Consider the following 288,358-nt stretch of genomic DNA (forward strand, 5'->3'; position numbering starts at 1 on the left):
TCCGAGGGGTGGTTGGTAGGCAGACATCTTCTGAGGTGGGGTAGGTAGGCAGTCGTTTTCTGAATTTGGGTATGTTGACAGACATCTTCCAATAGAAGTGGGTATGAAGGCAGATATCTTCGTAGGGGGAGCTAGGTAGCCAGACGTCTTCCGAGGGTGTTGGGTATGTAGGCATACATCTTCAAGGGCGGTTGGTAGACCGATATTTTCCAATGGGGGTAGGTAAACACACATACTACGAGTGGTGGTAGGTAAACACATCTTCTATGGGGTAGGTAGACAATCATCTTCCGAGGTGGGGTTGGTAGACATTCATTATCTGGGGTGTAGGTAGACTAACATTTTCGAGAGGGGTAGGACAGATATCTTCTGAGGGTGGTGTATTGGACAGACATCTTCCGAGCGGGTGTAGATAGACAACTTATGTAGGTGGTAGACAGACATCTGCTGACTGGGGGGGTGGGGGGGTAGGTAGACAGACATGTTTCAAGGGTAGGGTAGATAGATATACTACTTCTGAGGGGGTGGTAGGTAGAGAGACATCTTCTGAGAGGGGGCTGGTAGACAGATATTTTCCGTGAGGTGTTATAGGTAGACAGAAATCTTCCAAGGGGGGGTAGGTCGACTGACATTTTCTGAGGGGGCAGGTAGACAGACAACATCTGGGGGGTAGATAGACATACATGTTCAGTTTGGGTTCATAAACAGAGACCTTCTGAGGTGGGTTAGGTTGGCAGCTATCTTATTATTAGTTTTGGCATGTAGAGGAGTATTGGTAGACAGGTATCTTCCGAGGGGGGTATGTAGACTGACATTGTCTAAGGTAGTTAGGTAGACATACACATCCCACAGGCAGATAGATGGACAGACATCTTCTGAGGGGGGTTAGGTAGCCATACATCTTCCGACAGGAGAGTTGGTGGACAGACACCTTCCAAGGATGGGGGGTAGGCAGACAGATATTTTCCAAGCGAGATTTAGGTAGACAGGCATTTTCCAAGGAGGGGTAGGTAGACATACATCTTCCGAGGATGGTTGGGGTAGGAAGACAGACAGTGTGGGGTAGGTAGACAGACATCTTATTAGAGGGTGTATGTAGACAGACAGTTTCCGAGGGCAGGTTGTAGGTAGACAGATATCTTACAGGGGGTGGAGTAAGTAGGCACGTATTTTCCAAGGCTGAGAGTATATAGATAGACATAGTCCCGGTGGGCAATTAGACCGATATCTCCTGAGGGAGGGTAGGTACACAGACATCTTCAGAGTGGGAGGATAGGTAGACAGACACCTTCTAAGAGTGGGATGATAGACATCTTTCCAACTGGGAAAGATAGACATTTTACGAGGGGTAGACACAGATATTACGAGGGGGGGGGGGGGTAGGTAGAAAGATTTCTTATAAGGTGGGGTAGGTTGGTAGACATCTTCTGAGGTTGAGTATGTAGGCACCAAGGGTAGAGGATATGAAGACATATATCTTCCGAGGGGGGGGGGCAAGGTAGACAGAAAATCTCCAACAGAGGGATGATAAACTTCTTCCGAGGGGGGTAGGTATGCAGACATCATATGAGGGGGTGTAGGAAGACATACATATACCAAGGCAGGGTAGGTAGACAAAAATCGTCTGAGGGGGGTTGGAAGATAGACATCTTCTGAGGGGCGAATGGAATACATACATCTTCCGAGGGGGTAGGAAGACAAAGTCCTCCAAGGGGGGGGGGGGAGATTAACAGACATCCACCAAGGGGGTTAGATGTATGGTCATCTTCTGTTTTAGTGGGAGGGGGCAGGTAGGCTTCCATCTTCTGGGTGGTCAGTAGACAATCATCTTCTGAGTTGTGGTTCAGTAGGCAATCATGTTCAGAGGGGGGTAGGTAGACAGACATCTTCTGAGGTGGGATGATAGACATCTTCCAAAGGGGTGGAAAGTAGACAGGCATTTTACAAAGTGGGGTGCAGGTGGACTGACATCTCCCATGCAGTAGGTGGAAAATCATATTCCGAGGTCGGGTTAGATATACAGACATATTCCGAGGGAGGTGGTAGGTAGACAGCCATCTTCCGAGTGGGGATAGATAGACATACTTTTCCCGAGAGGGGGTTGGGTAGACAGGCATTTACCGAGGGGGTGGAGGGTAGGTAGATAGACATCTTCTGAAGGGGGGTAGGTAGACAGACATCTCCCGAGGAGGGGTGATAGACATACAACTTTCGAGGGGCAGTAGGTAGACAGACATTTTCTGTTGGAGGGGTTGATTGACAGGCATCTTTCAGAAGTGAGGGGGTGCAGGTAGACTGAAATCTTCCGGGGGTAGGTAGACAATCATCTTCTGAGGGGAGTGTTGGGTAGACAGACATCCTCCGGGTTTTGGTAGACATAAATATTCCAAGGTGGGCAGGTAGACAGACATTTTCTGAGGGAGGGCCAGGTTGACAGACATCTTCAAATGGCGGGTTGGTAGACACACAACTTATGAGTGGGGGCATAGGTAGAGAGACATGTCCGGAAGTGGGGTAGGTAGACACACATGTTCCGAGGGGAGTGGTGGCTAGTCATACATATTCCGAGTGTGTGTTTATGTGGGCAGACATCTTCCAAGAGGGGCTAGGTAGACAAACATCTTCCATGGGGGGGGGGGGGGGTAAGTAGACAGACATCTTCCATGTGGGGTATGTAGACAGACATATTCTGACAGGGTGAGGCAGGCATATACCGCGGTTCGGTAGATAGACAGGCATCTTCGAGGGTGTGCTAGCTAGACATACACCTTCCGAGGGTAGTGGTAGGAAGTCATACATCTTCCAAAGCGGTTTTTTCGGTTGTCAAATGTCTTCCAAGAGGGGGGTCTGCACACATACATCCTCCAGGGATGGGAGGAGGGTTTGACAGAGATCTTCGGAGGTGGGGTAGTCAGTTACACATCTTTTGAAGTGGGTGTAGGTAGGCAGACACCATCTAAATGGCGGTACCTAGGCAGATAGGCAAACATCTTCGGGGGGGGGGGGGGGGGAGGTAGGTAGACAGACAGTTTCTGATTGTGAGAATGGTGGTGGTGGTGGTTAGTGTTTAACGTCCCGTCGACAACGAGGTCATTAGAGACGGAGCGCAAGCTCGGGTTAGGGAAGGATTGGGAAAGAAATTGGCCATGCCCTTTCAAAGGAACCATCCCGGCATTTGCCTGAAACGATTTAGGGTAATCACGGAAAACCTAAATCAGTATGGCCGGAGACGGGATTGAACCGTCGTCCTCCCGAATGCGAGTCCAGTGTGCTAACCACTGTACCACCTCTCTCGATGTGTGAGAATGGTAGACAGACAGATAGGGTGGGAGATCAGAGAGAGTCATATTCTGAGGGTGGGGTATGTAGACAGCCATCTTCTGAGGGGGTAGATAAGAGTCTTCTGAAGGTGATGGAGAGATAGTCATCTTCCAAGTGCAGGTAGATAGGAATCTTCTGAGTTGGGGTAGCTTCCGAGCTAGGTGATAGATAGGCATCTTCACAGGGGGGGATATTAGATTGGCATCTTATGGGGTGGGGGGGGGGCGAGTAGACAAACATCACCCGATAGGTGGTATGTATAGAGACATCTTCCATGGAGTAGTAGGTAGGCAAACATCTTCTGAAGGGTGGGTTAGGGAGACAGACATCATCCACGTGCGGAGTAGGTAGTGAGTGATCTTCTGAGGGGGGTGGGGGATGTAGATAGAAAGACATATTTTGAGAGGCTGGTAGGTAGGCAGACATGTTCCAAACGAGGGGGGGGGGGGGTTAGGTAGACAGGTATCTTCCGAGGGTGTGTAGGTAGACAGTCATCTTCTGAGGGGGGGGAGGGGGTGGGAAAACTGACGTTTTCCGGTTGGGGGGATAAGTAGAGAGTCATCTTCTGAGGGGGAAGTGGGTAGACACACATTTTCAGAAGGCGTGAGTAGGTAGACAGACATATTACGAGGGGGGGGGGGGGGTGGCGGGTGTACGTAGACAGTCATCTTACGAGGGCGGAGGGGGGTAAAAAGACAGACATGTTCCAAGGTCCTCTATCAACTGCAAGACACCAGAACCGGCCTACAGTTGAATTTTCGATACCTAAAACTTGAGTAGTACTACTTCTTACCTGCCGATTGCATCAAATGAGAAGCTCCTATTTTGTTGTTTGTGGTGCGACCGCATACCACAGCACATGACGTAAGTTTCCAGATGTATATGTAAACAGTTCCGTGAGCAAAGCTGCCACTGCGACGATCTGGCATTACGATTAGGCGCGTGAGTGCGTGTGAAATCGCTCTCTAAGTTTTCATACATTTATAGGTTTCAGATACATATTTTAACGGTTTTTGTGATAATATTTACTATATAAGATACTTATTAGTGGTTTCTTCATTCACCTCCGCCTTTCTTGGGTTGTGACCTGATATTTGCGAGTGTTTCGTATCGAGCAACTTAACTTCTTACCTGTGTTTACATTCCGCGCTGACCAGTTGCAGCTGTAGCGGGACATCCAAAGCTAAGTACTAATTAGTTGTTTGTGTATAGTGGTTTATTTTGGAACTTTAGTAGTCTTCAATCGCTGTTCTTGTTGTTTCCTGGTGAAATAATTTCAGAAGAAATTGTCGCGAACTGTTTTCAGTTTCGTTACTGTGCCATTAGACGTTTGATAATCTTTCTGTTTTACCTTTTGTTTTATTTGCTGTTAATAAATACTGTTAATAATAGTAGCTACTTCCCTTGTACAGCAAGATTATGATTATTGTAGTCAGTTTTTTAACAGATTCTTATTGTACTAACGGAACTTAAATAAATGCGAAAGGTTTTCTTAGGTTTTTACTACATATTAACACGTTTCACATTTCCCCGTGCAACGTGGCGTTCAGACCTCGTTTGATGCAAAAGCTTGAGGTCCTCGATCATGTCCAAGGCACCAAAGCCGGCTAATAAGTCAGTAATCGATAACTAAAACTTGAATTGTACTGCTTCTTACTGGCCAAATACATCTTCTTAACACCTTCTTCTGTCTTCTACTGTGGTGCTTTTAGTGTCTCCGCAAACCGCAGCAGGCGACATAAGTTTGCAGACTATAAATTTAACCGTCTCAGAGCGTAAAGCGGCCGATGTGACGATCTGCCAATAAGTCGATTCGACAGCAAATGAAGAAAACGGTCGGATTTCTTAGGTTTTTACTACAAATGGACACTTTTCCCATCATCCCGTGCAACGTGGCGTCCAGACCGCGTTTCATGCAAAATCTTAAGGCCCTAGCTCATGTCCAAGGTACCAAAGCAGGCTAATAAGTCAATAAATGATAACTAAAATTTTAATTGTACTGCTTATTACTTGTTCTTTCTCGCTGATTACACCAACAGAGAAGCTTCATCTGTGTTCTACTGTGATGCTTTGACTGTCTCCGCATAACGCAGCACGCGACATAAGCTTGCAGACGATATATGTAACAGTTTCAGAGAGAAAAGCGGCCAATATGACGATCTGGCAGTAAATCGATTAAATAGAAAATGACGAAAACGGGAGGATTTCTCAGGTTTTTACTACATATGAACACTTTTCACATTCTCAGGCGCAACGTGGCAGACAGACCTCGTTTCATGAACAATCTCAAGGTCATAGCTCATCTCCAAATAACCAAAGCCGGTTAATAAGTCAATAATAGATAAGTAAAATGTGAAATGTAATGCTTCGTACTAGAAGATTGCATCTTCTGAGAGTCTTCTTCTGTGTTCTACTATGGTGCTTTTATTGTCTCCGTATACCGCAGCACGCGACTTAGCTTTGCAGACGATAAATGTAACCGTTTCAGAGTGAAGAGTGGCCAATGTGACGATCTCACTTTAAGACGATTTGATAACAAATGACGAAAACGGACGGATTTCACAGGTTTTTACTACTTTTGAACACTTTTCACATTCTCCCTTGTGCTAGTTCTTCTTTCGTGCAAAATTGTAAGGTCCTAGCTCAAGTCCTAGGCACCAAAGAAGGCTAAAAAGTCAATAATCGATAACTAAAACTTGAATTGTACTGCTTCTTACTGCTTATTACATCAACTTAGAAGCCTCTTATGTGTTCTGCTATGCTGCTTTTAGTGTCTACGCATACCGCAGCACGCGACATAGATTTGCAGTCGATAAATGTAACCGTTTCAGAGAGAAGACCGGCCAATGTGACGATCTAGCTAAAAGCCGATTCGATAACAAATGACGAAAACGGACTGATTTCTCAGGTTTTTACGACGAATGAACACTTTTCACACTCTCTCGTGCAACGCGGCTGCTAGACCTCCCATCATGCAAAATCGTAAGGTCCTAGCTCATGTCAAAGGCACCAAAGTCTAAAAAGACAATAATCGATATCTAAAACTTGTGTTGTATTACTTCTTACTAGCTATTACATCAACTTAGAAGCTTCATCTGAGTTCTACTATGGTGCTTTTAGTATCTCCGCATACGCAGCACGCGCCATAGCTTTGCAGACGATAAATTTAACCGTATCAGAGAGAAGATCGTCTAATCTGACGATCTGGCATTAAGTCGATTCGATAGCAAATGACAAAAACTGGCGGGTTTCTCAGGTTATCACTACATATGAACACTTTTGCACATTCCCCCGAGCAATGCGGCTACTAGAGCTCCCTTCATGCAAAATCTGAAGGTCCTAGCTCATGCCCAACGCAACAAAGCCGTCTACAAAATCAATAATCGATAGCTAAACTTAAATTGTACTGCTTCGTACTGGCTATCACATCAACTTAGAAGCTTCTTCTGTGTTCTACTATGGTGATTTTAGTGTCTCCGCATACCGAAGCACGCGACATAGCTTTGAACACGATAAATCTAACGGTTTCAGAGAGAAAAGCGGCCAATATGACGATCTGGCATTAAGCTGATACGATAGCAAATGACGAAAACGGGCGGATTTCTCAGGTTTTCACTACATATGAACACTTTTCACATTCCCCAGTGCAACACAGCTCCTAGACCTCCCTTCATGCAAAATCGTAATGTCCTAGCTCATGTCGAAGGCACCAAAACCGTCTAAAAATTCAATAATCGATATCTAAAACTTGAATTGTACTGCTACGTACTAGCTATCACATCAACTTAGATGCTTCTTCTGTGATCCATTATGGTGCTTTTAGTGTCTCCGCATACCGCAGCACGCGACATAGCTTTGCACATGATAAATGTAACCGTTTCAGAGAGAAGTACGGCCAATATGACGATCTGGCATTAAGTCGATTCGATAGCAAATGAAGAAAACGGGCGGGTTTATCAGGTTTTCACTACATATGAACACTTTTCACATTCCCCCGTGCAACGCGGCTGCTAGATCTCCCTTCATGCAAAATTTTAATGTCCTAGCTCATGTCCAAGACACCAAAGCCGTCTAAAAAGTCAATAATCGATAGCTAAAACTTGAATTGTACTGCTTCGTTTTGGCTATCACATCAACTTAGAAGCTTCTTCTGTGTTTTATTGTGGTGCTTTTAGTATCTCCGCATACCGCAGCACGTGACATAGCTTTGCACACGATAAATGTAACCGTTTCAGAGAGAAGAGCCGCCAATATGACGATCTGGCAAATGTCGATTCGATAGCAAATGAGGAGAACGGGCGGATTTCCCAGGTTTTCACTATATATGAACACCTCTCACATTCCCCCGTCAAATGCGGCTGCTAGACCTCCCTCATGCAAAATCTTAAGGACCTACCTCATGTCCAAGCCACGAAAGCCGTCTAAAAAGTCAATAAGCGATAGTTAAAACTTGAATTGGACTGCTTCGAAACGGATATCACATCAACTTAGAAGCTTCTTCTTTGATCTATTATGGTGCTTTTAGTGACTCCGCATACTGCAGCACGTGACATAGCTTTCCTCACGATAAATGTAACCTTCTCAGGGAGAATACCGGCCAATATGACGATCTGGCATTAAGTCGATTCGATAGCAAATGACGAAAACGGGCGGATTTCTCAGGTTTTCACTACATAAGAACACCTTTCACATTCCCCCGTGCAACGCGGTCGCTAGACCTCCCTTCATGCAAAATCGTAATGTACTAGCTCATGTCCAAGACACCGAATCCGTCTAAAAATTCAATAATCGATAACTAAGACTTGAATTGTACTGTTTCGTACTAACTATCACATCAACTTAGAAGCTTCTTCTGTGTTCTATAATGGAGCTTTTAACGTCTAGGCATTCCGCAGCACGCGACATAGCTTTGCACACGAAAAATGTAACCGTTTCTGAGATAAGAGCGGCCATTATAACGATCTGGCATTAATTCGACTTGATAGAAAATGACGAAAAAGAGCGGATTTCTCAGTATTTCACTACATATGAACACTTCTCACAATCTCGAGTGCAACGTGGCTGCTAGACCTCGGTTCATGCAAAATCTTAAGTGCCTGGATCAGGTCCAAGACACCGAAGCCGTCTAAAAAGTTAATAATCGATAACTAAAACTTGAATTGTACTGCATCGTACTGACTATCACATTAACTTAGAAGCTTCATCTGTGTTCTATTATGGTGCTTTTAGTGTCTCCACATACCGCAGTCCCCCATTCGGATCTCCGGGCGGGGACTACTCAGGAGGATGTCGTTATCAGGAGAAAGAAAACTGGCGTTCTACGGATCGGAGCGTGGAATGTCAGATCCCTTAATCGGGCAGGTAGGTTAGAAAATTTAAAAAGGGAAATGGATAGGCTAAAGTTAGATATAGTGGGAATTAGTGAAGTTCGGTGGCAGGAGGAACAAGACTTCTGGTCAGGTGACTACAGGGTTATAAACACAAAATCAAATAGGGGTAATGCAGGAGTAGGTTTAATAATGAATAGGAAAATAGGAATGCGGGTAAGCTACTACAAACAGCATAGTGAACGCATTATTGTGGCCAAGATAGATACGAAGCCCACACCTACTACAGTAGTACAAGTTTATATGCCAACTAGCTCTGCAGATGATGAAGAAATTGAAGAAATGTACGATGAAATAAAAGAAATTATTCAGATACTGAAAGGAGACGAAAATTTAATAGTAATGGGTGACTGGAATTCGAGTGTAGGAAAAGGGAGAGAAGGAAACATAGTAGGTGAATATGGATTGGGGCTAAGAAATGAAAGAGGAAGCCGCCTAGTAGAATTTTGCACAGAGCACAACTTAGTCATAGGTAACACTTGGTTTAAGAATCATGAAAGAAGGTTGTATACGTGGAAGAACCCTGGAGATACTAAAAGGTATCAGATAGATTATATAATGGTAAGACAGAGATTTCGGAACCAGGTTTTAAACTGTAAGACATTTCCAGGGGCAGATGTGGACTCTGACCACAATCTATTGGTTATGACCTGTAGATTAAAACTGAAGAAACTGCAAAAATGTGAGAAATTAAGGAGATGGGACCTGGATAAACTGAAAGAACCAGAGGTTGTACAGAGTTTCAGAGAAAGCATAAGGGAACAATTGACAGGAATAGGGGAAAGAAATACAGTAGAAGAAGAATGGGTAGCTCTGAGGGATGTAGTAGTGAAGGCAGCAGAGGATAAAGTAGGTACAAAGACGAGGGCTGCTAGAAATCCTTGGGTAACAGAAGAAATATTGAATTTAATTGATGAAAGGAGAAAATATAAAAATGCAGTAAATGAAGCAGGCAAAAAGGAATACAAACGTCTCAAAAATGAGATCGACAGGAAGTGCAAAATGGCTAAACAGGGATGGCTAGAGGACAAATGTAAGGATGTAGAAGCTTATCTCACTAGGGGTAAGATAGATACTGCCTACAGGAAAATTAAAGAGACCTTTGGAGAGAAGAGAACCACGTGTATGAATATCAAGAGCTCAGATGGCAGCCCAGTTCTAAGCAAAGAAGGGAAGGCAGAAAGGTGGAAGGAGTATATAGAAGGTTTATACAAGGGCGATGTACTTGAGGACAATATTATGGAAATAGAAGAGGATGTAGATGAAGACGAAATGGGAGATACGATACTGCGTGAAGAGTTTGACAGAGCACTGAAAGACCTGAGTCGAAACAAGGCCCCCGGAGTAGACAACATTCCATTAGAACTACTGACGGCCTTGGGAGAGCCAGTCATGACAAAACTCTACCAGCTGGTGAGCAAGATGTATGAAACAGGCGAAATACCCTCAGACTTCAAGAAGAATATAATAATTCCAATCCCAAAGAAAGCAGGTGCTGACAGATGTGAAAATTACCGAACTATCAGTTTAATAAGCCACGGCTGCAAAATACTAACGCGAATTCTTTACAGACGAATGGAAAAACTGGTAGATGCAGACCTCGGGGAGGATCAGTTTGGATTCCGTCGAAATGTTGGAACACGTGAGGCAATACTGACCTTACGACTTATCTTAGAAGAAAGATTAAGAAAAGGCAAACCTACGTTTCTAGCATTTGTAGACTTAGAGAAAGCTTTTGACAATGTTGACTGGAATACTCTTTTTCAAATTCTAAAGGTGGCAGGGGTAAAATACAGGGAGCGAAAGGCTATTTATAATTTGTACAGAAACCAGATGGCTGTAATAAGAGTCGAGGGGCATGAAAGGGAAGCAGTGGTTGGGAAAGGAGTGAGACAGGGTTGTAGCCTCTCCCCAATGTTATTCAATCTGTATATTGAGCAAGCAGTAAAGGAAACAAAAGAAAAATTTGGAGTAGGTATTAAAATTCATGGAGACGAAGTAAAAACTTTGAGGTTCGCCGATGACATTGTAATTCTGTCAGAGACGGCAAAGGACTTAGAAGAGCAGTTGAACGGAATGGACAGTGTCTTGAAAGGAGGATATAAGATGAACATTAACAAAAGCAAAACGAGGATAATGGAATGTAGTCAAATTAAATCGGGTGATGCTGAGGGAATTAGATTAGGAAATGAGACACTTAAAGTAGTAAAGGAGTTTTGCTATTTAGGAAGTAAAATAACTGATGATGGTCGAAGTAGAGAGGATATAAAATGTAGACTGGCAATGGCAAGGAAAGCGTTTCTGAAGAAGAGAAATTTGTTAACATCGAATATAGATTTATGTATCAGGAAGTCGTTTCTGAAAGTATTTGTTTGGAGTGTAGCCATGTATGGAAGTGAAACATGGACGATTACTAGTTTGGACAAGAAGAGAATAGAAGCTTTCGAAATGTGGTGCTACAGAAGAATACTGAAGATAAGGTGGATAGATCACGTAACTAATGAGGAGGTATTGAATAGGATTGGGGAGAAGAGAAGTTTGTGGCACAACTTGACTAGAAGAAGGGATCGGTTGGTAGGACATGTTTTGAGGCATCAAGGGATCACAAATTTAGCATTGGAGGGCAGCGTGGAGGGTAAAAATCGTAGAGGGAGACCGAGAGATGAGTACACTAAGCAGATTCAGAAGGATGTAGGTTGCAGTAGGTACTGGGAGATGAAGCAGCTTGCACAGGATAGAGTAGCATGGAGAGCTGCATCAAACCAGTCTCAGGACTGAAGACAACAACAACAACAACACATACCGCAGCACGCCATATGGCTTTGCACACGATAAATGTAACAGTTTCAGATTGATGAGCGGCCAATATGAAGATCTGGCATTAATTCGATTCTATAGCAAATGACGAAAACGGGCGGATTTCTCCGGTTTCCACTACATATGAACACTTTTCACATTCCTCCGTGCAACGCGGCTGCTAGACCTCCCTTCATGGAAAATCTTAAGGTCCTAGCTCATGTCCAATGCACCAAAGCCGTCAAAAAGGTCAACAATCGATAACTAAAACTTGAATTGTACTGCTTCGTTTTGGCTATCACACCAACTTAGAAGCTTCTTCTGCTTTCTATTATCGTGCTTTTAGTGTCTCCGCATACCGCAGCACTCGACGAAGCTTTGCACACGATAAATGTAACCGTTTCAGAGAAAAGAGTGGCCAATATGACGATCTGGCAAAAGTCGATTCGATAGCAAATGACGAAAACGGACGGATTTCTCAGGTTTTCACAACATATGAACACTTTTCACATTCCCCCGTGCAACGCGGCTGCTAGACCTCCCTTCATGCAAAATCTTAAGGTCCTAGGTCATGTCCAAGGCAACAAAGCCGTCTAAGAAGTCAATAATCGATAACTAAAACCTGAATTGCACTGTTTCTTACTGGCTATCACATCAACTTAGAAGCATCTTCTGTGATCTATTATGGTGCTTTTAGTGTCTCTTCATACCGCAGCACGCGACATAGCTTGGCACACGCTAAATGTAATGGTTTCAGAGAGAATTGCGGGCAATATGACAATCTGTAATTAAGTCGATTCGATAGCAAATGACGAAAACGCTCGGTTATCTCAGGTTTTCTCTACATATGAACAATTTTCACATTCGCCCGTGCATCGCTTCTCTTAGACATCCCTTTATGCAATATCTTAAGGTCCTAGCTCATGTCAAAGGAACCAAAGCCGTCTAAAAAGTCAATAATCGACAACTGAAACCTGAATTGTACTGCTGCGTATTGGCTATCACATCAACTTAGAAGCTTCTTCTGTGTTCTACTATGGTGCTTTTAGTGTTTCGGCATACCGCAGCACGCGACATAGCTTTGCAGACGATAAGTGTAACCGTTTCAGAGAGAAGTACGGCCAATATGACGATCTGGCATTAAGTCGATTCGATAGCAAATGACCATAACGGGCGGGTTTATCAGGTTTTCACAACATATGAACACTTTTCACATTCACCTGTGCAACGCGGTTGTTAGACCTCTCTTCATGCAAAATCGTAATGTCCTAGCTCATGTCCAAGGCAATAAAACCGTCTAAAAATTCAATAATCGATATCTAAAATTTGAATTGTACTGCTTCGTACTAGCTATCACATCAACTTAGAAGATTCTTCTGTGTTCTATTATGGTGCTTTTAGTATCTCCGCATACCGCAGCACGCGACATCCCTTTCCTCACGATAAATATAACCTTTTCAGGGAGAATACCGGCCAATATGACGATCTGGCAAAAGTCGATTCGATAGCAAATGACGAAAACGGGCGGATTTCTCAGGTTTTCACTACATAAGAACACTTTTGACATTCCCCCGTGCAACGCTGCTGCCAGATCTCCCTTCATGCAAAACTTTCAGTTCTTAGCTCATGTCCAAGGCACCAAAGCCGGCAAAAAAGTCAATAACAGATAACTGAAACTTGAATTGTACTGCTTCGTACTGGCTATCACATCAACTTAGAAGTTTCTTCTGTGTTCTATTATGGAGCTTTTAGTGTCTCCGCGTACCGCAGCACGCGACATAGCTTTGCACACGATAAATGTAACCATTTCAGAGACAAGAGTGGCCAATATGACGATCTGGCATTAAGTCGATTCGATAGCAAATGACGAAAACGAGCGGATTTCTTAGGTATTCACTACATACGATCACTTTTCACACTCCCCCGTGCAACGCGGCTGCTATTCTCCTTTCATGCAAGGTCGTAAGTCCTAGCGCATTTCCATGGCACCAAAATCGTCTAAAAAGTCAGTAATCGATAACTAAATCTTGAATTGTACTGCTTCGTACTGGCTATAACATCGACCTAGAAGCTTCTTCTGTGTTCTATTATGGTGCTTCTAGTGTCTCCGCATACCACAGCACGCGACATAGCTTTGCACACGATAAATGTATCCTTTTCAGAGAGAAGAGCGGCCAATATGACGATCTCGCATTAAGTCGAATCGATAGCAAATGACGAAAACGGGAGGGTTTCTCAGGTTTTCACTACATATGAACACTTTTCACATTCCCCCGTAAAACACGGCTGCTAGAACTCCCTCATGCAAAATTTTAAGGTCCTAGCTCATGTCCAAGGCACCAAAACCGTCTAAAAAGTCAATAATCGATAACTAAAATTTGAATTGTACTGCTTCTTACTGGTTATCACAACAGCTTAGAAACTTCATCAGTGTTGTATTATGGTGCTTTTAGTGTCTCCGAATACTGCAGCACGAGACCTAGCTTTGCACACGATAAATGTAACCGTTTCAGTTAGAAGAGCGGCCAATATGACGATCTGGCATTAAGTCGATTCGATAGCAAATGACGAAAACGGGCGGATCTCTCAGGTTTTCACTACATATGAACATTTTTCACATTCCCCCGTGCAACGCGGCTGCTAGACCTCCCTTCATGCAAGGTCTTAAGGTCCTACCTCATGTCGAAGGCACCAAAATAGTCTAAAAATTCAATAATCGATAACTAAAACTTGAATTGTACTGCTTCGTACAGGCTATCACATCAACTTAGAAGCTTCATCTGTGTTCTGTTATGGTGCTTTTAGTGTCTCCGCATACCGCAGCACGCGACATAGCTTTGAACACGATAAATGTAACCGTTTCAGAGAGAAGAGCGTCCAATATGACCATCTGGCAAAAGTCGATTCGATAGCAAATGACGAAAACGGACGGATTTCTCAGGTTTTCACTACATATGAACACTTTCCACATTCCCCCGTGCAACGCTGCTGCTAGATCTCCATTCATGGAAAACCTTAAGGTCCTAGCTCATGTACAAGCCACCAAAGCAGTCTAAAAAATCAATAATCGATAACTAAAACCTGAATTGTACTGCATCGTACTGGCTATCACATCAACTTAGAAGCTTCATCTGTGTTCTGTTATGGTGCTTTTAGTGTCTCCGCATACCTTAGCACGCGACATAGCTTTGCACACGATAAATGTAACGGTTTCAGAGTGAATAGCGGCCTATATGACGATCTGGCATTAAGTCGATTAGATAACAAATGACGAAAACGGGTGGATTTCTCAGGTTTTCACTACATATGAACACATTTCACATTCCCCCATGCAACGCAGCTCCTAGATCTCCCTTCATGCAATATCTTAATGTCGAAGCTTATGTCAAGGGAACCAAAGCCGTCTAAAAAGTCAGTAATCGATAACTGAAACTTGAATTTTACGGCTTCGCACTGGCTATCATGTCATCATAGAAGCTTCTTCTGTGTTCTGTTATGGTGCTTTTAGTGTCTCCGCATACCGCATCACGCGACATAGCTTTGCACACGATAAGTGTAACCGTTTCAGAGAGAAGAGCGGCCAATATGACGATCTGGCATTAACTCGATTCGATAGCAAATGACGAAAACGTGCGGATTTCTCAGGTTTTCACCACACATGAGCACTTTTCACATTCTCCCGTGCAACGCGGCTGCTAGACCTCCCTTCATTCAAAATCGTGAGGTCCTAGCTCATGTCCAAGGCACCAAAACAGTCTAAAAAGTCAATAATCGATACCTAAAACTTTAACTGTACTGCTTCGTACTGTCTATCACATTAACTGAGAAGCTTCTTCTGTGATCCATTATGGTGCGTTTAGTGTCTCCGCATACCGCAGCACGAGACCTTGCTTTGCACACGGTAAGTGTAAGCGTTTCAGAGAGAAGGGCGGCCTATATGACCATCAGGCAAAAGTCGATTCGATAGCAAATGACAAAACGGGCGGATCTCTCAGGTTTTCACTACATATGAACACTTTTCACATTCCCCCGTGCAACGCGGCTGCTAGACCTCCCTTCATGCAATGTCGTAAGGTCCTACCTCATGTCCAAGGCACCAAAATAGTCTAAAAATTCAATAATCGATAACTAAAACTTGAATTGTACTGCTTCGTACAGGCTATCACATCAACTTAGAAGCTTCATCTGTGTTCTGTTATGGTGCTTTTAGTGTCTCCGCATACCGCAGAACGCGACATAGCTTTGAACACGATAAATGTAACCGTTTCAGAGAGAAGAGCGGCCAATGTGACGATCTGTTTTAAAGTCGATTCGATAACAAATGACGATAACGAACGGACTTCTCAGGTTTTTACTACATATGAACACTTTTCACATTCTCCCGTGCAACGCGGCTGCTAGTCCTCCTTTCATGCAAAATCTTAATTTCCTAGCTCATGTCAAAAGCACCAAAGCCAGCTAAAAAGTCAATAATCGATAACTAAAACTTGAATTGTACTACTTCTTACTGGCTATTACATCAACTTAGAAGCTTCATCCGTGTTTTACTATGGTGCTTTTAGTGTCTCCTCATTCCGCAACACGCGACATAGCTTTGCAGACGATAAGTACAACTGTTTCAGAGAGAAGAGCGGCCAATGTGACGATCTGTTTTAAAGTCGATTCGATAACAAATGACGATAAGGAACGGATTTCTCAGGTTTTTACTACATATGAACCCTTTTCACATTCTGCCATGCAACGCGGCTGCGAGTCCTCCTTTCATGGAAAATCTTAAGGTCCTCGCTCATGTCCAAGGCACCAAAGAAGGGTAAAAAGTCAATAATCGATACCTAAAACTTGAACTGTACTACTATTTACTGGCTATTACATCAACTTAGAAGCTTCGTCTGCGTTCTACTATGGTGCTTTCAGTGTTTCCGCATACCGCAGAACTCTACATAGTTTTGCAGACGATAAGTACAACCGTTTCAGAGAGAAAAGCGGCCAATGTGACGAGTTGGCTTTAAGTCGATTCGATAACAAATGACGAAAACGGACGGATTTCTCAGGTTTTTAGTACATATGAACACTTTTCACATTCTCCCTTGCAACGCGGCTGCTATTCCTCCTTTCATGCTGAATCTTAAGGTCCTAGCTCACGTCCAAGGAACCAAAGCATGCTAAAAAGTCAATAATCGATACCTAAAACTTGAACTGTACTACTATTTACTGGCTATTACATCAACTTAGAAGCTTCGTCTGCGTTCTACTATGGTGCTTTCAGTGTTTCCGCATACCGCAGAACTCTACATAGTTTTGCAGACGATAAGTACAACCGTTTCAGAGAGAAAAGCGACCAATGTGACGAGTTGGCTTTAAGTCGATTCGATAACAAATGACGAAAACGGACGGATTTCACAGGTTTTTACTACATATGAACACTTTTCACATTCTCCCGTGCAACTCGGCTGTTAGTCCTCCTTTCATGCAAAATCTTAAGTTCCTAGCTCATTTCCAAGGCACCGAAGAAGGGTAAAAAAGGCAATAATCGATACCTAAAACTTGAATTGTACTACTTCTTACTGGCTATTACAACAACTTAGAAGCTTCATCGGTGTTCTACTATGGTGCTTTTCGTGTCTCCGCATACCGCAGCACGCTACATAAATTTGCAGACGGTAAGTACAACCGTTTCAGAGAGAAGAGCGGCCAATGTGACGATGTGGCTTTCAGTCAATTCGATAACAAATTACGAAAACGGACGGATTTCACAGGTTTTTACTACATATGAACACTTTTCACATTCTGCCTTGCAACGCGGCTGCTAGTCCTCCTTTCATGCAGAATCTTAAGGTCCTAGCTCATGTCCAAGGCACCAAAGCCAGCTAAAAAGTCAATAATCGATAACTAAAACTTGAATTGTACTACTTCTTACTGGCTATTACATCAACTTAGAAGCTTCATCTGTGTATTACAATGGTGCATTTGCTGACTCCGCATACTGCAGCACGCGACATAGCTTTGCAGACAATAAATGTAACCGTTTCAGTCAGAAGTGATTCTAATGTGACGATCTGGCTTTAAGTCGATTCGATAACAAACGATGAAAAGGGGCGGATTTCTCATGTTTTTACCACATATGAAAACTTTTCACAATCTCCCATGCAACGCGGCTGCTAGTCCTCCTTTCATGCAAAATCTTAAGTTCCTAGCTCATGTCCAATTCACCAAAGAAGGGTAACAAGTCAATAATCGATACCTAGAACTTGAATTGTACTACTTACTTACCGTCTATTACATCAACTTAGAAGCTTTATCTGTATTCTACTATGGTGCTTTTAGTGTCTCCGCAAACCGCAGAACGCGACATAGCTTTGCAGACTATAAGTACAACCGTTTCAGAGAGAAGAGCGGCCAATGTGTAGATCTGGCTTTAAGTCGATTCGATAACAAATGACGAAAAAGGACGGACTTCTCAGGTGTTTACTACATATGAACACTTTTCAATTTCTCCGGCGCAACGCGGCTGCTAGTCCTTTTTTCATGCAAAATATTAAGTTCCTAGCTCATGTCCAAGGCACAATAGAAGGGTAAAAAGTCAGTAATCCATACCTAAAACTTGATTTGTACTATTTCTTACTGGCTATTACATCCACTTAAAAGCTTCGTTTGTGTTCTACAATTGTGCTTTTAGTGTGTCCGCATACCACAGTACGCGACATAGCTTTGCACACGATAAATGTAACTGTTTCAGACAGAAGAGCGGCCAATGTGACGATCTGGCTTTAAGTCGATTTGATAACAAATGACGAAAACGGATGGATTTCTCAGGTTTTTACTGCATATGAACACTTTTCACATTCTCCCATGCAACGCGGCTGCTAGTCCTCCTTTCATGCAAAATCTTAAGTTCATAGCTCATGTCCAATTCACCAAAGAAGGGTAAAAAGTCAATAATCGATACCTAGAACTTGAATTGTACTACTTCTTACTGTCTATTACATCAACTTAGAAGCTTCATCTGTGTTCTACTATGGTGCTTATAGTGTCTCCCTATACCACAGCACGCGACGAAGTTTTGCAGACGATAAGTACAACCGTTTCAGAGAGAAGAGCGGCCAATGTGACGATCTGTTTTAAAGTCGATTCGATAACAAATGACGATAACGAACGGATTTCTCAGGTTTTTACTACATATGAACACTTTTCACATTCTGCCATGCAACGCGGCTGCGAGTCCTCCTTTCATGGAAAATCTTAAATTCCTAGTTCATGTGCAAGGCACCAATGAAGGGTAAAAAGTCAATAATCGATACCTAAAACTTTAATTGTACTACTTCTTACTGGCTATTACATCAACTTGCAAGCTTTATCTGTATTCTACTATGGTGCTTTTAGTGTCTCCACAAACCGCAGCACGCGACATAGCTTTGCAGACGATAAGTACAACCGTTTCAGAGAGAAGAGCGGCCAATGTGAAGATCTGGCTTTAAGTCGATTCGATAACAAATGACGAAAACGGACGGATTTCTCAGGTTTTTAGTACATATGAACACTTTTCACATTCTCCCTTGCAACGCGGCTGCTAGTCCTCCTTTCATGCAGAATCTTAAGGTCCTAGCTCATGTCCAAGGCACCAAAGCCAGCTAAAAATTCAATAATCGATAACTAAAACTTGAATTGTACTACTTCTTACTTTCTATTACATCAACTTAGAAGCTTCTTCTGTGTATTACAATGGTGCATTTGCTGTCTCCGCATACTGCAGCACGCGACATAGCTTTGCAGACAATAAATGTAACCGTTTCAGTCAGAAGTGATTCTAATGTGACGATCTGGCTTTAAGTCGATTCGATAACAAATGATGAAAAGGGGCGGATTTCTCATGTTTTTACCACATATGAAAACTTTTCACATTCTCCCATGCAACGCGGCTGATAGTCCCCCTTTCATGCAAAATCTTAAGTTCAAAGCACATGTCCAAGGTAGCAAAGAAGGGTAAAAAGTCAATAATCGATACCTAAAACTTGAATTCTACTACTTCTTACTGGCTATTACATCAACTTAGAAGCTTCATCTGTATTCTACTATGGTGCTTTTAGTGTCTCCGCACACCACAGCCCGCGATATAGATTTGCACACGATAAATGTAACTGTTTCAGACAGAAGAGCGGCCAATGTGACGATCTGGCTTCAAGTCGATTCCATAACAAATGACGAAAATGGAAGGATTTCTCAGGTTTTTACTACATGTGAACACTTTTCACATTCTCCCGTGCAACGCGGCTGCTAGTTCTACTTTCATGCAAAATCTGAAGTTCCTATCTCATGTCGAAGGAACCAAAGAAGGTTAAGAAGACAATAATCGATACCTAAAACTTGAAATGTACTACTTCTTACTGGCTATTACATCACCTTAGAAGCTTCATCTGTGTTCTACTATGGTGCTTTTAGTGTCTCCGCATACCGCAGCACGCGACACAGCTGTGCAGACGATAAGTACAACCGTTTCAGAGAGAAGAGCGGCCAATGTGACCATCTGGCGTTAAGTCAATTCGATAACAAATGACGAAAACGGACGGATTTTTTAGCGATTTTACTACATATGAACACTTTTCATATTCTCCCGTGCAACGCGGCTGCTAATCCTCCTTTGATGCAAAATCTTAAATTCCTAGCTCATGTACGAGGCACCAAAGAAGGGTACAAAGTCAATAACTGATACCTAAAACTTGAATTGTACTACTTCTTACTGGCTATTACATCAACTTAGAAGCTTCATCTGTGTTCTATTATGGTGCTTTTAGTGTCTCCGCATACCGCAGCACGCGACATAGCTTTTCAGACGATATGTACAACCGTTTCAGAGAGAAGAGCGGAGAATGTGACGATCTGGCTTTAAGTCGATTCGATAACAAATGACGAAAACGGACAGATTTCTCAGGTTTTTACTACTTATGAAAACTTTTCACATTCTCCCGTCAACCCGGCTGCTAATCCTCCTTTCATGCAAAACCTTACGTTCCTAGCTCATGTCCAAGGCACCAAAGAAGGGTAGGAAGTCAATAATAGATACCTAAAACTTGAATTGCACTACTTCTTACTGGCTATTACATCAACTTAGAAGCTTCATCTGTGTTCTACTATGGTGCTTTTAGTGTCTCCGCATACCGCAGCACGCGACATAGCTTTGCAGACGATAAATGTAACCGTTTCAGACAGTAGTGCGGCCAGTGTAACGATCTGGCTTTAAGTCGATTCGATAACAAATAACGAAAACGGACGGATTTCTCAGGTTTTTGCTACATATGAACACTTTTCACATTCTCCCGTGCAACGCGGCTGCTAGTCCCACTTTCATGCAAAATCTTAAGTTCCTAGCTCATGTCCAAGGCAGCAAAGAAGGGTAAAAAGTCTATAATCGCTACCTAAATCTTGAATTGTACTACTTCTTACTGGCTATTACATGAACTTAGAAGCTTCATCTGTGTTCTACTATGGTGCTTTTAGTGTCTCCGCATACCGCAGCACGCGACATAGCTTTGCAGACGACAAGTACAACCGTTTCAGAGAGAAGAGCGGCCAATGCGACGATCTGGCTTTATGTCGATTCGATAACAAATGACGAAAGCGGACAGATTTCTCAGGTTTTAGCTACTTATGAAAACTCTTCACATTCTCCCGTGCAACGCGGCTGCTAATCCTCCTTTCATGCAAAACCTTACGTTCCTAGCTCATGTATAAGGCAACAAAGAAGGGTAGAAAGTCAATAATGGATACCTAAAACTTGATTTGTACTACTTCTTACTGGCTATTACATCAATTTAGAAGCTTCATCTGTGTTCTACTATGGTGCTTTTAGTGTCTCCGCATACCGCAGCACGCGACATAGCTTTGCAGACGAAAAATACAACCATTTCAGTAGGAAGAGCGGCCAATGTGACGATCTGGCATTAAGTCGATTCGATAACAAATGACGAAAACGGACGGATTTCTCAGGTTTTTACTACATATGACCACTTTCCACATTCTCCCGTGCAACGCGGCTGCTAGTCCCACTTTCATGCAAATTCTTAAGTTCCTAGCTCATGTCCAAGGTACCAAAGAAGGGTAAAAAGTCAATAATCGATACCTAAAACTTGAATTGTACTACTCCTTACTGGCTATTACATCAACTTAGAAGCTTCATCTGTGTTCTACTATGGTGCTTTTGGTGTCTTCGCATACTGCAGAACGCGACATAGCTTTTCAGACGATAAGTACAACCATTTTAGAGAGAAGAGCGGCCAATGTGACGATTGGGCTTTAAGTCGATTCGATAACAAATGAAGAAAACGGACGGATTTCTCAGGTTTTTACTACATATGAACAATTTTCACATTCTCCCGTCCAACTCGGCTGCTAGTCCTTCTTTCATGCAGAATCTTAAGATCCTAGCTCATGTCCAAGGCAGCAAAGAAGGGTAAAAAGTCAATAATCGATACCTAAAACTTGAATTGTACTACTTTTGAATGGCTATTACATCAACTTATATGCTTCATCTGTGTTCTACTATGGTGCTATTAGCGTCTCCGCGTACCGCAGCACGCGACATTGCTTTGCAGACAATAAGTACAACCGTTTCAGGGAGAAGAGCGGCCAATGTGACGATCTGGCTTTAAGTCGATTCGATAACAAATGACGAAAACGGACGGATTTCTCAGGATTTTACTACATACTAACGCTTTTCACATTCTCCCGTGCAACGGGGCTGCTAGTCCTCCTTTGATGCAAAATCTTAAGTTCGTAGCTCATGTCGAAGGCACCAGAGAAGGGTAAAATGTCAATAATCTATAATTAAAGCTTGAATTTTTTTACTTCTTACTGGCTATTACATCAACTTAGAAGCTTCATCTGTGTTCTACTATGGTGATTTTAGTGTCCCCGCATACTGCAGCAAGCGACTTAGCTTTGCACACGATACGTACAACCTTTTTAGAGAGAAGTGCGGTCAATGTGACGATCTGGCTTTAAGTCGATTCGATAACAAATGACGACAACGGACGGATTTCTCAGGTTTTTACTACATACGAACACTTTTCTCATTCTCCCGTGCAACGCGGATGCTAGTCCTCCTTTCATGCAAAATCATAAGTTCCTAGCTCATGTACAAGGCACCAAAGAAGGGTATAAAAGTCAATAATCGATACTTAAAACTTGAATTGTACTACTTCTTACTGGCTTTTACATCAACTTAGAAGATTCATCTGTGTTCTAATATGGTGCTTATAGTGTCTCCGCATACCGCAGCACGCGACATAGCTTTGCAGATGATATGACACCCGTTTCAGAGAGAAGAGCGGCCAATGTGACGATCTGGCTTTAAGTCGATTAGATAACAAATGACGAAAACGGACGGATTTCACAGGTTTTTAATACATATGACCACTTTCCACATTCTCCCGTGCAACGCGGCTGCTAGTCCCACTTTCATGCAAAATCTTAAGTTCCTAGCTGATGTCCAAGGTACCAAAGTAGGGTAAAAAGTCAATAATCGATACCTAAAACTTGAATTGTACTACTTCTTACTGGCTATTACATCAACTTAGAAGCTTCATCTGTGTTCTACAATGGTGCTTTTGGTGTCTTCGCATACTGCAGCACGGGACATAGCTTTTCAGACGATAAGGACAACCATTTTAGAAAGAAGAGCGGCCAATGTGACGATCGTTCTTTAAGTCGATTCGATAACAATTGACGAATACGGACGGATTTCTCAGGTTTTTACTACATATGAACACTTTTCACATTCTCCCGTGCAACTCGGCTGCTAGTCCTCCTTTCATGCACAATCTTAAGGTCCTAGCTCATGTCCAAGGCAGCAAAGAATGGTAAAAAGTCAATAATCGATACCTAAAACTTGAATTGTACTACTTTTGAATGGCTATTACATCAACTTATATGCTTCATCTGTGTTCTACTATGGTGCTATTAGCGTCTCCGCGTACCGCAGCACGCGACATTGCTTTGCAGACGATAAGTACAACCGTTTCAGGGAGAAGAGCGGCCAATGTGACGATCTGGCTTTAAGTCGATTCGATAACAAATGACGAAAACGGACGGATTTCTCAGGATTTTACTACATACTAACGCTTTTCACATTCTCCCGTGCAACGGGGCTGCTAGTCCTCCTTTGATGCAAAATCTTAAGTTCGTAGCTCATGTCGAAGGCACCAGAGAAGGGTAAAATGTCAATAATCTATAATTAAAGCTTGAATTTTTTTACTTCTTACTGGCTATTACATCAACTTAGAAGCTTCATCTGTGTTCTACTATGGTGATTTTAGTGTCCCCGCATACTGCAGCAAGCGACTTAGCTTTGCACACGATACGTACAACCTTTTTAGAGAGAAGTGCGGTCAATGTGACGATCTGGCTTTAAGTCGATTCGATAACAAATGACGACAACGGACGGATTTCTCAGGTTTTTACTACATACGAACACTTTTCTCATTCTCCCGTGCAACGCGGATGCTAGTCCTCCTTTCATGCAAAATCATAAGTTCCTAGCTCATGTACAAGGCACCAAAGAAGAGTATAAAAGTCAATAATCGATACTTAAAACTTGAATTGTACTACTTCTTACTGGCTTTTACATCAACTTAGAAGATTCATCTGTGTTCTAATATGGTGCTTATAGTGTCTCCGCATACCGCAGCACGCGACATAGCTTTGCAGATGATATGACACCCGTTTCAGAGAGAAGAGCGGCCAATGTGACGATCTGGCTTTAAGTCGATTAGATAACAAATGACGAAAACGGACGGATTTCACAGGTTTTTAATACATATGACCACTTTCCACATTCTCCCGTGCAACGCGGCTGCTAGTCCCACTTTCATGCAAAATCTTAAGTTCCTAGCTGATGTCCAAGGTACCAAAGAAGGGTAAAAAGTCAATAATCGATACCTAAAACTTGAATTGTACTACTTCTTACTGGCTATTACATCAACTTAGAAGCTTCATCTGTGTTCTACAATGGTGCTTTTGGTGTCTTCGCATACTGCAGCACGGGACATAGCTTTTCAGACGATAAGGACAACCATTTTAGAAAGAAGAGCGGCCAATGTGACGATCGTTCTTTAAGTCGATTCGATAACAATTGACGAATACGGACGGATTTCTCAGGTTTTTACTACATATGAACACTTTTCACATTCTCTCGTGCAACTCGGCTGCTAGTCCTCCTTTCATGCACAATCTTAAGGTCCTAGCTCATGTCCAAGGCAGCAAAGAATGGTAAAAAGTCAATAATCGATACCTAAAACTTGAATTGTACTACTTTTGAATGGCTATTACACCAACTTAGATGCTTCATCTGTGTTCTACTATGGTGCTATTAGCGTCTCCGCATACCGCAGCACGCGACATTGCTTTGCAGACGATAAGTACAACCGTTTCAGAGAGAAGAGCGGCCAATGTGTAGATCTGGCTTTAAGTCGATTCGATAACAAATGACGAAAACGGACTGATTTTTCAGGGATTTTACTACATATGAAAACTTTTCATATTCTCCCGTGCAACGCAGCTGCTAGTCCTCCTTTCATGCAAAATCCTAAGTTCCTAGCTCATGTCCAAGGCACCAAAGAAGGGTAAGAAGTCAATAATCGATACCTAAAACTTGAATTGTACTACTTCTTACTGGCTATTACATCAACTTAGAAGCTTCATCTGTGTTCTACTATGGTGCTTTTAGTGTCTCCGTATACCGCAGCACGCGACATAGCTTTGCAGACGACAAGTACAACCGTTTCAGAGAGAAGAGCGGCCAATGTGACGATCTGGCTTTATGTCGATTCGATAACAAATGACGAAAGCGGACAGATTTCTCAGGTTTTAGCTACTTATGAAAACTCTTCACATTCTCCCGTGCAACGCGGCTGCTAATCCTCCTTTCATGCAAAACCTTACGTTCCTAGCTCATGTATAAGGCAACAAAGAAGGGTAGAAAGTCAATAATGGATACCTAAAACTTGATTTGTACTACTTCTTACTGGCTATTACATCAATTTAGAAGCTTCATCTGTGTTCTACTATGGTGCTTTTAGTGTCTCCGCATACCGCAGCACGCGACATAGCTTTGCAGACGAAAAATACAACCATTTCAGTAGGAAGAGCGGCCAATGTGACGATCTGGCATTAAGTCGATTCGATAACAAATGACGAAAACGGACGGATTTCTCAGGTTTTTACTACATATGACCACTTTCCACATTCTCCCGTGCAACGCGGCTGCTAGTCCCACTTTCATGCAAATTCTTAAGTTCCTAGCTCATGTCCAAGGTACCAAAGAAGGGTAAAAAGTCAATAATCGATACCTAAAACTTGAATTGTACTACTCCTTACTGGCTATTACATCAACTTAGAAGCTTCATCTGTGTTCTACTATGGTGCTTTTGGTGTCTTCGCATACTGCAGAACGCGACATAGCTTTTCAGACGATAAGTACAACCATTTTAGAGAGAAGAGCGGCCAATGTGACGATTGGGCTTTAAGTCGATTCGATAACAAATGAAGAAAACGGACGGATTTCTCAGGTTTTTACTACATATGAACAATTTTCACATTCTCCCGTCCAACTCGGCTGCTAGTCCTTCTTTCATGCAGAATCTTAAGATCCTAGCTCATGTCCAAGGCAGCAAAGAAGGGTAAAAAGTCAATAATCGATACCTAAAACTTGAATTGTACTACTTTTGAATGGCTATTACATCAACTTATATGCTTCATCTGTGTTCTACTATGGTGCTATTAGCGTCTCCGCGTACCGCAGCACGCGACATTGCTTTGCAGACGATAAGTACAACCGTTTCAGGGAGAAGAGCGGCCAATGTGACGATCTGGCTTTAAGTCGATTCGATAACAAATGACGAAAACGGACGGATTTCTCAGGATTTTACTACATACTAACGCTTTTCACATTCTCCCGTGCAACGGGGCTGCTAGTCCTCCTTTGATGCAAAATCTTAAGTTCGTAGCTCATGTCGAAGGCACCAGAGAAGGGTAAAATGTCAATAATCTATAATTAAAGCTTGAATTTTTTTACTTCTTACTGGCTATTACATCAACTTAGAAGCTTCATCTGTGTTCTACTATGGTGATTTTAGTGTCCCCGCATACTGCAGCAAGCGACTTAGCTTTGCACACGATACGTACAACCTTTTTAGAGAGAAGTGCGGTCAATGTGACGATCTGGCTTTAAGTCGATTCGATAACAAATGACGACAACGGACGGATTTCTCAGGTTTTTACTACATACGAACACTTTTCTCATTCTCCCGTGCAACGCGGATGCTAGTCCTCCTTTCATGCAAAATCATAAGTTCCTAGCTCATGTACAAGGCACCAAAGAAGGGTATAAAAGTCAATAATCGATACTTAAAACTTGAATTGTACTACTTCTTACAGGCTTTTACATCAACTTAGAAGATTCATCTGTGTTCTAATATGGTGCTTATAGTGTCTCCGCATACCGCAGCACGCGACATAGCTTTGCAGATGATATGACACCCGTTTCAGAGAGAAGAGCGGCCAATGTGACGATCTGGCTTTAAGTCGATTAGATAACAAATGACGAAAACGGACGGATTTCACAGGTTTTTAATACATATGACCACTTTCCACATTCTCCCGTGCAACGCGGCTGCTAGTCCCACTTTCATGCAAAATCTTAAGTTCCTAGCTGATGTCCAAGGTACCAAAGAAGGGTAAAAAGTCAATAATCGATACCTAAAACTTGAATTGTACTACTTCTTACTGGCTATTACATCAACTTAGAAGCTTCATCTGTGTTCTACAATGATGCTTTTGGTGTCTTCGCATACTGCAGCACGGGACATAGCTTTGCAGACGACAAGTACAACCGTTTCAGAGAGAAGAGCGGCCAATGTGACGATCTGGCTTTAAGTCGATTCGATAACAAATGACGAAAACGGACGGATTTCTCTGGTTATTACTACATACGAACGCTTTTCACATTCTCCCGTGCAACGGGGCTGCTAGTCCTCCTTTGATGCAAAATCTTAAGTTCGTAGCTCATGTCGAAGGCACCAAAGAAGGGTAAAATGTCAATAATCTATACCTAAAGCTTGAATTTTTTTACTTCTTACTGGCTATTACATCAACTTAGAAGCTTCATCTGTGTTCTATTATGGTGCTTTTAGTGTCTCCGCATACCGCAGCACGCGACATAGCTTTGCAGACGATATGACAACCGTTTCAGAGAGAAGAGCGGCCAATGTGACGATCTGGCTTTAAGTCGATTCGATAACAAATGACGAAAACGGACAGATTTCACAGGTTCTTACTACATATGAAAATTTTTCACATTCTCCTGTGCAACGCGGCTGTTAGTCCTCGTTTGATGCAAAATCTTAAGTTCCTTGCTCATGTCCAAGGCACCAAAGAAGGGTAAAAAGTCAATAATCGATACGTAAAACTTGAATTGTACCACTTTTTACTGGCTATTACATCACCTTAGAAGCTTCATCTGTGTTCTACTATGGTGCTTTTAGTGTCTCCGCATACCGCAGCACGCGACACAGCTTTGCAGTCGATAAATGTAACTGTTTCAGACGGAAGTGCGGCCAGTGTGACGATCTGGCTTTAAGTCGATTCGATAACAAATGACGACAACGGAGGGATTTCTCAGGTTTTTACTACATATGAACACTTTTCTCATTCTCCTGTGCATTGCGGCTGCTAGTCCTCCTTTCATGCAAAATCATAAGTTCCTAGCTCATGTACAAGGCACCAAAGAAGGGTAGAAAGTCAATAATCGATACGTAAAACTTGAATTTTACCACATCTTACTGGCTATTACATCAACTTAGAAGCTTCATCTGTGTTCTACTATGGTGCTTATAGTGTCTCCGCATACCACAGCACGCGACATAGCTTTGCAGACAATAAGTACAACCCTTTCAGAGAGAAGAGCGGCCAATGTGACGATCTGGCTTTAAGTCGATTCGATAACAAACGACGAAAACGGACGGACTTCTCAGGTTTTTACTATATATGAACACTTTTCTCATTCTCCCGTGCAACTCGGCTCCTAGTCCTCCTTTCATGCAGAACCTTAAGGTCCTAGCTCATGTCGAAGGCACGAAAGCCAGCTAAAAAGTCAATAATAGATACCTGAAACTTGAATTGTACTACTTCTTACTGGCAATTACATCATCTTAGAAGCTTCATCTGTGTTCTATTATAGTGCTTTTAGTGTCTCCGCATACCGCAGCACGCGACATAGCTTTGCAGACGATATGACAACCGTTTCAGAGAGAAGAGCGGCCAATGTGACGATCTGGCTTTAAGTCGATTCGATAACAAGTGACGAAAACGGACGGATTTCTCAGGTTTTTAATACATATGACCACTTTCCACATTCTCCCGTGCAACGCGGCTGCTAGTCCCACTTTAATGCAAAATTTTAAGTTCCTAGCTGATGTCCAAGGTACCAAAGAAGGGTAAAAAGTCAATAATCGATACCTAAAACTTGAATTGTACTACTTCTTACTGGCTATTACATCAACTTAGAAGCTTCATCTGTGTTCTACTATGGTGCTTTTGGTGTCTTCGCATACTGCAGCACGGGACATAGCTTTTCAGACGATAAGTACAACCATTTTAGAGAGAAGAGCGGCCAATGTGACGATCGGGCTTTAAGTCGATTCGATAACAAATGACGAAAACGGACGGATTTCTCAGGTTTTTACTACATATGAACACTTTTCACATTCTCCCGTGCAACTCGGCTACTAGTCCTCCTTTCATGCAGAACCTTAAGGTCCTAGCTCATGTCCAAGGCAGCAAAGAAGGGTAAAAAGCCAATAATCGATACCTAAAACTTGAATTGTACTACTTTTGAATGGCTATTACATCAACTTAGATGCTTCATCTGTGTTCTACTATGGTGCTTTTAGCGTCTCCGCATACCGCAGCACGCGACATTGCTTTGCTGACGTTAAGTACAACCGTTTCAGAGAGAAGAGCGGCCAATGTGACGATCTGGCTTTAAGTCGATTCGATAACAAATGACGAAAACGGACGGATTTCTGAGGGATTTTACTACATATGAACACTTTTCATATTCTCCCGTGCAACGCGGCTGCTAGTCCTCCTTTCATGCAAAATCTTAAGTTCCTAGCTCATGTCCAAGGCACCAAAGAAGGGTAAAAAGTCAATAATCGATACCTAAAACTTGAATTTTACTACTTCTTACTGGCTATTACATCAACTTAGAAGCTTCATCTGTGTTCTACTATGGTGCTTTTAGTGACTCCGCATACCGCAGCACGCGACATAGCTTTGCAGACGATAAATGTAACCGTTTCAAACAGAAGTGCGGCCAGTGTGACGATCTGGCTTTAAGTCGATTCGATAACAAATAAGGAAAACGGACGGATTTCTCAGGTTTTTGCTACATATGAACACTTTTCACATTCTAGCGTGCAACGCGGCTGCTACTCCTCCTTTCATGCAAAATCATAAGTTCCTAGCTCATGTCCAAGGCACCAAAGAAGGGTAAAAATTCAATAATCGATAACTAAAACTTGAACTGTACTACTACTTACTGGCTATTACATCAACTTAGAAGCTTCATCTGTGTTCTACTATGGTGCTTTTAGTGTCTCCGCATACCGCAGCACGCGACATAGCTTTGCAGACGAAAAATACAACCATTTCAGAGAGAAGAGCGGCCAATGTGACGATCTGGCTTTAAGTCGATTCGATAACAAATGACGATAACGGACGGATTTCTCAGGTTTTTTACTACATACGAACGCTTTTCACATTCTCCCGTGCGACGGGGCTGCTAGTCCTCCTTTGATGCAAAATCTTAAGTTCGTAGCTCATGTCGAAGGCACCAAAGAAGTGTAAAAAGTCAATATTCGATACATAAAGCTTTAATTTTTCTACTTCTTACTGGCAATTACATCAACTTAGAAGCTTCATCTGTGTTCTACTATGGTGCTCTTATTGTCTCCGCATACCGCAGCACGCGAAATAGCTTTGCAGACGATAAATGTAACCGTTTCAGAGAGAAGAGCGGCCAGTGTGACGATCTGGCATTAAGTCGATTCGATAACACATGACGAAAACGGACGGATTTCTCAGGTTTTTACTACATATGAACGCCTTTCACATTCTCCCGTGCAACGCGGCTGCTAGTCCTCCTTTCATGCAATATCATAAGTTCCTAGCTCAAGTCCAAGGCACCAAAGAAGGGTAAAAATTCAATAACCTATACCTAAAACTTGAATTGTACTACTTCTTACTGGCTATTACATTAACTTAGAAACTTCATCTGTGTTCTACTATGGTGCTTTTAGTGTCTCCACATACCGCAGCACGCGACATGGCTTTGCAGGCGATAAATGTAACCGTTTCAGACAGAAGTACGGCCAATGTGACGATCTGGCTTTAAGTCGATTCGATAACAAATGACGAAAACGGACGGATTTCTCAAGGTTTTTGCTACATATGAACACTTTCCACATTCTCCCGTGCAACGCGGCTGCTAGTCCTCCTTTGATGCAAAATCTTAAGTTCCTAGCTCATGTCCAAGGCACCAAAGAAAGGTAAAAAGTCAATAATCGATACCTAAAACTTGAATTCTACTACTTCTTACTGGCTATTACATCAACTTAAAAGCTTCATCTGTGTTCCACTATGGTGCTTCTAGTGTCTCCGCATACCGCATCACGCGACATAGCTTTGCATACGATAAATGCAACCGTTTCAGACAGAAGTGCGGTGAGTGTGACGATCTGGCTTTAAGTCGATTCGATAACAAATGACGAAAACGGACGGATTTCTCAGGTTTTTACTACATACGAACGCTTTTCACATTCTCCCGTGCAACGCGACTGCTACTCCTCCTTTCATGCAAAATCATAACTTCCTAGCTCATGTCCAATGGACCAAAGAAGGGTAAAAAGTCAATAATCGATACCTAAAGCTTGAATTTTTTTACTTCTTACTGGCTATTACATCAACTTAGAAGCTTCATCTGTGTTTTACTATGGTGCTTTTAGTGTCTCCGCATACCACAGCACGCGACATAGCTTTGCAGACAATAAGTACAACCCTTTCAGAGAGAAGAGCGGCCAATGTGACGATCTGGCTTTAAGTAGATTCGATAACAAACGACGAAAACGGACGGATTTCTCAGTTTTTTACTACATATGAACACTTTTCACATTCTCCCGTGCAACTCGGCTCCTAGTCCTCCTTTCATGCAGAACCTTAAGGTCCTAGCGCATGTCGAAGGCACCAAAGCCAGCTAAAAAGTCAATAATCGATACCTGAAACTTGAATTGTACTACTTCTTACTGGCAATTACATCAACTTAGAAGCTTCATCTGTGTTCTATTATGGTGCTTTTAGTGTCTCCGCATACCGCAGCACGCGACATAGCTTTGCAGACAATAATTACCACCGTTTCAGAGAGAAGAGCGGCCAATGTGACGATCTGGCTTTAGGTCGATTCGATAACAAATGACGAAAACGGACGGATTTCTCAGGTTTTTACTATATATGACCACTTTGCACATTCTCCCGTGCAACGCGTCCGCTAGTCGCACTTTCATGCAAAATCTTAAGTTCCTAGCTCATGTCCAAGGTACCAAAGAAGGGTAAAAAGTCAATAATCGATACCTAAAACTTGAATTGTACTACTTCTTACTGGCAATACATTAACTTAGAAGCTTCATCTGTGTTCTACTATGGTGCTTTTGGTGTCTTCGCATACTGCAGCAGGCGACATAGCTTTTCAGACGATAAGTACAACCATTTTAGAGAGAAGAGCGGCGAATGTGACGATCGGGCTTTAAGTCGATTCGATAACAAATGACGAAAACGGACGGATTTCTCAGGTTTTTACTACATATGAACACTTTTCACATTCTCCCGTGCAACTCGGCTGCTAGTCCTCCTTTCATGCAGAATCTTAAGGTCCTAGCTCATGTCCAAGGCAGCAAAGTAGGGTAAAAGGTCAAAAATCGATACCTAAAACTTGAATTGTACTTCTTCTTACTGGCTATACATCAACTTAGAAGCTTCATCTGTGTTCTACTATGGTGCTTTTAGTGTCTCCGCATACCGCAGCACGCGACATAGCTTTGCAGACAATAAATGTAACCGTTTCAGATAGAAGAGCGGCCAATTTGACGATCTGGCTTTAAGTCGATTCGATAACAAATGACGAAAGCGGACAGATTTCTCAGGTTTTTACTACATATGAAAACTTTTCACATTCTCCCGTGCAACGGGGCTGCTAGTCCTCCTTTGATGCAGAATCTAAAGTTCCTAGCTCATGTCCAAGGCACCAAAGAAGGGTAAAAAGTCAATAATCGATACCTAAAACTTGAATTTTGCTACTTCTTACTGGCTATTACATCAACTTAGAAGCTTCATCTGTGTTCTACTATGGTGCTTTTAGTGTCTCCGCATACCGCAGCACGCGACATAGCTTTGCAGACGACAAGTACAACCGTTTCAGAGAGAAGAGCGGTCAATGTGACGATCTGGCTTTAAGTCGATTCGATAACAAATGACGAAAACGGACGGATTTCTCAGGTTTTTACTACATATGAACGCTTTTCACATTCTCCCGTGCAACGCGGCTGCTAGTCCTCTTTTCATGCAATATCATAAGTTCCTAGCTCAAGTCCAAGGCACCAAAGAAAGGTAAAAAGTCAATAACCTATACCTAAAACTTGAATTGTACCACTTCTTACTGGCTATTACATCAATTTAGAAGCTTCATCTGTGTTCTACTATGGTGTTTTTAGTGTCTCCGCATACCGCAGCACGCGACATAGCTTTGCAGACGAAAAATACAACCATTTCAGAGAAAAGAGCGGCCAATGTTACGATCTGGCTTTAAGTCGATTCGATAACTAATGACGAAAACGGACGGATTTCTCAGGATTTTACTACATACTAACGCTTTTCACATTCTCCCGTGCAACGGGGCTGCTAGTCCTCCTTTGATGCAAAATCTTAAGTTCCTAGCTCATGTCCAAGGCACCAAAGAAGGGTAAAATGTCAATAATCGATACCTAAAACGTGAATTTTGCTACTTCTTACTGGCTATTACATCAACTTAGAAGCTTCATCTGTGTTCTACTATGGTGCTTTTAGTGTCTCCGCATACCGCAGCACGCGACATAGCTTTGCAGACGATAAATGTAACCGTTTCAGACAGAAGTGCGGCCAGTGTGACGATCTGGCCTTAAGTCGATTCGATAACAAATAAGGAAAACGGACGGATTTCTCAGGTTTTTGCTACATATGAACACTTTTTACATTCTCCCGTGCAACGCCGATGCTAGTCCTCCTTTCATGCAAAATCATAAGTTCCTAGCTCATGTCCAAGGCATCAAAGAAGGGTAAAAGGTCAATAATCGATACCTAAAACTTGAATTGTACTACTTCATACTGGCTTCTACATCAATTTAGAAGCTTCATCTGTGTTCTACTATGGTGTTTTTAGAGTCTCCGCATACCGCAGCACGCGACATAGCTTTGCAGACGAAAAATACAACCATTTCAGAGAAAAGAGCGGCCAATGTGACGATCTGGCTTTAAGTCGATTCGATAACAAATGACGAAAACGGACGGATTTCTCAGGATTTTACTACATACGAACGCTTTTCACATTCTCCCGTGCAACGGGGCTGCTAGTCCTCCTTTGATGCAAAATCTTAAGTTCGTAGCTCATGTCGAAGGCACCAAAGAAGGGTAAAAAGTCAATAATCGATACCTAAAGCTTCAATTTTTCTACTTCTTATTGGCTATTACATCAACTTAGAAGCTTCATCTGTGTTTTACTATGGTGCTTTTAGTGTCTCCGCATACCGCATCACGCGACATAGGTTTGCAGACGATAAATGCAACCGTTTCAGACAGAAGTGCGGTGAGTGTGACGATCTGGCTTTAAGTCGATTCGATAACAAATGACGAAAACGGACAGATTTCTCTGGTTTTTACTACATACGAACGCTTTTCACATTCTCCCGTGCAACGCGGCTGCTAGTCCTCTTTTCATGCAATATCATAAGTTCCTAGCTCAAGTCCAAGGCACCAAAGAAGGGTAAAAAGTCAATAACCTATACCTTATACTTGAATTGTACTACTTCTTACTGGCTATTACATCAATTTAGAAGCTTCATCTGTGTTCTACTATGGTGTTTTTAGTGTCTCCGCATACCGCAGCACGCGACATAGCTTTGCAGACGAAAAATACAACCATTTCAGAGAAAAGAGCGGCCAATGTGACGATCTGGCTTTAAGTCGATTCGATAACAAATGACGAAGACGGACGGATTTCTCAGGATTTTACTACATACGAACGCTTTTCACATTCTCCCGTGCAACGGGGCTGCTAGTCCTCCTTTGATGCAAAATCTTAAGTTCCTAGCTCATGTCCAAGGCACCAAAGAAGGGTAAAAAGTCAATAATCGATACCTAAAACGTGAATGTTGCTACTTCTTACTGGCTATTACATCAACTTAGAAGCTTCATCTGTGTTCTACTATGGTGCTTTTAGTGTCTCCGCATACCGCAGCACGCGACATAGCTTTGCAGACGATAAATGTAACCGTTTCAGACAGAAGTGCGGACAGTGTGACGATCTGGCCTTAAGTCGATTCGATAACAAATGAGGAAAACGGACGGATTTCTCAGGTTTTTGCTACATATGAACACTTTTCACATTCTCCCGTGCAACGCCGATGCTAGTCCTCCTTTCATGCAAAATCATAAGTTCCTAGCTCATGTCCAAGGCATCAAAGAAGGGTAAAAGGTCAATAATCGATACCTAAAACTTGAATTGTACTACTTCTTACTGGCTTCTACATCAATTTAGAAGCTTCATCTGTGTTCTACTATGGTGTTTTTAGAGTCTCCGCATACCGCAGCACGCGACATATCTTTGCAGACGAAAAATACAACCATTTCAGAGATAAGAGCGGCCAATGTGACGATCTGGCTTTAAGTCGATTCGATAACAAATGACGAAAACGGACGGATTTCTCAGGAATTTACTACATACGAACGCTTTTCACATTCTCCCGTGCAACGGGGCTGCTAGTCCTCCTTTGATGCAAAATCTTAAGTTCGTAGCTCATGTCGAAGGCACCAAAGAAGTTTAAAAAGTCAATAATCGATACCTAAAGCTTCAATTTTTCTACTTCTTACTGGCTATTACATCAACTTAGAAGCTTCATCTGTGTTTTACTATGGTGCTTTTAGTGTCTCCGCATACCGCATCACGCGACATAGCTTTGCAGACTATAAATGCAACCGTTTCAGACAGAAGTGCGGTGAGTGTGACGATCTGGCTTTAAGTCGATTCGATAACAAATGACGAAAACGGACGGATTTCTCAGGTTTTTGCTACATACGAACGCTTTTCACATTCTCCCGTGCAACGCGGCTGCTACTCCTCCTTTCATGCAAAATCATAAGTTCCTAGCTCATGTCCAAGGCTCCAAAGAAGGGTAAAAAGTCAATAATCGATACCTAAAGCATGAATTTTTTTACTTCTTACTGGCTATTACATCAACTTAGAAGCTTCATCTGTGTTTTATTATGGTGCTTTTAGTGTCTCCGCATACCGCAGCAAGCGACTTAGCTTTGCACACGATATGTACAACCATTTTAGAGAGAAGAGCGGCCAATGTGACGATCTGGCTTTAAGTCGATTCGATAACAAATGACGAAAACGGACAGATTTCTCAGATATTACTACATATGAAAATTTTTCACATTCTCCCGTGCAACGCGGCTGTTAGTCCTCGTTTGATGCAAAATCTTAAGTTCCTAGCTCATGTCCAAGGCACCAAAGAAGGGTAAAAAGTCAATTATCGATACGTAAAACTTGAATTGTACTACTTCTTACTGGGTATTACATCAACTTAGAAGCTTCATCTGTGTTGTACTATGGTGCTTATAGTGTCTCCGCATACCACAGCACGCGACATAGCTTTGCAGACAATAAGTACAACCCTTTCAGAGAGAAGAGCGGCCAATGTGACGATCTGGCTTTAAGTCGATTCGATAACAAACGACGAAAACGGACGGATTTCTCAGGTTTTTACTACATATGAACACTTCTCACATTCTCCCGTGCAACTCGGCTCCTAGTCCTCCTTTCATGCAGAACCTTAAGGTCCTAGCTCATGTCGAAGGCACCAAAGCCAGCTAAAAAGTCAATAATCGATACCTGAAACTTGAATTGTACTACTTCTTACTGGCAATTACTACAACTTAGAAGCTTCATCTGTGTTCTACTATGGTGCTTTTGGTGTCTTCGCATACTGCAGCACGCGACATAGCTTTTCAGACGATAAGTACAACCATTTTAGAGAGAAGAGCGGCCAATGTGACGATCGGGCTTTAAGTCGATTCGATAACAAATGACGAAAACGGACGGATTTCTCAGGTTTTTACTACATATGAACACTTTTCACATTCTCCCGTGCAACTCGGCTGCTAGTCCTCCTTTCATGCAGAATCTTAAGGTCCTAGCTCATGTCCAAGACACAAAGAAGGGTAAAAAGTCAATAATCGATAACTAAAACTTGAATTGTACTTCTTCTTACTGGCTATACATCAACTTAGAAGCTTCATCTGTGTTCTACTATGGTGCTTTTAGTGTCTCCGCATACCGCAGCACGCGACATAGCTTTGCAGACAATAAATGTAACCGTTTCAGACAGAAGAGCGGCCAATGTGACGACCTGGCTTTAAGTCGATTCGATAACAAATGAAGAAAGCGGACAGATTTCTCAGGTTTTTACTACATATGAAAACTTTTCACATTCTCCCGTGCAACGGGGCTGCTAGTCCTCCTTTGATGCAAAATCTTAAGTTCCTAGCTCATGTCCAAGGCACCAAAGAAGGGTAAAAAGTCAATAATCGATACCTAAAACTTGAATTGTACTACTTCTTACTGGATATTACATCAACTTAGAAGCTTCATCTGTGTTCTAATATGGTGCTTTTAGTGTCTCCGCATACCGCAGCACGCGACATAGCTTTGCAGACGATAAATGTAACCGTTTCAGGGAGAAGAGCGGCCAGTGTGACGATCTGGCTTTAAGTCGATTCGATAACAAATAAGGAAAACGGACGGATTTCTCAGGTTTTTGCTACATATGAACACTTTTCACATTCTGCCGTGCAACGCGGCTGCTAGTCCTCCTATCATGCAAAATCTTAAGTTCCTAGCTTATGTCCAAGGCTGCAAAGAAGGGTAAAAAGTCAATAATCGATACCTAAAACTTGAATTGTACTACTTCTTACTGGCTATTACATCAACTTAGAAGCTTCATCTGTGTTCTACTATGGTGCTTTTAGTGTCTCCGCATACCGCAGCACACGACATAGCTTTGCAGACGATAAATGCAACCGTTTCAGACAGAAGTGCGGTCAGTGTGACGATCTGGCTTCAAGTCGATTTGATAACAAATGACCAAAACGGACAGATTTCTCAGGTTTTTAGTACTTATGAAAACTTTTCACATTCTCCCGTGCAACGCGGCTGCTAGTCATCCTTTCATGCAAAACCTTAAGGTCCTAGATCATGTCCAAGGCACGAAAGATAGCTAAAAAGTCAATAACCGATACCTAAAACTTGAACTGTACTACTTCTTACTGGATATTACATCACCTTAGAAGCTTCATCTGTGTTCCACTATGGTGCTTTTAGTGTCTCCGCATACCGCAGCACGCGACATTGCTTTGCAGACGATAAGTACAACCGTTGTCGAGAAAAGAGCGGCCAATGTGAAGATCTGGCTTTAAGTCGATTCGATAACAAATGACGAAAACGGAGGGATTTCTCAGGTTTTTACTACATATGAACACTTTCCACATTCTCCCGTGCAACGCGGCTGCTGGTCCTCCTTTCATGCAAAACCTTAAGTTCCTAGCTCATGTCCAAGCCACCAAAGAAGGGTAAAAAGTCAAGAATGGATACCTAAAACTTGAATTGTACTACTTCTTACTGGCTATTACCTCAACTTAGAAGCTTCATCTGTGTTCTACTATGGTTCTTTTAGTGTCTCCGCATACCGCAGCACGCGACATAGCTTTGCAGACGATAAGTACAAACGTTTCAATGAGAAGAGCTGCCAATGTGACGATCTGACTTTAAGTAGATTCGATAATAAATGACGAAAACGGACAGATTTCTCAGGTTCTTACTACATATAAAAATTTTTCACATTCTCCCGTGCAACGCGGCTGTTAGTCCTCGTTTGATGCAAAATCTTAAGTTCCTAGCTCATGTCCAAGGCACCAAATAAGGGTAAAAAGTCAATAATCGATACGTAAAACTTGAATTGTACTACTTCTTACTGGGTATTACATCAACTTAGAAGCTTCATCTGTGTTCTACTATGGTGCTTATAGTGTCTCCGCATACCACAGCACGCGACATAGCTTTGCAGACAATAAGTACAACCCTTTCAGAGAGAAGAGCGGCCAATGTGACGATCTGGCTTTAAGTCGATTCGATAACAAACGACGAAAACGGACGGATTTCTCAGGTTTTTACTACATATGAACACTTCTCACATTCTCCCGTGCAACTCGGCTCCTAGTCCTCCTTTCATGCAGAACCTTAAGGTCCTAGCTCATGTCGAAGGCACCAAAGCCAGCTAAAAAGTCAATAATCGATACCTGAAACTTGAATTGTACTACTTCTTACTGGCAATTACATCAACTTAGAAGCTTCATCTCTGTTCTACTATGGTGCTTTTGGTGTCTTCGCATACTGCAGCACGCGACATAGCTTTTCAGACGATAAGTACAACCATTTTAGAGAGAAGTTCGGCCAATGTGACGATCGGGCTTTAAGTAGATTCGATAACAAATGACGAAAACGGACGGATTTCTCAGGTTTTTACTACATATGAACACGTTTCACATTCTCCCGTGCAACTCGGCTCCTAGTCCTCCTTTCATGCAGAATCTTAAGGTCCTAGATCATGTCCAAGACAGCAAAGAAGGGTAAAAAGACAATAATCGATACCGAAAACTTGAATTGTACTACTTCTTACTGGCTATACATCAACTTAGAAGCTTCATCTGTGTTCTACTATGGTGCTTTTAGTGTCTCCGCATACCGCAGCACGCGACATAGCTTTGCAGACAATAAATGTAACCGTTTCAAACAGAAGAGCAGCCAATGTGACGACCTGGCTTTAAGTCGATTCGATAACAAATGACGAAAGCGGACAGATTTCTCAGGTTTTTACTACATATGAAAACTTTTCACATTCTCCTGTGCAACGGGGCTGCTAGTCCTCCTTTGATGCAAAATCTTAAGTTCCTAGCTCATGTCCAAGGCACCAAAGAAGGGTAAAAAGTCAATAATCAATACCTAAAACTTGAATTTTGCTACTTCTTACTGGCTATTACATCAACTTAGAAGCTTCATCTGTGTTCTACTATGGTGCTTTTAGTGTCTCCGCATACCGCAGCACGCGACATAGCTTTGCAGACGATAAATTTAACCGTTTCAGACAGAAGTGCGGCCAGTGTGAAGATCTGGCTTTAAGTCGATTCGATAACAAATAAGGAAAACGGACGGATTTCTCAGGTTTTTGCTACATATGAACACTTTTCACATTCTCCCGTGCAACGCCGATGCCAGTCCTCCTTTCATGCAAAATTATAAGTTCCTAGCTCATGTCCAAGGCATCAAAGAAGGGTAAAAGGTCAATAATCGACACCTAAAACTTGAATTGTACTACTTCTTACTGGCTATTACATCAACTTAGAAGCTTCATCTGTGTTCTACTATGGTGCTTTTAGTGTCTCCGCATACCGCAGCACGCGACATAGCTTTGCAGACGACAAGTACAACCGTTTCAGAGAGAAGAGCGGTCAATGTGACGATCTGGCTTTAATTCGATTCGGTAACAAATGACGAAAACGGACAGATTTCTCAGGTTTTTACTACTTATGAAAACTTTTCACATTCTCCCGTGCAACGCGGCTGCTAATCCTCCTTTCATGCAAAACCTTACGTTCCTAGCTCATGTATAAGGCAACAAAGACGGGTAGAAAGTCAATAATGGATACCTAAACCTTGAATTGTACTACTTCTTACTGGCTTCTACATCAATTTAGAAGCTTCATCTGTGTTCTACTATGGTGTTTTTAGTGTCTCCGCATACCGCAGCACGCGACATAGCTTTGCAGACGAAAAATACAACCATTTCAGAGAAAAGAGCGGCCAATGAGACGATCTGGCTTTAATTCGATTCGATAACAAATGACGAAAACGGACTGATTTCTCAGGATTTTACTACATACGAACGCTTTTCACATTCTCCCGTGCAACGGGGCTGCTAGTCCTCCTTTGATGCAAAATCTTAAGTTCGTAGCTCATGTCGAAGGCACCAAAGAAGGGTAAAAAGTCAATAATCGATACCTAAAACTTGAATTGTACTACTTCTTACTGGCTATTACATCAACTTAGAAGCTTCATCTCTGTTCTACTATGGTGCTTTTAGTGTCTCCGCATACCGCAGCACACGACATAGCTTTGGAGACGATAAATGCAACCGTTTCAGACAGACGTGCGGTCAGTGTGACGATCTGGCTTCAAGTCGATTTGATAACAAATGACCAAAACGGACAGATTTCTCAGGTTTTTAATACCTATGAAAACTTTTCACATTCTCCCGTGCAACGCGGCTGCTAGTCATCCTTTTGTGCAAAACCTTAAGGTCCTAGATCATGTCCAAGGCACCAAAGATAGCTAAAAAGTCAATAATCGATACCTAAAACTTGAACTGTACTACTTCTTACTGGATATTACATCAACTTAGAAGCTTCATCTGTGTTCCACTATGGTGCTTTTAGTGTCTCCGCATACCGCAGCACGCGACATTGCTTTGCAGACGATAAGTACAACCGTTGTCGAAAGAAGAGCGGCCAATGTGACGATCTGGCTTTAAGTCGATTCGATAACAAATGACGAAATCGGAGGGATTTCTCAGGTTTTTACTACATATGAACACTTTCCACATTCTCCCGTGCAACGCGGCTGCTGGTCCTCCTTTCATGCAAAACCTTAAGTTCCTAGCTCATGTCCAAGCCACCAAAGAAGGGTAAAAAGTCAAGAATGGATACCTAAAACTTGAATTCTACTACTTCTTACTGGCTATTACATCAATTTAGAAGCTTCATCTGTGTTCTACTATGGTGCTTTTAGTGTCTCCGCATTTCGCAGCACACGACATAGCTTTGCAGACGATAAATGTAACCGTTTCAGACAGAAGTGCGGCCAGTGTGACGATCTGGCTTTAAGTCGATTCGATAACAAATAAGGAAAACGGACGGATTTCTCAGGTTTTTGCTACATATGAACACTTTTCACATTCTCCCGTGCAACGCCGATGCTAGTCCTCCTTTCATGCAAAATCATAAGTTCCTAGCTCATGTCCAAGGCATCAAAGAAGGGTAAATAGTCAATAATCGACACCTAAAACTTGAATTGTACTACTTCTTACTGGGTATTACATCAACTTAGAAGCTTCATCTGTGTTCTACTATGGTGCTTTTAGTGTCTTCGCATACTGCAGCACGCGACATAGCTTTTCAGACGATAAGTACAACCATTTTAGAGAGAAGAGCGGCCAATGTGACGACCTGGCTTTAAGTCGATTCGATAACAAATGACGAAAGCGGACAGATTTCTCAGGTTTTTACTACATATGAAAACTTTTTACATTCTCCCGTGCAACGGGGCTGCTAGTCCTCCTTTGATGCAAAATCTTAAGTTCCTAGCTCATGTCCAAGGCACCAAAGAAGGGTAAAAAGTCAATAACCGATACCTAAAACTTGAATTGTACTACTTCTTACTGGATATTACATCAACTTAGAAGCTTCATCTGTGTTCTAATATGGTGCTTTTAGTGTCTCCGCATACCGCAGCACGCGACATAGCTTTCCAGACGATAAATGTAACCGTTTCCGACAGAAGTGCGGCCAGTGTGACGATCTGGCTTTAAGTCGATTCGATAACAAATAAGGAAAACGGACGGATTTCTCAGGTTTTTGCTACATATGAACACTTTTCACATTCTGCCGTGCAACGCGGCTGCTAGTCCTCCTTTCATGCAAAATCTTAAGTTCCTAGCTTATGTCCAATGCTGCAAAGAAGGGTAAAAAGTCAAAAATCGATACCTAAAACTTGAATTGTACTACTTCTTACTGGATATTACATCAACTTAGAAGCTTCATCTGTGTTCCACTATGGTGCTTTTAGTGTCTCCGCATACTGCAGCACGCGACATTGCTTTGCAGACGATAAATGCAACCGTTTCAGACAGAAGTGCGGTCAGTATGACGATCTGTCTTCAAGTCGATTTGATAACAAATGACCAAAACGGACAGATTTCTCAGGTTTTTAATACTTATGAAAACTTTTCACATTCTCCCGTGCAACGCGGCTGCTAGTCACCCTTTCATGCAAAATCTTAAGGTCCTAGATCATGTCCAAGGCACCAAAGATAGCTAAAAAGTCAATAACCGATACCTAAAACTTGAAATTTGCTACTTCTTACTGGCTATTACATCAACTTAGAAGCTTCATCTGTGTTCTACTATGGTGCTTTTAGTGTCTCCGCATACCGCAGCACGCGACATAGCTTTGCAGACGATAAATGTAACCGTTTCAGACAGAAGTGCGGCCAGTGTGACGATCTGGCTTTAAGTCGATTCGATAACAAATAAGGAAAACGGACGGATTTCTCAGGTTTTTGCTACATATGAACACTTTTCACATTCTCCCGTGCAACGCCGATGCTAGTCCTCCTTTCATGCAAAATCATAAGTTCCTAGCTCATGTCCAAGGCATCAAAGAAGGGTAAAAAGTCAATTATCGACACCTAAAACTTGAATTGTACTACTTCTTACTGGCTATTACATCAACTTAGAAGCTTCATCTGTGTTCTACTATGGTGCTTTTAGTGTCTCCGCATACCGCAGCACGCGACATAGCTTTGCAGACGACAAGTACAACCGTTTCAGAGAGAAGAGCGGTCAATGTGACGATCTGGCTTTAAGTCGATTCGATAACAAATGACGAAACGGACAGATTTCTCAGGTTTTTACTACTTATGAAAACTTTTCACATTCTCCCGTGCAACGCGGCTGCTAATCCTCCTTTCATGCAAAACCTTACGTTCCTAGCTCATGTATAAGGCAACAAAGACGGGTAGAAAGTCAATAATGGATACCTAAACCTTGAATTGTACTACTTCTTACTGGCTATTACATCAACTTAGCAGCTTCATCTGTGTTCTACTATGGTGCTTTTAGTGTCTCCGCATACCGCGGCACACGACATAGCTTTACAGACGATAAATGCAACCGTTTCAGACAGAAGTGCGGTCAGTGTGACGATCTGGCTTCAAGTCGATTTGATAATAAATGACCAAAACGGACAGATTTCTCAGGTTTTTAATACTTATGAAAACTTTTCACATTCTCCCGTGCAACGCGGCTGCTAGTCATCCTTTCATGCAAAACCTTAAGGTCCTAGATCATGTCCAAGGCACCAAAGATAGCTAAAAAGTCAATAATCGATACCTAAAACTTGAACTGTACTACTTCTTACTGGATATTACATCAACTTAGAAGCTTCATCTGTGTTCCACTATGGTGCTTTTAGTGTCTCCGCATACCGCAGCACGCGACATTGCTTTGCAGACGACAAGTACAGCCGTTGTCGAGAGAAGAGCGGCCAATGTGACGATCTGGCTTTAAGTCGATTCGATAACAAATGACGAAAACGGAGGGATATCTCAGGTTTTTACTACATATGAACACTTTCCACGTTCTCCCGTGCAACGCGGTTGCTGGTCCTCCTTTCATGCAAAACCTTAAGTTCCTAGCTCATGTCCAAGCCACCAAAGAAGGGTAAAAAGTCAAGAATGGATACCTAAAACTTGAATTGTACTACTTCTTACTGGCTATTACCTCAACTTAGAAGCTTCATCTGTGTTCTACTATGGTTCTTTTAGTGTCTCCGCATACCGCAGTACGCGACATAGCCTTGCAGACGATAAATGTAACAGTTTCAGACAGACGTGCGGCCAATGTGACGATCTGGCTTTAAGTCTATTCGATAACAAATAACGAAAACGGACGGATTTCTCAGGTTTTTACTACATATAAACACTTTTCACATTCTCCCGTGCAACTCGGCTGCTAGTCCTCTTTTCATGCAGAATCTTAAGGTCCTAGCTTATGTACAAGGCACCAAAGGCAGCTAAAAAGTAAATAATCGATACCTAAAAATTGAACTGTATTACTTCTTACTGGCTATTACATCAACTTAGAAGCTTCATCTGTGTTCTACTATGGTACTTTTAGTGTCTCCGCATACCGTAGCACGCGACATAGCTTTTCAGACGATAAGTACAACCATTTTAGAGAGAAGAGCGGCCAATGTGGCGATCGGTCTTTAAGTCGATTCGATAACAAATGACGAAAACGGACGGATTTCTCAGGTTTTTACTAAATATGAACACTTTTCACATTCTCCCGTGCAACTCGGCTGCTAATCCTCCTTTCATGCAGAATCTTAAGGTCCTAGCTCATGTCCAAGGCAGCAAAGAAGGGTAAAAAGTCAATAATCGATACCTAAAACTTGAATTGTACTACTTTTGAATGGCTATTACATCAACGTAGATGCTTCATCTGTCTTCTACTATGGTGCTTTTAGCGTCTCCGCATACCGCAGCATGCGACATTGCTTTGCAGACGATAAGTACAACCGTTTCAGAGAGAAGAGCGGCCAATGTGACGATCTGGCTTTAAGTCGAATCGATAACAAATGACGAAAACGGACAGATTTCTCATGTTTATACTACTTATGAAAACTTTTCACATTCTCAAGTGCAACGCGGCTGCTAGTCCTCCTTTCATGCAAAATCTTAAGTTCCTAGCTCATGTCCAAGGCACCAAAGAAGGGTAAGAAGTCAATAATCGATACCTAAAACTTGAATTTTACTACCTCTTACTGGCTATTACATCTACTTAGAAGCTTCATCTGTGGTCTACTATGGTGCTTTTAGTGTCTCCTCATACCGCAGCACGCGACATAGCTTAACAGACGATAAATGTAACCGTTTCAGACAGAAGAGCGGCCAATGTGACGATCTGGCTTTAAGTCGATTCGATAACTAATGAATTAAGCGGACAGATTTCTCAGGTTTTTACTACATATTAAAACTTTTCACATTCTCCCGTGCAACGGCACTGCTAGTCCTGCTTTGATGCAAAATCTCAAGTTCCTAGCTCATGTCCAAGGCACCAAAGAAGGGTAAAAAGTCAATAATCGATACCTAAAACTTGAATTTTACTACTTCTTACTGGCTATTACATCAACTTAGAAGCTTCATCTGTGTTCTACTATGGTGCTTTTAGTGTCTCCGCATACCGCAGTACGCGACATAGCTTTGCAGACGATAAATGTAACCGTTTCAGACAGAAGTGCGGCCAGTGTGACGATCTGGCTTTTAGTCGATTCGATAACAAATAACGAAAACGGACGGATTTCTCAGGTTTTTGCTACATATGAACACTTTTCACATTCTCCCGTGCAACGCGGCTGCTAGTCATCCTTTTGTGCAAAACCTTAAGGTCCTAGATCATGTCCAAGGCACCAAAGATAGCTAAAAAGTCAATAATCGATACCTAAAACTTGAACTGTACTACTTCTTACTGGATATTACATCAACTTAGAAGCTTCATCTGTGTTCCACTATGGTGCTTTTAGTGTCTCCGCATACCGCAGCACGCGACATTGCTTTGCAGACGATAAGTACAACCGTTGTCGAAAGAAGAGCGGCCAATGTGACGATCTGGCTTTAAGTCGATTCGATAACAAATGACGAAAACGGAGGGATTTCTCAGGTTTTTACTACATATGAACACTTTCCACATTCTCCCGTGCAACGCGGCTGCTGGTCCTCCTTTCATGCAAAACCTTAAGTTCCTAGCTCATGTCCAAGCCACCAAAGAAGGGTAAAAAGTCAAGAATGGATACCTAAAACTTGAATTGTACTACTTCTTACTGGCTATTACATCAATTTAGAAGCTTCATCTGTGTTCTACTATGGTGCTTTTAGTGTCTCCGCATTTCGCAGCACACGACATAGCTTTGCAGACGATAAATGTAACCGTTTCAGACAGAAGTGCGGCCAGTGTGACGATCTGGCTTTAAGTCGATTAGATAACAAGTAAGGAAAACGGACGGATTTCTCAGGTTTTTGCTACATATGAACACTTTTCACATTCTCCCGTGCAACGCCGATGCTAGTCCTCCTTTCATGCAAAATCATAAGTTCCTAGCTCATGTCCAAGGCATCAAAGAAGGGTAAATAGTCAATAATCGACACCTAAAACTTGAATTGTACTACTTCTTACTGGGTATTACATCAACTTAGAAGCTTCATCTGTGTTCTACTATGGTGCTTTTAGTGTCTTCGCATACTGCAGCACGCGACATAGCTTTTCAGACGATAAGTACAACCATTTTAGAGAGAAGAGCGGCCAATGTGACGACCTGGCTTTAAGTCGATTCGATAACAAATGACGAAAGCGGACAGATTTCTCAGGTTTTTACTACATATGAAAACTTTTTACATTCTCCCGTGCAACGGGGCTGCTAGTCCTCCTTTGATGCAAAATCTTAAGTTCCTAGCTCATGTCCAAGGCACCAAAGAAGGGTAAAAAGTCAATAACCGATACCTAAAACTTGAATTGTACTACTTCTTACTGGATATTACATCAACTTAGAAGCTTCATCTGTGTTCTAATATGGTGCTTTTAGTGTCTCCGCATACCGCAGCACGCGACATAGCTTTCCAGACGATAAATGTAACCGTTTCAGACAGAAGTGCGGCCAGTGTGACGATCTGGCTTTAAGTCGATTCGATAACAAATAAGGAAAACGGACGGATTTCTCAGGTTTTTGCTACATATGAACACTTTTCACATTCTGCCGTGCAACGCGGCTGCTAGTCCTCCTTTCATGCAAAATCTTAAGTTCCTAGCTTATGTCCAATGCTGCAAAGAAGGGTAAAAAGTCAAAAATCGATACCTAAAACTTGAATTGTACTACTTCTTACTGGATATTACATCAACTTAGAAGCTTCATCTGTGTTCCACTATGGTGCTTTTAGTGTCTCCGCATACTGCAGCACGCGACATTGCTTTGCAGACGATAAATGCAACCGTTTCAGACAGAAGTGCGGTCAGTATGACGATCTGTCTTCAAGTCGATTTGATAACAAATGACCAAAACGGACAGATTTCTCAGGTTTTTAATACTTATGAAAACTTTTCACATTCTCCCGTGCAACGCGGCTGCTAGTCACCCTTTCATGCAAAATCTTAAGGTCCTAGATCATGTCCAAGGCATCAAAGAAGGGTAAAAAGTCAATTATCGACACCTAAAACTTGAATTGTACTACTTCTTACTGGCTATTACATCAACTTAGAAGCTTCATCTGTGTTCTACTATGGTGCTTTTAGTGTCTCCGCATACCGCAGCACGCGACATAGCTTTGCAGACGATAAATGTAACCGTTTCAGACAGAAGTGCGGCCAGTGTGACGATCTGGCTTTAAGTCGATTCGATAACAAATAAGGAAAACGGACGGATTTCTCAGGTTTTTGCTACATATGAACACTTTTCACATTCTCCCGTGCAACGCCGATGCTAGTCCTCCTTTCATGCAAAATCATAAGTTCCTAGCTCATGTCCAAGGCATCAAAGAAGGGTAAAAAGTCAATTATCGACACCTAAAACTTGAATTGTACTACTTCTTACTGGCTATTACATCAACTTAGAAGCTTCATCTGTGTTCTACTATGGTGCTTTTAGTGTCTCCGCATACCGCAGCACGCGACATAGCTTTGCAGACGACAAGTACAACCGTTTCAGAGAGAAGAGCGGTCAATGTGACGATCTGGCTTTAAGTCGATTCGATAACAAATGACGAAACGGACAGATTTCTCAGGTTTTTACTACTTATGAAAACTTTTCACATTCTCCCGTGCAACGCGGCTGCTAATCCTCCTTTCATGCAAAACCTTACGTTCCTAGCTCATGTATAAGGCAACAAAGACGGGTAGAAAGTCAATAATGGATACCTAAACCTTGAATTGTACTACTTCTTACTGGCTATTACATCAACTTAGCAGCTTCATCTGTGTTCTACTATGGTGCTTTTAGTGTCTCCGCATACCGCGGCACACGACATAGCTTTACAGACGATAAATGCAACCGTTTCAGACAGAAGTGCGGTCAGTGTGACGATCTGGCTTCAAGTCGATTTGATAATAAATGACCAAAACGGACAGATTTCTCAGGTTTTTAATACTTATGAAAACTTTTCACATTCTCCCGTGCAACGCGGCTGCTAGTCATCCTTTCATGCAAAACCTTAAGGTCCTAGATCATGTCCAAGGCACCAAAGATAGCTAAAAAGTCAATAATCGATACCTAAAACTTGAACTGTACTACTTCTTACTGGATATTACATCAACTTAGAAGCTTCATCTGTGTTCCACTATGGTGCTTTTGGTGTCTCCGCATACCGCAGCACGCGACATTGCTTTGCAGACGACAAGTACAGCCGTTGTCGAGAGAAGAGCGGCCAATGTGACGATCTGGCTTTAAGTCGATTCGATAACAAATGACGAAAACGGAGGGATATCTCAGGTTTTTACTACATATGAACACTTTCCACGTTCTCCCGTGCAACGCGGTTGCTGGTCCTCCTTTCATGCAAAACCTTAAGTTCCTAGCTCATGTCCAAGCCACCAAAGAAGGGTAAAAAGTCAAGAATGGATACCTAAAACTTGAATTGTACTACTTCTTACTGGCTATTACCTCAACTTAGAAGCTTCATCTGTGTTCTACTATGGTTCTTTTAGTGTCTCCGCATACCGCAGTACGCGACATAGCCTTGCAGACGATAAATGTAACAGTTTCAGACAGACGTGCGGCCAATGTGACGATCTGGCTTTAAGTCTATTCGATAACAAATAACGAAAACGGACGGATTTCTCAGGTTTTTACTACATATAAACACTTTTCACATTCTCCCGTGCAACTCGGCTGCTAGTCCTCTTTTCATGCAGAATCTTAAGGTCCTAGCTTATGTACAAGGCACCAAAGGCAGCTAAAAAGTAAATAATCGATACCTAAAAATTGAACTGTATTACTTCTTACTGGCTATTACATCAACTTAGAAGCTTCATCTGTGTTCTACTATGGTACTTTTAGTGTCTCCGCATACCGTAGCACGCGACATAGCTTTTCAGACGATAAGTACAACCATTTTAGAGAGAAGAGCGGCCAATGTGGCGATCGGTCTTTAAGTCGATTCGATAACAAATGACGAAAACGGACGGATTTCTCAGGTTTTTACTAAATATGAACACTTTTCACATTCTCCCGTGCAACTCGGCTGCTAATCCTCCTTTCATGCAGAATCTTAAGGTCCTAGCTCATGTCCAAGGCAGCAAAGAAGGGTAAAAAGTCAATAATCGATACCTAAAACTTGAATTGTACTACTTTTGAATGGCTATTACATCAACGTAGATGCTTCATCTGTCTTCTACTATGGTGCTTTTAGCGTCTCCGCATACCGCAGCATGCGACATTGCTTTGCAGACGATAAGTACAACCGTTTCAGAGAGAAGAGCGGCCAATGTGACGATCTGGCTTTAAGTCGAATCGATAACAAATGACGAAAACGGACAGATTTCTCATGTTTATACTACTTATGAAAACTTTTCACATTCTCAAGTGCAACGCGGCTGCTAGTCCTCCTTTCATGCAAAATCTTAAGTTCCTAGCTCATGTCCAAGGCACCAAAGAAGGGTAAGAAGTCAATAATCGATACCTAAAACTTGAATTTTACTACCTCTTACTGGCTATTACATCTACTTAGAAGCTTCATCTGTGGTCTACTATGGTGCTTTTAGTGTCTCCTCATACCGCAGCACGCGACATAGCTTAACAGACGATAAATGTAACCGTTTCAGACAGAAGAGCGGCCAATGTGACGATCTGGCTTTAAGTCGATTCGATAACTAATGACTTAAGCGGACAGATTTCTCAGGTTTTTACTACATATTAAAACTTTTCACATTCTCCCGTGCAACGGCACTGCTAGTCCTGCTTTGATGCAAAATCTCAAGTTCCTAGCTCATGTCCAAGGCACCAAAGAAGGGTAAAAAGTCAATAATCGATACCTAAAACTTGAATTTTACTACTTCTTACTGGCTATTACATCAACTTAGAAGCTTCATCTGTGTTCTACTATGGTGCTTTTAGTGTCTCCGCATACCGCAGCACGCGACATAGCTTTGCAGACGATAAATGTAACCGTTTCAGACAGAAGTGCGGCCAGTGTGACGATCTGGCTTTTAGTCGATTCGATAACAAATAACGAAAACGGACGGATTTCTCAGGTTTTTGCTACATATGAACACTTTTCACATTCTCCCGTGCAACGCGGCTGCTAGTCATCCTTTTGTGCAAAACCTTAAGGTACTAGATCATGTCCAAGGCACCAAAGATAGCTAAAAAGTCAATAATCGATACCTAAAACTTGAACTGTACTACTTCTTACTGGATATTACATCAACTTAGAAGCTTCATCTGTGTTCCACTATGGTGCTTTTAGTGTCTCCGCATACCGCAGCACGCGACATTGCTTTGCAGACGATAAGTACAACCGTTGTCGAAAGAAGAGCGGCCAATGTGACGATCTGGCTTTAAGTCGATTCGATAACAAATGACGAAAACGGAGGGATTTCTCAGGTTTTTACTACATATGAACACTTTCCACATTCTCCCGTGCAACGCGGCTGCTGGTCCTCCTTTCATGCAAAACCTTAAGTTCCTAGCTCATGTCCAAGCCACCAAAGAAGGGTAAAAAGTCAAGAATGGATACCTAAAACTTGAATTGTACTACTTCTTACTGGCTATTACATCAATTTAGAAGCTTCATCTGTGTTCTACTATGGTGCTTTTAGTGTCTCCGCATTTCGCAGCACACGACATAGCTTTGCAGACGATAAATGTAACCGTTTCAGACAGAAGTGCGGCCAGTGTGACGATCTGGCTTTAAGTCGATTCGATAACAAATAAGGAAAACGGACGGATTTCTCAGGTTTTTGCTACATATGAACACTTTTCACATTCTCCCGTGCAACGCCGATGCTAGTCCTCCTTTCATGCAAAATCATAAGTTCCTAGCTCATGTCCAAGGCATCAAAGAAGGGTAAATAGTCAATAATCGACACCTAAAACTTGAATTGTACTACTTCTTACTGGGTATTACATCAACTTAGAAGCTTCATCTGTGTTCTACTATGGTGCTTTTAGTGTCTTCGCATACTGCAGCACGCGACATAGCTTTTCAGACGATAAGTACAACCATTTTAGAGAGAAGAGCGGCCAATGTGACGACCTGGCTTTAAGTCGATTCGATAACAAATGACGAAAGCGGACAGATTTCTCAGGTTTTTACTACATATGAAAACTTTTTACATTCTCCCGTGCAACGGGGCTGCTAGTCCTCCTTTGATGCAAAATCTTAAGTTCCTAGCTCATGTCCAAGGCACCAAAGAAGGGTAAAAAGTCAATAACCGATACCTAAAACTTGAATTGTACTACTTCTTACTGGATATTACATCAACTTAGAAGCTTCATCTGTGTTCTAATATGGTGCTTTTAGTGTCTCCGCATACCGCAGCACGCGACATAGCTTTCCAGACGATAAATGTAACCGTTTCAGACAGAAGTGCGGCCAGTGTGACGATCTGGCTTTAAGTCGATTCGATAACAAATAAGGAAAACGGACGGATTTCTCAGGTTTTTGCTACATATGAACACTTTTCACATTCTGCCGTGCAACGCGGCTGCTAGTCCTCCTTTCATGCAAAATCTTAAGTTCCTAGCTTATGTCCAATGCTGCAAAGAAGGGTAAAAAGTCAAAAATCGATACCTAAAACTTGAATTGTACTACTTCTTACTGGATATTACATCAACTTAGAAGCTTCATCTGTGTTCCACTATGGTGCTTTTAGTGTCTCCGCATACTGCAGCACGCGACATTGCTTTGCAGACGATAAATGCAACCGTTTCAGACAGAAGTGCGGTCAGTATGACGATCTGTCTTCAAGTCGATTTGATAACAAATGACCAAAACGGACAGATTTCTCAGGTTTTTAATACTTATGAAAACTTTTCACATTCTCCCGTGCAACGCGGCTGCTAGTCACCCTTTCATGCAAAATCTTAAGGTCCTAGATCATGTCCAAGGCACCAAAGATAGCTAAAAAGTCAATAACCGATACCTAAAACTTGAAATTTGCTACTTCTTACTGGCTATTACATCAACTTAGAAGCTTCATCTGTGTTCTACTATGGTGCTTTTAGTGTCTCCGCATACCGCAGCACGCGACATAGCTTTGCAGACGATAAATGTAACCGTTTCAGACAGAAGTGCGGCCAGTGTGACGATCTGGCTTTAAGTCGATTCGATAACAAATAAGGAAAACGGACGGATTTCTCAGGTTTTTGCTACATATGAACACTTTTCACATTCTCCCGTGCAACGCCGATGCTAGTCCTCCTTTCATGCAAAATCATAAGTTCCTAGCTCATGTCCAAGGCATCAAAGAAGGGTAAAAAGTCAATTATCGACACCTAAAACTTGAATTGTACTACTTCTTACTGGCTATTACATCAACTTAGAAGCTTCATCTGTGTTCTACTATGGTGCTTTTAGTGTCTCCGCATACCGCAGCACGCGACATAGCTTTGCAGACGACAAGTACAACCGTTTCAGAGAGAAGAGCGGTCAATGTGACGATCTGGCTTTAAGTCGATTCGATAACAAATGACGAAACGGACAGATTTCTCAGGTTTTTACTACATATGAAAACTTTTCACATTCTCCCGTGCAACGCGGCTGCTAATCCTCCTTTCATGCAAAACCTTACGTTCCTAGCTCATGTATAAGGCAACAAAGACGGGTAGAAAGTCAATAATGGATACCTAAAACTTGAATTGTACTACTTCTTACTGGCTATTACCTCAACTTAGAAGCTTCATCTGTGTTCTACTATGGTTCTTTTAGTGTCTCCGCATACCGCAGTACGCGACATAGCCTTGCAGACGATAAATGTAACAGTTTCAGACAGACGTGCGGCCAATGTGACGATCTGGCTTTAAGTCTATTCGATAACAAATAACGAAAACGGACGGATTTCTCAGGTTTTTACTACATATAAACACTTTTCACATTCTCCCGTGCAACTCGGCTGCTAGTCCTCTTTTCATGCAGAATCTTAAGGTCCTAGCTTATGTACAAGGCACCAAAGGCAGCTAAAAAGTAAATAATCGATACCTAAAAATTGAACTGTATTACTTCTTACTGGCTATTACATCAACTTAGAAGCTTCATCTGTGTTCTACTATGGTACTTTTAGTGTCTCCGCATACCGTAGCACGCGACATAGCTTTTCAGACGATAAGTACAACCATTTTAGAGAGAAGAGCGGCCAATGTGGCGATCGGTCTTTAAGTCGATTCGATAACAAATGACGAAAACGGACGGATTTCTCAGGTTTTTACTAAATATGAACACTTTTCACATTCTCCCGTGCAACTCGGCTGCTAATCCTCCTTTCATGCAGAATCTTAAGGTCCTAGCTCATGTCCAAGGCAGCAAAGAAGGGTAAAAAGTCAATAATCGATACCTAAAACTTGAATTGTACTACTTTTGAATGGCTATTACATCAACGTAGATGCTTCATCTGTCTTCTACTATGGTGCTTTTAGCGTCTCCGCATACCGCAGCATGCGACATTGCTTTGCAGACGATAAGTACAACCGTTTCAGAGAGAAGAGCGGCCAATGTGACGATCTGGCTTTAAGTCGAATCGATAACAAATGACGAAAACGGACAGATTTCTCATGTTTATACTACTTATGAAAACTTTTCACATTCTCAAGTGCAACGCGGCTGCTAGTCCTCCTTTCATGCAAAATCTTAAGTTCCTAGCTCATGTCCAAGGCACCAAAGAAGGGTAAGAAGTCAATAATCGATACCTAAAACTTGAATTTTACTACCTCTTACTGGCTATTACATCTACTTAGAAGCTTCATCTGTGGTCTACTATGGTGCTTTTAGTGTCTCCTCATACCGCAGCACGCGACATAGCTTAACAGACGATAAATGTAACCGTTTCAGACAGAAGAGCGGCCAATGTGACGATCTGGCTTTAAGTCGATTCGATAACTAATGACTTAAGCGGACAGATTTCTCAGGTTTTTACTACATATTAAAACTTTTCACATTCTCCCGTGCAACGGCACTGCTAGTCCTGCTTTGATGCAAAATCTCAAGTTCCTAGCTCATGTCCAAGGCACCAAAGAAGGGTAAAAAGTCAATAATCGATACCTAAAACTTGAATTTTACTACTTCTTACTGGCTATTACATCAACTTAGAAGCTTCATCTGTGTTCTACTATGGTGCTTTTAGTGTCTCCGCATACCGCAGCACGCGACATAGCTTTGCAGACGATAAATGTAACCGTTTCAGACAGAAGTGCGGCCAGTGTGACGATCTGGCTTTTAGTCGATTCGATAACAAATAACGAAAACGGACGGATTTCTCAGGTTTTTGCTACATATGAACACTTTTCACATTCTCCCGTGCAACGCGGCTGCTACTCCTCCTTTCATGCAAAATCATAAGTTCCTAGCTCATGTCCAAGGCACCAAAGAAGGGTAAGAGTCAATAATCGATACCTAAAACTTGAATTTTACTACCTCTTACTGGCTATTACATCAACTTAGAAGTTTCATCTGTGGTCTACTATGGTACTTTTAGTGTCTCCTCATACCGCAGCACGCGACATAGCTTAGCAGACGATAAATGTAACCGTTTCAGACAGAAGAGCGGCCAATGTGACGATCTGGCTTTAAGTCGATTCGATAACTAATGACTTAAGCGGACAGATTTCTCCGGTTTTTACTACATATGAAAACTTTTCACATTCTCCCGTGCAACGGCGCTGCTAGTCCTGCTTTGATGCAAAATCTTAAGTTCCTAGCTCATGTCCAAGGCACCAAAGAAGGGTAAAAAGTCAATAATCGATACCTAAAACTTGAATTTTACTACTTCTTACTGGCTATTACATCAACTTAGAAGCTTCATCTGTGTTCTACTATGGTGCCTTTAGTGTCTCCGCATACCGCAGCACGCGACATAGCTTTGCAGACGATAAATGTAACCGTTTCAGACAGAAGTGCGGCCAGTGTGACGATCTGGCTTTTAGTCGATTCGATAACAAATAACGAAAACGGACGGATTTCTCAGGTTTTTGCTACATATGAACACTTTTCACATTCTCCCGTGCAACGCGGCTGCTACTCCTCCTTTCATGCAAAATCATATGTACCTATCTCATGTCCAAGGCACCAAAGAAGGGTAAAAAGTCAATAATCGATACCTAAAACTTGAATAGTACTACTACTTACTGGCTATTACATCAACTTAGAAGCTTCATCTGTGTTCTACTATGTTGCTTTTAGTGTCTCCGCATACCGCAGCACGCGACATAGCTTTGCAGACGATAAATGTAACCGTTTCAGACAGAAGTGCGGCCAGTGTGACGATCTGGCATTAAGTCGATTCGATAACACATGACGAAAACGGACGGATTTCTCAGGTTTTTACTACATACGAACGCTTTTCTCATTCTCCCGTGCAACGCGGCTGCTAGTCCTCCTTTCATGCAATATCATAAGTTCCTAGCTCAAGTCCAAGGCACCAAAGAAGGGTAAAAAGTCAATAACCTATACCTAAAACTTGAATTGTACTACTTCTTACTGGCTATTACATCAACTTAGAAGCTTCATCTGTGTTCTACTATGGTGCTTTTAGTGTCTCCGCATACCGCAGCACGCGACATAGCTTTGCAGACGATAAGTACAACCGTTTCAGAGAGAAGAGCGGCCAATGTGACGATCTGGCTTTAAGTCGATTCGATAACAAATGAAGAAAACGGACAGATTTCTCATGTTTATACTACTTATGAAAACTTTTCACATTCTCAACTGCAACGCGGCTGCTAAATCTCCTTTCATGCAAAATCTTAAGTTCCTAGCTCATGTATAAGGCAACAAAGAAGGGTAAAAAGTCAATAACGGATACCTAAAACTTGAATTGTACTACTTCTTACTGGCTATTACATCAATTTAGAAGCTTCATCTGTGTTCTACTATGGTGCTTTTAGTGTCTCCGTATACCGCAGCACGCGACATAGCTTTGGAGACGAAAAATACAACCATTTCAGAGAGAAGAGCGGCCAATGTGACGATCTGGCTTTAAGTCGATTCGATAACAAATGACGAAAACGGACAGATTTCTCAGGTTTTTACTACATATGAAAACTTTTCACATTCTCCCGTGCAACGCGGCTGCTAGTCCTCCTTTCATGCAATATCATAAGTTCCTAGCTCAAGTCCAAGGCACCAAAGAAGGGTAAAAAGTCAATAACCTATACCTAAAACTTGAATTGTACTACTTCTTACTGGCTATTACATCAACTTAGAAGCTTCATCTGTGTTCTACTATGGTGCTTTTAGTGTCTCCGCATACCGCAGCACGCGACATAGCTTTGCAGACGATAAGTACAACCGTTTCAGAGAGAAGAGCGGCCAATGTGAAGATCTGGCTTTAAGTCGTGTCGATAACAAATGACGAAAACGGACGGATTTCTCCGGGATTTTACTACATATGAACACTTTTCACATTCTCCCGTGCAACGGGGCTGCTAGTCCTCCTTTGATGCAAAATCTTAAGTTCCTAGCTCATGTCCAAGGCACCAAAGAAGGGTAAAAAGTCAATAATCGATACCTAAAACTTCAATTTTACTACTTCTTACTGGCTATTACATCAACTTAGAAGCTTCATCTGTGTTCTACTATGGTGCTTTTAGTGTCTCCGCATACCGCAGCACGCGACATAGCTTTGCAAACGATAAATGTAACCGTTTCAGACAGAAGTGCGGCCAGTGTGACTTTCTGGCTTTAAGTCGATGCGATAACAAATAACTAAAACGGACGGATTTCTCAGGTTTTTGCTACATATGAACACTTTTCACATTCTCCCGTGCACCGCGGCTGCTACTCCTCCTTTCATGCAAAATCGTAAGTTCCTAGCTCATGTCCAAGGCACCAAAGCCATCTAAAAAGTCAATAATCGATACCTAAAACTTGAACTGTACTACTTCTTACTGGGTATTACATCAACTTAGAAGCTTCATCTGTGTTCTACTATGGTGCTTTTAGTGTTTCCGCAAAACGCAGCACGCGACATAGCTTTGCAGACGATAAGTACAACCATTTCAGAGAGAAGAACGGCCAATGTGACGATCTGGCTTTAAGTCGATTCGATAACAAATGACGAAAACGGACGGATTTCTCAGGTTTTTACTACTTATGAAAACTTTTCACATTCTCCCGTGCAACGCGGCTGCTGGTCCTCCTTTCATGCAAAACCTTAAGTTCCTAGCTCATGTCCAAGGCACCAAAGAAAGGTAAAAAGTCAAGAAAGGATACCTAAAACTTGAATTGTACTACTTCTTACTGGCTATTACATCAACGTAGATGCTTCATCTGTCTTCTACTATGGTGCTTTTAGCGTCTCCGCATACCGCAGCATGCGACATTGCTTTGCAGGCGATAAGTACAACCGTTTCAGAGAGAAGAGCGGAAAATGTGACGATCTGGCTTTAAGTCGAGTCGATAACAAACGACGAAAACGGACGGATTTCTCAGGGATTTTACTACATATGAACACTTTTCGCATTCTCCCGTGCAACGGGGCTGCTAGTCCTCCTTTGATGCAAAATCTTAAGTTCCTAGCTCATGTCCAAGGCACCAAAGAAGGGTAAAAAGTCAATAATCGATACCTAAAACTTCAATTTTACTACTTCTTACTGGCTATTACATCAACTTAGAAGCTTCATCTGTGTTCTACTATGGTGCTTTTAGTGTCTCCGCATACCGCAGCACGCGACATAGCTTTGCAGACGATAAATGTAACCGTTTCAGACAGAAGTGCGGCCAGTGTGACTATCTGGCTTTAAGTCGATTCGATAACAAATAACTAAAACGAACTGATTTCTCAGGTTTTTGCTACATATGAACACTTTTCACATTCTCCCGTGCAACGCGGCTGCTACTCCTCCTTTCATGCAAAATCATAAGTTCCTAGCTCATGTCCAAGGCACCAAAGAAGGGGAAAAAGTCAATAATCGATACCTAAAACTTGAATAGTACTACTACTTACTGGCTATTACATCAACTTAGAAGCTTCATCTGTGTTCTACTATGGTGCTTTTAGTGTCTCCGCATACCGCAGCACTCGATATAGCTTTGCAGACGACAAGTACAACGGTTTCAGAGAGAAGAGCGGCCAATGTGATGATCTGGCTTTAAGTCGATTCGATAACAAATGACGAAAACGGACAGATTTCTCATGTTTTTACTACTTATGAAAACTTTTCACATTCTCCCGTGCAACGCGGCTGCTAATCCTCCTTTCATGCAAAATCTTAAGTTCCTAACTCATGTCGACGGCACCAAAGAAGGGTAAAAAGTCAATAATCGATACCTAAAGCTTGAATTTTTCTTCTTCTTACTGGCTACTACATCAACTTAGAAGCTTCATCTGTGTTCTACTATGGTGCTTTTAGTGTTTCCGCATAACGCAGCACCCTACATAGCCTTGCAGACGATAAGTACAACCGTTTCAGAGAGAAGAGCGGCCAATGTGACGATCTGGCTTTAAGTCGATTCGATAACAAATGACGAAAACGGACGGATTTCTCAGGTTTTTACTACTTATGAAAACTTTTCACATTCTCCCTTGCAACGCGGCTGCTGGTCCTCCTTTCATGCAAAAACTTAAGTTCCTAGCTCATGTCCAAGGCACCAAAGAAGGTTAAATAGTCAAGAATGGATACCTAAAACTTGGATTGTACTACTTCTTACTGGCTATTACATCAACGTAGATGCTTCATCTGTCTTCTACTATGGTGCTTTTAGCGTCTCCGCATACCGCAGCATGCGACATTGCTTTGCAGACGATAAGTACAACCGTTTCAGAGAGAATAGCGGCCAATGTGACGATCTGGCTTCAAGTCGATTCGATAACAAACGACGAAAACGGACGGATTTCTCAGGTTTTTACTACATATGAACACTTTTCACATTCTCCCGTGCAACTCGGCTCCTAGTCCTCCTTTCATGCAGAACCTTAAGGTCCTAGCTCATGTCGAAGGCACCAAAGCCAGCTAAAAAGTCAATAATCGATACCTGAAACTTGAATTGTACTACTTCTTACTGGCAATTACATCAACTTAGAAGCTTCATCTGTGTTCTACTATGGTGCTTTAGGTGTCTTCGCGTACTGCAGCGCGCGACATAGCGTTTCAGACGATAAGTACAACCATTTTAGAGACAAGAGCGGCCAATGTGACGATCGGGCTTTAAGTCGATTCGATAACAAATGACGAAAATAGACGGATTTCTCAGGTTTTTACTACATATGAACACTTTTCACATTCTCCCGTGCAACTCGGCTGCTAGTCATCCTTTCATGCAGAATCTTAAGGTCCTAGCTCATGTCCAAGACAGCAAAGAAGGGTAAAAAGTCAATAATCGATACCTAAAACTTGAATTGTACTACTTCTTACTGGCTATACATCAACTTAGAAGCTTCATCTGTGTTCTACTATGGTGCTTTTAGTGTCTCCGCATACCGCAGCACGCGACATAGCTTTGCAGACAATAAATGTAACCGTTTCAGACAGAAGAGCGGCCAATGTGACGATCTGGCTTTAAGTCGATTCGATAACAAATGACGAAAGCGGACAGATTTCTCAGGTTTTTACTACATATGAAAACTTTTCACATTCTCCCTTGCAACGGGGCTGCTAGTCCTCCTTTACTGCAAAATCGTAAGTTCCTAGCTCATGGCCATGGCACCAAAGGAGGGTAAAAAGTCAATAATCGATACCTAAAACTTGAATTTTGCTACTTCTTACTGGCTATTACATCAACTTAGAAGCTTCATCTGTGTTCTACTATGGTGCTTTTAGTGTCTCCGCATACCGCAGCACGCGACATAGCTTTGCAGACGATAAATGCAACCGTTTCAGACAGAAGTGCGGTGAGTGTGACGATCTGGCTTTAAGTCGATTCGATAACAAATGATGAAAACGGACGGATTTCTGAGGTTTTTACTACATACGAACGCTTTTCACATTCTCCCGTGCAACGCGGCTGCTACTCCTCCTTTCATGCAAAATCATAAGTTCCTAGCTCATGTCCAAGGCACCAAAGAAGGGTAAAAAGTCAATAATCGATACCTAAAGCTTGAATTTTTTTACTTCTTACTGGCTATTACATCAACTTAGAAGCTTCATCTGTGTTCTACTATGGTGCATTTAGTGTCTCCGCATACCGCAGCACGCAACATAGCTTTGCAGACGATAAATGTAACCGTTTCAGACAGAAGTGCGCCCAGTGTGACGATCTGGCTTTAAGTCGATTCGATAACAAATGACGAAAACGGACGGATTTCTCAGGTTTTTGCTACATATGAACACTTTTCACATTCTCCCGTGCAACGCCGATGCTAGTCCTCCTTTCATGCAAAATCATAAGTTCCTAGCTCATGTCCAAGGCTTCAAAGAAGGGTAAAAAGTCAATAATCGATACCTAAAACTTGAATTGTACTACTTCTTACTGGCTATTACATCAACTTAGAAGCTTAATCTGTGTTGTACTATGGTGCTTATAGTGTCTCCGCATACCGCAGCACGCGACATAGCTTTGCAGACGACAAGTACAACCGTTTCAGAGAGAAGAGCGGTCAATGTGACGATCTGGCTTTAAGTCGATTCGATAACAAATGACGAAAACGGATAGATTTCTCAGGTTTTTACTACTTATGAAAACTTTTCACATTCTCCCGTGCAACGCGGCTGCTAATCCTCCTTTCATGCAAAACCTTACGTTCCTAGCTCATGTATAAGGCAACAAAGACGGATTGAAAGTCAATAATGGATACCTAAAACTTGAATTGTACTACTTCTTACTGGCTTCTTCATCAATTTAGAAGCTTCATCTGTGTTCTACTATGGTGTTTTTAGTGTCTCCGCATACCGCAGCACGCGACATAGCTTTGCAGACGAAAAATACAACCATTTCAGAGAAAAGAGCGGCCACTGTGACGATCTGGCTTTAAGTCGATTCGATAACAAATGACGAAAACGGACGGATTTCTCAGGATTTTACTACATACGAACGCTTTTCACATTTTCCCGTTCAACGGGGCTGCTACTCCTCCTTTGATGCAAAATCTTAAGTTCGTAGCTCATGTCGAAGGCACCAATGAAGGGTAAAAAGTCAATAATCGATACCTAAAGCTTGAATTTTTCTACTTCTTACTGGCTATTACATCAACTTGGAAACTTCATCTGTGTTCTACTATGGTGCTTCTAGTGTCTCCGCATACCGCATCACGCGACATAGCTTTGCAGACGATAAATGCAACCGTTTCAGACAGAAGTGCGGTGAGTGTGACGATCTGGCTTTAAGTCGATTCGATAACAAATAAGGAAAACGGACGGATTTCTCAGGTTTTTACTACATACGAACGCTTTTCACATTCTCCCGTGCAACGCGGCTGCTAGTCCTCCTTTCATGCAAAATCATAAGGTCCTAGCTCATGTCCAAGGCACCAAAGCCATCTAAAAAGTCAATAATCGATACCTAAAACTTGAACTTTACTACTTCTTACTGGCTATTACATCAACTTAGAAGCTTCATCTGTGTTCTACTATGGTGCTTTTAGTGTTTCCGCATAACGCAGCACGCGACATAGCCTTGCAGACGATAAGTACAACCGTTTCAGAGAGAAGAGCGGCCAATGTGACGATCTGGCTTCAAGTCGATTCGATAACAAACGACGAAAATAGACGGATTTCTCAGGTTTTTACTACATATGAACACTTTTCACATTCTCCCGTGCAACTCGGCTGCTAGTCATCCTTTCATGCAGAATCTTAAGGTCCTACCTCATGTCCAAGACAGCAAAGAAGGGTAAAAAGTCAATAATCGATACCTAAAACTTGAATTGTACTACTTCTTACTGGCTATACATCAACTTAGAAGCTTCATCTGTGTTCTACTATGGTGCTTTTAGTGTCCCCGCATACCGCAGCACGCGACATAGCTTTGCAGACAATAAATGTAACCGTTTCAGACAGAAGAGCGGCCAATGTGACGATCTGGCTTTAAGTCGATTCGATAACAAATGACGAAAGCGGACAGATTTCTCAGGTTTTTACTACATATGAAAACTTTTCACATTCTCCCGTGCAACGGGGCTGCTAGTCCTCCTTTGATGCAAATTCTAAAGTTCCTAGCTCATGTCCAAGGCACCAAAGAAGGGTAAAAAGTCAATAATCGATATGTAAAACTTGAATTGTACTACTTCTTACTGGGTATTACATCAACTTAGAAGCTTAATCTGTGTTGTACTATGGTGCTTATAGTGTCTCCGCATACCACAGCACGCGACAAGGCTTTGCAGACAATAAGTACAACCCTTTCAGAGAGAAGAGCGGCCAATGTGAGGATCTGGCTTCAAGTCGATTCGATAACAAACGACGAAAACGGACGGATTTCTCAGGTTTTTACTACATATGAAAACTTTTCACATTCTCCCGTGCAACGGGGCTGCTAGTCCTCCTTTGATGCAAATTCTTAAGTTCCTAGCTCATGTCCAAGGCACCAAAGAAGGGTAAAAAGTCAATAATCGATACCCAAAGCTTGCATTTTTCTACTTCTTACTGGCTATTACATCAACTTAGAAACTTCATCTGTGTTCTACTATGGTGCTTCTAGTGTCTCCGCATACCGCATCACGCGACATAGCTTTGCAGACGATAAATGCAACCGTTTCAGACAGAAGTGCGTTGAGTGTGACGATCTGGCTTTAAGTCGATTCGATAACAAATGATGAAAACGGACGGATTTCTGAGGTTTTTACTACATACGAACGCTTTTCACATTCTCCCGTGCAACTCGGCTGCTACTCCTCCTTTCATGCAAAATTATAAGTTCCTAGCTCATGTCCAAGGCACCAAAGAAGGGTAAAAAGTCAATAATCGATACCTAAAGCTTGAATTTTTTTACTTCTTACTGGCTATTACATCAACTTAGAAGCTTCATCTGTGATTTACTATGGTGCTTTTAGTGTCTCCGCATACCGCAGCAAGCGACTTAGCTTTGCACACGATACGTACAACCATTTTAGAGAGAAGAGCGGCCAATGTGACGATCTGGCTTTAAGTCGATTCGATAACAAATGACGAAAACGGACCGATTTCTCAGGTTCTTACTACATATGAATATTTTTCACATTCTCCCGTGCAACGCGGCTGTTAGTCCTCGATTGATGCTAAATCTTAAATTCCTAGCTCATGTCCAAGGCACCAAAGAAGGGTAAAAAGTCAATAATCGACACGTAAAACTTGAATTGTACTACTTCTTACTGGGTATTACATCAGCTTAGAAGCTTCATCTGTGTTCTACTATGGTGCTTATAGTGTCTCCGCATACCACAGCACGCGACATAGCTTTTCAGACAATAAGTACAACCCTTTCAGAGAGAAGAGCGGCCAATGTGACGATCTGGCTTTAAGTCGATTCGATAACAAACGACGAAAACGGACGGATTTCTCAGGTTTTTACTACGTATGAACACTTTTCACATTCTCCCGTGCAACTCGGCTCCTAGTCCTCCTTTCATGCAGAACCTTAAGGTCCTAGCTCATGTCGAAGGCACCAATGCCAGCTAAAAAGTCAATAATCGATACCTGAAACTTGAATTGTACTACTTCTTACTGGCAATTACATCAACTTAGAAGCTTCATCTGTGTTCTATTATGGTGCTTTTAGTGACTCCGCATACCGCAGCACGCGACATAGCTTTGCAGACGATAATTACAACCGTTTCAGAGAGAAGAGCGGCCAATGTGACGATCTGGCTTTAAGTCGATTCGATAACAAATGACGAAAACGGACGGATTTCTCAGGTTTTTACTACATTTGACCACTTTGCACATTCTCCCGTGCAACGCGGCTGCTAGTCCCAGTTACATGCAAAATCTTAAGTTCCTAGCTCATGTCCAAGGTACCAAAGAAGGGTAAAAAGTCAATAATCGATACCTAAAACTTGAATTTTGTTACTTCTTACTGGCTATTTCATCAACTTAGAAGCTTCATCTGTGTTCTACTATGGTGCTTTTAGTGTCTCCGCATACCGCAGCACGCGACATAGCTTTGCAGACGATAAATTTAACCGTTTCAGACAGAAGTGCGGCCAGTGTGACGATCTGGCTTTAAGTCGATTCGATAACAAATAAGGAAAACGGACAGATTTGTCAGGTTTTTACTACATATGAACGCTTTTCACATTCTCCCGTGCAACGCGGCTGCTAGTCCTCCTTTCATGCAATATCATAAGTTCCTACCTCAAGTCCAAATCACCAAAGAAGGGTAAAAAGTCAATAACCTATACCTAAAACTTGAATTGTACTACTTCTTACTGGCTATTACATTAACTTAGAAACTTCATCTGTGTTGTACTATGGTGCTCTTAGTGTCTCCACATACCGCAGCACGCGACATGGCTTTGCAGACGATAAATGTAACCGTTTCAGACAGAAGTACGGCCAATGTGACGATCTGGCTTTAAGTCGATTCGATAACAAATAAGGAAAACGGACGGATTTCTCAGGTTTATACTACATACGAACGCTTTTCACATTCTCCCGTGCAACGCGGCTGCTAGTCCTCCTTTCATGCAATATCATAAGGTCCTAGCTCATGTCCAAGGCACCAAAGCCATCTAAAAAGTCAATAATCTATACCTAAAACTTGAACTGTACTACTTCTTACTGGCTATTACATCAACTTAGAAGCTTCATCTGTGTTCTACTATGGTGCTTTTAGTGTTTCCGCATAACGCAGCACGCGACATAGCCTTGCAGACGATAAGTACAACCGTTTCAGAGAGAAGAGCGGCCAATGTGACGATCTGGCTTTAAGTCGATTCGATAACAAATGACGAAAACGGACAGATTTCTCAGGTTCTTACTACATATGAAAATTTTTCACATTCTCCCGTGCAACGCGGCTGTTAGTCCTCGTTTGATGCAAAATCTTAAGTTCCTAGCTCATGTCCAAGGCACCAAAGAAGGGTAAAAAGTCAATAATCGATATGTAAAACTTGAATTGTACTACTTCTTACTGGGTATTACATCAACTTAGAAGCTTAATCTGTGTTGTACTATGGTGCTTATAGTGTCTCCGCATACCACAGCACGCGACATAGCTTTGCAGACAATAAGTACAACCCTTTCAGAGAGAAGAGCGGCCAATGTGACGATCTGGCTTCAAGTCGATTCGATAACAAACGACGAAAACGGACGCATTTCTCAGGTTTTTACTACATATGAACACTTTTCACATTCTCCCGTGCAACTCGGCTCCTAGTCCTCCTTTCATGCAGAACCTTAAGGTCCTAGCTCATGTCGAAGGCACCAAAGCCAGCTAAAAAGTCAATAATCGATACCTGAAACTTGAATTGTACTACTTCTTACTGGCAATTACATCAACTTAGAAGCTTCATCTGTGTTCTACTATGGTGCTTTTGGTGTCTTCGCGTACTGCAGCGCGCGACATAGCTTTTCAGACGATAAGTACAACCATTTTAGAGACAAGAGCGGAAAATGTGACGATCGGGCTTTAAGTCGATTCGATAACAAATGACGAAAATAGACGGATTTCTCAGGTTTTTACTACATATGAAAACTTTTCACATTCTCCCGTGCAACGGGGCTGCTAGTCCTCCTTTGATGCAAATTCTTAAGTTCCTAGCTCATGTCCAAGGCACCAAAGAAGGGTAAAAAGTCAATAATCGATACCCAAAGCTTGAATTTTTCTACTTCTTACTGGCTATTACATCAACTTAGAAACTTCATCTGTGTTCTACTATGGTGCTTCTAGTGTCTCCGCATACCGCATCACGCGACATAGCTTTGCAGACGATAAATGCAACCGTTTCAGACAGAAGTGCGGTGAGTGTGACGATCTGGCTTTAAGTCGATTCGATAACAAATGATGAAAACGGACGGATTTCTGAGATTTTTACTACATACGAACGCTTTTCACATTCTCCCGTGCAACGCGGCTGCTACTCCTCCTTTCATGCAAAATCATAAGTTCCTAGCTCATGTCCAAGGCACCAAAGAAGGGTAAAAAGTCAATAATCGATACCTAAAGCTTGAATTTTTTTACTTCTTACTGGCTATTACATCAACTTAGAAGCTTCATCTGTGATTTACTATGGTGCATTTAGTGTCTCCGCATACCGCAGCAAGCGACTTAGCTTTGCACACGATACGTACAACCATTTTAGAGAGAAGAGCGGCCAATGTGACGATCTGGCTTTAAGTCGATTCGATAACAAATGACGAAAACGGACCGATTTCTCAGGTTCTTACTACATATGAATATTTTTCACATTCTCCCGTGCAACGCGGCTGCTACTCCTCCTTTCATGCAAAATCATAAGTTCCTAGCTCATGTCCAAGGCACCAAAGAAGGGTAAAAAGTCAATAATCGATACCTAAAGCTTGAATTTTTTTACTTCTTACTGGCTATTACATCAACTTAGAATCTTCTTCTGTGTTCTACTATGGTGCTTTTAGTGTCTCCGCATACCGCAGCACGCGACATAGCTTTGCAGACGATAAATGTAACCGTTTCAGACAGAAGTGCGACCAGTGTGACGATCTGGCTTTAGGTCGATTCGATAACAAATGACGAAAACGGACGGATTTCTCAGGTTTTTGCTACATATGAACACTTTTCACATTCTCCTGTGCAACGCCGATGCTAGTCCTCCTTTCATGCAAAATCATAAGTTCCTAGCTCATGTCCAAGGCATCAAAGAAGGGTAAAAAGTCAATAATCGATACCTAAAACTTGAATTGTACTACTTCTTACTGGCTATTACATCAACTTAGAAGCTTCATCTGTGTTCTACTATGGTGCTTTTAGTGTCTCCGCATACCGCAGCACGCGACATAGATTTGCAGACGAAAAATACAACCATTTCAGAGAAAAGAGCGGCCAATGTGACGATCTGGCTTTAAGTCGATTCGATAACAAATGACGAAAACGGACGGATTTCTCAGGATTTTACTACATACGAACGCTTTTCACATTTTCCCGTGCAACGGGGCTGCTACTCCTCCTTTGATGCAAAATCTTAAGTTCGTAGCTCATGTCGAAGGCACCAATGAAGGGTAAAAAGTCAATAATCGATACCTAAAGCTTGAATTTTTCTACTTCTTACTGGCTATTACATCAACTTGGAAACTTCATCTGTGTTCTACTATGGTGCTTCTAGTGTCTCCGCATACCGCATCACGCGACATAGCTTTGCAGACGATAAATGCAACCGTTTCAGACAGAAGTGCGGTGAGTGTGACGATCTGGCTTTAAGTCGATTCGATAACAAATGACGAAAACGGACGGATTTCTCAGGTTTTTACTACTTACGAACGCTTTTCACATTCTCCCGTGCAACGCGGCTGCTACTCCTCCTTTCATGCAAAATCATAAGTTCCTAGCTCATGTCCAAGGCACCAAAGAAGGGTAAAAAGTCAATAATCGACACGTAAAACTTGAATTGTACTACTTCTTACTGGGTATTACATCAACTTAGAAGCTTCATCTGTGTTCTACTATGGTGCTTATAGTGTCTCCGCATACCACAGCACGCGACATAGCTTTTCAGACAATAAGTACAACCCTTTCAGAGAGAAGAGCGGCCAATGTGACGATCTGGCTCTAAGTCGATTCGATAACAAACGACGAAAACGGACGGATTTCTCAGGTTTTTACTACATATGACCACTTTGCACATTCTCCCGTGCAACGCGGCTGCTAGTCCCACTTTCATGCAAAATCTTAAGTTCCTAGCTCATGTCCAAGGTACCAAAGAAGGGTAAAAAGTCAATAATCGATACCTAAAACTTGAATTGTACTACTTCTTACTGGCTATACATCAACTTAGAATCTTCATCTGTGTTCTACTATGGTGCTTTTGGTGTCTTCGCATACTGCAGCACGCGACATAGCTTTTCAGACGATAAGTACAACCATTTTAGAGAGAAGAGCGGCCAATGTGACGATCGGGCTTTAAGTCGATTCGATAACAAATGACCAAATCTGACGGATTTTTCAGGTTTTTACTACATATGAACACTTTTCACATTCTCCCGTGCAACTCGGCTGCTAGTCCTCCTTTCATGCAGAATCTTAAGGTCCTAGCTCATGTCCAAGACAGCAAAGAAAGGTAAAAAGTCAATAATCGATACCAAAAACTTGAATTGTACTACTTCTTACTGGCTATACATCAACTTAGAAGCTTCATCTGTGTTCTACTATGGTGCTTTTAGTGTCTCCGCATATCGCAGCACGCGACATAGCTTTGCAGACAATAAATGTAACCGTTTCAGGCAGAAGAGCGGCCAATGTGACCATCTGGCTTTAAGTCGATTCGATAACAAATGACGAAAGCGGACAGATTTGTCAGGTTTTTACTACATATGAAAACTTATCACACTCTCCCGTGCAACGGGGCTGCTAGTCCTCCTTTGATGCAAAATCTTAAGTTACTAGCTCATGTCCAAGGCACCAAAGAAGGGTAAAAAGTCAATAATCGATACCTAAATCTTGAATTTTGTTACTTCTTACTGGCTATTACATCAACTTAGAAGCTTCATCTGTGTTCTACTATGGTGCTTTTAGTGTCTCCGCATACCGCAGCACGCGACATAGCTTTGCAGACGATAAATTTAACCGTTTCAGACAGAAGTGCGGCCAGTGTGACGATCTGGCTTTAAGTCGATTCGATAACAAATAAGGAAAACGGACAGATTTGTCAGGTTTTTACTACATATGAACGCTTTTCACATTCTCCCGTGCAACGCGGCTGCTAGTCCTCCTTTCATGCAATATCATAAGTTCCTACCTCAAGTCCAAATCACCAAAGAAGGGTAAAAAGTCAATAACCTATACCTAAAACTTGAATTGTACTACTTCTTACTGGCTATTACATTAACTTAGAAACTTCATCTGTGTTCTACTATGGTGCTCTTAGTGTCTCCACATACCGCAGCACGCGACATGGCTTTGCAGACGATAAATGTAACCGTTTCAGACAGAAGTACGGCCAATGTGACGATCTGGCTTTAAGTCGATTCGATAACAAATAAGGAAAACGGACGGATTTCTCAGGTTTTTACTACATACGAACGCTTTTCACATTCTCCCGTGCAACGCGGCTGCTAGTCCTCCTTTCATGCAAAATCATAAGGTCCTAGCTCATGTCGAAGGCACCAAAGCCAGCTAAAAAGTCAATAATCGATACCTGAAACTTGACTTGTACTACTTCTTACTGGCAATTACATCAACTTAGAAGCTTCATCTGTGTTCTACTATGGTGCTTTTGGTGTCTTCGCGTACTGCAGCGCGCGTCATAGCTTTTCAGACGATAAGTACAACCATTTTAGAGACAAGAGCGGCCAATGTGACGATCGGGCTTTAAGTCGATTCGATAACAAATGACGAAAATAGACGGATTTCTCAGGTTTTTACTACATATGAAAACTTTTCACATTCTCCCGTGCAACGGGGCTGCTAGTCCTCCTTTGATGCAAATTCTTAAGTTCCTAGCTCATGTCCAAGGCACCAAAAAAGGGTAAAAAGTCAATAATCGATACCCAAAGCTTGAATTTTTCTACTTCTTACTGGCTATTACATCAACTTAGAAACTTCATCTGTGTTCTACTATGGTGCTTCTAGTGTCTCCGCATACCGCATCACGTGACATAGCTTTGCAGACGATAAATGCAACCGTTTCAGACAGAAGTGCGGTGAGTGTGACGATCTGGCTTTAAGTCGATTCGATAACAAATGATGAAAACGGACGGATTTCTGAGGTTTTTACTACATACGAACGCTTTTCACATTCTCCCGTGCAACGCGGCTGCTACTCCTCCTTTCATGCAAAATCATAAGTTCCTAGCTCATGTCCAAGGCACCAAAGAAGGGTAAAAAGTCAATAATCGATACCTAAAGCTTGAATTTTTTTACTTCTTACTGGCTATTACATCAACTTAGAAGCTTCATCTGTGATTTACTATGGTGCTTTTAGTGTCTCCGCATACCGCAGCAAGCGACTTAGCTTTGCACACGATACGTACAACCATTTTAGAGAGAAGAGCGGCCAATATGACGATCTGGCTTTAAGTCGATTCGATAACAAATGACGAAAACGGACCGATTTCTCAGGTTCTTACTACATATGAATATTTTTCACATTCTCCCGTGCAACGCGGCTGTTAGTCCTCGATTGATGCAAAATCTTAAATTCCTAGCTCATGTCCAAGGCACCAAAGAAGGGTAAAAAGTCAATAATCGACACGTAAAACTTGAATTGTACTACTTCTTACTGGGTATTACATCAGCTTAGAAGCTTCATCTGTGTTCTACTATGGTGCTTATAGTGTCTCCGCATACCACAGCACGCGACATAGCTTTTCAGACAATAAGTACAACCCTTTCAGAGAGAAGAGCGGCCAATGTGACGATCTGGCTTTAAGTCGATTCGATAACAAACGACGAAAACGGACGGATTTCTCAGGTTTTTACTACGTATGAACACTTTTCACATTCTCCCGTGCAACTCGGCTCCTAGTCCTCCTTTCATGCAGAACCTTAAGGTCCTAGCTCATGTCGAAGGCACCAAAGCCAGCTAAAAAGTCAATAATCGATACCTGAAACTTGAATTGTACTACTTCTTACTGGCAATTACATCAACTTAGAAGCTTCATCTGTGTTCTATTATGGTGCTTTTAGTGACTCCGCATACCGCAGCACGCGACATAGCTTTGCAGACGATAATTACAACCGTTTCAGAGAGAAGAGCGGCCAATGTGACGATCTGGCTTTAAGTCGATTCGATAACAAATGACGAAAACGGACGGATTTCTCAGGTTTTTACTACATATGACCACTTTGCACATTCTCCCGTGCAACGCGGCTGCTAGTCCCAGTTTCATGCAAAATCTTAAGTTCCTAGCTCATGTCCAAGGTACCAAAGAAGGGTAAAAAGTCAATAATCGATACCTAAAACTTGAATTGTACTACTTCTTACTGGCTATACATCAACTTAGAATCTTCATCTGTGTTCTACTATGGTGCTTTTGGTGTCTTCGCATACTGCAGCACGCGACATATCTTTTCAGACGATAAGTACAACCATTTTAGAGAGAAGAGCGGCCAATGTGACGATCGGGCTTTAAGTCGATTCGATAACAAATGACGAAATCTGACGGATTTTTCAGGTTTTTACTACATATGAAGACTTTTCACATTCTCCCGTGCAACTCAGCTGCTAGTCCTCCTTTCATGCAGAATCTTAAGGTCCTAGCTCATATCCAAGACAGCAAAGAAGGGTAAAAAGTCAATAATCGATACCAAAAACTTGAATTGTACTACTTCTTACTGGCTATACAACAACTTAGAAGCTTTATCTGTGTTCTACTATGGTGCTTTTAGTGTCTCCGCATACCGCAGCACGCGACATAGCTTTGCAGACAATAAATGTAACCGTTTCAGGCAGAAGAGCGGCCAATGTGACGATCTGGCTTTAAGTCGATTCGATAACAAATGACGAAAGCGGACCGATTTGTCAGGTTTTTACTACATATGAAAACTTATCACACTCTCCCGTGCAACGGGGCTGCTAGTCCTCCTTTGATGCAAAATCTTAAGTTCCTAGCTCATGTCCAAGGCACCAAAGAAGGGTAAAAAGTCAATAATCGATACCTAAAACTTGAATTTTGTTACTTCTTACTGGCTATTTCATCAACTTAGAAGCTTCATCTGTGTTCTACTATGGTGCTTTTAGTGTCTCCGCATACCGCAGCACGCGACATAGCTTTGCAGACGATAAATTTAACCGTTTCAAACAGAAGTGCGGCCAGTGTGACGATCTGGCTTTAAGTCGATTCGATAACAAATAAGGAAAACGGACAGATTTGTCAGGTTTTTACTACATATGAACGCTTTTCACATTCTCCCGTGCAACGCGGCTGCTAGTCCTCCTTTCATGCAATATCATAAGTTCCTAGCTCAAGTCCAAGGCACCAAAGAAGGGTAAAAAGTCAATAACCTATACCTAAAACTTGAATTGTACTACTTCTTACTGGCTATTACATTAACTTAGAAACTTCATCTGTGTTCTACTATGGTGCTTTTAGTGTCTCCACATACCGCAGCACGCGACATGGCTTTGCAGACGATAAATGTAACCGTTTCAGACAGAAGTACGGCCAATGTGACGATCTGGCTTTAAGTCGATTCGATAACAAATAAGGAAAACGGACGGATTTCTCAGGTTTTTACTACATACGAACGCTTTTCACATTCTCCCGTGCAACGCGGCTGCTAGTCCTCCTTTCATGCAAAATCATAAGGTCCTAGCTCATGTCCAAGGCACCAAAGCCATCTAAAAAGTCAATAATCGATACCTAAAACTTGAACTGTACTACTTCTTACTGGTTATTACATCAACTTAGAAGCTTCATCTGTGTTCTACTATGGTGCTTTTAGTGTTTCCGCATAACGCAGCACGCGACATAGCCTTGCAGACGATAAGTACAACCGTTTCAGAGAGAAGAGCGGCCAATGTGACGATCTGGCTTTAAGTCGATTCGATAACAAATGACGAAAGCGGACAGATTTGTCAGGTTTTTACCACATATGAAAACTTATCACACTCTCCCGTGCAACGGGGCTGCTAGTCCTCCTTTGATGCAAAATCTTAAGTTACTAGCTCATGTCCAAGGCACCAAAGAAGGGTAAAAAGTCAATAATCGATATGTAAAACTTGAATTGTACTACTTCTTACTGGGTATTACATCAACTTAGAAGCTTAATCTGTGTTGTACTATGGTGCTTATAGTGTCTCCGCATACCACAGCACGCGACATAGCTTTGCAGACAATAAGTACAACCCTTTCAGAGAGAAGAGCGGCCAATGTGACGATCTGGCTTCAAGTCGATTCGATAACAAACGACGAAAACGGACGCATTTCTCAGGTTTTTACTACATATGAACACTTTTCACATTCTCCCGTGCAACTCGGCTCCTAGTCCTCCTCTCATGCAGAACCTTAAGGTCCTAGCTCATGTCGAAGGCACCAAAGCCAGCTAAAAAGTCAATAATCGATACCTGAATCTTGAATTGTACTACTTCTTACTGGCAATTACATCAACTTAGAAGCTTCATCTGTGTTCTACTATGGTGCTTTTGGTGTCTTCGCATACTGCAGCGCGCGACATAGCTTTTCAGACGATAAGTACAACCATTTTAGAGACAAGAGCGGCCAATGTGACGATCGGGCTTTAAGTCGATTCGATAACAAATGACGAAAATAGACGGATTTCTCAGGATTTTACTACATATGAACACTTTTCACATTCTCCCGTGCAACTCGGCTGCTAGTCATCCTTTCATCCAGAATCTTAATGTCCTAGCTCATGTCCAAGACAGCAAAGAAGGGTAAAAAGTCAATAATCGATACCTAAAACTTGAATTTTGCTACTTCTTACTGGCTATTACATCAACTTAGAAGCTTCATCTGTGTTCTACTATGGTGCTTTTAGTGTCTCCGCATACCGCAGCACGCGACATATCTCTGCAGACGATAAACGTAACCGTTTCAGACAGAAGTGCGGCCAGTGTGACGATCTGGCTATAAGTCGATTCGATAACAAATAAGGAAAACGGACGGATTTGACACGTTTTTACTACATATGAACGCTTTTCACATTCTCCCGTGCAACGCGGCTGCTAGTCCTCCTTTCATGCAATATCATAAGTTCCTAGCTCAAGTCCAAGGCACCAAAGAAGGGTAAAAAGTCAATAACCTATACCTAAAACTTGAATTGTACTACTTCTTACTGGCTATTACACTAACTTAGAAACTTCATCTGTGTTCTACTATGGTGCTTTTAGTGTCTCCGCATACCGCATCACGCGACATAGCTTTGCAGACGATAAATGCAACCGTTTCAGTCAGAAGTGCGGTGAGTGTGACGATCTGGCTTTAAGTCGATTCGATAACAAATGACGAAAACGGACGGATTTCTCAGGTTTTTACTACATACGAACGCTTTTCACATTCTCCCGTGCAACGGGGCTGCTAGTCCTCCTTTGTTGTAAAATCTTAAGTTCCTAGCTAATGTCGAAGGCACCAAAGAAGGGTAAAAAGTCAATAATCGATACCTAAAGCTTGAATTTTTCTACTTCTTACTGGCTATTACATCAACTTAGAAACTTCATCTGTGTTCTACTATGGTGCTTTTAGTGTCTCCGCATACCGCAGCACGCGACATAGCTTTGCAGACGATAAATGTAACCGTTTCAGAGAGAAGAGCGGCCAGTGTGACGATCTGGCATTAAGTCGATTCGATAACAAATGACGAAAACGGACGGATTTCTCAGGTTTTTGCTACATATGAACACTTTCCACATTCTCCCGTGCAACGCGGCTGCTAGTCCTCCTTTCATTCAAAATCATAAGGTCCTAGCTCAAGTCCAAGGCACCAAAGCCATCTAAAAAGTCAATAATCGATACCTAAAACTTGAACTGTACTACTTCTTACTGGCTATTACATCAACTTAGAAGCTTCATCTGTGTTCTACTATGGTGCTTTTAGTGTTTGCGCATAACGCAGCACGCGACATAGCCTTGCAGACGATAAGCACAACCGTTTCAGAGAGAAGAGCGGCCAATGTGACGATCTGGCTTTAAGTCGATTCGATAACAAATGACGAAAACGGACAGATTTCTCAGGTTCTTACTACATATGAAAATATTTCACATTCTCCCGTGCAACGCGGCAGTTAGTCCTCGTTTGATGCAAAATCTTAAGTTCGTAGCTCATGTCCAAGGCACCAAAGAAGGTAAAAAGGCAATAATCGATACGTAAAACTTGAATTGTACTACTTCTTACTGGGTATTACATCAACTTAGAAGCTTCTTCTGTGTTCTACTATGGTGCTTATAGTGTCTCCGCATACCACAGCACGCGACATAGCTTTGCAGACAATAAGTACAACCGTTTCAGAGAGAAGAGCGGCCAATGTGACGATCTGGCTTTAAGTCGATTCGATAACAAACGACGAAAACAGACGGATTTCTCAGGTTTTTTCTACATATGAACACTTTTCACATTCTCCCGTGCAACTCGGCTCCTAGTCCTCCTTTCATGCAGAACCTTAAGGTCCTAGCTCATGTCGAAGGCACCAAAGGCAGCTAAAAAGTCAATAATCGATACCTGAAACTTGAATTGAACTACTTCTTACTGGCAATTACATCAACTTAGAAGCTTCATCTGTGTTCTACTATGGTGCTTTTGGTGTCTTCGCATACTGCAGCACGCGACATAGCTTTTCAGACGATAAGTACAACCATTTTAGAGAGAGGAGCGGCCAATGTGACGATCGGGCTTTAAGTCGATTCGATAACAAATGACGAAATCGGACGGATTTCTCAGGTTTTTACTACATATGAACACTTTTCACATTCTCCCGTGCAACTCGGCTGCTAGTCCTCCTTTCATGCAGAATCTTAAGGTCCTAGCTCATGTCCAAGACAGCAAAGAAGGGTAAAAAGTCAATAATCGATACCTAAAACTTGAATTGTACTACTTCTTACTGGCTATAAATCAATTTAGAAGCTTCATCTGTGTTCTACTATGGTGCTTTTAGTGTCTCCGCATACCGCAGCACGCGACATAGCTTTGCAGACAATAAATGTAACCGTTTCAGACAGAAGAGCGGCCAATGTGACGATCTGGCTTTAAGTCGATTCGATAATAAATGACGAAAGCGGACAGATTTCTCAGGTTTTTACTACATATGAAAACTTTTCACATTCTCCCGTGCAACGGGGCTGCTAGTCCTCCTTTGATGCAAAATCTTAAGTTCCTAGCTCATGTCCAAGGGACCAAAGAAGGGTAAAAAGTCAATAATCGATACCAAAAACTTGAATTTTGCTACATCTTACTGGCTATTACATCAACTTAGAAGCTTCATCTGTGTTCTACTATGGTTTTTTTAGTGTCTCCGCATACCGCAGCACGCGACATAGCTTTGCAGACGATAAACGTAACTGTTTCAGACAGAAGTGCGGCCAGTGTGACGATCTCGCTTTAAGTCGATTCGATTACAAATAAGGAAAACGGACGGATTTCTCAGGTTTTTGCTACATATGAACACTTTTCACATTCTCCCGTGCAAAGCCGATGCTAGTCCTCCTTTCATGCAAAATCATAAGTTCCTGGCTCATGTCCAAGGCATCAAAGAAGGGTAAAAAGTCAATAATCGATACCTAAAACTTGAATTGTACTACTTCTTACTGGCTATTACATCAACTTAGAAGCTTCATCTGTGTTCTACTATGGTGCTTTTAGTGTCTCCGCATACCACAGCACGCGACATAGCTTTGCAGACGACAAGTACAACCGTTTCAGAGAGAAGAGCGGTCAATGTGACGATCTGGCTTTAAGTCGATTCGATAACAAATGACGAAAACGGACAGATTTCTCAGGTTTTAACTACTTATGAAAACTTTTCACATTCTGCCGTGCAACGCGGCTGCTAATCCTCCTTTCATGCAAAACCTTACGTTCCTAGCTCATGTATAAGGCAACAAAGACGGGTAGAAAGTCAATAATGGATACCTAAAACTTGAATTGTACTACTTCTTACTGGCTTCTACATCAAATTAGAAGCTTCGTCTGTGTTCTACTATGGTGTTTTTAGTGTCTCCGCATACCGCAGCACGCGACATAGCTTTGCAGACGAAAAATGCAACCATTTCAGAGAAAAGAGCGGCCAATGTGACGATCTGGCTTTAAGTCGATTCGATAACAAATGACGAAAACGGACGGATTTCTCAGTATTTTACTACATACGAACGCTTTTCACATTCTCCCGTGCAACGGGGCTGCTAGTCCTCCTTTGATGCAAAGTCTTAAGTTCGTAGCTCATGTCGAAGGCACCAAAGAAGGGTAAAAAGTCAATAATATATACCTAAAGCTTGAATTTTTCTACTTCTTACTGGCTATTACATCAACTTAGAAACTTCATCTGTGTTCTACTATGGTGCTTTTAGTGTCTCCGCATACCGCAGCACGCGACATAGCTTTGCAGACGATAAATGCAACCGTTTCCGACAGAAGTGCGGTCAGTGTGACGATCTGGCTTCAAGTCGATTTGATAACAAATGACCAAAACGGACAGATTTCTCAGGTTTTTAATACTTATGAAAACTTTTCACATTCTCCCGTGCACCGCGGCTGCTAGTCATCCTTTCATGCAAATCCTTAAGGTCCTAGATCATGTCCAAGGCACCAAAGATAGCTAAAAAGTCAATAATCGATACCTAAAACTTGAACTGTACTACTTCTTACTGGCTATTACATCAACTTAGAAGCTTCATCTGTGTTCTACTATGGTGCTTTTAGTGTCTCCGCATACCGCAGCTCGCGACATAGCTTTGAAGACGATATGTACTACCGTTGTAGAGAGAAGAGCGGCCAATGTGACGATCTGGCTTTAAGTCGATTCGATAACAAATGACGAAAACGGACGGATTTCTCAGGTTTTTACTACATATGAACACTTTCCACATTCTCCCGTGCAACGCGGCTGCTAATCCTCCTTTCATGCAGAATCTTAAGGTCCTAGCTCATGTCCAAGATAGCAAAGAAGGGTAAAAAGTCAATAATCGATACCTAAAACTTGAATTGTACTACTTCTTACTGGCTATAAATCAACTTAGAAGCTTCATCTGTGCTCTACTATGGTGCTTTTAGTGTCTCCGCATACCGCAGCACGCGACATAGCTTTGCAGACAATAAATGTAACCGTTTCAGACAGAAGAGCGGCCAATGTGACGATCTGGCTTTAAGTCGATTCGATAATAAATGACGAAAGCGGACAGATTTCTGAGGTTTTTACTACATATGAACACTTTTCACATTCTCCCGTGCAACGCGGCTGCTACTCCTCCTTTCATGCAAAATCATAAGTTCCTAGCTCATGTCCAAGGCACCAAAGAAGGGAAAAAGTCAATAATCGATACCTAAAACTTGAATAGTACTACTACTTACTGGCTATTACATCAACTTAGAAGCTTCATCTGTGTTCTACTATGGTGCTTTTAGTGTCTCCTCATACCGCAGCACGCGATATAGCTTTGCAGACGACAAATACAACCGTTTCAGAGAGAAGAGCGGCCAATGTGACGATCTGGCTTTAAGTCGATTCGATAACAAATGACGAAAACGGACAGATTTCTCATGTTTTTACTACTTATGAAAACTTTTCACATTCTCAAGTGTAACGCGGCTGCTAATCCTCCTTTCATGCAAAATCATAAGTTCCTAGCTCATGTCCAAGGCACCAAAGCCATCTAAAAAGTCAATAATCGATACCTAAAACTTGAACTGTACTACTTCTTACTGGCTATTACATCAACTTAGAAGCTTCATCTGTGTTCTACTATGGTGCTTTTAGTGTCTCCGCATACCACAGCACGCGACATAGCTTTGCAGACGACAAGTACAACTGTTTCAGAGAGAAGAGCGGTCAATGTGACGATCTGGCTTTAAGTCGATTCGATAACAAATGACGAAAACGGACAGATTTCTCAGGTTTTAACTACTTATGAAAACTTTTCACATTCTGCCGAGCAACGCGGCTGCTAATCCTCCTTTCATGCAAAACCTTACGTTCCTAGCTCATGTATAAGGCAACAAAGACGGGTAGAAAGTCAATAATGGATACCTAAAACTTGAATTGTACTACTTCTTACTGGCTTCTACATCAAATTAGAAGCTTCGTCTGTGTTCTACTATGGTGTTTTTAGTGTCTCCGCATACCGCAGCACGCGACATAGCTTTGCAGACGAAAAATGCAACCATTTCAGAGAAAAGAGCGGCCAATGTGACGATCTGGCTTTAAGTCGATTCGATAACAAATGACGAAAACGGACGGATTTCTCAGTATTTTACTACATACGAACGCTTTTCACATTCTCCCGTGCAACGGGGCTGCTAGTCCTCCTTTGATGCAAAGTCTTAAGTTCGTAGCTCATGTCGAAGGCACCAAAGAAGGGTAAAAAGTCAATAATCTATACCTAAAGCTTGAATTTTTCTACTTCTTACTGGCTATTACATCAACTTAGAAACTTCATCTGTGTTCTACTATGGTGCTTTTAGTGTCTCCGCATACCGCAGCACGCGACATAGCTTTGCAGACGATAAATGCAACCGTTTCCGACAGAAGTGCGGTCAGTGTGACGATCTGGCTTCAAGTCGATTTGATAACAAATGACCAAAACGGACAGATTTCTCAGGTTTTTAATACTTATGAAAACTTTTCACATTCTCCCGTGCACCGCGGCTGCTAGTCATCCTTTCATGCAAATCCTTAAGGTCCTAGATCATGTCCAAGGCACCAAAGATAGCTAAAAAGTCAATAATCGATACCTAAAACTTGAACTGTACTACTTCTTACTGGCTATTACATCAACTTAGAAGCTTCTTCTGTGTTCTACTATGGTGCTTTTAGTGTCTCCGCATACCGCAGCTCGCGACATAGCTTTGAAGACGATATGTACTACCGTTGTAGAGAGAAGAGCGGCCAATGTGACGATCTGGCTTTAAGTCGATTCGATAACAAATGACGAAAACGGACGGATTTCTCAGGTTTTTACTACATATGAACACTTTCCACATTCTCCCGTGCAACGCGGCTGCTAATCCTCCTTTCATGCAGAATCTTAAGGTCCTAGCTCATGTCCAAGACAGCAAAGAAGGGTAAAAAGTCAATAATCGATACCTAAAACTTGAATTGTACTACTTCTTACTGGCTATAAATCAACTTAGAAGCTTCATCTGTGTTCTACTATGGTGCTTTTAGTGTCTCCGCATACCGCAGCACGCGACATAGCTTTGCAGACAATAAATGTAACCGTTTCAGACAGAAGAGCGGCCAATGTGACGATCTGGCTTTAAGTCGATTCGATAATAAATGACGAAAGCGGACAGATTTCTCAGGTTTTTACTACATACACTCCTGGAAATTGAAATAAGAACACCGTGAATTCATTGTCCCAGGAAGGGGAAACTTTATTGACACATTCCTGGGGTCAGATACATCACATGATCACACTGACAGAACCACAGGCACATAGACACAGGCAACAGAGCATGCACAATGTCGGCACTAGTACAGTGTATATCCACCTTTCGCAGCAATGCAGGCTGCTATTCTCCCATGGAGACGATCGTAGAGATGCTGGATGTAGTCCTGTGGAACGGCTTGCCATGCCATTTCCACCTGGCGCCTCAGTTGGACCAGCGTTCGTGCTGGACGTGCAGACCGCGTGAGACGACGCTTCATCCAGTCCCAAACATGCTCAATGGGGGACAGATCCGGAGATCTTGCTGGCCAGGGTAGTTGACTTACACCTTCTAGAGCACGTTGGGTGACACGGCATACATGCGGACGTGCATTGTCCTGTTGGAACAGCAAGTTCCCTTGCCGGTCTAGGAATGGTAGAACGATGGGTTCGATGACGGTTTGGATGTACCGTGCACTATTCAGTGTCCCTCGACGATCACCAGAGGTATACGGCCAGTGTAGGAGATTGCTCCCCACACCATGATGCCGGGTGTTGGCCCTGTGTGCCTCGGTCGTATGCAGTCCTGATTGTGGCGCTCACCTGCACGGCGCCAAACACGCATACGACCATCATTGGCATCAAGGCAGAAGTGACTCTCATCGCTGAAGACGACACGTCTCCATTCGTCCCTCCATTCACGCCTGTCGCGACACCACTGGAGGCGGGCTGCACGATGTTGGGGCGTGAGCGGAAGACGGCCTAACGGTGTGCGGGACCGTAGCCCAGCTTCATGGAGACGGTTGCGAATGGTCCTCGCCGATACCCCAGGAGCAACAGTGTCCCTAATTTGTTGGGAAGTGGCGGTGTGGTCCCCTACGGCACTGCGTAGGATCCTACTGTCTTGGCGTGCATCCGTGCGTCGCTGCGGTCCGGTCCCAGGTCGACGGGCACGTGCACCTTCCGCCGACCACTGGCGACAACATCGATGTACTGTGGAGACCTCACGCCCCACGTGTTGAGCAATTCGGCGGTACGTCCACCCGGCCTTCCGCATGCCCACTATACGCCCTCGCTCAAAGTCCGTCAACTGCACATACGGTTCACGTCCACGCTGTCGCGGCATGCTACCACTGTTAAAGACTGCGATGGAGCTCCGTATGCCACGGCAAACTGGCTGACACTGACGGCGGCGGTGCACAAATGCTGCGCAGCTAGCGCAATTTGACGGCCAACACAGCGGTTCCTGATGTGTCCGCTGTGCCGTGCGTGTGATCATTGCTTGTACAGCCCTCTCGCAGTGTCCGGAGCAAGTATGGTGGGTCTGGCACACCGGTGTCAATGTGTTCTTTTTTCCATTTCCAGGAGTGTATGAACACTTTTCACATTCTCCCGTGCAACGCGGCTGCTATTCCTCCTTTCATGCAAAATCATAAGTTCCTAGCTCATGTCCAAGGCACCAAAGAAGGGAAAAAGTCAATAATCGATACCTAAAACTTGAATAGTACTACTACTTACTGGCTATTACATCAACTTAGAAGCTTCATCTGTGTTCTACTATGGTGCTTTTAGTGTCTCCTCATACCGCAGCACGCGATATAGCTTTGCAGACGACAAGTACAACCGTTTCAGAGAGAAGAGCGGCCAATGTGACGATCTGGCTTTAAGTCGATTCGATAACAAATGACGAAAACGGACAGATTTCTCATGTTTTTACTACTTATGAAAACTTTTCACATTCTCAAGTGTAACGCGGCTGCTAATCCTCCTTTCATGCAAAATCATAAGTTCCTAGCTCATGTCCAAGGCACCAAAGCAATCTAAAAAGTCAATAATCGATACCTAAAACTTAAACTGTACTACTTCTTACTGGCTATTACATCAACTTAGAAGCTTCATCTGTGTTCTACTATGGTGCTTTTAGTGTCTCCGCATACCACAGCACGCGACATTGCTTTGCAGACGACAAGTACAACTGTTTCAGAGAGAAGAGCGGTCAATGTGACGATCTGGCTTTAAGTCGATTCGATAACAAATGACGAAAACGGACAGATTTCTCAGGTTTTAACTACTTATGAAAACTTTTCACATTCTGCCGTGCAACGCGGCTGCTAATCCTCCTTTCATGCAAAACCTTACGTTCCTAGCTCATGTATAAGGCAACAAAGACGGGTAGAAAGTCAATAATGGATACCTAAAACTTGAATTGTACTACTTCTTACTGGCTTCTACATCAAATTAGAAGCTTCGTCTGTGTTCTACTATGGTGTTTTTAGTGTCTCCGCATACCGCAGCACGCGACATAGCTTTGCAGACGAAAAATGCAACCATTTCAGAGAAAAGAGCGGCCAATGTGACGATCTGGCTTTAAGTCGATTCGATAACAAATGACGAAAACGGACGGATTTCTCAGTATTTTACTACATACGAACGCTTTTCACATTCTCCCGTGCAACGGGGCTGCTAGTCCTCCTTTGATGCAAAGTCTTAAGTTCGTAGCTCATGTCGAAGGCACCAAAGAAGGGTAAAAAGTCAATAATCTATACCTAAAGCTTGAATTTTTCTACTTCTTACTGGCTATTACATCAACTTAGAAACTTCATCTGTGTTCTACTATGGTGCTTTTAGTGTCTCCGCATACCGCAGCACGCGACATAGCTTTGCAGACGATAAATGCAACCGTTTCCGACAGAAGTGCGGTCAGTGTGACGATCTGGCTTCAAGTCGATTTGATAACAAATGACCAAAACGGACAGATTTCTCAGGTTTTTAATACTTATGAAAACTTTTCACATTCTCCCGTGCACCGCGGCTGCTAGTCATCCTTTCATGCAAATCCTTAAGGTCCTAGATCATGTCCAAGGCACCAAAGATAGCTAAAAAGTCAATAATCGATACCTAAAACTTGAACTGTACTACTTCTTACTGGCTATTACATCAACTTAGAAGCTTCATCTGTGTTCTACTATGGTGCTTTTAGTGTCTCCGCATACCGCAGCTCGCGACATAGCTTTGAAGACGATATGTACTACCGTTGTAGAGAGAAGAGCGGCCAATGTGACGATCTGGCTTTAAGTCGATTCGATAACAAATGACGAAAACGGACGGATTTCTCAGGTTTTTACTACATATGAACACTTTCCACATTCTCCCGTGCAACGCGGCTGCTAATCCTCCTTTCATGCAGAATCTTAAGGTCCTAGCTCATGTCCAAGACAGCAAAGAAGGGTAAAAAGTCAATAATCGATACCTAAAACTTGAATTGTACTACTTCTTACTGGCTATAAATCAACTTAGAAGCTTCATCTGTGTTCTACTATGGTGCTTTTAGTGTCTCCGCATACCGCAGCACGCGACATAGCTTTGCAGACAATAAATGTAACCGTTTCAGACAGAAGAGCGGCCAATGTGACGATCTGGCTTTAAGTCGATTCGATAATAAATGACGAAAGCGGACAGATTTCTCAGGTTTTTACTACATATGAACACTTTTCACATTCTCCCGTGCAACGCGGCTGCTACTCCTCCTTTCATGCAAAATCATAAGTTCCTAGCTCATGTCCAAGGCACCAAAGAAGGGAAAAAGTCAATAATCGATACCTAAAACTTGAATAGTACTACTACTAACTGGCTATTACATCAACTTAGAAGCTTCATCTGTGTTCTACTACGGTGCTTTTAGTGTCTCCTCATACCGCAGCACGCGATATAGCTTTGCAGACGACAAGTACAACCGTTTCAGAGAGAAGAGCGGCCAATGTGACGATCTGGCTTTAAGTCGATTCGATAACAAATGACGAAAACGGACAGATTTCTCATGTTTTTACTACTTATGAAAACTTTTCACATTCTCAAGTGTAACGCGGCTGCTAATCCTCCTTTCATGCAAAATCATAAGTTCCTAGCTCATGTCCAAGGCACCAAAGCCATCTAAAAAGTCAATAATCGATACCTAAAACTTGAACTGTACTACTTCTTACTGGCTATTACATCAACTTAGAAGCTTCATCTGTGTTCTACTATGGTGCTTTTAGTGTTTCCGCATAACGCAGCACGCGACGTAGCTTTGCAGACGATAAGTACAACCGTTTCTGAGAGAAGAGCGGCCAATGTGACGATCTGGCTTTAAGTCGATTCGATAACAAATGACGAAAACGGACGGATTTCTCAGGTTTTTACTACATATGAACACTTTTCACATTCTCCCGTGCAACGCGGCTGCTAGTCCTCCTTTCATGCAATATCATAAGTTCCTAGCTCAAGTCCAAGGCACCAAAGATGGGTAAAAAGTCAATAACCTATACCTAAAACTTGAATTGTACTACTTCTTACTGGCTATTACATCAACTTAGAAGCTTCATCTGTGTTCTACTATGGTGCTTTTAGAGTCTCCGCATACCGCAGCACGCGACATAGCTTTGCAGACGATAAATGTAACCGTTTCAGACAGAAGTACGGCCAGTGTGACGATCTGGCTTTAAGTCGATTCGATAACAAATGACGAAAACGGACGGATTTCTCAGGTTTTTGCTACATATGAACACTTTTCACATTCTCCCGTGCAACGCGGCTGCTAGTCCTCCTTTCATGCAAAATCATAAGTTCCTAGCTCATGTCCAAAGCACCAAAGCCATCTAAAAAGTCAATAATCGATACCTAAAACTTGAACTGTACTACTTCTTACTGGCTATTACATCAACTTCGAAGCTTCATCTGTGTTCTACTATGGTGCTTTTAGTGTTTCCGCATAACGCAGCACGCGACATAGCTTTGCAGACGATAAGTACAACCGTTTCAGAAAGAAGAGCGGCCAATGTGACGATCTGGCTTTAAGTCGATTCGATAACAAATGACGAAAACGGACGGGTTTCTCAGGTTTTTACTACTTATGAAAACATTTCACATTCTCCCGTGCAACGCGGCTGCTGGTCCTCCTTTCATGCAAAACCTTAAGTTCCTAGCTCATGTCCAAGGCACCAAAGAAGGGTAAAAAGTCAAGAATGGATACCTAAAACTTGAATTGTACTACTTCTTACTGGCTATTACATCAACATAGAAGCTTCATCTGTGTTCTACTATGGTGCTTTTAGTGTCTCCGCATACCGCAGCACGCGACATAGCTTTGCAGACGATAAATGTAACCGTTTCAGACAGAAGTGCGGCCAGTGTGACGATCTGGCTTTAAGTCGATTCGATAACAAATAAATAAAACGGACGGATTTCTCAGGTTTTTGCTACATATGAACACTTTTCACATTCTCCCGTGCAACGCGGCTGCTAGTCCTCCTTTCATGCAAAACCATAAGTTCCTAGCTCATGTCCAAGGCACCAAAGCCATCTAAAAAGTCAATAATCGATACCTAAAACTTTAATAGTACTACTACTTACTGGCTATTACATCAACTTAGAAGCTTCATCTGTGTTCTACTATGGTGCTTTTAGTGTCTCCGCATACCGCAGCACGCGATATAGCTTTGCAGACGACAAGTACAACGGTTTCAGAGAGAAGAGCGGCCAATGTGACGATCTGGCTTTAAGTCGATTCGATAACAAATGACGAAAACGGACAGATTTCTCATGTTTTTACTACTTATGAAAACTTTTCACATTCTCCCGTGCAACGCGGCTGCTAATCCTCCTTTCATGCAAAACCTTAAGTTCCTAGCTCATGTATAAGGCAACAAAGAAGGGTAAAAAGTCAATAATGGATACCTAAAACTTGAATAGTACTACTTCTTACTGGCTATTACATCAATTTAGAAGCTTCATCTGTGTTCTACTATGGTGCTTTAAGTGTCTCCGCATACCGCAGCACGCGACATAGCTTTGCAGACGAAAAATACAACCATTTCAGAAAGAAGAGCGGCCAATGTGACGATCTGGCTTTAAGTCGATTCGATAACAAATGACGAAAACGGACAGATTTCTCAGGTTTTTACTACATCTGAAAACTTTTCACATTCTCCCGTGCAACGCGGCTGCTAGTCCTCCTTTGATGCAAAATCTTAAGTTCCTAGCTCATGTCGAAGGCACCAAAGATGGGTAAAAAGTCAATAATCGATACCTAAAGCTTGAATTTTTCTACTTCTTACTGGCTATTACATCAACTTAGAAGCTTCATCTGTGTTCTACTATCGTGCTTTTAGTGTCTCCGCATACCGCATACGCGACATAGCTTTGCAGACGATAAATGTAACCGTTTCAGACAGAAGTGCGGCCAGTGTGACGATCTGGCATTAAGTCGATTTGATAACACATGACGAAAACGGACGGATTTCTCAGGTTTTTACTACATACGAACGCTTTTCACATTCTCCCGTGCAACGCGGCTGCTAGTCCTCCTTTCATGCAATATCATAAGTTCCTAGCTCAAGTCCAAGGCACCAAAGAAGGGTAAAAAGTCAATAACCTATACCTAAAACTTGAATTGTACTACTTCTTACTGGCTATTACATCAACTTAGAAGCTTCATCTGTGTTCTACTATGGTGCTTTTAGTGTCTCCGCATACCGCAGCACGCGACATAGCTTTGCAGACGATAAATGTAACCGTTTCAGACAGAAGTGCGGCCAGTGTGACGATCTGGCATTAAGTCGATTCGATAACACATGACGAAAACGGACGGATTTCTCAGGTTTTTACTACATACGAACGCTTTTCACATTCTCCCGTGCAACGCGGCTGCTAGTCCTCCTTTCATGCAATATCATAAGTTCCTAGCTCAAGTCCAAGGCACCAAAGAAGGTTAAAAAGTCAATAACCTATACCTAAAACTTGAATTGTACTACTTCTTACTGGCTATTACATCAGCTTAGAAGCTTCATCTGTGTTCTACTATGGTGCTTTTAGTGTTTCCGCATAACGCAGCACGCGACATAGCCTTGCAGACGATAAGTACAACCGTTTCAGTGACAAGAGCGGCCAATGTGACGATCTGGCTTTAAGTCGATTCGATAACAAATGACGAAAACGGACAGATTTCTCATGTTTTTACTACTTATGAAAACTTTTCACATTCTCAAGTGTAACGCGGCTGCTAATCCTCCTTTCATGCAAAATCATAAGTTCCCAGCTCATGTCCAAGGCACCAAAGCCATCTAAAAAGTCAATAATCGATACCTAAAACTTGAACTGTACTACTTCTTACTGGCTATTACATCAACTTAGAAGCTTCATCTGTGTTCTACTATGGTGCTTTTAGTGTCTCCTCATACCGCAGCACGCGATATAGCTTTGCAGACGACAAGTACAACCGTTTCAGAGAGAAGAGCGGCCAATGTGACGATCTGGCTTTAAGTCGATTCGATAACAAATGACGAAAACGGACAGATTTCTCATGTTTTTACTACTTATGAAAACTTTTCACATTCTCAAGTGTAACGCGGCTGCTAATCCTCCTTTCATGCAAAACCTTACGTTCCTAGCTCATGTATAAGGCAACAAAGACGGGTAGAAAGTCAATAATGGATACCTAAAACTTGAATTGTACTACTTCTTACTGGCTTCTACATCAAATTAGAAGCTTCGTCTGTGTTCTACTATGGTGTTTTTAGTGTCTCCGCATACCGCAGCACGCGACATAGCTTTGCAGACGAAAAATGCAACCATTTCAGAGAAAAGAGCGGCCAATGTGACGATCTGGCTTTAAGTCGATTCGATAACAAATGACGAAAACGGACGCATTTCTCAGTATTTTACTACATACGAACGCTTTTCACATTCTCCCGTGCAACGGGGCTGCTAGTCCTCCTTTGATGCAAAGTCTTAAGTTCGTAGCTCATGTCGAAGGCACCAAAGAAGGGTAAAAAGTCAATAATCTATACCTAAAGCTTGAATTTTTCTACTTCTTACTGGCTATTACATCAACTTAGAAACTTCATCTGTGTTCTACTATGGTGCTTTTAGTGTCTCCGCATACCGCAGCACGCGACATAGCTTTGCAGACGATAAATGCAACCGTTTCCGACAGAAGTGCGGTCAGTGTGACGATCTGGCTTCAAGTCGATTTGATAACAAATGACCAAAACGGACAGATTTCTCAGGTTTTTAATACTTATGAAAACTTTTCACATTCTCCCGTGCACCGCGGCTGCTAGTCATCCTTTCATGCAAATCCTTAAGGTCCTAGATCATGTCCAAGGCACCAAAGATAGCTAAAAAGTCAATAATCGATACCTAAAACTTGAACTGTACTACTTCTTACTGGCTATTACATCAACTTAGAAGCTTCATCTGTGTTCTACTATGGTGCTTTTAGTGTCTCCGCATACCGCAGCTCGCGACATAGCTTTGAAGACGATATGTACTACCGTTGTAGAGAGAAGAGCGGCCAATGTGACGATCTGGCTTTAAGTCGATTCGATAACAAATGACGAAAACGGACGGATTTCTCAGGTTTTTACTACATATGAACACTTTCCACATTCTCCCGTGCAACGCGGCTGCTAATCCTCCTTTCATGCAGAATCTTAAGGTCCTAGCTCATGTCCAAGACAGCAAAGAAGGGTAAAAAGTCAATAATCGATACCTAAAACTTGAATTGTACTACTTCTTACTGGCTATAAATCAACTTAGAAGCTTCATCTGTGTTCTACTATGGTGCTTTTAGTGTCTCCGCATACCGCAGCACGCGACATAGCTTTGCAGACAATAAATGTAACCGTTTCAGACAGAAGAGCGGCCAATGTGACGATCTGGCTTTAAGTCGATTCGATAATAAATGACGAAAGCGGACAGATTTCTCAGGTTTTTACTACATATGAACACTTTTCACATTCTCCCGTGCAACGCGGCTGCTACTCCTCCTTTCATGCAAAATCATAAGTTCCTAGCTCATGTCCAAGGCACCAAAGAAGGGAAAAAGTCAATAATCGATACCTAAAACTTGAATAGTACTACTACTTACTGGCTATTAGATCAACTTAGAAGCTTCATCTGTGTTCTACTATGGTGCTTTTAGTGTCTCCTCATACCGCAGCACGCGATATAGCTTTGCAGACGACAAGTACAACCGTTTCAGAGAGAAGAGCGGCCAATGTGACGATCTGGCTTTAAGTCGATTCGATAACAAATGACGAAAACGGACAGATTTCTCATGTTTTTACTACTTATGAAAACTTTTCACATTCTCAAGTGTAACGCGGCTGCTAATCCTCCTTTCATGCAAAATCATAAGTTCCTAGCTCATGTCCAAGGCACCAAAGCCATCTAAAAAGTCAATAATCGATACCTAAAACTTGAACTGTACTACTACTTACTGGCTATTACATCAACTTAGAAGCTTCATCTGTGTTCTACTATGGTGCTTTTAGTGTTTCCGCATAACGCAGCACGCGACGTAGCTTTGCAGCCGATAAGTACAACCGTTTCTGAGAGAAGAGCGGCCAATGTGACGATCTGGCTTTAAGTCGATTCGATAACAAATGACGAAAACGGACGGATTTCTCAGGTTTTTACTACATATGAACACTTTTCACATTCTCCCGTGCAACGCGGCTGCTAGTCCTCCTTTCATGCAATATCATAAGTTCCTAGCTCAAGTCCAAGGCACCAAAGATGGGTAAAAAGTCAATAACCTATACCTAAAACTTGAATTGTACTACTTCTTACTGGCTATTACATCAACTTAGAAGCTTCATCTGTGTTCTACTATGGTGCTTTTAGAGTCTCCGCATACCGCAGCACGCGACATAGCTTTGCAGACGATAAATGTAACCGTTTCAGACAGAAGTACGGCCAGTGTGACGATCTGGCTTTAAGTCGATTCGATAACAAATGACGAAAACGGACGGATTTCTCAGGTTTTTGCTACATATGAACACTTTTCACATTCTCCCGTGCAACGCGGCTGCTAGTCCTCCTTTCATGCAAAATCATAAGTTCCTAGCTCATGTCCAAGGCACCAAAGCCATCTAAAAAGTCAATAATCGATACCTAAAACTTGAACTGTACTACTTCTTACTGGCTATTACATCAACTTCGAAGCTTCATCTGTGTTCTACTATGGTGCTTTTAGTGTTTCCGCATAACGCAGCACGCGACATAGCTTTGCAGACGATAAGTACAACCGTTTCAGAAAGAAGAGCGGCCAATGTGACGATCTGGCTTTAAGTCGATTCGATAACAAATGACGAAAACGGACGGGTTTCTCAGGTTTTTACTACTTATGAAAACATTTCACATTCTCCCGTGCAACGCGGCTGCTGGTCCTCCTTTCATGCAAAACCTTAAGTTCCTAGCTCATGTCCAAGGCACCAAAGAAGGGTAAAAAGTCAAGAATGGATACCTAAAACTTGAATTGTACTACTTCTTACTGGCTATTACATCAACTTAGAAGCTTCATCTGTGTTCTACTATGGTGCTTTTAGTGTCTCCGCATACCGCAGCACGCGACATAGCTTTGCAGACGATAAATGTAACCGGTTCAGACAGAAGTGCGGCCAGTGTGACGATCTGGCTTTAAGTCGATTCGATAACAAATAACTAAAACGGACGGATTTCTCAGGTTTTTGCTACATATGAACACTTTTCACATTCTCCCGTGCAACGCGGCTGCTAGTCCTCCTTTCATGCAAAACCATAAGTTCCTAGCTCATGTCCAAGGCACCAAAGCCATCTAAAAAGTCAATAATCGATACCTAAAACTTTAATAGTACTACTACTTACTGGCTATTACATCAACTTAGAAGCTTCATCTGTGTTCTACTATGGTGCTTTTAGTGTCTCCGCATACCGCAGCACGCGATATAGCTTTGCAGACGACAAGTAGAACGGTTTCAGAGAGAAGAGCGGCCAATGTGACGATCTGGCTTTAAGTCGATTCGATAACAAATGACGAAAACGGACAGATTTCTCATGTTTTTACTACTTATGAAAACTTTTCACATTCTCCCGTGCAACGCGGCTGCTAATCCTCCTTTCATGCAAAACCTTAAGTTCCTAGCTCATGTATAAGGCAACAAAGAAGGGTAAAAAGTCAATAATGGATACCTAAAACTTGAATAGTACTACTTCTTACTGGCTATTACATCAATTTAGAAGCTTCATCTGTGTTCTACTATGGTGCTTTAAGTGTCTCCGCATACCGCAGCACGCGACATAGCTTTGCAGACGAAAAATACAACCATTTCAGAAAGAAGAGCGGCCAATGTGACGATCTGGCTTTAAGTCGATTCGATAACAAATGACGAAAACGGACAGATTTCTCAGGTTTTTACTACATCTGAAAACTTTTCACATTCTCCCGTGCAACGCGGCTGCTAGTCCTCCTTTGATGCAAAATCTTAAGTTCCTAGCTCATGTCGAAGGCACCAAAGATGGGTAAAAAGTCAATAATCGATACCTAAAGCTTGAATTTTTCTACTTCTTACTGGCTATTACATCAACTTAGAAGCTTCATCTGTGTTCTACTATCGTGCTTTTAGTGTCTCCGCATACCGCATACGCGACATAGCTTTGCAGACGATAAATGTAACCGTTTCAGACAGAAGTGCGGCCAGTGTGACGATCTGGCATTAAGTCGATTTGATAACACATGACGAAAACGGACGGATTTCTCAGGTTTTTACTACATACGAACGCTTTTCACATTCTCCCGTGCAACGCGGCTGCTAGTCCTCCTTTCATGCAATATCATAAGTTCCTAGCTCAAGTCCAAGGCACCAAAGAAGGGTAAAAAGTCAATAACCTATACCTAAAACTTGAATTGTACTACTTCTTACTGGCTATTACATCAACTTAGAAGCTTCATCTGTGTTCTACTATGGTGCTTTTAGTGTCTCCGCATACCGCAGCACGCGACATAGCTTTGCAGACGATAAATGTAACCGTTTCAGACAGAAGTGCGGCCAGTGTGACGATCTGGCATTAAGTCGATTCGATAACACATGACGAAAACGGACGGATTTCTCAGGTTTTTACTACATACGAACGCTTTTCACATTCTCCCGTGCAACGCGGCTGCTAGTCCTCCTTTCATGCAATATCATAAGTTCCTAGCTCAAGTCCAAGGCACCAAAGAAGGTTAAAAAGTCAATAACCTATACCTAAAACTTGAATTGTACTACTTCTTACTGGCTATTACATCAGCTTAGAAGCTTCATCTGTGTTCTACTATGGTGCTTTTAGTGTTTCCGCATAACGCAGCACGCGACATAGCCTTGCAGACGATAAGTACAACCGTTTCAGTGACAAGAGCGGCCAATGTGACGATCTGGCTTTAAGTCGATTCGATAACAAATGACGAAAACGGACAGATTTCTCATGTTTTTACTACTTATGAAAACTTTTCACATTCTCAAGTGTAACGCGGCTGCTAATCCTCCTTTCATGCAAAATCATAAGTTCCCAGCTCATGTCCAAGGCACCAAAGCCATCTAAAAAGTCAATAATCGATACCTAAAACTTGAACTGTACTACTTCTTACTGGCTATTACATCAACTTAGAAGCTTCATCTGTGTTCTACTATGGTGCTTTTAGTGTCTCCGCATACCACAGCACGCGACATAGCTTTGCAGACGACAAGTACAACTGTTTCAGAGAGAAGAGCGGTCAATGTGACGATCTGGCTTTAAGTCGATTCGATAACAAATGACGAAAACGGACAGATTTCTCAGGTTTTAACTACTTATGAAAACTTTTCACATTCTGCCGTGCAACGCGGCTGCTAATCCTCCTTTCATGCAAAACCTTACGTTCCTAGCTCATGTGGAAGGCACCAAAGAAGGGTAAAAAGTCAAGAATGGATACCTAAAACTTGAATTGTACTACTTCTTACTGGCTTCTACATCAAATTAGAAGCTTCGTCTGTGTTCTACTATGGTGTTTTTAGTGTCTCCGCATACCGCAGCACGCGACATAGCTTTGCAGACGAAAAATGCAACCATTTCAGAGAAAAGAGCGGCCAATGTGACGATCTGGCTTTAAGTCGATTCGATAACAAATGACGAAAACGGACGGATTTCTCAGTATTTTACTACATACGAACGCTTTTCACATTCTCCCGTGCAACGGGGCTGCTAGTCCTCCTTTGATGCAAAGTCTTAAGTTCGTAGCTCATGTCGAAGGCACCAAAGAAGGGTAAAAAGTCAATAATCTATACCTAAAGCTTGAATTTTTCTACTTCTTACTGGCTATTACATCAACTTAGAAACTTCATCTGTGTTCTACTATGGTGCTTTTAGTGTCTCCGCATACCGCAGCACGCGACATAGCTTTGCAGACGATAAATGCAACCGTTTCCGACAGAAGTGCGGTCAGTGTGACGATCTGGCTTCAAGTCGATTTGATAACAAATGACCAAAACGGACAGATTTCTCAGGTTTTTAATACTTATGAAAACTTTTCACATTCTCCCGTGCACCGCGGCTGCTAGTCATCCTTTCATGCAAATCCTTAAGGTCCTAGATCATGTCCAAGGCACCAAAGATAGCTAAAAAGTCAATAATCGATACCTAAAACTTGAACTGTACTACTTCTTACTGGCTATTACATCAACTTAGAAGCTTCTTCTGTGTTCTACTATGGTGCTTTTAGTGTCTCCGCATACCGCAGCTCGCGACATAGCTTTGAAGACGATATGTACTACCGTTGTAGAGAGAAGAGCGGCCAATGTGACGATCTGGCTTTAAGTCGATTCGATAACAAATGACGAAAACGGACGGATTTCTCAGGTTTTTACTACATATGAACACTTTCCACATTCTCCCGTGCAACGCGGCTGCTAATCCTCCTTTCATGCAGAATCTTAAGGTCCTAGCTCATGTCCAAGACAGCAAAGAAGGGTAAAAAGTCAATAATCGATACCTAAAACTTGAATTGTACTACTTCTTACTGGCTATAAATCAACTTAGAAGCTTCATCTGTGTTCTACTATGGTGCTTTTAGTGTCTCCGCATACCGCAGCACGCGACATAGCTTTGCAGACAATAAATGTAACCGTTTCAGACAGAAGAGCGGCCAATGTGACGATCTGGCTTTAAGTCGATTCGATAATAAATGACGAAAGCGGACAGATTTCTCAGGTTTTTACTACATATGAACACTTTTCACATTCTCCCGTGCAACGCGGCTGCTACTCCTCCTTTCATGCAAAATCATAAGTTCCTAGCTCATGTCCAAGGCACCAAAGAAGGGAAAAAGTCAATAATCGATACCTAAAACTTGAATAGTACTACTACTTACTGGCTATTACATCAACTTAGAAGCTTCATCTGTGTTCTACTATGGTGCTTTTAGTGTCTCCTCATACGTCAGCACGCGATATAGCTTTGCAGACGACAAGTACAACCGTTTCAGAGAGAAGAGCGGCCAATGTGACGATCTGGCTTTAAGTCGATTCGATAACAAATGACGAAAACGGACAGATTTCTCATGTTTTTACTACTTATGAAAACTTTTCACATTCTCAAGTGTAACGCGGCTGCTAATCCTCCTTTCATGCAAAATCATAAGTTCCTAGCTCATGTCCAAGGCACCAAAGCCATCTAAAAAGTCAATAATCGATACCTAAAACTTGAACTGTACTACTTCTTACTGGCTATTACATCAACTTAGAAGCTTCATCTGTGTTCTACTATGGTGCTTTTAGTGTCTCCGCATACCACAGCACGCGACATTGCTTTGCAGACGACAAGTACAACTGTTTCAGAGAGAACAGCGGTCAATGTGACGATCTGGCTTTAAGTCGATTCGATAACAAATGACGAAAACGGACAGATTTCTCAGGTTTTAACTACTTATGAAAACTTTTCACATTCTGCCGTGCAACGCGGCTGCTAATCCTCCTTTCATGCAAAACCTTACGTTCCTAGCTCATGTATAAGGCAACAAAGACGGGTAGAAAGTCAATAATGGATACCTAAAACTTGAATTGTACTACTTCTTACTGGCTTCTACATCAAATTAGAAGCTTCGTCTGTGTTCTACTATGGTGTTTTTAGTGTCTCCGCATACCGCAGCACGCGACATAGCTTTGCAGACGAAAAATGCAACCATTTCAGAGAAAAGAGCGGCCAATGTGACGATCTGGCTTTAAGTCGATTCGATAACAAATGACGAAAACGGACGGATTTCTCAGTATTTTACTACATACGAACGCTTTTCACATTCTCCCGTGCAACGGGGCTGCTAGTCCTCCTTTGATGCAAAGTCTTAAGTTCGTAGCTCATGTCGAAGGCACCAAAGAAGGGTAAAAAGTCAATAATCTATACCTAAAGCTTGAATTTTTCTACTTCTTACTGGCTATTACATCAACTTAGAAACTTCATCTGTGTTCTACTATGGTGCTTTTAGTGTCTCCGCATACCGCAGCACGCGACATAGCTTTGCAGACGATAAATGCAACCGTTTCCGACAGAAGTGCGGTCAGTGTGACGATCTGGCTTCAAGTCGATTTGATAACAAATGACCAAAACGGACAGATTTCTCAGGTTTTTAATACTTATGAAAACTTTTCACATTCTCCCGTGCACCGCGGCTGCTAGTCATCCTTTCATGCAAATCCTTAAGGTCCTAGATCATGTCCAAGGCACCAAAGATAGCTAAAAAGTCAATAATCGATACCTAAAACTTGAACTGTACTACTTCTTACTGGCTATTACATCAACTTAGAAGCTTCATCTGTGTTCTACTATGGTGCTTTTAGTGTCTCCGCATACCGCAGCTCGCGACATAGCTTTGAAGACGATATGTACTACCGTTGTAGAGAGAAGAGCGGCCAATGTGACGATCTGGCTTTAAGTCGATTCGATAACAAATGACGAAAACGGACGGATTTCTCAGGTTTTTACTACATATGAACACTTTCCACATTCTCCCGTGCAACGCGGCTGCTAATCCTCCTTTCATGCAGAATCTTAAGGTCCTAGCTCATGTCCAAGGCAGCAAAGAAGGGTAAAAAGTCAATAATCGATACCTAAAACTTGAATTGTACTACTTCTTACTGGCTATAAATCAACTTAGAAGCTTCATCTGTGTTCTACTATGGTGCTTTTAGTGTCTCCGCATACCGCAGCACGCGACATAGCTTTGCAGACAATAAATGTAACCGTTTCAGACAGAAGAGCGGCCAATGTGACGATCTGGCTTTAAGTCGATTCGATAATAAATGACGAAAGCGGACAGATTTCTCAGGTTTTTACTACATATGAACACTTTTCACATTCTCCCGTGCAACGCGGCTGCTACTCCTCCTTTCATGCAAAATCATAAGTTCCTAGCTCATGTCCAAGGCACCAAAGAAGGGAAAAAGTCAATAATCGATACCTAAAACTTGAATAGTACTACTACTTACTGGCTATTAGATCAACTTAGAAGCTTCATCTGTGTTCTACTATGGTGCTTTTAGTGTCTCCTCATACCGCAGCACGCGATATAGCTTTGCAGACGACAAGTACAACCGTTTCAGAGAGAAGAGCGGCCAATGTGACGATCTGGCTTTAAGTCGATTCGATAACAAATGACGAAAACGGACAGATTTCTCATGTTTTTACTACTTATGAAAACTTTTCACATTCTCAAGTGTAACGCGGCTGCTAATCCTCCTTTCATGCAAAATCATAAGTTCCTAGCTCATGTCCAAGGCACCAAAGCCATCTAAAAAGTCAATAATCGATACCTAAAACTTGAGCTGTACTACTTCTTACTGGCTATTACATCAACTTAGAAGCTTCATCTGTGTTCTACTATGGTGCTTTTAGTGTTTCCGCATAACGCAGCACGCGACATAGCTTTGCAGACGATAAGTACAACCGTTTCTGAGAGAAGAGCGGCCAATGTGACGATCTGGCTTTAAGTCGATTCGATAACAAATGACGAAAACGGACGGATTTCTCAGGTTTTTACTACATATGAACACTTTTCACATTCTCCCGTGCAACGCGGCTGCTAGTCCTCCTTTCATGCAATATCATAAGTTCCTAGCTCAAGTCCAAGGCACCAAAGATGGGTAAAAAGTCAATAACCTATACCTAAAACTTGAATTGTACTACTTCTTAATGGCTATTACATCAACTTAGAAGCTTCATCTGTGTTCTACTATGGTGCTTTTAGAGTCTCCGCATACCGCAGCACGCGACATAGCTTTGCAGACGATAAATGTAACCGTTTCAGACAGAAGTACGGCCAGTGTGACGATCTGGCTTTAAGTCGATTCGATAACAAATGACGAAAACGGACGGATTTCTCAGGTTTTTGCTACATATGAACACTTTTCACATTCTCCCGTGCAACGCGGCTGCTAGTCCTCCTTTCATGCAAAATCATAAGTTCCTAGCTCATGTCCAAGGCACCAAAGCCATCTAAAAAGTCAATAATCGATACCTAAAACTTGAACTGTACTACTTCTTACTGGCTATTACATCAACTTCGAAGCTTCATCTGTGTTCTACTATGGTGCTTTTAGTGTTTCCGCATAACGCAGCACGCGACATAGCTTTGCAGACGATAAGTACAACCGTTTCAGAAAGAAGAGCGGCCAATGTGACGATCTGGCTTTAAGTCGATTCGATAACAAATGACGAAAACGGACGGGTTTCTCAGGTTTTTACTACTTATGAAAACATTTCACATTCTCCCGTGCAACGCGGCTGCTGGTCCTCCTTTCATGCAAAACCTTAAGTTCCTAGCTCATGTCCAAGGCACCAAAGAAGGGTAAAAAGTCAAGAATGGATACCTAAAACTTGAATTGTACTACTTCTTACTGGCTATTACATCAACATAGAAGCTTCATCTGTGTTCTACTATGGTGCTTTTAGTGTCTCCGCATACCGCAGCACGCGACATAGCTTTGCAGACGATAAATGTAACCGGTTCAGACAGAAGTGCGGCCAGTGTGACGATCTGGCTTTAAGTCGATTCGATAACAAATAACTAAAACGGACGGATTTCTCAGGTTTTTGCTACATATGAACACTTTTCACATTCTCCCGTGCAACGCGGCTGCTAGTCCTCCTTTCATGCAAAACCATAAGTTCCTAGCTCATGTCCAAGGCACCAAAGCCATCTAAAAAGTCAATAATCGATACCTAAAACTTTAATAGTACTACTACTTACTGGCTATTACATCAACTTAGAAGCTTCATCTGTGTTCTACTATGGTGCTTTTAGTGTCTCCGCATACCGCAGCACGCGATATAGCTTTGCAGACGACAAGTACAACGGTTTCAGAGAGAAGAGCGGCCAATGTGACGATCTGGCTTTAAGTCGATTCGATAACAAATGACGAAAACGGACAGATTTCTCATGTTTTTACTACTTATGAAAACTTTTCACATTCTCCCGTGCAACGCGGCTGCTAATCCTCCTTTCATGCAAAACCTTAAGTTCCTAGCTCATGTATAAGGCAACAAAGAAGGGTAAAAAGTCAATAATGGATACCTAAAACTTGAATAGTACTACTTCTTACTGGCTATTACATCAATTTAGAAGCTTCATCTGTGTTCTACTATGGTGCTTTAAGTGTCTCCGCATACCGCAGCACGCGACATAGCTTTGCAGACGAAAAATACAACCATTTCAGAAAGAAGAGCGGCCAATGTGACGATCTGGCTTTAAGTCGATTCGATAACAAATGACGAAAACGGACAGATTTCTCAGGTTTTTACTACATCTGAAAACTTTTCACATTCTCCCGTGCAACGCGGCTGCTAGTCCTCCTTTGATGCAAAATCTTAAGTTCCTAGCTCATGTCGAAGGCACCAAAGATGGGTAAAAAGTCAATAATCGATACCTAAAGCTTGAATTTTTCTACTTCTTACTGGCTATTACATCAACTTAGAAGCTTCATCTGTGTTCTACTATCGTGCTTTTAGTGTCTCCGCATACCGCAGCACGCGACATAGCTTTGCAGACGATAAATGTAACCGTTTCAGACAGAAGTGCGGCCAGTGTGACGATCTGGCATTAAGTCGATTTGATAACACATGACGAAAACGGACGGATTTCTCAGGTTTTTACTACATACGAACGCTTTTCACATTCTCCCGTGCAACGCGGCTGCTAGTCCTCCTTTCATGCAATACCATAAGTTCCTAGCTCAAGTCCAAGGCACCAAAGAAGGGTAAAAAGTCAATAACCTATACCTAAAACTTGAATTGTACTACTTCTTACTGGCTATTACATCAACTTAGAAGCTTCATCTGTGTTCTACTATGGTGCTTTTAGTGTCTCCGCATACCGCAGCACGCGACATAGCTTTGCAGACGACAAATGTAACCGTTTCAGACAGAAGTGCGGCCAGTGTGACGATCTGGCATTAAGTCGATTCGATAACACATGACGAAAACGGACGGATTTCTCAGGTTTTTACTACATACGAACGCTTTTCACATTCTCCCGTGCAACGCGGCTGCTAGTCCTCCTTTCATGCAATATCATAAGTTCCTAGCTCAAGTCCAAGGCACCAAAGAAGGTTAAAAAGTCAATAACCTATACCTAAAACTTGAATTGTACTACTTCTTACTGGCTATTACATCAGCTTAGAAGCTTCATCTGTGTTCTACTATGGTGCTTTTAGTGTTTCCGCATAACGCAGCACGCGACATAGCCTTGCAGACGATAAGTACAACCGTTTCAGTGACAAGAGCGGCCAATGTGACGATCTGGCTTTAAGTCGATTCGATAACAAATGACGAAAACGGACGGGTTTCTCAGGTTTTTACTACTTATGAAAACTTTTCACATTCTCCCGTGCAACGCGGCTGCTGGTCCTCCTTTCATGCAAAACCTTAAGTTCCTAGCTCATGTCCAAGGCACCAAAGAAGGGTAAAGAGTCAAGAATGGATACCTAAAACTTGAATTGTACTACTTCTTACTGGCTATTACATCAACGTAGATGCTTCATCTGTCTTCTACTATGGTGCTTTTAGCGTCTCCGCATACCGCAGCGTGCGACATTGCTTTGCAGACGATAAGTACAACCGTTTCAGAGAGAAGAGCGGCCAATGTGACGATCTGGCTTTAAGTCGAGTCGATAACAAATAACGAAAACGGACGGATTTCTCAGGGATTTTACTACATATGAACACTTTTCACATTCTCCCGTGCAACGGGGCTGCTAGTCCTCCTTTGATGCAAAATCTTAAGTTCCTAGCTCATGTCCAAGGCACCAAAGAAGGGTAAAAAGTCAATAATCGATACCTAAAACATCAATTTTACTACATCTTACTGGCTATTACATCAACTTAGAAGCTTCATCTGTGTTCTACTGTGGTGCTTTTAGTGTCTCCGCATACCGCAGCACGCGACATAGCTTTGCAGACGATAAATGTAACCGGTTCAGACAGAAGTGCGGCCAGTGTGACGATCTGGCATTAAGTCGATTCGATAACAAATAACTAAAACGGACGGATTTCTCAGGTTTTTGCTACATATGAACACTTTTCACATTCTCCCGTGCAACGCGGCTGCTACTCCTCCTTTCATGCAAAATCATAAGTTCCTAGCTCATGTCCAAGGCACCAAAGCCATCTAAAAAGTCAATAATCGATACCTAAAACTTTAATAGTACTACTACTTACTGGCTATTACATCAACTTAGAAGCTTCATCTGTGTTCTACTATGGTGCTTTTAGTGTCTCCGCATACCGCAGCACGCGATATAGCTTTGCAGACGACAAGTACAACGGTTTCAGAGAGAAGAGCGGCCAATGTGACGATCTGGCTTTAAGTCGATTCGATAACAAATGACGAAAACGGACACATTTCTAATGTTTTTACTACTTATGAAAACTTTCCACATTCTCCCGTGCAACGCGGCTGCTAATCCTCCTTTCATGCAAAACCTTAACTTCCTAGCTCATGTATAAGGCAACAAAGAAGGGTAAAAAGTCAATAATGGATACCTAAAACTTGAATTGTACTACTTCTTACTGGCTATTACATCAATTTAGAAGCTTCATCTGTGTTCTACTATGGAGCTTTTAGTGTCTCCGCATACCGCAGCACGCGACATAGCTTTGCAGACGAAAAATACAACCATTTCAGAAAGAAGAGCGGCCAATGTGACGATCTGGCTTTAAGTCGATTCGATAACAAATGACGAAAACGGACAGATTTCTCAGGTTTTTACTACATATGAAAACTTTTCACATTCTCCCGTGCAACGCGGCTGCTAGTCCTCCTTTGATGCAAAATCTTAAGTTCCTAGCTCATGTGGAAGGCACCAAAGAAGGGTAAAAAGTCAAGAATGGATACCTAAAACTTGAATTGTACTACTTCTTACTGGCTATTACATCAACGTAGATGCTTCATCTGTCTTCTACTATGGTGCTTTTAGCGTCTCCGCATACCGCAGCATGCGACATTGCTTTGCAGACGATAAGTAAAACCGTTTCAGAGAGATGAGCGGCCAATGTGACGATCTGGCTTTAAGTCGAGTCGATAACAAATGACGAAATCGGACGGATTTCTCAGGGATTTTACTACATATGAACACTTTTCACATTCTCCCGTGCAACGGGGCTGCTAGTCCTCCTTTGATGCAAAATCTTAAGTTCCTAGCTCATGTCCAAGGCACCAAAGAAGGGTAAAAAGTCAATAATCGATAACTAAAACTTGACTTTTCCTACTTCTTACTGGCAATTACATCAACTTAGAAGCTTCATCTGTGTTCTACTATGGTGCTTTTAGTGTCTCCGCATACCGCAGCACGCGACATAGCTTTGCAGACGATAAATGTAACCGTTTCAGACAGAGGTGCGGACAGTGTGACGATCTGGCTTTAAGTCGATTCGATAACAAATAACGAAAACGGACGGATTTCTCAGGTTTTTGCTACATATGAACACTTTTCACATTCTCCCGTGCAACGCGGCTGCTACTCCTCCTTTCATACAAAATCATAAGTTCCCAGCTCATGTCCAAGGCACCAAAGAAGGGTAAAAAGTCAATAAACGATACCTAAAACTTGAATAGTACTACAACTTACTGGCTATTACATTAACTTAGAAGCTTCATCTGTGTTCTACTATGGTGCTTTTAGTGTCTCCGCATACCGCAGCACGCGATATAGCTTTGCAGACGGCAAGTGCAACCGTTTCAGAGAGAAGAGCGGCCAATGTGACGATCTGGCTTTAAGTCGATTCGATAACAAATGACGAAAACGGACAGATTTCTCATGTTTTTACTACTTATGAAAACTTTTCACATTCTCCCGTGCAACGCGGCTGCTAATCCTCCTTTCATGCAAAACCTTAAGTTCCTAGCTCATGTATAAGGCAACAAAGAAGGGTAAAAAGTCAATAATGGATACCTAAAACTTGAATTGTACTACTTCTTACTGGCTATTACATCAATTTGGAAGCTTCATCTGTGTTCTACTATGGTGCTTTTAGTGTCTCCGCATACCGCAGCACGCGACATAGCTTTGCAGACGAAAAATACAACCATTTCAGAAAGACGAGCGGCCAATGTGACGATCTGGCTTTAAGTCGATTCAATAACAAATGACGAAAACGGACAGATTTCTCAGGTTTTTACTACATATGAAGACCTTTCACATTCTCCCGTGCAACGAGGCTGCTAGTCCTCCTTTCATGCAATATCATAAGTTCCTAGCTCAAGTCCAAGGCACCAAAGAAGGGTAAAAAGTCAATAACCTATACCTAAAACTTGAATTGTACTAATTCTTACTGGCTATTACATCAACTTAGAAGCTTCATCTGTGTTCTAACATGGTGCTTTTAGTGTCTCCGCATACCGCAGCACGCGACATAGCTTTGCAGACGATAAATGTAACCGTTTCAGACAGAAGTACGGCCAGTGTGACGATCTGGCTTTAAGTCGATTCGATAACAAATGACGAAAACGGACGGATTTCTCAGGTTTTTGCTACATATGAACACTTTTCACATTCTCCCGTGCAACGCGGCTGCTAGTCCTCCTTTCATGCAAAATCATAGGTTCCTAGCTCAAGTCCAAGGCACCAAAGAAGGGTAAAAAGTCAATAACCTATACCTAAAACTTGAATTGTACTACTTCTTACTGGCTATTACATCAACTTAGAAGCTTCATCTGTGTTCTACTATGGTGCTTTTAGTGTCTCCGCATACCGCAGCACGCGACATAGCTTTGCAGACGATAAATGTAACCGTTTCAGACAGAAGTACAACCAGTGTGACGATCTGGCTTTAAGTCGATTCGATAACAAATGACGAAAACGGACGGATTTCTCAGGTTTTTGCTACATATGAACAGTTTTCACATTCTCCCGTGCAACGCGGCTGCTAGTCCTCCTTTCATGCAAAATCATACGTTCCTAGCTCATGTCCAAGGCACCAAAGAAGGGTAAAAAGTCAATAGCCGATACCTAAAACTTGAATTGTACTTGTTCTTACTGGCTATTACATCAAATTAGAAGCTTCATCTGTGTTCTACTATGGTGCTTTTAGTGTCTCCGCATGTAGCAGCTGCGACATAGCATTGCACACGATAAATGTAACCGTTTCAGAGGGAAGAGCGGCCAATGTGACGATCTGGCTTTAAGTCGATTCGATAACAAAAGACAAAAAGGGACGGATTTCTCAGGTTTTTACTACATATGAACACTTTTCACGTTCTCCCGTGCAACTCGTCTGCTAGTCCTCCTTTCATGCAGAATCTTAAGGTCCTAGCTCATGTCAAAGCACCAAAGCAAGCTTAAAGGTCAATAATCCATGCCTAAAACTTGAAATCTACTACTTCATACTGGCTATTACATCAACTTAGAAGCTTCATCTGTGTTCTACTATGGTGCTTTTAGTGTTTCCGCTTACCGCAGCACGCGACATAGCTTTGCAGACGATAAATGTAACTGTTTCAGACAGAAGTGCGGCCAATGTGACGATCTGGCTTTAAGTCGATTCGATAACAAATGACGAAACCGGACGGGTTTCTCAGGTTTTTGCTACATATGAACACTTTTCACATTCTCCCGTGCAACGCGGCTGCTAGTCCTCCTTTCATGCAAAACCATAAGTTCCTAGCTCATGTCCAAGGCACCAAAGCCATCTAAAAAGTCAATAATCGATACCTAAAACTTTAATAGTACTACTACTTACTGGCTATTACATCAACTTAGAAGCTTCATCTGTGTTCTACTATGGTGCTTTTAGTGTCTCCGCATACCGCAGCACGCGATATAGCTTTGCAGACGGCAAGTGCAACCGTTTCAGAGAGAAGAGCGGCCAATGTGACGATCTGGCTTTAAGTCGATTCGATAACAAATGACGAAAACGGACGGATTTCTCAGGCTTTTTGTACATATGAACACTTTTCACATTCTCCCGTGCAACTCGGCTACTAGTCCTCCTTTCATGCAGAATCTTAAGGTCCTAGCTCATGTCCAAGCCACCAAAGCCAGGTTAAAAGTCAATAATCGATACCTAAAACTTGAATTGTGCTACTTTTTACTGGGTATTACATCAACGTAGAAGCTTCATCTGTGTTCACTATGGTGCTTTTAGTGCCTGCGCATACCGCAGCACGCGACATAGCTTTGCAGATGATAAGTACAACCGTTTCAGAGAGAAAAGCAGTCATTGTGACGATCTGGCTTTAAGTCGATTCGATAACAAATGACGAAAACGGACGGATGTCTCAGGTTTTTGCTACATATGAACACTTTCCACATTCTCCCGTGCAACGCGGCTGCTACTCCTCCTTCATGCAAAATCTTAAGTTCCTAGCTCATGTCCAAGGCACCAAAGAACGGTAAAAAGTCAATAATCGATACCTAAAACTTGAATTTTACAACTTCTTACTGTCTATTACATCAACTTAGAACCTTCATATGTGTTCTACTATGGTTCTTTTAGTGTCTCCGCATCCCGCAGCATTCGACATAGCTTTGCAGACGATAAATGTAACCGTTTCAGTCAGAAGTGCGGTCAGTGTGACGATCTGGCTTTAAGTCGATTCGATAACAAATGACGAAAACGGACGGATTTCTCAGGTTTTTAGTACATATGAACACTTTTCACATTCTCCCGTGCAGCGCGGTTGCTAGTCCTCCTTTCATGCAAAGTCTTAAGTACTTAGCTCATGTCCAAGGCACCAAAGAAGGGTACATAGTCAACAATCGATAACTAAACCTTGATTTGTACTACTTCTTACTGGCTATTACATCAACTTAGAAGCTTCATCTGTGTTCTACCATGGTGCATTTAGTGTCTCCGCATATAGCAGCACGCGACATAGCTTTGCCGACGACAAGTACAACCGTTTCAGAGAAAAGGATGGCCAATGTGACGATCTGCCTTTAAGTCGATTCGACAACAAATGACAAAAAGTAACAGATTTCTCAAATTTTTACTACATATGAACATTTTTCACTTTCTCCTATGCAACTCGGCTGCTAGTCCTCCATTCATGCAGAATCTTAAGGTCCTAGTTCATGTCCAAGGCACCAAAGCCAGCTTAAAGGGCAATATTCCATGCCTAAAACTTGAATTGTACTACTTCTTACAGGCTATTACATCAACTAAGAAGCTTCATCTGTGTTCTGCTATGGTGCTTTTAGTGTTTCCGCATACCGCAGCACGCGACATAGCGTTGCAGACGATAATTGTAACTGTTTCAGACAGAAGTGCGGCCAATGTAACGATCTGGCTTTAAGTAGATTCGATAACAAAGGACGAAAACGGACGGATTTCTCAGGTTTTTACTACATATGAACACTTTTCACATTCTCCCGTGCAACAGGGCTACTAGTCCACATTTCATGCAAAATCGTAAGTTCCTAGCTCATGTCCAAGGCACCAAAGATTGGTAAACAGTCAATAATCGATCAATAAAACTTGAATTGTACTACTTTTTACTGGCTATTACATCAACTTAGAAGCTTCATCCGTGTTCTACTATGGTGCTTTTAGTGTCTCCGCATACCGCAGCACGCGACATAGCTTTGCAGACGATAATTACAACCTTTGTAGAGAGAAGAGCGGCCAATGTGACGATCTGGCTTTAAGTCGATTCGATAACAAATGACGAAAACGGCCGGATTTCTCAGGCTTTTTGTCCATATGAACACTTTTCACATTCTTCCGTGCAACAGGGCTACTAGTCCTCATTTCATGCAAAATCTTAAGTTCCTAGCTCATGTCCAAGGCCCTAAAGAAGGGTAAACAGTCAATAATCGATAAATAAAACTTGAATTGCACTACTTCTTACTGGCTATAACATCAACTTAGAAGTTTCATCTGTGTTCTACTATGGTGCTTTTAGTGTTTCCGCATACCGCAGCACGCGACATAGCTTTGCAGACGATAAACGTAACTGTTTCAGACAGAAGTGCGGCCAATGTGTCGATCTGGCTTTAAGTAGATTCGATAACAAAAGACGAAAACGGACGTATTTATCAGGTTTTTACTACATATGAACACTTTTCACATTCTCCCGTGCAACAGGGCTACTAGTCCACATTTGATGCAAAATCTTAAGTTCCTAGCTCATGTCCAAGACACCAAAGATTGGTAAACAGTCAATAATCAATAAATAAAACTTGAATTGTACTACTTCTTACTGGATATTACATCAACTTAGAAGCTTCATCCGTGTTCTACTATGGTGATTTTAGTGTCTCCGCATACCGCAGCACGCGACATAGCTTTGCAGACGATAATTACAAACTTTGTAGAGAGAACAGCGGCCAATGTGACGATCTGGCTTTAAGTCGATTCGATAACAAATGACGAAAACGGACGGATTTCTCAGGCTTTTTGTACATATGAACACTTTTCACATTCTCCCGTGCAACTCGGCTACTAGTCCTCCTTTCATGCAGAATCTTAAGGTCCTAGCTCATGTCCAAGCCACCAAAGCCAGGTTAAAAGTCGATAATCGATACCTAAAACTTGAATTGTGCTACTTTTTACTGGGTATTACATCAACGTAGAAGCTTCATCTGTGTTCTACTATGGTGCTTTTAGTGTCTGCGCATACCGCAGCACGCGACATAGCTTTGCAGATGATAAGTACAACCGTTTCAGAGAGAAAAGCAGTCATTGTGACGATCTGGCTTTAAGTCGATTCGATAACAAATGACGAAAACGGACGGATGTCTCAGGTTTTTGCTACATATGAACACTTTCCCCATTCTCCCGTGCAACGCGGCTGCTACTCCTCCTTCATGCAAAATCTTAAGTTCCTAGCTCATGTCCAAGGCACCAAAGAACGGTAAAAAGTCAATAATCGATACCTAAAACTTTAATTTTACTACTTCTTACTGTCTATTACATCAACTTAGAACCTTCATATGTGTTCTACTATGGTTCTTTTAGTGTCTCCGCATCCCGCAGCATTCGACATAGCTTTGCAGACGATAAATGTAACCGTTTCAGTCAGAAGTGCGGTCAGTGTGACGATCTGGCTTTAAGTCGATTCGAAAACAAATGACGAAAACGGACGGATTTCTCAGGTTTTTAGTACATATGAACACTTTTCACATTCTCCCGTGCAGCGCGGTTGCTAGTCCTGCTTTCATGCAAAGTCTTAAGTACTTAGCTCATGTCCAAGGCACCAAAGAAGGGTACATAGTCAACAATCGATAACTAAACCTTGATTTGTACTACTTCTTACTGGCTATTACATCAACTTAGAAGCTTCATCTGTGTTCTACCATGGTGCATTTAGTGTCTCCGCATATAGCAGCACGCGACATAGCTTTGCCGACGACAAGTACAACCGTTTCAGAGAAAAGAATGGCCAATGTGACGATCTGCCTTTAAGTCGATTCGACAACAAATGACAAAAAGTAACAGATTTCTCAAGTTTTTACTACATATGAACATTTTTCACTTTCTCCTGTGCAACTCGGCTGCTAGTCCTCCCTTCATGCAGAATCTTAAGGTCCTAGTTCATGTCCAAGGCACCCAAGCCAGCTTAAAGGTCAATATTCCATGCCTAAAACTTGAATTGTACTACTTCTTACAGGCTATTACATCAACCAAGAAGCTTCATCTGTGTTCTGCTATGGTGCTTTTAGTGTTTCCGCATACCGCAGCACGCGACATAGCGTTGCAGACGATAATTGTAACTGTTTCAGACAGAAGTGCGGCCAATGTAACGATCTGGCTTTAAGTAGATTCGATAACAAAGGACGAAAACGGACGGATTTCTCAGGTTTTTACTACATATGAACACTTTTCACATTCTCCCGTGCAACAGGGCTACTAGTCCACATTTCATGCAAAATCGTAAGTTCCTAGCTCATGTCCAAGGCACCAAAGATTGGTAAACAGTCAATAATCGATCAATAAAACTTGAATTGTACTACTTCTTACTGGCTATTACATCAACTTAGAAGCTTCATCCGTGTTCTACTATGGTGCTTTTAGTGGCTCCGCATACCGCAGCACGCGACATAGCTTTGCAGACGATAATTACAACCTTTGTAGAGAGAAGAGCGGCCAATGTGACGATCTGGCTTTAAGTCGATTCGATAACAAATGACGAAAACGGCCGGATTTCTCAGGCTTTTTGTACATATGAACACTTTTCACATTCTTCCGTGCAACAGGGCTACTAGTCCTCATTTCATGCAAAATCTTAAGTTCCTAGCTCAAGTCCAAGGCCCTAAAGAAGGGTAAACAGTCAATAATCGATAAATAAAACTTGAATTGCACTACTTCTTACTGGCTATAACATCAACTTAGAAGTTTCATCTGTGTTCTACTATGGTGCTTTTAGTGTCTCCGCATGCCGCAGCACGCGACATAGCATTGCAGACGATAATTACAACCGTTTCAGAGAGAAGAGCGGCCAATGTGACGATCTGGCTTTAAGTCGATTCGATAACAAATGACGAAAACGGACGGATTTCTCAGGTTTTTACCACATATGAACACTTTCCAAATTCTTCCGAGTAACGCGGCTGCTAGTCCTCCTTACATGCAAAATCTTAAGTTCCTAGCTCATGTCCAAGGCACCAAAGAAGGGTAAAAAGTCAATAGCCGATTCCTAAAACTTGAATTGTACTTCTTCTTACTGGTTATTACATCAACTTAGATGCTTCATCTGTGTTCTACTATGGTGCTTTTAGTGTCTCCGCATATAGCAGCACGCGACATACCATTGCACACGATAAATGTAACCGTTTCAGAGCGAAGAGCGGCCAATGTGACGATCTGGCTTTAAGTCGATTCGATAACAAATGACAAAAACTGACGGATTTCTCAGGTTTTTAGTACATATGAACACTTTTTACGTTCTCCCGTGCAACTCGGCTGCTAGTCCTCCTTTCATGCAGAATCTTAAGGTCCTAGCTCATGTCCAAGGCACCAAAGCCAGCTTAAAGGTCAATAATCCATGCCTAAAACTTGAATTGTACTACTTCTTACTGGCTATTACATCAACTTAGAAGCTTCATCTGTGTTCTACTATGGTGCTTTTAGTGTTTCCGCATACCGCAGCACGCGACATAGCTTTGCAGACGACAAATGTAACTGTTTCAGACGGAAGTGCGGCCAATGTGACGATCTGGCTTTAAGTAGATTTGATAACAAATGACGAAAACGGACGGATATCTCAGGTTTTTACTACATATGAACACTTTTCACATTCTCCCGTGCAACAGGGCTACTAGTCCACATTTCATGCAAAATCGTAAGTTCCTAGCTCATGTCCAAGGCACCAAAGATTGGTAAACAGTCAATAATCGATCTATAAAACTTGAATTGTACTACTTCTTACTGGCTATTACATCAACTTAGAAGCTTCATCCGTGTTCTACTATGGTGCTTTTAGTGGCTCCGCATACCGCAGCACGCGACATAGCTTTGCAGACGATAATTACAACCTTTGTAGAGAGAAGAGCGGCCAATGTGACGATCTGGCTTTACGTCGATTCGATAACAAATGACGAAAACGGCCGGATTTCTCAGGCTTTTTGTACATATGAACACTTTTCACATTCTTCCGTGCAACAGGGCTACTAGTCCTCATTTCATGCAAAATCTTAAGTTCCTAGCTCATGTCCAAGGCCCTAAAGAAGGGTAAACAGTCAATAATCGATAAATAAAACTTGAATTGCACTACTTCTTACTGGCTATTACATCAACTTAGAAGCTTCATCTGTGTTCTACCATGGTGCATTTAGTGTCTCCGCATATAGCAGCACGCGACATAGCTTTGCCGACGACAAGTACAACCGTTTCAGAGAAAAGAATGGCCAATGTGACGATCTGCCTTTAAGTCGATTCGACAACAAATGACAAAAAGTAACAGATTTCTTAAGTTTTTACTACATATGAACATTTTTCACTTTCTCCTGTGCAACTCGGCTGCTAGTCCTCCCTTCATGCAGAATCTTAAGGTCCTAGTTCATGTCCAAGGCACCAAAGCCAGCTTAAAGGTCAATATTCCATGCCTAAAACTTGAATTGTACTACTTCTTACAGGCTATTACATCAACTAAGAAGCTTCATCTGTGTTCTGCTATGGTGCTTTTAGTGTTTCCGCATACCGCAGCACGCGACATAGCGTTGCAGACGATAATTGTAACTGTTTCAGACAGAAGTGCGGCCAATGTAACGATCTGGCTTTAAGTAGATTCGATAACAAAGGACGAAAACGGACGGATTTCTCAGGTTTTTACTACATATGAACACTTTTCACATTCTCCCGTGCAACAGGGCTACTAGTCCACATTTCATGCAAAATCGTAAGTTCCTAGCTCATGTCCAAGGCACCAAAGATTGGTAAACAGTCAATAATCGATCAATAAAACTTGAATTGTACTACTTCTTACTGGCTATTACATCAACTTAGAAGCTTCATCCGTGTTCTACTATAGTGCTTTTAGTGGCTCCGCATACCGCAGCACGCGACATAGCTTTGCAGACGATAATTACAACCTTTGTAGAGAGAAGAGCGGCCAATGTGACGATCTGGCTTTAAGTCGATTCGATAACAAATGACGAAAACGGACGGATTTCTCAGGTTTTTACCACATATGAACACTTTCCAAATTCTCCCGAGTAACGCGGCTGCTAGTCCTCCTTACATGCAAAATCTTAAGTTCCTAGCTCATGTCCAAGGCACCAAAGAAGGGTAAAAAGTCAATAGCCGATTCCTAAAACTTGAATTGTACTTCTTCTTACTGGTTATTACATCAACTTAGATGCTTCATCTGTGTTCTACTATGGTGCTTTTAGTGTCTCCGCATATAGCAGCACGCGACATACCATTGCACACGATAAATGTAACCGTTTCAGAGCGAAGAGCGGCCAATGTGACGATCTGGCTTTAAGTCGATTCGATAACAAATGACAAAAACTGACGGATTTCTCAGGTTTTTAGTACATATGAACACTTTTTACGTTCTCCCGTGCAACTCGGCTGCTAGTCCTCCTTTCATGCAGAATCTTAAGGTCCTAGCTCATGTCCAAGGCACCAAAGCCAGCTTAAAGGTCAATAATCCATTCCTAAAACTTGAATTGTACTACTTCTTACTGGCTATTACATCAACTTAGAAGCTTCATCTGTGTTCTACTATGGTGCTTTTAGTGTTTCCGCATACCGCAGCACGAGACATAGCTTTGCAGACGACAAATGTAACTGTTTCAGACGGAAGTGCGGCCAATGTGACGATCTGGCTTTAAGTAGATTTGATAACAAATGACGAAAACGGACGGATTTCTCAGGTTTTTACTACATATGAACACTTTTCACATTCTCCCGTGCAACAGGGCTACTAGTCCACATTTCATGCAAAATCGTAAGTTCCTAGCTCATGTCCAAGGCACCAAAGATTGGTAAACAGTCAATAATCGATCAATAAAACTTGAATTGTACTACTTCTTACTGGCTATTACATCAACTTAGAAGCTTCATCCGTGTTCTACTATGGTGCTTTTAGTGGCTCCGCATACCGCAGCACGCGACGTAGCTTTGCAGACGATAATTACAACCTTTGTAGAGAGAAGAGCGGCCAATGTGACGATCTGGCTTTACGTCGATTCGATAACAAATGACGAAAACGGCCGGATTTCTCAGGCTTTTTGTACATATGAACACTTTTCACATTCTTCCGTGCAACAGGGCTACTAGTCCTCATTTCATGCAAAATCTTAAGTTCCTAGCTCATGTCCAAGGCCCTAAAGAAGGGTAAACAGTCAATAATCGATAAATAAAACTTGAATTGCACTACTTCTTACTGGCTATAACATCAACTTAGAAGTTTCATCTGTGTTCTACTATGGTGCTTTTAGTGTCTCCGCATGCCGCAGCACGCGACATAGCATTGCAGACGATAATTACAACCGTTTCAGAGAGAAGAGCGGCCAATGTGACGATCTGGCTTTAAGTCGATTCGATAACAAATGACGAAAACGGACGGATTTCTCAGGTTTTTACCACATATGAACACTTTCCAAATTCTCCCGAGTAACGCGGCTGCTAGTCCTCCTTACATGCAAAATCTTAAGTTCCTAGCTCATGTCCAAGGCACCAAAGAAGGGTAAAAAGTCAATAGCCGATTCCTAAAACTTGAATTGTACTTCTTCTTACTGGTTATTACATCAACTTAGATGCTTCATCTGTGTTCTACTATGGTGCTTTTAGTTTCTCCGCATATAGCAGCACGCGACATACCATTGCACACGATAAATGTAACCGTTTCAGAGCGAAGAGCGGCCAATGTGACGATCTGGCTTTAAGTCGATTCGTTAACAAATGACAAAAACTGACGGATTTCTCAGGTTTTTAGTACATATGAACACTTTTTACGTTCTCCCGTGCAACTCGGCTGCTAGTCCTCCTTTCATGCAGAATCTTAAGGTCCTAGCTCATGTCCAAGGCACCAAAGCCAGCTTAAAGGTCAATAATCCATGCCTAAAACTTGGATTGTACTACTTCTTACTGGCTATTACATCAACTTAGAAGCTTCATCTGTGTTCTACTATGGTGCTTTTAGTGTTTCCGCATACCGCAGCACGCGACATAGCTTTGCAGACGACAAATGTAACTGTTTCAGACGGAAGTGCGGCCAATGTGACGATCTGGCTTTAAGTAGATTTGATAACAAATGACGAAAACGGACGGATTTCTCAGGTTTTACTACATATGAACACTTTTCACATTCTCCCGTGCAACAGGGCTACTAGTCCACATTTCATGCAAAATCGTAAGTTCCTAGCTCATGTCCAAGGCACCAAAGATTGGTAAACAGTCAATAATCGATCTATAAAACTTGAATTGTACTACTTCTTACTGGCTATTACATCAACTTAGAAGCTTCATCCGTGTTCTACTATGGTGCTTTTAGTGTCTCCGCATGCCGCAGCACGCGACATAGCATTGCAGACGATAATTACAACCGTTTCAGAGAGAAGAGCGGCCAATGTGACGATCTGGCTTTAAGTCGATTCGATAACAAATGACGAAAACGGACGGATTTCTCAGGTTTTTACCACATATGAACACTGTCCAAATTCTCCCGAGTAACGCGGCTGCTAGACCTCCTTACATGCAAAATCTTAAGTTCCTAGCTCATGTCCAAGGCACCAAAGAAGGGTAAAAAGTCAATAGCCGATTCCTAAAACTTGAATTGTACTTCTTCTTACTGGTTATTACATCAACTTAGATGCTTCATCTGTGTTCTACTATGGTGCTTTTAGTGTTTCCGCATATAGCAGCACGCGACATACCATTGCACACGATAAATGTAACCGTTTCAGAGCGAAGAGCGGCCAATGTGACGATCTGGCTTTAAGTCGATTCGATAACAAATGACAAAAACTGACGGATTTCTCAGGTTTTTAGTACATATGAACACTTTTTACGTTCTCCCGTGCAACTCGGCTGCTAGTCCTCCTTTCATGCAGAATCTTAAGGTTCTAGCTCATGTCCAAGGCACCAAAGCCAGCTTAAAGGTCAATAATCCATGCCTAAAACTTGAATTGTACTACTTCTTACTGGCTATTACATCAACTTAGAAGCTTCATCTGTGTTCTACTATGGTGCTTTTAGTGTTTCCGCATACCGCAGCACGCGACATAGCTTTGCAGACGACAAATGTAACTGTTTCAGACGGAAGTGCGGCCAATGTGACGATCTGGCTTTAAGTAGATTCGATAACAAATGACGAAAACGGACGGATTTTTCAGGTTTTTTCTACATATGAACACTTTTCACATTCTCCCGTGCAGCTCGGCTGCTAGTCTTCCTTTCATGCTGAATCTTAAGGTCCTAGCTCATGTCCAAGGCACCAAAGCCAGCTTGTTGTTGTTGTTGTTGTTGTGGTCTTCAGTCCTGAGACTGGTTTGATGCAGCTCTCCATGCTACTCTATCCTTTGCAATCTTCTTCATCTCCCAGTACCTACTGCAACCTACATCCTTCTGAATCTGCTTAGTGTACTCATCTCTCGGTCTCCCTCTACGATTTTTACCCTCCACACTGCCCTCCAATGCTAAATTTGTGATCCCTTGATGCCTCAAAACATGTCCTACCAACCGATCCCTTCTTCTAGTCAAGTTGTGCCACAAACTTCTCTTCTCCCCAATCCTATTCAATACCTCCTCATTAGTTACGTGATCTATCCACCTTATCTTCAGTATTCTTCTGTAGCACCACATTTCGAAAGCTTCTATTCTCTTCTTGTCCAAACTAGTTATCGTCCATGTTTCACTTCCATACATGGCTACACTCCAAACAAATATTTTCAAAAATGACTTCCTGACACTTAAATCTATATTCGATGTTAACAAATTTCTCTTCTTCAGAAACGCTTTCCTTGCCATTGCCAGTCTACATTTTATATCCTCTCTACTTCGACCATCATCAGTTATTTTACTTCCTAAATCGCAAAACTCCTTTACTACTTTAAGTGTCTCATTTCCTAATCTAATTCCCTCAGCATCATCCGATTTAATTGGACTACATTCCATTATCCTCGTTTTGCTTTTGTTGATGTTCATCTTATATCCTCCTTTTAAGACACTGTCCATTCCGTTCAACTGCTCTTCCAAGTCCTTTGCCGTCTCTGACAGAATTACAATGTCATCGGCGAACCTCAAAGTTTTTACTTCGTCTCCATGAATTTTAATACCTACTCCAAATTTTTCTTTTGTTTCCTTTACTGCTTGCTCAATATACAGATTGAATAACATCGGGGAGAGGCTACAACCCTGTCTCACTCCTTTCCCAACCACTGCTTCCCTTTCATGCCCCTCGACTCTTATGACTGCCATCTGGTTTCTGTACAAATTGTAAATAGCCTTTCGCTCCCTGTATTTTACACCTGCCACCTTTAGAATTTGAAAAAGAATATTCCAGTCAACATTGTCAAAAGCTTTCTCTAAGTCTACAAATGCTAGAAACGTAGGTTTGCCTTTTCTTAATCTTTCTTCTAAGATAAGTCGTAAGGTCAGTATTGCCTCACGTGTTCCAACATTTCGACGGAATCCAAACTGATCCTCCCCGAGGTCCGCATCTACCAGTTTTTCCATTCGTCTGTAAAGAATTCGCGTTAGTATTTTGCAGCTGTGACTTATTAAACTGATAGTTCGGTAATTTTCACATCTGTCAGCACCTGCTTTCTTTGGGATTGGAATTATTATATTCTTCTTGAAGTCTGAGGGTATTTCGCCTGTCTCATACATCTTGCTCACCAGCTGGTAGAGTTTAGTCATGACTGGCTCTCCCAAAGCCGTCAGTAGTTCTAATGGAATGTTGTCTATTCCGGGGGCCTTGTTTCGACTCAGGTCTTTCAGTGCTCTGTCAAACTCTTCACGCAGTATCGTATCACCCATTTCGTCTTCATCTACATCCTCTTCCATTTCCATAATATTGTCCTCAAGTACATCACCCTTGTATAAACCTTCTATATACTCCTTCCACCTTTCTGCCTTCCCTTCTTTGCTTAGAACTAGGTTGCCATCTGAGCTCTTGATATTCATACACGTGGTTCTCTTCTCTCCAAAGGTCTCTTTAATTTTCCTGTAGGCAGTATCTATCTTACCCCTAGTGAGATAAGCTTCTACATCCTTACATTTGTCCTCTAGCCATCCCTGTTTAGCCATTTTGCACTTCCTGTCGATCTCATTTTTGAGACGTTTGTATTCCTTTTTGCCTGCTTCATTTACTGCATTTTTATATTTTCTCCTTTCATCAATTAAATTCAATATTTCTTCTGTTACCCAAGGATTTCTAGCAGCCCTCGTCTTTTTACCTACTTTATCCTCTGCTGCCTTCACTACTTCATCCCTCAGAGCTACCCATTCTTCTTCTACTGTATTTCTTTCCCCTATTCCTGTCAATTGTTCCCTAATGCTCTCCCTGAAACTCTGTACAACCTCTGGTTCTTTCAGTTTATCCAGGTCCCATCTCCTTAATTTCCCACATTTTTGCAGTTTCTTCAGTTTTAATCTACAGGTCATAACCAATAGATTGTGGTCAGAGTCCACATCTGCCCCTGGAAATGTCTTACAACTTAAAACCTGGTTCCTAAATCTCTGTCTTACCATTATATAATCTATCTGATACCTTTTAGTATCTCCAGGATTCCTCCACGTATACAACCTTCTTTCATGATTCTTAAACCAAGTGTTACCTATGACTAAGTTGTGCTCTGTACAAAATTCTACTAGGCGGCTTCCTCTTTCATTTCTTAGCCCCAATCCATATTCACCTACTATGTTTCCTTCTCTCCCTTTTCCTAGACTCGAATTCCAGTCACCCATTACTATTAAATTTTCGTCTCCCTTCACTATCTGAATAATTTCTTTTATTTCATCGTACATTTCTTCAATTTCTTCGTCATCTGCAGAGCTAGTTGGCATATAAACTTGTACTATTGTAGTAGGTGTGGGCTTCGTATCTATCTTGGCCACAATAATGCGTTCACTATGCTGTTTGTAGTAGCTTACCCGCATTCCTATTTTCCTATTCATTATTAAACCTACTCCTGCATTACCCCTATTTGATTTTGTGTTTATAACCCTGTCATCACCTGACCAGAAGTCTTGTTCCTCCTGCCACCGAACTTCACTAATTCCCACTATATCTAACTTTAACCTATCCATTTCAATTTTTAAATTTTCTAACCTACCTGCCCGATTAAGGGATCTGACATTCCACGCTCCGATCCGTAGAACGCCAGTTTTCCTTCTCCTGATAACGACATCCTCCTGAGTAGTCCCCGCCCGGAGATCCGAATGGGGGACTATTTTACCTCCGGAATATTTTACCCAAGAGGATGCCATCATCATTTAATCATACAGTAAAGCTGCATGTCCTCGGGAAAAATTACGGCTGTAGTTTCCCCTTGCTTTCAGCCGTTCGCAGTACCAGCACAGCAACGCCGTTTTGGTTAATGTTGCAAGGCCAGATCAGTCAATCATCCAGACTGTTGCCCCCGCAACTACTGAAAAGGCTGCTGCCCCTCTTCAGGAACCACACGTTTGTCTGGCCTCTCAACAGATACCCCTCCGTTGTGGTTGCACCTACGGTACGGCCATCTGTATCGCTGAGGCACGCAAGCCTCCCCACCAACGGCAAGGTCCATGGTTCATGGGGGGAAAGCCAGCTTAAAAGACAATAATCCATACCTAAAACTTGAATTGTACTACTTCTTACTCACTATTACATCAACTTAGAAGCTTCATCTGTGTTCTACTATTGTGCTTTTAGTGTCTCCGCATACCGCAGCACGCGACATAGCTTTGCAGACGATAAGTACAACCGTTTCAGAGAGAAGAGCGGCCAATGTGACGATCTGGTTTTAAGTCGATTCGATAACAAATGACGAAAACGGACGGATTTCTCAGGTTTTTAATACATATGAACACTTTTCACATTCTCCCGTGCTACAGGGCTGCTAGTCCTCATTTCATGCAAAATCTTAACTTCCTAGTTCATGTCCAAGGCACCAAAGAAGGGTAAACAGTCAATAATCGATAAATAAAACTTGAATTGTACTACTTCTTACTGGCTATTACATCAACTTAGAAGCTTCATCCGTGTTCTACTATGGTGCTTTTAGTGTCTCCGCATACCGCAGCACGCGACATAGTTTTGCAGACGATAATTACAACCGTTGTAGAGAGAAGAGCGGCCAATGTGACGATTTGGCTTTAAGTCGATTCGATAGCAAATGACGAAAACGGACGGATTTCTCAGGTTTTTTGTACATATGAACACTTGTCACATTGTCCCGTGCAACGCAGCTGCTAATCCTCCTTTCATGCAAAATCTTAAGTTCCTAGCTCATGTCCAAATCACCAAAGAAGGGTAAAAAGTCAATAATCGATACCTAAAACTTGATTTTTACTATTTCTTACTGGCTATTACATCAACTTAGAAGCTTCATCTGTGTTCTACTATGGTGCTTTTAGTGCCTCCGCATATCACAGCACGCGACTTAGCTTTGCACGCGATAAATGTTACCGTTTCAGAGGGAAGAGCTGCCAATGTTACGATCTGGCTTTAAGTCGATTTGATAACAAGTGACGAAAACGGACGGACTTTTCAGGTTTTTGCTACATATGGACAAGTTTCACACTCTCCCGTGCAACAGGGCTACTAGTCCTCATTTCATGCAAAATCTTAAGTTCCTAGCTCATGTCCAAGGCACCAAAGAAGGGTAAACAGCCAATAATCGATAAATAAAACTTGAATTGTACTGCTTCTTACTGGCTATTACATCAACTTAGAAGCTCCATATGTATTCTACTATGGTGCCTTTAGTGTCTCCGCATACCGCAGCACGCGACATAGCTTTGCAGACGATAAGTACAACCGTATCAGAGAGAAGAGCGGCCAATGTGAGGATGTGGCTTTAAGTCGATTCGATAACAAATGAAAAAAAGGGACGGATTTCACAGGTTTTTACTACATATGAACACTTTTCACGTTCTCCCGTGCAACTCGGCTGCTAGACCTCTCTCTCATGTCGAATCTTAAGGTCCTAGCTCATGTCCAAGCCACCAAAGAAGGGTAATAAGTCAATAATCGATAACTAAAACTTGAATTGTACTACTTCTTACTGGCTATTACATCAACTTAGAAGTTTCAACTGTGTTCTACTATAGTGCTTTTAGTGTTTCCGCATATAGCAGCACGCGACATACCATTGCACACGATAAATGTAACCGTTTCAGAGCGAAGAGCGGCCAATGTGACGATCTGGCTTTAAGTCGATTCGATAACAAATGACAAAAACTGACGGATTTCTCAGGTTTTTAGTACATATGAACACTTTTTACGTTCTCCCGTGCAACTCGGCTGCTAGTCCTCCTTTCATGCAGAATCTTAAGGTTCTAGCTCATGTCCAAGGCACCAAAGCCAGCTTAAAGGTCAATAATCCATGCCTAAAACTTGAATTGTACTACTTCTTACTGGCTATTACATCAACTTAGAAGCTTCATCTGTGTTCTACTATGGTGCTTTTAGTGTTTCCGCATACCGCAGCACGCGACATAGCTTTGCAGACGACAAATGTAACTGTTTCAGACGGAAGTGCGGCCAATGTGACGATCTGGCTTTAAGTAGATTCGATAACAAATGACGAAAACGGACGGATTTTTCAGGTTTTTTCTACATATGAACACTTTTCACATTCTCCCGTGCAGCTCGGCTGCTAGTCTTCTATTCATGCTGAATCTTAAGGTCCTAGCTCATGTCCAAGGCACCAAAGCCAGCTTGTTGTTGTTGTTGTTGTTGTGGTCTTCAGTCCTGAGACTGGTTTGATGCAGCTCTCCATGCTACTCTATCCTTTGCAATCTTCTTCATCTCCCAGTACCTACTGCAACCTACATCCTTCTGAATCTGCTTAGTGTACTCATCTCTCGGTCTCCCTCTACGATTTTTACCCTCCACACTGCCCTCCAATGCTAAATTTGTGATCCCTTGATGCCTCAAAACATGTCCTACCAACCGATCCCTTCTTCTAGTCAAGTTGTGCCACAAACTTCTCTTCTCCCCAATCCTATTCAATACCTCCTCATTAGTTACGTGATCTATCCACCTTATCTTCAGTATTCTTCTGTAGCACCACATTTCGAAAGCTTCTATTCTCTTCTTGTCCAAACTAGTTATCGTCCATGTTTCACTTCCATACATGGCTACACTCCAAACAAATATTTTCAAAAATGACTTCCTGACACTTAAATCTATATTCGATGTTAACAAATTTCTCTTCTTCAGAAACGCTTTCCTTGCCATTGCCAGTCTACATTTTATATCCTCTCTACTTCGACCATCATCAGTTATTTTACTTCCTAAATCGCAAAACTCCTTTACTACTTTAAGTGTCTCATTTCCTAATCTAATTCCCTCAGCATCATCCGATTTAATTGGACTACATTCCATTATCCTCGTTTTGCTTTTGTTGATGTTCATCTTATATCCTCCTTTTAAGACACTGTCCATTCCGTTCAACTGCTCTTCCAAGTCCTTTGCCGTCTCTGACAGAATTACAATGTCATCGGCGAACCTCAAAGTTTTTACTTCGTCTCCATGAATTTTAATACCTACTCCAAATTTTTCTTTTGTTTCCTTTACTGCTTGCTCAATATACAGATTGAATAACATCGGGGAGAGGCTACAACCCTGTCTCACTCCTTTCCCAACCACTGCTTCCCTTTCATGCCCCTCGATTCTTATGACTGCCATCTGGTTTCTGTACAAATTGTAAATAGCCTTTCGCTCCCTGTATTTTACACCTGCCACCTTTAGAATTTGAAAAAGAATATTCCAGTCAACATTGTCAAAAGCTTTCTCTAAGTCTACAAATGCTAGAAACGTAGGTTTGCCTTTTCTTAATCTTTCTTCTAAGATAAGTCGTAAGGTCAGTATTGCCTCACGTGTTCCAACATTTCGACGGAATCCAAACTGATCCTCCCCGAGGTCCGCATCTACCAGTTTTTCCATTCGTCTGTAAAGAATTCGCGTTAGTATTTTGCAGCTGTGACTTATTAAACTGATAGTTCGGTAATTTTCACATCTGTCAGCACCTGCTTTCTTTGGGATTGGAATTATTATATTCTTCTTGAAGTCTGAGGGTATTTCGCCTGTCTCATACATCTTGCTCACCAGCTGGTAGAGTTTAGTCATGACTGGCTCTCCCAAAGCCGTCAGTAGTTCTAATGGAATGTTGTCTATTCCGGGGGCCTTGTTTCGACTCAGGTCTTTCAGTGCTCTGTCAAACTCTTCACGCAGTATCGTATCACCCATTTCGTCTTCATCTACATCCTCTTCCATTTCCATAATATTGTCCTCAAGTACATCACCCTTGTATAAACCTTCTATATACTCCTTCCACCTTTCTGCCTTCCCTTCTTTGCTTAGAACTAGGTTGCCATCTGAGCTCTTGATATTCATACACGTGGTTCTCTTCTCTCCAAAGGTCTCTTTAATTTTCCTGTAGGCAGTATCTATCTTACCCCTAGTGAGATAAGCTTCTACATCCTTACATTTGTCCTCTAGCCATCCCTGTTTAGCCATTTTGCACTTCCTGTCGATCTCATTTTTGAGACGTTTGTATTCCTTTTTGCCTGCTTCATTTACTGCATTTTTATATTTTCTCCTTTCATCAATTAAATTCAATATTTCTTCTGTTACCCAAGGATTTCTAGCAGCCCTCGTCTTTTTACCTACTTTATCCTCTGCTGCCTTCACTACTTCATCCCTCAGAGCTACCCATTCTTCTTCTACTGTATTTCTTTCCCCTATTCCTGTCAATTGTTCCCTAATGCTCTCCCTGAAACTCTGTACAACCTCTGGTTCTTTCAGTTTATCCAGGTCCCATCTCCTTAATTTCCCACATTTTTGCAGTTTCTTCAGTTTTAATCTACAGGTCATAACCAATAGATTGTGGTCAGAGTCCACATCTGCCCCTGGAAATGTCTTACAACTTAAAACCTGGTTCCTAAATCTCTGTCTTACCATTATATAATCTATCTGATACCTTTTAGTATCTCCAGGATTCTTCCACGTATACAACCTTCTTTCATGATTCTTAAACCAAGTGTTACCTATGACTAAGTTGTGCTCTGTACAAAATTCTACTAGGCGGCTTCCTCTTTCATTTCTTAGCCCCAATCCATATTCACCTACTATGTTTCCTTCTCTCCCTTTTCCTAGACTCGAATTCCAGTCACCCATTACTATTAAATTTTCGTCTCCCTTCACTATCTGAATAATTTCTTTTATTTCATCGTACATTTCTTCAATTTCTTCGTCATCTGCAGAGCTAGTTGGCATATAAACTTGTACTATTGTAGTAGGTGTGGGCTTCGTATCTATCTTGGCCACAATAATGCGTTCACTATGCTGTTTGTAGTAGCTTACCCGCATTCCTATTTTCCTATTCATTATTAAACCTACTCCTGCATTACCCCTATTTGATTTTGTGTTTATAACCCTGTCATCACCTGACCAGAAGTCTTGTTCCACCTGCCACCGAACTTCACTAATTCCCACTATATCTAACTTTAACCTATCCATTTCAATTTTTAAATTTTCTAACCTACCTGCCCGATTAAGGGATCTGACATTCCACGCTCCGATCCGTAGAACGCCAGTTTTCCTTCTCCTGATAACGACATCCTCCTGAGTAGTCCCCGCCCGGAGATCCGAATGGGGGACTATTTTACCTCCGGAATATTTTACCCAAGAGGATGCCATCATCATTTAATCATACAGTAAAGCTGCATGTCCTCGGGAAAAATTACGGCTGTAGTTTCCCCTTGCTTTCAGCCGTTCGCAGTACCAGCACAGCAACGCCGTTTTGGTTAATGTTGCAAGGCCAGATCAGTCAATCATCCAGACTGTTGCCCCCGCAACTACTGAAAAGGCTGCTGCCCCTCTTCAGGAACCACACGTTTGTCTGGCCTCTCAACAGATACCCCTCCGTTGTGGTTGCACCTACGGTACGGCCATCTGTATCGCTGAGGCACGCAAGCCTCCCCACCAACGGCAAGGTCCATGGTTCATGGGGGGAAAGCCAGCTTAAAAGACAATAATCCATACCTAAAACTTGAATTGTACTACTTCTTACTCACTATTACATCAACTTAGAAGCTTCATCTGTGTTCTACTATTGTGCTTTTAGTGTCTCCGCATACCGCAGCACGCGACATAGCTTTGCAGACGATAAGTACAACCGTTTCAGAGAGAAGAGCGGCCAATGTGACGATCTGGTTTTAAGTCGATTCGATAACAAATGACGAAAACGGACGGATTTCTCAGGTTTTTAATACATATGAACACTTTTCACATTCTCCCGTGCTACAGGGCTGCTAGTCCTCATTTCATGCAAAATCTTAACTTCCTAGTTCATGTCCAAGGCACCAAAGAAGGGTAAACAGTCAATAATCGATAAATAAAACTTGAATTGTACTACTTCTTACTGGCTATTACATCAACTTAGAAGCTTCATCCGTGTTCTACTATGGTGCTTTTAGTGTCTCCGCATACCGCAGCACGCGACATAGTTTTGCAGACGATAATTACAACCGTTGTAGAGAGAAGAGCGGCCAATGTGACGATTTGGCTTTAAGTCGATTCGATAGCAAATGACGAAAACGGACGGATTTCTCAGGTTTTTTGTACATATGAACACTTGTCACATTGTCCCGTGCAACGCAGCTGCTAATCCTCCTTTCATGCAAAATCTTAAGTTCCTAGCTCATGTCCAAATCACCAAAGAAGGGTAAAAAGTCAATAATCGATACCTAAAACTTGATTTTTACTATTTCTTACTGGCTATTACATCAACTTAGAAGCTTCATCTGTGTTCTACTATGGTGCTTTTAGTGTCTCCGCATATCACAGCACGCGACTTAGCTTTGCACGCGATAAATGTTACCGTTTCAGAGGGAAGAGCTGCCAATGTTACGATCTGGCTTTAAGTCGATTTGATAACAAGTGACGAAAACGGACGGACTTTTCAGGTTTTTGCTACATATGGACAAGTTTCACATTCTCCCGTGCAACAGGGCTACTAGTCCTCATTTCATGCAAAATCTTAAGTTCCTAGCTCATGTCCAAGGCACCAAAGAAGGGTAAACAGCCAATAATCGATAAATAAAACTTGAATTGTACTGCTTCTTACTGGCTATTACATCAACTTAGAAGCTCCATATGTATTCTACTATGGTGCCTTTAGTGTCTCCGCATACCGCAGCACGCGACATAGCTTTGCAGACGATAAGTACAACCGTATCAGAGAGAAGAGCGGCCAATGTGAGGATGTGGCTTTAAGTCGATTCGATAACAAATGAAAAAAAGGGACGGATTTCACAGGTTTTTACTACATATGAACACTTTTCACGTTCTCCCGTGCAACTCGGCTGCTAGACCTCTCTCTCATGTCGAATCTTAAGGTCCTAGCTCATGTCCAAGCCACCAAAGAAGGGTAATAAGTCAATAATCGATAACTAAAACTTGAATTGTACTACTTCTTACTGGCTATTACATCAACTTAGAAGTTTCAACTGTGTTCTACTATAGTGCTTTTAGTGTTTCCGCATATTGCAGCACGCGACATTGCTTTGCGGACGATAAGTACAACCGTTTCAGAGAGAAGAGCGGCCAATGTGACGATCTGGCGTTAAGTCGATTCGATAACAAATGATAAATACGGACGGATTTCTCAGGGTTTTACTACATATGAACACTTTCCACATTCTCCCTTGCAACGCGGCTGCTAGTCCTCCTTTCATGCAACATCTTTAGTTCCTAGCTCATGTCTAAGGCACCAAAGAAGGGTAAAAAGTCAATAATCGGTACCTAAAACTTGAATTTTACAACTTCTTACTGGCCATTGCATCAACTTAGAAGCTTCATCTGTGTTCTACTATGGTGCTTTTAGTGTCTCCGCATACCGCAGCACGCGACATAGCTTTGCAGACGGTAAGTACACCCGTTTCAGAGTGAAGAGCGGCCAATGTGACGATCTGTCTTTAAGTCGATTCGATAACAAATGTGTAAAACGGACAGATTTCTCAGGGTTTTACTACATATGAACACTTTCCACATTCTCCCGTGCAACGCGGCTGCTAGTCCTCCTTTGATGCAGAATTTCAAGGTCCTAGCTCATGTCCAAGGCACCAAAGCCAGCTTAAAAGTCAATAATCCATGCCTAAAACTTGAATTGTACTACTTCTTACTGGCTATTTCATCAACTTAGAAGCTTCATCTGTGTTCTACTATGGAGCTTTTAGTGTCTCCGCATACCGCAGCACGCGACATAGCTTTGCAGTCGATAATTACAACCGTTTCAGAGAGAAGAGCGGCCAATGTAACGATCTTGCTTTAAGTCGATTCGATAACAAATGACGAAAACGGACGGATATCTCAGGTTTTTACTACATATGAACACTTTCCACATTCTCCCATGCAAGTCGGCTGCTGGTCTTCCTTTTATGCAAAATCGTAAGTTCCTAGCTCATGTCCAAGGCACAAAAGAAGGGTAAAAAAGTCAAAATCGATACCTAAAAATTGAATTGTACTACTTCTTACTGGCTATTACATCTACTTAGAAGCTTCAACTGTGTTCTACTATGGTGCTTTCATTGTCTCTGCATACCGCAGCACGCGACATAGCTTTGCAGACGATGAGTACAACCGTTTCAGAGAGAAGAGCGGCCAATGTGACGATCTGGCTTTAAGTCGATTAGATAACAATTGACGAAAACGGACGGATTTCTCAGGTTTTTACTACATATGAACACTTTCCACATTCTCCCGTGCAACGCGGCTGCTAGTCCTCCATAAATGCTAAATCTTAATTTCCTAGCTCATGTCCAAATCACCGAAGAAGGGTAAACAGTCAATAATCGATAAATAAAACTTGAATTGTACTACTTCTTACTGGCTATTACATCAACTTAGAAGCTTCATATGTATTCTACTATGGTGCCTTTAGTGTCTCCGCACACCGCTGCACGCGACATAGCTTTGCAGACGATACGTACAACCGTATCAGAGAGAAGAGCGGCCAATGTGAGGATGTGGCTTTAAGTCGATTTGATAACAAATGAAAAAAAGGGACGGATTTCACAGGTTTTTACTACATATGAACACTTTTCACGTTCTCCCGTGCAACTCGGCTGCTAGACCTCTCTTTCATGTCGAATCTTAAGGTCCTAGCTCATGTCCAAGCCACCAAAGAAGGGTAATAAGTCAATAATCGATAACTAAAACTTGAATTGTACTACTTATTACTGGCTATTACATCAACTTAGAAGTTTCAACTGTGTTCTACTATAGTGCTTTTAGTGTTTCCGCATACCGCAGCACGCGACATAGCTTTGCAGACGATAAGTACAACCGTTTCAGAGAGAAGAGCGGCCAATGTGACGATCTGGCGTTAAGTCGATTCGATAACAAATGACGAAAACGGACGGATTTCTCAGGGTTTTACTACATATGAACACTTTCCACATTCTCCCTTGCAACGCGGCTGCTAGTCCTCCTTTCATGCAACATCTTTAGTTCCTAGCTCATGTCTAAGGCACCAAAGAAGGGTAAAAAGTCAATAATCGATACCTAAAACTTGAATTTTACAACTTCTTACTGGCCATTACATCAACTTAGAAGCTTCATCTGTGTTCTACTATGGTGCTTTTAGTGTCTCCGCATACCGCAGCACGCGACATAGCTTTGCAGACGGTAAGTACACCCGTTTCAGAGTGAAGAGCGGCCAATGTGACGATCTGGCTTTAAGTCGATTCGTTAACAAATGATGAAAACGGACGGATGTCTCAGTTTTTTACTACATATGAACACTTTCCAAATTGTCCCGAGCAACGCGGTTGCTAGCCCTCCTTTCATGCAAAATCTTAAGTTCCTAGCTCATGTCCAAGGCACCAAAGCCAGCTTAAAGGACAATAATCCATGCCTAAAACTTGAATTGCACTACTTCTTACTGACTATTACATCAACTTAGAAGCTTCATCTGTGTTCTACTATTGTGCATTTAGTGTCTCCGCATACCGCAGCACACGACATAGCTTTGCAGAGGATAAATGTAACTGTTTCAGACAGAAGTGCGGCCAATGTGACGATCGGGCTTTAAGTAGATTCGATAACAAATGAAAAAAAGTTACAGATTTCACAGGTTTTTACTACATATGAACACTTTTCAAATTCTCACGTGCAACAGGGCTACTAGTCCTCATTTCATGCAAAATCTTAAGTTCCTAGGTCATGTCCAAGGCACCAAAGAAGAGTAAAAAAACTCAATTATCGATACCTAAAACTTGAACTGTACTACTTCTACTGTCTATTACATCAACTCAGAAGCTTCAACTGTGTTCTACTATGGTGCTTTTAGAGTCTCCGCATATCGCAGCACGCGACATAGGTTGGCACACGATAAATGTAACCGTTTCAGAGAGAAGAGCGGCCATTGTGACGATCTGGCTTTTAGTCGATTTGATAACAAATGACGAAAATGGACGGATTTCTCAGGTTTTTACCACATATGAACACTTTTCAGGATCTCCCGTGCAACTCGGCTGCTAGTCATCCTCTCATGTCGAATCTTAAGGTCCTAGCTCACGTCCAAGCCACCAAAGAAGGGTAATAAGTCAATAATCGATAACTAAAACTTGAATTTTACTACTTCTTACTGGCTATTACATCAACGTAGAAGTTTCTACTGTGTTCTACTATGGTGCTTTTAGTGTCTCCGCATACCGCAGCACGCGACATAGCTTTGCAGACGATAAGTACACCCGTTTCAGAGTGAAGAGCGGCCAATGTGACGATCTGTCTTTAAGTCGATTCGATAACAAATGTCGAAAACGGACGGATTTCTCAGGGTTTTACTACATATGAACACTTTCCACATTCTCCCATGCATCGCGGCTGCTAGTCCTCCTTTGATGCAGAATCTCAAGGTCCTAGCTCATGTCCAAGGCACCAAAGCCAGCTTAAAAGTCAATAATCCATGTCTAAAACTTGAATTGTACTACTTCTTTCTGGCTATTACATCAACTTAGAAGCTTCATCTGTGTTCTACTATGGTGCTTTTAGTGTCTCCGCATACCGCAGCACGCTACATAGCTTTGCAGTCGATAATTACAACCGTTTCAGAGAGAAGAGCGGCCAATGTGACGATCTGGCATTAAGTCGATTCGATAACAATTGACGAAAACGGACGGATTTCTCAGGTTTTTACTACAAACGAACACTTTCCAAATTGACCCGACCGACGCGGTTGCTAGTCCTCCTTTCATGCAAAATCTTAAGTTCCTAGCTCAGGTCCAAGGCACCAAAGAAGGGTAAAAAGTCAATAATCGATACCTAAAACTTGAATTGTACTACTTCTTACTGGCTATTACATCTACTTAGAAGCTTCAACTGTGTTCTACTATGGTGCCTTCATTGTCTCCGCATACCGCAGCACGCGACATAGCTTTGCAGTCGATAATTACAACCGTTTCAGAGAGAAGAGCGGCCAATGTGACGATCTGGCTTTAAGTCGATTCGTTAACAATTGACGAAAACGGACGGATTTCTCAGGTTTTTACTACATATGGACACTTTTTTCATTCTCCCGTGCAACAGGGCTACTAGTCCTCATATCATGCAAAATCTTAAGTTCCTAGCTCATGTCCAAGGCACCAAAGCCAGCTTAAAAGTCAATAATCCATGCCTAAAACTTGAATTGTACTACTTCTTACTGGCTATTACATCAACTTAGAAGCTTCATCTGTGTTCTACTATGGTGCTTTTAGTGTGTCCGCATACCGCAGCACGCGACATAGCTTTGCAGACGGTAAGTACACCCGTTTCAGAGTGAAGAGCGGCCAATGTGACGATCTGTCTTTTAGTCGATTCGATAACAAATGTCGAAAACGGACGGATTTCTCAGGGTTTTACTACATATGAACACTTTCCACATTCTCCCGTGCAACGCGGTTGCTAGTCCTCCTTTCATGCAAAATCTTAAGTTCCTAGCTCATGTCCAAGGCACCAAAGAAGGATAAAAAGTCAATAATCGATTCCTAAAACCTGAATTGTACTACTTCTTACTGGCTATTACATCTACTTAGAAGCTTCAACTGTGTTCTACTATGGTGCTTTCATTGTCTCCGCATACCGCAGCACGCGACATTGCTTTGCAGTCGATAATTACAACCGTTTCAGAGGGAAGAGCGGCCAATGTGGCGATCTGGCTTTAAGTCGATTCGTTAACAATTGACGAAAACGGACGGATTTCTCAGGTTTTTACTACATATGGACACTTTTCTCATTCTCCCGTGCAACAGGGCTACTAGTCCTCATTTCAGGCAAAGTCCTAAGTTCCTAACCCATGCCCAAGTCACCAAAGAAGGGTAAACAGTCAATAATCGATAAATAAAACTTGAATTGTACTACTTCTTACTGGCTATTACATCAACTTAGAAGCTTCATCTGTGTTCTACTATGGTGCTTTTAGTGTCTCCGCATACCGCAGCACGCGACATAGCTTTGCAGACGGTAAGTACACAAGTTTCAGAGTGAAGAGCGGCCAATGTGACGATCTGTCTTTAAGTCGATTCGATAACAAGTGACGAAAACGGACGGATTTCTCAGGGTTTTACTACATATGAACACTTTCCACAATCTCCCATGCAACGCGGCTGCTAGTCCCCCTTTGATGCAGAATCTCAAGGTCCTAGCTCATGTCCAAGGCACCAAAGCCAGCTTAAATGTCAATAATCCATGCCTAAAACTTGAATTGTACTACTTCTTACTGGCTATCATCAACTTAGAAGCTTCATCTGTGTTCTACTATGGTGCTTTTAGTGTCTCCACATATCACAGCACGCGACATAGCTTTGCACACGATAAATGAAACCGTTTCTCGAAGGAAGAGCGGCCAATGTGACGATCTGGCTTTAAGTCGATTCGTTAACAATTGACGAAAACGGACGGATTTCTCAGGTTTTTACTACATATGGACACTTTTTTCATTCTCCCGTGCAACAGGGCTACTAGTCCTCATATCATGCAAAATCTTAAGTTCCTAGCTCATGTCCAAGGCACCAAAGAAGGGTAAACAGTCAATTATCGATAAATAAAACTTGAATTGTACTACTTCTTACTGGCTATTACATCTACTTAGAAACTTCAACTGTGTTCTACTATGGTGCTTTCATTGTCTCCGCATACCGCAGCACGCGACATAGCTTTGCAGACGATAAGTACAACCGTTTCAGAGAGAAGAGCGGCCAATGAGACGATCTGGCTTTAAGTCGATTCGATAACAATTGACGAAAACGGACGAATTTCTCAGGGTTTTCTACATATGAACATTTTTCACATTCTCCCGTGCAACGCGGCTGCTAGTCCTCCTTTGATGCAGAATCTCAAGGTCCTAGCTCATGTCCAAGGCACCAAAGCCAGCTTAAAAGTCAATAATCCATGCCTAAAACTTGAATAGTACTACTTCTTACTGGCTATCATCAACTTAGAAGCTTCATCTGTGTTCTACTATGGTGCTTTTAGTGTCTCCACATATCACAGCACGCGACATAGCTTTGCACACGATAAATGAAACCGTTTCTCGAAGGAAGAGCGGCCAATGTGACGATCTGGCTTTAAGTCGATTTGATAACAGATGACGAAAACGGACGGACTTCTAAGGTTCTTACTACATATGAACTCTTTTCACATTCTCCCGTGCAACAGGGCTACTAGTCCTCATTTCATGCAAAATCTTAAGTTCGTAGCTCATGTCCAAGGCACCAAAGAAGGTTAACAGTCAATAATCGATAAATAAAACTTGAAGTTTACTACTTCTTACTGGCTATTACATCAACTTAGAAGCTTCATCTGTGTTCTACTATGGTGCCTTTAGTGTCTCCGCATACCGCAGCACGCGGCATAGCTTTGCAGACGATAAATATAACCGTTTCAGACAGAAGTGTGCCCAATGTGACGATCTGGGTTTAAGTCGATTCCATAACAAATGACGAAAACGGACGGATTTCTCAAGTTTTTACCACATATGAACACTTTTCACATTCTCCCGTGCAACGCGGCTGCTAGTCCACCTTTCATGCAAAATCTTAAGTTCCTAGCTCAAGTCCAAGGCACCATAGAAGGGTAAAAAGTCAATAATCGATACCTAAAACTTGAATTGTACTACATCTTACTGCCTATTACATCAACTTAGAAGCTTCATCTGTGTTCTACTATGGTGCTTTTAGTGTCTCCGCATACCGCAGCACGCGACATAGCTTTGCAGACGATAAATGTACCCGTTTCAGACATAGGTGTGGCCGATGTGACGATCTGGCTTTAAGTCGATTCGATAAGAAATGACGAAAACGGACGGATTTGTCAATTTTTTAAAACATATGAACACTTCTCACATTCTCCCGTGCAACGCGGCTGCTAGTCCTCCTTTAATGCAAAATCTTAAGTTCATAGCTCATGTCCAAGGCACCAAAGAAGAGTAAGAAGTCAATAATCGATACCTAAAACTTGAATTGTAGTACTTCTTACTGGTTATTACATCAACTTAGAAGCTTCATCTGTGTTCTACTATGGTGCTTTTAGTGTCTCCTCATACCGCAGCACGTGACATAGCTTTGCAGACGATAAATGTAACCGTTTCAGACAGAAGAGCGGCCAATGTGACGATTTGGCTTTAAGTCGATTCGATAACAAATGACGAAAACGGACGGATTTCTCAGGTTTTTACTACATATGAACACTTTTCACATTCGCCCGTGCTACACGGCTGCTAGTCCACCTTTCATGCAAAATATTAGGTTCCTAGCTCATGTCCAAGGCACCAAAGAAGGGTAAAAAGTCAATAATCAATACCTGAAACTTGAATTGTACTACTTCTTACTGGCTATTACATAAACTTAGAGGCTTCATCTGTGTTCTACTATGGTGCTTTTAGTGTCTCCGCATACCGCAGCACGCGACATAGCTTTGCAGACGATAAATTTAATCGTTTCAGACAGAAGTGCGGCTAATGTGACGATCTGGCTTTAAGTCGATTCGATAACAAATGACGAATACGGACGGATTTCTCAGGTTTTTACTACATATGAACACTTTTCACATTCTCCCGTGCAACTCGGCTGCTAATCCTCCTTTCATGCAAAATCTTAAGTTCATAGCTCATGTCCAAGGCACCAAAGAAAGGTAAAAAGTCAATAATCGATACCTAAAACTTGAATTTTACTACATCTTACGGGCTATTACATCAACTAAGAAGCTTCATCTGTGTTCTACTATTGTGCTTTTATTGTCTCCTAATACCGCAGCACGCGACATAGCTTTGCAAACGATAAATGTAACCGTTTCAGACAGAAGAGCGGCCAAAGAGACGATCTGGCTTTAAGTCGATTCGATAACAAATGACGAGAACGGACGGATTTCTCAGGTTCTTACCACAAATGAACACTTTTCACATTCTCCTGAGCAACGCGGCTGCTAGTCCTCCTTTCATGCAAAATCTTAAGTTCCTAGCTCATGTCCGAGTCGCCAAAGAAGGGTAAAAAGTCAATAAACGATACCTAAAACTTGAATAGTACTACTTCTTACTGGCTATTACATCAACTTAGAAGCTTCATCTGTGTTCTACTATGGTGCCTTTAGTGTCTCCGCATACCGCAGCACGTGACATAGCTTTGTTGACGATAAGTACAACCGTTTCAGAGAGAAGAGCGGCCAATGTGACGATCAGGCTTTAAGTCGATTCGATAACAAATGACGAAAACGGACGGATTTCTCAAGTTTTTACCACATATGAACACTTTTCACATTCTCCCGTGCAACGCGGCTGCTAGTCCACCTTTCATGCAAAATCTTAAGTTCCTTGCTCATGTCAAAGGCACCAAAGAAGGGTGAAAAGTCAATAATCAATACCTAAAACTTGAATTGTACTACTTCTTAATGGTTATTACATCAACTTAGAAGCTTCATCTGTGTTCTACTATGGTGCTTTTAGTGTCTCCGCATACCGCAGCACGTGACATAACTTTGCAGACGGTAAATGTAACCGTTTCAGACACAAGTGCGGCCAATGTGACGATCTGGCTTTTAAGTCGATTCGGTAACAAATGAAGAAAACTTACGGATTTCTCAGGTTTTTACTAGATATGAACACTTTTCACATTCCCCCTTGCAAATCGGCTGCTAATCCTCCTTTCATGCAAAATCTTAAGTTCCTAGCTCAAGTCCAAGGCACCATAGAAGGGTAAAAAGTCAATAATCGAAACCTAAAACATGAATTGTTCATACATCTTACTGCCTATTACATCAACTTAGAAGCTTCATCTGTGTTCTACTATGGTGCCTTTAGTGTCTCCGCATACCGCAGCACGCGACATAGCTTTGCAGACGATAAATGTACCCGTTTCAGACATAGGTGTGGCCGATGTGACGATCTGGCTTTAAGGCGATTCGATAACAAATGACGAAAACGGACGGATTTCTCGGGTTTTTAAAACATATGAACACTTTTCACATTCTCCCGTGCAACGCAGCTGCTAGTCCTCCTTTAATGCAAAGTCTTAAGTTTCTAGCTCATGTCCAAGGCACCAAAGAAGAGTAAAAAGTCAATAATCGATACCTAAAACTTGAAATGTAGTACTTCTTACTGGTTATTACATCAACTTAGAAGCTTCATCTGTGTTCTACTATGGTGCTTTTAGTGTCTCCGCATACCGCAGCACACGACATAACTTTGCAGACGATAAATGTAACCGTTTCAGAGAGAAGAGAGGCCAATGTGACGATCTGGCCTTAAGTCGATTTGATAACAAATGACGAAAACGGCCGAATACCTTAGGTTTTTACTACAAATGAACACTTTTCACACTCTCCCGTGTATCGCAGCTACTAGTCCTCCTTTCATGCAAAATCTTAAGGTCCTAGCTCACGTCCAAGGCACCAAAGCCGGCTAAAAAGTAAATAATCGATAACTAAAACGTGAATTGTACTACTTTTTACTTGCTATTACATAAACTTAGAAGCTTTTTCAGTGTTCTACTATGGTGCTTTTTGTGTCTCCGCATACCGCAGCACTCGACATAGCTTTGCAGACGATAAATGTAACCGTTTCAGAGAGAAGAGCAGACAATGTAACGTCCTGGCTTTAAGTCAATTCGTTATCAAATGAAGAAAACCGACAGATTTCTCAGTTTTTTACTACATATGAACGCTTTAACACATTTTCCCGTGCAACGCGGCTGCTAGTCCTCCTTTCATGCAAAATCTTATGGTCCTAGCTCATGTCCAAGTGACTAAAGCCGGTTAAAAACTCAATAATCGAAAACTAAAACTTCAATTGTACTACCTATTACATCAACTTAGAAGCTTCTACTGTGTTCTACTATAAGGCTTTTAGTGTCTCCGCATACCGCACCCAACGACATAACTTTGCAGACGGTAAATGTAACCGTTTCAGAGGGAAGAGCGGCCAATGTGATGATCTGGCTTTAAGTCGATTCGGTAACAAATGAAGAAAACGGACGGATTTCTCAGGTTTTTACTAGATATGAACACTTTTCACATTCTCCCGTGCAACTCGGCTGCTAATCCTCCTTTCATGCAAAATCTTAAGTTCCTAGCTCAAGTCCAAGGCACCATAGAAGGGTAAAAAGTCAATAATCGATACCTAAAACTTGAATTGTACTACATCTTACTGCCTATTACATCAACTTAGAAGTTTCATCTGTGTTCTACTATGGTGCTTTTAGTGTCTCCGCATACCGCAGCACGTGACACAGCTTTTCAGACGATAAATGTAACCGTTTCAGACAGAAGAGCGGCCAATGTGACGATCTGGCTTTAAGTCGATTCGATAACAAATGACGAAAACGGACGGATTTCTCAGGTTTTTACTACATATGAACACTTTTCACATTCGCCCGTGCTACACGGCTGCTAGTCCTCCTTTCATGCAAAATATTAAGTTCCTAGCTCATGTCCAAGGCACCAAAGAGGGTAAAAAGTCAATAATCAATACCTGAAACTTGAATTGTACTACTTCTTACGGACTATTACACAAACTTAGAAGCTTCATCTGTGTTCTCCTATGGTGCTTTTAGTGTCTCCGCATATCGCAGCCTGCGACATAGCTTTGCAGACGATAAATGTAACCGTTTCAGACAGAAGTGCGGCTAATGTGACGATCTGGCTTTAAGTCGATTCGATAACAAGTGACGAAAACGGACGGATTTCTCAGTTTTTTACTACATATGAACACTTTTCACATTCTCCCGTGCAACTCGGCTGCTAATCCTCCTTTCATGCAAAATCTTAAGTTCATAGCTCATGTCCGAGTCGCCAAAGAAGGGTAAAAAGTCAATAATCGATACCTAAAACTTGAATAGTACTACTTCTTACTGGCTATTACATCAACTTAGAAGCTTCATCTGTGTTCTACTATGGTGCTTTTAGTGTCTCCGCATACCGCAGCACGCGACATAGCTTTGCAGACGATAAATGTAACCGTTTCAGACAGAAGACCGGCCAATGTGACGATCTGGCTTTAAGTCGATTCGATAACAAATGACGAAATCTCACGGATTTCTCAGGTTTTTACTACATATGAACACTTCTCACTGTCGCCCGTGCACCGCGGCTGCTAGTCCTCCTTTCATGCAAAATCTTAAGCTCCTAGCTCATGTCCAAGGCACCAAAGAAGGGTAAAAAGTCAATAATCGATACCTAATACTTGCATAGTACTACTTCTTACTGGCTATTACATCAACTTAGAAGCTGCATCTGTGTTCTACTATGGTGCTTTTAGTGTCTCCGCATACCACAGCACGCGACATAGCTTTGCAGACGATAAATGTAACCGTTTCAGACAGAAGAGCGGCCAAAGAGACGATCTGGCTTTAAGTCGATTCGATAGCAAATGACGAGAACGGACGGATTTCTCAGGTTCTTACCACATATGAACACTTTTCACATTCTCCTGAGCAACGCGGCTGCTAGTCCTCCTTTCATGCAAAATCTTAAGTTCCTAGCTCATGTCCGAGTCGCCAAAGAAGGGTAAAAAGTCAATAATCGATACCTAAAACTTGAATAGTACTACTTCTTACTGGCTATTACATCAACTTAGAAGCTTCATCTGTGTTCTACTATGGTGCTATTAGTGTCTCCGCATACCGCAGCACGTGACATAGCTTTGCAGGCGATAAGTACAACCGTTTCAGAGAGAAGAGCGGCCAATGTGACGATCTGGCTTTAAGACGATTCGATAACAAATGACGAAAACGGACAGGTTTCTCAGGTTTTTACTACATATGAACATTTTTCACATTCGCCCGTGCTACGCGGCTGCTATTCCTCCTTTAATGCAAAATCTTAAGTTCCTAGGTTTTGTCCAAGGCACCAAAGAAGGGTAAAAAGTCAATAATCAATACCTGAAAATTGAAGTGTACTACTTCTTACTGGCTATTACATCAACTTAGAAGCTTCATCTGTGTTCTACTATGGTGCTTTTAGTGTCTCCGCATACCGCAGCACACGACATAGCTATGCAGACGATAAATGTAACCGTTTGAGACAGAAGTGCGGCTAATGTGGCGATCTGGCTTTAAGTCGATTCGACAACAAATGACGAAAACGGACTGATTTCTCAGGTATTTACTACATATGAACACTTTTCACATTCTCCCGTACAACGCGGGTGCTAGTCCTCCTTTCATGCAAAATCGTAAGTTCCTAGCCCAAGTCCAAAGCACCAAAGAAGTGTAAAAAGTCAATAATCTATACCTAAAACACGAATTGTACTACATCTTACTGGCTATTACGTCAACTTAGAAGCTTCATCTGTGTTCTACTATGGTGCTTTTAGTGTCTCTGTATACCGCAGCACGCGACATAGCTTTGCAGACGATAAATATAACCGCTTCAGACAGAAGTGTGCCCAATGTGACGATCTGGGTTTAAGTCGATTTGATAACAAATGACGAAAACGGACGAATTTCTCAAGTTTTTACCACATATGAACACTTTTCACATTCTCCCGTGCAACGCGGCTGCTAGTCCACCTTTCATGCAAAATCTTATGTTCCTAGCTCATGTCAAAGGCACCAAAGAAGGGTGAAAAGTCAATAATCAATACCTAAAACTTCAATTGTACTACATCTTACTGGTTATTACATCAACTTAGAAGCTTCATCTGTGTTCTACTATGGTGCTTTTAGTGTCTCCGCATACCGCAGCACGCGACATAGCTTTGCAGACGATAAATGTAACCGTTTCAGACAGAAGTGCGGCCAATGAGACGATGTGGCTTTAAGTCGATTCGATAACAAATGACGAAAACGGACGGATTTCTCAGGTATTTACTACATACGAACACTTTTCACATTCTCCCGTGCAACGCGGGTGCTAGTCCTCCTTTCATGCAAAATCTTAAGTTCTTAGCTCAAGTCCAAGGCTCCAAAGAAAGGTAAAAAGTCAATAATCTATACCCAAAATACGAATTGTACTACATCTTACTGGCTATTACATCAACTTAGAAGCTTCATCTGTGTTCTACTACGGTGCTTTTAAAGTCTCCGCATACCGCAGCACGTGACATAACTTTGCAGACGATAAATGTAATTGTTTCAGAGAGAAGAGAGGCCAATGTGACGATCTGGCCTTAAGTCGATTTGATAGCAAATGACGAAACCGGCCGAATACCTTAGGTTTTTACTACAAATGAACACTTTTCACACTCTCCCGTGTATCGCAGCTACTAGTCCTCCTTTCATGCAAAATCTTAAGGTCCTAGCTCACGTCCAAGGCACCAAAGCCGGCCAAAAAGTCAATAATCGATAACTAAAACGTGAATTGTACTACTTTTTACTTGCTATTACATAAACTTAGAAGCTTTTTCAGTGTTCTACTATGGTGCTTTTTGTGTCTCCGCATACCGCAGCACGCGACATAGCTTTGCAGACGATAAATGTAACCGTTTCAGAGAGAAGAGCAGACAATGTAACGTCCTGGCTTTAAGTCAATTCGATAACAAATGAAGAAAACCGGCAGATTTCTCAGTTTTTTACTACATATGAACGCTTTAACACATTTTCCCGTGCAACGCGGCTGCTAGTCCTCCTTTCATGCAAAATCTTATGGTCCTAGCTCATGTCCAAGTGACTAAAGCCGGTTAGAAACTCAATAATCAAAAACTAAAACTTCAATTGTACTACCTATTACATCAACTTAGAAGCTTCTACTGTGTTCTACTATAAGGCTTTTAGTGTCTCCGCATACCGCACCCAACGACATAGCTTTGCAGACATAAAATAAAACCGTTTCAGAGAGAAGAGCGACCTATGTAACGATCTTGCTTTAAGTCGATTTGATATCAATGACGAAAACGGAAAGATTTCTCATGTTCTTACTACATATGATCACTTTTCACATTTTCCCGTGCAACGCGGCTTCTAGTCCTTCTTTCATGCAAAATCTTAAGGTCCTAGCTCATGCCCAAGGCACCAAAGCCGGCTAAAAAGTCAATAATCGATTGCTAAAACGTGAATTTTACTACTTCTTACTGGGTATTACATCAACTTAGAAGCTACTACTGTGTTATACTGTGCTGATTTTTGTGTCTCCGCATACCGCAGCACGCGACATATCTTTGCAGACGATAAATGTAACCGTTTCAGAGACATGAGCGGCCAATGTGACGATCTGCCTTTAAGTCGAATCGAAAACAAATTACGAACACGGACAGATTTCTCAGGTTTTTACTACATATGAACACTTTTCACATTCTCCCGTGCAACGCGGATGCTAGTAGTCCTTTTATTCAAAATCGTAACGTCCTAGCTCATGCCCAAGGCACCAAAAAAGGCTAAATAGTCAATAATCGATAACTAAAACGTGAATTGTACTACCTCTTACTAGGTATTACATCAACTTAGAAGCTACTTCTGTGTTCTACTATGGTGATTTTAGAGTCCCGCATAACGCAGCACGCGACATAGCTTTGCAGACGATAAATGTAACCGTTTCAGAGGGAAGAGCGGCCAATGTGACGATCTGCCTTTAAGTCGAATCGAAAACTAATTACGAACACGGATGGATTTCTCAGGTTTTTACTACATATGAACACTTTTCACATTCTCCCATGCAACGCGTCTAATAGTGCTCCTTTCATGCTAAATCTTAAGGTCCTAGCTGCTGTACAAGGCACCAAAGCCGGGTGAAAAGTGAATAATCGATAACGAATACTTGAATTGCACTACTTCTTACTGGCTATAACATCAACTTAGAAGCTTCTTCTGTGTTCTAGTATAGTGCTTTTAGTGTCTCCGCCTAACATAGCTCGCGACATAGCTTAGCAGACGATATATGTAACCGTTTCAGAGAGAAGAGCGCTCAATGTGACGATCTGGCCTTAAGTCGATTTGATAACAAATGACGAAAACGGCCGAATACCGTAGGTTTTTACTACAAATGAACACTTTTCACACTCTCCCGTGTATCGCAGCTACTAGTCCTCCTTTCATGCAAAATCTTAAGGTCCTAGCTCACGCCAAGGCACCAAAGCCGGCTAAAAAGTCAATAATCGATAACTAAAACGTGAATTGTACTACTTTTTACTTGCTATTACATAAACGTAGAAGCTTTTTCAGTGTTCTACTATGGTGCTTTTTGTGTCTCCGCATACCGCAGCACGCGACATAGCTTTGCAGACGATAAATGTAACCGTTTCAGAGAGAAGGGCAGACAATGTAACGTCCTGGCTTTAAGTCAATTCGATAACAAATGAAGAAAACGCACAGATTTCTCAGTTTTTTACTACATATGAACACTTTAACACATTTTCCCGTGCAACGCCGCTGCTAGTCCTCCTTTCATGCAAAATCTTATGGTCCTAGCTCATGTCCAAGTGACTAAAGCCGGCTAAAAACTCAATAATCGAAAACTAAAACTTCAATTGTACTACCTATTACATCAACTTAGAAGCTTCTACTGTGTTCTACTATGAGGCTTTTAGTGTCTCCGCATACCGCACCCAACGACATAGCTTTGCAGACGGTAAATGTAACCGTTTCAGAGGGAAGAGCGGCCAATGTGATGATCTGGCTTTAAGTCGATTCGATAACAAATGTCGAACACGGACGGATATCTCAGGTTTTTACTACATATGAACACTTTTCACATTCTCCCGTGCAACGCAACTGTTAGTCCTCCTTTGATGCAAAACCTTAAGGTCCTAGCTCATGTCCAAGTCCCCAAAGCCAGCTAAAAAGTCAATAATCGATATCTAAAACGTTATTGTACTACTTCTTACTGGCTATCACAACAACTTAGAAGCTTCGTCTGTGTTCTACTATGGTGCTGTTAGTGTCTCCAGATACCGCAGCACGCGACATAGCTTTGCTGACGATAAATGTGACCGTTTCAGAGAGAAGAGCGACCAATGTGACGATCTGGCTTTAAGTCGATTTGATAAGAAATGACGAAAACGGACGGATTTCTCAGGTTTTTACTACATATGAACACTTTTCACATTCTCCAGAGCAACGCAGCTGCTAGTTCTCCTTTGATGAAAAATCTTAAGGTCCTAGCTCATGTCCAAGTCCCCAAAGCCAGCTAAAAAGTCAATAATCGGTACCTAAAACGTTATTGTACTACTTCTTACTGGCTATTACATCAACTTAGAAGTTTCATCTGTTTTATACTATGGTGCTGTTAGTGTCTCCGCATGCCGCAGCACGCGACATAGCTTTGCAGACGATAAATATAACCGTTTCAGAGAGAAGAGCGACCAATGTGACGATCTGGCTATAAGTCGATTTGATAAGAAATGACGAAAGCGGACGGATATCTCAGGGTTTTACTACATATGAACACTTTTGACATTCTCCCGTGCAACGCAGCTGCTAGTCCTCCATTCATGCAAAATCTTAAGGTCCTAGCTCATGTCCAAGTCCCCAAAGCCAGCTAAAAAGCCAATAATCGAAATCTAAAACGTTATTGTACTACTTCTTACTGGCTATTACATCAACTTAGAAGTTTCATCTGTGTTCCGCTATGGTGCTGTTAGTGTCTCCGCATACCGCAGCACGCGACGTAGCTTTGCAGACGATAAATGTAACCGTTTCAGAGAGAAGAGCGACCAATGTGACGTTCTGGCTTTAAGTCGACTCGATGACAAATGACGACAAAGGACGGATTTCTCGGGTTTTTACTACATATGAACACTTTTCGTATTCTCCCGAACAACGCTGATGCTAGTCTTTCTTTTATGCAAAATCGTAAGGTCCTAGCTCATGTCCAAGGCACCAAAGCCGGCACAAAAGGCAATAATCGTTGAGTAAAACCTGATTTGTACTGCTTCTTACTGGCTATTACATCAACTTGGAAGCTTCTTCTGTTTTCTACTATGGTGCTGTTAGTGTCTCCGCATACCGCAGCACGCGACATAGCTTTGCAGACGATAAATGTAACCGTTTCAGAGATATGAGCGGCCAATGAGACGATCTGACATTAAGTCGATTCGGTAACAAATGACGATAACAGACGGATTTCTCAGGTTTTTACTACATATGAACTCTATTTACATTCTCCCGTGCAACGCAGCTGCTAGTCATCTTTTGATGCAAAATCTTAAGGTCCTAGCTCATGTCCAAGTCCCCAAAGCCAGCTAAAAAGTCAATAATCGGTATCTAAAACGTAATATTACTACTTCTTACTGGCTATAACATCAACTTACAACCTTCGTCTGTGTTCTACTATGGTGCTCTTAGTGTCTCCACATACCGCAGCACGCGACATAGCTTTGCAGACGATAAATGTGACCGTTTCAGAGAGAAGAGCGACCAATGTGAAGACCTGGCTTTAAGTCGAATTGATAAGAAATGACGAAAACGGACGGATTTCTCATGTTTTAGTACATATGAACACTCTTCACATTCCCCCGGGCAACGCAGCTGCTAGTCCTCCTTTGATGCAAAATCTTAAGGTCCTAGCTCATGTCCAAGGACCCAAAGCCAGCTTAAAAGTCAATAATCGGTTTCTAAAACGTTATTGTACTACTTCTTACTGGCTATTACATCAACTTAGAAGTTTCATCTGTTTTCTACTATGGTGCTGTTAGTGTCTCCGCATACCACAGCACGCGCCACAGCTTTGCAGACGATAAATGTAACCGTTTCAGAGAGAAGAGCGACCAATGTGACGATCTGGCTTTAAGTCGATTTGATACGAAATGACGAAAACGGACGGATTTCTCAGGTTTTTGCTACATTTGAACACTTTTTACCTTCTCCCGTGCAACGCAGCTGCTAGTGCTCCTTTGATGCAAAGTCTTAAGATACTAACTCATGTCCAAGACCCCAAAGCCAGCTAAAAAGTCAATAATCGGTATCTAAAACGTTATTGTACTACTTCTTACTGGCTATTACATCAACTTAGAAGTTTCATCTGTGTTCTACTATGAACCTGTTAGTGTCTCCGCATACCGCAGCACGCGACATAGCTTTGCAGACGATAAATGTAACCGTTTCAGGGAGAAGAGTGACCAATGTGACGATCTGGCTTTAAGTCGCTTTTATAAGAAATGACGAAAACGGACGGATTTCTCAGGTTTTTACTACATATGAACACTTTTCACATACTCCCGTGCAACGAGGCTGCTAGTCTTAGTTTCATGCAAAATCTTAAGGTCTTAGCTCATGTCCAAGACCTCTAAGCCAGCTAAAAAGTCAATAATCGATATCTAAAACGTTATTGCACTACTTCTTACCGGCAATTACATCATTTTAGAAGTTTCATCAGTGTTTTACTATGGTGCTGTTAGTGTCTCCGCATAGCGCAGCACGCGACATTGCTTTGTAGACGATAAATGTAACCGTTTTAGAGAGAAGAGCGACCAATGTGAAGACCTGGCTTTAAGTCGATTTGATAAGAAATGACGAAAACGGACGGAATTCTCAGGTTTTTAGTACATATGAACACTTTTCACATTCTCCCGTGCAACGCAGCTGCTAGTTCTCCTTTGATGCAAAATCTTAAGGTCCTAGCTCATGTCCAAGTCCCCAAAGCCAGCTAAAAAGTCAATAATCGATATCTAAATCGTTATTTTACTACTTCTTACTGGCTATTACATCAACTTAGAAGTTTCATCAGTGTTCTACTATGGTGCTATTAGTGTCTCTGCATACCGCAGCACGCGACATAGCTTTGCAGACGATAAATGTAACCGTTTCAGAGAGAAGAGCGACCAATGTGACGATCTGGCTTTAAGTCGATTTGATAAGAAATGACGAAAACGGACGGATTTCTCAGGTTTTTACTACATATGAACACTTTTCACATTCTCCCGAGCAACGCAGCTGCTAGTTCTCCTTTGATGAAAAATCTTAAGGTCCTAGCTCATGTCCGAGTCCCCAAATCCAGCTAAAAAGTCAATAATCGGTACCTAAAACGTTATTGTACTACTTCTTACTGGCTATTACATCAACTTAGAAGTTTCATCTGTGTTCCGCTATGGTGCTGTTAGTGTCTCCGCATACCGCAGCACGCGACGTAGCTTTGCAGACGATAAATGTAACCGTTTCAGAGAGAAGAGCGACCAATGTGACGTTCTGGCTTTAAGTCGACTCGATGACAAATGACGACAAAGGACGGATTTCTCGGGTTTTTACTACATATGAACACTTTTCGTATTCTCCCGAACAACGCTGATGCTAGTCTTTCTTTTATGCAAAATCGTAAGGTCCTAGCTCATGTCCAAGGCACCAAAGCCGGCACAAAAGGCAATAATCGTTGAGTAAAACCTGATTTGTACTGCTTCTTACTGACTATTACATCAACTTGGAAGCTTCTTCTGTTTTCTACTATGGTGCTGTTAGTGTCTCCGCATACCGCAGCACGCGACATAGCTTTGCAGACGATAAATGTAACCGTTTCAGAGATATGAGCGGCCAATGAGACGATCTGACATTAAGTCGATTCGGTAACAAATGACGATAACAGACGGATTTCTCAGGTTTTTACTACATATGAACTCTATTTACATTCTCCCGTGCAACGCAGCTGCTAGTCATCTTTTGATGCAAAATCTTAAGGTCCTAGCTCATGTCCAAGTCCCCAAAGCCAGCTAAAATGTCAATAATCGGTATCTAAAACGTAATATTACTACTTCTTAATGGCTATAACATCAACTTACAACCTTCGTCTGTGTTCTACTATGGTGCTCTTAGTGTCTCCACATACCGCAGCACGCGACATAGCTTTGCAGACGATAAATGTGACCGTTTCAGAGAGAAGAGCGACCAATGTGAAGACCTGGCTTTAAGTCGAATTGATAAGAAATGACGAAAACGGACGGATTTCTCATGTTTTAGTACATATGAACACTCTTCACATTCCCCCGGGCAACGCAGCTGCTAGTCCTCCTTTGATGCAAAATCTTAAGGTCCTAGCTCATGTCCAAGGACCCAAAGCCAGCTTAAAAGTCAATAATCGGTTTCTAAAACGTTATTGTACTACTTCTTACTGGCTATTACATCAACTTAGAAGTTTCATCTGTTTTCTACTATGGTGCTGTTAGTGTCTCCGCATACCACAGCACGCGACATAGCTTTGCAGACGATAAATGTAACCGTTTCAGAGAGAAGAGCGACCAATGTGACGATCTGGCTTTAAGTCGATTTGATACGAAATGACGAAAACGGACGGATTTCTCAGGTTTTTGCTACATTTGAACACTTTTTACCTTCTCCCGTGCAACGCAGCTGCTAGTGCTACTTTGATGCAAAGTCTTAAGATACTAACTCATGTCCAAGACCCCAAAGCCAGCTAAAAAGTCAATAATCGGTATCTAAAACGTTATTGTACTACTTCTTACTGGCTATTACATCAACTTAGAAGTTTCATCTGTGTTCTACTATGAACCTGTTAGTGTCTCCGCATACCGTAGCACGCGACATAGCTTTGCAGACGATAAATGTAACCGTTTCAGGGAGAAGAGCGACCAATGTGACGATCTGGCTTTAAGTCGATTCGATAAGAAATTACGAAAACGGACGGATTTCTCAGGTTTTTACTACATATGAACACTTTTCACATACTCCCGTGCAACGAGGCTGCTAGTCTTAGTTTCATGCAAAATCTTAAGGTCTTAGCTCATGTCCAAGACCTCAAAGCCAGCTAAAAAGTCAATAATCGATATCTAAAACGTTATTGCACTACTTCTTACCGGCAATTACATCATTTTAGAAGTTTCATCAGTGTTTTACTATGGTGCTGTTAGTGTCTCCGCATACCGCAGCACGCGACATTGCTTTGTAGACGATAAATGTAACCGTTTTAGAGAGAAGAGCGACCAATGTGACGATCTGGCTTTAAGTCGATTTTATAAGAAATGACGAAAATGTACGGATTTCTCAGGTTTTTACTACATATGAACACTTTTCACATTCTCCCGTGCAACGCAGCTGCTACTCCTCCTTTGATGCAAAATCTTAAGGTCCTAGCTCATGTCCAAGTCCCCAAAGCCAGCTAAAAAGTGAATAATCGATATCTAAAGTTATTGTACTACTTCTTACTGGCTATATCATCAACTTAGAAGTTTCATCTGTTTTCTACTATGGTGCTGTTAGGGTCTCCGCTTACCGCAGCACGCGACATAGCTTTGCAGACGAGTAATGTAACCTTTTCAGAGAGAAGAGCGTCCAATGTGACGTCCTGGCTTTAAGTCGATTTGATAAGAAATTACGAAAACGGACGGATTTCTCAGGTTTTTACTGCATATGAACACTTTTTACATTCTCCGTGCAACGGAGCATCTAGTCCTCGTTTAATGCAAAATCTTAAGGTCCTAGCTCATGTCCAAGGCCCCAAAGCCAGCTAAAAAGTCAATAATCGATATCTAAAACGTTATTGTACTACTCCTTACTGGCTATTACAATAACTGAGAAATTTCATCTGTGTTCTATTAAGGTGCTGTTAGTGTCTCCGCATACCGCAGCACGCGACGTAGCTTTGCAGTTGATAAATGTAACCGTTTCAGGGAGAAGAGCGACCAATGTGACGATCTGGCTTTAAGTCGATTTGATAAGAAATGACGAAAACGGACGGATTTCTCAGGTTTTCACTACATATGAACACTTTTCACATTCTCCCGTGCAACGCAGCTGCAAGTTCTCCTTTGATGCAAAATCTTAAGGTCCTAGCTCATGTCCAAGGCCCCAAAGCAAGCTAAAAAGACAATGATCGGAATCTAAAACGTTATTGTACTACTTCTTGCAGGCTATTACATCAACTTAGAAGTTTCATCTGTTTTCTACTATGGTGCTGTTAGTGTCTCCGCATACCGCAGCACGCGACATAGCTTTGCAGACAATAAATGTAACCGTTTCAGAGAGAAGAGCGACCAATGTGACGATCTGGCTTTAAGTCGATTTGATAAGAAATGACGATAACGGTCGGATTTCTCAGGTTTTTACTACATATGAACACTTTTCACATTCTCCCGTGCAACGCAGCTGCTAGTCCTCCTTTGATGCAAAGTCTTAAGGTCCTAGCTCATGTCCAAGACCACAAAGCCAGCTAAAAAGTCAATAATCGATATCTAAAACGTTATTGCACTACTTCTTACTGGCTATTACATCAACTTAGAAGTTTCATCACTGTTCTACTGTGGTGCTGTTAGTGTCTCTGCATACCGCAGCACGCGACATTGCTTTGCAGACGATAAATGTAACCGTTTCAGAGAGAAGTGCGACCAATGTGACGATCTGGCTTCAAGTCGATTTGATAAGAAATGACGAAAATGGACGGATTTCTCAGGTTTTTACTACATATGAACATTTTTCACATTCTCCCGTGCAACGCAGCTGCTAGTTCTCCTTTGATGCAAAATCGTAAGGTCCTAGCTCATGTCCAAGGCCCCAAAGCCAGCTAAAAAGACAATAATCGGTATCTAAAACGTTATTGTACTACTTCTTACTGGCTATTACATCAACTTAGAAGTTTCATCTGTGTTCTACTATGGTCCTGTTAGTGTCTCCGCATACCGCAGCACGCGACATAGCTTTGCAGACGATAAATGTAACCGTTTCAGAGAGAAGAGTGACCAATGTGACGATCTGGCTTTAAGTCGCTTTTATAAGAAATGACGAAAACGGACGGATTTCTCAGGTTTTTACTACATATGAACACTTTTCACATACTCCCGTGCAACGAGGCTGCTAGTCTTAGTTTCATGCAAAATCTTAAGGTCTTAGCTCATGTCCAAGACCTCAAAGCCAGCTAAAAAGTCAATAATCGATATCTAAAACGTTATTGCACTACTTCTTACCGGCAATTACATCATTTTAGAAGTTTCATCAGTGTTTTACTATGGTGCTGTTAGTGTCTCCGCATACCGCAGCACGCGACATTGCTTTGTAGACGATAAATGTAACCGTTTTAGAGAGAAGAGCGACCAATGTGAAGACCTGGCTTTAAGTCGATTTGATAAGAAATGACGAAAACGGACGGAATTCTCAGGTTTTTAGTACATATGAACACTTTTCACATTCTCCCGTGCAACGCAGCTGCTAGTTCTCCTTTGATGCAAAATCTTAAGGTCCTAGCTCATGTCCAAGTCCCCAAAGCCAGCTAAAAAGTCAATAATCGATATCTAAATCGTTATTTTACTACTTCTTACTGGCTATTACATCAACTTAGAAGTTTCATCAGTGTTCTACTATGGTGCTATTAGTGTCTCTGCATACCGCAGCACGCGACATAGCTTTGCAGACGATAAATGTAACCGTTTCAGAGAGAAGAGCGACCAATGTGACGATCTGGCTTTAAGTCGATTTGATAAGAAATGACGAAAACGGACGGATTTCTCAGGTTTTTACTACATATGAACACTTTTCACATTCTCCCGAGCAACGCAGCTGCTAGTTCTCCTTTGATGAAAAATCTTAAGGTCCTAGCTCATGTCCGAGTCCCCAAATCCAGCTAAAAAGTCAATAATCGGTACCTAAAACGTTATTGTACTACTTCTTACTGGCTATTACATCAACTTAGAAGTTTCATCTGTGTTCCGCTATGGTGCTGTTAGTGTCTCCGCATACCGCAGCACGCGACGTAGCTTTGCAGACGATAAATGTAACCGTTTCAGAGAGAAGAGCGACCAATGTGACGTTCTGGCTTTAAGTCGACTCGATGACAAATGACGACAAAGGACGGATTTCTCGGGTTTTTACTACATATGAACACTTTTCGTATTCTCCCGAACAACGCTGATGCTAGTCTTTCTTTTATGCAAAATCGTAAGGTCCTAGCTCATGTCCAAGGCACCAAAGCCGGCACAAAAGGCAATAATCGTTGAGTAAAACCTGATTTGTACTGCTTCTTACTGGCTATTACATCAACTTGGAAGCTTCTTCTGTTTTCTACTATGGTGCTGTTAGTGTCTCCGCATACCGCAGCACGCGACATAGCTTTGCAGACGATAATTGTAACCGTTTCAGAGATATGAGCGGCCAATGAGACGATCTGACATTAAGTCGATTCGGTAACAAATGACGATAACAGACGGATTTCTCAGGTTTTTACTACATATGAACTCTATTTACATTCTCCCGTGCAACGCAGCTGCTAGTCATCTTTTGATGCAAAATCTTAAGGTCCTAGCTCATGTCCAAGTCCCCAAAGCCAGCTAAAAAGTCAATAATCGGTATCTAAAACGTAATATTACTACTTCTTACTGGCTATAACATCAACTTACAACCTTCGTCTGTGTTCTACTATGGTGCTCTTAGTGTCTCCACATACCGCAGCACGCGACATAGCTTTGCAGACGATAAATGTGACCGTTTCAGAGAGAAGAGCGACCAATGTGAAGACCTGGCTTTAAGTCGAATTGATAAGAAATGACGAAAACGGACGGATTTCTCATGTTTTAGTACATATGAACACTCTTCACATTCCCCCGGGCAACGCAGCTGCTAGTCCTCCTTTGATGCAAAATCTTAAGGTCCTAGCTCATGTCCAAGGACCCAAAGCCAGCTTAAAAGTCAATAATCGGTTTCTAAAACGTTATTGTACTACTTCTTACTGGCTATTACATCAACTTAGAAGTTTCATCTGTTTTCTACTATGGTGCTGTTAGTGTCTCCGCATACCACAGCACGCGACATAGCTTTGCAGACGATAAATGTAACCGTTTCAGAGAGAAGAGCGACCAATGTGACGATCTGGCTTTAAGTCGATTTGATACGAAATGACGAAAACGGACGGATTTCTCAGGTTTTTGCTACATTTGAACACTTTTTACCTTCTCCCGTGCAACGCAGCTGCTAGTGCTCCTTTGATGCAAAGTCTTAAGATACTAACTCATGTCCAAGACCCCAAAGCCAGCTAAAAAGTCAATAATCGGTATCTAAAACGTTATTGTACTACTTCTTACTGGCTATTACATCAACTTAGAAGTTTCATCTGTGTTCTACTATGAACCTGTTAGTGTCTCCGCATACCGCAGCACGCGACATAGCTTTGCAGACGATAAATGTAACCGTTTCAGGGAGAAGAGTGACCAATGTGACGATCTGGCTTTAAGTCGCTTTTATAAGAAATGACGAAAACGGACGGATTTCTCAGGTTTTTACTACATATGAACACTTTTCACATACTCCCGTGCAACGAGGCTGCTAGTCTTAGTTTCATGCAAAATCTTAAGGTCTTAGCTCATGTCCAAGACCTCTAAGCCAGCTAAAAAGTCAATAATCGATATCTAAAACGTTATTGCACTACTTCTTACCGGCAATTACATCATTTTAGAAGTTTCATCAGTGTTTTACTATGGTGCTGTTAGTGTCTCCGCATAGCGCAGCACGCGACATTGCTTTGTAGACGATAAATGTAACCGTTTTAGAGAGAAGAGCGACCAATGTGAAGACCTGGCTTTAAGTCGATTTGATAAGAAATGACGAAAACGGACGGAATTCTCAGGTTTTTAGTACATATGAACACTTTTCACATTCTCCCGTGCAACGCAGCTGCTAGTTCTCCTTTGATGCAAAATCTTAAGGTCCTAGCTCATGTCCAAGTCCCCAAAGCCAGCTAAAAAGTCAATAATCGATATCTAAATCGTTATTTTACTACTTCTTACTGGCTATTACATCAACTTAGAAGTTTCATCAGTGTTCTACTATGGTGCTATTAGTGTCTCTGCATACCGCAGCACGCGACATAGCTTTGCAGACGATAAATGTAACCGTTTCAGGGAGAAGAGCGACCAATGTGACGATCTGGCTTTAAGTCGATTCGATAAGAAATTACGAAAACGGACGGATTTCTCAGGTTTTTACTACATATGAACACTTTTCACATACTCCCGTGCAACGAGGCTGCTAGTCTTAGTTTCATGCAAAATCTTAAGGTCTTAGCTCATGTCCAAGACCTCAAAGCCAGCTAAAAAGTCAATAATCGATATCTAAAACGTTATTGCACTACTTCTTACCGGCAATTACATCATTTTAGAAGTTTCATCAGTGTTTTACTATGGTGCTGTTAGTGTCTCCGCATACCGCAGCACGCGACATTGCTTTGTAGACGATAAATGTAACCGTTTTAGAGAGAAGAGCGACCAATGTGACGATCTGGCTTTAAGTCGATTTTATAAGAAATGACGAAAATGTACGGATTTCTCAGGTTTTTACTACATATGAACACTTTTCACATTCTCCCGTGCAACGCAGCTGCTACTCCTCCTTTGATGCAAAATCTTAAGGTCCTAGCTCATGTCCAAGTCCCCAAAGCCAGCTAAAAAGTGAATAATCGATATCTAAAGTTATTGTACTACTTCTTACTGGCTATATCATCAACTTAGAAGTTTCATCTGTTTTCTACTATGGTGCTGTTAGGGTCTCCGCTTACCGCAGCACGCGACATAGCTTTGCAGACGAGTAATGTAACCTTTTCAGAGAGAAGAGCGTCCAATGTGACGTCCTGGCTTTAAGTCGATTTGATAAGAAATTACGAAAACGGACGGATTTCTCAGGTTTTTACTGCATATGAACACTTTTTACATTCTCCGTGCAACGGAGCATCTAGTCCTCGTTTAATGCAAAATCTTAAGGTCCTAGCTCATGTCCAAGGCCCCAAAGCCAGCTAAAAAGTCAATAATCGATATCTAAAACGTTATTGTACTACTCCTTACTGGCTATTACAATAACTGAGAAATTTCATCTGTGTTCTATTAAGGTGCTGTTAGTGTCTCCGCATACCGCAGCACGCGACGTAGCTTTGCAGTTGATAAATGTAACCGTTTCAGGGAGAAGAGCGACCAATGTGACGATCTGGCTTTAAGTCGATTTGATAAGAAATGACGAAAACGGACGGATTTCTCAGGTTTTCACTACATATGAACACTTTTCACATTCTCCCGTGCAACGCAGCTGCAAGTTCTCCTTTGATGCAAAATCTTAAGGTCCTAGCTCATGTCCAAGGCCCCAAAGCAAGCTAAAAAGACAATGATCGGAATCTAAAACGTTATTGTACTACTTCTTGCAGGCTATTACATCAACTTAGAAGTTTCATCTGTTTTCTACTATGGTGCTGTTAGTGTCTCCGCATACCGCAGCACGCGACATAGCTTTGCAGACAATAAATGTAACCGTTTCAGAGAGAAGAGCGACCAATGTGACGATCTGGCTTTAAGTCGATTTGATAAGAAATGACGATAACGGTCGGATTTCTCAGGTTTTTACTACATATGAACACTTTTCACATTCTCCCGTGCAACGCAGCTGCTAGTCCTCCTTTGATGCAAAGTCTTAAGGTCCTAGCTCATGTCCAAGACCACAAAGCCAGCTAAAAAGTCAATAATCGATATCTAAAACGTTATTGCACTACTTCTTACTGGCTATTACATCAACTTAGAAGTTTCATCACTGTTCTACTGTGGTGCTGTTAGTGTCTCTGCATACCGTAGCACGCGACATTGCTTTGCAGACGATAAATGTAACCGTTTCAGAGAGAAGTGCGACCAATGTGACGATCTGGCTTCAAGTCGATTTGATAAGAAATGACGAAAATGGACGGATTTCTCAGGTTTTTACTACATATGAACATTTTTCACATTCTCCCGTGCAACGCAGCTGCTAGTTCTCCTTTGATGCAAAATCGTAAGGTCCTAGCTCATGTCCAAGGCCCCAAAGCCAGCTAAAAAGACAATAATCGGTATCTAAAACGTTATTGTACTACTTCTTACTGGCTATTACATCAACTTAGAAGTTTCATCTGTGTTCTACTATGGTCCTGTTAGTGTCTCCGCATACCGCAGCACGCGACATAGCTTTGCAGACGATAAATGTAACCGTTTCAGAGAGAAGAGCGATCAATGTGACGATCTGGCTTTAAGTCGATTTGATAAGAAATGACGAAAACGGATGGATTTCTCAGGTTTTCACTACATATGAACACTTTTGACATTCTTACGTGATACGGAGCTGCTAGTCCTCCTTTGATGCAAAGTCTTAAGGTCCTAGCTCATGTCCAAGACCCCAAAGCCAGATAAAAAGTCAATAATCGATATCTAAAACGTTATTGCAATACTTCTTACTGGCTATTACAACAAGTTAGAAGTTTCATCAGTGTTCTACTATGGTGCTGTTAGTGTCTCTGCATACCGCAGCACGCGACATAGCTTTGCAGACGATAAATGTAACCGTTTCAGACAGAAGAGCGACCAATGTGACGATCTGGCTTTAAGTCGATTTGATAAGAAATGACGAAAACGGACAGATTTCTCAGGTTTTCACTACATATGAACACTTTTCACATTCTCCCGGGCAACGCAGCTGCTGGTCCTCCTTTGATGCAAAATCTTAAGGTCCTAGCTCATGTCCTAGGCCCCAAAGCCGGCTAAAAAGACAATAATCGATATCTAAAACGTTATTGTACTACTTCTTACTGGCTATTACATCGACTTAGAAGTTTCATCTGTGTTCTACTATGGTGCTGTTAGTGTCTCCGCATACCGCAGCTCGCGACATAGCTTTGCAGACGAGTAATGTAACCTTTTCAGAGAGAAGAGCGTCCAATGTGACGTCCTGGCTTTAAGTCGATTTGATAAGAAATTACGAAAACGGACGGATTTCTCAGGTTTTTACTGCACATGAACACTATTTAAATTCTCCCGTGCAACGGAGCATCTAGTCCTCCTTTGATGCAAAATCTTAAGGTCCTAGCTCATGTCGAAGGCCCCAAAGCCAGCTAAAAAGTCAATAATCGATATCTAAAACGTGATTGTACTACTCCTTACTGGCTATTACAATAACTGAGAAATTTCATCTGTGTTCTATTAAGGTGCTGTTAGTGTCTCCGCATACCGCAGCACGCGACGTAGCTTTGCAGACGATAAATGTAACCGTTTCAGGGAGAAGAGCGACCAATGTGACGATCTGGCTTTAAGTCGATTTGATAAGAAATGACGAATACGGACGGATTTCTCAGGTTTTCACTGCATATGAACACTTTTCACATTCTCCCGTGCAACACAGCTGCTAGTTCTCCTTTGATTCAAAATCTTAAGGTCCTAGCTCATGTCCAAGGCCCCAAAGCCAGCTAAAAAGTCAATAATCGGTATCTAAAACGTTATTGTACTACTTCTTACTGGCTATTACATCAACTTAGAAGTTTCATCTGTGTTCTACTATGAACCTGTTAGTGTCTCCGCATACCGCAGCACGCGACATAGCTTTGCAGACGATAAATGTAACCGTTTCAGGGAGAAGAGCGACCAATGTGACGATCTGGCTTTAAGTCGATTTGATAAGAAATGACGAAAACGGACGGATTTCTCAGGTTTTCACTACATATGAACACTTTTGACATTCTCCCGTGCAACGGAGCTGCTAGTCCTCCTTTGATGCAAAGTCTTAAGGTCCTAGCTCATGTCCAAGACCCCAAAGCCAGATAAAAAGTCAATAATCGATATCTAAAACGTTATTGCAATACTTCTTACTGGCTATTACAACAAGTTAGAAGTTTCATCAGTGTTCTACTATGGTGCTGTTAGTGTCTCTGCATACCGCAGCACGCGACATAGCTTTGCAGACGATAAATGTAAAGGTTTCAGACAGGAGAGCGACCAATGTGACGTTCTGGCTTTAAGTCGATTTGATAAGAAATGACGAAAATGGACGGATTTCCCAGTTTTTACTACATATGAACACTTTTCACATTCTCCCGTGCAACGCAGCTGCTAGTCCTCCTTTGATGCAAAATCTTAAGGTCCTAGCTCATGTCCAAGTCCCCAAAGCCAGCTAAAAAGTCAATAATCGATATCTAAAACGTTATTGTACTACTTCCTACTGGCTATAACATCAACTTAGTAGCTTCGTCTGTGTTCTACTATGGTGCTCTTAGTGTCTCCACATACCGCAGCACGCGACATAGCTTTGCAGACGATAAATGTGACCGTTTCAGAGAGAAGAGCGACCAATGTGAAGACCTGGCTTTAAGTCGATTTGATAAGAAATGACGAAAACGGACGAATTTCTCATGTTTTAGTACATATGAACACTCTTCACATTCTCCCGGGCAACGCAGCTGCTAGTCCTCCTTTGATGCAAAATCGTAAGGTCCTAGCTCATGTCCAAGGCCCCAAAGCCAGCTAAAAAGTCAATAATCGGTTTCTAAAACGTTATTGTACTACTTCTTACTGGCTATTACATCGACTTAGAAGTTTCATCTGTGTTCTACTATGGTGCTGTTAGTGTCTCCGCATACCGCAGCACGCGACATAGCTTTGCAGACGAGTAATGTAACCTTTTCAGAGAGAAGAGCATCCAATGTGACGTCCTGGCTTTAAGTCGATTTGATAAGAAATTACGAAAACGGACGGATTTCTCAGGTTTTTACTGCACATGAACACTATTTACATTCTCCCGTGCAACGGAGCATCTAGTCCTCCTTTGATGCAAAATCTTAAGGTCCTAGCTCATGTCCAAGGCCCCAAAGCCAGCTAAAAAGTCAATAATCGATATCTAAAACGTTATTGTACTACTTCTTACTGGCTATTACAATAACTGAGAAATTTAATCTGTGTTCTATTAAGGTGCTGTTAGTGTCTCCGCATACCGCAGCACGCGACGTAGCTTTGCAGACGATAAATGTAACCGTTTCAGGGAGAAGAGCGACCAATGTGACGATCTGGCTTTAAGTCGATTTGATAAGAAATTACGAAAACGGACGGATTTCTCAGGTTTTTACTGCACATGAACACTATTTACATTCTCCCGTGCAACGGAGCATCTAGTCCTCCTTTGATGCAAAATCTTAAGGTCCTAGCTCATGTCGAAGACCCCAAAGCCAGCTAAAAAGTCAATAATCGATATCTAAAACGTTATTGTACTACTCTTTACTGGCTATTACAATAACTGAGAAATTTCATCTGTGTTCTATTAAGGTGCTGTTAGTGTCTCCGCATACCGCAGCATGCGACGTAGCTTTGCAGACGATAAATGTAACCGTTTCAGGGAGAAGAGCGACCAATGTGACGATCTGGCTTTAAGTCGATTTGATAAGAAATGACGAAAACGGACGGATTTCTCAGGTTTTCACTACATATGAACACTTCTCACATTCTCCCATGCAACTCGGCTGCTAGTCCTCCTTTCAAGCAGAATCTTACGGTCCTAGCTCATGTCCAAGGCACCAAAGCCAGCTAAAAAGTCAATAATCGATACCTAAAACTTGAATTGTGCTACCTCTTACTGGATATTACATCAACTTAGAAGCTTTATCTGTGTTCTACTATGGTGCTTTTAGTGCCTCCGCATACCGCAACACGCGACATAGCTTTGCTGACGATAAGTACAACCGTTTCAGAGAGAAGGGCGGCCAATGTGACGGTCTGGCTTTAAGCCGATTCGATAACAAATGACGAAAACGGACGGATTTCTCAGGTTTTTACTACATATGAACACTTTTCACAATCTCCCGTGCAACGCGGCTGTTAGTCCTCCTTTCATGCAAAATCTTAAGTTCCTAGCTCATGTCCAAGGCACCAAAGAAGGGTAAAAAGTCAATAATCGATAATTAAAACTTGAATTGTACTACTTCTTATTGGCTATTGCATCATCTTAGAAGCTTCATCTGTTTTCTACTATGGTGCTTTTAGTGTCTCGGCATACCGCAGCACGCGACATAGCTTTGCTGACGATAAATGTAATCGTTTCAGAGAGACGAGCGGCCAATCTGACGATCTGGCTTTAAGGCGATTCGATAACAAATGACTAAACGGACGAATTTCTTAGGTTTTTACTACATATGAACACTTTTCACATTCTCCCGTGAAACGCGACTGCTAGTCCTCCTTTCATGCAAAATCTAAAGTTCCTAGCTCATTTCCAAGGCACCGAAGAAGGGTAAAAAGTTTATAATCGATACCTAAAACTTGATTTGAACTACTTCTTACTGGCTATTACATCAACTTAGAAGCTTCATCTGAGTTCTACTATGGTGCGTTCAGTGTCTGCGCATACCGCAACACGCGACATAGGTTTGCAGACGATAAGTACAACCGTTTCAGAGAGAATTGCGGCCTATGTGAAGATCTGGCTTTAAGCCGAATCGATAACAAATGACGAAAACGGACGGATTCCTCACGTTTTTACTACATATGAACACCGTTTCACATTCGCCTGTGCAACGCAGCCGCTAGTCCTCCTTTCATGCAAAATGTTAAGTTCCTAGCTCATGTCCAAGGCACCAAAGAAGGGTAAAAAGTCAATAATCCACACCTAAAAATTTGAATTGTACTACCTCTCACTGGCTATTACATCGACTCAGGAGCTTCATCTGTGTTCTACTATGGTTCTTTTAGTGTCTGCGCATACCACAGCACGCGACATAGCTTTGCAGACGATAAATGTAACCGTTTCAGAGAGAAGAGCGACCAATGTGACGATCTGGCTTTAAGTCGACTCGATAACAAATGACGACAAAGGACGGATTTCTCGGGTTTTTACTACATATGAACACTTTTCGTATTCTCCCGAACAACGCTGATGCTAGTCCTTCTTTTATGCAAAATCGTAAGGTCCTAGCTCATGTCCAAGGCACCAAAGACGGCACAAAAGGCAATAATCGATGAGTAAAACCTGATTTGTACTGCTTCTTACTGGCTATTACATCAACTTGGAAGCTTCTTCTGTTTTCTACTATGGTGCTGTTAGAGTCTCCGCATACCGCAGCACGCGACATAGCTTTGCAGACGATAAATGTAACCGTTTCAGAGTTATGAGCGGCTAATGAGACGATCTGACATTAAGTCGATTCGGAAACAAATGACGAAAACGGACGGATTTCTCAGGTTTTTACTACATATGAACACTATTTACATTCTCCCGTGCAACGCAGCTGCTAGTCATCTTTTGATGCAAAATCTTAAGGTCCTAGCTCATGTCCAAGGCCCCAAAGCCAGCTAAAAAGTCAATAATCGATATCTAAAACGTTATTGTACTACTCTTTGCTGGCTATTACAATAACTGAGAAATTTCATCTGTGTTCTACTATGGTGCTGTTAGTGTCTCCGCATACCGCAGCACGCGACGTAGCTTTGCAGACGATAAATGTAACCGTTTCAGGGAGAAGAGCGACCAATGTGACGATCTGGCTTTAAGTCGATTTGATAAGAAATGACGAAAATGGACGGATTTCTCAGGTTTTTACTACATATGAACATTTTTCACATTCTCCCGTGCAACGCAGCTGCTAGTTCTCCTTTGATGGAAAATCTTAAGGTCCTAGCTTATGTCCAAGACCCCAAAGCCAGCTAAAAAGACAATAATCGGTATCTAAAACGTTATTGTACTACTTCTTGCAAGCTATTACATCAACTTAGAAGTTTCATCTGTTTTCTACTATGGTGCTGTGAGTGTCTCCGCATACCGCAGCACGCGACATGGCTTTGCAGACAATAAATGTAACCGTTTCAGAGGGAAGAGCGACCAATGTGACGATCTGGCTTTAAGTCGATTTGATAAGAAATGACGATAACGGGCGGATTTCTCAGGTTTTTACTACATATGAACACTTTTCACATTTTCCCGTGCAACGCAGCTGCTAGTCCTCCTTTGATGCAAAGTCTTAAGGTCCTAGCTCATGCCCAAGACCACAAAGCCAGCTAAAAAGTCAATAATCGATATCTAAAACGTTATTGCACTACTTCTTACTGGCTATTACATCAACTTAGAAGTTTCATCACTGTTCTACTCTGGTGCTGTTAGTGTCTCTGCATACCGCAGCACGCGACATTGCTTTGCAGACGATAAATGTAACCGTTTCAGAGAGAAGGGCGACCAATGTGACGATCTGGCTTTAAGTCGATTTGATAAGAAATGACGAAAACGGACGGATTTCTCAGGTTTTTACTACATATGAACACTTTTCACATTCTCCCGTGCAACGCAGCTGCTAGTTCTCCTTTGATGCAAAATCTTAAGGTCCTAGCTCATGTCCGAGGCCCCAAAGCCAGCTAAAAAGTCAATAATCGGTATCTAAAACGTTATATTACTACTTCTTACTGGCTATAACATCAACTTAGAAGTTTCGTCTGTGTTCTACTATGGTGCTCTTAGTGTCTCCACATACCGCAGCACGCGACATAGCTTTGCAGACGATAAATGTGACCGTTTCAGAGAGAAGAGCGACCAATGTGAAGACCTGGCTTTAAGTCGAATTGATAAGAAATGACGAAAACGGACGGATTTCTCGTTTTTTAGTACATATGAACACTCTTCACATTCTCCCGGGCAACGCAGCTGCTAGTCCTCCTTTGATGCAAAATCTTAAGGTCCTAGCTCATGTCCAAGGCCCCAAAGCCAGCTTAAAAGTCAATAATCGGTTTCTAAAACGTTATTGTACTACTTCTTACTGGCTATTACATCAACTTAGAAGTTTCATCAGTGTTCTACTATGGTGCTGCTAGTGTCTCCGCATACCGCAGCACGCGACATAGCTTTGCAGCCGATAAATGTAACCATTTCAGGGAGAAGAGCGACCAATGTGACGATCTGGCTTTAAGTCGATTTGATAAGAAATGACGAAAACGGACGGATTTCTCAGGTTTTTACTACATATGAACACTTTTCACATTCTCCCGTGCAACGCAGCTGCTAGTTCTCCTTTGATGCAAAATCTTAAGGTCCTAGCTCATGTCCGAGGCCCCAAAGCCAGCTAAAAAGTCAATAATCGGTATCTAAAACGTTATATTACTACTTCTTACTGGCTATAACATCAACTTAGAAGCTTCGTCTGTGTTCTACTATGGTGCTCTTAGTGTCTGCACATACCGCAGCACGCGACATAGCTTTGCAGACGATAAATGTGACCGTTTCAGAGAGAAGAGCGACCAATGTGAAGACCTGGCTTTAAGTCGAATTGATAAGAAATGACGAAAACGGACGGATTTCTCATGTTTTAGTACATATGAACACTCTTCACATTCTCCCGGGCAACGCAGCTGCTAGTCCTCCTTTGATGCAAAATCTTAAGGTCCTAGCTCATGTCCAAGGCCCCAAAGCCAGCTTAAAAGTCAATAATCGGTTTCTAAAACGTTATTGTACTACCTCTTACTGGCTATTACATCAACTTAGAAGTTTCATGAGTGTTCTACTATGGTGCTGCTAGTGTCTCTGCATACCGCAGCACGCGACATAGCTTTGCAGACGATAAATGTAACCATTTCAGGGAGAAGAGCGACCAATGTGACGATCTGGCTTTAAGTCGATTTGATACGAAATGACGAAAACGGACGGATTTCTCTGGTTTTTACTACATATGAACACTTTTCACATTCTCCCGTGCAACGCAGCTGCTAGTCCTCCTTTGCTGCAAAATCTTAAGGTCCTAGCTCATGCCCAAGTCCCCAAAGCCAGCTAAAAAGTGAATAATCGATATCTAAAGTTGTTGTACTACTTCTTACTGGCTATAACATCAACTTAGAAGTTTCATCTGTTTTCTACTATGGTGCTGATAGGGTCTCCGCTTACCGCAGCACGCGACATAGCTTTGCAGACGAAAAATGTGACCGTTTCAGAAAGAAGAGCGACCAATGTGAAGACCTGGTTTTAAGTCGATTTGATAAGAAATGACAAAAACGGACGGATTTCTAAGGTTTTTACTACATATGAACACTTTTCACATTCTCCCGTGCAACGCGGCTGCTAGTCCTCCTTTCATGCAAAATCTTAAGTACCTAGCTCATGTCCAAGGCACCAAAGAAGGGTAAAAAGTCAAAAATCGATACATAAAACTTGAATTGTACTACTTCTCACTGCCTATTACATCAACTTAGAAGTTTCATCTGTGTTCCGCTATGGTGCTGTTAGTGTCTCCGCATACCGCAGCACGCGACGTAGCTTTGCAGACGATAAATGTAACCGTTTCAGAGAGAAGAGCGACCAATGTGACGATCTGGCTTTAAGTCGTCTCGATAACAAATAACGACAAAGGACGGATTTCTCGGGTTTTTACTACATATGAACACTTTTCGTATTCTCCCGAACAACGCTGATGCTAGTCCTTCTTTTATGCAAAATCGTAAGTTCCTAGCTCATGTCCAAGGCACCAAAGCCGGCACAAAAGGCAATAATCGATGAGTAAAACCTGATTTGTACTGCTTGTTACTGGCTATTACATCAACTTGGATGATTCTTCTGTTTTCTACTATGGTGCTGTTAGTGTCTCCGCATACCGCAGCACGCGACATGGCTTTGCAGACGATAAATGTAACCGTTTCAGAGATATGAGCGGCCAAAGAGACGATCTGACATTAAGTCGATTCGGTAACAAATGACGAAAACGGACGGATTTCTCAGGTTTTTACTACATATGAACACTATTTACATTCTCCCGTGCAACGCAGCTGCTAGTCATCTTTTGATGCAAAATCTTAAGGTCCTAGCTCATGCCCAAGTCCCCAAAGCCAGCTAAAAAGTGAATAATCGATATCTAAAGTTGTTGTACTATTTCTTACTGGCTATAACATCAACTTAGAAGTTTCATCTGTTTTCTACTATGGTGCTGTTAGTGTCTCCGCATACCGCAGCACGCGACATAGCTTTGCAGACGAGTAATGTAACCTTTTCAGACAGAAGAGCGTCCAATGTGACGTCCTGGCTTTAAGTCGATTTGATAAGAAATTACGAAAACGGACGGATTTCTCAGGTTTTTACTGCATATGAACACTTTTGACAATCTCCCGGACAACGGAGCATCTAGTCCTCGTTTGATGCAAAATCTTAAGGTCCTAGCTCATGTCCAAGGCCCCAAAGCCAGCTAAAAAGTCAATAATCGATATCTAAAACGTTATTGTACTACTCCTTACTGGCTATTACAATAACTGAGAAATTTAATCTGTGTTCTATTAAGGTGCTGTTAGTGTCTCCGCATACCGCAGCACGCGACGTAGCTTTGCAGACGATAAATGTAACCGTTTCAGGGAGAAGAGCGACCAATGTGACGATCTGGCTTTAAGTCGATTTGATAAGAAATGACGAAAACGGACAGATTTCTCAGGTTTTCACTACATATGAACACTTTTCACATTCTCCCGTGCAACGCAGCTGCAAGTTCTCCTTTGATGCAAAATCTTAAGGTCCTAGCTCATGTCCAAGGCCCCAAAGCAAGCTAAAAAGTCAATAATCGGAATCTAAAACGTTATTGTACTACTTCTTACAGGCTATTACATCAACTTAGAAGTTTCATCTGTTTTCTACTATGGTGCTGTTAGTGTCTTCGCATACCGCAGCACGCGACATAGCTTTGCAGACAATAAATGTAACCGTTTCAGAGAGAAGAGCGACCAATGTGACGATCTGGCTTTAAGTCGATTTGATAAGAAATGACGATAACGGTCGGATTTCTCAGGTTTTTACTACATATGAACACTTTTCACATTCTCCCGTGCAACGCAGTTGCTAGTCCTCCTTTGATGCAAAGTCTTAAGGTCCTAGCTCATGTCCAAGACCACAAAGCCAGCTAAAAAGTCAATAATCGATATCTAAAACGTTATTGCACTACTTCTTACTGGCTATTACATCAACTTAGAAGTTTCATCACTGTTCTACTGTGGTGCTGTTAGTGTCTCTGCATACCGCAGCACGCGACATTGCTTTGCAGACGATAAATGTAACCGTTTCAGAGAGAATAGCGACCAATGTGAAGACCTGGCTTTAAGTCGAATTGATAAGAAATGACGAAAACGGACGGATTTCTCATGTTTTAGTACATATGAACACTCTTCACATTCTCCCGGGCAACGCAGCTGCTAGTCCTCCTTTGATGCAAAATCTTAAGGTCCTAGCTCATGTCCAAGGCCCCAAAGCCAGCTTAAAAGTCAATAATCGGTTTCTAAAACGATATTGTACTACTTCTTACTGGCTATTACATCAACTTAGAAGTTTCATCAGTGTTCTACTATGGTGCTGCTAGTGTCTCCGCATACCGCAGCACGCAACATAGCTTTGCAGACAATAAATGTAACCGTTTCAGAGAGAAGAGCCACCAATGTGACGATCTGGATTTAAGTCGCTTTTATAAGAAATGACGAAAACGGACGGATTTCTCAGGCTTTTACTACATATGAACTCTTTTCACATACTCCCGTGCAACGAGGCTGCTAGTCTTAGTTTCATGCAAAATCTTAAGGTCTTAGATCATGTCCAAAACCCCAAAGCCAGCTAAAAAGTCAATAATCGATATCTAAAACGTTATTGTACTACTTCTTACTGGCTATTACATCAACTTAGAAGTTTCATCACTGTTCTACTGTGGTGCTGTTAGTGTCTCTGCATACCGCAGCACACGACATTGCTTTGCAGACGATAAATGTAACCGTTTCAGAGAGAAGGGCGACCAATGTGACGATCTGGCTTTAAGTCGATTTGATAAGAAATGACGAAAACGGACGGATTTCTCAGGTTTTTACTACATATGAACACTTTTCACATTCTCCCGTGCGACGCAGCTGCTAGTTCTCCTTTGATGCAAAATCTTAAGGTCCTAGCTCATGTCCGAGGCCCCAAAGCCAGCTAAAAAGTCAATAATCGGTATCTAAAACGTTATATTACTACTTCTTACTGGCTATAACATCAACTTAGAAGCTTCGTCTGTGTTCTACTATGGTGCTCTTAGTGTCTCCACATACCGCAGCACGCGACATAGCTCTGCAGACGATAAATGTGACCGTTTCAGAGAGAAGAGCGACCAATGTGAAGACCTGGCTTTAAGTCGAATTGATAAGAAATGACGAAAACGGACGGATTTCTCATGTTTTAGTACATATGAACACTCTTCACATTCTCCCGGGCAACGCAGCTGCTAGTCCTCCTTTGATGCAAAATCTTAAGGTCCTAGCTCATGTCCAAGGCCCCAAAACCAGCTTAAAAGTCAATAATCGGTTTCTAAAACGTTATTGTACTACTTCTTACTGGCTATTACATCAACTTAGAAGATTCATCAGTGTTCTACTATGGTGCTGCTAGTGTCTCCGCATACCGCAGCACGCGACATAGCTTTGCAGACGATAAATGTAACCATTTCAGGGAGAAGAGCGACCAATGTGACGATCTGGCTTTAAGTCGATTTGATAAGAAATGACGAAAACGGACGGATTTCTCAGGTTTTTACTACATATGAACACTTTTCACATTCTCCCGTGCAACGCAGCTGCTAGTTCTCCTTTGATGCAAAATCGTAAGGTCCTAGCACATGTCCGAGGCCCCAAAGCCAGCTAAAAAGTCAATAATCGGTATCTAAAACGTTATATTACTACTTCTTACTGGCTATAACATCAACTTAGAAGCTTCGTCTGTGTTCTACTATGGTGCTCTTAGTGTCTCCACATACCGCAGCACGCGACATAGCTTTGCAGACGATAAATGTGACCGTTTCAGAGACAAGAGCGACCAATGTGAAGACCTGGCTTTAAGTCGAATTGATAAGAAATGACGAAAACGGACGGATTTCTCATGTTTTGTACATATGAACACTCTTCACATTCTCCCGGGCAACGCAGCTGCTAGTCCTCCTTTGATGCAAAATCTTAAGGTCCTACCTCATGTCCAAGGCCCCAAAGCCAGCTTAAAAGTCAATAATCGGTTTCTAAAACGTTATTGTACTACTTCTTACTGGCTATTACATCAACTTAGAAGTTTCATCAGTGTTCTACTATGGTGCTGCTAGTGTCTCCGCATACCGCAGCACGCGACATAGCTTTGCAGACGATAAATGTAACCATTTCAGGGAGAAGAGCGACCAATGTGACGATCTGGCTTTAAGTCGATTTGATACGAAATGACGAAAACGGACGGATTTCTCTGGTTTTTACTACATATGAACACTTTTCACATTCTCCCGTGCAACGCAGCTGCTAGTCCTCCTTTGCTGCAAAATCTTAAGGTCCTAGCTCATGCCCAAGACCACAAAGCCAGCTAAAAAGTCAATAATCGATATCTAAAACGTTATTGCAGTACTTCTTACTGGCTATTACATCAACTTAGAAGTTTCATCACTGTTCTACTGTGGTGCTGTTAGTGTCTCTGCATACCGCAGCACGCGACATTGCTTTGCAGACGATAAATGTAACCGTTTCAGAGAGAAGAGCGACCAATGTGAAGACCTGGCTTTAAGTCGAATTGATAAGAAATGACGAAAACGGACGGATTTCTCATGTTTTAGTACATATGAACACTCTTCACATTCTCCCGGGCAACGCAGCTGCTAGTCCTCCTTTGATGCAAAATCTTAAGGTCCTAGCTCATGTCCAAGGCCCCAAAGCCAGCTTAAAAGTCAATAATCGGTTTCTAAAACGATATTGTACTACTTCTTACTGGCTATTACATCAACTTAGAAGTTTCATCAGTGTTCTACTATGGTGCTGCTAGTGTCTCCGCATACCGCAGCACGCAACATAGCTTTGCAGACAATAAATGTAACCGTTTCAGAGAGAAGAGCCACCAATGTGACGATCTGGATTTAAGTCGCTTTTATAAGAAATGACGAAAACGGACGGATTTCTCAGGCTTTTACTACATATGAACTCTTTTCACATACTCCCGTGCAACGAGGCTGCTAGTCTTAGTTTCATGCAAAATCTTAAGGTCTTAGATCATGTCCAAGACCCCAAAGCCAGCTAAAAAGTCAATAATCGATATCTAAAACGTTATTGTACTACTTCTTACTGGCTATTACATCAACTTAGAAGTTTCATCACTGTTCTACTGTGGTGCTGTTAGTGTCTCTGCATACCGCAGCACACGACATTGCTTTGCAGACGATAAATGTAACCGTTTCAGAGAGAAGGGCGACCAATGTGACGATCTGGCTTTAAGTCGATTTGATAAGAAATGACGAAAACGGACGGATTTCTCAGGTTTTTACTACATATGAACACTTTTCACATTCTCCCGTGCGACGCAGCTGCTAGTTCTCCTTTGATGCAAAATCTTAAGGTCCTAGCTCATGTCCGAGGCCCCAAAGCCAGCTAAAAAGTCAATAATCGGTATCTAAAACGTTATATTACTACTTCTTACTGGCTATAACATCAACTTAGAAGCTTCGTCTGTGTTCTACTATGGTGCTCTTAGTGTCTCCACATACCGCAGCACGCGACATAGCTCTGCAGACGATAAATGTGACCGTTTCAGAGAGAAGAGCGACCAATGTGAAGACCTGGCTTTAAGTCGAATTGATAAGAAATGACGAAAACGGACGGATTTCTCATGTTTTAGTACATATGAACACTCTTCACATTCTCCCGGGCAACGCAGCTGCTAGTCCTCCTTTGATGCAAAATCTTAAGGTCCTAGCTCATGTCCAAGGCCCCAAAACCAGCTTAAAAGTCAATAATCGGTTTCTAAAACGTTATTGTACTACTTCTTACTGGCTATTACATCAACTTAGAAGATTCATCAGTGTTCTACTATGGTGCTGCTAGTGTCTCCGCATACCGCAGCACGCGACATAGCTTTGCAGACGATAAATGTAACCATTTCAGGGAGAAGAGCGACCAATGTGACGATCTGGCTTTAAGTCGATTTGATAAGAAATGACGAAAACGGACGGATTTCTCAGGTTTTTACTACATATGAACACTTTTCACATTCTCCCGTGCAACGCAGCTGCTAGTTCTCCTTTGATGCAAAATCTTAAGGTCCTAGCTCATGTCCAAGGCCCCAAAGCCAGCTAAAAAGTCAATAATCGATATCTAAAACGTTATTGTACAACTCCTTACTTGCTATTACAATAACAGAGAAATTTCATCTGTGTTCTATTAAGGTGCTGTTAGTGTCTCCGCATACCGCAGCACGCGACGTAGCTTTGCAGACGATAAATGTAACCGTTTCAGGGAGAAGAGCGACCAATGTGAAGATCTGGCTTTAAGTCGATTTGATAAGAAATGACGAAAACGGACGGATTTCTCAGGTTTTTACTACATATGAACACTTTTCACATTCTCCCGTGCAACGCGGCTGCTAGTCCTCCTTTCATGCAAAATCTTAAGTACCTAGCTCATGTCCAAGGCACCAAAGAAGGGTAAAAAGTAAAAAATCGATACATAAAACTTGAATTGTACTACTTCACACTGCCTATTACATCAACTTAGAAGTTTCATCTGTGTTCCGCTATGGTGCTGTTAGTGTCTCCGCATACCGCAGCACGCGACGTAGCTTTGCAGACGATAAATGTAACCGTTTCAGAGAGAAGAGCGACCAATGTGACGATCTGGCTTTAAGTCGTCTCGATAACAAATGACGACAAAGGACGGATTTCTCGGGTTTTTACTACATATGAACACTTTTCGTATTCTCCCGAACAACGCTGATGCTAGTCCTTCTTTTATGCAAAATCGTAAGTTCCTAGCTCATGTCCAAGGCACCAAAGCCGGCACAAAAGGCAATAATCGATGAGTAAAACCTGATTTGTACTGCTTCTTACTGGCTATTACATCAACTTGGAAGCTTCTTCTGTTTTCTACTATGGTGCTGTTAGTGTCTCCGCATACCGCAGCACGCGACATGGCTTTGCAGACGATAAATGTAACCGTTTCAGAGATATGAGCGGCCAAAGAGACGATCTGACATTAAGTCGATTCGGTAACAAATGACGAAAACGGACGGATTTCTCAGGTTTTTACTACATATGAACACTATTTACATTCTCCCGTGCAACGCAGCTGCTAGTCATCTTTTGATGCAAAATCTTAAGGTCCTAGCTCATGCCCAAGTCCCCAAAGCCATTTAAAAAGTGAATAATCGATATCTAAAGTTGTTGTACTACTTCTTACTGGCTATAACATCAACTTAGAAGTTTCATCTGTTTTCTACTATGGTGCTGTTAGTGTCTCCGCATACCGCAGCACGCGACATAGCTTTGCAGACGAGTAATGTAACCTTTTCAGACAGAAGAGCGTCCAATGTGACGTCCTGGCTTTAAGTCGATTTGATAAGAAATTACGAAAACGGACGGATTTCTCAGGTTTTTACTGCATATGAACACTTTTGACATTCTCCCGGGCAACGGAGCATCTAGTCCTCGTTTGATGCAAAATCTTAAGGTCCTAGCTCATGTCCAAGGCCCCAAAGCCAGCTAAAAAGTCAATAATCGATATCTAAAACGTTATTGTACTACTCCTTACTGGCTATTACAATAACTGAGAAATTTCATCTGTGTTCTATTAAGGTGCTGTTAGTGTCTCCGCATACCGCAGCACGCGACGTAGCTTTGCAGACGATAAATGTAACCGTTTCAGGGAGAAGAGCGACCAATGTGACGATCTGGCTTTAAGTCGATTTGATAAGAAATGACGAAAACGGACAGATTTCTCAGGTTTTCACTACATATGAACACTTTTCACATTCTCCCGTGCAACGCGACTGCTAGTACTCCTTTCATGCAAAATCTTAAGTTCCTAGCTCATTTCCAAGGCACCGAAGAAGGGTAAAAAGTTTATAATCGATACCTAAAACTTGATTTGAACTACTTCTTACTGGCTATTACATCAACTTAGAAGCTTCATCTGTGTTCTACTATGGTGCTTTTAGTGTCTCCGCATACCGCAGTACGTGACATAACTTTGCAGACGATAAATGTAACCGTTTCAGACACAAGTGCGGCCAATGTGACGATCTGTCATTAAGTCGATTCGGTAACTAATGAAGAAAACGGACGGATTTCTCAGGTTTTTACTAGATGTGAACACTTTTCACATTCTCCCGTGCAACTCGGCTGCTAATCCTCCTTTCATGCAAAATCTTAAGTTCCTAGCTCAAGTCCAAGGCACCATAGAAGGGTAAAAAGTCAATAATTGATACCCAAAACTTGAAGTGTACTACTTCTTACTGGCTATTACATTAACTTAGAAGCGTCATCTGTGTTCTACTATGGTGCTTTTAGTGTCTCCGCATACCGCAGCACGCGACATAGCTTTGCAGACGATAAATGTAATCGTTTCAGACAGAAGAGCGGCCAATGTGACGATCTGGCTTTAAGTCGATTCGATAACAAATGACGAAAACGGATGGATTTCTCAAGTTTTTACTACATATGAACACTTTTCACATTCTCCCGTGCAACGCGGCTGCTAATCCTTATTTCATGCAGAATCTTAATGTCCTAGCTCATGTCCAAGGCACCAAAGCCAGCTAAAACGTCAATAATCGATACCTAAAACTTGAATTCTACTACCTCTTATTGGCTATTACATCAACTTAGAAGCTTCATCTGTGTTCTGCTATGGTGCGTTTAGTGTCTCCGCATACCGCAGCACGTGACATAGCTTTGCAGACGATAAATGTAACCGTTTCAGACAGAAGAGCGGCTAATGTGACCATCTGGCTTTAAGTCGGTTCAATAACAAATGACGAAAACGGAGGGATTTCTCACGTTTTTACTACATATGAACACTTTTCACATTCTCTCGTGCAACTCGGCTGCTAGTCCTCCTTTCATGCAGAATCTTAAGGTCCTAGGTCATGTCCAAGGCACCAAAGCCAGCTAAAAAGTCAATAATCGATACCCAATACTTGAATAGTACTACTTCTTACTGGCTATTGCATCAACTAAGAAGATTCATCTGTGTTCTACTATGGTGCTTTTAGTGTCCCCGCACACCGCAGCACGCGACATAGCTTTGCAGACGATAAATGTAACCGTTTCAGACAGAAGTGCGGCCAATGTGACGATCTGGCTTTAAGTCGATTCGATAACAAATGACGAAAACGGACTTGTTTCTCAGGTTTTTACTACATATGAACACTTTTCACATTCTCCTGTGCTACTCGGCTGCTAGTCCTCCTTTCATGCAAAATCTTAAGTTCCTAGCTCATGTCCAAGGCACCAAAGAAGGGTACAAAGCAAATAATCGATACTTAAAATTTGAATTGTACTACTTCTTACTGGCTATTACATCAACTTAGAAGCTTCATCTGTGTTCTACTATGGTGCTTTTAGTGTCTCCGCATGCCGCAGCACGCGACGTAGTTTTGCAGACGATAGTTACAACCTTTATAGAGAGAAGAGCGGCCAATGTGTCGATCTGGCTTTAAGTCGATTCCATAACAAATGACGAAAACGGACGTATTTCTCAGGTTTTTACTACAGATGAACTCTTTTCACTTTCTCCCGTGCCACGCGGCTGCTAGTCCTCCTTTCATGCAAAATCTTAAGATCCTAGCTCTTGTCCAAGGCACCAAAGAAGGGTAAAAGGTCAGTAATCGATACCTAAAACTTGAATTGTACTACTTCTTACTAGCTATTACATCAACTTAGAAGCGTCATCTGTGTTCTACTATGGTGCTTTTAGAGTCTCCGCATACCGCAGCACGCGACTTAGCTTTGCAGACGATAAATGTAATCGTTTCAGACAGAAGAGCGGCCAATGTGACGATCTGGCTTTAAGTCGATTCGATAACAAATGACGAAAACGGACGGATTTCTCAAGTTTTTACTACATATGAACACTTTTCACATTCTCCCGTGCAACTCGGCTGCTAGTCCTCCTTTCATGCAGAATCTTAAGGTCCTAGCTCATGTCCAAGGCTCCAAAGCCAGCTAACAAGTAAATAATCGATACCTAAAACTTGAATTCTACTACATCTTACTGGCTATTACATCAACTTAGAAGCTTCATCTGTGGTCTACTATGGTGCTTTTAGTGTCTCCGCATACCGCAGCACGCGACATAGCTTTGCAGACGATAAATGTAACCGTTTCAGACAGAATAGCGGCCAATGTGACCATCTGGCTTTAAGTCGGTTCAATAACAAATGACGAAAACGGACGGATTTCTCAGGTTTTTACTACATATGAACACTTTTCACATTCTCCCGTGCAACTCGGCTGCTAGTCCTCCTTTCATGCCGAATCTTAAAGTCCTTGCTCATGTCCAAGACACCAAAGATAGCTAACAACGCAATAATCGATAGCTAAAACTTCAATTGTACTACTTCTTACTGGATATTACATCAACTTAGAAGCGTCATCTTTGTTCTACTATGGTGCTTTTAGTGTCTCCACATACCGCAGCACGCGACATAGCTTTGCAGACGATAAGTACAACCGTTTCAGAGAGAAGAGCGGCCAATGTGACGATCTGGTTTTAAGTCGAATCGATAACAAATGACGATCACGGAAGGATTTCTCTGGTTCTTACTACATATGAACACTTTTCAAATTCGCCCGTGCAACGCGGCCGCTAGTCCTCCTTTCATGCAAAATGTTAAGTTCCTAGCTCATGTCCAAGGCACCAAAGAAGGGTAAAAAGTCAATAATCCGTAACTAAAACTTGAATTGTACTACTTCTCACTGGCTATTACAGCGACTTAGGAGCTTCATCTGTGTTCTACTATGGTGCTTTTAGTGTCTCCGCATACAGCAGCACACGACATAGCTTTGCAGACGATAAATGTAACCGTTTCAGACAGAAGTGCGGCCAATGTGACGATCTGGCTTTAAGACGATTCGATAACAAATGACGAAAACGGACGGATTTCTCAGCTTTTTACTACAAATGAACACTTTTCACATTCTCCCATGCAACGCGGCTGCTAGTCCTCCTTTCCTGCTAATCTTAAGTTCCTAGAACATGTCCAAGGCACCAAAGAAATGTAAAAAGTAAATAATCGGTACATTAAACTTGAATTGTACTACTTCTTACTGGCTATTACATCAACTTAGAAGCTTCATCTGTGTTCTACTATGGTGCTTTTAGTGCCTCCGCATACCGCAACACGCGACATAGCTTTGCAGACGATAAGTACAACCGTTTCAGAGAGAAGGGCGGCCAATGTGACAATCTGGCTTGAAGCCGATTGGATAACAAATGACGAAAACGGACGGATTTCTCAGGTATTTACTACATATGAACACTTCTCACAATCTCCCGTGCAACGCGGCTGTTAGTCCTCCTTTCATGCAAAATCTTAAGTTCCTAGCTCATGTCCAAGGCACCAAAGAAGGGTAAAAAGTCAATAATCGATAATTAAAACTTGAATTGTACTACTTCTTATTGGCTATTGCATCATCTTAGAAGCTTCATCTGTTTTCTACTATGGTGCTTTTAGTGTCTCGGCATACCGCAGCACGCGACATAGCTTTGCAGACGATAAATGTAATCGTTTCAGACAGAAGAGCGGCCAATGTGACGATCTGGCTTTAAGGCGATTCGATAACAAATGACGAAACGGACGAATTTCTTAGGTTTTTACTACATATGAACACTTTTCACATTCTCCCGTGCAACGCGACTGCTAGTACTCCTTTCATGCGAGATCTTAAGTTCCTAGCTCATTTCCAAGGCACCGAAGAAGGGTAAAAAGTTTATAATCGATACCTAAAACTTGATTTGAACTACTTCTTACTGGCTATTACATAAACTTAGAAGCTTCATCTGAGTTCTACTATGGTGCGGTCAGTGTCTGCGCATACCGCAACACGCGACATAGGTTTGCAGACGATAAGTACAACCGTTTCAGAGAGAAGGGCGTCCAATGTGTAGATCTGGCTTTAAGCCGATTCGATAACAAATGACGAAAACGGACGGATTTCTCAGGTTTTTACTACATATGAACACTTTTCACATTCTCCCGTGCAACGCGGCGGCTAGTCCTCCTTTCATGCAAAATCTTAAGTTCCTAGCTCATGTCCAAGGCACCAAAGAAGGGTACAAAGCAAATAATCGATACTTAAAATTTGAATTGTACTACTTCTTACTGGCTATTACATCAACTTAGAAGCTTCATCTGTGTTCTACTATGGTGCTTTTAGTGTCTCCGCATGCCGCAGCACGCGACGTAGTTTTGCAGACGATAGTTACAACCTTTATAGAGAGAAGAGCGGCCAATGTGTCGATCTGGCTTTAAGTCGATTCCATAACAAATGACGAAAACGGACGTATTTCTCAGGTTTTTACTACAGATGAACTCTTTTCACTTTCTCCCGTGCCACGCGGCTGTTGGTCCTCCTTTCATGCAAAATCTTAAGATCCTAGCTCTTGTCCAAGGCACCAAAGAAGGGTAAAAGGTCAGTAATCGATACCTAAAACTTGAATTGTACTACTTCTTACTAGCTATTACATCAACTTAGAAGCGTCATCTGTGTTCTACTATGGTGCTTTTAGAGTCTCCGCATACCGCAGCACGCGACTTAGCTTTGCAGACGATAAATGTAATCGTTTCAGACAGAAGAGCGGCCAATGTGACGATCTGGCTTTAAGTCGATTCGATAACAAATGACGAAAACTGACGGATTTCTCAAGTTTTTACTACATATGAACACTTTTCACATTCTCCCGTGCAACTCGGCTGCTAGTCCTACTTTCATGCAGAATCTTAAGGTCCTAGCTCATGTCCAAGGCACCAAAGCCAGCTAAAAAGTCAATAATCGATACCCAATACTTGAATAGTACTACTTCTTACTGGCTATTGCATCAACAAAGAAGATTCATCTGTGTTCTACTATGGTGCTTTTAGTGTCCCCGCACACCGCAGCACGCGACATAGCTTTGCAGACGATAAGTACAACCGTTTCAGAGAGAAGAGCGGCCAATGTGACGATCTGGCTTTAAGTCGATTCGATAACAAATGACGAACACGGACGGATTTCTCAGGTTTTTACTACATATGAACACTTTTCACATTCGCCTGTGCAACTCAGCCGCTAGTCCTCCTTTCATGCAAAATGTTAAGTTCCTAGCTCATGTCCAAGGCACCATACAAGGGTAAAAAGTCAATCATCCATATCTAAAACTTGAATTGTACTACCTCTCACTGGCTATTACATCGACTCACGAGCTTCATCTGTGTTCTACTATGGTTCTTTTAGTGTCTCCGCATACCGCAGCACGCGACATAGCTTTGCAGACGATAAATGTAACCGTTTCAGACAGAAGAGCGGCCAATGTGACAATCTGGCTTTAAGTCATTTCGATAACAAATGACGAAACGGACGGATTTCTTAGGTTTTTACTACATATGAACACTTTTCACATTCTTCCGTGCAACGCGGCGGCTAGTCCTCCTTTCATGCAAAATCTTAAGTTCCTAGCTCATGTCCAAGGCACCAAAGAAGGGTACAAAGCCAATAATCGATACTTAAAACTTGAATTGTACTACTTCTTACTGGCTATTACATCAACTTAGAAGTTTCATCTGTGTTCTACTATGGTGCTTTTAGTGTCTCCGCGCACCGCATCACGCGATATAGCTTTGCAGACGATAAGTACAACCGTTTCAGAGAGAAGGGCGGCCAATGTGACAATCTGGCTTGAAGCCGATTGGATAACAAATGACGAAAACGGACGGATTTCTCAGGTTTTTACTACATATGAACACTTTTCACAATCTCCCGTGCTACGTTGCTGTTAGTCCTCCTTTCATGCAAAATCTTAAGTTCCTAGCTCATGTCCAAGGCACCAAAGAAGGGTAAAAAGTCAATAATCGATAATTAAAACTTGAATTGTGCTACTTCTTATTGGCTATTGCATCATCTTAGAAGCTTCATCTGTTTTCTACTATGGTGCTTTTAGTGGTTCGGCATACCGCAGCACGCGACATAGCTTTGCAGACGATAAATGTAATCGTTTCAGACAGAAGAGCGGCCAATGTGACGATCTGGCTTTAAGGCGATTCGATAACAAATGACGAAACGGACGAATTTCTTAGGTTTTTACTACATATGAACACTTTTCACATTCTCCCGTGCAACGCGACTGCTAGTACTCCTTTCATGCAAAATCTTAAGTTCCTAGCTCATTTCCAAGGCACCGAAGAAGGGTAAAAAGTTTATAATCGATACCTAAAACTTTATTTGAACTACTTCTTATTGGCAATTACATCAACTTAGAAGCTTCATCTGAGACCTACTATGGTGCGGTCAGTGTCTGCGCATACCGCAACACGCGACATAGGTTTGCAGACGATAAGTACAACCGTTTCAGAGAGAAGGGCGTCCAATGTGTAGATCTGGCTTTAAGCCGATTCGATAACAAATGACGAAAACGGACGGATTTCTCAGGTTTTTACTACATATGAACACTTTTCACAATCTCTCGTGCAACGCGGCTGCTAGTCCTCCTTTCATGCAAAATCTGAAGTTCCTAGCTCATGTCCAAGGCAGCAAAGAAGGGTAAAAAGTCAATAATCGATACCTAAAACTTAAATTGTACTACTTCTTACTGGCTATTACATTAACTTAGAAGCGTCATCTGTGTTCTACTATGGTGCTTTTAGTGTCTCCGCATACCGCAGCACGCGACATAGCTTTGCAGACGATAAATGTAATCGTTTCAGACAGAAGAGCGGCCAATGTGACGATCTGTCTTTAAGTCGATTCGATAACAAATGACGAAAACGGATGGATTTCTCAAGTTTTTAGTACATATGAACACTTTTCACATTCTCCCGTGCAACGCGGCTGCTAATCCTCCTTTCATGCAGAATCTTAATGTCCTAGCTCATGTCCAAGGCACCAAAGCCAGCTAAAAAGTCAATAATCGATACCCAATACTTGAATAGTACTACTTCTTACTGGCTATTGCATCAACTAAGAAGATTCATCTGTGTTCTACTATGGTGCTTTTAGTGTCCCCGCACACCGCAGCACGCGACATAGCTTTGCAGACGATAAGTACAACCGTTTCAGAGATAAGAGCGGCCAATGTGACGATCTGGCTTTAAGTCGATTCGATAACAAATGACGAACACGGACGGATTTCTCAGGTTTTTACTACATATGAACACTTTTCACATTCGCCTGTGCAACGCAGCCGCTAGTCCTCCTTTCATGCAAAATGTTAAGTTCCTAGCTCATGTCCAAGGCACCATACAAGAGTAAAAAGTCAATAATCCATATCTAAAACTTGAATTGTACTACCTCTCAATGGCTATTACATCGACTCACGAGCTTCATCTGTGTTCTACTATGTTTCTTTTAGTGTCTCCGCATACCGCAGCACGCGACATAACTTTGCAGACGATAAATGTAACCGTTTCAGACAGAAGAGCGGCCAATGTGACAATTTGGCTTTAAGTCATTTCGATAACAAATGACGAAACGGACGGATTTCTTAGGTTTTTACTACATATGAACACTTTTCACATTCTTCCGTGCAACGCGGCGGCTAGTCCTCCTTTCATGCAGAATCTTAAGTTCCTAGCTCATGTCCAAGGCACCAAAGAAGGGTACAAAGCCAATAATCGATACTTAAAACTTGAATTGTACTACTTCTTACTGGCTATTACATCAACTTAGAAGCTTCATCTGTGATCTACTATGGTGCTTTTAGTGTCTCCGCATGCCGCAGCACGCGACATAGCTTTGCAGACGATAAATGTAACCGTTTCAGACAGAATAGCGGCCAATGTGACGATCTGGCTTTAAGTCGATTCGATAACAAATGACGAAAACGGTCGGATTTCTCAGGTTTTTACTACACATGAACACTTTTCACATTCTCCCGTGCAACTCGGCTGCGAGTCCTCCTTTCGTGCAGAATCTTAAAGTCCTAGCTCGTGTCCAAGGCACCAAAGCCAGCTAAAAAGGCTATAACCGATACCAAAAACTTGAATTGTACTGCTTCTTACTGGATATTACAACAACCTAGAAGCGTCATCTGTGGTCTACTATGATGCTTCTAGTGTCTCCGCATACCGCAGCACGCGACATAGCTTTGCAGACGATAAATGTAACCGTTTCAGACAGAATAGCGGCCAATGTGATGATCTGGCCTTAAGTCGATTCGATAACAAATGACGAAAACTGACGGATTTCTCAAGTTTTTACTACATATGAACACTTTTCACATTCTCCCATGCAACTCGGCTGCTAATCCTCCTTTCATGCAGAATCTTAAGGTCCTAGCTCATGTCCAAGGCACCAAAGCCAGCTAACAAGTCAATAATCGATACCTAAAACTTGATTTGAACTACTTCTTACTGGCTATTACATCAACTTAGAAGCTTCATCTGAGTTCTACTATGGTGCGGTCAGTGTCTGCGCATACCGCAACACGCGACATAGGTTCGCAGACGATAAGTACAACCGTTTCAGAGAGAAGGGAGGCCAATGTGTAGATCTGGCTTTAAGCCGATTCGATAACAAATGACGAAAACGGACGGATTTCTCAGGTTTTTACTACATATGAACACTTTTCACAATCTCTCGTGCAACGCGGCTGCTAGTCCTCCATTCATGCAAAATCTGAAGTTCCTAGCTCATGTCCAAGGCAGCAAAGAAGGGTAAAAAGTCAATAATCGATACCTAAAACTTAAATTGTACTACTTCTTACTGGCTATTACATTAACTTAGAAGCGTCATCTGTGTTCTACTATGGTGCCTTTAGTGTCTCCGCATACCGCAGCACGTGACATAGCTTTGCAGACGATAAATGTAACCGTTTCAGACAGAAGAGCGGCTAATGTGACCATCTGGCTTTAAGTCGGTTCAATAACAAATGACGAAAACGGACGGATTTCTCAGGTTTTTACTACATATGAACACTTTTCACATTCTCTCGTGCAACTCGGCTGCTAGTCCTCCTCTCATGCAGAATCTTAAGGTCCTAGGTAATGTCCAAGGCACCAAAGCCAGCTAAAAAGTCAATAATCGATACCCAATACTTGAATAGTACTACTTCTTACTGGCAATTGCATCAACTAAGAAGATTCATCTGTGTTCTACTGTGGTGCTTCTAGTGTCCCCGCACACCGCAGCACGCGACATAGCTTTGCAGACGATAAGTACAACCGTTTCAGAGAGAAGAGCGGCCAATGTGACGATCTATCTTTAAGTCGATTCGATAACAAATGACGAACACGGACGGATTTCTTAGGTTTTTACTACATATGAACACTTTTCAGATTCTCCCGTGCAACGCGGCTGCTAGTCCTCCTTTCATGCAAAATCTGAAGTTCCTAGCTCATGTCCAAGGCACCAAACAAGGGTAAAAAGTCAATAATCCATATTTAAAACTTGAATTGTACTACCTCTCACTGGCTATTACATCGACTCAGGAGCTTCATCTGTGTTCTACTAAGGTTCTTTTAGTGTCTCCGCATACCGCAGCACGCGACATAGCTTTGCAGACGATAAATGTAACCGTTACAGACAGAAGAGCGGCCAATGTGACAATCCGGCTTTAAGTCATTTCGATAACAAATGACGAAACGGACGGATTTCTTAGGTTTTTACTACATATGAACACTTTTCACATTCTCCCGTGCAACGCGGCGGCTAGTCCTCCTTTCATGCAAAATCTTAAGTTCCTAGCTCATGTCCAAGACACCAAAGAAGGGTACAAAGCCAATAATCGATACATAAAACTTGAATTGTACTACTTCTTACTGGCTATTATATCAACTTAGAAGCTTCATCTGTGTTCTACTATGGTGCTTTTAGTGTTTCCGCATGCCGCAGCACGTGACGTAGCTTTGCAGCCGATAATTACAACCTTTATAGAGAGAAGAGCGGCCAATGTGTCGATCTGGCTTTAAGTCGATTCCATAACAAATGACGAAAACGGACGTATTTCTCAGGTTTTTACTACATATGAACTCTTTTCACATTCTCCCGTGCCACGCGGCTGCTAGTCCTCCTTTCATGCAAAATCTTAAGATCCTAGCTCTTGTCCAAGGCACCAAAGAATGGTAAAAGGTCAGTAATCGATACCTAAAACTTGAATTGTACTACTTCTTACTAGCTATTACATCAACTTAGAAGCTTCATCTGTGGTCTACTATGGTGCTTTTAGTGTCTCCGCATACCGCAGCACGCGACATAGCTTTGCAGATGATAAATGTAACCGTTTCAGACAGAAGAGCGGCTAATGTGGCGATCTGTCTTTAAGTCGATTCGATAACAAATGACGAAAGCGGACAGATTTCTCAGGTTTTTACTACATATGAACACTTTTCACATTCTCCCATGCAACTCGGCTGCTAGTCCTCCTTTCAATCAGAATCTTTCGGTCCTAGCTCATGTCCAAGCCACCAAAGCCAGCTAAAAAGTCAATAATCGATACCTAAAACTAGAATTGTGCTACTCCTTACTGGCTATTACATCAACTTAGAAGCTTCATCTGTGTTCTACTTTGGTGCTTTTAGTGTCTTCGCATACCGCAGCGCGCGACATAGCTTTGCAGTCGATAAGTACAACTGTTTCAGAGAGAAGAGCGGTCATTGTGACGATCTGGCTTAAGTCGTTTCGATAACAAATGACGAAAACGGACGGATTTCTCAGGTTTTTACTACATATGAACACTTTTCACATTCTCTCGTGCAACTCGGCTGCTAGTCCTCCTTTCATGCAGAATCTTAGAGTCCTAGGTAATGTCCAAGGCAGCAAAGCCAGCTAAAAAGTCAATAATCGATAACTAAATCTTGAATTGTACTACTTCTTACTGCCTATTACATCAACTTAGAAGCTTCATCTGTGGTCTACTATGGTGCTTTTAGTGTCTCCGCATACCGCAGCACGCGACATAGCTTTGCAGACGATAAATGTAATCGTTTCAGACAGAAGAGCGGCCAATGTGACGATCTGGCTTTAAGTCGATTCGATAACAAATGACGAAAACGGATGGATTTCTCAAGTTTTTACTACATATGAACACTTTTCACATTCTCCCGTGCAACGCGGCTGCTAATCCTCCTTTCATGCAGAATCTTAATGTCCTAGCTCATGTCCAAGGCACCAAAGCCAGCTAAAACGTCAATAATCGATACCTAAGACTTGAATTCTACTACTTCTTACTGGCTATTACATCAACTTAGAAGCTTCATCTGTGTTCTACTATGGTGCTTTTAGTGTCTCCGCATACCGCAGCACGCGACATAGCTTTGCAGACGATAAATGTAACCGTTTCAGACAGAAGAGCGGCTAATGTGACCATCTGGCTTTAAGTCGGTTCAATAACAAATGACGAAAACGGACGGATTTCTCAGGTTTTTACTACATATGAACACTTTTCACATTCTCTCGTGCAACTCGGCTGCTAGTCCTCCTTTCATGCAAAATGTTAAGTTCCTAGCTCATGTCCAAGGCACCAAACAAGGGTAAAAAGTCAATAATCCATATTTAAAACTTGAATTGTACTACCTCTCACTGGCTATTACATCGACTCAGGAGCTTCATCTGTGTTCTACTATGGTTCTTTTAGTGTCTCCACATACCGCAGCACGCGACATAGCTTTGCAGACGATAAATGTAACCGTTTCAGATAGAAGAGCGGCCAATGTGACAATCTGGCTTTAAGTCATTTCGATAACAAATGACGAAACGGACGGATTTCTTAGGTTTTTACTACATATGAACACTTTTCACATTCTCCCGTGCAACGCGGCGGCTAGTCCTCATTTCATGCAAAATCTTAAGTTCCTAGCTCATGTCCAAGGCACCAAAGAAGGGTACAAATCCAATAATCGATACTTAAAACTTGAATTGTGCTACTTCTTACTGGCTATTATATCAACTTAGAAGCGTCATCTGTGTTCTACTATGGTGCTTTTAGTGTCTCCGCATACCGCAGCACGCGACTTAGCTTTGCAGACGATAAATGTAATCGTTTCAGACAGAAGAGCGGCCAATGTGACGATCTGGCTTTAAGTCGATTCGATAACAAATGACGAAAACTGACGGATTTCTCAAGTTTTTACTACATATGAACACTTTTCACATTCTCCCATGCAACTCGGCTGCTAATTTTCCTTTCATGCAGAATCTTAAGGTCCTAGCTCATGTCCAAGGCACCAAAGCCAGCTAACAAGTCAATAATCGATACCTAAAACTTGAATTCTACTACATCTTACTGGCTATTACATCAACTTAGAATCTTCATCTGTGGTATACTATGGTGCTTTTAGTGTCTCCGCATACCGCAGCACGCGACATAGCTTTGCAGACGATAAATGTAACCGTTTCAGACAGAATAGCGGCCAATGTGACGATCTGGCTTTAAGTCGATTCGATAACAAATGACTAAAACGGTCGGATTTCTCAGGTTTTTACTACACATGAACACTTTTCACATTCTCCCGTGCAACTCGGCTGCTAGTCCTCCTTTCATGCAGAATCTTAAAGTCTTAGCTCGTGTCCAAGGCACCAAAGCCAGCTAAAAAGGCAATAATCGATACCTAAAACTTGAATTGTACTACTTCTTACTGGATATTACAACAACCTAGAAGCGTCATCTGTGGTCTACTATGGTGCTTCTAGTGTCTCCGCATACCGCAACACGCGACATAGCTTTGCAGACGATAAATGTAACCGTTTCAGACAGAATAGCGGCCAATGTGATGATCTGGCTTTAAGTCGATTCGATAACAAATGACGAAAACTGACGGATTTCTCAAGTTTTTACTACATATGAACACTTTTCACATTCTCCCATGCAACTCGGCTGCTAATCCTCCTTTCATGCAGAATCTTAAGGTCCTAGCTCATGTCCAAGGCACCAAAGCCAGCTAACAAGTCAATAATCGATACCTAAAACTTGAATTCTACTACACCTTACTGGCTATTACATCAACTTGGAGCTTCATCTGTGGTCTACTATGGTGCTTTTAGTGTCTCCGCATACCGCAGCACGCGACATAGCTTTGCAGATGATAAATGTAACCGTTTCAGACAGAAGAGCGGCTAATGTGGCGATCTGTCTTTAAGTCGATTCGATAACAAATGACGAAAGCGGACAGATTTCTCTGGTTTTTACTACATATGAACACTTTTCAGATTCCCCCATGCAACTCGGCTGCTAGTCCTCCTTTCAAGCAGAATCTTTCGGTCCTAGCTCAAGTCCAAGGTAAAAAAGCCAGCTAAAAAGTCAATAATCGATACCTAAAACTAGAATTGTGCTACTTCTTACTGGCTATTACATCAACTTAGAAGCTTCATCTGTGTTCTACTTTGGTGCTTTTAGTGTCTTCGCATACCGCAGCGCGCGACATAGCTTTGCAGACGATAAGTACAACTGTTTCAGAGAGAAGAGCGGTCATTGTGACGATCTGGCTTAAGTCGTTTCGATAACAAATGACGAAAACGGACGGATTTCTCAGGTTTTTACTACATATGAACACTTTTCACATTCTCTCGTGCAACTCGGCTGCTAGTCCTCCTTTCATGCAGAATCTTAAAGTCCTAGGTAATGTCCAAGTCACCAACGCCGGATAAAAAGTCAATAATCGGTAACTAAAACTTGAATTGTACTACATCTTACTGGCTATTACATCAACTTAGAAGCTTCATCTGTGTTCTACTATGGTGCTTTTAGTGTCTCCGCATACCGCAGCACGCGACATAGCTTTGCAGACGATAAATGGAACCGTTTCGGACAGAAGAGCGGCTAATGTGACCATCTGGCTTGAAGTCGATTCTATAACAAATGACGAAAACGGACGGATTTCTCAGGTTTTTACTACATATGAACACTTTTCGTATTCTCTCGTGCAACTCGGCTGCTAGTCCTCCTTTCATGCAGAATCTTAAAGTCCTAGGTAATGTCCAAGGCACCAAAGCCAGCTAAAAAGTCAATAATCGATACCTAATACTTGAATAGTACTATTTCTTACTGGCTATTGCAATCAACTAAGCAGATTCATCTGCGTTCTACTATGGTGCTTTTAGTGTCCCCGCATACCGCAGCACGCGACATAGCTTTGCAGACGATAAGTACAACCGTTTCAGAGAGAAGAACGGCCAATGTGACGATCTGGCTTTAAGTCGATTCGATAACAAATGACGAACACGGACGGATTTCTCAGGTTTTTACTACATATGAACACTATTCACATTCGCCTGTGCAACGCAGCCGCTAGTCCTCCTTTCATGCAAAATGTTAAGTTCCTAGCTCATGTCCAAGGCACCAAACAAGGGTAAAAAGTCAATAGTCCATATTTAAAACTTGAATTGTACTACCTCTCACTGGCTATTACATCGACTCAGGAGCTTCATCTGTGTTCTACTATGGTTCTTTTAGTGTCTCCGCATACCGCAGCACGCGACATAGCTTTGCAGACGATAAATGTAACCGTTTCAGACAGAAGAGCGGCCAATGTGACAATCTGGCTTTAAGTCATTTCGATAACAAACGACGAAACGGACGGATTTCTTAGGTTTTTACTACATATGAACACTTTTCACATTCTCCCGTGCAACGCGGCGGCTAGTCCTCATTTCATGCAAAATCTTAAGTTCCTAGCTCATGTCCAAGGCACCAAAGAAGGGTACAAATCCAATAATCGATACTTAAAACTTGAATTGTACTACTTCTTACTGGCTATTATATGAACTTAGAAGCTTCATCTGTCTTCTACTATGGTGCTTTTAGTGTCTCCGCATGCCGCAGCACGCGACGTAGCTTTGCAGACGATAATTACAACCTTTATAGAGAGAAGAGCGGCCAATGTGTCGATCTGGCTTTAAGTCGATTCCATAACAAATGACGAAAACGGACGTATTTCTCAGGTTTTTACTACATATGAACTCCTTTCACATTCTCCCGTGCCACGCGGCTGCTAGTCCTCCTTTCATGCAAAATCTTAAGATCCTAGCTCTTGTCCAAGGCACCAAAGAAGGGTAAAAGGTCAGTAATCGATACCTAAAACTTGAATTGTACCACATCTTACTAGCTATTACATCAACTTAGAAGCGTCATCTGTGTTCTACTACGGTGCTTTTAGTGTCTCCGCATACCGCAGCACGCGACTTAGCTTTGCAGACGATAAATGTAATCGTTTCAGACAGAAGAGCGGCCAATGTGACGATCTGGCTTTAAGTCGATTCGATAACAAATGACGAAAACTGACGGATTTCTCAAGTTTTTACTACATATGAACACTTTTCACATTCTCCCATGAACTCGGATGCTAATCCTCCTTTCATGCAGAATCTTAAGGTCCTAGCTCATGTCCAAGGCACCAAAGCCAGCTAACAAGTCAATAATCGATACCTAAAACTTGAATTCTACTACATCTTACTGGCTATTACAACAACCCAGAAGCGTCATCTGTGGTCTACTATGGTGCTTCTAGTGTCTCCGCATACCGCAGCACGCGACATAGCTTTGCAGACGATAAGTACAACCGTTTCAGAGAGAAGAACGGCCAATGTGACGATCTGGCTTTAAGTCGATTCGATAACAAATTACGAACACGGACGGATTTCTCAGGTTTTTACTACATATGAACACTTTTCACATTCGCCTGTGCAACGCAGCTGCTAGTCCTCCTTTAATGCAAAATGTTAAGTTCCTAGCTCATGTCCAAGGCACCAAACAAGGTTAATAATTCAATAATCCATATCTAAAACTTGAATTGTACTACCTCTCACTGGCTATTACATCGACTCAGGTGCTTCATCTGTGTTCTACTATGGTTCTTTTAGTGTCTCCGCATACCGCAGCACGCGACGTAGCTTTGCAGACGATAAATGTAACCGTTTCAGACAGAAGAGCGGCCAATGTGAGAATCTGGCTTTAAGTCGATTCTATAACAAATGACGAAAACGGACGGATTTCTCAGGTTTTTACTACATATGAACACTTTTCAGATTCCCCCATGCAACTCGGCTGCTAGTCCTCCTTTCAAGCAGAATCTTTCGGTCCTAGCCCATGTCCAAGGCAAAAGAGCCAGCTAAAAAGTCAATAATCGATACCTAAAACTAGAATTGTGCTACTTCTTACTGGCTATTACATCAACTTAGAAGCTTCATCTGTGTTCTACTTTGGTGCTTTTAGTGTCTTCGCATACCGCAGCGCGCGACATAGCTTTGCAGACGATAAGTACAACTGTTTCAGAGAGAAGAGCGGTCATTGTGACGATCTGGCTTAAGTCGTTTCGATAACAAATGACGAAAACGGACGGATTTCTCAGGTTTTTACTACATATGAACACTTTTCACATTCTCTCGTGCAACTCGGCTGCTAGTCCTCCTTTCATGCAGAATCTTAAAGTCCTAGGTAATGTCCAAGGCACCAAAGCCAGCTAAAAAGTCAATAATCGATACCTAATACTTGAATAGTACTATTTCTTACTGGCTATTGCAATCAACTAAGCAGATTCATCTGTGTTCTACTATGGTGCTTTTAGTGTCCCCGCATACCGCAGCACGCGACATAGCTTTGCAGACGATAAGTACAACCGTTTCAGAGAGAAGAACGGCCAATGTGACGATCTGGCTTTAAGTCGATTCGATAACAAATTACGAACACGGACGGATTTCTCAGGTTTTTACTACATATGAACACTTTTCACATTCGCCTGTGCAACGCAGCTGCTAGTCCTCCTTTAATGCAAAATGTTAAGTTCCTAGCTCATGTCCAAGGCACCAAACAAGGTTAATAATTCAATAATCCATATCTAAAACTTGAATTGTACTACCTCTCACTGGCTATTACATCGACTCAGGTGCTTCATCTGTGTTCTACTATGGTTCTTTTAGTGTCTCCGCATACCGCAGCACGCGACGTAGCTTTGCAGACGATAAATGTAACCGTTTCAGACAGAAGAGCGGCCAATGTGAGAATCTGGCTTTAAGTCATTTCGATAACAAATGACGAAACGGACAGATTTCTTAGGTTTTTACTACATATGAACACTTTTCACATTCTCCCGTGCAACGCGGCTGCTAGTCCTCCTTTAATGCAAAATCTTAAGTTCCTAGCTCATGTCCAAGGCACCAAAGGAGGGTAAAAAGCCAATAATCGATACTTAAAACTTGAATTCTACTACTTCTTACTGGCTATTACATCAATTTAGAAGGTTCATCTGTGTTCTACTATGGTGCTTTTACTGTCTCCGCATACCGCAGCACGCGACATAGCTTTGCAGACGATAAATGTATCCGCTTCAGACAGAAGAGCGGCCAATGTGACGATCGGGCTTTAAGTCGATTCGATAACAAATGACGAAAAAGGACGGATTTCTCAGGTTTTTACTAAATATGAACACTTTTCACATTCTCCCGTGCAACTCGGCTGCTAGTCCTCCTTTCATGCAATATCTTAAGTTCCTAGCTCATGTCCAAGGCACCAAAGAAGGGTAAAAAGTCAATAATCGATACATAAACTTCAATTGTACTACTCCTTACTGGGTATTACATCATCTTAGAAGCTTCATCTGTGTTCTTCTATGGTACTTTTAGTGTCTACGCAAACCACAGCACGCGACTTAGCTGTGCAGACGATAAATGTATCCGCTTGAGACACAAGAGCGGCCAATGTGACGATCTGGCTTTAAGTCGATTCGATAACAAATGCCGAAAACGGACGGATTTTTCAGGTTTTTACTACATATGAACGCTTTTCACATTCTCCCGTGCAACGCGGCTGCTAGTGCTCCTTTCATGCATTATCTTAAGTTGGAAGCTCATGTCCAAGGGATCAAAGAAGGGTAAAATGTCAATAACCGATAACTAAAACTTGAATTGTAGTACTTCTTACTGGCTATTACATCAACTTAGAAGCTTAATCTGTGTTCTACTAAAGTTCTTTTAGTGTCTCCGCATACCGCAGCACGCGACATAGCTTTGCAGTGGATAAACGTAACCGTTTCAGACAGAAGAGCGGCCAATGTGACGATCTGGCTTTAAGTCGATTCGATAACAAATGACGAATACGGACGGATTTCTCAGGTTTTTACTACATATGAACACTTTTCACATTCTCCCGTGCAACTCGGCTGCAAGTCCTCCTTTCATGCAATATCTTAAGTTCCTAGGTCAAGTCCAAGGCACCAAAGAAGGGTAAAAAGTCAATAATCGCTACCTAAAACTAGAATTGTGCTACTTCTTACTGGCTATTACATCAACTTAGAAGCTTCATCTGTGTTCTACTTTGGTGCTTTTAGTGTCTTCGCATACCGCAGCGCGCGACATAGCTTTGCAGACGATAAGTACAACTGTTTCAGAGAGAAGAGCGGTCATTGTGACGATCTGGCTTAAGTCGTTTCGATAACAAATGACGAAAACGGACGGATTTCTCATGTTTTTACTACATATGAACACTTTTCACATTCTCTCGTGCAACTCGGCTGCTAGTCCTCCTTTCATGCAGAATCTTAAAGTCCTAGGTAATGTCCAAGTCACCAAAGCCGGATAAAAAGTCAATAATCGGTAACTAACACTTGAATTGTACTACTTCTTACTGGCTATTACATCAACTTAGAAGCTTCATCTGTGTTCTACTATGGTGCTTTTAGTGTCTCCGCATACCGCAGCACGCGACATAGCTTTGCAGACGATAAATGGAACCGTTTCGGACAGAAGAGCGGCTAATGTGACCATCTGGCTTTAAGTCGATTCTATAACAAATGACGAAAACGGACGGATTTCTCAGGTTTTTACTACATATGAACACTTTTCACATTCTCTCGTGCAACTCGGCTGCTAGTCCTCCTTTCATGCAGAATAAGTCCTAGGTAATGTCCAAGGCACCAAAGCCAGCTAAAAAGTCTATAATCGATACCTAATACTTGAATAGTACTATTTCTTACTGGCTATTGCAATCAACTAAGCAGATTCATCTGCGTTCTACTATGCTGCTTTTAGTGTCCCCGCATACCGCAGCACGCGACATAGCTTTGCAGACGATAAGTACAACCGTTTCAGAGAGAAGAACGGCCAATGTGACGATCTGGCTTTAAGTCGATTCGATAACAAATGACGAACACGGACGGATTTCTCAGGTTTTTACTACATATGAACACTATTCACATTCGCCTGTGCAACGCAGCCGCTAGTCCTCCTTTCATGCAAAATGTTAAGTTCGTAGCTCATGTCCAAGGCCCCAAACAAGGGTAAAAAGTCAATAATCCATATTTAAAACTTGAATTGTACTACCTCTCACTGGCTATTACATCGACTCAGGAGCTTCATCTGTGTTCTACTATGGTTCTTTTAGTGTCTCCGCATACCGCAGCACGCGACATAGCTTTGCAGACGATAAATGTAACCGTTTCAGACAGAAGAGCGGCCAATGTGACACTCTGGCTTTAAGTCATTTCGATAACAAACGACGAAACGGACGGATTTCTTAGGTTTTTACTACATATGAACACTTTTCACATTCTCCCGTGCAAGGCGGCGGCTAGTCCTCATTTCATGCAAAATCTTAAGTTCCTAGCTCATGTCCAAGGCACCAAAGAAGGGTACAAATCCAATAATCGATACTTAAAACTTGAATTGTACTACTTCTTACTGGCTATTATATCAACTTAGAAGCTTCATCTGTCTTCTACTATGGTGCTTTTAGTGTCTCCGCATGCCGCAGCACGCGACGTAGCTTTGCAGACGATAATTACAACCTTTATAGAGAGAAGAGCGGCCAATGTGTCGATCTGGCTTTAAGTCGATTCCATAACAAATGACGAAAACGGACGTATTTCTCAGGTTTTTACTACATATGAACTCTTTTCACATTCTCCCGTGCCACGCGGCTGCTAGTCCTCCTTTCATGCAAAATCTTAAGATCCTAGCTCTTGTCCAAGGCACCAAAGAAGGGTAAAAGGTCAGTAATCGATACCTAAAACTTGAATTGTACCACTTCTTACTAGCTATTACATCAACTTAGAAGCGTCATCTGTGTTCTACTACGGTGCTTTTAGTGTCTCCGCATACCGCAGCACGCGACTTAGCTTTGCAGACGATAAATGTAATCGTTTCAGACAGAAGAGCGGCCAATGTGACGATCTGGCTTTAAGTCGATTCGATAACAAATGACGAAAACTGACGGATTTCTCAAGTTTTTACTACATATGAACACTTTTCACATTCTCCCATGCAACTCGGCTGCTAATCCTCCTTTCATGCAGAATCTTAAGGTCCTAGCTCATGTCCAAGGCACCAAAGCCAGCTAACAAGTCAATAATCGATACCTAAAACTTGAATTCTACTACACCTTACTGGCTATTACATCAACTTGGAAGCTTCATCTGTGGTCTACTATGGTGCTTTTAGTGTCTCCGCATACCGCAGCACGCGACATAGCTTTGCAGATGATAAATGTAACCGTTTCAGACAGAAGAGCGGCTAATGTGGCGATCTGTCTTTAAGTCGATTCGATAACAAATGACGAAAGCGGACAGATTTCTCAGATTTTTACTACATATGAACACTTTTCAGATTCCCCCATGCAACTCGGCTGCTAGTCCTCCTTTCAAGCAGAATCTTTCGGTCCTAGCCCATGTCCAAGGCAAAAGAGCCAGCTAAAAAGTCAATAATCGATACCTAAAACTAGAATTGTGCTACTTCTTACTGGCTATTACATCAACTTAGAAGCTTCATCTGTGTTCTACTTTGGTGCTTTTAGTGTCTTCGCATACCGCAGCGCGCGACATAGCTTTGCAGACGATAAGTACAACTGTTTCAGAGAGAAGAGCGGTCATTGTGACGATCTGGCTTAAGTCGTTTCGATAACAAATGACGAAAACGGACGGATTTCTCAGGTTTTTACTACATATGAACACTTTTCACATTCTCTCGTGCAACTCGGCTTCTAGTCCTCCTTTCATGCAGAATCTTAAAGTCCTAGGTAATGTTCAAGTCACCAAAGCCGGCTAAAAAGTCAATAATCGATAACTAAAACTTGAATTGTACTACTTCTTACTGGCTATTACATCAACTTAGAAGCTTCATCTGTGTTCTACTATGGTGCTTTTAGTGTCTCCGCATACCGCAGCACGCGACATAGCTTTGCAGACGATAAATGGAACCGTTTCAGACAGAAGAGCGGCTGATGTGACCATCTGGCTTTAAGTCGATTCTATAACAAATGACGAAAACGGACGGATTTCTCAGGTTTTTACTACATATGAACACTTTTCACATTCTCTCGAGCAACTCGGCTGCTAGTCCTCCTTTCATGCAGAATCTTAAAGTCCTAGGTAATGTCCAAGGCACCAAAGCCAGCTAAAAAGTCAATAATCGATACCTAATACTTGAATAGTACTATTTCTTACTGGCTATTGCAATCAACTAAGCAGATTCATCTGTGTTCTACTATGGTGCTTTTAGTGTCCCCGCATACCGCAGCACGCGACATAGCTTTGCAGACGATAAGTACAACCGTTTCAGAGAGAAGAACGGCCAATGTGACGATCTGGCTTTAAGTCGATTCGATAACAAATTACGAACACGGACGGATTTCTCAGGTTTTTACTACATATGAACACTTTTCATATTCGCCTGTGCAACGCAGCTGCTAGTCCTCCTTTAATGCAAAATGTTAAGTTCCTAGCTCATGTCCAAGGCACCAAACAAGGTTAATAATTCAATAATCCATATCTAAAACTTGAATTGTACTACCTCTCACTGGCTATTACATCGACTCAGGTGCTTCATCTGTGTTCTACTATGGTTCTTTTAGTGTCTCCGCATACCGCAGCACGCGACGTAGCTTTGCAGACGATAAATGTAACCGTTTCAGACAGAAGAGCGGCCAATGTGAGAATCTGGCTTTAAGTCATTTCGATAACAAATGACGAAACGGACAGATTTCTTAGGTTTTTACTACATATGAACACTTTTCACATTCTCCCGTGCAACGCGGCTGCTAGTCCTCCTTTCATGCAAAATCTTAAGTTCCTAGCTCATGTCCAAGGCACCAAAGGAGGGTAAAAAGCCAATAATCGATACTTAAAACTTGAATTCTACTACTTCTTACTGGCTATTAGATCAATTTAGAAGGTTCATCTGTGTTCTACTATGGTGCTTTTACTGTCTCCGCATACCGCAGCACGCGACATAGCTTTGCAGACGATAAATGTATCCGCTTCAGACAGAAGAGCGGCCAATGTGTCGATCGGGCTTTAAGTCGATTCGATAACAAATGACGAAAAAGGACGGATTTCTCAGGTTTTTACTAAATATGAACACTTTTCACATTCTCCCGTGCAACTCGGCTGCTAGTCCTCCTTTCATGCAATATCTTAAGTTCCTAGCTCATGTCCAAGGCACCAAAGAAGGGTAAAAAGTCAATAATCGATACATAAACTTCAATTGTACTACTCCTTACTGGGTATTACATCATCTTAGAAGTTTCATCTGTGTTCTTCTATGGTACTTTTAGTGTCTACGCAAACCACAGCACGCGACTTAGCTTTGCAGACGATAAATGTATCCGTTTGAGACAGAAGAGCGGCCAATGTGACGATCTGGCTTTAAGTCGATTCGATAACAAATGCCGAAAACGGACGGATTTTTCAGGTTTTTACTACATATGAACGCTTTTCACATTCTCCCGTGCAACGCGGCTGCTAGTGCTCCTTTCATGCATTATCTTAAGTTGGAAGCTCATGTCCAAGGGATCAAAGAAGGGTAGAATGACAATAACCGATAACTAAAACTTGAATTGTAGTACTTCTTACTGGCTATTACATCAACTTAGAAGCTTAATCTGTGTTCTACTAAAGTTCTTTTAGTGTCTCCGCATACCGCAGCACGCGACATAGCTTTGCAGTGGATAAACGTAACCGTTTCAGACAGAAGAGCGGCCAATGTGACGATCTGGCTTTAAGTCGATTCGATAACAAATGACGAATACGGACGGATTTCTCAGGTTTTTACTACATATGAACACTTTTCACATTCTCCCGTGCAACTCGGCTGCAAGTCCTCCTTTCATGCAATATCTTAAGTTCCTAGCTCAAGTCCAAGGCACCAAAGAAGGGTAAAAAGTCAATAATCGCTACCTAAAACAAGAATTGTGCTACTTCTTACTGGCTATTACATCAACTTAGAAGCTTAATCTGTGTTCTACTAAAGTTCTTTTAGTGTCTCCGCATACCGCAGCGCGCGACATAGCTTTGCAGACGATAAGTACAACTGTTTCAGAGAGAAGAGCGGTCATTGTGACGATCTGGCTTAAGTCGTTTCGATAACAAATGACGAAAACGGACGGATTTCTCAGGTTTTTACTACATATGAACACTTTTCACATTCTCTCGTGCAACTCGGCTGCTAGTCGTCCTTTCATGCAGAATCTTAAAGTCCTAGGTAATGTCCAAGGCACCAAAGCCAGCTAAATAGTCAATAATCGATACCTAATACTTGAATAGTACTATTTCTTACTGGCTATTGCAATCAACTAAGCAGATTCATCTGCGTTCTACTATGGTGCTTTTAGTGTCCCCGCATACCGCAGCACGCGACATAGCTTTGCAGACGATAAGTACAACCGTTTCAGAGAGAAGAACGGCCAATGTGACGATCTGGCTTTAAGTCGATTCGATAACAAATGACGAACACGGACGGATTTCTCAGGTTTTTACTACATATGAACACTATTCACATTCGCCTGTGCAACGCAGCCGCTAGTCCTCCTTTCATGCAAAATGTTAAGTTCCTAGCTCATGTCCAAGGCACCAAACAAGGGTAAAAAGTCAATAATCCATATTTAAAACTTGAATTGTACTACCTCTCACTGGCTATTACATCGACTCAGGAGCTTCATCTGTGTTCTACTATGGTTCTTTTAGTGTCTCCGCATACCGCAGCACGCGACATAGCTTTGCAGACGATAAATGTAACCGTTTCAGACAGAAGAGCGGCCAATGTGACAATCTGGCTTTAAGTCATTTCAATAACAAACGACGAAACGGACGGATTTCTTAGGTTTTTACTACATATGAACACTTTTCACATTCTCCCGTGCAACGCGGCGGCTAGTCCTCATTTCATGCAAAATCTTAAGTTCCTAGCTCATGTCCAAGGCACCAAATAAGGGTACAAATCCAATAATCGATACTTAAAACTTGAATTGTACTACTTCTTACTGGCTATTATATCAACTTAGAAGCTTCATCTGTCTTCTACTATGGTGCTTTTAGTGTCTCCGCATGCCGCAGCACGCGACGTAGCTTTGCAGACGATAATTACAACCTTTATAGAGAGAAGAGCGGCCAATGTGTCGATCTGGCTTTAAGTCGATTCCATAACAAATGACGAAAACGGACGTATTTCTCAGGTTTTTACTACATATGAACTCTTTTCACATTCTCCCGTGCAACGCGGCTGCTAGTGCTCCTTTCATGCATTATCTTAAGTTGGAAGCTCATGTCCAAGGGATCAAAGAAGGGTAGAATGACAATAACCGATAACTAAAACTTGAATTGTAGTACTTCTTACTGGCTATTACATCAACTTAGAAGCTTAATCTGTGTTCTACTAAAGTTCTTTTAGTGTCTCCGCATACCGCAGCACGCGACATAGCTTTGCAGTGGATAAACGTAACCGTTTCAGACAGAAGAGCGGCCAATGTGACGATCTGGCTTTAAGTCGATTCGATAACAAATGACGAATACGGACGGATTTCTCAGGTTTTTACTACATATGAACACTTTTCACATTCTCCCGTGCAACTCGGCTGCAAGTCCTCCTTTCATGCAATATCTTAAGTTCCTAGCTCAAGTCCAAGGCACCAAAGAAGGGTAAAAAGTCAATAATCGCTACCTAAAACTAGAATTGTGCTACTTCTTACTGGCTATTACATCAACTTAGAAGCTTAATCTGTGTTCTACTAAAGTTCTTTTAGTGTCTCCGCATACCGCAGCGCGCGACATAGCTTTGCAGACGATAAGTACAACTGTTTCAGAGAGAAGAGCGGTCATTGTGACGATCTGGCTTAAGTCGTTTCGATAACAAATGACGAAAACGGACGGATTTCTCAGGTTTTTACTACATATGAACACTTTTCACATTCTCTCGTGCAACTCGGCTGCTAGTCCTCCTTTCATGCAGAATCTTAAAGTCCTAGGTAATGTCCAAGGCACCAAAGCCAGCTAAATAGTCAATAATCGATACCTAATACTTGAATAGTACTATTTCTTACTGGCTATTGCAATCAACTAAGCAGATTCATCTGCGTTCTACTATGGTGCTTTTAGTGTCCCCGCATACCGCAGCACGCGACATAGCTTTGCAGACGATAAGTACAACCGTTTCAGAGAGAAGAACGGCCAATGTGACGATCTGGCTTTAAGTCGATTCGATAACAAATGACGAACACGGACGGATTTCTCAGGTTTTTACTACATATGAACACTATTCACATTCGCCTGTGCAACGCAGCCGCTAGTCCTCCTTTCATGCAAAATGTTAAGTTCCTAGCTCATGTCCAAGGCACCAAACAAGGGTAAAAAGTCAATAATCCATATTTAAAACTTGAATTGTACTACCTCTCACTGGCTATTACATCGACTCAGGAGCTTCATCTGTGTTCTACTATGGTTCTTTTAGTGTCTCCGCATACCGCAGCACGCGACATAGCTTTGCAGACGATAAATGTAACCGTTTCAGACAGAAGAGCGGCCAATGTGACAATCTGGCTTTAAGTCATTTCAATAACAAACGACGAAACGGACGGATTTCTTAGGTTTTTACTACATATGAACACTTTTCACATTCTCCCGTGCAACGCGGCGGCTAGTCCTCATTTCATGCAAAATATTAAGTTCCTAGCTCATGTCCAAGGCACCAAATAAGGGTACAAATCCAATAATCGATACTTAAAACTTGAATTGTACTACTTCTTACTGGCTATTATATCAACTTAGAAGCTTCATCTGTCTTCTACTATGGTGCTTTTAGTGTCTCCGCATGCCGCAGCACGCGACGTAGCTTTGCAGACGATAATTACAACCTTTATAGAGAGAAGAGCGGCCAATGTGTCGATCTGGCTTTAAGTCGATTCCATAACAAATGACGAAAACGGACGTATTTCTCAGGTTTTTACTACATATGAACTCTTTTCACATTCTCCCGTGCCACGCGGCTGCTAGTCCTCCTTTCATGCAAAATCTTAAGATCCTAGCTCTTGTCCAAGGCACCAAAGAAGGGTAAAAGGTCAGTAATCGATACCTAAAACTTGAATTGTACCATTTCTTACTAGCTATTACATCAACTTAGAAGCGTCATCTGTGTTCTACTACGGTGCTTTTAGTGTCTCCGCATACCGCAGCACGCGACTTAGCTTTGCAGACGATAAATGTAATCGTTTCAGACAGAAGAGCGGCCAATGTGACGATCTGGCTTTAAGTCGATTCGATAACAAATGACGAAAACTGACGGATTTCTCAAGTTTTTACTACATATGAACACTTTTCACATTCTCCCATGCAACTCGGCTGCTAATCCTCCTTTCATGCAGAATCTTAAGGTCCTAGCTCATGTCCAAGGCACCAAAGCCAGCTAACAAGTCAATAATCGATACCTAAAACTTGAATTCTACTACATCTTACTGGCTATTACAACAACCCAGAAGCGTCATCTGTGGTCTACTATGGTGCTTCTAGTGTCTCCGCATACCGCAGCACGCGACATAGCTTTGCAGACGATAAATGTAACCGTTTCAGACAGAATAGCGGCCAATGTGATGATCTGGCTTTAAGTCGATTCGATAACAAATGACGAAAACTGTCGGATTTCTCAAGTTTTTACTACATATGAACACTTTTCACATTCTCCCATGCAACTCGGCTGCTAATCCTCCTTTCATGCAGAATCTTAAGGTCCTAGCTCATGTCCAAGGCACCAAAGCCAGCTAACAAGTCAATAATCGATACCTAAAACTTGAATTCTACTACACCTTACTGGCTATTACATCAACTTGGAAGCTTCATCTGTGGTCTACTATGGTGCTTTTAGTGTCTCCGCATACCGCAGCACGCGACATAGCTTTGCAGATGATAAATGTAACCGTTTCAGACAGAAGAGCGGCTAATGTGGCGATCTGTCTTTAAGTCGATTCGATAACAAATGACGAAAGCGGACAGATTTCTCTGGTTTTTACTACATATGAACACTTTTCAGATTCCCCCATGCAACTCGGCTGCTAGTCCTCCTTTCAAGCAGAATCTTTCGGTCCTAGCTCATGTCCAAGGTAAAAAAGCCAGCTAAAAAGTCAATAATCGATACCTAAAACTAGAATTGTGCTACTTCTTACTGGCTATTACATCAACTTAGAAGCTTCATCTGTGTTCTACTTTGGTGCTTTTAGTGTCTTCGCATACCGCAGCGCGCGACATAGCTTTGCAGACGATAAGTACAACTGTGTCAGAGAGAAGAGCGGTCATTGTGACGATCTGGCTTAAGTCGTTTCGATAACAAATGACGAAAACGGACGGATTTCTCAGGTTTTTACTACATATGAACACTTTTCACATTCTCTCGTGCAACTCGGCTGCTAGTCCTCCTTTCATGCAGAATCTTAAAGTCCTAGGTAATGTCCAAGTCACCAAAGCCGGATAAAAAGTCAATAATCGGTAACTAAAACTTGAATTGTACTACTTCTTACTGGCTATTACATCAACTTAGAAGCTTCATCTGTGTTCTACTATGGTGCTTTTAGTGTCTCCGCATACCGCAGCACGCGACATAGCTTTGCAGACGATAAATGGAACCGTTTCGGACAGAAGAGCGGCTAATGTGACCATCTGGCTTTAAGTCGATTCTATAACAAATGACGAAAACGGACGGATTTCTCAGGTTTTTACTACATATGAACACTTTTCACATTCTCTCGTGCAACTCGGCTGCTAGTCCTCCTTTCATGCAGAATCTTAAAGTCCTAGGTAATGTCCAAGGCACCAAAGCCAGCTAAAAAGTCAATAATCGATACCTAATACTTGAATAGTACTATTTCTTACTGGCTATTGCAATCAACTAAGCAGATTCATCTGCGTTCTACTATGGTGCTTTTAGTGTCCCCGCATACCGCAGCACGCGACATAGCTTTGCAGACGATAAGTACAACCGTTTCAGAGAGAAGAACGGCCAATGTGACGATCTGGCTTTAAGTCGATTCGATAACAAATGACGAACACGGACGGATTTCTCAGGTTTTTACTACATATGAACACTATTCACATTCGCCTGTGCAACGCAGCCGCTAGTCCTCCTTTCATGCAAAATGTTAAGTTCCTAGCTCATGTCCAAGGCACCAAACAAGGGTAAAAAGTCAATAATCCATATTTAAAACTTGAATTGTACTACCTCTCACTGGCTATTACATCGACTCAGGAGCTTCATCTGTGTTCTACTATGGTTCTTTTAGTGTCTCCGCATACGCAGCACGCGACATAGCTTTGCAGACGATAAATGTAACCGTTTCAGACAGAAGAGCGGCCAATGTGACAATCTGGCTTTAAGTCATTTCGATAACAAACGACGAAACGGACGGATTTCTTAGGTTTTTACTACATATGAACACTTTTCACATTCTCCCGTGCAACGCGGCGGCTAGTCCTCATTTCATGCAAAATCTTAAGTTCCTAGCTCATGTCCAAGGCACCAAAGAAGGGTACAAATCCAATAATCGATACTTAAAACTTGAATTGTACTACTTCTTACTGGCTATTATATCAACTTAGAAGCTTCATCTGTCTTCTACTATGGTGCTTTTAGTGTCTCCGCATGCCGCAGCACGCGACGTAGCTTTGCAGACGATAATTACAACCTTTATAGAGAGAAGAGCGGCCAATGTGTCGATCTGGCTTTAAGTCGATTCCATAACAAATGACGAAAACGGACGTATTTCTCAGGTTTTTACTACATATGAACTCTTTTCACATTCTCCCGTGCCACGCGGCTGCTAGTCCTCCTTTCATGCAAAATCTTAAGATCCTAGCTCTTGTCCAAGGCACCAAAGAAGGGTAAAAGGTCAGTAATCGATACCTAAAACTTGAATTGTACCACTTCTTACTAGCTATTACATCAACTTAGAAGCGTCATCTGTGTTCTACTACGGTGCTTTTAGTGTCTCCGCATACCGCAGCACGCGACTTAGCTTTGCAGACGATAAATGTAATCGTTTCAGACAGAAGAGCGGCCAATGTGACGATCTGGCTTTAAGTCGATTCGATAACAAATGACGAAAACTGACGGATTTCTCAAGTTTTTACTACATATGAACACTTTTCACATTCTCCCATGCAACTCGGCTGCTAATCCTCCTTTCATGCAGAATCTTAAGGTCCTAGCTCATGTCCAAGGCACCAAAGCCAGCTAACAAGTCAATAATCGATACCTAAAACTTGAATTCTACTACATCTTACTGGCTATTACAACAACCCAGAAGCGTCATCTGTGGTCTACTATGGTGCTTCTGGTGTCTCCGCATACCGCAGCACGCGACATAGCTTTGCAGACGATAAATGTAACCGTTTCAGACAGAATAGCGGCCAATGTGATGATCTGGCTTTAAGTCGATTCGATAACAAATGACGAAAACTGTCGGATTTCTCAAGTTTTTACTACATATGAACACTTTTCACATTCTCCCATGCAACTCGGCTGCTAATCCTCCTTTCATGCAGAATCTTAAGGTCCTAGCTCATGTCCAAGGCACCAAAGCCAGCTAACAAGTCAATAATCGATACCTAAAACTTGAATTCTACTACACCTTACTGGCTATTACATCAACTTGGAAGCTTCATCTGTGGTCTACTATGGTGCTTTTAGTGTCTCCGCATACCGCAGCACGCGACATAGCTTTGCAGATGATAAATGTAACCGTTTCAGACAGAAGAGCGGCTAATGTGGCGATCTGTCTTTAAGTCGATTCCATAACAAATGACGAAAGCGGACAGATTTCTCAGATTTTTACTACATATGAACACTTTTCAGATTCCCCCATGCAACTCGGCTGCTAGTCCTCCTTTCAAGCAGAATCTTTCGGTCCTAGCCCATGTCCAAGGCAAAAGAGCCACCTAAAAAGTCAATAATCGATACCTAAAACTAGAATTGTGCTACTTCTTACTGGCTATTACATCAACTTAGAAGCTTCATCTGTGTTCTACTTTGGTGCTTTTAGTGTCTTCGCATACCGCAGCGCGCGACATAGCTTTGCAGACGATAAGTACAACTGTTTCAGAGAGAAGAGCGGTCATTGTGACGATCTGGCTTAAGTCGTTTCGATAACAAATGACGAAAACGGACGGATTTCTCAGGTTTTTACTACATATGAACACTTTTCACATTCTCTCGTGCAACTCGGCTGCTAGTCCTCCTTTCATGCAGAATCTTAAAGTCCTAGGTAATGTTCAAGTCACCAAAGCCGGCTAAAAAGTCAATAATCGATAACTAAAACTTGAATTGTAGTACTTCTTACTGGCTATTACATCAACTTAGAAGCTTAATCTGTGTTCTACTAAAATGCTTTTAGTGTCTCCGCATTCCGCAGCACGCGACATAGCTTTGCAGTCGATAAACGTAACCGTTTCAGACAGAAGAGCGGCCAATGTGACGATCTGGCTTTAAGTCGATTCGATAACGAATGACGAAAACGGACGGATTTCTCAAGTTTTAACTACATATGAACACTTTCCACATTCTCCCGTGCAACGCGGCTGCTAGCCCTCCTTCCATTCAAAATCTGAAGTTCCTAGCTCATGTCCAATGCACCAAAGAAGGGTAAAAAGTCAACAATCGATAATTAAAACTTGAAATGTACTACTTCTTAATGGCTATTACATCAACTTAGAAGCTTCATCTGTGTACTACTATGGTGCTTTTATTGTCTCCGCATACCGCAGCTCCTGACATAGCTTTGCAGACGATAAGTACAACTGTTTCAGAGAGGAGATGGCCAATGTGATGATCTGCCTTTAAGTCGATTCGATAACAAATTACGAAAACGGACGGATTTATCACGTTTTTACTACATAAGAACACTTTTCACATTCTCCCGTGCAACTCGGCTGCTAGTCCTCCTTTCATAAAGAATCTTAAGGTCCTAGGTCATGTCCAAGGCACCAAAGCCAGCAAAAAAGTCAATAATCGATACCTAAAACCTGAGTTGTACTACTTCTTACTGGGTATTACATCAACTTAGAAGCTTCATCTGTGTTCTACTATGGTGCTTTTGGTGTCTCCGCATACCGCAGCTCGTGAAATAGCTTTGCAGACGATAAGCACTACTGTTTCAGAGAGGAGATGGCCAATGTGACGATCTGGCTTTAAGTCGATTCGATAACAAATGACGAAAAAGGACAGATTTCTCAGGTTTTTATTAAATATGAACACATTCTACCGTGCAACTCGGCTGCTAGTCCTCCTTTCATGCAATATCTTCAGTTGCTAGCTCATGTCCAAGGCACCAAAGAAGGGTAAAAAGTCAATAATCGATACCTAAAATTTCAATTGTACTACTCCTTATTGGCTACTAAATCATCTTAGAAGCTTCATCTGAGTTCTTCTATGGTACTTTTAGTGTCTACGCAAACCACAGCATGCGACATAGCTTTGCAGACGATAGATGTATCCGTTTCAGACAGAAGAGCGGCCAATGTGGCGATCTGGCTTTAAGTCGATTCGATAACAAATGCCGAAAACTGACGGATTTCTCAGGTTTTTACTACATATGAAAACTTTTCACATTCTCCCGTGCAACGCGGCTGCTAGAGCTCCGTTCATGCAAAATCTTAAGTTCCTAGCTCAAGTCCAAGGCACCAAAGAAGGGTAAAAAGTCAATAATCGATACCTAAAACTTGAATTCTACTACTTCTTACTGGCTATTACATCAACTTAGAAGCTTCATCTGTGTTCACCTATGGTGCTTTTAGTGTCTCCGCATACCGCAGCACGCGACATAGCTTTGCAGACGATAAATGTATCCGTTTCAGACAGAAGAGCGGCCAATCTGATGATCTGGCTTTAAGTCGATTCGATAACAAATGACGAAAACGGACGGATTTTTCAGGTTTTTACTACATATGAACAATTTTCACATACTCCCAAGCAACTCGGCTGCTGGGTCTTCGTTTCATGCAATATCTTAAGTTCCTAGCTCAAGTCAAAGGCACCAAAGAAGGGTAAAAAGTCAACAATCAATACCTAAAACTTGAATTGTACTACTCCTTTATTGTCTATTACAACAACTTAGAAGTTTCATCTGTGTACTACTATGGTGCTATTATTGTCTCCGCATACCGCAGCTCGTGACATAGCTTTGCAGACGATAAGTACAACTGTTTCAGAGAGGAGATGGCCAATGTGACGATCTGGCTTTAAGTCGATTCGATAACTAATTACGAAAACGTACGGATTTATCACGTTTTTACTACATAAGAACACTTTTCACATTCTCCCGTGCAACGCGGCTGCTAGTCCTCCTTTCATGCAAAATCATAAGTCCCTAGCTCATGTCCAAGGCACTAAAGAAGGGTAAAAAGTCAATAATTGATACTAAAACTTGAATTGTAGTACTTCTTACTGGCTATTACATCAACCTAGAAGCTTAATCTGTGTTCTACTAAAGTGCTTTTAGTGTCTCCGCATACCGCAGCACGCGACATAGCTTTGCAGACGATAAATGTATCCGTTTCAGACAGAAGAGCGGCCAATGTGACGATCTGGCTTTAAGTCTATTCGATAACAAATGACGAAAAAGGACGGATTTCTCAGGTTTTTACTAAATATGAACACTTTTCACATTTTCCCGTGGAACTCGGCTGCTAGTCCTCCTTTCATGCAATATCTTAAGTTTCTAGCTCATGTCCAAGGCACCAAAGAAGGGTAAAAAGTCAATAATCGATACCTAAAACTTCAATTGTACTACTCCTTACTGGCTATTACATCATCTTAGAAGCTTCATCTGTGTTCTTCTATGGTACTTTTAGTGTCTACGGAAACCACAACAGGCGACATAGCTTTGCAGACAATAAATGTATCCGTTTGAGACAGAAGAGCGGCCAATGTGACGATCTGGCTTTAAGTCGATTCGATAACAAATGCCGAAAAAGGACGGATTTCTCAGGTTTTTACTACATATGAACACTTTTCACATTCTCCCGTGCAACGCGGCTGCTAGTGCTCCTTTCATGCAAAATCTTAAGTTCGTAGCTCATGTCCAAGGGATCAAAGAAGGGTAAAAAGTCAATAATCGATAACTAAAACTTGAATTGTAGTACTTCTTACTGGCTATTACATCAACTTAGAAGCTTAATCTGTGCTCTAATAAAGTGCTTTTAGTGTCTCCGCATACCGCAGCACGCGACATAGCTTTGCAGACGATAAATGTATCCGTTTCAGACAGAAGAGCGGCCAATGTGACGATCTGGCTTTAAGTCGATTCGATAACAAATGACGAAAAAGGATGGATTTCTCAGGTTTTTACTAAATATGAACACTTTTCATATTCTCCCGTGCAACTCGGCTGCTAGTCCTCCTTTCATGCAATATCTTAAGTTCCTAGCTCATGTCCAAGGCACCAAAGAAGGGTAAAAAGTCAATAATCGATACCTAAAACTTCAATTGTACAACTCCTTACTGTCTATTACATCATCTTAGAAGCTTCATCTGTGTTCTTCTATGGTACTTTTAGTGTCTCCGCATTCCGCAGCACGCGACATAGCTTTGCAGTCTATAAACGTAACCGTTTCAGACAGAATAGCGGCCAATGTGACGATCTGGATTTAAGTCGATTCGATAACAAATGACGAAAACGGACGGATTTCTCAGGTTTTTACTACATATGAACACTTTTCACATTCTCCCATGCAACGCGGCTGCTAGTGCTCTTTCATGCAAAATCTTAAGGTCGTAGCTCATGTCCAAGGGATCAAAGAAGGGTAAAAAGTCAATAATCGATAACTAAAACTTGAATTGTAGTACTTCTTACTGGCTATTACATCAACCTAGAAGCTTAATCTGTGTTCTACTAAAATTCTTTTAGTGTCTCCGCATTCCGCAGCACGCGACATAGCTTTGCAGTCGATAAACGTAACCGTTTCAGACAGAAGAGCGGCCAATGTGCGATCTGGCTTTAAGTCGATTCGATAACAAATGACGAAAACGGACGGATTTCTCAGGTTTTAACTACATATGAACACTTTCCACATTCTCTCGTGCAACGCGGCTGCTAGCCCTCCTTCCATGCAAAATCTGAAGTTTCTAGCTCATATCCAATGCACCAAAGAAGGGTAAAAAGTCAACAATCGATAATTAAAACTTGAAATGTACTACTCCTTAATGGCTATTACATCAACTTAGAAGCTTCATCTGTGTTCTACTATGGTGCTTTTAGTGTCTCCGCATACCGCAGCTCGTGAAATAGCTTTGCAGACGATAAGTACTACTGTTTCAGAGAGGAGATGGCCAATGTGACGATCTGGCTTTAAGTCGATTCGATAACAAATGACGAAAAAGGACGGATTTCTCAGGTTTTTATTAAATATGAACACCTCTCACATTCTCCCGTGCAACTCGGCTGCTAGTCCTCCTTTCATAAAGAATCTTAAGGTCCTAGGTCATGTCCAAGGCACCAAAGCCAGCAAAAAAGTCAATTATCGATACCTAAAACCTGAGTTGTACTACTTCTTACTGGCTATTACATCAACTTAGAAGCTTCATCTGTGTTCTACTATGGTGCTTTTAGTGTCTCCGCATACCGCAGCTCGTGAAATAGCTTTGCAGACGATAAGTACTACCGTTTCAGAGAGGAGATGGCCAATGTGACGATCTGGCTTTAAGTCGATTCGATAACAAATGACGAAAAAGGACGGATTTCTCAGGTTTTTATTAAATATGAACACTTTTCACATTCTCCCGTGCAACTCGGCTGCTAGTCCTCCTTTCATGCAATATCTTAAGTTCCTAGCTCATATCCAAGGCACCAAAGAAGGGTAAAAATTCAATAATCGATACCTAAAACTTCAATTGTACTACTCCTTACTGGCTACTACATCATCTTAGAAGCTTCATCTGAGTTCTTCTATGGTACTTTTAGTGTCTACGCAAACCACAGCACGCGACATAGCTTTGCAGACGATAGATGTATCCGTTTGAGACAGAAGAGCGGAAAATGTGACGATCTGGCTTTAAGTCGATTCGATAACAAATGCCGAAAAAGGACGGATTTCTCAGGTATTTACTACATATGAACACTTTTCACATTCTCCCATGCAACGCGGCTGCTAGTCCTCCTTTCTTGCAAAGTCATAAGTATATAGCTCATGTCCAAGGCACCAAAGAAGGGTAAAAAGTCAATAATCGATACCCTAAACTTGAATTGTACTACTTCTTATTAGCTATTGCATCAACTTAGGAGCTTCATCTGTGTTCTACTATGGTGCATTTTTGTGTCTTCGCATACCGCAGCACGCGACATAGCTTTGCAGACTATAAATGTAACCGTTTCAGACACAAGAGCGGCCAATGTGACGATCTGTCTTTAAGTCGATTCGATAACAAAGGACGAAAACGGACGGATTTCTCAGGTTTTTTGTGCATATGAACACTTTTCACATTCTCCCGTTCAACGCGGCTGCTAGTGCTCCTTTCATGCAAAATCATAAGTTCATAGCTCATGTCCAAGGCACCAAAGAAGGGTAAAAAGTCAATAATCGATACCTAAAACTTGAATTCTACTACTTCTTACTGGCTATTACATCAACTTAGAAGCTTCATCTGTGTTCTACTATGGTGCTTTTAGTGTCTCCGCATACCGCAGCACCCGACATAGCTTTGCAGACGATAAATTTAACCGTTTCAGACAGAAGTGCGGCCAATGTGACGATCTGGCTTTAAGTCGATTCGATAACAAATGACGAAAACGGACGGATTACTCAGGTTTTTACTACATATGAACACTTTTCACATACTCCCGTGCAACGCGGCTGCTAGTCCTCCTTCCATGCAAAAACTGAAGTTCCTAGCTCATGTCCAATGCACCAAAGAAGGGTAAAAAGTGAATAATCGATACTTAAAACTTGAATTGTACTACTTCTTACTGGCTATTACATCCACTTAGAAGCTTCATCTGTGTTCTACTATGGTGCTTTTAGTGCCTCCGCATACCGCAGCACGCGACATAGCTTTACAGACAATAAACGTAACCGTTTCAGACAGAAGAGCGGCAAATGTGACGATCGGGCCTTAAGTCGATTCGATAACAAATGACGAAAACGTACGGATTTCTCAGGTTTCTACTACACATGAACACCTTTCACATTCTCCCGTGCAACTCGGCTGCTACTCCACGTTTCATGCAATATCTTACGTTCCTAGCTCATGTCCAAGGCACCAAAGAAGGGTAAAAAGTCAATAATCGACACCTAAAACTTGAATTGTACTACATCGTACTGGCTATTACATCAACTTAGAAGCTTCATCTGTGCTGTTCTATGGTACTTTTAGTGTCTCCGCATACCGCAGCAAGCGACATAGCTTTTCAGACGATAAATGTATCCCTTTTCAGACAGAAGAGCGGCCAATGTGACGATCTGGCTTTAAGTCGATTGGATAACAAATGACGAAAACGGACGGATTTCTCAGGTTTTTACTACATATGAATACTTTTCACATTCTCGCGTGCAACACGGCTGCTAGTGCTCCTTTCATTCAAAATCTTAAGGTCCTAGCTCATGTCCAAGGCACCAAAGCCAGCTAAAAAGTCAATAATCGATACGTAAAACTTGAATTGTAGTACTTCTTACTGCCTATTACATCAACTTAGAAGCTTCATCTGTGTTCTACTATGGTGTTTTTAGTGTCTCGGCATACCGCAGCACGCGACATACCTTTTCAGACGATAAGTACAACCATTTTAGAGAGAAGAGCGGCCAATGTGACGATCGGGCTTTAAGTCGATTCGATAACAAATGACGAAAACGGACGGATTTCTCAGGTTTTTACTACATATGAACACTTTTCACATTCTCGCGTGCAACGCGGCTGCTAGTGCTCCTTTCATGCAAAATCTTAAGGTCCTAGCTCATGTCCAAGACACCAAAGCCAGCTAAATGTCAATAATCGGTACATAAAACTTGAATTGTAGTACTTCTTACTGGTTATTACATCAACTTAGATGCTTCATCTGTGTTCTACTATGGTGTTTTTATTTTTTCCGCATACCGCAGCACGCGACATAGCTTTGCAGACGATAAGTACAACCGTTTCAGAGACAAGAGCTGCCAATGTGACGATCTGGCTTTAAGTCGATTCGATAACAAATGACGAAAAAGGACGGATTTCTCAGGTTTTTACTACATATGAGACCTTTTCACATTCTCACGTGCAACGTGGCTGCTAGTCATCCTTTCATGCAAAATCTTAAGGTCCTAGCTCATGTCCAAGGCACCAAAGCCGGCTAAAAAGTCAATAATCGATACCTAAAACCTGAGTTGTACTACTTCTTACTGGCTATTACATCAACTTAGAAGCTTCATCTGTGTTCTACTATGGTGCTTTTAGTGTCTCCGCATACCGCAGCACGCGACATAGCTTTGCAGACGATAAATGTAACCGTTTCAGACAGAAGAGCGGCCAAGGTAACGATCTGGCTTTAAGTCGGCTCGATAACAAATGACGAAAACGGACGGATTTCTCAGGTTTTTCCTACATACGAAAACTTTTCACATTCTCCCATGCAACGCGGCTGCTAGTCCTCCTTTCATGCAAAATCATAAGTCCCTAGCTCATGTTCAAGGCACTAAAGAAGGGTAAAAAGTCATTAATCGATACCTAAAACTTGAATTGTTCTACTTCTTACTAGCTATAACATCAACTTAGGAACTTCATCTGTGTTCTACTATGGTGAATTTTTGTGTCTCCGCATACCGCAGCACGCGACATAGCTTTGCAGACGATAAGTACAACCGTTTCAGAGACAATAGCGGCCAATGTGACGATCTGGCTTTAAGTCGATTGGATAACCTATGACGAAAACGGACGGATTTATCAGGTTTATACTACATATGAACACTTTTCACATTCCCCCGTGCAACTCGGCTGCTAGTCCTCCCTTCATGCTGAATCTTAAGGTCCTAGCTCATGTCCAAGGCACCAAAGCCAGCAAAAAAGTCAATAATCGATACCTAAAACCTGAGTTGTACTACTTCTTACTGGCTATTACATCAACTTAGAAGCTTCATCTGTTTTCTACTATGGTGCTTTTTGTGTCTCCGCATACCGCAGCACGCGACATAGCTTTGCAGACGATAAATGTAACCGTTCCAGACAGAAGGGCGGCCAATGTGACGATCTAGCTTTAAGTCAACTAGATAACAAATGACGAAAAAGGACGGATTTCTCAGGTTTTTCCTACATAGGAACACTTTTCTCATTCTACCGTGCAACTCGGCTGCTAGTCCACGTTTCATGCAATATCTTAAGTTCCTAGCTCATGTCCAAGGCACCAAAGAAGGGTAAAAAGTCAATAATCGATACCTAAAACTTGAATTCTACTACTTCTTACTGGCTATTACATCAACTTAGAAGCTTAATCTGTGTTCTACTAAAGTGCTTTTAGTGTCTCCGCATACCGCAGCACACGACAGAGCTTTGCAGTCGATAAACGTAACCGTTTCAGACAGAAGAGCGGCCAATGTGACGATCTGGCTTTAAGTCGATTCGATAACAAATGTCGAAAACGGACGGATTTCTCAGGTTTTTACTACATATGAACACTTTGCACATTCTCCCGCGCAACTCGGCTGCTAGTCCTCCTTTCATGCAATATCTTAAGTTCCTAGCTCAAGTCCAAGGCACCAAAGAAGGGTAAAAAGTCAATAATCGATACCCAAAACTTGAATTCTACTACTTCTTACTGGCTATTACATCAACTTAGAAGCTTCATCTGTGTTCACCTATGGTGCTTTTAGTGTCTCCGCATACCGCAGCACGCGACATAGCTTTGCAGACGATAAATGTATCCGTTTCAGACAGAAGAGCGGCCAATCTGATGATCTGGCTTTAAGTCGATTCGATAACAAATGACGAAAACGGACGGATTTTTCAGGTTTTTACTACATATGAACAATTTTCACATACTCCCAAGCAACTCGGCTGCTGGGTCTTCGTTTCATGCAATATCTTAAGTTACTAGCTCAAGTCAAAGGCACCAAAGAAGGGTAAAAAGTCAACAATCAATACCTAAAACTTGAATTGTACTACTCCTTTATTGTCTATTACAACAACTTAGAAGTTTCATCTGTGTACTACTATGGTGCTTTTATTGTCTCCGCATTCCGCAGCTCGTGACATAGCTTTGCAGACGATAAGTACAACTGTTTCAGAGAGGAGATGGCCAATGTGACGATCTGGCTTTAAGTCGATTCGATAACTAATTACGAAAACGCACGGATTTATCACGTTTTTACTACATAAGAACACTTTTCACATTCTCCCATGCAACTCGGCTGCTAGTCCTCCTTTCATGCAGAATCTTAAGGTCCTAGCTTATGTCCAAGGCACCAACGCCAGCAAAAAAGTCAATAATCGATACCTAAAACCTGAGTTGTACTACTTCTTACTGGCTATTACATCAACTTAGAAGCTTCATCTGTGTTCGACTATGGTGCTTTTAGTGTCTCCGCATACCACAGCATGTGACATAGGTTTGCAGACGATAAATGTATCCATTTCAGTCAGAAGAGCGGCCAATGTGACGCTCTGGCTTTAAGTCAATTCGATAACAAATGCCGAAAACGGACGGATTTCTCAGGTTTTTACTACATATGAACACTTTTCACATTCTCCCGTGCAACGCGGCTGCTAGTCCTCCTTTCATGCAAAATCATAAGTCCCTAGCTCATGTCCAAGGCACTAAAGAAGGGTAAAAAGTCAATAATTGATACTAAAACTTGAATTGTAGTACTTCTTACTGGCTATTACATCAACCTAGAAGCTTAATCTGTGTTCTACTAAAGTGCTTTTAGTGTCTCCGCATACCGCAGCACGCGACATAGCTTTGCAGACGATAAATGTATCCGTTTCAGACAGAAGAGCGGCCAATGTGACGATCTGGCTTTAAGTCTATTCGATAACAAATGACGAAAAAGGACGGATTTCTCAGGTTTTTACTAAATATGAACACTTTTCACATTTTCCCGTGGAACTCGGCTGCTAGTCCTCCTTTCATGCAATATCTTAAGTTCCTAGCTCATGTCCAAGGCACCAAAGAAGGGTAAAAAGTCAATAATCGATACCTAAAACTTCAATTGTACTACTCCTTACTGGCTATTACATCATCTTAGAAGCTTCATCTGTGTTCTTCTATGGTACTTTTAGTGTCTACGGAAACCACAACAGGCGACATAGCTTTGCAGACAATAAATGTATCCGTTTGAGACAGAAGAGCGGCCAATGTGACGATCTGGCTTTAAGTCGATTCGATAACAAATGCCGAAAAAGGACGGATTTCTCAGGTTTTTACTACATATGAACACTTTTCACATTCTCCCGTGCAACGCGGCTGCTAGTGCTCCTTTCATGCAAAATCTTAAGTTCGTAGCTCATGTCCAAGGGATCAAAGAAGGGTAAAAAGTCAATAATCGATAACTAAAACTTGAATTGTAGTACTTCTTACTGGCTATTACATCAACTTAGAAGCTTAATCTGTGCTCTACTAAAGTGCTTTTAGTGTCTCCGCATACCGCAGCACGCGACATAGCTTTGCAGACGATAAATGTATCCGTTTCAGACAGAAGAGCGGCCAATGTGACGATCTGGCTTTAAGTCGATTCGATAACAAATGACGAAAAAGGATGGATTTCTCAGGTTTTTACTAAATATGAACACTTTTCATATTCTCCCGTGCAACTCGGCTGCTAGTCCTCCTTTCATGCAATATCTTAAGTTCCTAGCTCATGTCCAAGGCACCAAAGAAGGGTAAAAAGTCAATAATCGATACCTAAAACTTCAATTGTACTACTCCTTACTGTCTATTACATCATCTTAGAAGCTTCATCTGTGTTCTTCTATGGTACTTTTAGTGTCTCCGCATTCCGCAGCACGCGACATAGCTTTGCAGTCTATAAACGTAACCGTTTCAGACAGAATAGCGGCCAATGTGACGATCTGGATTTAAGTCGATTCGATAACAAATGACGAAAACGGACGGATTTCTCAGGTTTTTACTACATATGAACACTTTTCACATTCTCCCATGCAACGCGGCTGCTAGTGCTCTTTCATGCAAAATCTTAAGGTCGTAGCTCATGTCCAAGGGATCAAAGAAGGGTAAAAAGTCAATAATCGATAACTAAAACTTGAATTGTAGTACTTCTTACTGGCTATTACATCAACTTAGAAGCTTAATCTGTGTTCTACTAAAATTCTTTTAGTGTCTCCGCATTCCGCAGCACGCGACATAGCTTTGCAGTCGATAAACGTAACCGTTTCAGACAGAAGAGCGGCCAATGTGACGATCTGGCTTTAAGTCGATTCGATAACAAATGACGAAAACGGACGGATTTCTCAGGTTTTAACTACATATGAACACTTTCCACATTCTCTCGTGCAACGCGGCTGCTAGCCCTCCTTCCATGCAAAATCTGAAGTTTCTAGCTCATATCCAATGCACCAAAGAAGGGTAAAAAGTCAACAATCGATAATTAAAACTTGAAATGTACTACTTCTTAATGGCTATTACATCAACTTAGAAGCTTCATCTGTGTTCTACTATGGTGCTTTTAGTGTCTCCGCATACCGCAGCTCGTGAAATAGCTTTGCAGACGATAAGTACTACCGTTTCAGAGAGGAGATGGCCAATGTGACGATCTGGCTTTAAGTCGATTCGATAACAAATGACGAAAAAGGACGGATTTCTCAGGTTTTTATTAAATATGAACACTTTTCACATTCTCCCGTGCAACTCGGCTGCTAGTCCTCCTTTCATGCAATATCTTAAGTTCCTAGCTCATATCCAAGGCACCAAAGAAGGGTAAAAATTCAATAATCGATACCTAAAACTTCAATTGTACTACTACTTACTGGCTACTACATCATCTTAGAAGCTTCATCTGGGTTCTTCTATGGTACTTTTAGTGTCTACGCAAACCACAGCACGCGACATAGCTTTGCAGACGATAGATGTATCCGTTTGAGACAGAAGAGCGGAAAATGTGACGATCTGGCTTTAAGTCGATTCGATAACAAATGCCGAAAAAGGACGGATTTCTCAGGTATTTACTACATATGAACACTTTTCACATTCTCCCATGCAACGCGGCTGCTAGTCCTCCTTTCTTGCAAAGTCATAAGTATATAGCTCATGTCCAAGGCACCAAAGAAGGGTAAAAAGTCAATAATCGATACCCTAAACTTGAATTGTACTACTTCTTATTAGCTATTACATCAACTTAGGAGCTTCATCTGTGTTCTACTATGGTGCATTTTTGTGTCTCCGCATACCGCAGCACGCGACATAGCTTTGCAGACTATAAATGTAACCGTTTCAGACACAAGAGCGGCCAATGTGACGATCTGCCTTTAAGTCGATTCGATAACAAAGGACGAAAACGGACGGATTTCTCAGGTTTTTTGTGCATATGAACACTTTTCACATTCTCCCGTTCAACGCGGCTGCTAGTGCTCCTTTCATGCAAAATCATAAGTTCATAGCTCATGTCCAAGGCACCAAAGAAGGGTAAAAAGTCAATAATCGATACCTAAAACTTGAATTCTACTACTTCTTACTGCCTATTACATCAACTTAGAAGCTTCATCTGTGTTCTACTATGGTGCTTTTAGTGTCTCCGCATACCGCAGCACCCGACATAGCTTTGCAGACGATAAATTTAACCGTTTCAGACAGAAGAGCGGCCAATGTGACGATCTGGCTTTAAGTCGATTCGATAACAAATGACGAAAACGGACGGATTACTCAGGTTTTTACTACATATGAACACTTTTTACATACTCCCGTGCAACGCGGCTGCTAGTCCTCCTTCCATGCAAAAACTGAAGTTCCTAGCCCATGTCCAATGCACCAAAGAAGGGTAAAAAGTGAATAATCGATACTTAAAACTTGAATTGTACTACTTCTTACTGGCTATTACATCCACTTAGAAGCTTCATCTGTGTTCTACTATGGTGCTTTTAGTGCCTCTGCATACCGCAGCACGCGACATAGCTTTGCAGACAATAAACGTAACCGTTTCAGACAGAAGAGCGGCAAATGTGACGATTTGGCCTTAAGTCGATTCGATAACAAATGACGAAAACGTACGGATTTCTCAGGTTTTTACTACACATGAACACCTTTCACATTCTCCCGTGCAACTCGGCTGCTAGTCCACGTTTCATGCAATATCTTACGTTCCTAGCTCATGTCCAAGGCACCAAAGAAGGGTAAAAAGTCAATAATCGACACCTAAAACTTGAATTGTACTACATCGTACTGGCTATTACATCAACTTAGAAGCTTCATCTGTGCTGTTCTATGGTACTTTTAGTGTCTCCGCATACCGCAGCAAGCGACATAGCTTTTCAGACGATAAATGTATCCCTTTTCATACAGAAGAGCGGCCAATGTGACGATCTGGCTTTAAGTCGATTGGATAACAAATGACGAAAACGGACGGATTTCTCAGGTTTTTACTACATATGAATACTTTTCACATTCTCGCGTGCAACACGGCTGCTAGTGCTCCTTTCATTCAAAATCTTAAGGTCCTAGCTCATGTCCAAGGCACCAAAGCCAGCTAAAAAGTCAATAATCGATACGTAAAACTTGAATTGTAGTACTTCTTACTGCCTATTACATCAACTTAGAAGCTTCATCTGTGTTCTACTATGGTGTTTTTAGTGTCTCGGCATACCGCAGCACGCGACATACCTTTTCAGACGATAAGTACAACCATTTTAGAGAGAAGAGCGGCCAATGTGACGATCGGGCTTTAAGTCGATTCGATAACAAATGACGAAAACGGACGGATTTCTCAGGTTTTTACTACATATGAACACTTTTCACATTCTCACGTGCAACGCGGCTGCTAGTGCTCTTTCATGCAAAATCTTAAGGTCCTAGCTCATGTCCAAGGCACCAAAGCCGGCTAAAAAGTCAATAATCGATACCTAAAACCTGAGTTTTACTACTTCTTACTGGCTATTACATCAACTTAGAAGCTTCATCTGTGTTCTACTATGGTGCTTTTAGTGTCTCCGCATACCGCAGCACGCGACATAGCTTTGCAGACGATAAATGTAACCGTTTCAGACAGAAGAGCGGCCAAGGTGACGATCTGGCTTTAAGTCGGCTCGATAACAAATGACGAAAACGGACGGATTTCTCAGGTTTTTCCTACATACGAAAACTTTTCACATTCTCCCATGCAACGCGGCTGCTAGTCCTCCTTTCATGCAAAATCATAAGTCCCTAGCTCATGTCCAAGGCACTAAAGAAGGGTAAAAAGTCATTAATCGATACCTAAAACTTGAATTGTTCTACTTCTTACTAGCTATAACATCAACTTAGGAACTTCATCTGTGTTCTACTATGGTGCATTTTTGTGTCTCCGCATACCGCAGCACGCGACATAGCTTTGCAGACGATAAGTACAACCGTTTCAGAGACAATAGCGGCCAATGTGACGATCTGGCTTTAAGTCGATTGGATAACCTATGACGAAAACGGACGGATTTATCAGGTTTATACTACATATGAACACTTTTCACATTCCCCCGTGCAACTCGGCTGCTAGTCCTCCCTTCATGCTGAATCTTAAGGTCCTAGCTCATGTCCAAGGCACCAAAGCCAGCAAAAAAGTCAATAATCGATACCTAAAACCTGAGTTGTACTACTTCTTACTGGCTATTACATCAACTTAGAAGCTTCATCTGTGCTCTACTATGGTGCTTTTAGTGTCTCCACATACCGCAGCACGCGACATAGCTTTGCAGACAATAAACGTAACCGTTTCAGACAGAAGAGCGGCCAATGTGACGATCTGGCTTTAAGTCGATTCGATAACAAATGACGAAAACGGACGGATTTCTCAGGTTTTTCCTACATATGAACACTTTTCACATTCTCCCATGCAACGCGGCTGCTAGTCCTCCTTTAATGCAAAATCATAGGTCCCTAGCTCATGTCCAAGGCACCAAAGAAATGTAAAAAGTCAATAATCGATACCTAGAACTTGAATTGTACTACTTCTTACTACCTATTACATCAACTTAGGAGCTTCATCTGTTTTCTACTATGGTGCTTTTTGTGTCTCCGCATACCGCAGCACGCGACATAGCTTTGCAGACGATAAATGTAACCGTTCCAGACAGAAGGGCGGCCAATGTGACGATCTAGCTTTAAGTCAACTAGATAACAAATGACGAAAAAGGACGGATTTCTCAGGTTTTTCCTACATAGGAACACTTTTCACATTCTACCGTGCAACTCGGCTGCTAGTCCACGTTTCATGCAATATCTTAAGTTCCTAGCTCATGTCCAAGGCACCAAAGAAGGGTAAAAAGTCAATAATCGATACCTAAAACTTGAATTCTACTACTTCTTACTGGCTATTACATCAACTTAGAAGCTTCATCTGTGTTCTACTATGAGCTTTTAGTGTCTCCGCATACCGCAGCACGCGATATAGCTTTGCAGACAATAAACGTAACCGTTTCAGACAGAAGAGCGGCCAATGTGACGATCTGGCTTTAAGTCGATTCGATAACAAATGACGAAAACTGACGGATTTCTCAGGTTTTTACTACATATGAACACTTTTCATATTCTCCCATGCAACGCGTCTGCTAGCCTCCTTTCATGCAAAATCATAAGTCCTTAGCTCATGTCCAAGGCACCAAAGAAGGGTAAAAAGTCAATAATCGATACCTAAAACTTGAATTGTACTACTTCTTACTAGCTATTACATCAACTTAGGAGATTCATCTGTGTTCTACTATGGTGCTTTTTGTGTCTCCGCATACTGCAGCACTCGTCATAGCTTTGCAGACGATAAATGTAACCGTTTCAGACAGAAGAGCGGCCAAGGTGACGATCTGGCTTTAAGTCGACTCGATAACAAATGACGAAAACGAACGGATTTCTCAGGTTTTTCCTACATATGAACACTTTTCACATTCTCCCATGCAACGCGGCTGCTAGTCCTCCTTTCATGCAAAATCACAAGTCCCTTTGTCATGTCCAAGGCACTAAAGAAGTGTAAAAAGTCAATAATCGATACCTAAAACTTGAATTGTACTACTTCTTACCAGCTATAACATCAACTTAGGAGCTTCATCTGTGTTCTACTATGGTGCATTTTTGTGTCTCCGCATACCGCAGCACGCGACATAGCTTTGCAGACGATAAATGTAACCGTTTCAGACAGAAGAGCGGCCAATGGGACGATCTGGCTTTAAGTCGATTCGATAACCTATGACGAAAACGGACGGATTTCTAGGGTTTTTACTACATATGAACACTTTTCACAGTCTCCCGTGCAACTCGGCTGCTAGTCCACGTTTCATGCAATATCTTAAGTTCCTAGCTCATGTCCAAGGCACCAAAGAAGGGTAAAAAGTCAATAATCGGTACCTAAAACTTGAATTGTACTACATCTTACTGGCTATTACATCAACTTAGAAGCTTCATCTTGTTCTTCTATGGTACTTTTAATGTCTCCGCATACCGCAGCACGCGACATAGCTTTGCAGACGATAAATGTATCCGTTTCAGACAGAAGATCGGCCAATGTGACGATATGGCTTTAAGTCGATTCGATAACAAATGACGAAAACTGACGGATTTCTCAGGTTTTTACTACATATGAACACTTTTCATATTCTCCCATGCAACGCGTCTGCTAGCCTCCTTTCATGCAAAATCATAAGTCCTTAGCTCATGTCCAAGGCACCAAAGAAGGGTAAAAAGTCAATAATCGATACCTAAAACTTGAATTGTACTACTTCTTAGTAGCTATTACATCAACTTAGGAGATTCATCTGTGTTCTACTATGGTGCTTTTTGTGTCTCCGCATACTGCAGCACTCGACATAGCTTTGCAGACGATAAATGTAACCGTTTCAGACAGAAGAGCGGCCAAGGTGACGATCTGGCTTTAAGTCGACTCGATAACAAATGACGAAAACGAACGGATTTCTCAGGTTTTTCCTACATATGAACACTTTTCACATTCTCCCATGGAACGCGGCTGCTAGTCCTCCTTTAATGCAAAATCACAAGTCCCTTGGACATGACCAAGGCACTAAAGAAGTGTAAAAAGTCAATAATCGATACCTAAAACTTGAATTGTACTACTTCTTACCAGCTATAACATCAACTTAGGAGCTTCATCTGTGTTCTACTATGGTGCATTTTTGTGTCTCCGCATACCGCAGCACGCGACATAGCTTTGCAGACGATAAATGTAACCGTTTCAGACAGAAGAGCGGCCAATGCGACGATCTGGCTTTAAGTCGATTCGATAACCTATGACGAAAACGGACGGATTTCTAGGGTTTTTACTACATATGAACACTTTTCACATTCTCCCGTGCAACGTGGCTAATAGTCCTAATTTCATGAAAAATCTTAAGTTCTTAGCTCATGTCCAACGCACCAAAGAAGGGTAAAAAGTCAATAATCGATACCTAAAACTTGAATTGTACTACTTCTTCCTGGCTATTACATCAACTTAGAACCTTCATCTGTGTTCTACTATGGTGCTTTTAGTGTCTCCGCATGCCGCAGCACGCGACATAGCTTTGCAGACGATAAGAACAACCGTTTCAGAGCGATGAGCGGCTAATGTGACGATCTGGCTTTAAGTCGATTGGATAACAAATGACGAAAACGGACGGATTTCTCAGGTTTTTGCTACATATGACCACCTTTCACATTCTTGCTTGCAACGCGGCTGCTAGTGCTCCTTTCATGCAAAATTTAAGGTACTAGCTCATGTCCAAGGCACCAAAGCCAGCTAAAAGTCAATAATCGGTACGTAAAACTTGAATTGTAGTAATTCTTACTGGCTATTACATCAACTTAGATGCTTCATCTGTGTTCTACTATGGCGTTTTTAGTGTCTCCGCATACCGCAGCACGCGACATAGCTTTGCAGACGATAAGTACAACCGTTTCAGAGACAAGAGCGGCCAATGTGACGATCTGGCTTTAAGTCGATTCGATAACAAATGACGAAAACGGACGGATTTCTCAGGTTTTTACTACATATGAGACCTTTTCACATTCTCACGTGCAACGTGGCTGCTAGTCATCCTTTCATGCAAAATCTTAAGGTCCTAGCTCATGTCCAAGGCACCAAAGCCAGCAAAAAAGTCAATAATCGATACCTAAAACCTGAGTTGTACTACTTCTTACTGGCTATTACATCAACTTAGAAGCTTCGTCTGTGTTCTACTATGGTGCTTTTAGTGTCTCCGCATACCGCAGCACGCGACATAGCTTTGCAGACAATAAACGTAACCGTTTCAGACACAAGAGCGGCCAATGTGACGATCTGGCTTTAAGTCGATTCGATAACAAATGACGAAAACTGACGGATTTCTCAGGTGTTTCCTACATATGAACACTTTTCACATTCTCCCATGCAACGCGGCTGCTAGTCCTCCTTTCATGCAAAATCACAAGTCCCTTGCTCATGTCCAAGGCACTAAAGAAGGGTAAAAAGTCAATAATCGATACCTAAAACTTGAATAGTACTACTTCTTACCAGCTATAACATCAACTTAGGAGCTTCATCTGTGTTCTACTATGGTGCATTTTTGTGTCTCCGCATACCGCAGCACGCGACATAGCTTTGCAGACGATAAATGTAACCGTTTCAGACAGAAGAGCGGCCAATGTGACGATCTGGCTTTAAGTCGATTCGATAACCTATGACGAAAACGGACGGATTTCTAGGGTTTTTACTACATATGAACACTTTTCACATTCTCCCGTGCAACTCGGCTGCTAGTCCACGTTTCATGCAATATCTTAAGTTCCTAGCTCATGTCCAAGGCACCAAAGAAGGGTAAAAAGTCAATAATCGGTACCTAAAACTTGAATCGTACTACATCTTACTGGCTATTACATCAACTTAGAAGCTTCATCTTGTTCTTCTATGGTACTTTTAATGTCTCCGCATACCGCAGCACGCGACATAGCTTTGCAGACGATAAATGTATCCGTTTCAGACAGAAGATCGGCCAATGTGACGATATGGCTTTAAGTCGATTCGATAACCTATGACGAAAACGGACGGATTTCTAAGGTTTTTACTACATATGAACACTTTTCACATTCTCCCGTGCAACGTGGCTAATAGTCCTAATTTCATGAAAAATCTTAAGTTCTTAGCTCATGTCCAACGCACCAAAGAAGGGTAAAAAGTCAATAATCGATACCTAAAACTTGAGTTGTACTACTTCTTCCTGGCTATTACATCAACTTAGAAATTTCATCTTCGTTCTACTATGGTGCTTTTAGTGTCTCCGCATGCCGCAGCACGCGACATAGCTTTGCAGACGATAAGTACAACCGTTTCAGAGCGAAGAGCGGCTAATGTGACGATCTGGCTTTAAGTCGATTGGATAACAAATGACGAAAACGGACGGATTTCTCAGGTTTTTGCTACATATGACCACCTTTCACATTCTTGCTTGCAACGCGGCTGCTAGTGCTCCTTTCATGCAAAATCTTAAGGTACTAGCTCATGTCCAAGGCACCAAAGCCAGCTAAAAGTCAATAATCGGTACGTAAAACTTGAATTGTAGTACTTCTTACTGGCTATTACATCAACTTAGATGCTTTATCTGTGTTCTACTATGGGGTTTTTAGTGTCTCCGCATACCGCAGCACGCGACACAGCTTTGCAGACGATAAGTACAACCGTTTCAGAGACAAGAGCGGCCAATGTGACGATCTGGCTTTAAGTCGATTCGATAACAAATGACGAAAACGGACGGATTTCTCAGGTTTTTACTACATATGAGACCTTTTCACATTCTCACGTGCAACGTGGCTGCTAGTCATCCTTTCATGCAAAATCTTAAGGTCCTAGCTCATGTCCAAGGCACCAAAGCCAGCAAAAAAGTCAATAATCGATACCTAAAACCTGAGTTGTACTACTTCTTACTGGCTATTACATCAACTTAGAAGCTTCGTCTGTGTTCTACTATGGTGCTTTTAGTGTCTCCGCATACCGCAGCACGCGACATAGCTTTGCAGACAATAAACGTAACCGTTTCAGACACAAGAGCGGCCAATGTGACGATCTGGCTTTAAGTCGATTCGATAACAAATGACGAAAACTGACGGATTTCTCAAGTGTTTCCTACATATGAACACTTTTCACATTCTCCCATGCAACGCGTCTGCTAGTCCTCCTTTCATGCAAAATCATAAGTCCCTAGCTCATGTCCAAGGCACCAAAGAAGTGTAAAAAGTCAATAATCGATACCTAAAACTTGAATTGTACTACTTCTTACTAGCTATTACATCAACTTAGGAGATTCATCTGTGTTCTACAATGGTGCTTTTTGTGTCTCCGCATACTGCAGCACGCGACATAGCTTTGCAGACGATAAATGTATCCGTTTCAGACAGAAGAGCGTCCAATGTGACGATCTGGCCTTAAGTCGATTGGATAACACATGACGAAAACGGACGGATTTCTCAGGTTTTTACTACATATGAACGCTTTTCACATTCTCGCGTGCAACGCGGCTGCTAGTGCTCCTTTCATGCAAAATCTTAAGGTCTTAGCTCATGTCCAAGGCACGAAAGCCAGCTAAAAGTCAATAATCGATACCTAAAACTTGAATTGTACTACTTGTTCCTGGCTATTACATCAACTTAGAACCTTCATCTGTGTTCTACTATGGTGCTTTTAGTGTCTCCGCATGCCGCAGCACGCGACATAGCTTTGCAGACGATAAGTACAACCGTTTCAGAGCGAAGAGCGGCTAATGTGACGATCTGGCTTTAAGTCGATTCGATAACAAATGAAGAAAACTGACGGATTTCTCAGATTTTTATTACATATGAACACTTCTCACATTCTCCCGTGCAACTCGGCTGCTAGTCCACGTTTCATGCAATATCTTTAGTTCCTAGCTCATGTCCAAGGCACCAAAGAAGGGTAAAAAGTCAATAATCGGTATCTAAAACTTGAATTGTACTACATCTTACTGGCTATTACATCAACTTAGAAGTTTCATCTGTGTTCTTCTATGGTACTTTTATTGTCTCCGCATACCGCAGCACGCGACATAGCTTTGCAGACGATAAATGTATCCGTTTCAGACAGAAGAGCGGCCAATGTGACGATCTGGCTTTAAGTCGATTGGATAACAAATGACGAAAACGGACGGATTTCTCAGGTTTTTGCTACATATGACCACTTTTCACATTCTTGCTTGCAACGCGGCTGCTAGTGCTCCTTTCATGCAAAATCTTAAGGTACTAGCTCATGTCCAAGGCACCAAAGCCAGCTAAAAGTCAATAATCGGTACGTAAAACTTGAATTGTAGTACTTCTTACTGGCTATTACATCAACTTAGATGCTTCATCTGTGTTCTACTATGGTGTTTTTAGTGTCTCCGCATACCGCAGCACGCGACATAGCTTTGCAGACGATAAGTACAACCGTTTCAGAGACAAGAGCGGCCAATGTGACGATCTGGCTTTAAGTCGATTCGATAACAAATGACGAAAACGGACGGATTTCTCAGGTTTTTACTACATATGAGACCTTTTCACATTCTCACGTGCAACGTGGCGGCTAGTCATCCTTTCATGCAAAATCTTAAGGTCCTAGCTCATGTCCAAGGCACCAAAGAAGTGTAAAAAGTCAATAATCGATACCTAAAACTTGAATTGTACTACTTCTTACTAGCTATTACATCAACTTAGGAGATTCATCTGTGTTCTACAATGGTGCTTTTTGTGTCTCCGCATACTGCAGCACGCGACATAGCTTTGCAGACGATAAATGTAACCGTTTCAGACAGAAGAGCGGCCAATGTGACGGTCTGGCTTTAAGTCGATTCGATAACCTATGACGAAAACGGACGGAATTCTAGGGTTTTTACTACATATGAACACTTTTCACATTCTCCCGTGCAACGTGGCTAATAGTCCTAATTTCATGCTAAATCTTAAGTTCTTAGCTCATGTCCAACGCACCAAAGAAGGGTATAAAGTCAATAATCGATACCTAAAACTTGAATTGTACTACTTCTTCCTGGCTATTACATCAACTTAGAACCTTCATCTGTGTTCTACTATGGTGCTTTTAGTGTCTCCGCATGCCGCAGCACGCGACATAGCTTTGCAGACGATAAGTACAACCGTATCAGAGCGAAGGGCGGCTAATGTGACGATCTGGCTTTAAGTCGATTCGATAACAAATGAAGAAAATGGACGGATTTCTCAGATTTTTACTACATATGAACACTTTTCACATTCTCCCGTGTAACGCGGCTGCTAGTCCTCCTTCCATGCAATATCTTAAGGTCCTAGCTCATGTCCAAGGCACCAAAGCCAGCAAAAAAAGTCAATAATCGATACCTAAAACCTGAGTTGTACTACTTCTTATTGGCTATTACATCAACTTAGAAGCTTCATATGTGCTCTACTATGGAGCTTTTAGTGTCTCCGCATACCGCAGCACGCGACATAGCTTTGCAGACAATAAACGTAACCGTTTCAGACAGAAGAGCGGCCAATGCGACGATCTGGCTTTAAGTCGATTCGATTAAAATGACGAAAACTGACGGATTTCTCAGGTTTTTACTACATATGAACACTTTTCACATTCTCCTGTGCAACGCGGCTGGTAGTCCTCCTTCCATGCAAAATCTTAAGTTCCTAGCTCATGTCCAAGGCATCAAAGAAGGGTAAAAAGTCAATAATCGATAACTAAAACTTGAATTGTACTACTTCTTACTGGCTATTACATCAACTTAGAAGCTTCATCTGTTTTCTACTATGGTGCTTTTATTGTCTCCACATACCGCAGCACTTGACATAGCTTTGCAGACGATAAGTACAACTGTTTCAGAGAGGAGGGCGGCCAATGTGACGATCTGGCTTTAAGTCGACTCGATAACAAATTACGGAAACGGACGGATTTATCAGGTTTTTACTACATATGAACACTTTTCACATTCTCCCGTGCAACTCGGCAGCTAGTCCTCCTTTCATGAAAAATCTTAAGTTCTTAGCTCATGTCCAAGGCACCAAAGAAGGGTAAAAAGTCAATAATCGATACCTAAAACTTGAATTGTACTACTTCTTACTGGCTATTACATCAACTTAGTAGCTTCATCTGTGCTCTACTATGGTGCTTTTAGTGTCTCGGCATACCGCAGCGCGTGACATAGCTTTGCAGACGATAAATGTATCCGTTTCAAACAGAAGAGCGGCCAATGTGACGATCTGACTTTAAGTCGATTCGATAACAAATGAAGAAAACTGACTGATTTCTCAGGTTTTTACTACATAAGAACACTTTTTACATTCTCCCGTGCAACTCGGCTGCTAGTCCTCCTTTCATGCAGAATCTTAAGGTCCTAGCTCATGTCCAAGGCACCAAAGCCAGCAAAAAAGTCAATAATCGATACCTAAAACCTGAGTTGTACTACTTCTTACTGGCTATTACATCAACTTAGAAACTTCATCTGTGTTCTACTATGGTGCTTTTAGTGTGTCCGCATACCGCAGCACGCGACATAGCTTTGCAGACAATAAACGTAACCGTTTTAGACAGAAGAACGGCCAATGTGACGATCTGGCTTGAAGTCGATTCGATAACAAATGAAGAATACGGACGGATTTCTCAGGTTTTTACTACATTTGAAAACTTTTCACATTCTCCCGTGCAACGCGGCTGCTAGTCCTCCGTTCATGAAAAATCTTAAGTTCTTAGCTGATGTCCAAGGCCCCAAAGAAGGGTAAAAAGTCAATGATCAATACCTAAAACTTGAATTGTACTACTTCTTACTGGCTATTACATCAACTTAGAAGCTTCATCTGTGCTCTACTACGGTGCTTTTATTGACTCCGCATACCGCAGCACGCAACATAGCTTTGCAGATGATAAGTACAACCGTTTCAGAGAGGAGAACGGCCAATGTGACGATCTGGCTCTAAGTCGACTCGACAACAAATGAGGAAAACGGACGGATTTTTTCAGGTTTTTCCTACATATGAACAATTTCACATTCTCCCATGCAACGCGGCTGCTAGTTCTCCTTTCATGCAAAATCATAAGTCCCTAGCTCATGTCCTAGGCACCAAAGAAGGGTAAAAAGTCAATAATCGACACCTACAACTTGAATTGTACTACTTCTTACTAGCTATTACATCAACTTAGGAGTTTCATTTGTGTTCTACTATGGTGCATTTTGTGTCTCCGCATAACGCAGCACGCGACATAGCTTTGCAGACGATTAATGTAACCGTTTCAGACAGAAGAGCGGCCAATGTGACGGTCTGGCTTTAAGTCGATTCGATAACCTATGACGAAAACGGACGGATTTCTAGGGTTTTTACTACATATGAACACTTTTCACATTCTCTCGTGCAACTCGGCTGCTAGTCCACGTTTCATGCAATATCTTAAGTTTCTAGCTCATGTCCAAGGCACCAAAGAAGGGTAAAAAGTCAATAACCGGTACCTAAAACGTGAATTGTACTACATCTTACTGGCTATTACATCAACTTAGAAGCTTCATCTGTGTTCTTATATGGTACTTTTAATGTCTCCGCATACCGCAGCACGCGACATAGCTTTGCAGACGATAAATATATCCGTTTCAGACAGAAGAGCGTCCAATGTGACGATCTGGCTTTAAGTCGATTGGATAACACATGACGAAAACGGACGGATTTCTCAGGTTTTTACTACATATGAACGCTTTTCACATTCTCGCGTGCAACGCGGCTGCTAGTGCTCCTTTCATGCAAAATCTTAAGGTCCTAGCTCATGTCCAAGGCACGAAAGCCAGCTAAAAGTCAATAATCGATACCTAAAACTTGAATTGTACTACTTGTTCCTGGCTATTACATCAACTTAGAACCTTCATCTGTGTTCTACTATGGTGCTTTTAGTGTCTCCGCATGCCGCAGCACGCGACATAGCTTTGCAGACGATAAGTACAACCGTTTCAGAGCGAAGAGCGGCTAATGTGACGATCCGGCTTTAAGTCGATTCGATAACAAATGAAGAAAACTGACGGATTTCTCAGATTTTTATTACATATGAACACTTCTCACATTCTCCCGTGCAACTCGGCTGCTAGTCCACGTTTCATGCAATATCTTTAGTTCCTAGCTCATGTCCAAGGCACCAAAGAAGGGTAAAAAGTCAATAATCGGTACCTAAAACTTGAATTGTACTACATCTTACTGGCTATTACATCAACTTAGAAGTTTCATCTGTGTTCTTCTATGGTACTTTTATTGTCTCCGCATACCGCAGCACGCGACATAGCTTTGCAGACGATAAATGTATCCGTTTCAGACAGTAGAGCGGCCAATGTGACGATCTGGCTTTAAGTCGATTGGATAACAAATGACGAAAACGGACGGATTTCTCAGGTTTTTGCTACATATGACCACTTTTCACATTCTTGCTTGCAACGCGGCTGCTAGTGCTCCTTTCATGCAAAATCTTAAGGTACTAGCTCATGTCCAAGGCACCAAAGCCAGCTAAAAGTCAATAATCGGTACGTAAAACTTGAATTGTAGTACTTCTTACTGGCTATTACATCAACTTAGATGCTTCATCTGTGTTCTACTATGGTGTTTTTAGTGTCTCCGCATACCGCAGCACGCGACATAGCTTTGCAGACGATAAGTACAACCGTTTCAGAGACAAGAGCGGCCAATGTGACGATCTGGCTTTAAGTCGATTCGATAACAAATGACGAAAACGGACGGATTTCTCAGGTTTTTACTACATATGAGACCTTTTCACATTCTCACGTGTAACGCGGCTGCTAGTCATCCTTCCATGCAATATCTTAAGGTCCTAGCTCATGTCCAAGGCACCAAAGCCAGCAAAAAAAGTCAATAATCGATACCTAAAACCTGAGTTGTACTACTTCTTATTGGCTATTACATCAACTTAGAAGCTTCATATGTGCTCTACTATGGAGCTTTTAGTGTCTCCGCATACCGCAGCACGCGACATAGCTTTGCAGACAATAAACGTAACCGTTTCAGACAGAAGAGCGGCCAATGCGACGATCTGGCTTTAAGTCGATTCGATTAAAATGACGAAAACTGACGGATTTCTCAGGTTTTTACTACATATGAACACTTTTCACATTCTCCTGTGCAACGCGGCTGCTAGTCCTCCTTCCATGCAAAATCTTAAGTTCCTAGCTCATGTCCAAGGCATCAAAGAAGGGTAAAAAGTCAATAATCGATAACTAAAACTTGAATTGTACTACTTCTTACTGGCTATTACATCAACTTAGAAGCTTCATCTGTTTTCTACTATGGTGCTTTTATTGTCTTCACATACCGCAGCACTTGACATAGCTTTGCAGACGATAAGTACAACTGTTTCAGAGAGGAGGGCGGCCAATGTGACGATCTGGCTTTAAGTCGATTCGATAACAAATTACGGAAACGGACGGATTTATCAGGTTTTTACTACATATGAACACTTTTCACATTCTCCCGTGCAACTCGGCAGCTAGTCCTCCTTTCATGAAAAATCTTAAGTTCTTAGCTCATGTCCAAGGCACCAAAGAAGGGTAAAAATTCAATAATCGATACCTAAAACTTGAATTGTACTACTTCTTACTGGCTATTACATCAACTTAGTAGCTTCATCTGTGCTCTACTATGGTGCTTTTAGTGTCTCGGCATACCGCAGCGCGTGACATAGCTTTGCAGACGATAAATGTATCCGTTTCAAACAGAAGAGCGGCCAATGTGACGATCTGACTTTAAGTCGATTCGATAACAAATGAAGAAAACTGACGGATTTCTCAGGTTTTTACTACATAAGAACACTTTTTACATTCTCCCGTGCAACTCGGCTGCTAGTAGTCCTTTCATGCAGAATCTTAAGGTCCTAGCTCATGTCCAAGGCACCAAAGCCAGCAAAAAAGTCACTAATCGATACCTAAAACCTGAGTTGTACTACTTCTTACTGGCTATTACATCAACTTAGAAACTTCATCTGTGTTCTACTATGGTGCTTTTAGTGTGTCCGCATACCGCAGCACGCGACATAGCTTTGCAGACAATAAACGTAACCGTTTTAGACAGAAGAACGGCCAATGTGACGATCTGGCTTGAAGTCGATTCGATAACAAATGAAGAATACGGACGGATTTCTCAGGTTTTTACTACATTTGAAAACTTTTCACGTTCTCCCGTGCAACGCGGCTGCTAGTCCTCCGTTCATGAAAAATCTTAAGTTCTTAACTGATGTCCAAGGCCCCAAAGAAGGGTAAAAAGTCAATGATCAATACCTAAAACTTGAATTGTACTACTTCTTACTGGCTATTACATCAACTTAGAAGCTTCATCTGTGCTCTACTACGGTGCTTTTATTGACTCCGCATACCGCAGCACGCAACATAGCTTTGCAGATGATAAGTACAACCGTTTCAGAGAGGAGAACGGCCAATGTGACGATCTGGCTCTAAGTCGACTCGACAACAAATGAGGAAAACGGACGGATTTTTTCAGGTTTTTCCTACATATGAACAATTTCACATTCTCCCATGCAACGCGTCTGCTAGTTCTCCTTTCATGCAAAATCATAAGTCCCTAGCTCATGTCCTAGTTACCAAAGAAGGGTAAAAAGTCAATAATCGACACCTACAACTTGAATTGTACTACTTCTTACTAGCTATTACATCAACTTAGGAGTTTCATCTGTGTTCTACTATGGTGCATTTTGTGTCTCCGCATAACGCAGCACGCGACATAGCTTTGCAGACGATAAACGTAATCGTTTGAGACAGAAGAGCGGCCAATGTGACGATCTTTCTTTAAGTCGATTCGATAACATATGACGAAAACGGAAGGATTTCTCAGGGTTTTACTACATATGAACACTTTTCACATTCTCCCGTGCTACGTGGCTGCTATTCTTCCTTTCATGCATAATCCTAAGTTCTTAGCTCATGTCCAAGGCACCGAAGAAGGGTAAAAAGTCAATAATCGATACCTAAAACTTGAATTGTACTACTTCTTCCTGGCTATTACATCAACTTAGAAGCTTCATCTGTGTTCTGCTATGGTGCTTTTAGTATCTCCGCATACCGCAGAACGCGACATAGCTTTGCAGACGATAAACGTAACGGTTTCAGACAGAAGAGCGGCCAATGTGACGATCTGACTTTAAGTCGATTCGATAACACATGACGAAAACAGACGGATTTCTCAGGTTTTTACTACATATGAACGCTTTTCACATTCTCGCGTGCAACGCGGCTGCTAGTGCTCCTTTCATGCAAAATCTTAAGGTCCTAGCTCATGTTCAAGGCGCCAAAGCCAGCTAATAGTCAATAATCGGTACGTAAAACTTGAATTGTAGTACTTCTTACTGGCTATTACATCAACTTAGATGCTTCATCTGTGTTCTACTATGGTGTTTTTAGTGTCTCCGCATACCGCAGCACGCGACATAGCTTTGCAGGCGATAAGTACAACCGTTTCAGAGACAAGAGCGGCCAATGTGACGATCTGGCTTTAAGTCGATTCGATAACAAATGACGAAAACGGACGGATTTCTCAGGTTTTTACTACATATGAACACTTTTCACATTCTCCCGTGCAACTCGGCCGCTAGTCATCCTTTCATGCAAAATCTTAAGTTCTTAGCTCATGTCCAAGGCACCAAAGAAGGATAAAAAGTCAATAATCGATACCTAAAACTTAAATTGTACTACCTTTTAATAGCTATTACTTCAACTTAAGAGCTTCATCTGTGTTCTACTATGGTGCTTTTTGTGTCTCAGCTTACCGCAGCACGCGACATAGCTTTGCAGATGATAAATGTAACCGTTTCAGACAGAAGATCGGCCAATGTGACGATATGGCTTTAAGTCGATTCGATAACCTATGACGAAAATGGACGGATTTCTAAGGTTTTTACTACATATGAACACTTTTCACATTCTCCCGTGCAACGTTGGCTAATAGTCCTAATTTCATGCTAAATCTTAAGTTCTTAGCTCATGTCCAACGCACCAAAGAAGGGTAAAAAGTCAATAATCGATACCTAAAACTTGAATTGTACTACTTCTTCCTTGCTATTACATCAACTTAGAACTTTCATCTGTGTTCTACTATGGTGCTTTTAGTGTCTCCGCATGCCGCAGCACGCGACATAGCTTTGCAGACGATAAGTACAACCGTATCAGAGCGAAGAGCGGCTAATGTGACGATCTGGCTTTAAGTCGATTCGATAACAAATGAAGAAAATGGATTGATTTCTCAGATTTTTACTACATATGAACACTTTTCACATTCTCCCGTGTAACGCGGCTGCTAGTCCTCCTTCCATGCAATATCTTAAGTTCCTAGCTCATGACCAATGCACCAAAGAAGGGTAAAAAGCCAATAATCGATACCTAAAACTTGAATTGTACTACTTCTTACTGGCAATTACATCAACTTACAAGCTTCATCTGTGTTCTACTATGGTGCTTTTATTGTCTCCGCATACCACAGCACCTGACATAGCTTTGCAGACGATAAATGTAAATGTTTCAGGCAGAAGAGCGGCCAATGTGACGATCTGGCTTTAAGTCGATTCGATAACAAATGACGAAAACGGACGGATTTCTCAGGTTTTTAATACATATGAACACTTTTCACATTCTCCTGTGCAACGCGGCTGCTAGTCTTCCTTCCATGCAAAATCTTAAGTTCCTAGCTCATGTCCAAGGCATCAAAGAAGGGTAAAAAGTCAATAATCGATAACTAAAACTTGAATTGTACTACTTCTTACTGGCTATTACATTAACTTAGAACCTTCATCTGTGTTCTACTATGGTGCTTTTAGTGTCTCCGCATGCCGCAGCACGCGACATAGCTTTGCAGACGATAAGTACAACCGTTTCAGAGCGACGAGCGGCTAATGTGACGATCTGGCTTTAAGTCGATTCGATTACAAATGAAGAAAACTGACGGATTTCTCAGGTTTTTACTACATATGAACACTTTTCACATTCTCCCGTGCAACTCGGCTGCTAGTCCTCCTTTCATGCAATATCTTAAGTTCCTAGCTCAAGTCCAAATCAGCAAAGAAGGGTAAAAAGTCAATAATCGATACCTAAAACTTGAATTCTACTACTTCTTACTGGCTATTACATCAACTTAGAAGCTTCATCTGTGTTCTACTATGGTGCTTTTAGTGTCTCCGCATACCGCAGCACGCGACATAGCTTTGCAGACAATAAACGTAACCGTTTCAGACAGAAGAACGGCCAATGTGACGATCTGGCTTGAAGTCGATTCGATAACAAATGACGAAAACTGACGGATTTCTCAGGTTTTTACTACATATGAAACTTTTCACATTCTCCCATGCAACGCGTCTGCTAGTCCTTCTTTCATGCAAAATCATAACTCCCTAGCTCATGTCCAAGGCACCAAAGAAGGGTAAAAAGTCAATAATCGATATCAAAAACGTGAATTTTACTACTTCTTACTGGCTATTAATTCAACTTAGAAGCTTCATCTGTGTTCCACTATGGTGCGTTTAGTGTCTCCACATACCGCAGCACGCGACATAGCTTTGCAGACGATGAGTACAACTGTTTCAAAGCGAAGAGCGGCTAATGTGACGATCTGGCTCTAAGTCGATTCGATAACAAATGAAGAATACGGACGGATTTCTCAGGTTTTTACTACATTTGAAAACTTTTCACATTCTCCCGTGCAACGCGGCTGCTAGTCCTCCGTTCATGAAAAATCTTAAGTTCTTAGCTCATGTCCAAGCCACCAAAGAAGGGTAAAAAGTCAATAATCGATACCTAAAACTTGAATTGTACTACTTCTTACTGGCTATTACATCAACTTAGAAGCTTCATCTGTGCTCTACTATGGTGCTTTTATTGACTCCGCATACCGCAGCACGCGACATAGCTTTGCAGATGATAAGTACAACCGTTTCAGAGAGGAGAACGGCCAATGTGACGATCTGGCTCTAAGTCGACTCGACAAAAAATGACGAAAACTGACGGATTTTTTTTAGGTTTTTCCTACATACTAACAATTTCACATTCTCCCTTGCAACGCGGCTGCTAGTCCTCCGTTCATGAAAAATCTTAAGTTCTTAGCTCATGTCCAAGCCACCAAAGAAGGGTAAAAAGTCAATAATCGATACCTACAACTTGAATTGTACTACTTCTTACTAGCTATTACATCAACTTAGTAGTCTCATCTGTGTTCTACTATGGTGCATTTTGTGTCTCCGCATAACGCAGCACGCGACATAGCTTTGCAGACGATAAACGTAACCGTTTCAGACAGAAGAGCGGCCAATGTGACGATCTTTCTTTAAGTCGATTTGATAACATATGACGAAAACGGAAGGATTTCTCAGGTTTTTACTACATATGAACACTTTTCACATTCTCACGCTCAACGCGGCTGCTAATCCTCCTTTCATGCAAATTCATAAGTCCGTAGCTCATGTCCAAGGCACCAAAGAAATGTAAAAAGTCAATAATCGATACCTAAAACTTGAATTGTACTACTTCTTACTACCTATTACATCAACTTAGGAGCTTCATCTGTTTTCTACTATGGTGCTTTTTTTGTCTCCGCATACCGCAGCACGCGACATAGCTTTGCAGATGATAAATGTAACCGTTTCAGACAGAAGAGCGGCCAATGTGACGATCTGGCTTTAAGTCGACTCGATAACAAATGACGAAAACGGACGGATTTCTCAGGTTTTTTCTACATATGAACACTTTTCATATTCTCCCGTGCAACGCGGCTGTTAGTCCTCGTTCCATGCAAAATCTGAAGTTCCTACCTCATGTCCAATGCACCAAAGAAGCGTAAAAAGTCAATAATCGATACTTAAAACTTGAATTGTACTACTTCTTACTGGCTATTACATCAACTTAGAAGCTTCATCTGTGTTCTACTATGGTGCTTTTATTGTCTCCGCATACCGCAGCACGTGAAATAGCTTTGCAGACGATAAGTACTACTGTTTCAGAGAGGAGATGGCCAATGTGACGATCTGGCTTTAAGTCGATTCGATAACAAATTACGAAAACGGACGGATTTATTACGTTTTTACTACATAAGAACACTTTTCACATTCTCCCGTGCAACTCGGCTGCTAGTCCTCCTTTCATGCAGAATCTTAAGGTCCTAGCACATGTCAAAGGCACCAAAGCCAGCAAAAAAGTCAATAATCGATACCTAAAACCTGAGTTGTACTACTTCTTACTGGCTATTACATCAACTTAGAAACTTCATCTGTGTTCTACTATGGTGCTTTTAGTGTCTACGCATACCGCAGCACGCGACATAGCTTTGCAGACAATAAACGTAACCGTTACAGACAGAAGAGCGGCCAATGTGGCGATTTGGCTTGAAGTCGATTCGATAACAAATGACGAAAACTGACGGATTTCTCAGGTTTTAACTACATATGAAACTTTTCACATTCTCCCATGCAACGCGTCTGCTAGTCCTCCTTTCATGCAAAATCATAAGTCCCTAGCTCATGTCCACGGCACCAAAGACGGGGAAAAAGTCAATAATCGATACCTAAAACTTGAATTTTCCTACTTCTTCCTAGCTATTACATCAACTTAGGAGCTTCATCTGTGTTCTACTATGGTGCTTTTTGCGTCTCCGCATACCGCAGCACTTGACATTGCTTTGCAGACGATAAATGTACCCGTTTCAGACAGCAGAGCGGCCAAGGTGACGATCTGGCTTTAAGTCGACTCGATAACAAATTACGAAAACGGACGGATTTCTCATTTTTTTCCTACATATGAACACTTTTCACGTTCTCCCATGCAACGCGGCTGCTAGTCCTCCTTTCATGCGATATCAAAAGTCCATAGCTCATGTCCAAGGCACCAAAGAAGGGTAAAAAGTCAATAATCGATACCTAAAACTTGAATTGTACTACTTCTTACTAGCTATTACATGAACTTAGGAGCTTCATCTGTGCTCTACGATGGTGCATTTTCGTGTCTCCGCATACCGCAGCACGCGACATAGCTTTGGAGATGATAAATGTAACCGTTTCAGACAGAAGAGCGGCCAATGTGACGATCTGGCTTTAAGTCGACTCGATAACAAATGACGAAAAAGGACGGATTTCTCAGGTTTTTCTTTCATATGAACACTTTTCACATTCTCCCGTGCAACTCGGCTGCTAGTCCACGTTTCATGCAATATCTAAAGTTCCTAGCTCATGTCCAAGGCACCAAAGAAGGGTAAAAAGTCAATAATCGATACCTAAAACTTGAATTCTACTACTTCTTACTGGCTATTACATCAATTTAGAAGCTTCATCTGAGTTCTACTATGAGCTTTTAGTGTCTCCCCATACAGCAGCACGCGACATAGCTTTGCAGACATTAAACGTAACCGTTTCAGACAGAAGAGCGGCCAATGTGACGATCTGGCTTTAAGTCGATTCGATAACAAATGACGAAAACTGACGGATTTCTCAGGTTTTTACTACATATGAAAACTTTTCATATTCTCCCGTGCAACTCGGCTGCTAGTCCTCCTTTCATGCAAAATGTGAAGTTCCTAGCTCATGTCCAATGCACCGAAGAAGTGAAAAAAGTCAATAATCGATACTTAAAACTTGAATTGTACTACTTCTTACTGGCTATTACATCAACTTAGAAGCTTCATCTGTGTTCTACTATGGTGCTTTTATTGTCTCCGCATACCGCAGCACGTGAAATAGCTTTGCAGACGATAAGTACTACTGTTTCAGAGAGGAGATGGCCAATGTGACGATCTGGCTTTAAGTCAATTCGATAACAAATTACGAAAACGGACGGATTTATCACGTTTATACTACATAAGAACACTTTTAACATTCTCCCGTGCAACTCGGCTGCTAGTCCTCCTTTCATGCAGAATCTTAAGGTCCTAGCTCATGTCCAAGGCACCAAAGCCAGCAAAAAAGTCAATAATCGATACCTAAAACCTGAGTTGTACTACTTCTTACTGGCTATTACATCAACTTAGAAACTTCATCTGTGTTCTACTATGGTGCTTTTAGTGTCTACGCATACCGCAGCACGCGACATAGCTTTGCAGACAATAAACGTAACCGTTTCAGACAGAAGAGCGGCCAATGTGGCGATCTGGCTTGAAGTCGATTCGATAACAAATGACGAAAACTGACGGATTTCTCAGGTTTTTACTACATATGAAACTTTTCACATTCTCCCATGCAACGCGTCTGCTAGTCCTCCTTTCATGCAAAATCATAAGTCCCTAGCTCATGTCCAATGCACCAAAGAAGGGTAAAAAGTCAATAATCGATACCTAAAACTTGAATTTTTCTACTTCTTCCTAGCTATTACATCAACTTTGGAGCTTCATCTGTGTTCTACTATGGTGCTTTTTGCGTCTCCGCATACCGCAGCACTTGACATTGCTTTGCAGACGATAAAAGTACCCGTTTCAGACAGCAGAGCAGCCAAGGTGACGACCTGGCTTTAAGTCGACTCGATAACAAATTACGAAAACGGACGGATTTCTCATTTTTTTCCTACATATGAACACTTTTCACGTTCTCCCATGCAACGCGGCTGCTAGTCCTCCTTTCATGCGATATCAAAAGTCCATAGCTCATGTCCAAGGCACCAAAGAAGGGTAAAAAGTCAATAATCGATACCTAAAACTTGAATTGTACTACTTCTTACTAGCTATTGCATGAACTTAGGAGCCTCATCTGTGTTCTACGATGGTGCATTTTCGTGTCTCCGCATACCGCAGCACGCGACATAGCTTTGCAGATGATAAATGTAACCGTTTCAGACAGAAGAGCGGCCAATGTGACGATCTGGCTTTAAGTCGACTCGATAACAAATAACGAAAACGGACGGATTTCTCAGGTTTTTCCTACATATGAACACTTTTCACATTCTCACGTGCAACTTGGCTGCTAGTCCAAGTTTCATGCAATATCTTAAGTTCCTAGCTCATGTCCAAGGCACCAAAGAAGGGTAAAAAGTCAATAATCGATACCTAAAACTTGAATTCTACTACTTCATACTGGCTATTACATCAACTTAGAAGCTTCATCTGTGTTCTACTTTGAGCTTTTAGTGTCTCCCCATACCGCAGCACGCGACATAGCTTTGCAGATGATAAGTACAACCGTTTCAGAGAGGAGAGCGGCCAGTTTGACGATCTGGCTCTAAGTCGACTCGACAACAAATGACGAAAACGGACGGATTTCTCAGGTTTTTCATAAATATGAACACTTTTCATATTCTTCCATGCAACGCGGCTGCTACAACTCCTTTCATGCAAAATCATAATCCCTAGCTCATGTCCAAGGCATTAAAGAAGGGTAAAAAGTCAATAAACGATATCTAAAACTAGAATTGTACTACTTCTTACTGGCTATTACATCAACTTAGAAGCTTCATCTGTGTTCTACTATGGTTCTTTTAGTATCTCCGCATACCGCAGCACGTGACATTGTTTGCAGACGATAAGTAAACTGTTTCAGAGAGGAGAGCGGCCAGTGTGACGATCTGGCTCTAAGTCGACTCGACAACAAATGACGAAAATGGACGGATTTCTCAGGTTTTTCCTACATATGAACACTTTTCACCTTCTCCCATGCAACGCGGCTGCTACAACTCCTTTCATGCAAAATCATAATCCCTAGCTCATGTCCAAGGCATTAAAGAAGGGTAAAAAGTCAATAAACGATATCTAAAACTTGAATTGTACTACTTCTTACTAGCTATTACATCAACTTAGGAGTTTCATCTGTGTTCTACTATGGTGCATTTAGTGTCTCCGCATAACGCAGCACGCGACATAGCTTTGCAGACGATAAACGTAACCGTTTCAGATAGAAGAGCGGCCAATGTGACGATCTGGCTTTAAGTCGATTTGATAACAAATGACGAAAACTGACGGATTTCCCAGGTTTTTACTACATATGAACACTTTTCACATTCTCCCGTGCTACGCGGCTGCTAGTCCTCCTTCCATGCAAAATCGGAAGTTTCTAGCTTATGTCCAATGCACCAAAGAATGGAAAAAAGTCAATAAACGATACTTAAAACTTGAATTGTACTACTCCTTACTGGCTATTACATCAACTTAGAAGCTTCATCAGTGTTCTACTATGGTGCTTTTAGTGTCTCCGCATACCGCACCACGCGACATAGCTTATCAGACAATAAACTTAACCGTTTCAGAAAGAAGAGCGGCCAATTTGACGATCTGGCTTTAAGTCGATTCAATAACAAATGACGAACACGGATGGATTTCTCAGGCTTTTGCTACATATGAAAGCTTTTCACATTCTCCCGTGCAACGCGGCTGGTAGTCCTCCTTTCATGAAAAATCTTAAGCTCTTAGCTCATGTCCAAGGCACCAAAGAAATGTAAAAAGTCAATATTCGATACCTAAAACTTGAATTGTACTACTTCTTACTACCTATTACACCAACTTAGGAGCTTCATCTGTTTTCTACTATGGTGCTTTTTGTGCCTCCGCATACCGCAGAACGCGACATAGCTTTGCAGATGATAAATGTAACCGTTTCAGACAGAAGAGCGGCCAATGTAACGATCTGGCTTTAAGTCGACTCGATAACAAATGACGAAAACGGACGGATTTCTCAGGTTTTTACTACATATGAACACTTTTCATATTCTCCCGTGCAACGCGGCTTTTAGTCCTCCTTCCATGCAAAATCTGAAGTTCCTAGCTCATGTCCAATGCACCAAAGAAGGGTAAAAAGTCAATAATCGATACTTAAAACTTGAATTGTACTACTTCTTACTGGCTATTACATCAACTTAGAAGCTTCATCTGTGTTCTACTATGGTGCTTTTATTGTCTCCGCATACCGCAGCACGTGAAATAGCTTTGCAGACGATAAGTACTACTGTTTCAGAGAGGAGATGGCCAATGTGACGATCTGGCTTTAAGTCGATTCGATAACAAATTACGAAAACGGACGGATTTCTCACGTTTTTACTACATAAGAACACTTTTCACATTCTCCCGCGCAACTCGGCTGCTAGTCCTCCTTTCATGCAGAATCTTAAGGTCCTAGCTCATGTCCAAGGCACCAAAGCCAGCAAAAAAGTCAATAATCGATACCTAAAACCTGAGTTGTATTACTTCTTACTGGCTATTACATCAACTTAGAAACTTCATCTGTGTTCTACTATGGTGCTTTTATTGTCTCCGCATACCGCAGCACGCGACATAGCTTTGCAGATGATAAGTACAACCGTTTCAGAGAGGAGAGCGGCCAGTGTGACGATCTGGCTCTAAGTCGACTCGACAACAAATGACGAAAACGGACGGATTTCTCAGGTTTTTCCTACATATGAACACTTTTCATATTCTCCCATGCAACGCGGCTGCTAGTCCTCCTTTCATGCAAAATCATAATCCCTAGCTCATGCCCAAGGCATTAAAGAAGGGTAAAAAGTCAATAATCGATATCTAAAACTTGAATTGTACTACTTCTTACTGGCTATTACATCAACTTAGAAGCTTCATCTGTGTTCTACTAAGGTTCTTTTAGTATTTCTGCATACCGCAGCACGTGACATTGCTTTGCAAACGATAAGTACAACTGTTTCAGAGAGGAGAGCGGCCAGTGTGACGATCTGGCTCTAAGTCGACTCGGGAACAAATGACGAAAACGGACGGATTTCTCAGGTTTTTCCTACATATGAACACATTTCACATTCTCCCATGCAACGCGGCTGCTAGTACTCCTTTCATGCAAAATCATAATCCCTAGCTCATGTCCAAGGCACCAAAGAAATGTAAAAAGTCAATAATCGATACCTAAAACTTGAATTTTTCTACTTCTTCCTAGCTATTACATCAACTTAGGAGCTTCATCTGTGTTCTACTATGGTGCTTTTTGTGTCTCCGCATACCGCAGCACGCGACATAGCTTTGCAGACAATAAACGTAATCGTTTCAGAAAGAAGAGCGGCCAATTTGACGATCTGGCTTTATGTCGAATCGATAACAAATGACGAACACGGACGGATTTCTCAGGCTTTTACTACATATGAAAACTTTTCACATTCTCTCGTGCAACGCGGCTGATAGTCCTCCTTTCATGAAAAATGTTAACTTCTTTGCTCTTGTCCAAGGCACCAAAGAAGAGTAAAAAGTCAATTATCGATACCTAAAACTTGAATTGTACTACTTTTTACTGGCTATTACATCAACTTACAAGCTTCATCTGTGTTCTACTAGTGTGCTTGTATTGTCTCCGCATACCGCAGCACGCGACATAGCTTTGCAGACGATAAGTACAACCGTTTCAGAGCGAATAGCGGGGTAATGTGACGATCTGGCTTTAAGTCGATTCGATAACAAATGACGAAAACTGACGGATTTCTCAGGTTTTTCCTACATATGAACACTTTTCACATTCTCCCGTGCAACTCGGCTGCTATTCCTCCTTTCATGACATATCTTAAGTTCCTAGCTCATGTCCAAGGCACCAAAGAAGGGTAAAAAGTCAATTATCTATACCTAAAACTTGAATTCTACTACTTCTTACTGGCCATTACATCAACTTAGATGCTTCATCTGTGTTCTTCTATGGTACTTTTAGTGTCTCCGCATACCGCAGCACGCGACATAGCTTTGCAGACGATAAATGTATCCGTTTCAGACAGAAGAGCGGCCAATGTGACGATCTGGCTTTAAGGCGATTCGATAACAAATGACGAAAACGGACGGATATCTCAGGTTTTTACTACATTTGAACACTTTTCACATTTTCCCGTGCAACTAGGCTGCTATTCCTCCTTTCATGAAATATCTTAAGTTCCTAGCTCATGTCCAAGGCACCAAAGAAGGGTAAAAAGTCAATAATCTATACCTAAAACTTGAATTCTACTACTTCTTACTGGCCATTACATCAACTTAGAAGCTTCATCTGTGTTCTTCTATGGTACTTTTAGTGTCTCCGCATACCGCAGCACGCGACATAGCTTTGCAGACGATAAATGTATCCGTTTCAGACAGAAGAGCGGCCAATGTGACGATCTGGCTTAAAGGCGATTCGAGAACAAATGACGAAAACGGACGGATATCTCAGATTTTTACTACATTTGAACACTTTTCACATTCTCCCGTGCAACTCGGCTGCTAGTCCTCCGTTCATGCAATATCTTAAGTTAATAGCTCAAGTCCAAGGCACCAAAGAAGGGTTAAATGTCAATAATCGATACCTAAAACTTGAGTTCTACTACTTCTTACTGGCTATTACATCAACTTAGAAGCTTCATCTGTGTTCTACTATGGTGCATTTAGTGTCTCCGTATAACGCAGCACGCGACATAGCTTTGCAGACGATAAACGTAACCGTTTCAGACAGAAGAGCGGCCAATGTGACGATCTGGCTTTAAGTCGATTCGATAACGAATGACGAAAACTGACGGATTTCTCAGGTTCTTCCTACATATGAACACTTTCCACATTCTCCCATGGAACGCCTCTGGTAGTCCTCCTTTCATGCAAAATCATAAGTCCCTAGCTCATGTCCAAGGCACCAAATAAATGTAAAAAGTCAATAATCGATACCTAAAACTTGAATTTTTCTACTTCTTACTACCTATTACATCAACTTAGGAGCTTCATCTGTTTTCTAATATGGTGCTTTTTGTGTCTCCGCATACCGCAGCACGCGACATAGCTTTGCAGATGATAAATGTAACCGTTTCAGACAGAAAAGCGGCCAATGTGACGATCTGGCTTTAAGTCGACTCGATAACAAATGACGAAAACGGACGGATTTCTCAGGTTTTTCCTACATATGAACACTTTTCACATTCTCCCGTGCAACGCGGCTGCTAGTCCTCCTTTCATGCAAAATCATAATCCCTAGCTCATGTCCAAGGCATTAAAGAAGGGTAAAAAGTCAATAATCGATACCTAAAACTTGAATTGTACTACTTCTTACTGGCTATTACATCAACTTAGAAGCTTCATCTGTGTTCTACTATGAGCTTTTAGTGTCTCGGTATACCGCAGCACGCGACATAGCATTGCAGACAATAAACGTAACCGTTTCAGACAGAAGAGCGGCCAATGCGTCGATCTGGCTTTAAAACGATTCGATAACAAACGATGAAAACTGACGGATTTCTCAGATTTTTACTACATATGAACACTTTTCACATTCTCCCGTGCAACGCGGCTGCAAGCCCTCCTTTCATGCAAAATCTTAAGTTGCTAGCTCATGTCCAAGGCACCAAAGAAGGGTAAGAAGTCAATAATCGATACTTAAAACTTGAATTGTACTACTTCTTACTTGCTATTACATCAACTTAGAAGCTTCATCTGTGTTCTACTATGGTGCTTTTAGTGTCTCCGCATACCGCAGCACGCGACATAGCTTTGCAGACGATGAGTACAACTGTTTCAGAGCGAAGAGCGGCTAATGTGACGATCTGGCTTTAAGTCGATTCGATAACAAATGAAGAATACGGACGGATTTCTCAGTATTTTACTACATATGAACACTTTTCACATTCTCGCGTGCAACGCGGCTGCTAGTCCTCCTTTCATGCAAAATCATAATCCCTAGCTCATGTCCAAGGCACCAAAGAAATGTAAAAAGTCAATAATCGATACGTAAAACTTGAATTGTACTACTTCTTACTACCTATTACATCAACTTAGGAGCTTCATCTGTTTTCTACTATGGTGCTTTTTGTGTCTCCGCATACCGCAGCACGCGACATTGCTTTTCAGACGATAAATGTATCCGTTTCAGACAGAAGAGCGGCCAATGTGACGATCTGGCTTTAAGTCGATTGGATAACAAATGACGAAAACTGACGGATTTCTCAGGTTTTTACTACATATGAACACTTTTCACATTCTCGCGTGCAACGCGGCTGCTAGTCCTCCTTCAATGCAAAATCTTAAGTTCTTAGCTCATGTCCAAGGCACCAAAGAAGGGTAAAAAGTCAATAATCGATACCTAATACTTGAATTTTACTACTACTTACTGGCTATTACATCAACTTAGAAGCTTCATCTGTGCTCTACTATGGTGCTTTTAATTTCTCCGCATACCGCAGCACGTGACATAGCTTTGCAGATGATAAGTACAACCGTTTCACAGAGGGGAACGGCCAATGTGACGATCTGGCTCTAAGTCGACTCGACAACAAATGACGAAAACGGACGGATTTCTCAGGTATTTCCTACATATGAACATTTTCACATTCTCCCAGGCAACGCGGCTGCTAGTCCTCCTTTCATGCAAAATCATAAATCCCTAGCTCATGTCCAAGGCACCAAAGAAGGGTAGAAAGTCAATAATCGATACCTACAACTTAAATTGTACTACTTCTTACTAGCTATTACATCAACTTAGGAGTTTCATCTGTGTTCTACTATGGTGCATTTTGTGTCTCCGCGTAACGCAGCACGCGACATAGCTTTGAGGACGATAAACGTAACCGTTTCAGACAGAAGAGCGGCCAATGTGACGATCTGGCTTTAAGTCGATTCGATAACATATGACGAAAACGGACGGATTTCTCAGGCTTTTACAACATATGAACACTTTTCACATTCTCCCGTGCAAATCGGCTGCTAGTCTTCCTTTCAAGCAGAATCTTAAGGTCCTAGCTCATGTCCAAGGCTCCAAAGCCACCTAAAAATTCAATAATCGATAAATAAAACATGAATTGTACTACTCCTTACTGGCTATTACATCAACTTAGAAGCTTCATCTGTATTCTACTATGGTGCTTTTATTGTCTCCGCATACCGCAGGATGCGACATAGCTTTGGATATGATAAGTACAACCGTTTCAGAGAGGAGAGCGGCCAATGTGACGATCTGGCTTTAAGTCGACTCTATAACAAATGACGAAAACGGACGGATTTCTCAGGTTTTTCCTACATATGAAAACATTTCACATTCTCCCATGCAACGCGGCTGCTTGTCCTCCTTTCATGCAAAATCATAAGTCCCTAGGTCATGTCCAAGACACCAAAGAAATGTAAAAAGTCAATAATCGATACCTAAAAGTTGAATTCTACTACTTCTTACTACCTATTACATCAACTTATGAGCTTCTTCTGTTTTCTACTATGGTGCTTTTTGTGTCTCCGCATACCGCAGCACGCGACATAGCTTTGCAGATGATAAATGTAACCGTTTCAGACAGAAGAGCGGCCAATGTGACGATCTGGCTTTAAGTCGACTCGATAACAAATGACGTAAACGGACGGATTTCTCAGGTTTTTCCTACATATGAACGCTTTTCACATTCTCCCGTGCAACTCGGCTGCTAGTCCACGTTTCATGCAATATCATATGTTCCTAGCTCATGTCCAATTCACCAAAGAAGGGTAAAAAGTCAATAATCGATACCTAAAACTTGAATTTTACTATTTCTTACTGGCTATTACATCAACTTAGAAGCTTCATCTGTGTTCTACTATGAGCTTTTTGTGTCTACGCATACCGCAGCACGCGACGTAGCTTTGCAGACAATAAACGTAACCGTTTCAAACAGAAGAGCGGCCAATGTGACGTCTGGCTTTTAGTCGATTCGATAACAAATTACGAAAACTGACGGATTTATCACGTTTTTACTACATTAGAACACTTTTCACATTCTCCCGTGCAACTCGGCTGCTAGTCCTCCTTTCATGCAGAATCTTAAGGTCCTAGCTCATGTCCAAGGCACCAAAGCCAGCAAAAAAGTCAATAATCAATACCTAAAACCTGAGTTGTACTACTTCTTACCGGCTATTACATCAACTTAGAAGCTTCATCTGTGTTCTACTATGGTGCTTTTAGTGTCTCCGCATACCGCAGCACGCGACATAGCTTTGCAGACAATAAACGTAACCGTTTCAGACAAAAGAGCGGCCAATGTGACGATCTGGCTTTAAGTCGATTCGATAACAAAAGACGCAAACTGACGGATTTCTCAGGTTTTTACTACATATGAACACTTTTCACATTCTCGCGTGCAACGCGGCTGCTAGTGCTACTTTCATGCAAAATCTTAAGGTCCTAGCTCATGTCCAAGGCACCAAAGCCAGCTAAAAGTCAATAATCGGTACGTAAAACTTGAATTGTAGTACTTCTTACTGGCTATTACATCAACTTAGATGCTTCATCTGTGTTCTACTATGGTGTTTTTAGTGTCTCCGCATACCGCAGCACGCGACATAGCTTTGCAGACGATAAATGTAACCGTTTCAGACAGAAGAGCGGCCAATGTGACGATCTGGCTTTAAGTCGATTCGATAACGAATGAAGAAAACGGACGGATTTATCAGGTCTTTACTACATATGAACACTTTTCACATTCTCCCATGCAACTCGGCTGCTAGTCCTCCATTCATGCACAATCTTAAGGTACTAGCTCATGTCCAAGGCACCAAAGCCAGCTAAAAAGTCAATTATCGATACCTAAAACTTGAATTGTACTACTTCTTACTGTCTATTACATCAACTTAGAAGCTTCATCTGTGTTCTACTATGGTTCTTTTAGTGTCTCCACATACCGCAGCACGCGACATAGCTTTGCAGACGATAAGTACAATTGTTTCAGAGCGAAGAGCGGCTAATGTGACGATCTGGCTTTAATCGATTCGATAACAAATGAAGAAAACGGATGGATTCCTCAGATTTTTACTACATATAAATACTTTTCACATTCTCCCGTGTAACGCGGCTGCTAGCCCTCCTTTCATGCAAAATCTTAAGTTCCTAGCTCATGTCCAAGGCATCAAAGAAGGGTAAGAAGTCAATAATCGATACCTAAAACTTGAATTCTACTACTTCTTACTGGCTATTACATCAACTTAGAAGCTTCATCTGTGTTCTACTATGGTGCTTTTAGTGTCTCCGCATACCGCAGCACGTGACATAGCTTTGCATACGATAAGTACAACTGTTTCATAGAGGAGGTCAGCCAATGTAACGATCTGGCTTTAAGTCGATTCGATAACAAATTACGAAAACGGACAGATTTATCAGGTTTATACTACATATGAACACTTTTCACATTCTCCCGTGCAACACGGCTGCTAGTCCTCCCTTCATGCAGAATCTTAAGGTTCTAGCTCATGTCCAAGGCTCCAAAGCCAGCAAAAAAGTCAATAATCGATACCTAAAACTTGAATTGTACTATTTCTTACTACCTATTACATCAACTTAGGAGCTTCATCTGTTTTCTACTATGGTGCTTTTTGTGTCTCCGCATACCGCAGCACGCGACATAGCTTTGCAGATGTTAAATGTAACCGTTTCAGACAGAAGAGCGGCCAATGTGACGATCTGGCTTTAAGTCGACTCGATAACAAATGACGAAAACGGACGGATTTCTCAGGTTTTTACTACATATGAGCACTTTTCACATTCTCCCATGCAACGCGGCTTCTAGTCCTCCTTTCATGCAGAATCTTAAGGTCCTAGGTCATGTCCAAGGCACCAAAGCCAGCTAAAAATTCATTAATCGATAGTTAAAACTTGAATTGTACTACTTCTTACTGGATATTACATCAACTTAGAAGCTTCATCTGTGTTCTACTATGGTGCTTTTAGTGTCTCCGCATACCGCAGCACGCGACATATCTTTGCAATTATAAATGTAATCGTTTTAGACAGAAGAGCGGCCAATGTGACGATCTGGCTTTAAGTCGATTCGATAACAAATGACGAAAACTGACGGATTTCTCAGGTTTTTACTACATATGAACACTTTTCACATTCTCCCGTGCAACGCGGCTGCTAGTCCTCCTTCCATGCAAAATCTGAAGTTCCTAGCACATGTCCAATGCACCAAAGAAGGGTAAAAAGTCAATAATCGATACTTAAAACTTGAATTGTACTACTTCTTACTGGCTATTACATCAACTTAGAAGCTTCATCTGTGTTCTACTATGGTGCTTATATTGTCTCCGCATACCGCAGCACGTGACATAGCTTTGCAGACGATAAGTACAACTTTTTCAGAGCGGAGATGGCCAATGTGACGATCTGGCTTTAAGTCGATTCGATAACAAATTACGAAAACGGTCGGATTTATCACGTTTTTACTACATATGAACACTTTTCACATTCTCCCGTGCAACTCGGCTGCTAGTCCTCATTTCATGCAATATCTTAAGTTCCTAGCTCAAGTCCAAGGCACCAAAGAGGGGTAAAAAGTCAATAATCGATACCTAAAAATTTAATTCTACTACTTCTTACCGGCTATTACATCAACTTAGAAGCTTCATCTGTGTTCTACTATGGTGCTTTTAGTGTCTCCGCATACAGCAGCACGTGACATAAATATCAGACGATAAATGTATCCGTTTCAGACAGACGAGCGGCAAATGTGACGATCTGGCTTTAAGTCGATTCGATAACAAATGACGAAAACTGACGGATTTCTCAGGTTTTTACTACATATGAACACTTTTCACATTCTCACGTGCAACGCGGCTGCTAGTCCTCCTTCCATGCAAAATATTAAGTCCCTAGCTCATGTCCAAGGCACCAAAGAAGGGTAAAAAGGCAACAATCGATACCTAAAACTTGAATTGTACTACTTCTTACTGGCTATTACATCAACTTAGAAGCTTCATCTGTGTCCTACTATGGTGCTTTTAGTGTCTCCGCATACCACAGCACGTGACATAGCTTTGCAGACGATAAGTTCAACCGTTTCAGAGAGAAGAGCGGCCAATGTGACGATCTGGCTTTAAGTCGATTCGATAACAAATGACGAAAACGGACGGATTTCTCAGGCTTTTACAACATATGAACACTTTTCACATTCTCCGGTGCAACTCGGCTGCTAGTCTTCCTTTCAAACTGAATCTTAAGGTCCTAGCTCATGTCCCAGGCACCAAAGCCAGCTAAAAAGTCAATAATCGATAACTGAAACTTGAATTGTACTACTTCTTACTGGCTATTACATCAACTTAGTAGCTTCATTTTTGTTCTACTATGGTGCTTTTAGTGTCTCCGCATACCGCAGCACGCGACATAGCTTTGCAGATGATAAGTACAACCGTTTCAGAGAGGAGAGCGGCCAATGTGACGATCTGGCTTTAAGTCGACTCGATAACAAATGACGAAAACGGATGGATTTCTTAGGTTTCTCCTACATATGAACACTTTTCACATTCTCCCGTGTAACTCGGCTGCTATTCCTCCTTTCATGCAATATATTAAGTTCCTAGCTCATGTGCAAGGCACCAAAGAAGGGTAAAAAGTCAATAATCTATACCAAAAACTTTAATTCTATTACTTCTTACTGGCCATTACATCAACTTAGAAGCTTCATCTGTGTTCTTCTATGGTACTTTTAGTGTCTCCGCATACCGCAGCACGCGACATAGCTTTGCAGACGATAAATGTATCCGTTTCAGACAGAAGAGCGGCCAATGTGACGATCTGGCTTTAAGTCGATTGGATAACAAATGACGAAAACGGACGGATATCTCAGGTTTTTACTACATATGAATACTTTTCACATTCTCCCGTGCAACTCGGGAGCTAGTTCTCCGTTCATGCAATATCTCAAGTTAATAGCTCAAGACCAAGGCACCAAAGAAGGGTAAAATGTCATTAATCGATACCTAAAACTTGAATTCTACTACGTCCTACTGGCTATTACATCAACTTAGAAGCTTCATCTGTGTCCTACTATGGTGTTTTTAGTGTCTCCGCATACCGCAGCACGCGACATAGCTTTGCATACGATATGTACAACCGTTTCAGAGACAAGAGCGGCCAATGTGACGATCTGGCTTTAAGTCGATTCGCTAACAAATGAAGAAAACGGACGGATTACTCAGATTTTTACTACATATGAATACTTTTCACATTCTCCCGTGTAACGCGGCTGCTATTCCTCCTTTCATGCAGAATCTTAAGGTCCTAGCTCATGTCCAAGGCACCAAAGCCAGCTAAAAAGTCAATAATCGATACTTAAAACTTGAATTGTACTACTTCTTAATGGCTATTACTTCAAAATAGAAGCTTCATCTGTGTTCTACTATGGTGCTTTTAGTGTCTCCGCAAACCGCAGCACGCGACATAGCATTGCGGACGATAAGTACAACCGTTTCAGAGAGAAGAGCGGCCAATGTGACGATCTGGCTTTAAGTCGATTCGATAACAAATGACGAAAACGGACAGGATTTCTCATGTTTTTACTACATATGAACACTTTTCACATTCTCCCATGCAACTCTCTTGCTAGTCCTCCTTTCATGCAGAATCTTAAGTTCCTAGCTCATGTCCAAGGCACCAAAGCCAGCTAAAACGTCAATAATCGATACCTAAAACTTGAATTTTACTACTTCTTTCTAGCTATTACATCAACTTAGATGCTTCATCTGTGTTCTACTATGGTGCTTTTGGTGTCTCCGCGTACCGCACCACGCGACATAGCTTTGCGGACGATAAGTACAACCGTTTCAGGAGATGAGCGGCGAATGTGACGATCTGGCTTTAAGTCGATTCGATAACAAATTACGAAAACGGACATATTTCTCATGTGTTTACTACATATGAACACTTTTCTCATTCTCCCGTGCAACTCGGCTGCTAGTCCTCCTTTCATGCAGAATCTTAAGGTCCTAGCTCATGGCCAAGGCACCAAAGCCAGATAAAAAGTCAATAATCGATACCTAAAACTTGAATTGTACTACTTCTTAATGGCTATTACTTCAAATTAGAAGCTTCATCTGTGTTCTACTATGGTGCTTTTAGTGTCTCCGCATTCCGCAGCACGCGACATAGCCTTGCGGACGATAAGGACAACCGTTTCAGAGAGATGAGCAGCCAATGTGACGATGTGAATTTAAGTCGATTTCATAACAAATGACGAAAACGGAAGGATTTCTCAGGTTCTTACTACATATGAACACTTTTCACATTCTCCCGAGCAACTCGCCTGTAGTCCTCCTTTGATGCAGAATCTGAAGGTCCTAGCTCATGTCCAAGGCACCAAAGCCAGCTAAAAAGTCAATAATCGATACATAAAACTTAAATTGTACTACTACTTAATGGCTATTACATCAACTTAGAAGCTTCATCTGTGTTCTACTGTGGTGCTTTTAGTGTCTCCGCATATCGCAGCACGCGACATAGCTTTGCGGACGATAAGTACAACCGTTTCAGAGAGAAGAGCGGCGAATGTGACGATCTGGCTTTAAGTCGATTCGATAACAAATTACGAAAACGGACAGATTTCTCAGGTGTTTACTACATATGAACACTTTTCTCATTCTCCCGTGCAACTCGGCTGCTTGTCCTCCTTTCATGCAGAATCTTAAGGTCCTAGCTCATGTCCAAGGCACCAAAGCCAGCTAAAACGTCAATAATCGATACCTAAAACTTGAATTGTACTACTTCTTAATGGCTATTACTTCAAATTAGAAGCTTCATCTGTGTTCTACTATGGTGCTTTTAGTGTCTCCGCATACCGCAGCACGCGACATAGCTTTGCGGACGATAAGTACAACCGTTTCAGAGAGAAGAGCGGCCAATGTGACGATCTGGGTTTAAGTCGATTCGATAACAAATAACGAAAACGGACGGATTTCTCAGGTTTTTACTACATATGAACACTTTTCACATTCTCCCATGCAACTCTGCTGCTAGTCCTCCTTTCATGCAGAGTCTTAAGCTCCTAGCTCATGTCCAAGTCACCAAAGCCAGCTAAAACGTCAATAATCGATACCTAAAACTTGAATTTTACTACTTCTTTCTAGCTATTACATCAACTTAAATGCTTCATCTGTGTTCTACTATGGTGCTTTTAGTGTCTCCGCGTACCGCACCACGCGACATAGCTTTGCAGACGATAAATGTAACCGTTTCAATCAGAAGAGCGGCCAATGTGACGATCTGGGTTTAAGTCGATTCGATAACAAATGACGAAAACGGACGGTTTCTCAGGTTTTTACTACATATGATCACTTTTCATATTGTCCCATGCAACGCGGCTGCTAGTCCTCCTTTCATGCAAAATCTTTAGTTTCTAGCTCATGTCCAAGGCAACAAAGATGGGTAAAAAGTCAATAATCGATAACAAAACTTGAATTATACTACTTCATACTAACTATTATATCAACTTAGAAGCTTCATCTGTGTTCTACTATGGTGCTTTTAGTGTCTCCGCATACCGCAGCACGCGACATAGCTTTGCAGACGATAAGTACAACCGTTTCAGAGAGAAGAGCGGCAAATGTGACGATCTGGCTTTAAGTTGATTCGATAACAAATGACGAAAACGGACGGATTTCTCAGGTTTTTACTACATATGAACACTTTTCACATTCTCCCGTGCAACGCGGCTGCTAGTCTTCCTTTCATGCAAAATCTTAGGGTCCTAGGTCATGTCCAAGCCACCAAAGCCGGCTAAAAAGTGAATAATCGACAACTAAAACTTGAATTGTACTACTTCTTACTGACTATTACATCAACTTAGAAGCTTCATCTGTGTTCTACTATGGTGCTTTTAGTGTCTCCGCATACCGCAGCACGCGACATAGCTTTGCAGACGATAAGTAAAACCGTTTCAGAGAGAAGAGTGGCCAATGTGACGATCTGGCTTTAAGTTGATTTGATAACTAATGACGAAAACGGACGGATTTCTCAGGTTTGTACTACATATGAACACTTTTCACATTCTCCCGTGCAACTCGGCTGCTAGTCCTCCTTTCATGAAGAAACTTAAGTTCCTAGCTCATGTCCAAAGCACCAAAGCCAGCTAAAAAGTCAATAATCGATACCTAAAACTTGAATTGTACTATTTCTTACTAGCTATTACATCAACTTAGATGCTTCATCTGTGTTCTACTATGGTGCTTTTAATGTCTCCGCATACCGCAGCACGTGTCGTAGCTTTGCAGACGATAAGTACAATCGTTTCAGAGAGAAGAGCGGCGAATGTGACGATCTGGCTTTAAGTCGATTCGATAACAAATGACGAAAACGGACGGATTTCTCAGGTTTTTACGACATATGAACACTTTTTACATTCTCCCATGCACACGTGGCTGCTAGTCCTCCTTTCATGAAAAATCTTAATATCCTAACTCATGTCCAAGGCACCAAAGAAGGGTAAAAAGTCAATAATCGATACCTAAAACTTGAATTGTACTACTTCTTACTGGCTATTACATCAACTTAGAAACTTCATCCGTGTTCTACTATGGTGCCTTTAGGGTCTCCACATACCGCAGCACGCGACATAGCTTTGCAGACGATAAGTACAACCGTTCCAGAGAGAAGAGCGTCCAATGTGGCGATCTGGCTTTAAGTCGATTCGATAACAAATGACGAAAACGGACGGATTCTCAGGTTTTTACTACATATGAACACTTTTCACATTCTCCTGTGCAACTCGGCTACTAATCCTCCTTTCATGCAGAATCTTAAGGTCCTAGCTCATGTCCAAGGCACCAAAGAAGGGAAAAAGTCAATAATCGATAACTAAAACTTGAATTGTACTACTTCATACTTACTATTACATCAACTTAGAAGCTTCATCTGTGTTCTACTATGGTGCTTTTAGTGTCTCCGCATACCGCAGCACGCGACATAGCTTTGCAGACGATAAGTAAAACCGTTTCAGAGAGAAGAGCGGCCAATGTGACGATCTGGCTTTAAGTCGATTCGATAACAAATGACGAAATCGGACGGATTTCTCAGGTTTTTACTACATATGAACACTTTTCACATGCTCCCGTGCAACTCGGCTGCTAGTCCTCCTTTCATGCAGAATCTGAAGGTCCTAGCTCATGTCCAAGGCACCAAAGCCAGCTAAAAAGTCAATAATCGATACTTAAAACTTGAATTGTACTACTTCTTAATGGCTATTACTTCAAATTAGAAGCTTCATCTGTGTTCTACTATGGTGCTTTTAGTGTCTCCGCATACCGCAGCACGCAACATAGCTTTGCGGACTATAAGTACAACCGTTTCAGAGAGAAGAGCGGCCAATGTGACGATCTGGCTTTAAGTCGATTCGATAAGAAATGACGAAAACGGACGGATTTCTCAGGTTTTTACTACGTATGAACACTTTTCACATTCTCCTGTGCAACTCGGCTGCTAGTCCTCCTTTCATGCACAATCTTAAGTTCCTAGCTCATGTCCAAGGCACCAAAGAAGGGTAAAAAGTCAATAATCGATACCTAAAACTTGAATTGTACTACTTCTTACTGGCTATTACATCAACTTAGAACTTCATCTGTGTTCTACTATGGTGCTTTTAGTGTCTCCCCATACCGCAGCACGCGACATACTTTTGCAGATGATAAGTACAACCGTTTCAGAGAGAAGAGCGGCCAATGTGACGATCTGGCTTTAAGTCGATTCGAAAACAAATGACGAAAACGGACGGATTTCTCAGGTTTTTACTACATATGATCACTTTTCACATTGTCCCATGCAACGCGGCTGCTAGTCCTCCTTTCATGCAAAATCTTTAGTTTCTAGCTCATGTCCAAGGCACCAAAGATGGGTAAAAAGTCAATAATCGATAACATAACTTGAATTATACTGCTTCATACTGACTATTACATCAACTTAGAAGCTTCATCTGTGTTTTACTATGGTGCTTTTAGTGTCTCCGCATACCGCAGCACGCGACATAGCTTTGCAGACGATAAGTACAACCGTTTCAGAGAGAAGAGCGGCAAATGTGACGATCTGGCTTTAAGTCGATTCTATAACAAATGACGAAAACGGACGGATTTCTCAGGTTTTTACTACATATCAACACTCTTCACATTCTCCCGTGCAACTCGGCTGCTAGTCCTCCTTTCATGAAGAAACTTAAGTTCCTAGCTCATGTCCAAGGCAACAAAGCCAGCTAAAAAGTCAATAATCGATACCTAAAACTTGAATTGTACTACTATTTAATGGCTATTACATCAACTTAGAAGCTTCATCTGTGTTCTACTATGGTGCTTTTAGTGTCTCCGCATATCGCAGCACGCGACATAGCTTTGCGGACGATAAGTACAACCGTTTCAGGAGAAGAGCGGCGAATGTGACGATCTGGCTTTAAGTCGATTCGATAACAAATTACGAAAACGGACAGATTTCTCAGGTGTTTACTACATATGAACACTTTTCTCATTCTCCCGTGCAACTCGGCTGCTAGTCCTCCTTTCATGCAGAATCTTAAGGTCCTAGCTCATGTCCAAGGCACCAAAGCCAGCTAAAAAATCAATAATCGATACCTAAAACTTGAATTGTACTACTTCTTAATGGCTATTACTTCAAATTAGAAGCTTCATCTGTGTTCTACTATGGTGCTTTTAGTGTCTCCGCGTACCGCACCACGCGACATAGCTTTGCAGACGATAAATGTAACCGTTTCAGTCAGAAGAGCGGCCAATGTGACGATCTGGGTTTAAGTCGATTCGATAACAAATGACGAAAACGGACGGATTTCTCAGGTTTTTACTACATATGATCACTTTTCACATTGTCCCATGCAACGCGGCTGCTAGTCCTCCTTTCATGCAAAATCTTTAGTTTCTAGCTCATGTCCAAGGCACCAAAGATGGGTAAAAAGTCAACAATCGATAACAGAACTTGAATTATACTACTTCATACCAACTATTATATCAACTTAGAAGCTTCATCTGTGTTCTACTATGGTGCTTTTAGTGTCTCCGCATACCGCAGCAGGCGACATAGCTTTGCAGACGATAAGTACAACCGTTTCAGAGAGAAGAGCGGCAAATGTGACGATCTGGCTTTAAGTCGATTCGATAACAAATGACGAAAACGGACGGATTTCTCAGGTTTTTACTACATATGAACACTTTTCACATTCTCCCGTGCAACGCGGCTGCTAGTCTTCCTTTCATGCAAAATCTTAAGGTCCTAGGTCATGTCCAAGCCACCAAAGCCGGCTAAAAAGTGAATAATCGACAACTAAAACTTGAATTGTACTACTTCTTACTGACTATTACATCAACTTAGAAGCTTCATCTGTGTTCTACTATGGTGCTTTTAGTGTCTCCGCATACCGCAGCACGCGACATAGCTTTGCAGACGATAAGTAAAACCGTTTCAGAGAGAAGAGTGGCCAATGTGACGATCTGGCTTTAAGTTGATTTGATAACTAATGACGAAAACGGACGGATTTCTCAGGTTTGTACTACATATGAACACTTTTCACATTCTCCCGTGCAACTCGGCTGCTAGTCCTCCTTTCATGAAGAAACTTAAGTTCCTAGCTCATGTCCAAAGCACCTAAGCCAGCTAAAAAGTCAATAATCGATACCTAAAACTTGAATTGTACTATTTCTTACTAGCTATTACATCAACTTAGATGCTTCATCTGTGTTCTACTATGGTGCTTTTAATGTCTCCGCATACCGCAGCACGTGTCATAGCTTTGCAGACGATAAGTACAATCGTTTCAGAGAGAAGAGCGGCAAATGTGACGATCTGGCTTTAAGTCGATTCGATAACAAATGACGAAAACGGACGGATTTCTCAGGTTTTTACTACATATGAACACTTTTTACATTCTCCCATGCACACGTGGCTGCTAGTCCTCCTTTCATGCAAAATCTTAATATCCTAACTCATGTCCAAGGCACCAAAGAAGGGTAAAAAGTCAATAATCGATACCTAAAACTTGAATTGTACTACTTCTTACTGGCTATTACATCAACTTAGAAACTTCATCCGTGTTCTACTATGGTGCTTTTAGGGTCTCCGCATACCGCAGCACGCGACATAGCTTTGCAGACGATAAGTAAAACCGTTTCAGAGAGAAGAGCGGCCAATGTGACGATCTGGCTTTAAGTCGATTCGATAACAAATGACGAAATCGGACGGATTTCTCAGGTTTTTACTACATATGAACACTTTTCACATGCTCCCGTGCAACTCGGCTGCTAGTCCTCCTTTCATGCAGAATCTGAAGGTCCTAGCTCATGTCCAAGGCACCAAAGCCAGCTAAAAAGTCAATAATCGATACCTAAAACTTGAATTGTACTACTTCTTAATGGCTATTACTTCAAATTAGAAGCTTCATCTGTGTTCTACTATGGTGCTTTTAGTGTCTCCGCATACCGCAGCACGCAACATAGCTTTGCGGACTATAAGTACAACCGTTTCAGAGAGAAGAGCGGCCAATGTGACGATCTGGCTTTAAGTCGATTCGATAAGAAATGACGAAAACGGACGGATTTCTCAGGTTTTTACTACGTATGAACACTTTTCACATTCTCCTGTGCAACTCGGCTGCTAGTCCTCCTTTCATGCACAATCTTAAGTTCCTAGCTCATGTCCAAGGCACCAAAGAAGAGAAAAAGTCAATAATCGATAACAAAAACTTGAATTGTACTACTTCATACTGACTATTACATCAACTTGGAAGCTTCATCTGTGTTTTACTATGGTGCTTTTAGTGTCTCCGCATACCGCAGCACGCGACATAGCTTTGCAGACGATAAGTACAACCGTTCCAGAGAGAATAGCGGCAAATGTGACGATCTGGCTTTAAGTCGATTCGATAACAAATGACGAAAACGGACGGATTTCTCAGGTTTTTACTACATATGAACACTTTTCACATTCTCCCGTGCACACGCGGCTGCTAGTCCTCCTTTCATGCAAAATCTTAATATCCTAACTCATGTCCAAGACACAAAAGAAGGGTAAAAAGTCAATAATCGATACCTAAAACTTGAATTGTATTACTTCTTACTGGCTATTACATCAACTTAGAAACTTCATCCGTGTTCTACTATGGTGCTTTTAGGGTCACCACATACCGCAGCACGCGACATAGCTTTGCAGACGATAAGTACAACCGTTTCAGAGAGAAGAGCGGCCAATGTGACGATCTGGCTTTAAATCGATTCGATAACAAATGACGAAAACGGACGGATTTCTCCGGTTTTTACTACATATGAACACTTTTCACATTCTCCCGTGCAACGCGGCTGCTAGTCCTCCTTTCATGCAAAATCTTAAGGTCCTAGGTCATGTCCAAGCCACCAAAGCAGGCTAAAAAGTGAATAATCGACAACTAAAACTTGAATTGTACTACTTCTTACTGGCTATTACTTCAACTTAAAAGCTCCTTCTGTGTTCTACTATGACGCTTTTAGTGTTTCCGCATACCGCAGCACGCGACATAGCTTTGCAGACGAAAAATGTAACCGTCTCAGAGAGAAAAGCGGCCAATGTGACGATCTGGCTTTAAGTCGATTCGATAACAAATGACGAAAATGGACAGATTTCTCAGGTTTTTACTACATATGAACACTTTTCACATTGTCCCGTGCAACGCGGCGCTACTCTTCCTTTCATGCAAAATTTTAAGGTCCTAGGTCATGTCCAACCCACCAAAGCCAGCTAGAAAGTGATTAATCGACAACTACAACTTGAATTGTACTACTTCTTACTTGCTATTACTTCAACTTATAAGCTTCTTCTGTGTTCTAATATGGTGCTTTTAGTGTCTCCGCATACCGCAGCACGCGACATAGCTTTGCAGACGATAAGTGTAACCGTTTCAGAGAGAAGAGCGGCCAATGTGACGATCTGGCTTTAAGTCGATTCGATAACAAATGACGAAAACGGACAGGATTTCTCATGTTTTTACTACATATGAACACTTTTCTCATTCTCCCGTGCAACTCGGCTGCTAGTCCTCCTTTCATGCAGAATCTTAAGGTCCTAGCTCATGTCCAAGGCACCAAAGCCAGCTAAAAAGTCAATAATCGATACCTAAAACTTGAATTGTACTACTTCTTAATGGCTATTACTTCAAATTAGAAGCTTCATCTGTGTTCTACTATGGTGCTTTTAGTGTCTCCGCAAACCGCAGCACGCGACATAGCTTTGCGGACGATAAGTACAACCGTTTCAGAGAGAAGAGCGGCCAATGTGACGATCTGGCTTTAAGTCGATTCGATAACAAATGACGAAAACTTACAGGATTTCTCATGTTTTTACTACATATGAACACTTTTCTCATTCTCCCGTGCAACTCGGCTGCTAGTCCTCCGTTCATGCAGAATCTTAAGTTCCTAGCTCATGTCCAAGGCACCAAAAAAGGGTAAAAGTTCAATAATCGATAGCTAAAACTTCAATTTTACTACTTCTTACTGGCTATTACATCAACTTAGAAGCTTCATCTGTGTTCTACTATGGTGCTTTTAGTGTCTCCGCATACCGCAGCACGCGACATAGCCTTGCGGATGATAAGGACAACCGTTTCAGAAAGAAGAGCGGCCAATGTGACGATCTGGATTTAAGTCGATTCGATAACAAATTACGAAAACAAACAGATTTCTCATTTTTTTACTACATATGAACACTTTTCTCATTCTCCCGTGCAACTCGGCTGCTAGTCCTCCTTTCATGCAGAATCTTAAGGTCCTAGCTCATGTCCAAGGCACCAAAGCCAGCTAAAAAGTCAATAATCGATACTTAAAACTTGAATTGTACTACTTCTTAATGGCTATTACTTCAAAATAGAAGCTTCATCTGTGTTCTACTATGGTGCTTTTAGTGTCTCCGCAAACCGCAGCACGCGACATAGCATTGCGGACGATAAGTACAACCGTTTCAGAGAGAAGAGCGGCCAATGTGACGATCTGGCTTTAAGTCGATTCGATAACAAATGACGAAAACGGACAGGATTTCTCATGTTTTTACTACATATGAACACTTTTCACATTCTCCCATGCAACTCTCTTGCTAGTCCTCCTTTCATGCAGAATCTTAAGTTCCTAGCTCATGTCCAAGGCACCAAAGCCAGCTAAAACGTCAATAATCGATACCTAAAACTTGAATTTTACTACTTCTTTCTAGCTATTACATCAACTTAGATGCTTCATCTGTGTTCTACTATGGTGCTTTTGGTGTCTCCGCGTACCGCACCACGCGACATAGCTTTGCAGACGATAAATGTAACCGTTTCAGTCAGAAGAGCGGCCAATGTGACGATCTGGCTTTAGGTCGATTCGATAAGAAGTGACGAAAACGGACAGATTTCTCAGGTGTTTACTACATATGAACACTTTTCTCATTCTCCCGTGCAACTCGGCTGCTAGTCCTCCTTTCATGCAGAATCTTAAGGTCCTAGCTCATGTCCAAGGCACCAAAGCCAGCTAAAAAATCAATAATCGATACCTAAAACTTGAATTGTACTACTTCTTAATGGCTATTACTTCAAATTAGAAGCTTCATCTGTGTTCTACTATGGTGCTTTTAGTGTCTCCGCGTACCGCACCACGCGACATAGCTTTGCAGACGATAAATGTAACCGTTTCAGTCAGAAGAGCGGCCAATGTGACGATCTGGGTTTAAGTCGATTCGATAACAAATGACGAAAACGGACGGATTTCTCAGGTTTTTACTACATATGATCACTTTTCACATTGTCCCATGCAACGCGGCTGCTAGTCCTCCTTTCATGCAAAATCTTTAGTTTCTAGCTCATGTCCAAGGCACCAAAGATGGGTAAAAAGTCAACAATCGATAACAGAACTTGAATTATACTACTTCATACCAACTATTATATCAACTTAGAAGCTTCATCTGTGTTCTACTATGGTGCTTTTAGTGTCTCCGCATACCGCAGCAGGCGACATAGCTTTGCAGACGATAAGTACAACCGTTTCAGAGAGAAGAGCGGCAAATGTGACGATCTGGCTTTAAGTCGATTCGATAACAAATGACGAAAACGGACGGATTTCTCAGGTTTTTACTACATATGAACACTTTTCACATTCTCCCGTGCAACGCGGCTGCTAGTCTTCCTTTCATGCAAAATCTTAAGGTCCTAGGTCATGTCCAAGCCACCAAAGCCGGCTAAAAAGTGAATAATCGACAACTAAAACTTGAATTGTACTACTTCTTACTGACTATTACATCAACTTAGAAGCTTCATCTGTGTTCTACTATGGTGCTTTTAGTGTCTCCGCATACCGCAGCACGCGACATAGCTTTGCAGACGATAAGTAAAACCGTTTCAGAGAGAAGAGTGGCCAATGTGACGATCTGGCTTTAAGTTGATTTGATAACTAATGACGAAAACGGACGGATTTCTCAGGTTTGTACTACATATGAACACTTTTCACATTCTCCCGTGCAACTCGGCTGCTAGTCCTCCTTTCATGAAGAAACTTAAGTTCCTAGCTCATGTCCAAAGCACCTAAGCCAGCTAAAAAGTCAATAATCGATACCTAAAACTTGAATTGTACTATTTCTTACTAGCTATTACATCAACTTAGATGCTTCATCTGTGTTCTACTATGGTGCTTTTAATGTCTCCGCATACCGCAGCACGTGTCATAGCTTTGCAGACGATAAGTACAATCGTTTCAGAGAGAAGAGCGGCAAATGTGACGATCTGGCTTTAAGTCGATTCGATAACAAATGACGAAAACGGACGGATTTCTCAGGTTTTTACTACATATGAACACTTTTTACATTCTCCCATGCACACGTGGCTGCTAGTCCTCCTTTCATGCAAAATCTTAATATCCTAACTCATGTCCAAGGCACCAAAGAAGGGTAAAAAGTCAATAATCGATACCTAAAACTTGAATTGTACTACTTCTTACTGGCTATTACATCAACTTAGAAACTTCATCCGTGTTCTACTATGGTGCTTTTAGGGTCTCCGCATACCGCAGCACGCGACATAGCTTTGCAGACGATAAGTAAAACCGTTTCAGAGAGAAGAGCGGCCAATGTGACGATCTGGCTTTAAGTCGATTCGATAACAAATGACGAAATCGGACGGATTTCTCAGGTTTTTACTACATATGAACACTTTTCACATGCTCCCGTGCAACTCGGCTGCTAGTCCTCCTTTCATGCAGAATCTGAAGGTCCTAGCTCATGTCCAAGGCACCAAAGCCAGCTAAAAAGTCAATAATCGATACCTAAAACTTGAATTGTACTACTTCTTAATGGCTATTACTTCAAATTAGAAGCTTCATCTGTGTTCTACTATGGTGCTTTTAGTGTCTCCGCATACCGCAGCACGCAACATAGCTTTGCGGACTATAAGTACAACCGTTTCAGAGAGAAGAGCGGCCAATGTGACGATCTGGCTTTAAGTCGATTCGATAAGAAATGACGAAAACGGACGGATTTCTCAGGTTTTTACTACGTATGAACACTTTTCACATTCTCCTGTGCAACTCGGCTGCTAGTCCTCCTTTCATGCACAATCTTAAGTTCCTAGCTCATGTCCAAGGCACCAAAGAAGAGAAAAAGTCAATAATCGATAACAAAAACTTGAATTGTACTACTTCATACTGACTATTACATCAACTTGGAAGCTTCATCTGTGTTTTACTATGGTGCTTTTAGTGTCTCCGCATACCGCAGCACGCGACATAGCTTTGCAGACGATAAGTACAACCGTTCCAGAGAGAATAGCGGCAAATGTGACGATCTGGCTTTAAGTCGATTCGATAACAAATGACGAAAACGGACGGATTTCTCAGGTTTTTACTACATATGAACACTTTTCACATTCTCCCGTGCACACGCGGCTGCTAGTCCTCCTTTCATGCAAAATCTTAATATCCTAACTCATGTCCAAGACACAAAAGAAGGGTAAAAAGTCAATAATCGATACCTAAAACTTGAATTGTATTACTTCTTACTGGCTATTACATCAACTTAGAAACTTCATCCGTGTTCTACTATGGTGCTTTTAGGGTCACCACATACCGCAGCACGCGACATAGCTTTGCAGACGATAAGTACAACCGTTTCAGAGAGAAGAGCGGCCAATGTGACGATCTGGCTTTAAATCGATTCGATAACAAATGACGAAAACGGACGGATTTCTCCGGTTTTTACTACATATGAACACTTTTCACATTCTCCCGTGCAACGCGGCTGCTAGTCCTCCTTTCATGCAAAATCTTAAGGTCCTAGGTCATGTCCAAGCCACCAAAGCAGGCTAAAAAGTGAATAATCGACAACTAAAACTTGAATTGTACTACTTCTTACTGGCTATTACTTCAACTTAAAAGCTCCTTCTGTGTTCTACTATGACGCTTTTAGTGTTTCCGCATACCGCAGCACGCGACATAGCTTTGCAGACGAAAAATGTAACCGTCTCAGAGAGAAAAGCGGCCAATGTGACGATCTGGCTTTAAGTCGATTCGATAACAAATGACGAAAATGGACAGATTTCTCAGGTTTTTACTACATATGAACACTTTTCACATTGTCCCGTGCAACGCGGCGCTACTCTTCCTTTCATGCAAAATTTTAAGGTCCTAGGTCATGTCCAACCCACCAAAGCCAGCTAGAAAGTGATTAATCGACAACTACAACTTGAATTGTACTACTTCTTACTTGCTATTACTTCAACTTATAAGCTTCTTCTGTGTTCTAATATGGTGCTTTTAGTGTCTCCGCATACCGCAGCACGCGACATAGCTTTGCAGACGATAAGTGTAACCGTTTCAGAGAGAAGAGCGGCCAATGTGACGATCTGGCTTTAAGTCGATTCGATAACAAATGACGAAAACGGACAGGATTTCTCATGTTTTTACTACATATGAACACTTTTCTCATTCTCCCGTGCAACTCGGCTGCTAGTCCTCCTTTCATGCAGAATCTTAAGGTCCTAGCTCATGTCCAAGGCACCAAAGCCAGCTAAAAAGTCAATAATCGATACCTAAAACTTGAATTGTACTACTTCTTAATGGCTATTACTTCAAATTAGAAGCTTCATCTGTGTTCTACTATGGTGCTTTTAGTGTCTCCGCAAACCGCAGCACGCGACATAGCTTTGCGGACGATAAGTACAACCGTTTCAGAGAGAAGAGCGGCCAATGTGACGATCTGGCTTTAAGTCGATTCGATAACAAATGACGAAAACTTACAGGATTTCTCATGTTTTTACTACATATGAACACTTTTCTCATTCTCCCGTGCAACTCGGCTGCTAGTCCTCCGTTCATGCAGAATCTTAAGTTCCTAGCTCATGTCCAAGGCACCAAAAAAGGGTAAAAGTTCAATAATCGATAGCTAAAACTTCAATTTTACTACTTCTTACTGGCTATTACATCAACTTAGAAGCTTCATCTGTGTTCTACTATGGTGCTTTTAGTGTCTCCGCATACCGCAGCACGCGACATAGCCTTGCGGATGATAAGGACAACCGTTTCAGAAAGAAGAGCGGCCAATGTGACGATCTGGATTTAAGTCGATTCGATAACAAATTACGAAAACAAACAGATTTCTCATTTTTTTACTACATATGAACACTTTTCTCATTCTCCCGTGCAACTCGGCTGCTAGTCCTCCTTTCATGCAGAATCTTAAGGTCCTAGCTCATGTCCAAGGCACCAAAGCCAGCTAAAAAGTCAATAATCGATACTTAAAACTTGAATTGTACTACTTCTTAATGGCTATTACTTCAAAATAGAAGCTTCATCTGTGTTCTACTATGGTGCTTTTAGTGTCTCCGCAAACCGCAGCACGCGACATAGCATTGCGGACGATAAGTACAACCGTTTCAGAGAGAAGAGCGGCCAATGTGACGATCTGGCTTTAAGTCGATTCGATAACAAATGACGAAAACGGACAGGATTTCTCATGTTTTTACTACATATGAACACTTTTCACATTCTCCCATGCAACTCTCTTGCTAGTCCTCCTTTCATGCAGAATCTTAAGTTCCTAGCTCATGTCCAAGGCACCAAAGCCAGCTAAAACGTCAATAATCGATACCTAAAACTTGAATTTTACTACTTCTTTCTAGCTATTACATCAACTTAGATGCTTCATCTGTGTTCTACTATGGTGCTTTTGGTGTCTCCGCGTACCGCACCACGCGACATAGCTTTGCAGACGATAAATGTAACCGTTTCAGTCAGAAGAGCGGCCAATGTGACGATCTGGCTTTAGGTCGATTCGATAAGAAGTGACGAAAACGGACGGACTTCTCAGGTTTTTACTACGTATGAACACTTTTCACATTCTCCTGTGCAACTCGGCTGCTAGTCTTCCTTTCATGCACAATCTTAAGTTCCTAGCTCATGTCCAAGGCACCAAAGAAGGGTAAAAAGTCAATAATCAATACCTAAAACTAGAATTGTACTACTTCTTACTGGCTATTACATCAACTTAGAAGCTTCATCTGTGTTCTACTATGGTGCTTTTAGTGTCTCCGCATACCGCAGCACGCGACATAGCCTTGCGGACGATAAGGACAACCGTTTCAGAGAGAAGAGCAGCCAATGTGACGATCTCGATTTAAGTCGATTTCATAACAAATGACGAAAACGGAAGAATTTCTCAGGTTTTTACTACATATGAACACTTTTCACATTCTCCCGTGCAACTCGGCTGCTAGTCCTCCTTTGATGCAGAATCTGAAGGTCCTAGCTCATGTCCAAGGCACCAAAGCCAGCTAAAAAGTCAATAATCGATACCTAAAACTAGAATTGTACTACTTCTTACTGGCTATTACATCAACTTAGAAGCTTCATCTGTGTTCTAATATGGTGCTTTTAGTGTCTCCGCATACCGCAGCACGCGACATAGCTTTGCAGACGATAAATGTAACCGTCTCAGAGAGAAAAGCAGCCAATGTGTCGATCTGAATTTAAGTCGATTCGATAACAAATGACGAAAACGGACGGATTTCTCAGGTTTTTACTACATATGAACACTTTTCACATTCTCCCGTGCAACGCGGCTGCTAGTCCTCCTTTCATGCAAATCCTTAAGGTCCTAGGTCATATCCAAGCCACCAAAGCCGTCTAAAATGTGAATAATCTATAATTAAAACTAGAATTGTACTACTTCTTACTGGCTATTACTTCAACTTAGAAACTTATTCTGAGTTCTACTGTGGTGCTTTTAGTGTTTCCGTATACCGCAGCATTCGACATGGCTTTGCAGACGATAAATGTAACCGTTTCAGAGAGAAGAGCGGCCATTGTGGCGATCTGGCTTTAAATCGATTCGATAACAAATGACGAAAACGGACGGATTTCTCAGGTTTTTACTACATATGAACACTTTTCACATTCTCCCGTGCAACGCGGCTGCTAGTCTTCCTTTCTTGCAAAATCTGAAGGTCCTAAGACATGTCCAAGCCACCAAAGCCGGTTAAAAAGTGATTCAACGACAACTAAAACTTAAATAGTACTACTTTTTACTGGCTATTACTTCAACTTAGAAGCTTCTTCTCTGTTCTACTATGGTGCTTTTAGTGTTTCCGCGTACCGCAGCACGCGACATAGCTTTGCAGACGATAAATGTAACCGTTTCGGAGAGAAGAGCGGCCACTGTGGCGATCTGGCTTTAAATCGATTCGATAACAAATGACGAAAACGGACGGATTTCTCAGGTTTTTACTACATATGAACACTTTTCACATTCTCCCGTGCAACGCGGATGCTAGTCTTCCTGTCATGCAAAATCTTAATGTCCTAGGTCATGTCAAAGCCACCAAAGCCGGTTAAAAAGTGATTAATCGACAACTAAAACTTAAATAGTACTACTACTTACTGGCTATTACTTCTACTTAGAAGCTTCTTCTGTGTTCTAATATGGTGCTTTTAGTGTCTCCGCATACCGCAGCATGCGACATAGCTTTGCAGACGATTAATGTAACCGTTTCAGAGAGAAGAGCGGCCAATGTGAAGATCTGGCTTTAAATCGATTCGATAACAAATGACGAAAACGGACGGATTTCTCAGGTTTTTACTACATATGAACACTTTTCAAATTCTCCCGTGCAACGCGGCTGCTAGTCTTCCTTTCTTGCAAAATCTTAAGGTCCTAAGACATGTCCAAGCCACCAAAGCCGGTTAAAAAGTGATTCAACGACAACTAAAACTTAAATAGTACTACTTTTTACTGGCTATTACTTCAACTTAGAAGCTTCTTCTCTGTTCTACTATGGTGCTTTTAGTGTTTCCGCGTACCGCAGCACGCGACATAGCTTTGCAGACGATAAATGTAACCGTTTCGGAGAGAAGAGCGGCCACTGTGGCGATCTGGCTTTAAATCGATTCGATAACAAATGACGAAAACGGACGGATTTCTCAGGTTTTTACTACATATGAACACTTTTCACATTCTCCCGTGCAACGCGGATGCTAGTCGTCCTGTCATGCAAAATCTTAATGTCCTAGGTCATGTCCAAGCCACCAAAGCCGGTTAAAAAGTGATTAATCGACAACTAAAACTTAAATAGTACTACTACTTACTGGCTATTACTTCTACTTAGAAGCTTCTTCTGTGTTCTAATATGGTGCTTTTAGTGTCTCCGCATACCGCAGCATGCGACATAGCTTTGCAGACGATTAATGTAACCGTTTCAGAGAGAAGAGCGGCCAATGTGAAGATCTGGCTTTAAATCGATTCGATAACAAATGACGAAAACGGACGGATTTCTCAGGTTTTTACTACATATGAACACTTTTCACATTCTCCCGTGCAACGCGGCTGCTAGTCTTCCTTTCATGCAAAATCTTAAGGTTCCACCTCATGTCCAAGCCAACAAAGCTGGCTAAAACGTGAATAATCGATAACTAAAACTTGAATTGTACTACTTCTTACTGGCGATTACTTAGACTTAGAAGCTTCTTCTGTGTTCTACTATGGTGCTTTTAGTGTCCCCGCATACCGCAGCATGCGACATAGCTTTGCAGACGATTAATGTAACCGTCTCAGAGAGAAAAGCGGCCAATGTGTCGATCTGAATTTAAGTCGATTCGATAACATATGACGAAAACGGACGGATTTCTCAGGTTTTTACTACATATGAACACTTTTCACATTCTCCCGTGCAACGCGGCTGCTAGTCTTCCTTTCATGCAAAATCTTAAGTTTCCACCTCATGTCCAAGCCACCAAAGCCGGCTAAAAAGTGAATAATCGATAACTAAAACTTGAATTGTACTACTTCTTACTGGCTATTACTTCAACTTAGTGCTTCTTCTGTGTTCTACTATGGTGCTTTTAGTGTCTCCGCATACCGCAGCACGCGACATAGCTTTGCACACGATTAATGTAACCGCCTCAGAGAGAAAAGCGGCCAATATGACGATCGTTCTTTAAGTCGATTCGATAACAAATGACGAAAACGGACGGATTTCTCACGTTTTTACTACATATGAACACTTTTCACATTCTCCCGTGCAACGCGGCTACTAGTCCTCCTTTCATGCAAAATCGTAAGGTCCTAGGTCATGTCCAAGCCACCAAAGCCGGCTAAAAAGTGAATAATCGACAACTAAAACTTGAATTGTACTACTTCTTACTGGCTATTACTTCAACTTAGAAGCTTCTTCTGTGTTCTACTATGGTGCTTTTAGTGTTTCCGCATAACGCAGCACGCGACATAGCTTTGCAGACCATAAATGTAACCGTTTCAGAGAGAAGAGCGGCCAATGTGGCGATCTGGCTTTAAATCGATTCGATAACAAATGACGAAAACGGACGGATTCTCAGGTTTTTACTACATATGAACACTTTTCAAATTCTCCCGTGCAACGCGGCTGCTAGTCTTCCTTTCTTGCAAAATCTTAAGGTCCTAAGACATGTCCAAGCCACCAAAGCCGGTTAAAAAGTGATTCAACGACAACTAAAACTTAAATAGTACTACTTTTTACTGGCTATTACTTCAACATAGAAGCTTCTTCTCTGTTCTACTATGGTGCTTTTAGTGTTTCCGCATACCGCAGCACGCGACATAGCTTTGCAGACGATAAATGTAAACGTTTCGGAGAGAAGAGCGGCCACTGTGACGATCTGGCTTTAAATCGATTCGATAACAAATGACGAAAACGGACGGATTTCTCAGGTTTTTACTACATATGAACACTTTTCACATTCTCCCGTGCAACGCGGCTACTAGTCCTCCTTTCATGCAAAATCGTAAGGTCCTAGGTCATGTCCAAGCCACCAAAGCCGGCTAAAAAGTGAATAATCGACAACTAAAACTTGAATTGTACTACTTCTTACTGGCTATTACTTCAACTTAGAAATTTCTTCTGTGATCTACTATGGTGCTTTTAGTGTTTCCGCATAACGCAGCACGCGACATGGCTTTGCAGACCATAAATGTAACCGTTTCAGAGAGAAGAGCGGCCAATGTGACGATCTGGCTTTAAATCGATTCGATAACAAATGACGAAAACGGACGGATTTCTCGGGTTTTTACTACATATGAACACTTTTCACATTCTCCCGTGCAACGTGGCGCTAGTCTTCCTTTCATGCAAAATGTTAAGGTCCTAGGTCATGTCCAACCCACCAAAGCCAGCTAAAAAGTGAATAATCGACAACTAAAACTTGAATTGTACTACTTCTTACTTGCTATTACTTCAACTTATAAGCTTCTTCTGTGTTCTAATATGGTGCTTTTAGTGTCTCCGCATACCGCAGCACGCGACATAGCTTTGCAGACGATAAATGTAACCGTTTCAGAGAGAAGAGCGGCCAATGTGACGATCTGGCTTTAAATCGATTCGATAACAAATGACGAAAACGGACGGATTTCTCAGGTTTTTACTACATATGAACACTTTTCACATTCTCCCGTGCAACGCGGCGCTAGTCTTCCTTTCATGCAAAATCTTAAGGTCTAAGGTCATGTCCAAGCCACCAAAGCCGGCTAAAAAGTGAATAATCGACAACTTAAACTTGAATTTTTCTACTTCTTACTGGCTATTACTTCAACTTATAAGCTTCTTCTGTGTTCTACTATGGTGCTTTTAGTGTCTCCGCATACCGCAGCACGCGACATAGCTTTGCAGACGATAAATGTAACCGTCTCAGAGAGAAAAGCGGCCAATGTGTCGATCTGAATTTAAGTCGATTCGATAACAAATGACGAAAACGGACGGATTTCTCAGGTTTTTACTACATATGAACACTTTTCACATTCTCCCGTGCAACGCGGCTGCTAGTCCTCCTTTCATGCAAATCCTTAAGGTCCTAGGTCATAGCCAAGCCACCAAAGCCGTCTAAAATGTGAATAATCTATATTAAAACTTGAATTGTACTACTTCTTACTGGCTATTACTTCAACTTAGAAACTTATTCTGAGTTCTACTGTGGTGCTTTTAGTGTTTCCGTATACCGCAGCATTCGACATAGCTTTGCAGACGATAAATGTAACCGTTTCAGAGAGAAAAGCGGCCATTGTGACGATCTGGCTTTAAATCGATTCGATAACAAATGACGAAAACGGACGGATTTCTCAGGTTTTTACTACATACGAACACTTTTCACATTCTCCCGTGCAACGCGGCTGCTAGTCTTCCTTTCTTGCAAAATCTTAAGGTCCTAGGACATGTCCAAGCCACCAAAGCCGGTTAAAAAGTGATTCAACGACAACTAAAACTTAAATAGTACTACTTTTTACTGGCTATTACTTCAACTTAGAAGCTTCTTCTGTGTTCTAATATGGTGCTTTTAGTGTCTCCGCATACCGCAGCACGCGACATAGCTTTGCAGACGATAAATGTAACAGTCTCAGAGAGAAAAGCGGCCAATGTGACGATCTGGCTTTAATTCGATACGATAACAAATGACGAAAACCCATGGATTTCTTAGGTTTTTACTACATATGAACACTTTTCACATTCTCCCGTGCAACGCGGTTGTTAGTCCTCCTTTCGTACAAAATCTTAAGGTTCCATCTCATGTCCAAGCCACCAAAGCCGGCTAAAAAGTGAATAATCGATAACTAAAACTTGAATTGTACTACTTCTTACTGGCTATTACTTAGACTTAGAAGCTTCTTCTGTGTTCTACTATGGTGCTTTTAGTGTCTCCGCATACCGCAGCATGCGACATAGCTTTGCAGACGATTAATGTAACCGTCTCAGAGAGAAAACCGGCCAATGTGTCGATCTGAATTTAAGTCGATTCGATATCAAATGACGAAAACGGACGGATTCCTCAGGTTTTTACTACATATGAACACTTTTCACATTCTCCCGTGCAACGCGGCTGCTAGTCTTCCTTTCATGCAAAATCTTAAGGTTCCACCTCATGTCCAAGCCACCAAAGACGGCTAAAAAGTGAATAATCGATAACTAAAACTTGAATTGTACTACTTCTTACTGGCTATTACTTCAACTTAGTGCTTCTTCTGTGTTCTACTATGGTGCTTTTAGTGTCTCCGCATACCGCAGCACGCGACATAGCTTTGCACACGATTAATGTAACCGTCTCAGAGAGAAAAGCGGCCAATATGACGATCGGGCTTTAAGTCGATTCGATAACAAATGACGGAAACGGACGGATTTCTCAGGTTTTTACTACATATGAACACTTTTCACATTCTCCCGTGCAACGCGGCGCTAGTCTTCCCTTCATGCAAAATCTTAAGGTCCTAGGTCATGTCCAAGCCACCAAAGCCGGCTAAAAAGTGAATAATCGACAACTTAAACTTGAATTTTTCTACTTCTTACTGGCTATTACTTCAACTTAGAAACTTATTCTGAGTTCTGCTGTGGTGCTTTTAGTGTTTCCGTATACCGCAGCATTCGACATAGCTTTGCAGACGATAAATGTAACCGTTTCAGAGAGAAGAGCGGCCATTGTGACGATCTGGCTTTAAATCGATTCGTTAACAAATGACGAAAACGGACGGATTTCTCAGGTTTTTACTACATATGAACACTTTTCACATTCTCCCGTGCAACGCGGCTGCTAGTCTTCCTTTCTTGCAAAATCTTAAGGTCCTAGGACATGTCCAAGCCACCAAAGCCGGTTAAAAAGTGATTCAACGACAACTAAAACTTAAATAGTGCTACTTTTTACTGGCTATTACTTCAACTTAGAAGCTTCTTCTGTGTTCTAATATGGTGCTTTTAGTGTCTCCGCATACCGCAGCACGCGACATTGCTTTGCAGACGATAAATGTAACAGTCTCAGAGAGAAAAGCGGCCAATGTGTCGATCTGAATTTAAGTCGATTCGATAACAAATGACGAAAACGGACGGATTTCTCAGGTTTTTACTACATATGAACACTTTTCACATTCTCCCGTGCAACGCGGCGCTACTCTTCCTTTCATGCAAAGTCTTAAGATCCTTGGTCATGTCCAACCCACCAAAGCCAGCTAAAAAGTGATTAATCGTCAACTACAACTTGAATTGTACTACTTCTTACTGGCTATTACTTCAACTTATCAGCTTCTTCTGTGTTCTAATATGGTGCTTTTAGTGTCTCCGCATACCGCAGCACGCGACATAGCTTTGCAGACGATAAATGTAACCGTTTCGGAGAGAAGAGCGGCCAATGTGACGATCTGGCTTTTAATCGATTCGATAACAATTGACGAAAACGGACGGATTACTCAGGTTTTTACTAAATATGAACACTTTTCACATTCTCCCGTGCAACGCGGCTGCTAGTCCTCCTTTCATGCAAAATCGTAAGGTCCTGGGTCATGTCCAAGCCACCAAAGCCGGCTAAAAAGTGAATAATCGACAACTAAAACTTGAATTGTACTACTTCTTACTGGCTCATACTTCAACTTATAAGCTTCTTCTGTGTTCTACTATGGTGCTTTTAGTGTTTCCGCATACCGCAGCACGCGACATAGCTTTGCAGACGATAAATGTAACCGTTTCAGAGAGAAGAGCGGCCAATGTGACGATCTGGCTTTAAATCGATTCGATAACAAATGACGAAAACGGACGGATTTCTCAGGTTTTTACTACATATGAACACTTTCCACATTCTCCCGTGCAACACGGCTGCTAGTCTTCCTCTCATGCAAAATCTTAAGGTCCTAGGTCATGTCCAAGCCACCAAAGCCGGCTAAAAGTGAATAATCGACAACTTAAACTTGAATTTTTCTACTTCTTACTGGCTATTACTTCAACTTAGAAGCTTCTTCTGTGTTCTACTATGGTGCTTTTAGTGTCTCCGCATACCGCAGCACGCGACATAGCTTTGCAGACGATAAATGTAACCGTCTCAGAGAGAAAAGCGGCCAATGTGTCGATCTGAATTTAAGTCGATTCGATAACAAATGACGAAAACGGACGGATTTCTCAGGTTTTTACTACATATGAACACTTTTCACATTCTCCCGTGCAACGCGGCTGCTAGTCCTCCTTTCATGCAAATCCTTATGGTCCTAGGTCATATCCAAGCCACCAAAGCCGTCTAAAATGTGAATAATCTATAATTAAAACTTGAATTGTACTACTTCTTACTGGCTATTACTTCAACTTAGAAACTTATTCTGAGTTCTACTGTGGTGCTTTTAGTGTTTCCGTATACCGCAGCATTCGACATAGCTTTGCAGACGATAAATGTAACCGTTTCAGAGAGAAGAGCGGCCATTGTGACGATCTGGCTTTAAATCGATTCGATAACAAATGACGAAAACGGACGGATTTCTCAGGTTTTTACTACATATGAACACTTTTCACATTCTCCCGTGCAACGCGGCTGCTAGTCTTCCTATCTTTCAAAATCTTAAGGTCCTAGGACATGTCCAAGCCACCAAAGCCGGTTAAAAAGTGATTCAACGACAACTAAAACTTAAATAGTACTACTTTTTACTGGCTATTACTTCAACTTAGAAGCTTCTTCTCTGTTCTACTATGGTGCTTTTAGTGTTTCCGCATACCGCAGCACGCGACATAGCTTTGCAGACGATAAATGTAACCGTTTCGGAGAGAAGAGCGGCCACTGTGACGATCTGGCTTTAAATCGATTCGATAACAAATGACGGAAACGGACGGATTTCTCAGGTTTTTACTACATATGAACACTTTTCACATTCTCCCGTGCAACGCGGCTGCTAGTCTTCCTTTCATGCAAAATCTTAAGGTTCCACCTCATGTCCAAGCCACCAAAGCTGGCTAAAAAGTGAATAATCGATAACTAAAACTTGAATTGTACTACTTCTTACTGGCTATTACTTAGACTTAGAAGCTTCTTCTGTGTTCTACTATGGTGCTTTTAGTGTCTCCGCATACCGCAGCATGCGACATAGCTTTGCAGACGATTAATGTAACCGTCTCAGAGAGAAAAGCGGCCAATGTGTCGATCTGAATTTAAGTCGATTCGATAACAAATGACGAAAACGGACGGATTCCTCAGGTTTTTACTACATATGAACACTTTTCACATTCTCCCGTGCAACGCGGCTGCTAGTCTTCCTTTCATGCAAAATCTTAAGGTTCCACCTCATGTCCAAGCCACCAAATCCGGCTAAAAAGTGAATAATCGATAACTAAAACTTGAATTGTACTACTTCTTACTGGCTATTACTTCAACTTAGTGCTTCTTCTGTGTTCTACTATGGTGCTTTTAGTGTCTCCGCATACCGCAGCACGCGACATAGCTTTGCACACGATTAATGTAACCGTCTCAGAGAGAAAAGCGGCCAATATGACGATCGGGCTTTAAGTCGATTCGATAACAAATGACGAAAACGGACGGATTTCTCAGGTTTTTACTACATATGAACACTTTTCACATTCTCCCGTGCAACGCGGCTACTAGTCCTCCTTTCATGCAAAATCGTAAGGTCCTAGGTCATGTCCAAGCCACCAAAGCCGGCTAAAAAGTGAATAATCGACAACTAAAACTTGAATTGTACTACTTCTTACTGGCTCATACTTCAACTTAGAAGCTTCTTCTGTGTTCTACTATGGTGCTTTTAGTGTTTCCGCATAACGCAGCACGCGACATAGCTTTGCAGACGATAAATGTAACCGTTTCAGAGAGAAGAGCAGCCAATGTGACGATCTGGCTTTTAATCGATTCGATAACAAATGACGAAAACGGACGGATTTCTCAGGTTTTTACTACATATGAACACTTTTCACATTCTCCCGTGCAACGCGGCGCTAGTCTTCCCTTCATGCAAAATCTTAAGGTCCTAGGTCATGTCCAACCCACCAAAGCCAGCTAAAAAGTGATTAATCGACCACTATAACTTGAATTGTACGACTTCTTACTTGCTATTACTTCAACTTATAAGCTTCTTCTGTGTTCTAATATGGTGCTTTTAGTGTCTCCGCATACCGCAGCACGCGACATAGCTTTGCAGACGATAAATGTAACAGTTTCAGAGAGAAGAGCGGCCAATGTGACGATCTGGCTTTAAATCGATTCGATAACAAATGACGAAAACGGACGGACTTCTCAGGTTTTTACTACATATGAACACTTTTCACATTCTCCAGTGCAACGCGGCTGCTAGTCTTCCTCTCATGCAAAATCTTAAGGTCCTAGGTCATGTCCAAGCCACCAAAGCCGGCTAAAAAGTGAATAATCGACAACTTAAACTTGAATTTTTATACTTCTTACTGGCCATTACTTTAACTTAGAAGCTTCTTCTGTGTTCTACTATGGTGCTTTTAGTGTCTCCGCATATCGCAGCACGCGACATAGCTTTGCAGACGATAAATGTAACCGTCTCAGAGAGAAAAGCGGCCAATGTGTCGATCTGAATGTAAGTCGATTCGATAACAAATGACGAAAACGGACGGATTTCTCAGGTTTTTACTACATATGAACACTTTTCACATTCTCCCGTGCAACGCGGCTGCTAGTCTTATTTCTTGCAAAATCTCAAGGTCCTAGGACATGTCCAAGCCACCAAAGCCGGTTAAAAAGTGATTCAACGACAACTAAAACTTAAATAGTACTACTTTTTACTGGCTATTACTTCAACTTAGAAGCTTCTTCTGTGTTCTAATATGGTGCTTTTAGTGTCTCCGCATACTGCAGCACGCGACATAGCTTTGCAGATGATAAATGTAACAGTCTCAGAGAGAAAAGCGGCCAATGTGTCGATCTGAATTTAAGTCGATTCGATAACAAATGACGAAAACGGACGGATTTCTCAGGTTTTTACTACATATGAACACTTTTCACATTCTCCCGTGCAACGCGGCGCTACTCTTCCTTTCATGCAAAGTCTTAAGGTCCTTGGTCATGTCCAACCCACCAAAGCCAGCTAAAAAGTGATTAATCGACAACTACAACTTGAATTGTACTACTTCTTACTGGCTATTACTTCAACTTATCAGCTTCTTCTGTGTTCTAATATGGTGCTTTTAGTGTCTCCGCATACCGCAGCACGCGACATAGCTTTGCAGACGATAAATGTAACCGTTTCGGAGAGAAGAGCGGCCAATGTGACGATCTGGCTTTTAATCGATTCGATAACAAATGACGAAAACGGACGGATTACTCAGGTTTTTACTAAATATGAACACTTTTCACATTCTCCCGTGCAACGCGGCTGCTAGTCCTCCTTTCATGCAAAATCGTAAGGTCCTGGGTCATATCCAAGCCACCAAAGCCGGCTAAAAAGTGAATAATCGACAACTAAAACTTGAATTGTACTACTTCTTACTGGCTCATACTTCAACTTATAAGCTTCTTCTGTGTTCTACTATGGTGCTTTTAGTGTTTCCGCATACCGCAGCACGCGACATAGCTTTGCAGACGATAAATGTAACCGTTTCAGAGAGAAGAGCGGCCAATGTGACGATCTGGCTTTAAATCGATTCGATAACAAATGACGAAAACGGACGGATTTCTCAGGTTTTTACTACATATGAACACTTTTCACATTCTCCCGTGCAACACGGCTGCTAGTCTTCCTCTCATGCAAAATCTTAAGGTCCTAGGTCATGTCCAAGCCACCAAAGTCGGCTAAAAAGTGAATAATCGACAACTTAAACTTGAATTTTTCTACTTCTTACTGGCTATTACTTCAACTTAGAAGCTTCTTCTGTGTTCTACTATGGTGCTTTTAGTGTCTCCGCATACCGCAGCACGCGACATAGCTTTGCAGACGATAAATGTAACCGTCTCAGAGAGAAAAGCGGCCAATGTGTCGATCTGAATTTAAGTCGATTCGATAACAAATGACGATAACGGACGGATTTCTCAGGTTTTTACTACATATGAACACTTTTCACATTCTCCCGTGCAACGCGGCTGCTAGTCCTCCTTTCATGCAAATCCTTATGGTCCTAGGTCATATCCAAGCCACCAAAGCCGTCTAAAATGTGAATAATCTATAATTAAAACTTGAATTGTACTACTTCTTACTGGCTATTACTTCAACTTAGAAACTTATTCTGAGTTCTACTGTGGTGCTTTTAGTGTTTCCGTATACCGCAGCATTCGACATAGCTTTGCAGACGATAAATGTAACCGTTTCAGAGAGAAGAGCGGCCATTGTGACGATCTGGCTTTAAATCGATTCGATAACAAATGACGAAAACGGACGGATTTCTCAGGTTTTTACTACATATGAACACTTTTCACATTCTCCCGTGCAACGCGGCTGCTAGTCTTCCTATCTTTCAAAATCTTAAGGTCCTAGGACATGTCCAAGCCACCAAAGCCGGTTAAAAAGTGATTCAACGACAACTAAAACTTAAATAGTACTACTTTTTACTGGCTATTACTTCAACTTAGAAGCTTCTTCTCTGTTCTACTATGGTGCTTTTAGTGTTTCCGCATACCGCAGCACGCGACATAGCTTTGCAGACGATAAATGTAACCGTTTCGGAGAGAAGAGCGGCCACTGTGACGATCTGGCTTTAAATCGATTCGATAACAAATGACGGAAACGGACGGATTTCTCAGGTTTTTACTACATATGAACACTTTTCACATTCTCCCGTGCAACGCGGCTGCTAGTCTTCCTTTCATGCAAAATCTTAAGGTTCCACCTCATGTCCAAGCCACCAAAGCTGGCTAAAAAGTGAATAATCGATAACTAAAACTTGAATTGTACTACTTCTTACTGGCTATTACTTAGACTTAGAAGCTTCTTCTGTGTTCTACTATGGTGCTTTTAGTGTCTCCGCATACCGCAGCATGCGACATAGCTTTGCAGACGATTAATGTAACCGTCTCAGAGAGAAAAGCGGCCAATGTGTCGATCTGAATTTAAGTCGATTCGATAACAAATGACGAAAACGGACGGATTCCTCAGGTTTTTACTACATATGAACACTTTTCACACTCTCCCGTGCAACGCGGCTGCTAGTCTTCCTTTCATGCAAAATCTTAAGGTTCCACCTCATGTCCAAGCCACCAAAGCCGGCTAAAAAGTGAATAATCGATAACTAAAACTTGAATTGTACTACTTCTTACTGGCTATTACTTCAACTTAGTGCTTCTTCTGTGTTCTACTATGGTGCTTTTAGTGTCTCCGCATACCGCAGCACGCGACATAGCTTTGCACACGATTAATGTAACCGTCTCAGAGAGAAAAGCGGCCAATATGACGATCGGGCTTTAAGTCGATTCGATAACAAATGACGAAAACGGACGGATTTCTCAGGTTTTTACTACATATGAACACTTTTCACATTCTCCCGTGCAACGCGGCTACTAGTCCTCCTTTCATGCAAAATCGTAAGGTCCTAGGTCATGTCCAAGCCACCAAAGCCGGCTAAAAAGTGAATAATCGACAACTAAAACTTGAATTGTACTACTTCTTACTGGCTCATACTTCAACTTAGAAGCTTCTTCTGTGTTCTACTATGGTGCTTTTAGTGTTTCCGCATAACGCAGCACGCGACATAGCTTTGCAGACGATAAATGTAACCGTTTCAGAGAGAAGAGCGGCCAATGTGACGATCTGGCTTTTAATCGATTCGATAACAAATGACGAAAACGGACGGATTTCTCAGGTTTTTACTACATATGAACACTTTTCACATTCTCCCGTGCAACGCGGCTGCTAGTCCTCCTTTCATGCAAATCCTTAAGGTAATAGGTCATATCCAAGCCACCAAAGCCGTCTAAAATGTGAATAATCTGTAATTAAAACTTGAATTGTACTACTTCTTACTGGCTATTACTTCAACTTAGAAACTTATTCTGAGTTCTGCTGTGGTGCTTTTAGAGTTTCCGTATACCGCAGCATTCGACATAGCTTTGCAGACGATTAATGTAACCGTTTCAGAGGGAAGAGCGGCCATTGTGACGATCTGGCTTTAAATCGATTCGATAACAAATGACGAAAACGGACGGATTTCTCAGGTTTTTACTACATATGAACACTTTTCACATTCTCCCGTGCAACGCGGCTGCTAGTCTTATTTCTTGCAAAATCTTAAGGTCCTAGGACATGTCCAAGCCACCAAAGCCGGTTAAAAAGTGATTCAACGACAACTAAAACTTAAATAGTACTACTTTTTACTGGCTATTACTTCAACTTAGAAGCTTCTTCTGTGTTCTAATATGGTGCTTTTAGTGTCTCCGCATACCGCAGCACGCGACATAGCTTTGCAGATGATAAATGTAACAGTCTCAGAGAGAAAAGCGGCCAATGTGTCGATCTGAATTTAAGTCGATTCGATAACAAATGACGAAAACGGACGGATTTCTCAGGTTTTTACTACATATGAACACTTTTCACATTCTCCCGTGCAACGCGGCTGCTAGTCTTCCTTTCATGCAAAATCTTAAGGTCCTAGGACATGTCCAAGCCACCAAAGCCAGTTAAAAAGTGATTAATCGACAACTAAATCTTAAATATTACTACTTCTTACTGGCTATTACTTCAACTTAGAAGCTTCTTCTCTGTTCTTCTATGGTGCTTTTAGTGTCTCCGCATACCGCAGCACGCGACATAGCTTTGCAGACGATAAATGTAACCGCGTCAGGGAGAATAGCGGCCAATGTGCCGATCTGGCTTTAAATCGATTCGATAACAAATGATGAAAACGGACGGATTCTCAGGTTTTTACTACATATGAACACTTTTCACATTCTCCCGTGCAACGCGGCTGCTAGTCCTCCTTTCATGCGAATTCATAAGGTCCTAGGTCATATCCAAGCCACCAAAGCCGGCTAATATGTGAATAATCTATAATTAAAACTTGAATTGTACTACTTCTTACTGGCTATTACTTCAACTTAGAAGCTTATTCTGAGTTCTACTGTGGTGCTTTTAGTGTTTCCGTATACCGCAGCACGCGACATAGCTTTGCAGACGATAAATGTAACCGTTTCAGAGAGAAGAGCGGCCATTTTGACGATCTGGCTTTAAATCGATTCGATAACAAATGACGAAAACGGACGGATTTCTCAGGTTTTTACTACATATGAACACTTTTCACACCCTCTCGTGCAACGCGGCTGCTAGTCTTCCTTTCATGCAAAATCTTAAGGTTCCACCTCATTTCCAAGCCATCAAAGCCGGCTACAAAGTGAATAATCGACAACTAAAACTTGAATTGTACTACATCTTACTGGCTATTACTTCAACTTAGAAGCTTCTTCTGTGTTCTACTATGGTGCTTATAGTGTCTCCGCATACCGCAGCACGCGACATAGCTTTGCAGGCGATAAATGTAACCGTTTCGGAGAGAAGAGCGGCCAATGTGACGATCTGGCTTTTAATCGATTCGATAACAAATGACGAAAACGGACGGATTACTCAGGTTTTTACTACATATGAACACTTTTCACATTCTCCCGGGCAACGCGGCTGCTAGTTTTCCTTTCATGCAAAATCTTAAGGTCATTGGACATGTCCAAGCCACCAAAGCTGGTTAAAAAGTGATTAAACGACAACTAAAACTTAAATAGTACTACTTCTTACTGGCTATTACTTCAACTTAGAAGCTTCTCTGTTCTAATATGGTGCTTTTAGTGTTTCCGCATACCGCAGCACGCGACATAGCTTTGCAGACGATTAATGTAACAGTCTCAGAGTGAAAAGCGGCCAATATGACGATCTGGCTTTAAGTCGATTCGATAACAAATGACGAAAACGGACGGATTTCTCACGTATTTACTACATATGAACACTTTTCACATTCTCCCGTGCAACGCGGCTGCTAGTCCTCCTTTCATGCAAAATCTTAATGTCCTAGGACATGTCCAAGCCACCAAAGCCGGTTAAAATGTGATTAATCAACAACTAAAACTTAAATAGTACTACTTCTTACTGGCTATTACTTCAACTTAGAAGCTTCTTCTGTGTTCTACTATGGTGCATTTAGTGTCTCCGCATACCGCAGCACGCGACATAGCTTTGCAGACGATTAATGTAACCGTCTCAGAGAGAAAAAATCGGCCAATATGACGATCTGGCTTTAAGGCGATTCGATAACAAATGACGAAAACGGACGGATTTCTCAGGTTTTTACTACATATGAACACTTTTCACATTCTCCCGTGCAACGCGGCTACTAGTCCTCCTTTCATGCAAAATCGTAAGGTCCTAGGTCATGTCCAAGCCACCAAAGCCGGCTAAAAAGTGAATAATCGACAACTAAAACTTGAATTGTACTACTTCTTACTGGCTATTACTTCAACTTAGAAGCTTCTTCTGTGTTCTACTGTGGTGCTTTTAGTGTTTCCGCATACCGCAGCACGCGACATAGCTTTGCAGACGATAAATGTAACCGTTTCAGAGAGAAGAGCGGCCAATGTGACGATCTGGCTTTAAATCGATTCGATAACAAATGACGAAAACGGACGGATTTCTCAGGTTTTTAGTACATATGAACACTTTTCACATGCTCCCGTGCAACGCGGCTCTAGTCTTCCTTTCATGCAAAATCTTAAGGTCCTAGGTCATGTCCAACCCACCAAAGACAGCTAAAAAGTGATTAATCGATAACTAAATCTTGAATTGTACTACTTCTTACTGGCTATTACTTCAACTTATAAGCTTCTTCTGTGTTCTAATATGGTGCTTTTAGTGTCTCCGCATACCGCAGCACGCTACATAGCTTTGCAGACGATAAATGTAACCGATTCAGAGAGAAGAGCGGCCAATGTGAAGATCTGGCTTTAAATCGATTCGATAACAAATGACGGAAACGGACGGATTTCTCAGGTTTTTACTACATATGAACACTTTTCACATTCTCCCGTGCAACGCGGCTGCTAGTCTTCCTTTCATGCAAAATATTAAGGTCCTAGGTCATGTCCAAGCCACCAAAGCCGGCTGAAAAGTGAATAATCGACAACTAAAACTTGAATTGTACTACTTCTTACTGGCTATTACTTCAACTTAGAAGCTTCTTCTGTGTTCTACTATGGTGCTTTTAGTGTTTCCGCATACCGCAGCACGCGACATTGCTTTGCAGACGATAAATGTAACCGTTTCAGAGAGAAGAGCGGCCAATGTGACGATCTGGCTTTAAATCGATTTTATAACAAATGACGAAAACGGACGGATTTCTCAGGTTTTTACTACATATGAACACTTTTCACATTCTCCCGTGCAACGCGGCGCTACTCTTCCTTTCATGCAAAGTCTTAAGGTCCTATGTCATGTCCAACCCACCAAAGCCAGCTAAAAAGTGATTAATCGACAACTACAACTTGAATTGTACTACTTCTTACTAGCTATTACTTCAACTTATAAGCTTCTTCTGTGTTCTAATATGGTGCTTTTAGTGTCTCCGCATACCGCAGCACGCGACATAGCTTTGCAGACGATAAATGTAACCGTTTCAGAGAGAATAGCGGCCAATGTGACGATCTGGCTTTAAATCGATTCGATAACAAATGATGAAAACGGACGGATTCTCAGGTTTTTACTACATATGAACACTTTTCACATTCTCCCGTGCAACGCGGCTGCTAGTCCTCCTTTCATGCGAATTCATAAGGTCCTAGGTCATATCCAAGCCACCAAAGCCGGCTATTATGTGAATAATCTATAATTAAAACTTGAATTGTACTACTTCTTACTGGCTATTACTTCAACTTAGAAGCTTATTCTGAGTTCTACTGTGGTGCTTTTAGTGTTTCCGTATACCGCAGCACGCGACATAGCTTTGCAGACGATAAATGTAACCGTTTCAGAGAGAAGAGCGGCCATTTTGACGATCTGGCTTTAAATCGATTCGATAACAAATGACGAAAACGGACGGATTTCTCAGGTTTTTACTACATATGAACACTTTTCACACCCTCTCGTGCAACGCGGCTGCTAGTCTTCCTTTCATGCAAAATCTTAAGGTTCCACCTCATTTCCAAGCCATCAAAGCCGGCTACAAAGTGAATAATCGACAACTAAAACTTGAATTGTACTACATCTTACTGGCTATTACTTCAACTTAGAAGCTTCTTCTGTGTTCTACTATGGTGCTTTTAGTGTCTCCGCATACCGCAGCACGCGACATAGCTTTGCAGACGGTAAATGTAACAGTCTCAGAGAGAAAAGCGGCCAATGTGTCGATCTGAATTTAAGTCGATTCGATAACAAATGACGAAAACGGACGGATTTCTCAGGTTTTTACTACATATGAACACTTTTCACATTCTCCCGTGCAACGCGGCTGCTAGTCTTCCTTTCATGCAAAATCTTAAGGTCCTAGGTCATGTCCAAGCCACCAAAGCCAGTTAAAAAGTGATTAATCGACAACTAAATCTTAAATATTACTACTTCTTACTGGCTATTACTTCAACTTAGAAGCTTCTTCTCTGTTCTACTATGGTGCTTTTAGTGTTTCCGCATACCGCCTCACGCGACATTGCTTTGCAGACGATAAATGTAACCGTTTCAGAGAGAAGAGCGGCCAATGTGACGATCTGGCTTTAAATCGATTCGATAACAAATGACGAAAACGGACGGATTTCTCAGGTTTTTACTACATATAAACACTTTTCACATTCTCCCGTGCAACGCGGCGCTACTCTTCCTTTCATGCAAAGTCTTAAGGTCCTAGGTCATGTCCAACCCACCAAAGCCAGCTAAAAAGTGATTAATCGACAACTACAACTTGAATTGTACTACTTCTTACTAGCTATTACTTCAACTTATAAGCTTCTTCTGTGTTCTAATATGGTGCTTTTAGTGTCTCCGCATACCGCAGCACGCGACATAGCTTTGCAGACGATAAATGTAACCGTTTCAGAGAGAATAGCGGCCAATGTGACGATCTGGCTTTAAATCGATTCGATAACAAATGATGAAAACGGACGGATTCTCAGGTTTTTACTACATATGAACACTTTTCACATTCTCCCGTGCAACGCGGCTGCTAGTCCTCCTTTCATGCGAATTCATAAGGTCCTAGGTCATATCCAAGCCACCAAAGCCGGCTAATATGTGAATAATCTATAATTAAAACTTGAATTGTACTACTTCTTACTGGCTATTACTTCAACTTAGAAGCTTATTCTGAGTTCTACTGTTGTGCTTTTAGTGTTTCCGTATACCGCAGCACGCGACATAGCTTTGCAGACGATAAATGTAACCGTTTCAGAGAGAAGAGCGGCCATTTTGACGATCTGGCTTTAAATCGATTCGATAACAAATGACGAAAACGGACGGATTTTTTAGGTTTTTACTACATATGAACACTTTTCACACCCTCTCGTGCAACGCGGCTGCTAGTCTTCCTTTCATGCAAAATCTTAAGGTTCCACCTCATTTCCAAGCCATCAAAGCCGGCTACAAAGTGAATAATCGACAACTAAAACTTGAATTGTACTACATCTTACTGGCTATTACTTCAACTTAGAAGCTTCTTCTGTGTTCTACTATGGTGCTTTTTGTGTCTCCGCATACCGCAGCACGCGACATAGCTTTGCAGACGATACATGTAACCGTTTCGGAGAGAAGAGCAGCCAATGTGACGATCTGGCTTTAAATCGATTCGATAACAAATGACGAAAACGGACGGATTTCTCAGGTTTTTACTACATATGAACACTTTTCACATTCTCTCGTGCAACGCGGCTGCTAGTCTTCCTTTCATGCAAAATCGTATTTCCTAGGACATGTTCAAGCCACAAAAGCAGGTTAAAAAGTGATTAATCGACAACTAACACTTAAATAGTACTACTTCATACTGGCTATTACTTCAACTTAGAAGCTTCTTCTCTTTTCTACTATGGTGCTTTTAGTGTCTCCGCGTACCGCAGCACGCGACATAGCTTTGCAGACGATAAATGTAACCGTTTCAGAGAGAAGAGCGGCCAATGTGACGATGTGGCTTTAAATCGATTCGATAACAAATGACGAAAACGGACGGATTTCTCAGGTTTTTACTACATATGAACACTTTTCACATTCTCCAGTGCAACGCGGCTGCTAGTCTTCCTCTCATGCAAAATCTTAATGTCCTAGGTCATGTCCAAGCCACCAAAGCCGGCTAAAAAGTGAATAATCGACAACTTAAACTTGAATTTTTATACTTCCTACTGGCTATTACTTCAACTTAGAAGCTTCTTCTGTGTTCTACTATGGTGCTTTTAGTGTCTCCGCATACCGCAGCACGCGACATAGCTTTGCAGACGATAAATGTAACCGTCTCAGAGAGAAAAACGGCCAATGTGTCGATCTGAATGTAAGTCGATTCGATAACAAATGACGAAAACGGACGGATTTCTCAGGTTTTTACTACATATGAACACTTTTCACATTCTCCCGTGCAACGCGGCTGCTAGTCCTCCTTTCATGCAAATCCTTAAGGTCCTAGGTCATATCCAAGCCACCAAAGCCGTCTAAAATGTGAATAATCTATAATTAAAACTTGAATTGTACTACTTCTTACTGGCTATTACTTCAACTTAGAAACTTATTCTGAGTTCTGCTGTGGTGCTTTTAGTGTTTCCGTATACCGCAGCATTCGACATAGCTTTGCAGACGATAAATGTAACCGTTTCAGAGAGAAGAGCGGCCATTGTGACGATCTGGCTTTAAATCGATTCGATAACAAATGACGAAAACGGACGGATTTCTCAGGTTTTTACTACATATGAACACTTTTCACATTCTCCCGTGCAACGCGGCTGCTAGACTTATTTCTTGCAAAATCTTAAGGTCCTAGGACATGTCCAAGCCACCAAAGCCGGTTAAAAAGTGATTCAACGACAACTAAAACTTAAATAGTACTACATTTTACTGGCTATTACTTCAACTTAGATGCTTCTTCTGTGTTCTAATATGGTGCTTTTAGTGTCTCCGCATACCGCAGCACGCGACATAGCTTTGCAGACGATAAATGTAACAGTCTCAGAGAGAAAAGCGGCCAATGTGTCGATCTGAATTTAAGTCGATTCGATAACAAATGACGAAAACGGACGGATTTCTCAGGTTTTTACTACATATGAACACTTTTCACATTCTCCCGTGCAACGCGGCTGCTAGTCTTCCTTTCATGCAAAATCTTAAGGTCGTAGGACATGTCCAAGCCACCAAAGCCAGTTAAAAAGTGATTAATCGACAACTAAATCTTAAATATTACTGCTTCTTACTGGCTATTACTTCAACTTAGAAGCTTCTTCTCTGTTCTACTATGGTGCTTTTAGTGTTTCCGCATACCGCAGCACGCGACATTGCTTTGCAGACGATAAATGTAACCGTTTCAGAGAGAAGAGCGGCCAATGTGACGATCTGGCTTTAAATCGATTCGATAACAAATGACGAAAACGGACGGATTTCTCAGGTTTTTACTACATATGAACACTTTTCACATTCTCCCGTGCAACGCGGCGCTACTCTTCCTTTCATGCAAAGTCTTAAGGTCCTAGGACATGTCCAAGCCACCAAAGCCGGTTAAAAAGTGATTAATCGACAACTAAAACTTAAATAGTACTACTTCTTACTGGCTATTACTTCAACTTAGAAGCTTCTTCTGTGTTCTACTATGGTGCATTTACTGTCTCAGCATACCGCAGCACGCGACATAGCTTTGCAGACGATTAATGTAACCGTCTCAGAGAGAAAAAATCGGCCAATATGACGATCTGGCTTTAAGGCGATTCGATAACAAATGACGAAAACGGACGGATTTCTCAGGTTTTTACTACATATGAACACTTTTCACATTCTCCCGTGCAACGCGGCTACTAGTCCTCCTTTCATGCAAAATCGTAAGGTCCTAGGTCATGTCCAAGCCACCAAAGCCGGCTAAAAAGTGAATAATCGACAACTAAAACTTCAATTGTACTACTTCTTACTGGCTATTACTTCAACTTAGAAGCTTCTTCTGTGTTCTACTATGGTGCTTTTAGTGTTTCCGCATACCGCAGCACGCGACATAGCTTTGCAGACGATAAATGTAACCGTTTCAGAGAGAATAGCGGCCAATGTGACGATCTGGCTTTAAATCGATTCGATAACAAATGACGAAAACGGACGGATTTCTCAGGTTTTTACTACATATGAACACTTTTCACATGCTCCCGTGCAACGCGGCGCTAGTCTTCCTTTCATGCAAAATCTTAAGGTCCTAGGTCATGTCCAACCCACCAAAGCCAGCTAAAAAGTGATTAATCGATAACTAAAACTTGAATTGTACTACTTCTTACTGGCTATTACTTCAACTTATTAGCTTCTTCTGTGTTCTAATATGGTGCTTTTAGTGTCTCCGCATACCGCAGCACGCGACATAGCTTTGCAGACGATAAATGTAACCGTTTCAGTGAGAAGAGCGGCCAATGTGAAGATCTGGCTTTAAATCGATTCGATAACAAATGACGGAAACGGACGGATTTCTCAGGTTTTTACTACATATGAACACTTTTCACATTCTCCCGTGCAACGCGGCTGCTAGTCTTCCTTTCATGCAAAATCTTAAGGTCCTAGGTCATGTCCAAGCCACCAAAGCCGGCTAAAAAGTCGATAATCGACAACTAAAACTTGAATTGTACTACTTCTTACTGGCTATTACTTCAACTTAGAAGCTTCTTCTGTGTTCTACTATGGTGCTTTTAGTGTCTCCGCATACCGCAGCACGCGACATAGCTTTGCAGACGATAAATGTAACCGTCTCAGAGGGAAAAGCGGCCAATGTGTCGATCTGAATTTAAGTCGATGCGATAACAAATGACGAAAACGGACGGATTCTCAGGTTTTTACTACATATGAACACTTTTCACATTCTCCCGTGCAACGTGGCTGCTATTCCTCCTTTCAAGCAAATTCGTAAGGTCCTAGGTCATATCCAAGCCACCAAAGCCGGCTAAAATGTGAATAATCTATAATTAAAACTTGAATTGTACTACTTCTTACTGGCTATTACTTCAACTTAGAAGCTTATTCTGAGTTCTACTGTGGTGCTTTTAGTGTTTCCGTATACCGCAGCACGCGACATAGCTTTGCAGACGATAAATGTAACCGTTTCAGAGAGAAGAGCGGCCATTGTGACGATCTGGCTTTAAATCGATTCGATAACAAATGACGAAAACGGACGGATTTCTCAGGTTTTTACTACATATGAACACTTTTCACATTCTCCCGTGCAACGCGGCTGCTAGTCTTCCTTTCATGCAAAATCTTAAGGTCCTAGGTCATGTCCAAGCCACCAAAGCCGGCTAAAAAGTGAATAATCGACAACTAAAACATGAATTGTACTACTTCTTACTGGCTATTACTTCAACTTAGAAGCTTCTTCTATGTTCTACTATGGTGCTTTTAGTGTCTCCGCATACCGCAGCACGTGACACAGCTTTTCAGACGATAAATGTAACCGTTTCAGAGAGAAGAGCGGCCATTGTGACGATCTGGCTTTAAATCGATTCGATAACAAATGACGAAAACGGACGGATTTCTCAGGTTTTTACTACATATGAACACTTTTCACATTCTCCCGTGCAACGCGGCTGCTAGTCTTCGTTTCATGCAAAATCTTAAGGTTCCACCTCATGTCCAAGCCACCAAAGCCGGCTAAAAAGTGATTAAACGACAACTAAAACTTAAATAGTACTACTTCTTACTGGCTATTACTTCAACTTAGAAGCTTCTTCTGTGTTCTACTATGGTGCTTTTAGTGTCTCCGCATACCGCAGCACGCGACATAGCTTTGCAGACGATAAATGTAACCGTTTCGGAGAGAAGAGCGGCCAATGTGACGATCTGGCTTTAAATCGATTCGATAACAAATGACGAAAACGGACGTATTTCTCAGGTTTTTACTACATATGAACACTTTTCACATTCTCCCGTGCTACGCGGCTGCTAGTCTTCCTTTCATGCAAAATCGTATTTCCTAGGACATGTTCAAGCCACAAAAGCAGGTTAAAAAGTGATTAATCGACAACTAAAACTTAAATAGTACTACTTCATACTGGCTATTACTTCAACTTAGAAGCTTCTTCTCTTTTCTACTATGGTGCTTTTGGTGTCTCCGCATACCGCAGCACGCGACATAGCTTTGCAGACGATTAATGTAACCGTCTCAGAGAGAATGCGACCAATATGACGATCTGGCTTTAAGTCGATTCGATAACAAATGACGAAAACGGACGGATTTCTCAGGTTTTTACTACATATGAACACTTTTCATATTCTCCCGTGCAACGCGGATGCTAGTCTTCATTTCATGCAAAATCTTAATGTCCTAGGACATGTCCAAGCCACCAAAGCCGGTTAAAAAGTGATTAATCGACAACTAAATCTTAAATAGTACTACTTCTTACTGGCTATTACTTCAACTTAGAAGCTTCTTCTGTGTTCTAATATGATGCTTTTAGTGTTTCCGCATAGCGCAGCACGCGACATACCTTTGCAGAGGATAAATGTAACCGCCTCAGAGAGAAAAGCGGCCAATGTGACGATCTGGCTGTAAGTCGATACGATAACAAATGACGAAAACCCACGGATTTCTCAGGTTTTTACTACATATGAACACTTTTCACATTCTCCCGTGCAACGCGGCTGCTAGTCCTCCTTTCATGCAAAATCTTAAGGTTCCACCTCATGTCCAAGCCACCAAAGCCGGCTAAAAAGTGAATAATCGATAACTAAAACTTGAGTTGTACTACTTCTTACTGGCTATTACTTCAACTTAGAAGCTTCTTCTGTGTTCAACTATGGTGCTTTTAGTGTCTCCGCATACCGCAGCACGCGACATAGCTTTGCAGACGAAAAATGTAACCGTCTCAGTGAGAAAGGCGGCCAATGTGTCGATCTGGCTTTAAATCGATTCGATAACAAATGGCGAAAATGGACAGATTTCTCAGGTTTTTACTACATATGAACACTTTTCACATTCTCCCGTGCAACGCGGCTGCTAGTCCTCCTTTCATGCAAAATCTTAAGGTCCTAGGTCATGTCATAGCCACCAAAGCCGGCTAAAAAGTGAATAATCGACAACTAAAACTTGAATTGTACTACTTCTTACTGGCTATTACTTCAACTTAGAAGCTTCTTCTGTGTTCTACTATGGTGCTTTTATTGTCTCCGCATACCGCAGCGCGCGACATAGCTTTGCAGACGATAAATGTAACCGTCTCAGAGAGAAAAGCGGCCAATGTGACGATCTGGCTTTAAGTCGATTCGATAACAAATGACGAAAACGGACGGATTTCTCAGGTTTTTAATACATATGAACACTTTTCACATTCACCCGTGGAACGCGGCTGCTAGTCCGCCTTTCATGCAAATTCTTAAGGTCCTAGGTCATATCCAAGCCACCAAAGCCGGCTAAAATGTGAATAATCTATAATTAAAACTTGAATTGTACTACTTCTTACAGGCTATTACTTCAACTTAGAAGCTTCTTCTGTGTTCTACTATGGTGCTTTTAGTGTCTCCGCATACCGCAGCATGCGACATAGCTTTGGAGACGATTAATGTAACCGTCTCAGAGAGAAAAGCAGCCAATGTGTCGATCTGAATTTAAGTCGATTCGATAACAAATGACCAAAACCGACGGATTTCTCAGGTTTTTCCTACATATGAGCACTTTTCACATTCTCCCGTTGCAACGTGGCTGCTAGTCCTCCTTTCAAGCAAATTCGTAAGGTCCTAGGTCATATCCAAGCCACCAAAGCCGGCTAAAATATGAATAATCTATAATTAAAACTTGAATTGTACTACTTCTAACTGGCTATTACTTCAACTTAGAAGCTTATTCTGAGTTCTACTGTGGTGCTTTTAGTGTTTCCGTATACCGCAACACGCGACATAGCTTTGTAGACGATAAATGTAACCGTTTCAGAGAGAAGAGCGGCCATTGTGACGATCTGGCTTTAAATCGATTCGATAACAAATGACGAAAACGGACGGATTTCTCAGGTTTTTACTACATATGAACACTTTTCACATTCTCCCGTGCAACGCGGCTGCTAGTCTTCGTTTCATGCAAAATCTTAAGGTTCCACCTCATGTCCAAGCCACCAAAGCCGGCTAAAAAGTGATTAAACGACAACTAAAACTTAAATAGTACTACTTCTTACTGGCTATTACTTCAACTTAGAAGCTTCTTCTGTGTTCTACTATGGTGCTTTTAGTGTCTCCGCATACCGCAGCACGCGACATAGCTTTGCAGACGATAAATGTAACCGTTTCGGAGAGAAGAGCGGCCAATGTGACGATCTGGCTTTAAATCGATTCGATAGCAAATGACGAAAACGGACGTATTTCTCAGGTTTTTACTACATATGAACACTTTTCACATTCTCCCGTGCAACGCGGCTGCTAGTCTTCCTTTCATGCAAAATCGTATTTCCTAGGACATGTTCAAGCCACAAAAGCAGGTTAAAAAGTGATTAATCGACAACTAAAACTTAAATAGTACTACTTCATACTGGCTATTACTTCAGCTTAGAAGCTTCTTCTCTTTTCTACTATGGTGCTTTTGGTGTCTCCACATACCGCAGCACGCGACATAGCTTTGCAGACGATTAATGTAACCGTCTCAGAGAGAATGCGACCAATATGACGATCTGGCTTTAAGTCGATTCGATAACAAATGACGAAAACGGACGGATTTCTCAGGTTTTTACTACATATGAACACTTTTCATATTCTCCCGTGCAACGCGGATGCTAGTCTTCATTTCATGCAAAATCTTAATGTCCTAGGACATGTCCAAGCCACCAAAGCCGGTTAAAAAGTGATTAATCGACAACTAAAACTTAAATAGTACTACTTCTTACTGGCTATTACTTCAACTTAGAAGCTTCTTCTGTGTTCTAATATGATGCTTTTAGTGTTTCCGCATACCGCAGCACGCGACATACCTTTGCAGAGGATAAATGTAACCGCCTCAGAGAGAAAAGCGGCCAATGTGACGATCTGGCTGTAAGTCGATACGATAACAAATGACGAAAACCCACGGATTTCTCAGGTTTTTACT

The sequence above is a fragment of the Schistocerca gregaria genome, unplaced genomic scaffold, assembly GCF_023897955.1.
Source record: "Schistocerca gregaria isolate iqSchGreg1 unplaced genomic scaffold, iqSchGreg1.2 ptg000469l, whole genome shotgun sequence".
NCBI lineage: Eukaryota > Metazoa > Arthropoda > Insecta > Orthoptera > Acrididae > Schistocerca > Schistocerca gregaria.